Source organism: Siniperca chuatsi, linkage group LG5, assembly GCF_020085105.1.
Source record: "Siniperca chuatsi isolate FFG_IHB_CAS linkage group LG5, ASM2008510v1, whole genome shotgun sequence".
In the NCBI taxonomy this organism is placed as follows: Eukaryota; Metazoa; Chordata; class Actinopteri; order Centrarchiformes; family Sinipercidae; genus Siniperca; species Siniperca chuatsi.
In genome coordinates, this window is record NC_058046.1 from 26,473,739 (window position 1) to 26,676,174 (window position 202,436).

At 39.5% G+C, this 202,436-nt stretch overlaps 19 protein-coding genes across 40 annotated transcripts in view; 10 read left to right on the forward strand and 9 right to left on the reverse strand.

Annotated features, from left to right (window-relative positions):
• Positions 1-1,553: 1,553 nt before the first annotated feature.
• On the forward strand, positions 1,554-4,052 carry LOC122875812 (zinc finger protein 239-like). Its single transcript, XM_044195358.1, has 2 exons — positions 1,554-1,851; positions 2,011-4,052. Exons 1-2 carry the CDS (start codon positions 1,680-1,682, stop codon positions 2,973-2,975), a joined length of 1,137 nt encoding a protein of 378 aa, XP_044051293.1. The 5' UTR covers positions 1,554-1,679; the 3' UTR covers positions 2,976-4,052.
• Positions 4,053-9,095: 5,043 nt separating this feature from the next.
• LOC122876213 (zinc finger protein 91-like) lies at positions 9,096-14,189 on the reverse strand. Its single transcript, XM_044196250.1, has 4 exons — positions 13,891-14,189; positions 12,330-13,081; positions 11,021-11,204; positions 9,096-10,078 (listed from the first exon to the last, which is right to left on the reverse strand). The coding sequence occupies exons 1-4, from the start codon at positions 14,066-14,068 to the stop codon at positions 9,096-9,098; spliced, it is 2,097 nt and encodes a 698-aa protein (XP_044052185.1). The 5' UTR covers positions 14,069-14,189.
• A 739-nt stretch (positions 14,190-14,928) lies between these two features.
• LOC122875797 (zinc finger protein 664-like) lies at positions 14,929-21,595 on the reverse strand. 5 transcript variants are annotated; one of them, XM_044195324.1, is made up of 4 exons: positions 21,267-21,582; positions 20,600-21,115; positions 17,945-18,427; positions 14,929-15,393 (listed from the first exon to the last, which is right to left on the reverse strand). In XM_044195324.1, exons 1-4 carry the CDS (start codon positions 21,436-21,438, stop codon positions 15,326-15,328), a joined length of 1,239 nt encoding a protein of 412 aa, XP_044051259.1. In that variant the 5' UTR covers positions 21,439-21,582; the 3' UTR covers positions 14,929-15,325. The 5 variants fall into 5 exon arrangements, with proteins under 5 accessions (XP_044051259.1, XP_044051257.1, XP_044051258.1 ...); XM_044195322.1 differs by lacking the exon at positions 14,929-15,393 and having other exon boundaries at positions 16,095-18,427; positions 21,267-21,595; XM_044195323.1 differs by lacking the exon at positions 14,929-15,393 and having other exon boundaries at positions 16,095-18,427; positions 20,684-21,115; positions 21,267-21,593.
• A 2,660-nt stretch (positions 21,596-24,255) lies between these two features.
• Positions 24,256-28,329, forward strand: LOC122875816 (zinc finger protein 177-like). Its single transcript, XM_044195363.1, has 2 exons — positions 24,256-24,549; positions 25,923-28,329. The coding sequence occupies exons 1-2, from the start codon at positions 24,378-24,380 to the stop codon at positions 26,867-26,869; spliced, it is 1,119 nt and encodes a 372-aa protein (XP_044051298.1). The 5' UTR covers positions 24,256-24,377; the 3' UTR covers positions 26,870-28,329.
• Positions 28,330-30,073: 1,744 nt separating this feature from the next.
• LOC122875796 (zinc finger protein 501-like) lies at positions 30,074-50,677 on the forward strand. Of its 4 annotated transcripts, none has more exons than XM_044195320.1 (3): positions 30,074-30,208; positions 30,753-30,961; positions 47,563-50,677. In XM_044195320.1, the coding sequence occupies exons 2-3, from the start codon at positions 30,941-30,943 to the stop codon at positions 49,045-49,047; spliced, it is 1,506 nt and encodes a 501-aa protein (XP_044051255.1). In that variant the 5' UTR covers positions 30,074-30,208; positions 30,753-30,940; the 3' UTR covers positions 49,048-50,677. The 4 variants fall into 4 exon arrangements, with proteins under 4 accessions (XP_044051255.1, XP_044051253.1, XP_044051254.1 ...); XM_044195318.1 differs by lacking the exon at positions 30,074-30,208 and adding an exon at positions 30,302-30,633; XM_044195319.1 differs by lacking the exons at positions 30,074-30,208; positions 47,563-50,677 and adding an exon at positions 30,317-30,633 and having other exon boundaries at positions 30,753-33,471.
• On the reverse strand, positions 37,604-42,740 carry LOC122875810 (zinc finger and SCAN domain-containing protein 2-like). Its single transcript, XM_044195355.1, has 2 exons — positions 42,438-42,740; positions 37,604-39,936 (listed from the first exon to the last, which is right to left on the reverse strand). Exons 1-2 carry the CDS (start codon positions 42,607-42,609, stop codon positions 38,888-38,890), a joined length of 1,221 nt encoding a protein of 406 aa, XP_044051290.1. The 5' UTR covers positions 42,610-42,740; the 3' UTR covers positions 37,604-38,887.
• A 3,321-nt stretch (positions 50,678-53,998) lies between the features above and the next one.
• LOC122875820 (zinc finger protein 239-like) lies at positions 53,999-57,159 on the reverse strand. Its single transcript, XM_044195368.1, has 2 exons — positions 56,852-57,159; positions 53,999-56,739 (listed from the first exon to the last, which is right to left on the reverse strand). The coding sequence occupies exons 1-2, from the start codon at positions 57,021-57,023 to the stop codon at positions 55,883-55,885; spliced, it is 1,029 nt and encodes a 342-aa protein (XP_044051303.1). The 5' UTR covers positions 57,024-57,159; the 3' UTR covers positions 53,999-55,882.
• A 477-nt stretch (positions 57,160-57,636) lies between these two features.
• LOC122876215 lies at positions 57,637-59,455 on the forward strand (the record flags this gene model as incomplete). The annotated part of the gene is made up of 3 exons (XM_044196251.1): positions 57,637-57,932; positions 58,112-58,479; positions 59,324-59,455. Coding segments are annotated over exons 1-3 (672 nt in total), but the record flags the coding sequence as incomplete, so codon positions are not given.
• Positions 59,456-62,577: 3,122 nt separating this feature from the next.
• On the forward strand, positions 62,578-64,702 carry LOC122875804 (zinc finger protein 664-like). The gene is made up of 2 exons (XM_044195342.1): positions 62,578-62,891; positions 63,054-64,702. Exons 1-2 carry the CDS (start codon positions 62,720-62,722, stop codon positions 64,328-64,330), a joined length of 1,449 nt encoding a protein of 482 aa, XP_044051277.1. The 5' UTR covers positions 62,578-62,719; the 3' UTR covers positions 64,331-64,702.
• A 2,513-nt stretch (positions 64,703-67,215) lies between these two features.
• Positions 67,216-90,609, reverse strand: LOC122875789 (zinc finger protein 260-like). Of its 7 annotated transcripts, none has more exons than XR_006377918.1 (6): positions 90,313-90,607; positions 89,437-90,078; positions 86,480-86,848; positions 82,321-82,620; positions 73,357-75,567; positions 71,910-73,218 (listed from the first exon to the last, which is right to left on the reverse strand). XR_006377918.1 is itself a non-coding variant. In XM_044195307.1 (5 exons), the coding sequence occupies exons 1-5, from the start codon at positions 90,482-90,484 to the stop codon at positions 68,656-68,658; spliced, it is 2,157 nt and encodes a 718-aa protein (XP_044051242.1). In that variant the 5' UTR covers positions 90,485-90,609; the 3' UTR covers positions 67,216-68,655. The 7 variants fall into 7 exon arrangements, 4 of the variants coding, with proteins under 4 accessions (XP_044051242.1, XP_044051241.1, XP_044051240.1 ...); XR_006377916.1 differs by lacking the exon at positions 82,321-82,620 and having other exon boundaries at positions 73,357-73,796; positions 74,751-75,867; positions 90,313-90,604; XM_044195307.1 differs by lacking the exons at positions 71,910-73,218; positions 73,357-75,567 and adding an exon at positions 67,216-69,329 and having other exon boundaries at positions 90,313-90,609.
• Positions 84,865-86,473, reverse strand: LOC122875826 (zinc finger protein 121-like). The gene has a single exon (XM_044195379.1). It carries the CDS (start codon positions 86,346-86,348, stop codon positions 85,875-85,877), a length of 474 nt encoding a protein of 157 aa, XP_044051314.1. The 5' UTR covers positions 86,349-86,473; the 3' UTR covers positions 84,865-85,874.
• A 4,624-nt stretch (positions 90,610-95,233) lies between the features above and the next one.
• LOC122875819 (zinc finger and SCAN domain-containing protein 31-like) lies at positions 95,234-97,743 on the reverse strand. The gene is made up of 2 exons (XM_044195367.1): positions 97,464-97,743; positions 95,234-96,915 (listed from the first exon to the last, which is right to left on the reverse strand). The coding sequence occupies exons 1-2, from the start codon at positions 97,633-97,635 to the stop codon at positions 96,029-96,031; spliced, it is 1,059 nt and encodes a 352-aa protein (XP_044051302.1). The 5' UTR covers positions 97,636-97,743; the 3' UTR covers positions 95,234-96,028.
• A 788-nt stretch (positions 97,744-98,531) lies between these two features.
• On the forward strand, positions 98,532-107,225 carry cenatac (centrosomal AT-AC splicing factor). 4 transcript variants are annotated; one of them, XM_044195361.1, is made up of 12 exons: positions 98,534-98,841; positions 99,476-99,642; positions 100,359-100,457; positions 100,545-100,611; positions 100,917-100,979; positions 102,785-102,897; positions 103,006-103,120; positions 103,233-103,263; positions 104,318-104,419; positions 104,859-104,991; positions 106,251-106,377; positions 106,878-107,225. In XM_044195361.1, exons 1-11 carry the CDS (start codon positions 98,725-98,727, stop codon positions 106,369-106,371), a joined length of 1,128 nt encoding a protein of 375 aa, XP_044051296.1. In that variant the 5' UTR covers positions 98,534-98,724; the 3' UTR covers positions 106,372-106,377; positions 106,878-107,225. The 4 variants fall into 4 exon arrangements, 3 of the variants coding, with proteins under 3 accessions (XP_044051296.1, XP_044051295.1, XP_044051297.1); XR_006377920.1 differs by lacking the exon at positions 106,878-107,225 and having other exon boundaries at positions 98,532-98,841; positions 100,917-101,005; positions 102,830-102,897; positions 103,025-103,120; positions 106,251-106,330; XM_044195360.1 differs by having other exon boundaries at positions 106,251-107,225.
• A 1,237-nt stretch (positions 107,226-108,462) lies between these two features.
• On the forward strand, positions 108,463-134,777 carry LOC122875795 (protein FAM214B). Of its 3 annotated transcripts, none has more exons than XM_044195314.1 (11): positions 108,463-108,851; positions 109,853-110,097; positions 124,252-124,438; positions 124,714-124,927; positions 125,659-127,018; positions 129,367-129,425; positions 129,836-129,935; positions 131,325-131,483; positions 132,479-132,547; positions 132,777-132,982; positions 133,310-134,777. In XM_044195314.1, the coding sequence occupies exons 5-11, from the start codon at positions 125,831-125,833 to the stop codon at positions 133,461-133,463; spliced, it is 1,935 nt and encodes a 644-aa protein (XP_044051249.1). In that variant the 5' UTR covers positions 108,463-108,851; positions 109,853-110,097; positions 124,252-124,438; positions 124,714-124,927; positions 125,659-125,830; the 3' UTR covers positions 133,464-134,777. The 3 variants fall into 3 exon arrangements, with proteins under 3 accessions (XP_044051249.1, XP_044051250.1, XP_044051251.1); XM_044195315.1 differs by lacking the exon at positions 109,853-110,097 and adding an exon at positions 118,488-118,685; XM_044195316.1 differs by lacking the exon at positions 109,853-110,097.
• Positions 134,778-138,193: 3,416 nt separating this feature from the next.
• naaladl1 (N-acetylated alpha-linked acidic dipeptidase like 1) lies at positions 138,194-148,776 on the reverse strand. The gene is made up of 19 exons (XM_044195310.1): positions 148,338-148,776; positions 147,761-147,933; positions 147,078-147,199; positions 145,227-145,346; positions 144,017-144,209; positions 143,690-143,783; positions 143,487-143,591; positions 142,911-142,996; positions 142,681-142,800; positions 142,504-142,589; positions 142,076-142,139; positions 141,644-141,711; positions 141,423-141,514; positions 140,810-140,903; positions 140,125-140,206; positions 139,672-139,845; positions 139,170-139,257; positions 138,972-139,064; positions 138,194-138,606 (listed from the first exon to the last, which is right to left on the reverse strand). Exons 1-19 carry the CDS (start codon positions 148,541-148,543, stop codon positions 138,429-138,431), a joined length of 2,238 nt encoding a protein of 745 aa, XP_044051245.1. The 5' UTR covers positions 148,544-148,776; the 3' UTR covers positions 138,194-138,428.
• Positions 148,777-151,496: 2,720 nt separating this feature from the next.
• erap1b (endoplasmic reticulum aminopeptidase 1b) lies at positions 151,497-163,339 on the forward strand. Its single transcript, XM_044195296.1, has 19 exons — positions 151,497-151,859; positions 152,338-152,859; positions 153,329-153,467; positions 153,688-153,822; positions 154,059-154,179; positions 154,930-155,084; positions 155,378-155,491; positions 155,868-155,999; positions 156,168-156,299; positions 156,965-157,048; positions 157,394-157,551; positions 157,739-157,818; positions 157,955-158,138; positions 158,378-158,534; positions 160,024-160,208; positions 160,379-160,540; positions 160,709-160,849; positions 161,275-161,356; positions 161,913-163,339. Exons 2-19 carry the CDS (start codon positions 152,369-152,371, stop codon positions 162,081-162,083), a joined length of 2,823 nt encoding a protein of 940 aa, XP_044051231.1. The 5' UTR covers positions 151,497-151,859; positions 152,338-152,368; the 3' UTR covers positions 162,084-163,339.
• Positions 163,340-164,511: 1,172 nt separating this feature from the next.
• Positions 164,512-169,734, forward strand: si:dkey-283b1.6. 2 transcript variants are annotated; one of them, XM_044195380.1, is made up of 4 exons: positions 164,512-164,733; positions 165,815-165,908; positions 167,346-167,628; positions 167,849-169,734. In XM_044195380.1, the coding sequence occupies exons 2-4, from the start codon at positions 165,880-165,882 to the stop codon at positions 167,966-167,968; spliced, it is 432 nt and encodes a 143-aa protein (XP_044051315.1). In that variant the 5' UTR covers positions 164,512-164,733; positions 165,815-165,879; the 3' UTR covers positions 167,969-169,734. The 2 variants fall into 2 exon arrangements, with proteins under 2 accessions (XP_044051315.1, XP_044051316.1); XM_044195381.1 differs by having other exon boundaries at positions 164,696-165,214.
• An 11,234-nt stretch (positions 169,735-180,968) lies between these two features.
• Positions 180,969-194,569, forward strand: LOC122875805 (calphotin-like). Of its 2 annotated transcripts, XM_044195343.1 has the most exons (12): positions 180,969-181,126; positions 183,668-184,090; positions 188,751-188,798; positions 189,767-189,811; positions 190,000-190,335; positions 190,911-190,943; positions 191,176-191,241; positions 191,585-191,692; positions 192,660-192,764; positions 193,069-193,185; positions 193,388-193,486; positions 193,661-194,569. In XM_044195343.1, the coding sequence occupies exons 1-11, from the start codon at positions 181,082-181,084 to the stop codon at positions 193,448-193,450; spliced, it is 1,389 nt and encodes a 462-aa protein (XP_044051278.1). In that variant the 5' UTR covers positions 180,969-181,081; the 3' UTR covers positions 193,451-193,486; positions 193,661-194,569. The 2 variants fall into 2 exon arrangements, with proteins under 2 accessions (XP_044051278.1, XP_044051279.1); XM_044195344.1 differs by lacking the exon at positions 190,000-190,335.
• gak (cyclin G associated kinase) overlaps positions 193,653-202,436 on the reverse strand; it is a 34,364-nt gene continuing 25,580 nt past the window's right edge. For both annotated transcript variants that reach the window (XM_044195289.1, XM_044195288.1), the window contains 8 exons: positions 202,339-202,436; positions 202,041-202,235; positions 199,803-199,943; positions 199,584-199,670; positions 199,218-199,475; positions 198,545-198,693; positions 198,146-198,322; positions 193,653-197,971 (listed from right to left, as the gene is read on the reverse strand). The exon at positions 202,339-202,436 is cut by the window's right edge and continues 164 nt beyond it. In XM_044195289.1, coding sequence (XP_044051224.1) covers positions 197,870-197,971; positions 198,146-198,322; positions 198,545-198,693; positions 199,218-199,475; positions 199,584-199,670; positions 199,803-199,943; positions 202,041-202,235; positions 202,339-202,436 — 1,207 coding nt within the window. In that variant the 3' untranslated portion in view covers positions 193,653-197,869. The remainder of the gene's footprint in view (positions 197,972-198,145; positions 198,323-198,544; positions 198,694-199,217; positions 199,476-199,583; positions 199,671-199,802; positions 199,944-202,040; positions 202,236-202,338) is intronic.

Consider the following 202,436-nt stretch of genomic DNA (forward strand, 5'->3'; position numbering starts at 1 on the left):
AAAGATATTGAATGTGATGAGATGTGTAACAGGGTCAGAATGGAGAACGAGCAGATCTGCAGTAAAAAAAAAGTATTTAGCACTGATTAGATCAGTGTTAAACTATGGGTGTATTGTTTATGGGTCGGCAGCAAAAAGCTCATTAAAGAAGTTGGAGGTGGTGCAAGCTCAAGCTTTGAGACTTTGTTGTGGTGCTTTCAAAACAACTCCTGTGTCTGCACCTCAGCTGAAGATGGGTAAAATGTCGCTGCATATTAGACAGTTAATTATGAACTACTGGGTAAATCTTCAAGGGCATTCTGAAGATAGACATCCAACAACAAAGGTACTTCTCCCATGTTGGGAGAGAGAAAAGACCAAATAGGAGTGTTTGCATGGAGCTGAGACATTAAGTTAGAAAATATATATCCCTACAGCACTGTTAACAACGGTAATTGGCAAATGCAACAGCACTACAGTGGATAGGAGTTACAAATAAAAAAGGTTATTCTTTGTACAGATTTCTGTTCTGCATTGATGTCATTGCAGTCATTTACATCTCACAGTAGGCAGGATATAGTTAATGAGATATAAGAAACCCTGTACAGATTTAAAAATATGAACATTTTGATAAGATGTATGTGGATACCAGCTCACAGAGGGATTAAGGGCAATGAAATTGTAGCTGTAGCAAAATAGGCTCTGAAGCATGATGAGATCATGGGCATTTCACTCAGTAAATCTGAAGCAAAAGGAATAATCAAAAGAAACATCATTAAAGAGTGGCAGCACAGCTGAGATACAGGAAACACAGGACTACACCTTCATGCAGTACAGCTAGAAGTGGGCACAGTGAGGACAGCTCAAAGGAGCACCAAAGAGGAGAATATCTTAACAAGGATGAGAGTAGGACATACCAGACTTAATAAAACACTGCACTTAATAAACAAATATTCCTCAGGATTATGTGAGCACTGTCAAATAGAGGAATCAGTGGAGCATGTAATTCTTCAAAAAAAAAAAAAGTACTCTTGAGAACGAGAAACATAAAAGAGGGAAATCAGGAAGCTTGGAGTGGAAGAACAGTCTAAACAGTGTATTTGACATTGAGTTAGGGAGGCTATTCCATCATTTGAAAGAAACTGTGCGGATCAAAAGAATTTAGTGATCAGTGTGTATATATATATATGATTTTTTTTATTGTTTGTTTGTTTGTTTGTTTGATTAAGGGGATGGATAACTCCCACACTCCAACATAGTAGGTGGCGCTAATGCACCTTAACGCTGAAGAAGGAGGCTGTCGGAACAGTGTGACATCCAGCAGAAGTAAACAACACAATTACTAGTAGCGTTAGCTGCATGTATGCATTGAATTATCCCTGAATCCCTGAAACGTCCAGATTTTTGCTCAGTTTTATGGTTATAGTAGTTTAGAAAAGTACCAAATTCCGTTGTGGAAAGAAGCAAGGTAGATGTACATCCTTGCTACTGACAATAAACACAGAAGTCTGAACAAAATGCCAGTATATGAAAGCGGAACATAAAGCTCCCGCATTTCCACTGTCGGAACTTAACAGTGTGACATCCAGCGGAAGTAAACAACACAAGCGCTAGTAGCGTTAGCTGCATGTAGTGAATTAGCTGGAAGACGATATTGTAGTCGTAAGGTAGCTAATTATTTAATTTGCAATTAAGCAACAATGTCTTCAGTCGAGTATTTGAGAGAGTTTGTCAACGAGCGACAAACTGCTGCTGCTGAAGAAATATTCGGAGTTTTTAAAAAAACTATCGTCGAGTACGAGGAAGAGATCGATCGTCAGCGTAGACTGCTGGATATCTTTTGGAAACCTGAAATAAAGTTAAACAGGATAGGTGTGTAAAACTTCATTATTTTAATAACACAAAGCAGATCGATTTATATATAATCCAATTTGTTTAAATATATACTGTAACTAATTTGCTCGCATGTCTGCAATTTTATAGTTTACCATCACAGTAGTATCCTATTCCTTTTGTTCTCTGTCCCTCCAGAGCTCCCACAGCAACATGTCTGTAAGGAGGAGGAGGTTCTGGCTGACCAGCAGCTCTGTATTCAGGAGAGGAACTCCAGTCTGGACCAAGAGGACCCAGAGCCTCCACAGATTAAAGAGGAACAGGAGGAACTCTGCACCAGTCAGGAGGGAGAGCAGCTTGTACTGAAGCAGGAGGCTGATGCCTTTATGTTGACTCCTACTGATGAGGAAAGTGACCACAGTGAACCAGAACCAAACAGGGACCAGCAGCTCCTCTCTCACAACTTTCATGTAACTGAGAGCCAAGATCAGAAAGGAGGGAAGAATGGAGACAGTAACAATGTATACAACTCTACCATGTCAAAGATTCACCATAATACTCACACGGGTAAAAAGTCTTCCAAATGTGACACATGTGGAAAAGATTTTAAGTATAAGTCAAGTTTGCAGAGACACCTGAGAATCCACACAGGTGAGAAGCCATATTCTTGCACGACATGTGGGAAAGATTTCAAAAATAGTGGTGACCTGAAAGTCCACTTGAGAAACCACACAGGTGAGAAGCCGTACCTTTGCAAGATCTGCGGGAAAAGATTCAGTGTAATGGCAAAATTGAAAAGGCATATGATAATCCACACAGGTGAGAAGCCATGTTCTTGCAAAACATGTGGGAAGGATTTCAGAGATAGTGATCACCTGAAAGTCCACTTGAGAACCCACACAGGTGAGAAGCCGTACCTTTGCAAGATCTGCGGGAAAAGATTCAGTGAAATGTCAAAATTAAAAAGGCACATAAGAATCCACACAGGTGAGAAGCCATATTCTTGCGAAACATGTGGGAGAGCTTTCAGGCACACTGGTGCCTTGACAGTCCACATGAGAACCCACACTGGTGAGAAGCCGTACCTTTGCAAGATCTGTGGGAAAAGATACTCAAATACATCAAATTTGTCAGGGCATATGAGATCGCATACAGGCAAATAGCCTGGTATTTACAAAATATGAAATATTTTCACATACTTGAAAAACAGCCGAGGATCAATATACACAGGAGAAACCATCGAGCTGAAACTCCTGTGGAGACGTGTTCACCTGCTGAATGAAATACACTTTTGCAACAGCTACATCTCTGTAATTTCAATGCAATTCAATTCAATTTTATTTATATAGCGCCAATTCTTAACAGAAGTTATCTCATTGCGCTTTTCCTATAGAGCAGGAATAGAGCGTACTCTTTATAGTATTAATTACAGAGACCCAACAAATCCCACCATGAGGAAGCATTTGGCGACAGTGGCAAGGAAAAACTTCCTTTTAAGAGGGCAGAAACCTTGGACAGAACCAGACTCAGTGGGGGGCGGCCATCCGCCGCTGCCGTGTTAGGTTTTGAGAGAGAGAGAAAGAGGTTTAATGTAATGTAATGTTCAATGTAATTTAATGTATACAATTTCCCATTGATATGAGGTCACAATATTTTAGTGTAATAAAGTAATACATTGTCAACAATGCCATCAAGTTTTGTTGAACTTACCTAACCTTTATATGACTATCACTTATATTTAGTTAGCCACATTATTTCTTTGAAACAATCATAATCTCCCAAATCTTTGAAAAATATTTGTTGCACAGTGAGTTCATAGTTCCTACAAATGTTTGACCTGTTAAAAGAATATTCTTTTCCCCATTTTTATACACTACCTCATTTATATGAGTGGATTGTGAACTCTCTGATGTTGCAGCTGATAAACCTTTTGTCTAGTAATGTTGGGTCATTTATGTTGTCCTTCCAAATAGTTTTTTCGTTTTTGTCTGCAATATGTCATTTAATTTTATATTTTTGTGTATTTTGTGATTGCGTCAACTTGATATAATTTTTGTTGTTTTGGGATTTAGGGGTGACACACAAATCCAAATTTCTGTTGATGTTCTATATGGTGCTGTCAAAGAATCAGCCTAGCAGTAGTAATGAATACAATGATCAGTGTCCAAAGGAACGTGGGCAACGATATGCTGCTTTGTTTGATCTTGTATTTATTCTAACAATAAAGTTTTGTAAGGTGATGATGTGAGAATACCAGATTAATACGGAAGTCTAAAGCTATAAGAAAATTCTGTTCATCAAGGCTGCAGATGGGTGAGACTGACATCAAATGTTAAATTAAGAATAGTTAAATTATAACATGCAAGAGGTATTTTAATGTTGCAGCTCACCGGCAGCAGGTTTAAGGGACAGTTTACCCCAAAACCAAAAATATATATTTTTCCTCTTACCTGTAGTGCTATTTATCCATCTTGTGTATTTATTCAAACAATAAAGGTAATACTGTAAGAATATCATATTCATACTGTAGTCTAAAGCTATAAGCACATTCTGTTCATCAGTATAGTTCAAATAGAATAGAAAAGTTATTTTCAGTGTTAAATTATAACATGCAAGAGTTGTTTTAATGTTGCTGCTCACCGGCAGCAAGTTAAAGGGACAGTTCACCCCAAAATCGAAATGTCTGACTTTTTTGAATATAATGGGATTATATGACTTGGCTTGTGGTGCTCAAAGTGCCAAAAAAATACATTTGAAAAACTCAATAGCAATGTCTCTTTCCATAAATCATGACCCGGTTACTCAAGGCACAAATCTGTGGATTTTCTTAGTAACTGGGTCATGATTTCTGGAAAGAGTCCCTAATATTTTGTCTGATGCTAATAAGTGTGCAGCTGACAGAAACTTATTGAAGACTCAGTAAACAGTTGGTTAATGGCAGCTCTGGTATCAATTCAGAACCTGTTTTTGTGAGATGGTACTATTGTCACCACTAAATTTTGTACTCTGTTGCAAGATTTCAGTTTTGCAGACCAACCTCTCTGATAAGACAAGCTGATGTCTGAGTAAATCTACTGACTAAATTTAATGAAATTAATTCTCACGAACAATTCGAGTTGTAAGAGTGGCCTACAAACTTTCTCTCTGAAATCAAGAGGAAAACAAAAAAATGGCACAACAATATCATGCACATGCTGAATAAGACAGCTATTTTCAGAATCAGAATTACTTTATTGATCCCCGAAGGGAAACTCTTTGTTACAGCAGCTCGTCTTTACGTCAGTGCACACAGGAGAAAGTACTAGCAAAAAATATAATACAATACACTATAAAAACAGGTCAGAAATTAAATTAATTATCAGGTGGGTATAAGTATAAGATAAAATAAGTGTGAAGTACCAAGTGGGTTTACTGGTTGATGATGATAATACAGTATAATAATACAATGTAATAATATAAGTAATAAGTAGTGGTGTATGTACTGTCGAGTTAAGTGTAGCTTATTGAGATTATTAAGATATTGCACAGCAGTAATGGAGGTATAAAGACGACGAGACAGAGCTACGGCAACGGGCAGCATGCGGGCTGGCGCATGCGCACTTTGACTATACTATAATAAAACAAAGAAGGTTAGCTCCATGGTATAACCCGCAAATGAAAGCAAACATCGCAAAAACTTGTGCTAGTGCATTCCACCAATTTGTAAGAATCTCGTTTAGCCTGGCAAGATAGTCTTAAAACATATAGTAAAGCCCTCCACAATGCCAGAGCAACCTACTACTCATCATTAATAGAGGAAAATAACAACCCCAGGTTTCTTTTCAGCACTGTAGTCAGGATGACAGAGAATGACAGGTCTATTGAGCCATGTATTCCTATAGCCCTCAGTAGTAACAACTTCATGAGCTTCTTTAATAGTAAAATTTTAACTATTAGAGAAAAAATTAATCATGTCCTGCCCTCAACCAGTACCGATTTATCTTCAAACATAGGAACCTTATAAACAGCTGTAAAACCTTTAGACTGCTTTGCTCCGACCACCTGTTTTTATTAACAGACTATGTACCACAGTCCTTGAGAAAGCAGTCGCCAATCAGTTGTGTGACTTTCTAAATAATAGTTTACTTTAGGATTTTCAGTCAGGATTTAGAGTGCATCATAGCACAGAGACAGCACTGGTGAAAATTACAAATGACCTTTTAATCGGACAATAGACTTGTCTCTGTACTTATTAGATCTTAGTGATGCATTTGACATCATTGACCATCACATCCTATTACAGAGACTAGAACATTTAATTGGCATTAAAGGAACTGCATTAAGCTGGTTTAAACCCTATCAGATCAATCAAAGTTTGTACACGTTAACAGTGAGTCCTCCGTGCATACCAAAGTTAGTCATGGAGTTCCACAAGGTTCTGTGCTTGGACCAATTCTATTCACCTTATATATGCTTCCTTTAGGCAATATTATTAGGAAACACTCCATAAACTTTCATTGTTATGCGGATGATACCCAATTATATCTATCGATCAAGCCAGATGAAACTAACCAGTTAGCTAAACTTGAAGCATGCCTTAAGGACATAAAAACCTGGATGACCTGCAATTTTCTGATGTTAAACTCTGACAAAACTGAAGTTATTGTACTTGGTCCCAAACACCTCCGAGACACATTATTTAAAGATATAGTTACTCTAGATGGCATTGCCCTGGCCTCCAGCAGCACCGTAAGGAACCTTTGAGTTATCTTTGATCAGGATTTATCCTTTAACTCCCACATGAAACAAACTTCAAGGACTGCCTTTTTTCAACTACGTAACATTGCAAAAAACAGGCACATCCTGTCTCAAAATGACGGCGAAAAATTTGTGCATGCATTTGTTACTTCTAGGCTCGACTACTGCAATTCCTTACTATCTGGCTGCTATAACAAGTCCCTTAAGACTCTCCAGTTGATCCAGAATGCTGCAGCATGTGCACTTACAAGAAACAGGAAAAGAGATCATATCTCTCCAATATTAGCTTCTCTGCACTGGCTCCCCGTAAAATCCAGAATAGGATTTAAAATCCTTCTCCTCACCTACAAAGCTCTTAATGGTCTGGCACCATCATATCATAAAGATCTCATAATACCATATTATCCGACTAGAACACTGCGCTCCCAGGATGTAGGGTTACTTGTGGTTCCTAGAGTCTCCAAAAGTAGAATGGGAGCCAGAGCCTTCAGTTATCAAGCTCCTCTCCTGTGGAATCAGATCCCAGTTTGGGTTCGGGAGGCAGACACCATCTCCACATTTAAGATTAGGCTTAAGACTTTCCTCTTTGATAAAGCTTATAGTTAGGGCTGGCTTGGGTGAGTCCTGAAACATCCCTTAATTATGCTGCTATAGGCCTAGACTGCCAGGAGATGTCCCATTATCCACTGAGCTCCTCTCTCCTCCTCTCCATCTGTATGCATTTTAATCCCATTAATGCATGTTACTAACTTGACACTTCCCGTACTTTTGTGCTATCTCGTCTCTCTCCTTCTGTTGCTTTCAGCAGGTATTTCTGCCACCAGAGCTGCCCAAGTTTTCTGCCTCTTAAAGGAAGTTTTTCCTTGCCACTGTGGACAAGTGCTTGCTCTTGGTGGAATTTGTTGGGTCTCTGTAGTTGTGGGCCACCTGCTGCTCCTATGTTCCTGCACAACAACTGCTACTACAATTGTTACTATTAGTTGTATTACTATTATCATTATTATTCCTATTATTATTACTTTATTAATATTAGTATTACCACTGCCATTACATTATTATTATTTTAGGGTTCTAGGTGGAATTTGCGTTGTGCTCCCCCCCCTTTCTGCCTCTTAAAGGAAGTTTTTCCTTGCCACTGTCGCCAAGTGCTTGCTCATGGTGGCATTTGTTGGGTCTCTGTAAATAATATTATAAAGAGTACAGTCTAGACCTGCTCTATAGGAAAAGTGCAATGAGATCACTTCTGTTATGAATTGGCGCTTTATAGAAATAAAATGTTTATTGAATTGAATATAAAGTTATGCAAAACGGGATACCTGAACATGAAGCAGTGGCTGTATTCTTCTGCACTTACTTTTGTGTGGCTCATGCTGAATGCGAATATCTTTTAAGTTTGTACTGTAAACAAATACAATATTCCATAAGATAAACGTACAAAGTACTTCCAAAAAAACTCTTTCCATGAGAACAGGCATAAATAAATGAGCTAAACATTGACTGAGAAGATGAGTAATGTAATTCAATGGATTGAAGTTTAACTGTTAAACCATACAGATTATAAACAGGCTTGTTTGGAGTGTGTAAATTTATAACCCTGACTTTAGTCTGACAGGCACATATGGTGTGATGTATCAGGGACACTGGAATGTAAGTCATTCAATATAATAATCAACATTTAGTCCATTTTATTCCTTTAAACAGCTACGGGAAATCACAATAAAGAAATTGGCAAGAATCTACTCTTGAGAAGACATAAGATTGGATAACTGCATGTGAGGAAACCTTGATATGAGCTGCAATGTGATGTTGTGAACAAACTTAAATAAAAGCGATTGTTCACACATTTGTATATTGCTGGGGATTCCCTCAGAGCAAAGACTGAAGAGGGGACATTAAAACACTCACACATGAGATCGACCAATGGATAGAGAGAGTAAAATATTTAATGTAATGTATGGTCATATCTGGACAATTACACAAAAGTAATCTGATCCTTTGAGGGGAAAATACCCACACAAGTAGAATATAACAAGTAATGCAGCAGTAGAAAATAAAATAAACAGAAGGCAACAGACTGATAGACTGTAGAGGTAGGTGTAGGTAAGAAAAGGTTTACAATGTCAGCCTCATGTTCCTCAAAGCTGCATGCTGTAGACCTAAACACCTGTCAACACTGATGAATACAGTAAAAGAAAGCAAGTTAACGGTCACTTGTTAGATGCCCTGTTTAATGTTGAGTGGGCAATGTCAGTCAACTGGGCTGCAACTAATGATTATCTTCATTACTAATTTATGACTTAGTTTTTTGATGAATTGATTACTTTTTTGCTATATAAAATGTCCACAAATAGTGAAACATTTTCATCAAAAAAGGTCACAGCGCCTCTACCCTGTGTCATTTTTACCTACAAATTTTGAATCTTACTAACTCAGACCTAAAAGCTTTTCTGTAACGCTTCCACTATGACAAGTTTGAGTCGAATTCCAACAGTCTAATCTTATTTTGTGCAAGTTTTGAACTCTTTGACTATTTCTCAAAAGAAACTTCAGGTCTGTTGTTTCTCCGGTGCATGGATCCTCCTGTGTAATCTCAGTCCTGTGTTATGCGCAAAATTCCTCCCACAAATGTTGCATTTATACGGCTTTTCCCCCGTATGGACTCTGGTGTGTATTTTCAACGTTGTGCTGACAGCAAACCTTTTCCCACACCAAATACAGTTATAAGGTTTCTCCCCTGTATGCACTCGGACGTGACTGGTGAGAGATGAGTGGTAAGAAAACTCTTTCCCGCAGTGAACGCAGCTGTACGGTTTCTCCCCTGTGTGAGTTCGGTTGTGCCTCCTCAGGTCTGCGCCGCGGCTGAAACTTTTCCCGCAGGTGATGCAAGTGTGTGGCTTCTCACCTGTGTGAGTTTTCATATGGTTGACACAGTTTGACTGACAGTTGAATTCCTTTCCACAAACTCTACATCTGAAGGGCTTTACCCCTGTGTGAGTCATCATGTGTTTCCTCAGCAGAGCCTTCTGGGTGAACCCTTTCCCACAAGTGTCACATTTGAAACGCTTTTCACCAGTGTGGGTCCTTATGTGAATTTTTAACTTATAAAAATCATGAAACTCCTCAGTGCAAAAGGGACATTTAAATTGTTTGTTCTCTGCTTTCTGATCAGTATGAGAAAGGTGGTTGTCACTGTTTGGTCCTGATACACCCAAGCCCTCTCTGTCAGATTCAGATTTAATTACTATAACTGAGATGTTGGTCAGCGGCAGTGGATCCAAAAGCAGAGAGCAAAGAGTCTGATCTTCACTGTGATCACTTCCCTCACAAGTAGGCCTTAACTTAAACAAATCAGTCTCCTGCTTCAGTACAAGCTGCTCTCCCTCCTGACTGGTGCAGAGTTCCTCCTGTTCCTCTTTAATCTGTGGAGGCTCTGGGTCCTCATGGTCCAGACTGGAGTTCCTCTCCTGAATACGGAGCTGCTGGACAGCCAGAACCTCCTCCTCCGTACAGACATGTTGCTGTGGGAGCTCTGGAGGGACAGAGAACAAAAGGAGCATGATACTACTGTGATGGAGAAGAAAAAATGCAGAGATGTGAGCAAATCAAAGCTGCTGGTCAGCGAGAACCTCCTCATTACAGACAGATGACTGTGAGATCTCTGAAGTAAAGGACAGGAGAAGCACTCTTGGTAGTTACGTTAAAGCAGCACCTATGTAAAGCTATGAATCCTCCAGTGGTGGAAGGCATACTCAGATCCATTACATATGTAAATGGAGCAAACCAAAAAAAAAGTTAAAATAAGAATTCAGACGTATTATTGGGAAACTATACCTCAAATATCAAAAGTAAATGTGCTCATAATGCAGAATGGCCCATTTCTTAGTGTATATATATATATATATATATATATATATATATATATATATATATATATATATATATTTATATATATTATTGGATTAAAAATGTTGATGCATTAATATGTAAGCATCATTTTAATGTTGTAGCCATTTGAGGTGGAATGACTTTAATACTACTGTGTAATCTATAATATCATTATTTAATGTGTTCATCATATGTTTTGCATGAAAAATGTGAATCTGCAAAATAACTAGTAACTGTGGCTGTGAAATAAATGTAGTGGAGTAACAAGTACAATGATTCTCTCTGAAATGTATAAGGATAAAGTTGCATAAAATAGAAATAGTTAAGTAGCCTACAACAGTGTACTTAAGTACAGCACTTAAGCATTTAGTTACTTTCCATCACTGTAATCCTTGTTATCATATGAGCAGTGAAACACATGAGTAAATGGAACAGGATACAGCAGTCAAAATTAATACAGTGAAAAATACTTTTTTATTAAATGTAGAAAGTAATTATTTCTAGTATCGTTAGGATCAACTAAATAAGAATATAAATTAATCCCCAATGTAATTAATTCGTGAAAGGAGAGTGTAATATTACAAACCTGCCCTGTGTAGTTTTAGCTCTGGCTTTAAAACGATATCTAGCAACTTGCGCTGACGATTGATTTCTTCCTCGTATACTACGATAGTTTTTTCAAAGACTCCTAATATTTCTTCCGTAGCAGCAGTTAGTCGCTCGTTGACAAACTTTCTGAAATAATGGACCGAAGACATTTTGAGCGAATTAGTTTACCATAAGATACTCTACAGGGCTAAACCATTTGATATGTATTAGCTAAACACAAAAAAAGGAGCCAGCTATAAACAGCTGAAGTCCGCTCTGCTGTAATTATACGTGTACTTCCGCCGGACTTAATATGATGTTACTCCTATTTAAAGGGGATGCGCTTTCTGCTGAAGTTGGTGGTTTCATCTATTGCAAAATGTTAATGTACTGATAACAAGTCAATAAATACGAAGTCCAAATAAGCGTGTAAAACCAAAACGGCAGAGAAAATACGAAAGCTACGAGAGAATTTTCCCTCCACAAATACACAAACAAATATTCACGGAAAAAGTAGACCAGCTACAAACAACAAAGCTAAAGAATATTTAACTCAAAAAACTAACATAAATACTGCATCACTCCATTTTTTTCTTTTAAAACGCTCCACAAGCGGAGCCATAGACAGGATTTTAGCAATACTGATGTCAGGAATCCCCTTTACACACAGCCTACAACCCTCAGCAAAACCACAAAGGTGTCTAGTTTTCTTTAATCATTGGATAATCGTGGATTTGTTATATTTTACTTTTTTAATAGACTGTTTAATTATACTTTGACAGTCTAAATGGTGTTTCAAAGCCTTATCCACAGTGCCAGGAATAAAATCAACTTTGTCGACCTAAAAGTAGTCAAACCATACTGAGTTTAAAAATACCAAAATCAACTTATAAAATAACCCTTGACGTGCAAGCTGTAAACCTTTTTTCTTTATTTTATCTTATACAACTACATTTTTCTAAATATTGTATATTAGACTGGTTGTCAAGTGCCGTCTGGTGGATCATTATATTAGTACATCTATTTCATAAGACATTTGTCTGTACACTTAGTGATTGTTTGCCAGTGTAATTCAAGCTATATTGCAGGTACAGATTTTAAAAGGACACCCAGGGTTTATTCATCTCTAAATACTAGTAGAAAAAGGAAATAACATATGTAGATTTTACAACATGTGAATTTTCAAGCCCTTGATATCAGGTGATACCCCCATTATGTACTACCACAACATTTAGTTTAAAAAAAAAAAGAAATAAAGAAAGTAACCTACGGCATTTCATTGTGGCTTTCAAGAACATCTTTCACACAGTGACAGTCTTAACATGTCGACTATTTCCGACTTTAGTATGTAGGGCCATGTGCTTCTTCAGGTTTGAACAGGTGGTGAAAGCTCTTTCACAAGTCTTGCATTTATACGGCTTTTCACCCGTGTGGATTCTGTAGTGGACTTTCAACGTTGTGCTGACATTAAATCTTTTCCCACACACACGACATTCATAAGGCTTCTCCCCTGTGTGCACTCGGAGATGCCTCGAAACAGATGAGCTGAAAGCAAACTCCTTCTCACAGTACGTGCAACGGTAAGGCTTCTCACCTGTGTGAATTTTCACGTGCAATTTCAAGTCTGCACTAATTTTGAAACCTTTCCCACAAATGGTGCACATGTACTGCTTCGTGCCCGTTCTAACATGCTGGCCGTGGTCACTGTTTGGTTCTGTGACTACACAGTGTTTTGTGTCAAAATCAGATTGCATCCATTCATCTGAAATGTTGGACTGAGGTTCTTTCTCTGCTGCACTCGGAGTTTGATCAGTATCCAAAAATAGAGGCTGATCTTCACTTTGGTCACTTCTGTCATAAGTAGGACTGAACTTCAAGGCATCAGTCTCCTGCTGAAGTGCAAACTGGCCTTCCTCCTGACGGGTGCAGAGTTCCTCCTGTTCCTCTTTAATCTGTGGAGGCTCTGGGTCCTCTTGGTCCAGACTGGTGCTCCTCTCCTGGTCATACTGTTGTAGGTCAAGAAGAACCCCCTCCTTACAGATTGACGGCTGTGGGAGACCTGAAGGGAAGGACAAAGGAAGCAGTGTAAGGATCTTCATGCGTCCACAACTTTTTACCAATCCCGAAGTAGACCCACGACAATGGCATCCATAAAGAATATGGCTCAACGTATTGTCTAGTATTGTGTTGAAAAAGCACAAGATTAGTGAGATAGCCAACTTTTAGAGTGTTTTTTTCAATTTCTCTCGCCATTATGTAACATGTATTCTGTAGTATATTGAATGGCCTGTGTGTGCTAAGACAAATTAGCTAAAGGGTTCAGTTTTCTCCGACCAACGGTCTAAAACCTAAGAGATATTTTATCTACAATGATAAGCAAAAAAATACAGCAAATTCCACATTTTAGGAGCTGAAACCAGGAAAAGATTGGCTTAAGCAATTGAATCACTTGTCAAATGTTGACAGGTACATTTCTGTCAATCGACTGATCATTTCAGCACTACTGAAATACACCTAAGCTGATACCACAGGCACATTTGGACTGAGTTTGCACCAGGTATTCATGAAGCCATGCTAATGTTTGTTTACAAAAAGAAAATAAAGAGCCTGTTACAACAAATCGAGCTACGTATTATCTCACCTGATTTCGTTGTTGATGGTCGGAATTAGTTTGTTTTGACAGGCTAATGCAGGTAAGTTAGCTTGTTAGCTAGGGTCCTTGTTACTATGAGAAACCTAAACGCTATGGTCTTACTTCTGTTCTGACCCTGCTGATACTATTCGTACTTTCAAGTAGAATACATTGAATAACAACATAAAAAGAAATGTCTGATCCAACGTTTCATCAAGCAGTTTAATTTTACACACCGATCTTTTGTAGTTCTATCTCGGGCTTCAGGACGATATCCAACAGTCTGCCCTGACGAATGATCTCATCCTCGTATACTGATAAAGTTTTTTCAAAGACTCCAAATATTTCTTCAGCAGCAGCAGTCAGTCGCTCGTTGACGAACTTTTTCAAACAATGAACTGAAGACATTTCCATTGTATAACAGAAAAAAACTTAACAGAAGGCGGCGTCAAAAATTAGCTAAACAACAACACTGACCTCCGCTCCTCGTTTGTCTATAATGTTTAACTTCCGTCGGACTCAATATAATGTTACTCCGATTAAAGAAAGGGTTCCGCTACACTCGTACAGTCTATGGCTACGCTTTAACGTTATACTGCTGCCATCCATCTCCTGGACATAATTGGCTATTGTACAGTATAGCTACTGTATGTACCAAATACGTCCTAGGCAGGATTTAAATATGTTGTGTGTCCACACTGTGAAATTACAAAATAAGCAGAGGTCTACTCAAAAAAGTCATGCATTTTGTGCTGTGGTTGTACACTATTGTCCTACAATTCAGAAAGGTAGTGTTAAGTGAAAGGTACTGTCTCACCACAGCTCCAGAAAGACCTCAGGAAACTAAACTAACTAATGAAAATGTTCCCCTCCAAACATCTTTTAAGACATAAATTATTTTGAATGATAATTTGTGTCCGATATGGATTTTTTTTTTTTTTTTTAAAGTTCAATTACCTAAATAAATCTCCTTCCAGAAGCCAGAATCTATGAATATGGAAACATGTTTCATTTCAAAGATGTAACTGTCCATTCTCACGTGTCCTGCAGGTTTCAAGTTTCCACATCACATTTGGGTAAGCTGCATATTGGAACATGATTGGTTTCCAAACTAGTTGTGATGAAAGAGAAACTTTCCTCCTTCAGCGGATGGATGTGAAAGCAGCCTTCTAGTATCAATCTCTGCACATACATCATTCTGCACTGTGAGGGTCAAACATCCAAGTGAAGTAACAATAAATCAAATCAATTTTTGAGTGAAGGGGGACTTCAAATATTTGGAAAACCATTTTGCTTTTATTTGTGAAGTTTAATTGGTAGTGGCATTCTAAAGTTGCAGTTTAACTGTCATCTGACAGCAGACATATTGTATCATTTCCTATAAAAATGCAAGGTATGTTGATTTCCTCTTGTATACTGACAGCTAAAAATACATTAGTACACAGTTTATACTGTCCACAATTAGTATGTATTTCTGCACTTAATGGACTGTACTTATACATTGTCTTCCACAAAACCTGTATGCGTAAGGCAGTTTCCCTGTGTGAGTTTTCGTGTGTCTTTTAAAACTGATCTTATGCTTGAACTCTTTAATGCAAGTGTCATTTCAAAGGTTTTTTATCATTGTAGGTTTTCTTTTGAGAATTTAACGCTGCCAAGGAATAATACACTTTACTGCAACTGCTGCACTTGAAACAACTGCTCTTTGTACTTCTGCCCATGCTTGCCTCCTTTCTGATCTTGGCTCTCAGCTGCATGAGAGTTGTGAGAGAGGAGCTGCTGGTCCCTGTTTGGTTCTAGTTCACTGTGGTCACTTTCCTCATCAGTAAAATCTGATTGTAGTATACAGGTTTTTTATGCCTTCGATACTTTCGACACTATAACTGATATCGTATTGTTTTAAACACGTGGTATTGAAAAAGTATCTAAGTATCAATACTTTTGACAACCTTAATTCACATGCACTAAAAATGTTATTTGAGGAAAAGTATGTCAGTATTATTGGCAAAACATATTTGAAGTATTTAAAGCCATATAATTATATATTTTATTTTAATTACTGATGCCATAAGATGTAACATTTGTATGTAGCATCTAGTCGAGGTGGAGCTCAGTTTGACCGATTTTACAGATAGGTTAACAACGCATCTGATTTTATAAGCTCATTAAAGTTCATTTTTCTTTTAACTTAATCCTGCAAAGTAACTATTTTAAATATAGTTGCCATCTAAATATTTTGGGGTAAAACTTAAAATATTGTCTTCTGAGAGGTGGTTAAGAACTACAATACTGCTTACATGTTAACAACTGTTTCATTATAAAAGTGATGCTATTTTCAGTTTTTAGTCTTGTTTCCTGACCATCAAACTGTATCTACATCAGCCTGTCAGTGTTTTTAACTGATTGCACACTAGAACTACTGACAAAAACCACAAGAAGCTGAAAAATGACCATTTATGGCATTTGGCAAATGCTCTTATCCACACGACAATCGATAATCCACATCACACCATAAGTTTAACAGCCGCTACTGTGAAAAAAATATTCCCAATATATAGAAGACTGTGATTGTTCTGAGAAATGGTGTTTCAAATTTAGTGTATGAAAACACAAAGACGCACCTATTGCAACACTGTGGGGTTATACATACTGTATTTTCACTGAACTTAAACCACTTGCACGTTTTTTTTTTTTTTTTGAGTGTACGGCTTCTCGCCTGCATGGGTCCGACTACACCTGAAACCACTGTCCTGCAGTGATACAGCTTTTCACCTGTGTGAGTTCTCATGTGCCCTTTCAAGTTACTGCTAGATCTGAAGTGTTTCCCACGTTTTCCAAAAATATGGCTTCTCACCTGTGTGGATGCTCTGGTGTCTCTGCGATTTTGACTTGTACTTAACAGCTTTCCCATGTGTCACATTTTAAAGACTTTTTACCTTTGTGAATATTACAGTCAATCTTTAACATGGTAGTTATATACATCGTTGGTGTGACTATTGATTTTGTGAGGACTTTTCTGTGTTTTGGATCTGTGTTTCTAAGTGATACAGAGTCTCCATGCCATTCCTTAAAATTAATTGACATTAACCAGCAACTATTTTGATAATCAATTAATCTTTTAAGTAATTTATCAAGAAATGGAAAAATGTTGATTTTATTCTGTTGGTCAGACACATAAGTGAGGTAGTGTATAAAAATAGCAAAAAGAAGGCACGTTCATGTTTAACAGGACTTCTTACATGGTAATATGTGTAGGAGGCTTCATATAGAACTATGAAACAAACATTTTGAGTCCTTGTTGAACTTTAAACTAAATTGATTCTGAGATGTATCATAAACATAAACATTTGGCAAAACAAACGGCCATCGAGATCACACCTTTAACAGCCACTACTGCGCACTCACTGTGAAACTAACAGTTTTCCTCCATTTGGGAGATTACGATTATTTCAAAGAAATACTGTTGCAGAAATATAACTAATAGTCATATGAAGGTGAACCTTACACTAAGAAAGTGACATCTCATCTTATGGAAAACACTTTACATTCAGTTACAGAGATGTAGCTGTTGCAAAAGTGTATTTTATTCAGCAGGTGAACACGTCTCCACAGGAGCTTCAGCTCGATGGTTTCTCCTGTGTATTTTGATCTTCAGGTGTTTTTTCAAGTATGTGATTTGAGCAAAAACTTTTCTCACAAGTGTTGCAGTTATGTGGCTCCTCACTTCTGTGAGATCTTGTGTGTTTTGACCACAAACCACTAGAATGAATCGTCTCCCAAATATTTTGCAAATACAAGGCTACTTCCCTGTATGCGATCTTCTGTGCTTTGCTAAATGAGACGCGTCAAAGTATCGTTTACCGCAGATTGTGCAAAGATATGGCTTCTCGCCTGTGTGGGCTCTTCTCATGTGGATTGTCAAGTCACCATTACGGCTGAAATCTTTCCCACATGTTTTGCAAGTATATGGCTTCTCACCTGTGTGGATTCTCATGTGGACCAACAAGCCACTATTAAATCTGAAACCTTTCCCACACATTTTGCAAGAATATGGCTTCTCACCTGTATAGATTCTTATATGAGTTTTCAATGCTGATGTCTCTATGAATAGTTTCCCACAGGTGCTGCAAAAATATGGCTTTTCGCCTGTGTGGATGTTCAGGTATCTGTGCAATTTTGACTTATAATTAAAAGCTTTCCCACAATTGTCACATTTGAAAGACTTTTCACCTGTGTGAGTATTACAGTGAATCTTTAACATTGTAGGGTTGCATCCATTGTTCGTGTGATGATTGCTTTTGCGAAGTCTTTTCTTTAGTTCTGGTTCTGCATCTCTAGTTGATCCTGAGTCTCCATGCTTGCCTCCTTTCTGATCTTGGCTCTCAGCTACATGAGAGTTGTGAGAGACGAGCTGCTGGTCCCTGTTTGGTTCTGATACTTCAGAATTTTCAAGATCAGATTTGTTTTTTAGCCAAGTGATACACAGGCTAGCTGGAAGCTCTGTCTCTGCTGCACTCTGATTTTTGTCAGGATCCAAAAACATAGACTGACTGTGGTCACTTTCCTCATCAGTAGGAGTCAACATAAAGGCATCAGTCTCCTGCTTCAGTACAAGCTGCTCTCCCTCCTGACTGGTGCAGAGTTCCTCCTGTTCCTCTTTAATCTGTGGAGGCTCTGGGTCCTCTTGGTCCAGACTGGAGTTCCTCTCCTGAATACAGAGCTGCTGGTCAGCCAGAACCTCCTCCTCCGTATAGACATGTTGCTGTGGGAGCTCTGGAGGGACAGAGAACAAAAGGAGCATGATACTACTGTGATGGTGAAGAAAAATTGCAGACATGAGCAATTTAGTAACAAGTAACGTTATTTACTTAAACAATTTGGATTATATATAAATCGATTCCTCTGTTATTAAAATAGTATTAAGTTTTACACACCTATCCTGTGTAACTTTATTTCGGGTTTCCAAAAGATATCCAGCAGTCTGCGCTGACGATCGATCTCTTCCTCGTACTCGAAGATAGTTTTTTTAAAAACTCCGAATATTTCTTCAGCAGCAGCAATTAGTCGCTCGTTGACAAACTCTCTCAAACACTCAACTGAAGACATTGTTGCTTAATTGCAAATGAAATAATTCTCTGCGCTGCGACTACAATATCGTCTTCCAGCTAATTCACTACATACATGCAACTAACGCTACTAGCGGTTGTATTGTTTACTTCCGCTGGATGTCACACTGTTAAGTTCCGACAGTGGAAGTGCGGGAGCTTTATGTTCCGCTTCCAACTGAAGGCATTTTATTCAAAACTTGTTTGTGCGTGTGTTTAATATCAGTACCAAGGATGTACATCTACCTCGTTGTGGTACTCTTTTCTACGACTTTTTACTGACAGACGTGTTACTTCACAGATAATGATTTTGCATACAAAAAACAAATAAACTGTGGTGGAATAAGTATGCAGATAGATATACTAGTTTTACTCATAGTGCATTCAAAATGTTAGTTAAGTAAAATAGCCTATTATTAGAAAAATACAGTATATTTCATGTAAGAAACGTTAAATTAACCTTTGTGCATAATGGCCTCTGTCAGTGCCACATACTTATATAATATTTTATCTTAATTACTGATAACAATATGTAATATGTAGCAGCTAGTCAAGGTGGAACTCAGTTTTCCCATTTTACATCCCATTGGATTAGGTCAATATATGTTTATTTCTTAAAACTTAACCTGCAAAGTAACTATGGCTGTCATATAAATGTTTTGGGATAAAAGGTGGTGAAGAATACTGCTTACATGTTAACAATTGTTTTATTACAAAAGTGACACTATTTTCAGTTTTTAGTTATGTTTCCTGTATCTGTCTTTTTAACTGATGGCACAAAAGAACTACTGACAAAAACCACAAAACTCTGGTCTTTTGAAAATGACCATTTATGACATTTGGCAAATGCTCTTATCCACACGACAATCGGTCATCCAAATCACACCATTATTTTAACAGCCACTACTGTGCACTTACTGTGAAACTAACATTTTTCCTCAATGTGGGAGATTAGGGTTGTTTCAAAGATATACTGTTCCTAACAGAAATACCTAATACAGCCATATGAAGGTGAACTTTACACTAAGAAAGTGACATCTCATCTTATGGAAAACATTTTACATTCAGTTACAGAGATGTGTATATTGATCCTCAGGTGTTTTTTCAAGTATGTGATTTAAGTAAAACTTTTCCCACAAGGGTTGCAATTATGTGGCTCCTCACTTCTGTGAGTTCTTCCTGTGTTTTGTCCACAAACCACTTGAACTGAATCGTCTCAAAGATATTTTACATATCCAAGGCTACTTGGATGTATGTGATTTTATACGCTCTGTCAAATGAGACGCATCATTGAATCTTTTCCTGCAGATGTTTCAAAGGTACAGCTTCTCACCTGTGTGGGCTCTTCTCATGTGGATTGTCTGGCACTGTTAAATCTGAAAACTCTCCCATGTTTTGCAAGAATCTGGCTTCTCATCTGTGTGGATTCTCATGTGAGTTTTCAGTGCAGACGTGTCATTGAATCTTTTACTACAAGTCTTGCAATAGTATGGTTTCTCATTAGTGTGGGCTCTTCTCATGTGGACCACCAAGCCACCACCACATCTGAAAGTTTTCCCACATTTTTTGCAAATATATGGCTTTTCATCTGTATGGATTCGTATATGAGTGTTCAGTGCTGATGTCTGACTGAATCTTTTCCCGCAGATCTTGCAAAGGTACGGCTTCTCACCTGTGTGGACTCTCATGTGGACTTTCAAGACATTGCTAGCTCTGAAACCTTTCCCACATGTTTTGCAAAAATATGGCTTCTCGCCTGTGTGGATTCGCATATGCGTTTTCAGTACTGACATGTAACCAAATCTTTTCCCACAGGTCTTACAAAGGTACGGCTTCTCACCTGTGTGGACGCTCTGGTGTCTCTGCAATTTTGACTTATGCTTAAAACCTTTTCCACATGTGTCACATTTGAAAGAATTTTCACCTGTGTGAGGATTATGGTGAATCTTCAACATGGTTTGGTTGCATCCATTGTTTGTGTGATTTCTGCTTTTGTGATTTATTTTCTTTAGTTCTGGTTCTGCATCTTTAGTTGATCCTGAGTCTCCATGCTTGCCTCCTTTCTGATCTTGGCTCTCAGCTACATGAGAGTTGTGAGAGATGAGCTGCTGGTCCCTGTTTGGTTCTGGTTCACTGTGGTCACTTTCCTCATCAGTAGGAGTCAACATAAAGGCATCAGTCTCCTGCTTCAGTACAAGCTGCTCTCCCTCCTGACTGGTGCAGAGTTCCTCCTGTTCCTCTTTAATCTGTGGAGGCTCTGGGTCCTCTTGGTCCAGACTGGAGTTCCTCTCCTGAATACAGAGCTGCTGGTCAGCCAGAACCTCCTCCTCCGTACAGACATGTTGCTGTGGGAGCTCTGGAGGGACAGAGAACAAAAGGAGTGTGATACTACTGTGATGGTGAAGAAAAACATGCAGACATGAGAGCAATTTAGTACCAGTATTCACTTAAACAATTTTAATTATATATACACAGTTGTGTTATTAAAATAATGAAGTTTTACACACCTATCCTGTGTAACTTTATTTCGGGTTTCCAAAAGATATCCAGCAGTCTGCGCTGACGATCGATCTCTTCCTCGTACTCGACGATAGTTTTTTTAAAAACTCCGAATATTTCTTCAGCAGCAGCAGTTAGTCGCTTGTTGACAAACTCTCTCAAACACTCAACTGAAGACATTGTTGCTTAATTACAAATGAAATCATTCGCTGCGCTGCGACTACAATATCGTCTTCCAGCTAATTCACTACATGCATGCAGCTAACGCTCGCGGTGGTGTTGTTTACTTCCGCTGGATGTCACACTGTTAAGTTCCGACAGTGGAAGTGCGGGAGGGGATAAACTGCCATAGTTAATGTAAAATAAGATGGAGTAAAAATAAGATGAGAATAGAATACGTGCATCTTCACATGAAAATAGACATAGAATGATAACATTGTAATTGTAACATAAAAATGATGAATGCATAACAGGTGGGAAATAAAACCCGCTAAATAACAATAATACAAATAAATGAATAAAAATTAAGTTAAACAGTGGAATACATAAAATCTAGTAACATACAGCATTTTAGAAGAAGTGCAGCAGTGCATAAATGCGAAGCTCTTTGCTTCGCATTTATGCACTGCTAGAGTTTCGTGCCTGATTGAGGAAAGTCATATCCCGTTAAAGGCTAAAGTGAAAAAACTTTTGAGCTTTCTTTTAAAAATATTTAACGAGATGGCGTCCCTGATATATATAGGTAGTGTGTTCCATAGCATCGGCTGTTGCTGGGAACCTCCAATAAACCAGCAGCAGACAATCGCAGTGTTCTTGAAGGCAAGTAGTGAACAAGAGAGTTAGCAATGTAGCTTGGTCCTAGCCCATTAAGGGCTTTGTATGTAATGGAAGGACCTTAAAATGAATTCTAAATGTTACAGGAAGCCAGTTCAGAGCAGCTAAAACTGGACAAATGTGCTGTCTCCTCGTCATTCTGGTTAATAGCCGAGCTGCAGAGTTTTGAATGAGCTTAAGTCTCTGTGTTTTTTTTTTCGGGAGCCAGTAAAAAGTGCATTACAGTAATCGCAGCATTTCATTTTTGATTTATAAATGGTCGTACTTTTTAAGGTGGAAAAATCATGTTTTCGTCACCTAGTTAATGTGGAACTTGAAGCTTAGATCTGAATCTAGGATAACACCAACACTTGTAACCTCAGGCTTAATCCAGGCAGTCAGTTTCCCCAGAAATTTAAACAGTATTTAGCTTTTTGTTTAAGGGCCGACTAGTAGGATTTCAGTTTTGTCCTCATTTAACTTTAAGAAATTATTGCTCATCCATTTATGTATTGCCAAAAGACTGGTAGTAATGGAGTTTATAGCTGCAGCATCATTTGGTTCAGCAGAGATGTACAGGCGCGTGTCATCCGCATAACTATGGAAACATACATTGTACTCTCTAATGATGTCACCAAGTGGCAGTATGTATCATTAGAATAGTAATAGACCAAGGCACCTCCCTTGTGCAACCCCAAAACAGATGTCATATTTCTCAGACACATGATCTCCAAGACTGACATAAAACTTCCTCCCTTTGATGTATGTTTTCCAACTTTTCAAGACGATTAAGATATCATGGTCAATCGTATCAAACATAGGTCTAAGAGGACAAGAATTGAGACCTTATTTTCATCAGAACTTAGTCTGAGGTTGCTGATTATGTTAGTAACAGCAGTTTCAGTGCCTTGGTATGTTCAAAAGCCTGATTGAAATTCCTCCTGGATATTATTTTCTTTAACAAAGGAGTTTATTTGCACTGAAACTATCTTTTCATGTATCTTACTAATGAACTGGATATCGGCCTATAGCTGGTGAGTGCATTACCAGTGTAGGTTGGGATTCTTTAGTAAGGGTTTTATAATAGCTGTTTTGAAGGCATCTGGGTAGAAATGTATTCATAATCATCAGGATATGACTAGAAACACCATCAAACACCCGCTTAAAAAATGCTGTAGGTACACGGTCAATACATGAGGTGGAGGAGTTACACTCAGTGACAGATTTGTAAAGCTCAGTTAATGTAATACAGGTGAATTTTCCATCTGTTTTACAGGGTGTGCTGAGGTCATCTGTGTTTACATCAGCAGCAGTACTGACTCTAATTGAAGTTATTTTGTTATGAAAAAACAATGCAAGTTCTTCACAATTTGAAGCAGAGAACTGCGGATGGGTGGGAGCAGTGTGGAGGTCTCCCATCCAAGTACTAGCCAAGCATACACCTGCTTAGTTTCAAGCATTTAGCAGAAACAGGGTATATGTTGGTACGGCTGTGTATGGCCTGCTTATGTTTTGAGGGATAATATATATTTATTTAGACTTCTTTGGGTGTCGTTAAAATGAAAAGTGGTGACAGTTGGCCCTCAAAATGGTGATTTACAGTGTAATAGTGTGTTAAAACCAACAATTATGCTTTTAGATATGATTGTTTTGTTATTTTTTTACTGTATAATTACTGTATTATGACTATTATTTCAATGAATTAGGATAATTTTACTAATCGTTATTGATACTATTTACTTACTTACTATTTGCCTGTTATTCTGATTGTTATTAGTTATTAGTATGATATTGATAACATGGCTGAAAAATAATGTTTAATACTGCTATGGTACCATAGTAGTGTTAGTAATTGCAGTTTTATGGGTAGGCCTACTCATTGAAAGTGTGATCCCTAAAATGGAGGAAGACGGGACAACACTGCATCTCCCAACTCTGTTTGCAGGTTGCCCCCTGAATACTTCTTTCACCACTTCTATATCTGTATAGTCTATATCTGTCTATGTATCTGCGAAGTAACAAAAAACACGTCTGTCAGTTAAAAGTAGTAGAGCAGAGTATCAAAGCGAGGTGGATGTACATCCTTCCTACTGATACTCAACACACAAGTTGGAATAAAATGCCCTCAGTTGAAAGCGGAACATAAAGCTCCCGCACTTCCACTGTCGGAACTTAACAGTGTGACATCCAGCGGAAGTAAACAACACAAGCGCTAGTAGCGTTAGCTGCATGTATATGTTGAATTAGCTGGAAGACGATATTGTAGTCGTTGCGCAGATAATTATTTAATTTGTAATTAAGCAACAATGTCTTCAGTCGAGTATTTGAGAGAGTTTGTCAACGAGCGACTAACTGCTGCTGCTGAAGAAATATTCGGAGTTTTTAAAAAAACTATCTTCGAGTACGAGGAAGAGATCGATCGTCAGCGCAGACTGCTGGATATCTTTTGGAAACCCGAAATAAAGTTACACAGGATAGGTGTGTAAAATTTAATAATATTTTAATAACAGAGGAATCGATTTATATATAATCCAATTTGTTTAAGTGAATAACGTTACTTGTTACTTTTTTTCTCATTTTTATTTTATTTTTATTTATTTATTTAAAGAAAGGGGGGAACAATGCATATTAATGAACATTTACACAAATGTAAATATGCCAGATTATAGCCTAAGGCTAATTTCCATCTGCAGACCCCCTGGCAGGTTAACAGAAAGATAAGAACATACAGTACACTTCAGTTGGACAGAGACAGGAAAACAAGGTTTTATCGTGTTAGTACAACTACAAACATTCAACAGAAAACAAGTCGAAGGGTCACAGACAACAGTTAAGACACATATCTGTATTGCACAAGCCCTTCTACTGCAGTGTCCTATTGCACACACCCTTACATTGCACTGATCCTTATTGCACACACCCTCATATTGCACTGATCCCTATTGCACTGATCCCTATTGCACTGATCCCTATTGCACTGATCCCTATTGCACTGATCCCTATTGCACACACCCTTATATTGCACTGATCCCTATTGCACACACTCTTGCATTGCACCGATTCCTATTGCACATGAGGTATTTATTTAAATCCTTTGTGGATGTAACACAGTCCAGAGGCGCAATGTAGTTGCATCTACATTTAACCTCTTAATTGAGGTTTCTTTTTTTTTCTTCTTTTTTTATTGACAGACAGATGTACAGACTATAATAGTGCAGTGACCAACAATCTAGTAGTTCCATAATTCCAGAAGTGAAATAAAAATGTGTAAATGTATAGGTGTGTGTGTGTGTGTGTGTATATATATATATATATATATATGCCCATTTATTACCATTGTCATCACCATTACCATCACTCACCCACCATCACTATGGTGGGTGAGTGATGGTACCGCATCTTTTCGGTACCTATGTTCTCCTATTCTTTTTTTTTTATTTTTTATTGTATGTTATGTGTAGTGTCTAAGGTGCATTAAAAGAAGGGGGACATTGTGCAGGTGTGCCAACCTGGGACAGAGCTGCTGTCCCAGTGAACCACTTCTCGCCTGTCCCCCGTGCCTGAGTGTTTGTGAGGTTTTTCAATGTATGGGGGGGGGGGTTGGAAATAATCCAATGGTTTAAATATAGTGGTATTGACAACCAGGTTAGTTATTCCAAAATAATAATAATAATAAAAATAATAATAATAATAATGATGATGATGCTGTTGATAATAAATAAAACAATAATGACAATAATAGCAATCATAACATTAACATAACGTTACTTGTTACTAATTTGCTCGCATATCTGTATTTTTTCTTCACCATCGAAGTAGTATGATGCTCCTTTTGTTCTCTGTCCCTCCAGAGCTCCCACAGCAACATGTCTGTACGGAGGAGGAGGTTCTGGCTGACCAGCAGCTCTGTATTCAGGAGAGGAACTCCAGTCTGGACCAAGAGGACCCAGAGCCTCCACAGATTAAAGAGGAACAGGAGGAACTCTGCACCAGTCAGGAGGGAGAGCAGCTTGTACTGAAGCAGGAGACTGATGCCTTTATGTTGACTCCTACTGATGAGGAAAGTGACCACAGTGAACCAGAACCAAACAGGGACCAGCAGCTCGTCTCTCACAACTCTCATGCAGCTGAGCGCCAAGATCAGAAAGGAGGCAAGCATGGAGACTCAGGATCAACTAAAGTTGCAGAGCCAAAACAAATGAATCAACATCACAAAAGTGAAAGTCATAGTAACAATGTATACAACTCTACCATGTCAGAGATTCCCAGTAATACTCTCACGGGTAAAAAATCTTTAATTTGTGACACTTGTGGGAAAGATTTTAAGTACAAGTCAAGATTGCAGACACACCTGAGAAGCCACACAGGTGAGAAGCCATATTCTTGCAAAACATGTGGGGTGGCTTTCAAACATAGTAGTCATTTGATAGTCCACATGAGAACAGCTCACAGTGGTGAGAGACCATATTTTTGCAACACCTGTGGGAAACAATTTCCTATCAGGTCAAGCTTGAAAGACCACATAAGAATCCACACAGGTGAGAAGCCGTACCTATGCAACACCTGTGGGAAAAGATTTTGTCAAACATCAGCATTGAACACTCATACAAGAATCCACACAGGTGAAAAGCCATATTCATGCAAAACATGTGGGAAAGATTTCAGATTTAGTAGTACATTGACAGGCCACATGAGAACCCACACAGGTGAGAAGCCGTACCTTTGCAAGACCTGCGGGAAAAGATTTTTTTATGCGTCTCATTTGACAAGGCATATAAAACTGCATACAGACAAGTAGCCTTGTATTTGCAAAATATGTGGGAGACGATTCAGTTCTAGGGGTTTGTGGTCAATACACAAAATAACTCAAAGTGAGAAGCCACATAACTGCAGCACTTGTGGCAAAAGTTTTACTCAAATCACATACTTGAAAAAACACCTGAAGATCAATATACACAGGAGAAACCATCGAGCTGAAACTCCTGTGGAGACGTGTTCACCTACTGAATGTAATACACTTTTGCAATAGCTCCATCTCTGTAACTGAATGTAAAATGTTCTCCATAAGATGGGATGTCACTTTCTTAGTGTAAGGTTCACCTTCATATGACTGTATTAGTTAAATTTAAGTTAGCAACAGTATTTCTTTGAAATAATTGTAATCTCCCAAATGGAGGCTGCTAAAGTAATTGTGTGATCTTGATGGCTGTATTATTTTTACTTTAAAGGCTATGTATACATATATATAAGATACAGTGGAGTAATGGTGTCCTGAGCAGAGAATGACGTCACACTTTCTGTGTGTGTTATAATCCGATCTTGTCTGTTCTTTGTTTTGGTAGCCGATCAGGCTGCGTGTGCATGTGAAACTGTTGGCTTTGAGGAGAGCGATATAATGGCTGTTTGTTTTCTCATCTAATGCCGTGAATTAAGGATTTATTTTGACCAAATAAGAGTTGGTGATTGTTGAAACAGTGGAAAGACTAACAACAACATTTTTTGTGGGTTTTATTTTGTTTCTGTCCAGTTTGAATGAAGGGTGTTTTACGATAATCTGCGAGGTAAAATTACTGTTTTTCTCAGTGGAGTCTGGTGGGCCGTAGCGCCCAATTATTTTGGTCTGAGATGCTGGTGCTCTAGTGTGACATTTAGTGGCAATGAATATTACATATAGAACCATTAGAGTTCAACAAGGACTTTAAATCTATCTACCTCAAGTTGTTTCATAGCTCTATATGAAGCCTCCTACACATCTTTGCAAGAAGTCAGATTTTACATTTGAGAATGGCTGACATCACTGTTTTATATTTCCATGTAAGAAGTCCTATTAAATGTGAAGTGCCTTCTTTTTTGCTATGTTTATACACTACCTCACTTATGTGTCTGACTGATAGGTGGTTTTTGTATGATGACATATGATAACCATATTTAATATGCTTTTGTATCCTTAGAATAATTTCACATCAACTTTTATATATTTTATTATCTTTTATAAGTTACCATGTCTCTATTTTTCACTTAAGTATGTATGGATGGACCCAAAGATTTCCCTGGTTAGCTGGAGGAAAGCTAGAAGAAGAACATTGGGTATCACTGTGACCATGTTTTTCACTCCGGACAAAGAATGTAGTACCCGCATAAATTACTTGACTCCATACTATACACCTCTGTGTGCCTTATCTCAGGGCAGATTCTGGGTGGTACTCTGGTTCAACTCAGTCTGAACATGAGAGAAAATAAACCAGCTTTAACTAAGAATCGACTTGTGGCCTGATTGATTTCAACTTCATTGGATCCAAGATGAAAGAATCTCCCTTTCACTGACCAACAGACTAAAAGCAGATTGTTTTCTTATTAATGATTTAAAAGATTAATTGATTAGCAAAACAGTTGTAGGTTAATGCCTACGTATCAACTAGAAACACAGATGCAAAACACAGAAAAGTCCTCACAAAATCAAGTCACACTAATAATGGATATAACTCTACCATGTTTAAGGTTCACTATAATATGTGCACAAGTAAAAAGTGTTTAATATGTGACACATGAGGAAGCTTTTAAGTATAAGTCAAAATTGTAGAGACGCCAGAGAATCCACACAGGTGAGAAGCAGGAAAGGTTTCACTTCAGTAAAAAGATGTATAACCTCACAGTTGTGCAATATGTGCGTACATTACAGTATGTTTGAGCAACAGCATTTCTCAGAACAATCGCAGTCTTCTATATCTCGGGAACCTCTGTTACTAATACTAACTTTTATTGATATTTATTCATACTTCTATTACTACTGTGCAATATCCACCGTCTCATTATAATCTTAATAGGCTACACTTAACAGTTCATGCACTATTTCTTAATACTTGTATTATTACATTGTATTATACTGTACATACTTATCTTCAACTGGTAAATCCACTTTGTACTTTACACTTATTTTAATTTTATACTTATACCCACTTTGTACTTAATTTATCTGACCTGTATTATAGTGTATTATATTTTTTGCTTAGTACTTCTATTCCTGTGTGCACTGACGTGATGATGAGCTGCTGTAACAAAAGAGTTTCCCCTCAGGGATCAATAAAGTATTTCTGATTCTGATATTGGTGTTATGTGACTGATTGTCATGTGGATAAGAGCATTTGCCAAATGTCATAAAAGGTCATTTTTCAATATAGCAGTGTGTTGTGGTCTTTTATCAGTAGTTCTCCACCACCTTTTACCCCCAACAGCTACAGTTACAATATGTACTTTGCAGGTTAAGATTTTAATAAAACTTATATTGAGCTCGTAAAATAAGACACATTGTTAAACTATCCAACAGGATGTAAAATAGGCAAAAAGTAGAGGAAAGTTAAGGGAAACTTCACTTACAGTGCTGAGTGACATACCCTCCACTTTTTTCACCTCTTATTGTTGTGAAAGCCTGTTAGACATTGTGGGAGCATCTTTGATAAAGCCTTAATGCTGTCTGAAACCCACTTTTGAATTTGTGAAACCTTTATTCTATTGTGAAAATGAAAAAAAGGAGCTATTTCAATGCTTTTTTCATGCCTAGACCACATTGGACCAGGTTCAGATCGAAAACCACTATACCTAGACTTGTCAAATCTGGACTATATAATGCCTGAAAAGGCTAAACATTCTTACAAACACAATTTCAGATTTGTGAAACCTTTATTCTATTTGTGAAAATGCAAAACAAGGGGTCAATTTCCTTGTTTTTTTTATATCTAGACCAAATTGGACCAGGTCCAACGTGCTTCACAGAGAGAGAAATAAAATACCACAGTGAATGATAAAATACATAAATGGCAAAAATAAGATAAAAAGTAATAACAACTTTACTTGAATATACTTATTTCTATTTTATGCTACTTTATATTTCTACTCCACAACATTTTGGAAGCCAATATTGAATTTTTCACTCCACTACATTTATTTGAGCAAACTTGCCTCTTGCACACATGTCCCAGCTGGAACTGCCGCCTCTCGAGGCATTAGTGGTATTGCAACACAGGACAGGCCAGGGCTAGCAGGTTAGCATGTTAATGTCAGGAGATATCTCTGCAACACAATATATACAAGTATTTGACATGAAGTCATAACCGTTTCTTCTCCATATGCTGTTGATAAGGTTGGTTCATTTTTTTAATGGTTAAACTAAAATTATGGCCAAATCTTACAAACAAGTTTGAATAAAATACCATCATTTGAAAGCGGAACATAAAGCTCCCGCACTTCCACTGTCGGAACTTAACAGTGTGACATCCAGCGGAAGTAAACAACACAACCGCTAGTAGTGTTAGCTGCATGTATGTAGTGAATTAGCTGGAAGACGATATTGTAGTCGCAGCGCAGATAATTATTTCATTTGCAATTAAGCAACAATGTCTTCAGTTGAGTGTTTGAGAGAGTTTGTCAACGAGCGACTAACTGCTGCTGCTGAAGAAATATTCGGAGTTTTTAAAAAAACTATCGTCGAGTACGAGGAAGAGATCGATCGTCAGCGCAGACTGCTGGATATCTTTTGGAAACCTGAAATAAAGTTACACAGGATAGGTGTGTAACACCTCATTATTTTAATAACACAAAACAGAGGAATCCAATTTATAATCCAAATTGTTTAAATATTTACTGTAACTAATTTGCTCTCATGTCTGCAAATTGTGTCCCTCCAGAGCTCCCACAGCAACATGTCTGTACGGAGGAGGAGGTTCTGGCTGATCAGCAGCTCTGTATTCAGGAGAGGAACTCCAGTCTGGACCAAGAGGACCCAGAGCCTCCACAGATTAAAGAGGAACAGGAGGAACTCTGCACCAGTCAGGAGGGAGAGCAGCTTGTACTGAAGCAGGAGACTGATGCCTTTATGTTGACTCCTACTGATGAGGAAAGTGACCACAGTCAGTCTATGTTTTTGGATCCTGACAAAAATCAGAGTGCAGCAGAGACAGAGCTTCCAGCTAGCCTGTGTATCACTTGGCTAAAAAACAAATCTGATCGTGAAAATTCTGAAGTATCAGAACCAAACAGGGACCAGCAGCTCGTCTCTCACAACTCTCATGTAGCTGAGAGCCAAGATCAGAAAGGAGGCAAGCATGGAGACTCAGGATCAACTAGAGATGCAGAACCAGAACTAAAGAAAAGACTTCGCAAAAGCAATCATCAGAAAGGAGGCAAGCATGGAGACATTAACAATGTATACAACTCTACCATGTCAAAGATTCACCATAATCCTCACACAGTTAAAAAGTCTTTAAAATGTGACACATGTGGAAAAGCTTTTAAGTATAAGTCATCTTTGCAGATACACCTGAGAACCCACACAGGTGAGAACCCATATTTTTGCAACACCTGTGAGAAAAGATTCAAAGAGACATCAGCATTGAAAACTCATATGAGAATCCACACAGGTGACAAGCCATATTCTTGCAAAACTTGTGGGAAAGGTTTCAGATTTAATAGTGGCTTGTTGGTCCACATAAGAACCCACACTGGTGAGAAGCCGTACCTTTGCAAGACCTGCGGGAAAAGATTCCGTCAGATATCAGATTTATCACGTCATATAAGAATCCACACAGGTGAGAAACCTTATTCATGCAAAACATGTGGGAAAGATTTCAGAGTTAGCAGTGGCTTGACACTTCACATGAAAAGAGCTCACACAGGTGAGAAGCCGTACCTTTGCAAGACCTGTGGAAAAAAATTCAGTGAAATGTCAAAATTTAAAAGACACAAAAGAATCCACACAGGTGAGAAGCCATGCCTTTGTACGACCTGCGAGAAAAGATTCTTTGACATTTCAGCATTGAAAATCCACATGAGAACCCATACAGGTGAGACGCCATATACTTGCAAAACATGTGGGAGAGCTTTCAGACATAGTTGTCACTTGACAGTCCACATGAGAACTCACACTGGTGAGAAGCCGTATGTATGCAAGAGCTGCGGGAACAGATACATTCACATGTCAAATTTGAAAAAGCACACAAGAATCCACACAGGTGAAAAGCCATATACTTGCAAAACATGTGGGAAGCATTTCAGATGTAGTAGTGCCTTGAAAGTCCACATGAGAACCCACACAGGTGAGAAGCCGTACCTTTGCAAGACCTGCGGGAAAAGATATGTTGATGCGTCTTCTTTGTCAAAGCACAGAAGATCGCATACAGGGAAGTAGTCTATTTGAAAAATATGTTTGAGACAATTCAGTTCTAGTGGTTTGTGGTCAAAACACACAAGAACTCACAGAAGTGAGGAGCCACATAACTGCAACACTTGTGAGAAAAGTTTTTGCTCATATCACATACTTGTAAAAACACCTGAGGATCAATATACACAGGAGAAACCATCGAGCTGAAGCTCCTGTGGAGACGTGTTCACCTGCTGAATAAAATACACTTTTGCAACAGCTACATCTCTGTAACTGAATGTAAAGTGTTTTCCATAAGATGAGATGTCACTTTCTTAGTGTAAAGTTTGCGTTGATATGACTGTATTAGTTAAATTTCTGTTAGCAACAGTATTTCTTTGAAATAATCGTAATCTCCCTAATGGAGGAAAACTGTTAGTTTCACAGTGAGTGCGCAGTAGTGGCTGTTAAAGTAATGGTGTGATCTCGATGGCTGTTTGTTTTGCCAAATGTCTATTTATGAAACATCTCGGAATTATTTTAGTTTGAAGTTCAACAAGGACTCAAAATGTTTGTACCTCAAGTTGTTTCATAGCTTTATATGAAGCCTCCTACACATCTTTGCAAGAAGTCAGATTTTACATTTAAGAAGGACTGACATCACTATTTTATATTACTATGTAAGGAGTCTTATTAAATGTGAATGTGCCTTCTTTTTGCTATTTTTATACACTACCTCTTTTATGTGTCTGACTGATGGTGGTGATGTGGTTTGTGTATGGTGACGTAAGATAACCATATTTACTATGCTTTTGTATTCTTATAATTCCAGATTTTATATCTTTTATTTATATTTATTATTTATAGTTTGTGTAACTTTGGTACCATGTCTGTGTTTTACACCTAATTAAGTATGGATGGATGACCTGAAGGTTCCCCTGGTTAGCTGGAGCAAAGCTAGAAGAAGACCATTTGGTATCACTTACACCATATTTTTCACTGCGGACAATGAATGTAGTGACTGTATCAACTACAAATACAGATCCAAAACACAGACAAGTCCTCACAAAATCAATAGTCACACTAACAATGTATATAACTACCATGTTAAAGATTCACTGCAATACTCACAAAGGTAAAAAGTCTTTAAAATGTGACACATGGGAAACCTTTTAAGTATCTTTTATATCTCGGGAATCTTTGTCTCACAGTGAGTGCACTACAGTGGCTGTTTTGCCAAATGTCATAAATGTTAATTTTTCAAAAGACCAGCGCCTTGTGGATTTTGTCAGTAGTTCTAGTGTGCACTCCCTTCAAAAGACTGTCAGGAAACAAGACTAAAAACTGAAAATAGCATCACTTTGTAATGAAACAACTGTTAACATGTAAGCAGTATTCTTCACCACCTTTTACCCCAAAATGTATATATGACAGCTATAGTTACAATAGTTACTTTGCAGGTTAAGATTTAAAAAACTTATAATGAGCTTATAAAATAAGAATATGTTGTCCTCCAAAAAAGAAAGAGTTGTCAGAAAAATTTTGGAGGTGGCAGAATTAAAGCCGGTGATGGAGGAATGGTGTCAGTACAGTTCCTTGAGGCAGGGGCGGTTCTAGGGTCAGTGGAGATCCAGGGTTTAGCCCTGAAGTCTTTGAATCAGAATCAGAATCAGAAATACTTTATTGATCTCCGAAGGGAAACTCTTTGTTACAGCAGCTCGTCTTTATGTCAGTGCACACAGGAGAAAGTACTAGCAAAAAATATAATACAATACACTATAATACAGGTCAGAAAATTAAGTACTAGGTGGGTATAAGTATAAAATAATGAGTGAAGTACAAAGTGGGTTTACCGGTTGATAATGATAATACAGTATAATAATACAATGTAATAATATAAGTAATAAGTAGTAGTGCATTTACTGTCAAGTTAAATTTAGCCTATTAAGATTATTATGAGACGGTGGATATTGCACAGCAGTAATAGAGGTATGAATAAATATCAATAAATAGGAAAAACTAGAATATTGCACCAGAGTATTAACACAGGATATTGCACAATTATTTCAAGTATTGCAGAGATGTAATGATCAATGTCCAGTTTAATGACTTAGGGTCATGCAGACTAACACATAGAGGGAGGAGTTAAAGAGTTTGATGGCCACAGGCAGGAATGACTTCCTGTGGCGCTCTGTGGTGCTTTTTGGGGGGATGAGTCTTCCGCTGAAGGTGCTCCTTTGTTTGACCAGCACGTCATGGAGCGGGTGGGAAGATGATGGCGTCCTCAACTCCCAGCCGGGGCTGGTAGGCGAACTGAAAGGGGTCTAGGAGGGGTCTGACCATGGGCTGCAGCTGTTCCAGCACTAGTCTCTCCAGGGTCTTCATTATGTGGGAGGTCAGTGCCACCGGTCTGTAGTCCTTGGAGCCACTGGGACGCGGCGTCTTCGGCACAGGAATGAGGCAAGATGTCTTCCACATAACAGGGACCCTTTGGAGATTCAGTCTCAGGGTGAAGACATGTTAAAGGACCCCACATACCTGGGGGGCACAGGCTTTTAGCACCCCGGGGCTAACTCCATCGCGGCCTGCAGCCTTGTTTGAGTGGAGTTTCATCAGCTGTCCTCTCACCTGGTCAGCAGTCAGGCACACAGCAGAGGTTACAGTCGGGGGAAGGGGGGGAGTCATTAGTAGTGTGAATAAGTCTGGGATCACATGTCAGTCGATAAATGTTGCAATATAAATAAGCGTTTAGTAAATAAACGCTTATTATCATGATTCATCTTATTATTTCAAACACACACTCCTTGGGCACTTTTTTTTTTTTTTTTTTTACAATTTAATGCAATCCAAAACAACAGATCTACCACAAATTCTACATTTAGTAAGGCTGTGTGTGTGCCTCTGTCAACTAAACAGTGTGATTTAGGCTCTAGAAAAAAAGCCTGATGTTCAGACTTTGTCTTTGTGTGCAGAGAAAGCTTATTAAACATATATAATTATATTTGTTCTTCTTTCTGGCTTCCTTATTTGGCATACAACAGCGTGAGAGCTCCATGTGCAGTGAGAAAGTGGACCTGTGGAGTTTTGGTTAGGGTATGTTCATGAATTGTCACATATACTCTATTAATAATCTGTTAAACATCTACAGACAATGCGAAACAGTTGAAATGTTACAAATACTAGATCTGTAGATAATAGATCTGTAGGCAGACTATTACCTAATACATTTTTTTAGCAATATTTGTATTACTTTTAAAAAGGAAATGGTATCTTTTAGACCAACAAAATTTAGATGCTCAGTAAACTTTGAAGTTCAGTGGACACTCTTAAGTATGGAGGACTGGAACTGCCAAAATAAATAAATGACTCGATAAAAAAATTAATATGCCATTAAATGCACCAAATTGCTATTTCTGTTTTAATTTGGTTCTGTATTTATTTGCATTTGTATTAATTCCCATATGTATTTAATTTCCCATTTAATTTTCCATTTATTAATTTGTTTATTTATTTATTAATTCATTTATTTATTAGTGTATAATTTTTCCTTTGCATTTTCCTCCCATTTATTTCCCCAAATTTATTTATTTCTGTCTTTTCTTTTTACATTTCTCTATGCATTTCTATTTCATTATGCAAATGAGGGGGGCTGTGTGTCATGGGGTTAACTTTTCACCTATTGGTTGATCGACATCAGAGTGTACAGATCGACTATACATGCCTTGCTGCTGCAAAGGTGGCTTCTGGCCACTGAGCTGAGGGACAGTCGCTCCCAACTGTCATACTGAGGAGATTTATAGCTGGCTCTGACCAGGACTCTGATCTGGATCATATTTTATGGAGAAAATATTTTCTGGCTTTCCCTTTGATGTCTTCCAGCTGCTCTGTCTCTGGGTTATTCTTATGTTTTATTTTGAGTTTTTGTGAGCAATTCCCCCTCAAAAGGGGGAATTGTGATAGAAAAAGGTAATTTAGACTCTGGAAATGTGTTTACTTTGTCTGGAATGGGTTTGATTGTGTAAGGAGGTCATGAAAATGTCAAGATGTCACCAGGATGTTATGATTTATGACCTATGGGGAACCGAAAACTGCTAACTTCCTCCCCTTGGGGTAGACAATTGTCTGCTTTAGTGAGATAAGGAAATATATTAATATTATTATTGAGTTTTTGGGGTGTAGGGTGACAGCTCCTTCTGGCAGTGAGAGTATAAAAATGTATGACTTTCTGTCATGTGTTGCTCAATGCTGTGGAGACCTGGATCTCTGTATGCATGTAGCCTGTTTGCAAACGCTTGAATAAAATACAGGAAAGACAATTATGTTGTTGTTCGTGTTTATTGCAGAAATTCCACCAGTCAGTGCCATTTGTCATGCAGAGCTCCCTGGTGCTCTCGGGCATTCTCACCGTTCTAACATTTGTAGTATTAGAAACGCAGGCGGGTCCTTCCTGTGTGAGTCCTTGATCCAGACACTGTCCTGACCATGGGATATTAGCCCTTAAAAGGGTCAGTGCTGGGTCGGTGCCGTGCAGTACCCGTGAAAACAGGTCGTAAATTAATAAAGTGGTTTACATTCATCACCAGTTGGCACTCAACATTCCATTGGTTATCCTCCGTGAGTCCCGCAGGCCTGTTTTATGACCCAAAGGTCTTGTGAACAGGAAGGTTAGGAAAAGTTCATTCAGTTCTGTGAAAGCTGTAGAATTGGGGTCACCACTGCTACACTGATGTGTAGAAATACAGACCTTACATACATAGCTGAGCTGCTATAAGTAACTCTGTGTCCATGGGTCAGCTAAAAACCCACCTCTATTATAGGATAAAATTTTTAGGTTTGCCCAAACTGAAAAATGGTTTTGCATCTTTGTCATCTTTTAATTACATTTCTTTGATCATATTTGTTCATAGGTGTAACAAGTGCAAATAAAGTCTGAATATCTTGTTGTAACATGTTATGAATGTAAGTTTACGTCCCATTAGGAACCCTCTACCATTTTTTACCACCTCTAATCAACACTTTTATTTTAACTATTTGAATCTGTTTTAATCCAAATTAATTCTTAGTCAGATCAAAATATTATTAAAATCTTTTCAATTTTTGTTTCATCACATATATACAAACAGCTAATCCAAGATGAGGGGTTATGTGATAAAAGGTGGGTTTCACTTTATTCAAACTGTGAAAATTAGGGTAAGAAATGCATTGTAAGTAAAAATAGTGTTGTTTGGAGTTAAAGTGCAGTGGTCACTCTGCTCATTAGCAAATTTTAATAGCTTCGCACCTATAGTGATGTGCGTACAACTTCACTCTTTCACCTGCCACAGGAAGCTTTCATTTTATCACATGCAGTGGATTTTTAAAAAAATATAGACATTTACCAACAAACATATTCATACAGAACGTTTCTTAACTGTATTGAATCAGGAAGTCACATTGAGAGCAAGATTTCATTTAGCAATAGGACTGGTGTGTCACATGTGTTGTCTTGGTCTGTGCTGCCACTCCTACACTGACAGTGTCAGTGGTACAACAATTGTTGGTGTTTATTTAGCTGGTAGCTAAGCTCACAACATGTTTTACAAAAGTAAAAGTAACGTCCTAGCGTTTAATAAAATAAAACGTTAAAAAGTTAGCTATGTTACTTAAGAGTTACTGTTCCAATATCTAAGATTTGCTTCATTGTTAGAATAAATACATGAGGTCGAGAGCATAGCACAACACAACACCATGTAGCACACCATCTACAATTTGTTTGTCACCTCTAAAGCCCCCCCAAACAATAAGTGTATCAAGTTGAACCAATAACAAAATACATACAAGTATGAAATCAAAGGACACACTGCAGACAAAAAGGAAAAGAGACCAGTTGGCAGGATGACAACAGAAGTGACCCAACACCACTAGAGAGAGGGTTTCTCAGCTTCAACATCGGAGTTCACAATCATCTTATAGAACAGAGGTAGCGTATAAAAATTGTAAAACTCAATATTCATTTAACAGGTAGAACATTTGTAGGAACTATGAACTCACTTTGCAACAACATTTCAAAGATTTGGGAGATTACAAAAGAAATACTGTTGCTGTCAGAAATATGAGTAATACAGTAATATGAAGGACGAAAACAAGGATAATTCAACAAAAATTGATGCCATTCTTGACAATGTATTACTTCATTACACTAAGATATTGTGACCTTATCAATGCGAAATTGTATACATTCAGTTAGAGAGACGTAGCTACAGTATTGTAAAGGCGTATTTCATTCAGCAGGTGAACACGTCTCCACAGGAGTTTCAGCTCGATGGTTTCTCCTGTGTATATTGATCCTCAGGTGTTTTTTCAAGTATGTGATTTGAGTAAAACTTTTCCAAGTGCAAGTGCTGCAGTTATGTGGCTCCTCACTTCTGTGAGCCACTAGAACTGAATCGTCTCTCACATACTTTGCAAATACAAGGTTACCTGCGGTCAGGTGATCTTATATGCCTTGGCAAAACCAGACGCTCCAGAGAATGTTTTCCCACAGGTGTTGCAGTGATATGGCTTGGCACCAGTGTGGGCTCTTCTCATGTGGACTGTCAAGTCACCACGTCTGAAACATGTTTTGCAAGTATACAGCTTTTCATCTGTAGGAATTCTTATGAGCCTTTTCAAGTCTGGCATCCGACAGAATCTTTTCCTACAAGTTTAGCAAGAATACGGCTTCTCATCTCTGTGTGCCTTTCTCATGTGAACTTTAACATGACTGCTAGATCTGAAATCTTTCCCACATATTTTGCATGAATATGGCTTCTCACCTGTGTGGATTCTCATGTGGACTTTCAAGTCACTCCCAAATCGGAACTCTTTCCCACATGTTTTGCAAGAATGTGGCTTCTCACCTGTGTGGATTCTCATATGCCTTTTGAATACTGACATGACACTGAATCCTTCCCCGCACGTCTTGCAAAGGTACGGCTTCTCACCTGTGTGGATTCTCATGTGAACTCTCAACTCACTCCCAAATCGGAAATCTTTCCCACATGTTTTGCAAGAATACGGCTTCTCGCCTGTGTGGATTCTTATATGAGTGTTCAATTCTGATCGGCGACTGAATCTTTCCCCACAGGTGTTGCAAGAATACGGCTTCTCACCTGTGTGTGTTCTTATATGAGTGTTCAATTCTGATCGGCGACTGAATCTTTTCCCACATGTTTTGCAAGAATATGGCTTCTCACCTGTGTGACTTCTCAGGTGTCTCTGCAATGTTGACTTAAAATTAAAATCTTTTCCACATGTGTCACATTTGAAAGACCATTTACCTGTGTGAGTATTACAGTGAATCTCTGAGTCAGGGTTATATACATTGTTACTTTGACTTCTGCTTTTGTGCTGTCTCTTCTGTGGTTCTGGTTCTGGTTCTGCATCTCTAGTTGATCCTGAGTCTTCATGCTTGCCTCCTTTCTGATCTTGGCTCTCAGCTACATGAGAGTTGTGAGAGAGGAGCTGCTGGTCCCTGTTTGGTTCTGGTTCACTGTGGTCACTTTCCTCATCAGTAGGAGTAAACATAAAGGCATCAGTCTCCTGCTTCAGTACAAGCTGCTCTCCCTCCTGACTGGTGCAGAGTTCCTCCTGTTCCTCTTTAATCTGTGGAGGCTCTGGGTCCTCTTGGTCCAGACTGGAGTTCCTCTCCTGAATACAGAGCTGCTGGTCAGCCACAACCTCTTCCTCCTTACAGACATGTTGCTGTGGGAGCTCTGGAGGGACAGAGAACAAAAGGAATAGGATACTACTGTGATGGTAAAGAAAAAAAAACACATACATGCAACAGAGCTGCCAAGTTTCACGCATAGACTGTGAGACTCACGCAATTGACACTTTTCACATGTTCTCACGCCACGTCCATTTTCTCACGCAGCGAAAAACAAATTTATAGGCTAATTGATAACGCAACAGCGAATTATTCAGACCATCAGGGGGAAAGCAAGAAATATCCACATATCTATTATATTGTAATTTATTCACATGCATGCTGCTCAGAGTAATTTCAGTCAGCGGCTCTTCTAGCAGCTGTACAGCATCTCTTCTCTCGCGCCGTGTCCACACAGGCAGAAATGAGAGTGAGTTACTATGGTACAGGGACGCTCTGTCTGTCATTCTGAAACTTTGTCAAGATTCCCAATAATAGGTTTTTAGGTTTATGCCTATGCAAAATCATGAGTGTAATTTTACCTCAATGCTGAAATCTACTAGCTAATATAACATTATTTTACATTTTTGGTTAATATTATGCAGGGTTGCCAACACGCTCGTTCTCAAATCTATCTCTCATATCTCACGCCAAATAAGAAGGAAGCCTCATAGCCACTCCTTCATGAAAAAATATATTATATGTCAAATAGGCTTTCTCTGCACACAGGACAAAGTCTGAACATCAGATTTTTACAGAACCCTTCTCTTCTATTTCTAGGCTGGCTTTCTAGTTTAATAAAATCTAGTTTGTTTGTTTTCTGAACAAAATTCTTCAAAGTCTTTGAACAATGTGTTTTTCCTCATTCATTTACTTTTCATACAGTGTTTGTAGATGTACCTACTTGCCAACCCTCCAGATTCTCCAGAGAGTCCCATTTTTCAATTTTCTGGGGGAAGATCCCCAGATACCCTGGTTAGGTTTCTCTCCTGATTTTGGCTATGATGTCTGGAGGTTGGCAAGTATGCTGACCATTATTATTGACCTAGTTTTTCTATACATGCTTTAAAATTGTGAATTTGGCTGCTGAACTTTTTAAACAAAATTCCCAGGGGTTGAGGAGTGATGACCCCGACCCCTGCGGTGGGTAACGTCACAGAAAACCTACTCATAAGATGCACCGAGACCGAATCTCACTCCAAGCTAGCAGAGACCAGGAAGGAAGGCGGAAATGGAGTCAGAGGAGGAATCAGAGCGCGAAATTAGAAACAAGGATTCGAGAGGATTTGAAAAGAAAAAGAAAAGGAAGAAGAGTAACTCAAGTGAATCTGGTCAGAAAGAGGAAAAGTATCTTGTTGGGATGATAGCTGTGACACAAACAGACGGCATTTTCAAGAATCCACATGAGGTCGGAAGGTTTGTAGGAGGAAAGCTCAGAGATGTCAGATCGGTCAGGATAACAAGAAGTGGGATGGTTATCATTGAATGTGTGTCAAAGCGTCAGAGAGATAAAGCCCTGAAGATTCGTGCATTTGGAGGTTATAGCAGTGTGGACTGCTTCCCACTCGGAGCAGAAGTAAAGAAGAAGGGAGTAGTAGTCGGTGGAGGACGAGTCATTTCGGGATGTTGAAGGTGTGTGTGAGGCAAGAAGGCAGAAATGGGGAGAAGGAGGACAGTAACTCAGTGTGTTTGACTTTTGAGGGGGAATTACCAGAAAGAGTGTACCTAGATTATGTGTGCTACAGGGTGAGGCCATATGAAAGAGCTCCTCTCAGATGTTTCTGCTGTCAGGAATATGGACATGTTGCGGCAGTATGTAGAGGAGGCAGAAGATGTGGGAAGGACAATTGTAATGTGGAGAAGTGTAAAGTGGAGAAAGAGAAAGCAAAGTGCCTGCACTGCGAGGGAAACCACTATACGGGATCAGCACAATGTCCAAAAAGAATTAAGGAAATGAAAATGAATAAGATCAGAGCGGAAAAGGGATTGTCATATGCGGAAGCTGTTAAGAGTATGGAGAGGAACGGTGAAAGGGTGGTAGTTCAAAAGGAAAAGGAGAAGAAAGGAAATGGAGATGAGCAAAACATCAGTATGGACAAGAAGCGATTTCTGGCATTTATTGCCATGGTTATAAACTGTGCGGCTGAAATGAAGGGGAAGTCAGAAAGGATTAAGATGGTGCTGGATGCGGCAAGAAGATTCTTGAATGTTGAGGACATATCTGGAGAGGATCTGGATGTTACACTGAGGGAAGGAGTTGCACCAACTCAGACAATGGGGTCTGGGTTATAGAAGTGACTATGGCATGGGATCACGTTGGGTGGACACTGGTAAAAGTTTAAACTGTGAAGCTGTTAAAATTCAGTAGGTGGCGGTAATGCGCAATTAGGGACGTCAACCGCCAAAAAACACAACAGAAGAAGAAGAAGAAAAATCTCACTCCAAACTAAATTGCAAACTTGGCAGCCATGCAAGCAAATTAGTACTAGTATATATTTAAACACTTTGGATTAAAAATACAAAAAAACCCTCTGATTTGTGTTATTAAAATAAATAAGTTTTACACACCTATCCTGTGTAACTTTATTTCGGGTTTCCAAAAGATATCCAGCAGTCTGCGCTGACGATCGATCTCTTCTTCGTACCCGACGATAGTTTTTTTAAAAACTCCGAGTATTTCTTCTGCAGCAGCAATTAGTCGCTCGTTGACAAAGTCTCTCAAACACTCAACTGAAGACATTGTTGCTTAATTACAAATTAAATAAATATCTACGCTGTGACTACAATATCGTCTTCCAGCTAATTCACTACATGCAGCTAACGCTACTGGCGTTTGTTTTGTTTACTTCCGCTGGATGTCACACTGTTAAGTTCCGACAGTGGAAGTGCGGGAGCTTTATGTTCCGCTTTCTACTGATGACATTTTATTCAAACGTCTGTGTTTATTAGGCCTATCATTAGGAAGGATATACATCTGCCTCGCTTTGGTACTCTTTTCTACTACTTTTCTAACTGACAGACATATTTATTTGTTACTTATATATTCAGGTATTCAGATTATTTAAGTAGAGAGTGTAAATCACGATGCATTCAAATTGTTAGTTAAGTAAAATTACAAAAGTATTATTAGCAAAATGTATGTATGTGTAAGTATGAAAGTTAAATGAATCATTATGCAGATATATTTGATTTTAATTAGTGATGCCATAACGTGTAACATTTGTATGTAGCAGCTGCATATATGAAAAATGTGCTCTCAACTGTGAAAGTGAATCTTTACTTTGCATTGTAACATATGCAAACTTGATGAGTTAATGCAGGTACTGTGTAACCGCCAATGAGATCCGCTGAGATTGACATGTGATATGTGATGGGTATATGTCAATAAAGATTTTCCCTTGCGCAAGATTTATACAACATTTCATCGGGACTGGAGCCCCATACATGAATTACAGCAGGCCCTGAGCGTACACCTCTTAATCCTCCCCACTAGCTATTGGTTGTCACTGTGTGGCCTGTTTTCTCTAGGCTATTTGTTATGTCCTAATTGAGAGCAACATCACTGGCAGTTTGTTTGTCTTCAAACTGGACTTTAGAAATCCTTGTTCTGGGGTGAGGTGTACGGTCATCGCTATGCTGAATCACACACACACTGAAAGACATGATTAGATTATTCACATTATTTAAGTAGAAATACCACAGTCTAATTCATGGTTCATTCAAAAGGTTAGTTAAGTAAAAGAAGGGAAGAATTATTATCAAAATATATTTAAAGTAAGAAACTTTGCATTAATCATTATGTAGAATAGCCCCTGTCATTGCCATATATGTAGTTATAATTATTTGGTTTTAATTACTGATGCCATAACGTGTAACATCTGTATGCTAGTTGAGGTGGAGCTCAGTTTTACATTTTCACATCCCTTTTTATATTTTAATAATACATCTTATTTTATAAGCTCATTTTGAAAGGGTATATTAACAATATACAGTGGATGTTGGTTTGGGCTTAGGGGAGTCAGCAGATCCTGGAGCCCCCTAACAGTTTCACTGTTCAAGTTTAATCATAGACCCCATATTTATCTGCAAAGAAAGAATATACACAAAAGTGACAGTTAAGTGTTTTTACTGACAGACATGGTTATCAGGCAATTTGTATAAATTTGCACGCAGTCATTTTTCTGTAATAATGTTTTTGCTTTCTTTTCAGAGTCAGGAGAAATGACTAATGATCTGGTATTGCATTGCACCCTCATTTCTACTTTGCGCATTCTTTTTTCCATTTTATTTCTACTTACTGTGAAGGAAATTTTGGGAACTGTCAACTTGATGAAGAAGGAAACAGCACTACAAAGTGATAACACCGTGTAGTACCAAAACCAAATCTGAAGTTTCTCATCCTGGTCCACAATATTTGTCCTTTGCTGGCCTGTCTGCCCAGCTGTCATCATGTCCAGGCAGTGGAGACACAGAGGAGACAGCAGAAAGAACTATTGCTAGAGACACAGAGGTCAGTCCATTTCTAGGTTTTCAAGTGACATGTCAACGTGACATGTGTGACCTGTACCTCACCTGACACTAAGGAAAATTCCTTCACACTTACTATGTATCTCTATTTAGCCCACATACAATAGGTGGACTCTGATCCTAATGTTATGGTTTTGGGGTTTAGTTTAGTCATTTCTTGTTTAATTTTGATAGAATCTTTCCTCATGTGTCTTGTGTAACTTAACTTCTTCTTTTTGTTTGTTTTCCCGCCTGTTTTCTGTGTCACCTGTGTGTCATTAGTTAATTAGAATCTTGTGTATTTAGTCTATGTGTCTTCCCTTCTGCCAGTTGTTATTTCGTCAGCATCTGTTCCTCAGTCCTGCGGTTTTTCTTGTGTCTCTGTGGTCCTTCCCCGTTTTTACCCCTTAGTTCTTGGATTATTGGTGGATTGTTCTTCGTTGGACTTCTTTTGTGGAATTATTCTTTGTTGGAATTTTACCTGAGGGGTGTGAATGAATTTTCCTCGTGTAGAGATGTGGAAAACAGGTGAAAGGCGGGACACTACAGCAGTCACGTAGGGGTTGCTTGCTACCCTAGAAATGAAGTTGACCTCTATGTACCTTACCCATTGTTCACTTCACTGTCTCTTATGTCTGGGAGGAAGGACAGCTGTGCAGGCAGATGAGGCTGTTACCTAGGCAACCCCAAGGCCACTGATAGTAGCTCTTGTCTCAACAAAGAAGGAGATACTGACTTATTTTCCTGCAGACCACATTCAACTTGAGTTCCAATGTGACTGTAGGTTAGATTTACAGTTCATCGTCCAATAGGAAGAGCAAACATATTTAGGCTAAAGATTCATAACCTGGCCACTGTCCAGGGTGTACCCTGCCTAAGGCCCAAAGTCACTGGGATAGGCTCCAGTCACCCGCGACCCCTAACGGGACCAAGCGGTAGAATATGGATGGATGGATGGATTCATAACCTTGTAGGGAGAACACATATATGGAGACTCTATAGGGCAAGCAAGAGATAAATATTGTAGCTCAGGAAGAGACTTTCAGACTTGGTTTTGGCACTGCACTGGGTTTCACCTTGAACTGCTGATATCATTGTCTCCTTGGCTGAGGCTCTTTAAACATTGCTGTGTAAGACATCCTGATTCACCTGAAACCTTATTCATCATCTGACCTGACTAGCTCACCATTTCCTTCACAAGGGGTACAAGGGGTGTACTACAAAGCAAGTTCAACATAAGCTTTCTTTGTGCGAGCTCAACAAACCCTAGAGCCCCAGTCAGAGATAACGGGTATCATGACAGTGGTTATCAACTTAATTTGTTAACCCAGGTTTGAGGCTCTGTGTTTGAGTGTCATTTGACTCTTCTTCCGCACAAAATGGACCAGCCCTTTCCTAATTCGCAACAGTTAATACGTTTTGAGGGAAACATAATCGCTGCCTGTATTATATCGATTGCGTACTGCCTACTTTTATTTAAATTTTATTTGACAGGGAAGATGCGATTTAACATAGTTTCAGTACATAGCATGACACTGATGTGCTGCATAGAAAGTTTTTATAGCTATTTCTAATTTAATAGAAATGCAATAAAGTACAAATACGGAAACAATAAAATACACATACCACAATACACTAAAACACATACAAATGAGCTAAAAATGGTTACAACTCTGGTTCCTTTTAGCCAGCACTTAACCTTTGTAGGATTTAATATCTGGGATTAATTTAATTTCAGTTGGTAATGTGTTCAAGAGTTGACAGCCCTTTATGGAGAAAGCTGATTGTCCAAATATAGATCTAAGATGTGATATTTTACAGTTGCCATCACCATACTTCCAGTTACTGTTACTGACCAAACATAAAAACATCATCCTGTAGTTGCTGAGCCTTCCTCATTCTTTTAGTGTGTGGATGATGTGCTGTGTTAGTGTGTGTCTTAATATTACAGATGTTCTGCATCACCAACTGAATGCATGAAGGTTCCCATGACAACGCGATGCATACAGTTTGCGACAGGCCGACTGTAACTGCACGGTTTCGTTCAGTGGCATTACTAACGTACGGCTCAACGAGTAGATGACGAGCAATTACATTTATACATAATCCAAATTGTTTAAATATATATGGTACTAAATTTGCTGGCATGTCTGCGTTTTTATCTTTACCATCAGTATCATCCAGTTCATTTTGTTCTCTGTCCCTCCAGAGGTTTCAAGGAAAGCATGTTGCAATTTAGTTATGCCCCCACTACTAGAATGCACTGAAGGTGGTGATGTCGGGGCACACCAAATACGGTCTGTTTAGAGTGCAGTTGTGTTGTACTCATTTAGGTGGTCTAATATAGTAGGCTGACTTATTTGCATTATTATTATAATATGACATTCTCCCACATACACAGGCTGTGATGTCATGTAGACAACATCTGGGAAATGGACAACTTTAATTTATATTAACCAATATCTAGTCGTAACAAATAATGCAGCTCATCACTATCATTTCTCACTGATTCTGTCGGAACTTAACAGTGTGACATCCAGCGGAAGTAAACAACACAAGCGCTAGTAGCGTTAGCTGCATGTATGTAGTGAATTAGCTGGAAGACGATATTGTAGTCGTAACGCAGCTAATTACTTAATTTGTAATTAAGCAACAATGTCTTCAGTTGAGTGTTTGAGAGAGTTTGTCAACGAGCGACTAATTGCTGCTGCTGAAGAAATATTCGGAGTTTTTAAAAAAACTATCGTCGAGTACGAGGAAGAGATCGATCGTCAGCGCAGACTGCTGGATATCTTTTGGAAACCTGAAATAAAGTTACACAGGATAGGTGTGTAAAACTTTATTATTTTAATAACACAACTGTGTATATATAATTAAAATTGTTTAAGTGAATACTGGTACTAAATTGCTCTCATGTCTGCATGTTTTTCTTCACCATCACAGTAGCATCATGCTCCTTTTGTTCTCTGTCCCTCCAGAGCTCCCACAGCAACATGTCAGTACGGAGGAGGAGGTTCTGGCTGACCAGCAGCTCTGTATTCAGGAGAGGAACTCCAGTCTGGACCAAGAGGACCCAGAGCCTCCACAGATTAAAGAGGAACAGGAGGAACTCTGCACCAGTCAGGAGGGAGAGCAGCTTGTACTGAAGCAGGAGGCTGATGCCTTTATGTTGACTCCTACTGATGAGGAAAGTGACCACAGTGAACCAGAACCAAACAGGGACCAGCAGCTCCTCTCTCACAACTCTCATGCAGCTGAGAGCCAAGATCAGAAAGGAGGCAGGCATGGAGACTCAAAAATAATTGAACCAGAACCACAGAACAGACCTCGGAAAGACAATAGTCACACGAAAAATGGATACAATTCTACCATGTTAAAGACTCACTGTAACACTTACACAGGTAAAAAGTCTATAGAATGTGACACATGTGGGAAAGCTTTTAAGAATAACTCAACATTGCAGATACACATGCGAATCCACACTGGTGAGAAGCCATATTCATGCAAAACATGTGGTAAAAATTTTAGAGTTAGTGAAAAATTGAAAGCCCACATGAGAGCCCACACAGGTGAGAAGCCATATTCTTGCGAAACCTGTGGGAAAGATTTCAGAGTTGGTGATCAATTGAAAGTCCACATGAGAACCCACACAGGTGAGAAGCCGTACCATTGCAAGACCTGTGGGAAAAGATTCCGTGCGTTATCAAGTTTAACAGTTCATATGAGAATCCACACAGGTGAAAAGCCATATTCATGCACAACATGTGGGAAAAATTTCAGAGTTAACAGTGTCTTGAAAGTCCACATGAGAACCCACACAGGTGAGAAGCCATATTCGTGCGAAACATGTGGGAAAGATTTCAGAGTTAGTGAACAATTGAAAGTCCACATGAGAGCCCACACAGGTGAGAAGCCATACCTTTGCAAGACCTGCGGGAAAATATTCAGTGACATGTCAAAATTGAAAAACCACATCAGAAGCCACTCAGTTGAGAAGCCGATTATTTGCAAAACATGTGGGAAAGTTTTCAAACTTAGCAGTTACTTGAAAGAACACATGAAAATGCACACTGGTGAGAAGCCATATTCTTGCGAAACATGTGGGAAAGATTTCAGACTTAGCAGTTACTTGAAAGAACACATGAAAACACACACGGGTGAGAAGCCGTTCCTTTGCAAGACCTGCGGGAAAAGATTCAGTGACAGTTCTGCATCAAAAAGGCATATGAGAATTCACACAGGTGAGAAGCCATATGCTTGCACAACATGTGGGAAAGCTTTCACACGTAGTAGTGCGTTGAAAGTCCATATGAGAATGCACACAGGTGAGAAGCCGTACCTTTGCAAGACCTGCGGGGAAAGATTCTGTGACATGCCAACATTGAAAAGGCATATGATAATGCACACAGGTGAGAAGCCGCACCTTTGCAAGACATGTGGAAGAAGATTCATTGACATTTCAGCATTGAAAAGGCATATGAGAATCCACACTGGTGAGAAGCCCTATACTTGCAAAACATGTGGGAGATCTTTTAGAGACATTAGTTACTTGAAAGTCCACATGAGAAGAGCCCACACTGGTGAGAAGCCGTACCTTTGCAAGTCCTGCGGGAAAAGATACGTTACTGCGTATCATTTGGCAAGGCATAGAATATCACATACAGGCACGTAGTCTTGATTTGCAAAATATGTGGGAGACGATTCAATTCTAGTGGTTCCTGGTCGTGACCGTAGACTGTGTATAAAGATGGACAACATGACAGCTCACCAAAAGCAAAGCCAAAAGATCGCAATTGCACCCTGGTGGCTGGCATAAACCCCGCCCCCTCCGTGTTAGCAGATGGGACATGAGCCAAACTAAAAAGTACATGTCAAATACATTTTCCCCAAAGATGGTTTCTGCCATTTTAGGTGGTACTTACCATGCAGGCATGTGTTTAAGTATTTACTTTTCTGATAAGTTTGGTTTTAATTAGTTATTTGATGCTATAAAAAGGGGGTTTCACATTATGATTGACAGCTGAGGCTGTCGATGCCACGATTCCAACCCCTATCACTACTGCGCAGACTATGTCTCCAAATGATGTCACCAGCACAAGATGGCTGTTCCCATATCTGGGACATTTTGGCTTAATTTTTGTACAGTGGGAGGAAGAGACGCCTCCATTGTTATATACAGTCTATGGACAAGGAAAAATGCTAGTTTCAAAGTGAGTGCGCAGTAGTGGCTCCTCAAGTATTTGATCGTTCTATATGAAGCCTACACATCTTTTGCAAGAAGTCAGATTTTACATTTGAGAATGACTGACATCACTTTTATATTACCATATAAGAAGTCCTATTAAATGTGAACGTGCCTTCTTGTTGCTATTTTTATACACTACCTCAGTTGTTAGAAAGCCTGACCACGCCCCCCGCAATTAAACTGCAACATTGTTCCTTGATGACTTTTCAAAGGGATAACAGACTCCTTTCCTTAATCATTATTGTCCGGTTTGTGCGTTCATGAGGATAATGTGAGTACTGTAGGCTACATACAGTGCCTGTTAAGTATCATCGTAGAATGGATATATGTTGTAGTTTAACTTTATAGTTTTAACGGTTTAGAATGTAGAGTTGCTACTCGCTCTAACATGCAAGTCTTTTTTCCTTTGTATAGTTTTACCACTGTTCACGCATAAATTGTATAATTTGGTTTAATCATCCATAACTTCTCTAATAAGTTATTACCTTGGTTAATTTCACTGCCTGTGATTTGCTCTGACTGTCTTCATGTTTAAGTTTGCTGTTATGGTATAGCCTAGGTTATTTGAAAGGGAATCTCAGTTTCTGTGTATGGACACAGCTTTTTCTTTGTCCTCAGAATTTTCAAAGAAGTCAGACGCAGGTCATTCCAATACAAATCTCCATCCGACTGGAATAACCTTTCGCTTTTTCTGAGATCTGTGACCTCTTTACGCTGCTTCAGGACATCTTTATTTACTTATCTTAAAACAATCTGTTTATGCTTTTAATTTGTGCATACAAGACAAACTACTTCAATTGCTCTTGTGCAGATGTAATTGCTTTATTATCCTGGTCATTGTATCCAGTTTTTCTTGTACAACAGCTGAGGGCTGGGCGTGTGGGTGGGAGAGGCTGAGCAAGCTGTCTGTTTTTGCCATATATGTTTGTTATGTAATGCTGTTTTATTTATTTTTTTGTATGTGCTTTATTTTTTATTTGTATCTATATGACCCCCTTGAAAATTAGATGCTACATCCCAAGGGGCTATCCTTTCAATAAATTCAAAATCAATATCACTTGATTGCCTCATGCTTGAATGCCTCCATGTCAGTTCTAGCAGCAAAGGCTAATACTGTGCATTGAAAGGTTATGGCTACCGTGTTTAGTCAAGTTAGTGATTATAGTAACCACTTTTGATTATCCAATCGATTAATATTTGTGATTATTATATCATAGCCTATCATTATTTTGTAGCTTATATTCATATTCCTAATTGTATCCTCTTTTTATTTCTTATAGACCACGAACACAAAATCAAACCCAAATACATAGCGTACACAAACAATGGGTAGCAATTGAGAAAATAGTCCCTTGTGAATGAAGATATTTCTTCTCTGGAGCCTGATTCTTTGACTGGAGTCAAGTCCATATTTGCCACCTCAACCAGTTAAGTTGTGGGAAGTCCTCGCCCTCCGTTTCATCAGTTATGTGTCAGAACTACACACATAAGATAACAGAAATACCTGCTGAAAGCGACAGAAGGAAAGAGGAGAGAGACGAGAAAGCACAAAACTACAGGAGAGAGAAGATGTCACGTTAGTAACATGCATTAATGGGTTAAAAATGCATACAGAGGGAGAGGAGGAGAGAAGAGCTCAGTGCATCATGGGAAGTCCCCCAGCAGTCTAGGCCTATAGCAGCATAACTAAGGGATGGTTCAGGACTCACCCAAGCCAGCCCTAACTATAAGCTTTATCCAAAGAGGAAAGTCTTAAGCCTACTCTTAAATGTGGAGATGGTGTCTGCCTCCCGAACCCAAACTGGGACCTGATTCCACAGGAGAGGAGCTTGATAAATGAAGGCTCTGGCTCCCATTCTACTTTTGGAGACTCTAGGAACCACAATTAACCCTGCATTCTGGGAGCGCAGTGTTCTAGTCGGATAATATGGTATTATGAGATCTTTAAGATACGATGGTGCCAGACCATTAAGAGCTTTATAGGTGAGGAGAAGGATTTTAAATTCTATTCTGGATTTTACAGGGAGCTAGTGCAGAGAAGCTAATATTGGAGAAATATGATCTCTTTTCCTAGTTCAAGCTGCAGCATTCTGGATCAACTGGAGAGTCTTAAGGGACTTATTCGGGCAGCCTGACCTATGAAGGGCCAAGGCACCAGTGACTCCGGTTTCCATCTAGGGGGTCAGTGTGGACATTGTAGAGGAGTACAAGTACCTGGGAGTACACATGGACAATAAACTGGACTGGGCTAAGAACACTCAAGCCGTTTACAGGAAGGGCCAGAGCCGCCTCTATTTTCTGAGGAGGCTGAGGTCCTTCATCATCTGCCGGACAATGCTGAGGATGTTCTATGAGTCTGTGGTGGCCAGTGCTATCCTGTATGCTGTTGCATGCTGGGGCAGCAGGTTGAGGGTAACAGGCTAAACAAACTGATCCCTAAGGCCAGTGACATTGTGGGGGTGGAGCTGGACTCTCTGTCGGTGGTGTCAGAGAGGAGGATGCTGGCCAAACTACATGCCATCTTGGACAGTGTCTCCCACCCGCTCCATGACGTGCTGGTCAAACAAAGGAGTACGTTCAGCGAAAGACTCATCCCCCCAAAAAGCACCACAGAGCGCCACAGGAAGTCATTCCTGTCTGTGGCCATCAAACTCTTTAACTCCTCCCTCTACGTGTCAGTCAATATGATCTTAAGTCGATAAACTAGACATTGGACCATTAACATCACTGCAATACTTTAAATAATTGTGCAATATTCTCTGTTTAATACTGCTGTGCAATATACTCTGTTTTCAGATATTTATTTATTTATTCATACTTCTATTACTGCTGTGCAATATCCACCGTCTCATAATCATCTTAATAAGCTACACTTAACTTGACAGTACTCATTATTGCACTATTACTTATTACTTATATTATTACATTGTATTATTATACTGTGCGTACTTATCAACCTCTAAATCCACTTTTGTACTTAACACTTACTTAGCTTTTATACTTATATCCACTTTGTACTTAATTTATCTTACCTGTATTATAGTGCATTATATTTTGATTTGCTTAGTACTTCTATTCCTGTGTGCACTGACACGATAGTGAGCAGCTGTAACAAAAGAGTTTCCCCTCGGGGATCAATAAAGTATTTCTGATTCTGATAATAAGGAATTGCAATAATCCAGCCTAGAAGTAACAAATGCATGGACTAGTCTTTCAGCATCATTTTGAGACAGGATGTGCCTGATTTTTGCAATGTTACGTAGGTGAAAGAAGGCAGTCCTTGAAATTTGTTTCATGTGGGAGTTAAAGGATAAATCCTGATCAAAGATAGCTCAGAAGTTCCTTACGGTGCTGCTGGAGGCAAGGGCAATGCCATCTAGAGTAACTATATCTTTAAATAATGTGTCTTGGAGGTGTTTGGGGCCAAGTACAATAACTTCAGCTTTTTAACATCAGAAAATTCCAGGTCATCCAGGTTTTTATGTCCTTAAGGTATGCTTGAAGTTTAGCTAACTGGTTAGTTTCAGCTGGCTTGATTGATAGATATAATTGGGTATCATCCCCATAACAATGAAAGTTTATGGAGTGTTTCCTAATAATATTGCCTAAAGGAAGCATATATAAGGTGAACAGAATTTGTCCAAGCACAGAATCTTTTGGAACTCCATGACTAACTTTGGCGTGCACGGAGGATTCACCGTTATGTGTACAAACTAGGATCGATCTGATAGATAAGACTCAAACCAGCTTAGTGCGGTTCCTTCAATGCCAATTAAATCTTCCGGTCTCTGTAATAGGATGCAATGGTCAATGGTGCCGAATGCAGTACTAAGATAGTACAGAGACAAGTCTATTGTCCGATGCAATTAAAAGGTAATTTGTAATTTTCACCAGTGCTGTCTCTGTGCTATGATGCACTCTAAATCCTGACTGAAAATCCTAAAGTAAACTATGATTTAGAATATCACACAACTGATTGCGACTGCTTTCTCAAGGATCTTAGAGAAAGGGAAGGTTAGATATAGGTCTATAGTTGCCTGAAACCCCTGGATCAAGAGTGGGCTTTTTAAGAAGAGTTTAATTAAAGCTATTTTAAAAGACTGTGGGACATAGCCTGTTAATAAAGACACATTGATCATATCTAGTAAATTAGTGCTAAGGGTAAAACTTATTTAAGTAGCCTAGGAATTGCTTCCTGAAATTTACTTACAGCACTATCAGATAGACATCTAGAGTAGGAGTTTTTGCCTAATGGCATGTAGTCCAATGTTTACTATAATCACTAACTTGACTAAATACAGTAGCCATAACCTTTCAATGCATAATATTAGCCTTAGCTGCTACTAGAACTGACATGAGGCATTCAAGCATGAGGCAATCAAGTGATATTGAATTTATTGAAAGGATAGCCCCTTGGGATGCAGCATTTTCAAGGGGGTCCTATAGATACAAGTACAAAATAAAGCACATACAAAAAAAAAGGGCATTACATAAACATACATGGCAAAAACAGACAGCTTGCTCAGCCTCTCCCACCCACACCCCCAGCCCTCAGCTGTTGTACAAGAAAAACTGGATACAATGACCAGGATAATAAAGCAATTACATCTGCACAAGAGCAATTGAAGTAGTTTGTCTTGTATGCACAAATTAAAAGCATAAACAGATTGTTTTAAGATAAGTAAATAAAGATGTCCTGAAGCAGCGTAAAGAGGCCACAGATCTCAGAAAAAGCGAAAGGTTATTCCAGTCGGATGGAGATTTGTATTGGAATGACCTGCGTCCAACTTCTTTGAAAATTCTGAGGACAAAGAAAAAGCTGTGTCCATACACAGAAACTGAGATTCCCTTTCAAATAACCTAGGCTATACCATAACAGCAAACTTAAACATGAAGACAGTCAGAGCAAATCACAGGCAGTGAAATTAACCAAGGTAATAACTTATTAGAGAAGTTATGGATGATTAAACCAAATTATACAATTTACGCGTGAACAGTGGTAAAACTATACAAAAGGAAAAAAGGCTTGCATGTTAGAGCGAGTAGCAACTCTACATTCTAAACCGTTAAAACTATAAAGTTAAACTACAACATATATCCATTCTACGATGATACTTAACAGGCACTGTATGTAGCCTACAGTACTCACATTATCCTCATGAACGCACAAACCGGACAATAATGATTAAGGAAAGGAGTCTGTTATCCCTTTGAAAAGTCATCAAGGAACAATGCCGCAGTTTAATTGCAGGGGGCGTGGTCAGGCTTTCTAACAACTGAGGTAGTGTATAAAAATAGCAACAAGAAGGCACGTTCACATTTAATAGGACTTCTTATATAGTGATATAAAAGTGATGTCAGTCATTCTCAAATGTAAAATCTGACTTCTTGCAAAAGATGTGTAGGCTTCATATAGAACGATCAAATACTTGAGGAGCCACTACTGGGCACTCACTTTGAATCTAGCATTTTTCCTCGATTTGGGACATCACGATTGTTTAATAAAAAATACTATTGCTAAAAGAAATATAATACAGCCGTATGAAGTGAAACTTTACACTTTGATATTAAGATCTCATCTTTATAAAAAACATTTTACAATCAATTACAGAGATGTAGCTATTGCTACATGTATTTCACGTGTATGTGTTTTTCATTCCGTAGGCTAACAAGTCGCCACGGGAGTTTCAGCTCGATGGTTTCTCCTTTGTATATTGATCCTGAGGACATTATTTTTTTGAAGTATGTGATTTGAGTACAAATGTTCCCACAAGAGCTGCAATTATATGGCTACTCCCTCCTGTGAGTTCTTGTGAGTTTTGACCATAGACTGTATATAAAAATGGATGATGAATCTCCACTTCCTTGCACTGTACAAAAATGAAGCCAAAATATCCCGGATACGGGAGCTGCCATGTTGCGCTGGTGACGTCATTTGGAGCCAGAGCCTGCCCAAAATGTGAAACCCCCATTTTAAACCATCAAATAACTAATTAAAATCAAACGTATCAGAAAAATTAACACTTTAAAACATGTCAACATAAGAACGACCTGAAATGACAGAAACCATCTTTGGGAAATTTATATTTGACGTGTACTTTTTAGTTTGGCTGTTGTCCCATCCACTAACATGGAGGGGGCGGGGTTTATGACCTATACTCCAGCCAGCCACCAGGGGATGATTGAGATGTTTTGGCTTCGTTTGGGGAGCTGTCATGTCGTCATGTAGTTTTGACCATAAACCTATTTTGCGACTCCAAGACTACTTGCCTGTATGCAATCTTTTGTGCTGTGCCAAATGAGATGCACAAAAGTATCTTTTCCCACAGATCTTGCAAAGGTAAGGCTTCTCACCAGTGTGGGCTCTTCTCATGTGGACTTTCAACAGACAACTAAATCTGAATTCTTCCCCACATGTTTTGCAAGAAAATGGCTTCTCACCTGTATGGATTCTTATATGAGTGTTCAAATTTGACGTCTGACTGAATCTTTTCCCACATGTTTTGCAAGTAAATGGTTTTTCACCTGTATGGATTTTTAAATGAGTGTTCAATCCTGATGTCTGATTGAATCTTTTTCCACAGCTGCTACAAGAATATGGCTTCTCACCTGTGTGTATTCTCAAGTGTATATTCAGTTGAGACTGATACTTAAAATCTTTCCCACATGTGTCACATTGGAAAAACGATTTACCTGTGTGAGTAATATGGTGAATCTTTGACAGGGCAGAGTTGTATACATTGTCAGTCAGAGTTTTGCTTTTGTGATGTTGATTATTTGGTTCTGCATCTCTAGTTGATCCTGAGTCTCCATGCTTCCCTCCTTTCTGATCTTGGCTCTCAGCTGCATGAGAGTTGTGAGAGAGGAGCCGCTTGTCCCTGTTTGGTTCTGGTTCACTGTGGTCACTTTCCTCATCAGTAGGAGTCAACATAAAGGCATCAGTCTCCTGCTTCAGTACAAGCTGCTCTCCCTCCTGACTGGTGCAGAGTTCCTCCTGTTCCTCTTTAATCTGTGGAGGCTCTGGGTCCTCTTGGTCCAGACTGGAGTTCCTCTCCTGAATACAGAGCTGCTGGTCAGCCACAACCTCCTCCTCCGTACAGACATGTTGCTGTGGGAGCTCTGGAGGGACAGAGAACAAAAGGAGCATGATACTACTGTGATGGTGAAGACAGCAATGTAATTTAGATAATATAAAACGAATATAAACTTAATATTATTAAGTTTTACACACCTATCCTGTGTAACTTTATTTCGGGTTTCCGCAAGTTATCCAGCAGTCTGCGCTGACGATCGATCTCTTCCTCGTACTCGACGATAGTTTTTTTTAAAACTCCGAATATTTCTTGAGCAGCAGCAGTTAGTCGTTTGTTGACAAACTCTCTCAAATACTCGACTGAAGACATTGTTGCTTAATTGCAAATTAAATAAGTAGCAGCGCCACGAATATCGTCTTCCAGCTAATTCAACACATACCTGCAGCTAACGCTACTAGCGCTTGTGTTGTTTACTTCCGCTGGATGTCACACTGTTAAGTTCCGACAGTGGAAGTGCGGTAGCTTTATGTTCCGCTTTCAACTGAGGGCATTTTATTTTTAAAACTTGTGTTTAATATACATTACAATATACAGTAGCAAGGATGTGCATCTACCTTGCTTTGGTACTCTTTTCTACTACTGTTAACTGACAGAACAAGAACAAATAGCCACTATGAGTACTTTTACTTTTTATGTCAGTCACACCCACACTATGTATTACACTGTGGTATTTCTACTTAAATAATCTTGATACTGCTTTCATCTGCTTATTTGTGTTTTTTATGCAAACTCATTATCTTTGAAGTAAAAACAAAAACACGTCTGTCAGTTAAAAGTAGTAGAAAAGAGTACCAAAGCAAGGTAGATGCACATCCTTGCTACTGTATATTGTAATGTATATTAAACACAAGTTTTAAAAATAAAATGCTATCAGTTGGAAGCGGAACATAAGGCTACCGCACTTCCACTGTCGGAACTTAACAGTGTGACATCCAGCGGAAGTAAACAACACAAGCGCTAGTAGCGTTAGCTGCATGTATGTAGTGAATTAGCTGGAAGACGATATTCGTGGCGCTGTTACTTATTTCATTTGTAATTAAGCAACAATGTCTTCAGTTGAGTGTTTGAGAGAGTTTGTCAACGAGCGACTAACTGCTGCTGCTGAAGAAATATTCAGAGTTTTAAAAAAAACTATCTTCGAGTACGAGGAAGAGATCGATCGTCAGCGCAGACTGCTGGATAGCTTTTGGAAACCCGAAATAAAGTTACACAGGATAGGTGTGTAAAACGTCATTATTTTAATAACAGAAAATAGAGGAATTCAAACTATATATAAATTATTATATATTAAATTGTTTAAGTGAATAACGTTACTTGTTACTAAATTGCTCTCATGTCTGCATTTTTACTTCACCATCACAGTAGTATCATGCTCCTTTTGTTCTCTGTCCCTCCAGAGCTCCCACAGCAACATGTCTGTACGGAGGAGGAGGTTCTGGCTGACCAGCAGCTCTGTATTCAGGAGAGGAACTCCAGTCTGGACCAAGAGGACCCAGAGCCTCCACAGATTAAAGAGGAACAGGAGGAACTCTGCACCAGTCAGGAGGGAGAGCAGCTTGTACTGAAGCAGGAGACTGATGCCTTTATGTTGACTCCTACTGATGAGGAAAGTGACCACAGTGAACCAGAACCAAACAGGGACCAGCAGCTCCTCTCTCACAACTCTCATGTAGCTGAGAGCCAAGATCAGAAAGGAGGCAAGCATGGAGACTCAGGATCAACTAGAGATGCAGAACCAAAACCAGAGAATCAACATCACAAAAATGAAAGTAACAGTAACAATGTATATACCCTGTCAAAGATTCACTGTAATATTCACACAGGTAAACATTTTGAAATCATTTAAATGTGACACACATGGAAACGCTTTCAGATATAAGTCAAGATTGAATATACACATGAGCACGCACACCAATAAAAAACCGTGTTCTTGTAAAATATGCGGGAGAGATTGCAGATGTGCCAGTGCCTTGAAAATTCACATGAGAACACACAGGTGAGAAGCCATACCTCTGTAATACCTGTGGAAAAGATTATGTCAGATGCCAAGACTTGAATGGGCACATAATAATCCACACAAATGAAAAGCTGTTTACTAGCAAAACATGTTGGGGAGCTTTCACACATAGTCATGACTTGATAGTCCACATGAGAAGAGCCTACGCTGGTGAGATGCTGTACCTTTGCAAGACTTGCGGGAAAATATATTTTGATGTGTCTAAAGGAATATAAAACCACATACAGACAAGTAGCCTTGTATTTGCTAAATATGTGGGAGATGATTCAGTAATTGTATTACTCAGTATTTCTTTCACAAATCTCATACCTGACAAAAGAATCCATTAACATGACAAATCATTGAGCGGAAACCCCTTTGGACAAGTGTTGGACCACTAAAATTACTGTATTTTATTAATAGAGACATCTTTGTCGTGGTATAGAAAGCATTTTCCATTCCATAAAGAAGAGGTCATAATATCACAAAACAGGAATTTGGTTAATATGTAATCCATCCAATTATATACTGGTTCCAATTTGCTCGCATATCTGTATTTTTTTTCTTCACCATCACAGTAGTATCATGCTCCTTTTGTTCTCGGTCCCTCCAGAGCTCCCACAGCAACATGTCTGTACGGAGGAGGAGGTTCTGGCTGACCAGCAGCTCTGTATTCAGGAGAGGAACTCCAGTCTGGACCAAGAGGACCCAGAGCCTCCACAGATTAAAGAGGAACAGGAGGAACTCTGCACCAGTCAGGAGGGAGAGCAGCTTGTACTGAAGCAGGAGGCTGATGCCTTTATGTTGACTCCTACTGATGAGGAAAGTGACCACAGTGAACCAGAACCAAACAGGGACCAGCAGCTCCTCTCTCACAACTCTCATGTAGCTGAGAGCCAAGATCACGAAGGAGGCAAGCATGGAGACTCAAGAAGAAATGCAAAACCAGAACCACAGAAAAGACCTCAGAAAAACAATAGTCACACGAACAATGGATACAATTCTACCATGTTAAACACTCACTGTAACACTTACACAGGTAAAAAGTCTGTAGAATGTGACACATGTGGGAAAGCTTTTAAGTATCAGTCCCAATTGAATATACACTTGAGAATACACACAGGTGAGAAGCCATATTCTTGTAGCAGCTGTGGAAAAAGATTCAATCAGACATCAGGATTGAACACTCATTTAAAAATCCATACAGGTGAGAAGCCGTTTACTTGCAAAACATGTGGGAAAAGATTCAATCAGGCATCAGGACTGAACACTCATTTAAGAATCCATACAGGTGAGAAGCCATTTTCTTGCAAAACATGTGGTAGAGATTTCAGATGTAGAAGTCACTTGACAGTCCACATGAGAACCCACACTGGTGAGAAGCCGTACGGTTGCAAGACTTGTGGGAAAAGATTCTGTGACATGTCTGTATTGAAAAGGCACATTAGAATCCATACAGGTGAAAAGCCGTATTCTTGCAAAACATGTGGGGAAGAATTCAGATTTAGTTGTCATTTGAAAGTCCACATGAGAAGAGCCCACACTGATGAGAAGCCGTACCTTTGCAAGATCTGCGGGAAAAGATACTTTGCTGCGTCTCATTTGGCAAAGCACAGAAGTTTGCATACCGGCAGGTAGTCTTGGATTTGCAAAATATGTTGGAGATGATTCAGTTCTAGTGGTTTGTGGTCAGAACACACAAGAACTCACAGAAGTGAGGAGCCACATAACTGCAGCACTTACTCAAATCACATCATTTAAAAAACAATTGAGGATCAATATACACAGGAGAAACCATCGAGCTGAAACTCCTGTGGAGACGTGTTCACCTGATGAATAAAATACACCTTTACAATAGCTCCATCTCTGTAACTGAATGTATACAATTTCCCATTGATATGAGGTTACAACATGTTAGTGTAATGAAGTGGTACATTGTCAACAATGACATCAAGTTTTGTTAATCTAACCTGTTTTCTTACTTCATATGACTATTACTCATATTTCTGTTAGCAACAGTATTTCTTTGAAACAATCAATTTCCCTAATCCTTGAAAAGTCGTTGCACAGTGAGTTCATAGTTCCTACAAATGTTTGACCTGTTATATGAATATTCTTTTTACTATTTTTATACACTACCTCTGTTATATGATTGGACTGTGAACTCTGATTGTGAAGCTGAGAAAACCTCCCTCTAGTCGTGTTGGGTCACTTACAGTATGTTGTCATCCTGCCAACTGGTCTCTTTTTTTTTTGTCTGCAGTGTGTCCTTTGATTTCATACTTTTATGTGTTTTGTGATTGCTTCAACTTGATACACGTTTGGTTTTTGGGGGGCTTTAGAGGTGACACAAACACAAATTTTAGATGGTGTGCTAGATGGTGTGTTGAGCTGTGTTTTTGATCTCATGTATTTATTCAGTAAACAGTAAAGCTGTGTTAAGGTGATACTGTAAGAATGCCAGATTAATACTGAAGTCTAAAGCTATAAGCAAATTCTGTTCCTCGAGGCTGCAGATGGGTGTGATGACATCAAAAGTAAAAGTAGTCATAGTGAAGAATAGCTCTTTTCAGAGTGTTAAATTATAGCATGCAAGAGGTGTTTTAATGTTGCAGCTCACCTGCTGGAGGTTTAGTTACAGTATGATTTGATACTGTTTGGTAGTTTGATCAGAGGAATTGTCTCATATTGAACAAGCATGTATGCAGAGGTGGACATGTTCTCAGTACTGTACTGATGTACAGCTTTGATTGTTCTCAGATGGCCAATATTGCATGTAAATTCCACACAGATATGAAATCTTGAACACAAAAAAAATGTGATCTTTGATATAGGAACAGCAATGTTTAGCAAACTTTTATTTTATTCTACGCTAGGAAGTTACTGTTACTTTAGGTGCAAATATGTTGTGGAGCTTAGCTATCAGCTACATAAATGCCAACAATTGGTATTGATGTCAAAATAGCTGAAATAGTTTTTGGCCTTACTGGGTAACTCAAGCACAGTTACTGAGGCACAGAGGTAACGTTAAGTATAATTTTAAGGTGTACTATTAGCTACTTTTTGTGTTTCTAACTAAACAAGTCTTCCTGTAAAATGTTTACTTTGTATTTTTGTCAGAGGCCCTGAAAAAGTTCTTCTTCATGACTCCTGTCAGTGTGGGAGCAGCAGCACAGACCAAGACAACACATGTGATCCACCAGTCCTAATGCCCGCTATACAGTTGAGAGCCATTCTATATGAATATGTTTGTTTGTAAATGTCTATTTAGTTTTGAAACATCCACTGCATGTGTTAATCTGAAAGCTTCCGGTGGCAGATGAAAGACTGAAGTTGTACGCACATCACTATAGGTGCAAAGATATTAAAATGTCCTTATAAGCAGAGAGTGACAGCTGCACTTTAACTCCAAACAACACTATTTATACGTTTACCCTAATTTAATGGTAGTGAATCTCTTGCCATTTTTGGCAGTTAGAATAAAATGAAACCCCACCTGTTATCACGTAGCCTCTCATCTTCGATTTGCTCTTTGTATATATGTGATGAAGCAAAAATGTAACTGCTTGTACATTGCAAATTATACATCTGACTGTTGGTGGGGGAAAAACACAGTATTTTGATTAAGTAGATTTTCCACTGTGTGAGATCCTTACTTCCTAGTGAGGAGCTCTTCCACTTTAGTGAGTATGTCAACAGCACAATCCGACCGCAAAATCAGTTCTTGCGAAGTAACAAAAAACACATCTGTCAGTTAAACGTAGTAGAAACCAAAGCGAGGTAGATGTACATCCTTGTTTCTGATATTAAATACACAAGTTTGAATAAAATGTCATCATTCGAAAGCGGAACAAAAAGATCGCACTTCCACTGTCGGAACTTAACAGTGTGACATCCAGCGGAAGTAAACAACACAAGCGCTAGTAGCGTTAGCTGCAGGTATGTGTTGAATTAGCTGGAAGACGATATTCGTGGCGCTGCTACTTATTTCATTTGTAATTAAGTAACAATGTCTTCAGTTGAGTGTTTGAGAGAGTTTGTCAACGAGCGACTAACTGCTGCTGCTGAAGAAATATTCGGAGTTTTTAAAAAAACTATCTTCGAGTACGAGGAAGAGATCGTTCGTCAGCGCAGACTGCTGGATATCTTTTGGAAACCCGAAATAAAGTTACACAGGATAGGTGTGTAAAACCTCATTATTTTAATAACACAAACAGAGGAATTTGATTTATATATAATTCAAATTTTTAAATGATTACTGGTACTAATTTGCTCGCATGTCTGCAATTTTATACTTTACCATCACAGTAGTATCCTATTCCTTTTGTTCTCTGTCCCTCCAGAGCTCCCACAGCAACATGTCTGTACGGTGGAGGAGGTTCTGGCTGACCAGCAGCTCTGTATTCAGGAGAGGAACTCCAGTCTGGACCAAGAGCCTCCACAGATTAAAGAGGAACAGGAGGAACTCTGCATCAATCAGGAGGGAGAGCAGCTTGTACTGAAGCAGGAGACTGATGCCTTTATGTTGACTCCTACTGATGAGGAAAGTGACCACAGTGAACCAGAACCAAACAGGGACCAGCAGCTCCTCTCTCACAACTCTCATGCAGCTGAGAGCCAAGATCACGAAGGAGGCAATAATGAAGTGTTAACTGGAGATGCAGAGCCAAAACCAGAGAACAGACCTCACAAAAACAATAGTCACACAAACAATGGATGCAACCCTACCATATTAAAATCTCACTGTAACACTCACACAGGTAAAAAGTCTTTAAAATGTGACACATGTGGAAAAGATTTTCATTTTAAGTCAAAATTGCAGACACACATGAGAAACCACACGGGTGAGAAGCCGTACCTTTGCAAGACCTGCGGGAAAAGATTTGGTTACAAGTCAGTACTGAAAAATCATTTAAGAATCCACACAGGTGAGAAGCCATATTCGTGCAAAACATGTGGGAAAGATTTCAGACTTAGCAGTCACTTGAAAGAACACATGAAAACGCACACAGGTGAGAAACCATACCTTTGCAAGACCTGCGGGAAAAGATTCTGTACCATGCCAGCATTGAAAAGGCATATGACAGTCCACACAGGTGAGAAGCCGTATCTTTGCAAAACTTGCGGGAGAGCTTTCACACGTAGTATTGCCTTGAAAGTCCATATGAGAGTGCACACAGGTGAGAAGCCGTATCTTTGTAAGACCTGCGGGGAAAGATTCTATGCCATGCCAGCATTGAAAAGGCATATGACAATCCACACAGGTGAGAAACCGTATACTTGCAAAACTTGTGGGAGAGGTTTTGGACAGAGTAGTGACTTGAAAGTCCACATGAGAAGAGTCCACACTGGTGAGAAGCCGTACCTTTGCAAGACCTGCGGGAAAAGAATGGGTGACATTTCAGCATTTAAAGTTCATATGAGAATCCACACAGGTGAGAAGCCGTACCTTTGCAAAACATGTGGTAGAGCTTTCAGACAGAGTGGTGACTTAACAGTCCACATGAGAATCCACACAGGTGAAAGGCCGTACCTTTGCAAAACATGTGGGAGAGCTTTCACAAGCAGAAGTGCCGTGTTGGTCCACATGAGAAGAGACCACACTGATGAGAAGCCGTAGCACTGCAGCAAGTGGGGGGAAGGATACGTTGATGTTTCTGATATGTCAAGGCATATAAGATTGAATACAGCCAAGGAGCAAGCAGTATTTGCAAAACGTGGGAGACGATTCAGTTTAAGTGGTTTGTGGTCAAAAAACACAAGAACTCAGAAGCATGGAGACTTAGAGTCAACTAAAAATGCAGAACAAGAACCAGAGAAGCGACAGCACACAATCAGAAGTCACATTAACAATGTATACAACTCTGACTTGTCAGACATTCAGTGCACAGTAGTGGCTGTTACTAATACTAATGGTGTGATGTGACCTATTGTCATGTAGAAAAGAGCAATTGCCAAATGTCATAAATGTGCATTTTTCAAAAGACCGGCATCTTGTGTTTTTTTGTTGTTTTTTTTTTTTACCCTAAAACATTTAAATGACAGCTATAGTTACAATTGTTACTTTGCAGGTGAAGATAAAAAAAAGTGTATTAGCTTATGAAATGAGGTGCATTGTTAAACGATCAAAATGTATAAAATAGGGGAAACTGAGCTCGACTTTGACTAGCTGCTACATACACATGTCACACTTGACATCAGTAATTAAAGTAAAATATATATTCATATGGCACTGACGTGCCATTCTGCTTAATAATTAATGTAAACTTACGTAAAGAAGTAGTACAATTTTTAACAATACCATCAAGTTTTGTTGAACTAATCTCGTTTTTTTCCTTCATATGACTGTATTACTTATATTTCTGTCAGCAACAGTATTTCTTTGAAACAGTCATAATCTCCCAAATCTTTGAAAAATCATTGCTGAACAGTGAGTTCATAGTTCCTAGACATGTTTGACCTGTTAAGTGAATAATACTTTTTATTTTACAATTTTTATACACTACCGCAGTTATCTGAGTGGATTGTGAACTCTCTGTTGAAGCTGAGGAACCCTGCCTCTAGTGGTGTTGAGTCGCATCTGTTGTCATCCTGCCAACTCGAGTGTTTTTTTTTTCTGCAACGTGTCATATTTTGTGATTGCATCAACTTAATATAATGTTTGCTGTTTTTGGGTTTCAGACGTGGCACACAAACACAAATCCTAGATGATGTATTACATGGCGCTGTCAAAGAATCAGCCTAAGCAGTAGTAATGAATACAATGATCAGTGCCCAAAGGAACGTGAGCAACGAAATGCTTTGCAAGGTGATGATGTAAGAATATCAGATTCACACTGACGTCTAAAGCTATAAGCAAATTCTGTTCCTCAAGGCTGCAGATGGGTGAGACTGGCATCAAAAGTAAAAGTAGTCATAGGGAAGAATAGCTCTTTTCAGAGTTTTAAATTGTTATATGCAAGAGGTGTTTTAATGTTGCAGCTCACCAGCAGCAGGTTAAGTTAAAGTATGATTTGATACTGAATACTCATATTGAACAAGCATGTATGCAGAGGTGGACATGTAACTACATTTACTCAGCACTGTACTTATGTACAACATTGATTGTCCTCATATGGCAAAGATTGCATGTCAGTTCCACACAGATATGAACTCTTGAACGCTTGGGTATTTCTACTTTGACTACTTTAATCATATGTTATATATACGTATATATTTTTACTACATTTCATAGGCAAATATTGTACTTGTTAGTCCACTACATACTTGACAGCTCCCAGCAAAAAGGTAACCTTCCTGGAACGTTTCCCAGGTTATTTTTGTAAAACCTTCACAAAACCTTTAGGGAAGGTTCTCAGAAGTTTACTTTTTCTTTTGTACTTATTGTTTAATTTAACCCCCAAAAATGGTAGTATCGCATTTCGATTTGCAATTTTGAAACATTTATCATTATATACACTCAAACAAGTTTATTCATGACCAGAGTTCAATAACTAGAGTTATTGTGACGCAGTGAGCGTAGTAAAATCTCAGAAAGCTGCGCGAGCGAGTACCATTCTCTCGTTCTCGCGAGTGTAGCGATCTGTCAACGGCTGTCAAGCTAAAGTGGAAACTACCAGACATTGTAATGACTTCTAAGGCAAAGTACTGTTTAAAAAAACCCAATATAATCTTCTTTGTTGGCTTCATTATCTGAATAATATGAAGTGTATAGTTTATGAACGTTTATAAGGGCCGAAACTAAATATATAAATAATTATATAATTAAATGCTTAAATAAAGATTTCATTTCATTAAGAAATAATGATCCAATGCTCAATCGTCACCATAAATAAATTAATAAATCACAAATTGTATTTGAGATATTAAATATACAAATGTTTAATTTATTTGTATATTGGCATTTTATTTAAAACTTGTGTGTTTAATGTCAATCGCAAGGATGTACATCTACCTCGCTTTGGTACTCTTTTCTACTTATAACTTATACTTTAACTGACAAACGTGTTTTTAGTTATGAGCAGATAATGCTCCATTAAAAAAAAGCAGTGGTGGAAGAAGTATTCAGATTACTTAAGTAGAAATACCACGGTGAAATTCATGGTTCATTCAAAAGTTTACTAAAGTAAAAGAACGGAAGTATTATTATCAAAATATATTCAAAGTAAGAAACATTTAATTTATCATGGCCCCTGTCAGTGCCATATATGTAGTTATATGTTATGTGATTTTAATTACTGATGCCATAACATGTAACATCTGTATGTAGCAGCTGGTCCAGGTGGAGCTCAGTTTTACCTTTTTTACATCCCGTTGGAAAATTTAACAATACATCTTATTTTTTAAGCTCTTTATATGTTTTTGAAAGGGTATATTAATAATATACAGTGGATGTTGGTTTGGGCTTAGGGGAGTCAGCAGATCCTGGAGCCCCCTAACAGTTTCACTGTTCAAGTTTAATCATAGACCCCATATTTATCTGCAAAGAAAGAATATACACAAAAGTGACAGTTAAGTGTTTTTACTGACAGACATGGTTATCAGGCAATTTGTATACATTTGCATGCAGTCATTTTTTCTGTAATGGTTTTGCTTTCTTTTCAGAGTCAGGAGAAATGACTAATGATCTGGTATTGCATTGCACCCTCATTTCTACTTTGCGCACTTTTTTCCATTTTATTTCTACTTACTATGTATCTCTATATGACCCATATACAATAGGCAGACTCTGATTCTAATCTGGACCCAAATGCAATTGAATCCAGACCCTCAACAAAATTTCAATTCAACCTCACCCAATTTACGTTTAATTAGATTTGTCAATTCCCCTGGATGTTAAACTACAGAGCTCTGAAAGTGGAAATGAGGTAGAGTTTGCTCCACTTACAGGTTGGCATTTTATTCTTTAAAATTAACTTGCATTAACAAGCAACTATTTTGATAATCAATTAATCATTTATGCCATTTATCAAGCAAAAACGCCAATATTTTGGCCAGAATTTGATCAGACACATAAGAGAGGTAGTGTCTAAAAATAGATAAAAGAATATAGTTTACTAGGACTTCTTACATGGTAATATAAAACAGTGATGTCAGTCATTCTCAAATGTAAAATCTGACTTCTTGCAAAGATGTGTAGGAGGCTTCATATAGAACGATGAAATACTACTTGAGGTACAAACAACCTTGTTAAACATTAAACTAAACATGATTCTGAGATGCTTCATAAATAGACATTTGACAAAACCAACAACCATCGAGATCACACCTTTAACAGCCACTACTGCGCACTCACAGTGAAACTAACAGTTTTCCTCCATTTGTGAGGTTACGATTATTTCAAAGAAATACTGTTGCTAACAGAAGTATAACAAATAAAAGCATATGTAGGGAAACGTCACTAAGATTTTGAGATCTCATCTTCATGCAAAACATTTCACATTCAGTTACAGAAATGTAGCAATTGCAAAAGAATCAGAATCAGCTTTATTGGCCAGGTATGTGTACACATACAAGGAATTTGACTCCAGTTTGTTGTTGCTCTCAATGTACATACACAGAAATAGACATAAATACAGCTAAAAACAAGAACAGCAAACTCAAAGGTAAACAAACATCAAGCCATGTGCATATATTTATATATTTAACAAGTACAAAAAACAACAGTAACATTTGTAAACAGTAAAAGTGTATTTCATTCAGCAGGTGAACCCGACTCCAGCTCGATGGTTTCTCCTGTGTATATTGATCCTCAGGTGTTTTTACAAGTATGTGATTTGAGTAAGTGTTGCAGTTATGTGGCTCCTCACTTTTCATGTTTTGACCACAAACCACTAGAACTGAATCGTCTCCCACATATTTTGCAAATACAAGACTACTTAACCTGTATGAAATCTTGTATGCTTTCACAAATCATACCCTCGGCAAAATTTAGGTGTTGCAGTGCTACGGCTTCTCACCAGTGTGGGCTCTTCTTATGTGGACCAACAAACCACTACTACATCTGAAAACCCTTCCACATGTTTTGCAAAGGTACGGCTTCTCACCTGTGTGGGTTCTCATGTGAACTTTCAAGACATTGCTGAGTCTGAAATCTTTCCCACACGTTTTGCAAGAATATGGCTTCTCACCTGTGTGGATTCTCATATGAGTTTTCAATTCTGATGTCCGACAGAATCTTTTCCCACATGTTTTGCACGAATATGGTTTCTCACCTGTGTGAATCCTTATATGCCTTTTCAATGCTGGCATAGCACAGAATCTTTTCCCGCAGGTCTTGCAAAGGTACGGCTTCTCACCTGTGTGGACTCTCATGTGGACTTTCAAGGCACTACTACGTGTGAACTCTTTGTCACATGTTTTGCACGAATACGGCTTCTCACCTGTGTGGATTCTTATGTGAGTTTTCAGTACTGACATGTAACCAAATCTTTTTCCGCAGGTCTTGCAATGGTACGGTTTCTCACCTGTGTGGATGCTCAGGTGTCTCTGCAATTTTGACTTAAACTTGAAAGCCTTCCCACATGTGTCACATTTTAAAGACTTTTTACCCGTGTGAGAAATATGGTGAATCTTTGACATGGTAGAGTTGTATACATTGTTACTGTCTCCATGCCTGCCTCCTTTCTGATCTTGGCTCTCAGCTGCATGAGAGTTGTGAGAGAGGAGCTGCTGGTCCCTGTTTGGTTCTGGTTCACTGTGGTCACTTTCCTCATCAGTAGGAGTCAACATAAAGGCATCAGTCTCCTGCTTCAGTACAAGCTGCTCTCCCTCCTGACTGGTGCAGAGTTCCTCCTGTTCCTCTTTAATCTGTGGAGGCTCTGGGTCCTCTTGGTCCAGACTGGAGTTCCTCTCCTGAATACAGAGCTGCTGGTCAGCCAGAACCTCCTCCTCCGTACAGACATGTTGCTGTGGGAGCTCTGGAGGGACACAATTTGCAGACATGAGAGCAAATTAGTTACAGTAAATATTTAAACAATTTGGATTATAAATTGGATTCCTCTGTTTTGTGTTATTAAAATAATGGGGTTTTACACACCTATCCTGTGTAACTTTATTTCAGGTTTCCAAAAGATATCCAGCAGTCTGCGCTGACGATCGATCTCTTCCTCGTACTCGACGATAGTTATTTCAAAAACTCTGAATATTTCTTCAGCAGCAGCAGTTAGTCGCTCGCTGACAAACTCTCTCAAACACTCAACTGAAGACATTTTTGCTTAATTACAAATGAGATAAATATATACGCTACGACTACAATATCGTCTTCGAGCCATTTCTGTACATGCACCCACCTTACTCTACTAGCGCTTGTGTTGTTTACTTCCGGTGTGAGTCACACTGTTAAGTTCCGGCAGTGGAAGTGAGTTGGCTTTTCGTCCTGCTTTTAATTAGGGCTGTACTTCTGTCTCGCCTCATATATCAGGGAAATTCGATTATTAGCTAACAGCTGGAAACATTTCCGTTGTCGTTTTTTGGATTTGCATCGCGTTTCTATATTTGGTTGTGTTGTGTTTATTTGCAGCGCATGTGTTGTCAAATTGATAAAGATGCATCTTAATTTGCTTGTGTTTTGTCTATTTGCACGTGTTTTCTTAAGTTGCAGTGCGTTTGCCCTTGTCGGCCACCGTAGTTAGTAGAGCGTCAATCCCTTTTTCAAACGTGAAAATGAAATGCAATTAGGAAGTGAACTTGGAGAGAGTAAGGGATTCTTTTTGTAGTCTTGCAGACAGACGTTAATAGGCATAAAAAAAACCCACACTTGGCTATTATTGCTTCTCTCTCTAGTTATATTAGTGTGTGTACCTTTAGGTGTACTTACAGGTTATATGTACTTAGGCTAGTGATGATGATGGATGGTTCATGGAGACTTGGCTGTTGGAAAATAGGTTACTACTGCTCAGTCTGAGCTTTTATTGGCAATGGAGCATCTGTACTCATGCTGTGCCAATGCATTGTGTTTGAAAATACAACTATTACCATGTTGGCAGGTTCCTTTCATCTGTGGCTTTCATATGCTTTCTAAATTAATTAGCATTTTTGATATAGTCTTTTTATGTGAATTTATGCCCCTTAAAAATTTTGGGTGAAGCAGACAAAACTGAGCTCTTTTTCAAGAAAAGTGGCAGCAGTGAAAAAGTCATATTCAGTAACCATAACAGCACAAATAATTGATAGTGAAGTTTTAAAATAATCCCCCAAAAGTCTTTGAATATATATGGCAAATTGCAGAAAATTGCATCATTATTTTCTTTTTTTTTTTCTGGGGAGGGACGCCCTGGTGAGCAAAAGCAAGTCTAAGTGCAAGCAGTGGCTATTTGAGTGCAAGAGCAGGGTTTTGAGGGAAAGCATTACAAAATCTGAACGGAAATCAATAAGTCGTGCTCTCAATTTTAAAGAACACGCTCTTGAATATAGACCGGAAAATAATCCCATAGAAATCCAGTTGATTTTAAGATCTAAGGATGAAAATTAGCTGTGCAATTACAAATCCTGCCATGATTCTAACCAGAATATCATACAAAAGAAATACGCCAGTTAGGATTTTTTTGGAATTAAATTTTAATCTCACTTTTGAGAATAACAATTACACTATTAGATATGATTGTTTTATTTTTTTATTTTATAATTACTGTAATATCACCAATATTTTTAATAAACTCAGATCATTTTTACTAATCTTTACTGTTACAATTGTTTACATTAATTACAATTTGCCTATTATTCTGATTGCTCTTATGGTCTTAGTATAATATTTAAAAGTTGCATGAAAAATAATGCTCGATAGGTTACTGTATTACGGAACTATATAGTGTTAATTGCAGTAGCAGTGTTAGTAAAAGTAAAAGGCATATGAGAATCCACACTGATGTGTAATGTGTAACATTTGTATGTAGCAACTACTCGAGGTGGGGCTCAGTTTTACCTTTTTTTCCCATCCTGTTGGATAGTTTAACGATGCATCTTTTTTTATAAGCACATTATACAAATACATTTTTTTTATCTTTAAAGTGTAAAGTAACTATTGTAACTATAGCTGTCATATAAATGTTTTGAGGTAGAAGGTGTAATTACAATGCTGCTTACATGTTAACAATTGTTTCATGCTATTTTCCGTTTTCAGGCCTGTTTCCGGATGATCAGACTTAGTCTTCTGAACTGATTGCACACTAGAACTACTGACATAAACCACAAAACGCTGGTCTTTTGAAAAATCACGTTTATGAAATTTTTTGCAAATGCTCTTATCCACATGACAATCGGTCATACACATCACACCATTAGTTTAACAGCTACTACTTTTGACTCACTGTGATACAACAATTCCCAAGATGTAGAAGACTGATTGTTCTGAGAAATGCTGTTGGTCAAACATACTGTAATGTGTGTAAATACAAAGATGTACCTATTGCAATACTGTGAGGTTATAAATCTTTTTACTGAACTGAAACCTCTTCCCCATGTTTTTCAAGTATATGGCTTCTCGCCTGTGTGGGTCCGACTACACCTGAAACCACTGTGCTGCAGTGATACAGCTTTTCCCCTGTGTGCGTTCTCATGTGCCCTTTCAAGTTACTGCTAGATCTGAAATCTCTCCCACAAGTTTGGCAAGAATATGGTCTCTCACCTGAGTGAGTTCTCATGTGGAGTGTCACGCAACTACTCCATTTGAAACCTTTCCCACATGTGTTGCAAGAATACGGCATCTCACCTGTGTGGGTTCTCATGTGGACCAACAAGCCACTACTACATCTGAAACCTTTTCCACATGTTTTGCAAGAATATGGCTTCTCACCTGTATGAATTCTTATATGAGCGTTCAGTACTGATGTCTCACTGAATCTTTTTCCACAGGTGTTGCAAGAATATGGCTTCTCACCTGTATGGATGCTCAGGTGTCTCTGCAATTTTGACTTATACTTGAAAGCTTTCCCACATGTGTCACATTTTAAAGACTTTTTAACTGTGTGAGTGTTACAAAGAATATTTAACATGGTAGAGCTGTATACATTGTTACTGTGACTTTCACTTTTGTGATGTTGATTCTCTGGTTCTGGTTCTGCATCTCTAGTTGATCCTGAGTCTCCATGCTTGCCTCCTTTCTGATCTTGGCTCTCAGCTACATGAGAGTTGTGAGAGACGAGCTGCTGGTCCCTGTTTGGTTCTGATACTTCACAATTTTCACGATCAGATTCATTTTTTAGCCAAGTGAAACACAGGCTAGCTGGAAGCTCTGTCTCTGCTGCACTTTGACTTTCATCAGGATTAAAATACAGAGTCTGATCTTCGTTGTGGTCACTTTCCTCATCAGTAGGAGTCAACATAAAGGCATCAGTCTCCTGCTTCAGTACAAGCTGCTCTCCCTCCTGACTGGTGCAGAGTTCCTCCTGTTCCTCTTTAATCTGTGGAGGCTCTGGGTCCTCTTGGTCAGACTGGAGTTCCTCTCCTGAATACAGAGCTGCTGGTCAGCCAGAACCTCCTCCTCCGTACAGACATGTTGCTGTGGGAGCTCTGGAGGGATAAAGGACATAAGAAACTAACATGATGATTACGGACATCATTACAAAATGTATGTATTTAAACCATTAGGATCCTATATGAGTCATTTTGCTCTGTTAGTTTTTTAAAGACCATTGGGGTTTTACACACCTATCCTGTGTAACTTTATTTCGGGTTTCCAAAAGATATCCAGCAGTCTGCGCTGACGCTCGATCTCTTCCTCGTACTCGACGATAGTTTTTTCAAAAACTCTGAATATTTCTTCAGCAGCAGCAGTTAGTCGCTCGTTGATAAACTCTCTCAAACACCCAACTGAAGACATTGTTGCTTAATGAAAAAATAAATATTTATCTGCACTTGACTTCTTCAAGCTGATTCCATACAGCCATAGAGCCGAACGCTAATAGCGCCAGTATTGTCTACTTCCGTCTTCTTCTTCAACTACAATATCGTCTTCCAGCATACAGCCAGAGCTAACGCTAATGGTGCTTGTGTTGTTTACTTCCTCCTTCAATCTTCTTCTTTGAGGTTTAACGGCAGCTTACATCCTTAGTGTTGCATTACTGCCATCTTCTGGTGATAGTTAACTCCTACATTGTCCACCAAATCAAAGAACAAATACTTCAAAATTGATATTTTTAAATTGAAGTGTTCAAGATTTCACTATCTGTGTGGAATTTACATGCAGTCTTGGCCATTTGAGGACAATCAATGTTGTACTTAAGTACAGTACTTGCACCACTGAATACATGCTTGTTTAATATGAGGCACTTCCACTGATCAAACTACCAAACGGTATCAAATCACACTTTAACTTAACCTCCAGCAGATGAGCTGCAACATTAACACACCCCATGCATGCTATAATTTAACACTCTGAAAAGAGCTATTCTTCCCTATGACTACTTTTACTTTTGATGTCAGTCACACCCATCAGCAGCCTTGAGGAACAGAATTTGCTTATAGCTTTCGAGGTCAGTGTGAATCTGGTATTCTTACATCATCCCTTGAGAGATCAAAAAACAGCATTTCATTGCCGACGTTCCTTTAGGCACTAATCTTGGTTTGCACTACTAGCACTTGGGTTGTTATTGCTTTTAGTTAACTTAATCCTCCAATCCATCGATTTTAGAACATCAGTCTGAATAACTGGCATTTTAAAAAATAGATTTTTTATGTTCACAAAATTCTTTGAGAACACCATGTAGTACACAGCTAAAATTAAATGATATGTTGCAGACAAAAAAAAAAAAAGACTGGCAGGATGACAACATAAGTGACCCAACACCATTAGAGAGAGGGCTTCTCTGCTTCAACATACAGAGTTCACAATCCACTCATATAACTGAGGTATTGTACACAAAGAGCAAAAAATAATATTAACTTTACAGGTCAAACATTTGTCAACTATGAACTCACTGTTCAACAATGCTTTTTCAAAGATTTGGGAGATTATGACTGTTTCAAAGAAATACTGTTGCTGACAGAAATATAAGTAATACAGTCATATGAAGGAAAATAAAAACAAAGTTAGTTTAACAAACCTTGATGTCATTGTTGAAAATGTACCACTTCATTACACTTAAGATATTGAAACCTCTTCTCCACGGGAGTTTCAGCTCGATGGTTGGCTGTGTATATTGACCCTCAGGTGTATTTTTCAGGTATTTGAGTAAATCTTTTCCCATAAGTGCTGCAATTATGTGGCTCCTCACTCCTGCTGAGTTCTTGTGTGTTACCACAAACCAGTAGAACTGAATCGTCTAACCACACATTTTGTATATACAAGGTTACTTTCCGGTATTCGATCTTATATGCCTCGTCAGTTGAGACACATCAAAATATCTTGGCAGTGATAGGGCTTGTCACCTGTGTGGGTTTTCATATGCCTATTCAATGTGGACTTGTCAAAGAATCGTTTCCCGCAGCTCTTGCAAGGGTACGGCTTCTCACCTGTGTGGGTTTTCATATGCCTATTCAATGATGAAATGACACAGAATCTGTTCCCACAGGTCTTGCAAAGGTACGGCTTCTCACCAGTGTGGGCTCTTCTCATGTGGATTGTCAAGTGACCACTCTGTGTGAAAGCCCTCCCACATGTTTTGCAACAATATGGCTTCTCTCCTGTGTGTATTCTCAAATGCCGTTTCAATGTGGACATGTCAAAGAATCTTTTCGCGCAGGTCGTGCAAGAATATGGCTTCTCCCCTGTGTGGACTCTCAGGTGTGTATAAAAGTGGGACTTATGCTTAGTAGCTTTTCCATATGTGTCACATTTGAAAGACTTTTTACCCGTGTGAGTAATATGGTGAATCTTTGACATGGTAGAGTTGTATACATTGTTACTGTCTCCATGCTTGCCTCCTTTCTGATCTTGGCTCTCAGCTACATGAGAGTTGTGAGAGAGGAGCTGCTGGTCCCTGTTTGGTTCTGGTTTACTGTGGTCACTTTCCTCATCAGTAGGAGTCAACATAAAGGCATCAGCCTCCTGCTTCAGTACAAGCTGCTCTCCCTCCTGACTGGTGCAGAGTTCCTCCTGTTCCTCTTTAATCTGTGGAGGCTCTGGGTCCTCTTGGTCCAGACTGGAGTTCCTCTCCTGAATACAGAGCTGCTGGTCAGCCAGAACCTCCTCCTCCGTACAGACATGTTGCTGTGGGAGCTCTGGAGGGACAGAGAACAAAAGGAATAGGATACTACTGTGATGGTAAAGTATAAAATTGCAGACATGCGAGCAAATTAGTACCAGTAATCATTTAAAATTTGTAATTATATATAAATCAAATTTCTCTGATTTGTGGTATTAAAATAATTAAGTTTTATACACCTATCCTGTGTAACTTTATTTCAGGTTTCCAAAAGATATCCAGCAGTCTGCGCTGACGATCGATCTCTTCCTCGTACTCGACGATAGTTTTTTTAAAAACTCCGAATATTTCTTCAGCAGCAGCAGTTAGTCGTTTGTTGACAAACTCTCTCAAACACTCAACTGAAGACATTATTGCTTAATTGCAAATTAAATATTTATCCGCTACGAGTACAATATCGTCTTCCAGAATACAGCCATAGAGCTAACGCTAATGGTGCTTGTGTTGTTTACTTCCTACCTTCTTCTTCTTCTTTGAGGTTTAACGGCAGCTTACATCCTTAGTGTTGCATTACTGCCATCTTCTGGTGATAGTTAACTCCTACATTGTCCGGTTAGCCAGATTTGTTTCGTCATTCCTGTTCTCTGTAGGAAGCTGACCAAACATCTTCTGCCTCGTCCACTTCCAACACACTCCTGAATGCTCTTGAATCCCGCTCCTGTTAGCCTGAAGCTTTTGATTTCTTCCATCATGTCCTTTCTCTCAGAGATATATTTCCTGCAACTAACAAGCACAAGTTCTACAGTTTCTGGTACCTGACAATATTCACAAATATATTGTATAATGTCCTCTTCTTAATCTGTTAATGGATCTTTTGATCCGTCAGTAAAAACCTGCACATACTCTGTATATTCATATTCCTTATATCTATAAAACTCACTCACTAAATCTGCACTTTTATTTCTTGCCTAAAGTTGATGTAGTTCCAAATCTACCAACATAATTTCTAGTAGCCATACAGGGATTATAGGCCATATCATATATTATCAAGCTGATGTTGGGGCTGGCGATAATAAAGGTCTCCTGCAGTGAGAGGTGTAGTCCTGTTGTGCTTGTTCCAAACAAAGATGGAACCCTCAGATTTTGCATTGATTTCAGGTACATGGTATCCACAGGGGCGTTTTTTTTTTTTATCGAAAGTTGTTGTATCGAACATGTGAAGCAGAGTGTAGTTATATCAGCCATTTAATTGGTAACGGTTGTTCATTTTTGCTTGTTTTTCGTGCCTTTACCTATTAAATGGCTGATATAACTACACTCTGCTTCACATATTTGAACATAAAATCATATGTATAAATAAATAAATTAACAATAAAATAACAGCCAAGATTTTCTTTAGGCTACTCAAACAAACAGCAAAGGAGATCAGTGCTTGATTACACTAATCAAGCACTGAGCTGCCCTTCTTCTTTACTGATTGGGTGAATATAGTTCAAATTTATTGGCTGTGAAAACCACAGGGCAGAGATCATTATCAAATGCCACCATGCATTTAATAAACACCGCCAAGCATTTTATAAACGCCGGGTGGAGGGGAAACAGGCGAAATGTGAGCTTAGTGACTTTCGATAAAAATGCCCCCGTGGACATGTACTATGTACCTGAAATCAATGCAAAATCTGAGGGATCTATCTTTCTTTGGAACAAGCACAACAGGACTACACCACTCACTGCAGAGTAATTATCACCAGTCCCAACATCAGCTTGATTTCCTTCTGCAGCACAGGAATCAACTGCTCGGGAATCCTGTAGCTCTTCTGTCGGACCAGAGAGGTGAAACCTGGTGTCTCTCCGAAGAAGAGCTCTGGGTCAAGTAGGGATTTGATCTCTACCTGCTGGGTGGGAGAAAGATGTGACAGATCCACTTTCAGGGGCTCTGCTGTAGTGGTGGGAAGAACTTCTCATTTGTGTCCTCGTCCTGGACAGCCCGTATAAACAGCAGCTGGCACACAGGCTCTGGACGAACCTGGAACTCTTAGAGCAGATTGACATGAAAACCTGGTACTTTTTAAGTTTGTCTGGCATATACAGTTCAAATGTGACCTTATGCATGCATTTGGTAACTTTGCAAGGTCCATTCCATTTAGTCAGCAACTTACTGTCACTGGTTGGCAGCAGTCACAGTACCTTTTGGCCTGGGTTGAAGACCCTCTCTCTGGCCTTCCCATCATACCCTGCTTTCTGGTTTTTTTTGAGCAGACGTCATGTTTTCATGTGTGAGTGCTGTCATCTCTTCAATTCTCTCCCTCACTTTGACCACATATGCCACCACATTTTCTCCTCCTGGCTTTAGATGTTCCTAGCAGTCTTTTAGGAGGTCCAACGGCCCTCTCACCTGGTGGCCATACAACAGTTGAAATGATGCAAACCCCGTCGACACTTGTGGAACTTCCCGATAGGCAAACAACAGATATGGCAGCCCCTGGTCCCAATGGGAGACAAACTTATGCAACATGTTTTTCAGTGTCTGATTGTAGTGCTCTACCAGCCGGTCCATCTGGGGGTGGTCTTAATGCCCTTCACTTTTAACACTTGGTACACCTGCTGCAACAGTTTGGACAAAGAAATTGTCCCACAGTCTGTTAGGACCTCCTTCGGTATGCCTACCCTACCTGTCTGCATGGCTTTGATTGACCTGAGTGGGAAAGCTTCAGGGTAGCGGGTTGCTTAGTCACATATAACTCATATGTCACGGTGGCCTGAGGAACTTTTTTCCAATGGTCCTACTATGGCCATGCCTATTCTCTCAGAAGGTGTGTCTATGATTGGCAAAGACTACAGTTGTGCACTTGCTACTCAATTTGCTGAGTCTTTTGGAAAGCCATGTGACCTGCCCATGGAACTGAATGACCTATCCATGACTTTGTGTCTAAACTGTTGTGGCAGTGCTAAAGCCTCAGTCTTTCCATTCTGCTGATGCAGAAGTACCTCTCTCACTATATAGGTGGCATCATCTAGACAGCTTGCATTATTCTGCTTAACCCACTCCACCTTTGTCACCTTTTCAAACTACTGTTTCAATGTAGAGTCCTGTTTTTGTAATGTCCCTACATCTGGGGGAAAGTCAAAATCCAGCAGCCCGGGTGGTTTGAGAGGGTCTGCTGTCCCTTTCCTAGGAGAACCCATCAGCTTTTCCCTTCTTTTCTGAGCTTTTATTATTTTGTCTGTACTGCTACACTTAACCGATGTCTTTTCAAGCTATCTTGATCATTTATTTTAAAAATGAGATAATTTTAAATGAAAACATGAGCAGAGGTGGAAGATCTTAACACAGGTAAGTAAAAGTATCAATAACACAGTGTAAATATATATATTCAAACTGTTGGTTAAGTAAAGGTACACATTTACTATCAGAAAAATGTAATTTAACATATGTTATAAATGTTAAAGAACTCATGTGTTATAGCCCGTCAGTGTTACTGAGGCCATGATGTGTAAATAATATTTTTGTAGCAGCTAGTCGAGGTGGAGCTATTTAATTTTTCACATAGTTCACATACTGATTGATAGTTCAACAAGGCATCATATTTAATGCTGTAATGATAAGTTTTTGTATGCAAAATCTTAATTAGCAAAGGAACTATAGCTATCAAGTAAATGTGGTGGCTTAAAAATTTGCCTGTGAAATGTAAAAATATGTAAAGTAGAAGTATATCTAACATAAAATGAAAGTAATCAAAGAACAAATAACTCAAAACTGTTTTTTTTTTTTTTTTGGAAGCGTTCAAGATTTCACATCTTTGTGGAATTTACACGCAGTCTTGGCCATTTGAGGACCATCAATGTTGTACATAGGTACAGTACTTGAGTACTACATGTAGTTACATTCCACCTCTGCATACATGCTTGTTCAATATGAGACACTTCCACTGATCAAACTACCAAACGGTATCAAATCATACATTAACTTAACCTGCTGCCGGTGAGCTGCAACATTAAAACAACTCTTGCATGTTATAATTTAACACTCTGAAAAGAGCTATTCTTCACTATGACTACTTTTACTTTTGATGTCATCACACCCATCTGCAGCCTTGAGGAACAGAATTTGCTTATAGCTTTAGACGTCAGTGTGAATCTGATATTCTTACATCATCACCTTACAAACCTTTATTGTTAGAATAAATACATGAGATCAAAACACAACATTTCCCACGTTTGGGCACTGATTATTGTATTCATTACTACTGTTTAGGCTGATCATCTACAATTTGTATTTGTGTGTCACCTCTAAAACACAAAACATTGAAAATTATATCAAGTTGATGCCATTACAAAATACATACAAATATAAAATTAAAAGGTGGGGTATGTGATTCTGGAGAAATCCGATACCATGACAAATACCATGATATAGAATGAACAACGACACAGCAAGTAATGTAACTAACGTTAGCTAGGCTGGGGGTTAGCAAATCGTCCCTACAGTTGTTGCTGAGAAGCTAACAGCCAGAGAGGGTGAGACGGTTTCCCAGAACCAGCAAACCAGCTCCAGACAGCGATACTCACAACTCTCCTGCTACTACAGCTAACATCACAACAACAGTATGTCTTGGCAAACTAGAAAGTAAGCTGAATGTCTGTGGGCAAGTCATTTAAAGTTACTTGACACACAAATCATGGCTGGAATGGCTGGGATAGTGTTGTGTGGCCTGGTCTGAACCAGGGCTGTGTAAAAACACCAGAGGGTTTTTTTTTTTTTTCCAGCGCACACACTAAACGGACAGCTAGCGGACCGTGAGGAGATATTCGCTGAATTTGACAAAAAGACGTGTACTGGATTAGAATCGCATAGCCCACCTGTTAAATGACATGTTGCAGACAAAAAGAAAAGACTAGCTGGCAGGATGACAACATAAGTGAATGACCCAACACCACTAGAGAGAGGGTTTCTCAGCGTCAACATCAGAGAGTTCACAATCCACTCATAACAGAGGTAGTGTATAAAAATAGTAAAACAATTAAATTCATTTAACAGGTCAAACATCTGTAGGAACTATGAACTCACTGTGCAACAAAACTTAAACAAAACAAAGGAAGAAATAGAGGTTAGTTCAACAAAACTTGATGGCATTGTTGACGATGTACTACTTCTTTACAAGATATTGTGACACCTTGTCAATGGGAAATTGTATACATTCAGTTACAGAGACGTAGCTATTGTAAAGGTGTATTACATTCAGCAGGTGAACACGTCTCCACAGGAGTTTCAGCTCGATGGTTTCTCCTGTGTATATTGATCCTCAGGTGTTTTTTCAAGTATGTGATTTGAGTAAAACTTTTCCCACAAGTGCTGCAGTTATGTGGCTCCTCACTTCTGTGAACAACTAGAACTGAATCATCCATCCATCCATCCATTTTCTACCGCTTGGTCCCGTTAGGGGTCGCGGGTGACTGGAGCCTATCCCAGTGACTTTGGGCCTTAGGCTAGAACTGAATCATGTCTCACATATTTTATAAACACAAGACTACTTGCCGGTATATGGCTTCTCACCAGTGTGGACTCTTCCCATGTGGACTTTCAAGTCACCACTAAGTCTGAAAGCTCTCCCACACGTGTTGCAACAATACGGCTTTTCACCTGTGTGGATTGTCATGTGCCTTTTCAATACTGCTAAGGCACAGAATCTTTTCCCACAGGTCTTGCAGAGGTATGCCTTCTCACATGTGTGGGTTCTCATGTGGACCATTAAGTCACCATTAAGGCTGAAATCTTTACCACATGTTTTGCAAGTATATGGCTTCTCACCTGTGTGGATTGTCATATGATTTTTCAGTACTGACATGTAACCAAATCTTTTCCCACAGGTCTTGCAAAGGTACGGCTTCTCACCAGTGTGGATTCTTATATGTTTTTTCAGTACTGACATGTAGCCGAATCTTTTCCCGCAGGTCTTGCAAAGGTACGGCTTCTCACCAGTGTGAGCTCTTCTCATGTGAACTGTCAAGTCACCATTACGGCTGAAAGCTTTCCCACATGTTTTGCAAGTATATGGCTTCTCACCTGTATGGATTCTCACATGCCTATTCAATGTTGAAATGATACAGAATCTTTTCCCGCAGGTCTCGCAAAGGTACGGCTTCTCACCTGTGTGGACTCTTCTCATGTGGATTTTTAAGTCATCACTCTGTGTGAAAGCCCTCCCACATGCTTTGCAAGTATATGGCTTCTCTCCTGTGTGTATTCTCAAATGCCTTTTCAATGTGGACATGTCAAAGAATCTTTTCGCGCAGGTTGTGCAAGAATATGGCTTCTCCCCTGTGTGCGTTCTTATGTGTATATTCAATCTTGACTTATGCTTAAAAGCTTTTCCACATGTGTCACATTTTGAAGACTTTTTACCCGCGAGAGTATTACGGATAATCTTTGACATGGTAGAGCTGTATACATTGTTACTGTGACTTTCACTTTTGTGCTGTTGATTCTCTGGTTCTGCATCTCTAGTTGATCCTGAGTCTCCATGCTTGCCTCCTTTCTGATCTTGGCTCTCAGCTGCATGAGAGTTGTGAGAGAGGAGCTGCTGGTCCCTGTTTGGTTCTGGTTCACTGTGGTCACTTTCCTCATCAGTAGGAGTCAACATAAAGGCATCAGCCTCCTGCTTCAGTACAAGCTGCTCTCCCTCCTGACTGGTGCAGAGTTCCTCCTGTTCCTCTTTAATCTGTGGAGGCTCTGGGTCCTCTTGGTCCAGACTGGAGTTCCTCTCCTGAATACAGAGCTGCTGGTCAGCCAGAATCTCCTCCTCCGTACAGACATGTTGCTGTGGGAGCTCTGGAGGGACAGAGAACAAAAGGAGCATGATACTACTGTGATGGTGAAATAAAAATTGCAGAGATGTGAGCAAATTAGTAACCTTACCAGTATATATTTAAACAATTGGAATTATATTATACATCTAATTAATCTGTTTTGTGGTATTAATATTACGTTTTACACACCTATCCTGTGTAACTTTATTTCAGGTTTCCAAAAGATATCCAGCAGTCTGCGCTGACGATCGATCTCTTCCTCGTACTCGACGATAGTTTTTTTAAAAACTCCGAATATTTCTTCAGCAGCAGCAGTTAGTCGCTCGTTGACAAACTCTCTCAAACACTCAACTGAAGACATTGTTGCTTAATTACAAATGAAATAATTCTCTGCGTTACGACTACAATATCGTCTTCCAGCATTAATGCTAATGCTTGATAACTTTCTTCTTCTTCTTTGAGGTTTAACGGCAGCTTACATCCTTAGTGTTGCATTACTGCCATCTTCTGGTGATAGTTAACTCCTACATTGTCCGGTTAGCCAGATTTTTCTCATCAGTCCTGTTCTGTTTAGGAAGCTGACCAAACATATTTTAATTCAATTAAATTCAGCTGTATTTACATAGCACCGAGACATAGTCTAATAGAAGTTATCTCAGGGAACTTTTCATATAAAGCAGGACTAGACTGTACTCTTTAGAATATTATCTACAGAGATCCAACAATTCCCACCATGAGCAAGCACTTTTATCAAGCAGAAACCTCGTGCAGACCCAGGCTCTGGGTGGGCGGCCATCTGCCTCGACCACTCTTCAGGCTCCTGTTAGCCTGAAGCTTTTGATTTCTTCCATCATGTCCTTTCTCTCAGAATTATATTTCCAGCAACTAACAAGCACAAGCTCTACAGTTTCTGGTACCTGACAATATTCACAAATATCGGTCGGATGCTTTCCTTTAATGTGAACTGTGCCGTTCAGATTACTGTGTCCTCTTCTTAATCTAGTCTCTATCACTTCCTCTTTTCTATTCCCTTCCCTATTTTTCACAGCACCCACTCTATTTTGAGTTGAATGTAAATGTCTTCCCCTTATCTTCAGATCCCAGTGCTGCTGCCACGCTTGATTTATTTTCTTCCACGATGCCCTTTTCCTCTGATCTTGAGAGTTTTTAACAGCTTTTTTTGGCTAGATTGTCCACTCATTCACCCAGAATGCCCATATGAGCAGGGACCCAAATGAGTTTGACCTCAGTGCCCTGTTTTATTACTTTTGAGTGAACTGCCATTATTTCTAATAGTAAGGCCTGACTATTTCTGGATGCACCTGACAGAGGACTGTCCAGAGCAGAGACTGAGTTACTACAGACTAGAACTTTGTTCGGTTTGTTCAGCCCATTCTAAAGCCATCAAAATGTTTTATCTATTAATGGATCCGTCAGTAAAAACCTGCACATGCTCTGTATATTTATATTCCTTATAACTATAACACTCACTCACTAAATCTGCACTTTTATTTCTTGCCTTATTTTGAAGTTGTTCCAAATCTACGAACATAGTTTCTAGTAGCCACACAGGCATTATAGGCCATATCATATTTGGGCAAAACTCCTTTCCATATACTCCCAAGTCTCTTGCTGCTGCACCAGCCGAAACTTGACTTTGGCTCACATCTAATTCTCCAAGCACAGTTTTTGATGCAGATCCATAAACTACACTCACCATAATCTGACGCTGATCTAATTAGAACTATAATATCTGCAATATCAGCTCCCCAGTCCAACCCTACAAGGCATCTCATCACATTGCTAACTTTTTTGCACTTATCCACAAAGCTTTTAACGTGTTCTCTCCATGATAATCTGGAGTCTAAATGTCCTCCTTATAACCTAAACGTCTCAACTGTCTCTAAATTATTTCCACAGTCTCAAATGAGTATTTTCTCCAATCTTATTTCTTGTGAAGAACATTACTTTAGTTTTTTCAACTGAAAACTTAAATCCCAATTTCTTCCCCCACATTTCAACTTGATTTATTCCTTCTTGCAACTGTTTAACTATATATTGTTTACTTCCAGGGGATGTCACGCTGTTAAGTTCCGGCAGTGGAAGTGAGTTAGCTTTTCGTTCCGCTTTCAGTTAGGGTTGTATGTCTGTCTCGTTTGATTTCTCAGAGAAATTAGATTATTTTTTCTGTACTGCTACATTTAACTGAAGTCTTTTTGAGCTATTTTGCAGGCAGTAATTTTAAATAAAAACACATTAGCAGGGGTGATGTGTAAATGGCATTTAGTCGAGGTGGAGCCACTTCATTTTTTTATGTAGTTCACATACTGATTGATAGTTTAACAAGACATCGTATTTAATAAGCTAACGGTAAGTTTTTGTATGCAAAATCTTAATTAGCAAAGGAACTATAGCCGTCAAGTAAATGTAGTGGCCTAAAAAGTGCATTTGCCTATGAAATGTAGTAAAGTAGACTTATATGTAACATAAAATGAAAGTAATCAAAGAACAAATACCTCAAAACTATACTGTTTTATGGTAAGTGTTCAAGATTTCATATCTTTGTGGAATTTACATGCAGTCTTGGCCATTTGAGGACCATCAATGTTGTACATAGGTACAGTACTTGAGTACTACATGTAATTACATTCCACCTCTGCATACATGCTTGTTCAATATGAGACACTTCCACTGATCAAACTACCAAAAAACATTAAAACACCTCTTGCATGTTATAATTTAACACTCTGAAAAGAGTTATGACTACTTTTACTTTTGATGTCATCACACCCATCTGCAGCCTCGAGGAACAGAATTTGCTTATAGCTTTAGACGTCAGTGTGAATCTGATATTCTTACATCATCACCTTACAAATCTTTCAGATACATGAGGTCATAAAACAGCATTTTGTTGCCCACATTCCTTTGGGCACTGATTACTGTATTCATTTCTACAGCTTAGGCTGATCATCTACAATTTGTATTTGTGTGTCACCTCTAAAACCTGAAACAATTAAAATTATCAAGTTGATGCAATCAGAAATCATACATAAAAATATAAAATTATATAACGTGTTGCAGGAAAAAAGAAAAGACTCTAGTTGGCAGGATGACTACATAAGTGACCCAACAAAAAATAAAATAAATTTAACAGGTCAAACATTTAGTAGGAACTATAAACTCACTGTGCAAAAAAGATTGCAAAAAGCAAAGAAAGAAATCAAGGTTAGTTCAACAAAACTTGCCACTGTTGACAATGTACTACTACATTACAAGTTATCGTGGCTTCTCAACTGTGTGAATTCTCATATGCTTTGTCAATTGTGAATTTTCAATGAATCTTTTCCCGCAGGTCATGCAAAGGTAAGGCTTCTCACCAGTGTGGATTCTCATGTGGATCGCTAACTCACCACTAAATCTGAAAGCTTTCCCACATGTATTGCACGAATATGGCTTCTCACCTGTATGGATTGTCATATGATTTTTCAGTACTGACATGTGAATGAATCTTTTACCGCAGATCTTGCAAAGGTACGGCTTCTCGCCAGTGTGGGTTCTTAAATGATTTTTCAGTACTGACATGTAACCAAATCTTTTCCCACAGGTCTTGCAAAGGTACGGCTTCTCACCAGTGTGGGTTCCCATGTGGACTTTCAAGTCACCACTCTGTCTGAAAGCTCTCCCACATGTTTTGCAAGTATATGGCTTCTCTCCTGTGTGTATTCTCACATGCCTTTTCAATGTGGACATGTCAAAGTATCTTTTCCCGCAGGTCGTGCAAGAATATGGCTTCTCCCCTGTGTGGACTCTCAGGTGTGTATAAAGGTGAGACTTATTCTTAAAATCTTTTCCACATGTGTCACATTTGAAAGACTTTTTACCTGTGTGAGTATTACGGTGAATCTCTGACATGGTAGAGTTGTATATATTGTCACTGTCTTCATGCTTGCCTCCTTTCTGATCTTGGCTCTCAGCTACATGTGTGTTGTGAGAGAGGAGCTGCTGGTCCCTGTTTGGTTCTGGTTCACTGTGGTCACTTTCCTCATAAGTAGGAGTCAACATAAAGGCATCAGTCTCCTGCTTCAGTAGAAGCTGCTCTCCCTCCTGACTGGTGCAGAGTTCCTCCTGTTCCTCTTTAATCTGTGGAGGCTCTGGGTCGTCTTGGTCCAGACTGGAGTTCCTCTCCTGAATACAGAGCTGCTGGTCAGTGAGAACCTCCTCCTCCGTACAGCCATGTTGCTTTACGAGCTCTAGAGGGACAGAGAACAAAAGGAATAGGATAGTAAAGCTTTGTTTCTACTCACGCGAGACACAATGGTGTGTGCATCCACAGAGCTGCGAGCATGCACAGAGGCGTTTATGCTCAACGTGCTCAAGGAAGGGTGGTAAAGGTGTTTGTAGAGGCGAACCTGCTCGGCCAGTCTACCTTTGTTGAAATAATAATATCTTTATTTATATAGCACCTTTCAAATAGCACCTTTCAAAATAAAGTTACAAAGTGCTTGACAATAAAAACATAATAAAAGCAAATAAGATCCAGAACTTAAGATATAAACATGATTTGGAGTCATTCAATTGTAGAAAATTTTTGGAAATCCAATTTTTAATCTAGGTGAGGCATGGCATAATACAGGATACATCCGTAGTACCAGGCTTTATTGGGACATACAATTCGGTGTCATCTGCGTAGCAATGGAAATCAATGTCATGACTACGCATGATTTGGCCCAGGGGTACCATGTATATGATAAACAGGAGGGGACCCAAAATAGATCCTTGGGGGACCCCACACAATAGAGAAGCACGAGAGGAGGAGGCATCTCCAAGCACTACAGAGAAGGACCTGTTAAACACATAGGAGATTAAGCAATTCAGAGCAACATCACTAATGCCAACATTCGTCTTCAGATGGTTGATTAAGATATCATGGTCCACTATGTCAAAGGCTGAGCTGAGGTCAAGGAGAATTAAAATGGAGTACAGGCCAGTGTCGGCTGCAAGCAGTAGGTCATTGGTGACCTTGCCCAGAGCAGTCTCAGTGCTGTGTCGGGAGCGGAAACCAGATTGAAATTTTTCAAAGATTTGATTGTTATTCATAAAAGAAATCAGTTGAGTGGAGACAACCTTTTCTCCTAAAAGGTACCTAAAATCTCTTTTCGATAAAAATGGTAGCTTGGAGATTGCTTAAAATAGAGGGATCCAGAGAGGGCTTGGCATATTTAAAATTGTAGGGGAAAATGCAAGTAGACAGAGTGCAGTTAATAATGGCTAAAATATCTGGACCAACCGTCTGAAATACAGCTTTTAAAAACCAAGTGGGAATGCAGTCTGAAGGGCAGGTGGATGATTCTGAAAGTGCAACAGTGCGTTCCAGGGTTGACAGAGAGATATCAATTAAGTGGGTTAATGGTGCAGGTGGGCAGGAGTCAACATCAAGCTCTCTGAGTTCAGTGTTAAAATGCTGCCGAATCGCCACTATTTTATTATACAAGTAATTAAGAAGTTCCTCACAACTGTCTAGAGTGGATTCAACTAGCTGGCTAGGCGGGGGGGACCAATGACAGAATTTAGTTTTAAAAAGGATTCTGGGATTGTGACCATGTCTAGTGATCAGGTCTGAAAAATAGGTGTTCCTTGCTTCTGTGATTTTACACTGATAAGTGGACATTAGGTTTGTGTTAAAATGAAAGCACACCGCGTGCCTAGTTACAAAAATTCAGACGTCAGAGGTACACGGCCAAGCACCGCAACAGCTTGCGGCTCTATGCAAATGGCACAATAAATGTACAAACTTACTATCAGAAAAATGCTATTTAACGTATGAAATGTAAAAGTTCTCATGCACAAGGGTCCCTTTCAGTGTTATTGAGGCCGTGATGTGTAAATAACATATTTTGTAGCAGCTAGTCGAGGTGGAGCCACTACATTTATTTACCTGGTTCACATAGTTTAACAAGGCATCATGAGTTAATTATATGTTTTTGGCTGTGTTTCATTAGTTGTTCAACATGCTCTTGTTGACTTGCCCTCGGGGGAATCCCGACGCCATGACAAGTGTCGTTCCAATTGTCTGGAAAACGCAAGTGAACTTTGTGAGCTCGACCCTCGGAGGGTTGAGGGAGCGAGTCAACAACGATGTTCACTCAGAGGTATATATCACCCACAATGCATTGCAGTTATGCATTTGGTGCAAGAAAATACATACATGGTTAGATGGCAGTAATGTGCATAAAACTCCTGTTGCCTAGTTAGCAGATAGTTTTATTAAGGAAATCTCATTGATAGCTTGATATTTTACTGAAAAATGTCATAAATGCAGTTAAAATTTACTTGGATTGTTGTACTGTTCAGTTAAATGTGTGATTTCTTTATGCTCAACATTATTTGTAAATGCATGGAAAATTAGCTGTTTTGTAAGATATCCTAAACCCGTAGCAATAATAGTTATGATAATCATGATATAGATCACAAACAGAAATTTCTAAATCAGAAACTGATGCAGCTAATTTACAAACTGCCTACATATTGCAATAATCCGCAGAAGACGTCTTCGCCTCAATGAAATGAGTCTGCAGGTATTTCTGATGATTATTAAAAAGCAGTATAGCGCTGAGCCTACAACTGGTGGTCGATTCATGATAGTTTGGCCTGAAAGTGTACATGGACAGGTGTGTTCCATTTACATCCTCCACTCCTCCCCCACCCACTTTCCCTCTGTTCTCCAAGTGGCCTCCTTGCGATGTATGCTGTTACATAATACCAAGGTCTAAGGGGAATGACCATGAACCACTAGAACTGAATCGTCTCCCACATATTTTGTAAATACAAGACTACTTGCCTGTATGCGGCTTCTCACCAGTGTGGACTCTTCTCATATGGACTGTCAAGTGACCACTCTGTGTGAAAGCTCTCCCACATGTTTTGCAACAATATGGCTTCTCTCCTGTGTGTATTCTCATATGCCTTTTCAATGTGGACATGTCAAAGTATCTTTTCCCGCAGGTCGTGCAAGAATATGGCTTCTCCCCTGTGTGGACTCTCAGGTGTGTATAAAGGTGGGACTTATTCTTAAAATCTTTTCCACATGTGTCACATTTGAAAGACTTTTTACCCGTGTGAGTATTACAGTGAATCTCTGACATGGTAGAGTTGTATACATTGTTACTGTCTCCATGCTTGCCTCCTTTCTGATCTTGGCTCTCAGCTACATGAGAGTTGTGAGAGAGGAGCTGCTGGTCCCTGTTTGGTTCTGGTTCACTGTGGTCACTTTCCTCATCAGTAGGAGTCAACATAAAGGCATCAGTCTCCTGCTTCAGTAGAAGCTGCTCTCCCTCCTGACTGGTGCAGAGTTCCTCCTGTTCCTCTTTAATCTGTGGAGGCTCTGGGTCCTCTTGGTCCAGACTGGAGTTCCTCTCCTGAATACAGAGCTGCTGGTCAGCCAGAACCTCCTCCTCCGTACAGACATGTTGCTGTGGGAGCTCTGGAGGGACAGAGAACAAAAGGAGCATGATACTACTGTGATGGTATAAAATACAGTTATGGGAGCAAATACGTTCCAGTATTCTTTAAACATTTTGGATTTTATATATATAAAGTGATGGTAAAGAAAAAAACGCAGAGATGCAAGCATATTAGTTCCAGTATATATTTAAACAATTTGGATTATATCGAATTCCTCTGATTTTTGGTATTAAAATAATTAAGTTTTACACACCTATCCTGTGTAACTTTATTTCAGGTTTCCAAAAGATATCCAGCAGTCTGCGCTGACGATCGATCTCTTCCTCGTACTCGACGATAGTTTTTTTAAAAACTCCGAATATTTCTTCAGCAGCAGCAATTAGTCGCTCGTTGACAAACTCTCTCAAACACTCAACTGAAGACATTATTGCTTAATTGCAAATGAAATATTTATCCGCTACAAGTACAATATCGTCTTCGAGAATACAGCCATAGAGCTAACGCTAATGGTGCCTGTGTTGTTTACTTCCTCCTTCCTTCTTCTTCTTTGAGGTTTAACGGCAGCTTACATCCTTAGTGTTGCATTACTGCCATCTTCTGGTGATAGTTAACTCCTACATTGTCCGGTTAGCCAGATTTGTTTTCGTCATTCCTGTTCTCTGTAGGAAGCTGACCAAACATCTTCTTCCTCGTCCACTTCCAACACACTCCTGAATGCTCTTGAATCCCGCTCCTGTTAGCCTGAAGCTTTTGATTTCTTCCATCATGTCCTTTCTCTCAGAGATATATTTCCTGCAACTAACAAGCACAAGTTCTACAGTTTTCTGGTACCTGGTAGAACCTGTAATATCTGTTTATGGAGATTTTGGTCAGTAAAAACCTGCACATGCTCTGTATATTTACATTCCTTCTAACTATAAAACTCACTCACTAAATCTGCACTTTTACTTCTTGCCTTAAATTGATGTAGTTTCAAATCTACTAACAGTTTCTAATAGCCACACAGGGATTATAGGCCAATCACAGTTTTTGATGCAGATCCATAAACTACACTCACCATAATCTGACGCTGATCTAATTAGAACTATAATATCTGCAATATCAGCTCCCCAGTCCAACCCTACAAGGCATCTCATCACATTGCTAACTTTTTTGCACTTATCCACAAAGCTTTTAACGTGTTCTCTCCATGATAATCTGGAGTCTAAATGTCCTCCTTATAACCTAAACGTCTCAACTGTCTCTAAATTATTTCCACAGTCTCAAATGAGTATTTTCTCCAATCTTATTTCTTGTGAAGAACATTACTTTAGTTTTTTCAACTGAAAACTTAAATCCCAATTTCTTCCCCCCACATTTCAACTTGATTTATTCCTTCTTGCAACTGTTTAACTATAAATTGTTTACTTCCAGGGGATGTCACGCTGTTAAGTTCCGGCAGTGGAAGTGAGTTAGCTTTTCGTTCCGCTTTCAGTTAGGGTTGTATGTCTGTCTCGTTTGATTTCTCAGAGAAATTAGATTATTTTCTCTGTACTGCTACATTTAACTGAAGTCTTTTTGAGCTATTTTGCAGGCAGTAATTTTAAATAAAAACATGAGCAGGGGTGGAAGATCTTAACACAGTAACAAAGCATCAATAACACAGTGTAAAACTAGCCCATGCATTCAAACTGTTGGTTAAGTAAAGGTACACATTTACTATCAGAAAATGTAATTTAACAAATGAAATGTTAAAGAACTCATGCGCAATGGTCCCTGTCAGTATTACTGAGGCCATGATGTGTAAATAGTATTTTTGTAGCAGCTAGTCGAGGCGGAGCTATTTGATCTTTTTACCTAGTCCACATACTGATTGATAGTTTAACAAGTAATCATTTTATCGTCTTCCAGCTAATTCAATACATGCATGCAGCTAACGCTATAACTCTTGCGTTGTTTACTCCCACTGGATGTCCAAGGAAGGTGGTCGGATGACCTTTGAGGAAAGAAGTGCTCTACGAAATGAAAGAACACACTTCAGAGAACACATTACTGACTGATTTTTACAAATGTGCACAATTGTTTATTTGCTGTTGGTCTCCAAATAGTATCCAAAGATGATTATAGGCAGAGATGTAGCTATTGCAAAAGTGTATTTCATTCAGCAGGTGAACACGTCTCCACAGGAGTTTCAGCTGGATGGTTTCTCCTGTGTATATTGATCCTCAGGTGTTTTTTTCAGATTAGATTAGATTAGATTCAACTTTATTGTCATTACACATACGTATTACATACATACATACGTATCATTACGTACAAGTACAAGGCAACAAAATGCAGTTTAGGTCTAACCGGAAGTGCAATAAGCAAGTGCGGGAAATAAAGTATTTGCATAAATGCAGGATAGAACAGTATTATGAAAATATTTTACAAGTGGTGCTATGGACATTATATACAGATGGCAACATTATTCAGTACATAGTACTGGAGTGCAAATGATGCAGTATATGTATAAATAAATAGTCCGGTTGTGCAAATGAACATGTGGTACATGTAGCAAAAACAATATAGCAGCGTTTAAAGTTAAGGTATATGAGGGGACAGTGGAATCAGCGGGGGGCAGAGTTCAGTAGGAAGACAGCTCTGGGAAAACAGCTGTTTCTCAGTCTGCTGGTCCTTGTCCGGAGACACCCGAGGCGCCTGCCGGAAGGCAGGGGAGAGAACAGTCTCTGGGCAGGGTGAGAGGAGTCCTTAAGAATGCTGCAGGCTCGATGCAGACAGCGTTTCCTCTGGATGTCCTCAATGGCTGGAAGTAGAGTCCCTATGATGCGCTGGGCAGTTTTCACCACCCGCTCCACTGCCTTGCGCTCTGCAGCAGAGCAGTTCCCATACCAGACTGTGACACAGCTGGTTAGGATGCTCTCTACTGTGCAGCGATAGAAGTTCACCAGGATAGCTGAGGACAGTTGGGTCTTCTTCAGTGTCCTTAGGAAGAAGAGACGCTGGTAAGCCTTCTTGACCAGACAGGAGGTGTTGGTAGTCCAGGACAGGTTCTCCGAAATATGGGTCCCCAGGAACTTGAAGCTGGAGACATGCTCAACAGCCATCCCATTAATGTGGATGGGGTCATGTGTGCCTCCTCTCTCCTTCCTCCTTTGTCTTGGGGGTGTTAAGGAGCAAGTTATTGTCTGAGCACCATGTGGCCATGTGCTGGACCTCCTCCCTGTAGGCAGTCGTCACCTTCAAGTATGTGATTTGAGTAAAACGTTTCCCACAAGGGCTGCGATTATGTGGCTCCTCACTTCTGTGAGTTCTTGTGTGTTTTGACCACAAACTCCTAGAACTGAATCGTCTCCCAAATATTTTCAAATGCAAGGCTACTTGCCTGTATGCGATCATATATGCTTTTCCAAATTAGAACCATCAACGTATCTTTTCCCGCAGATCTTGCAAAGGTACGGCTTCTCACCTTTGTGGGCTCTTCTCATGTGGACTGTCAAGGAACCACTTCGTGCGAAAGCTCCCCACATGTTTTGCAAGTAGCACCAGGTCAACAGGTGGTCAATCTCCCACCTGTAGGCGGACTCATCCCCATCAGAGATGAGCCCAATGAGGGTGGTGTCATCTGCAAACTTAAGGAGCTTGTCGGACTGGTGACTGGAGGTGCAGCTGTTGGTGTACAGGGAGAAGAGCAGAGGGGAAAGAACGTAGCCTTGGAGGGAACTGGTGCTGATCGTCATGTTTCCCCAGCCTCACATGCAGCCTCCTGTCACACAGGAAGTTTTAGTTGCTTAATTAAGTGAATGTACAAAATTACTAAGAAAAATGTAATTTAACATATGAAATGTGAAAGTACTCATGCACAATGGTCCCTGTCAGTGTCACTGAGGCCATGATGTGTAAAGAGCATTTTTTTTGTAGCAGCTAGTCGAGGCGGAGCTATTAAATTTTTTACCTTCTTCACATACTGATGGGTAGTTTAAAAGCAGAGTATGTAGGGTTTTTCCGTGAGTTGTCCTCATGCTTGTCCCCTCCTCTTCAGTTCGGAGAGAGCTTCATCAGAGAGAGAGTGACATAAAGTATGACTGAAAGAGAGAGAGCGGGCCTAGCGACAACAAAACAGTGAATCAGAGAAATAAAACCTTATTTTGTGATTGTTTCACGGCGGATACGTTCTAAAGAACAAATCAAATCGCCCACACCTCCGCACAATGCTGCAGGAAGGAACCAGCTGCTCGCTACGTTAGGAGTCCCGACATCACAGTCCCAACCTCACAGCCTGCGCGCTGTCATTAGCTGGAGCTACACACCGCTGACGAAAGGTTGACGCCCAGAAACGTCCTGAACACACCAAACTAATAACAAAGTAAGAAAATACAGGCAGAGGGCAGGGTCTGTGCAGACACAGACACCGCCACACACTTCTAGTGAATCAGTGTTGATTAATAGGGATAGTCTCTACATTTTTTTTTTTTTTTTTTAAAGGAAAATCCTGCATATTCTACCTTTAACAAGGCATCATATTTAATGAGCTAATTATAAGTTTTTGTAGGCTATGTAAAATCTTAATCAGCAAAGTAACTATGGCTGTCAAGTAAATGTAGCGGACTAAAAAGTACAATATTTGCCCGTGTAATGTAGTAAAGTAGAACTATATTCACATAAAATTAAAGTATTTTTAATTGGAAGTGTTCAAGATTTCACTATCTGTGTGGAATTTACATGCAGTCTTGGCCATTTGAGGACTATCAATGTTGTACTTAAGTACAGTACTTGCACCACTGAATACATGCTTGTTCAATATGAGGCACTTCCACTGATCAAACTACCAAACGGTATCAAATCACACTTTAACTTAACCTCCAGCAGATGAGCTGCAACATTAACACACCCCATGCATGCTATAATTTAACACTCTGAAAAGAGCTATTCTTCCCTATGACTACTTTTACTTTTGATGTCAGTCACACCCATCTGCAATCTTGAGGAACAGAATTTGCTTATAGCTTTCGAGGTCAGTGTGAATCTGAAATTCTTACATCATCCCTTGGGAGATCAAAAAACAGCATTTCATTGCAGATGTTCCTTTAGGCACTAATCTTGGTTTGCACTACTAGCACTTGGGTTGTTATTGCTTTTAGTTAACTTAATCCTTCAATCCATTGATTTTAGAACATCAGTCTGAATAACTGGCATTTTAAAAAATAGATTTTTAATGTTCACAAAATTCTTTGAGAACACCATGTAGTACACAGCTAAAATTTGTGTTTTTGTGTTACATCAACCACAACAACAAAAACCATATCATTTTGATGCAATTACGAAATACATACACATATAAAATTAAATGACATGTTGCAGACAAAAAAAGATCAGTTGGCAGGATGACAACATAAGTGACCCAACACCATTAGAGAGAGGGCTTCTCTGCTTCGAGATCAGAGTTCACAATCCACTCATATAACTGAGGTATTGTACACAAAAAATAAATAAATAATATTAACTTTACAGGTCAAACATTTGTCAACTATGAACTCACTGTTCAACAATGATTTTTCAAAGATTTGGGAGATTATGATTGTTTCAAAGAAATACTGTTGCTAACAATAATGTGAGTAATACAGTCATATGAAGGAAAATAAAAAAAGTTAGTTTAACAAACCTTGATGTCATTGTTGAAAATGTACCACTTCATTACACTAAGATATTGAAACCTCTTCTCCACGGGAGTTTCAGCTCAATGGTTTCTCCTGTTTGAGATTTTTCCAGGTATATGATTTGAGAAAAACATTTCCCTTCACTTGTGTGGGATAGGGTGTGTTTTGTCCATGAAGCACTACAACTGAGTCCTCTCCCACATTTGCAAGTAGAAGGCTACTTGCCTGTATGCAACCTTATATGCCTTGCCAATTGAGACACATGGAAGAATCTTTTCCCACAAGTGATGCAGTAATGTGGCTTCTCAGTGTAGGCTCTTCTCATGTGGACTGTCAAGTCTCCACAGAGCTCTCCTGTGTTTTGCAAGTACACTGCTTCTCACTTGTATGAATTCTTACGTGCTTTTTCAAGTCTGGCATCCGACAGTATCTTTTCCCACAGGTGTTGCAGTTATACGGCTTTTCACCTGTGTGGGTCCTCAGGTGGACTTTCAAGTCACTCTTAAGTCTGAAATTTTTCCCACATGTTTTGCAAGAATACGGCCTTTCACCTGTGTGGATTGTTATATGCCTTCTCAGTATGGACAGGTCACTAAATCGATTCCCACATGTGTTGCAAAAATATGGCTTCTCACCTGTGTGAATTCTCAGGTGTCTATCCAATTTGGACTTATCCTTAAAATCTTTCCCACAAGTGTCACATTTGAAAGACTTTTTACAAGTATTCAAGTGAATCTTACATACATTGTTACTGTTACTTTTTCTTTTGTGCTGTCTCTTCTGTAGTTCTGGCTCTGCATCTCTAGTTGATCCTGAGTCTTCGTGCTTGCTTCCTTTGTGATCTTGGCTCTCAGCTTTATGACAGTTGTGAGAGAGGAGCTGCTGGTCACTGTTTGGTTCTGGTACCACAGAGCTTTTAACTGATATGTTGACAATAGGCTCCTTCTCAGCTGCATTCTGAGTCAAATCATCATTCAAATACAGAGTCTGATCTTCATTGTGGTCACTTTCCTCATAAGTAGGAGTCAACATAAAGGCATCAGTCTCCTGCTTCAGTACAAGCTGCTCTCCCTCCTGACTGGTGCAGAGTTCCTCCTGTTCCTCTTTAATCTGTGGAGGCTCTGGGTCCTCTTGGTCCAGACTGGAGTTCCTCTCCTGAATACAGAGCTGCTGGTCAGCCAGAACCTCCTCCTCCGTACTGACATGTTGCTGTGGGAGCTCTGGAGGACAAAGGAAGCAAGTAGCGTGATAGCAGAAAAACACCAGAGCAAATTAATACAAGTGTATATTAAAACGATTAGGATGTTATATGAGGTCCCAGCATTCCCCAGTTAGTTTTTGCCATGCTGGCGCATGTCCCTAGAGATGGCAATGTCGGTCTGTCAGTCAGTCCATCACTTTGGTTCAGCCTGAAATATCTCAACAACTACAGCATTGGGTTGAAGTGCCATGAACATACATTCATGTCCCCCCTGAATAGAAATAACTTTAGTGACCCCCCTGATTATTATCTTCCGCCATCATAATGTCAAATTTTTAATTTTGACAATACTTCTGGTTTACGACACGCCCATCAGCCACAGCTGTCATTCGTGTTTTGTGCCAGCTAATTAGCACGTTTTAGCATTCTAACAGGCTGATGGTGAGCATGGTAAACATTATACCTGCTAAACATTAACATGTTATCATATATCATAAGTACAGCCTCGCACACAGAGCCGCTAGCGTGGCTGCAGACTTGTTTTAACATCAGTAAGGATTTACACACCTATCCTGTGTAACTTTATTTCGGGTTTCCAAAAGCTATCCAGCAGTCTGCGCTGACGATCGATCTCTTCCTCGTACTCGACGATAGTTTTTTCAAAGATTCCGAATATTTCTTCAGCAGCAGCAGTTAGTCGCTCGTTGACAAACTCTCTCAAACACTCAACTGAAGACATTGTTGCTTACAACTGAGGAAATGCTACAGTTTGAGTCTCCTGTTATACCATCCTCATCCAACAGCTGATATGTCGTCAGTTTACCTTTTTTTTCTTCTTCATAAAGTTTTATGGCGGTTGGCAACCAACGTTATGGTGCATTACCGCCACCAACTGGAATGGAGTGTGGATCGGGACTCTAACAATACATTCACTAATGATTAAATAAAAGAAAATAAACTGAGAAAAATCAATAAAAAATAAAATAAATAATCACACCATAGTTATATTCTCTTTATCAAATTTGTTCTCTAAGATAATGATTCTTCTTCTTCTTCTTCTTAGCATTTCCGGCACTGTTTAGTGCATTGCAGCCTCCCACTGGTGTAGTAACGTCGTTGGTACTTTTGCCCTCTGAGACCTTGCGATCCTACAGGTCTGTGGTTTTGAGAAAGTGTACTATTTCCTTAGTTCTCTCTTTTTGAAGCACTCCGTCGCCCAGCGTTTACATCTTCTTCCTCCTCCCTTCCATTAATAACAATAAATTAATTTGAATTAGTAATAATAATAATAATAATAATAATAAGAAGAATAATACAAAACTATACTATCCTCTCAATTAGATTTGTTCTTCTATGACAATGAAAAAAAATAGATAACATTAATCTCATGAACTTCTTTCACAAAAATCTGTTTAAAATCTCATCAATAGGTTGTTGTTTTTTTTGTAAAATTTCAGCCAGCAAAGTCACTGTTGTAAGCTGTCATATGAATGTAGTGGGGTTAAACATCCATGGGTAAAAAGCAAAATGCCCCTGGAATGTAGTGAAGTTTCACAACAGGCTACGGCTTCTCTGTGCGGGTTCTCGTGAGTCGGAGCACTTTAACAACAGTACCACATTTCCTGTCTGTTTCCAGGGGGACACAAATCGAGACGGTTTTGCTTCCTGTAGCAGGTTACGTGTGCTGAACCTATGCTGGCTTGCGTTTCACTCGAGTAGCTGGATTAAGGAAAGAGCCCCCCCAAAAAGAGTCGTAATGTTTGGTTTTAGCTCAGCTCCTGTGTCAACTCAGCTTTAGAATATTTTCTGGTTCTTACACACTGTCTAAATGGGTGCATATTACTGTGCCATATGCAGGCAAACAACATTCACTGGGAAGGGACATATCTTCGGAAAAAATCACCAAAGCAGACTTAGAGTGGTTCTTCTGAAATTCTTAGAAAAGGTAAGTAGGTTCATGTCAAGTGATTCTTACTAATGTGTAATATTTTGAGTATTTTGTGCTCACATTTTCTTCCATCTCGCTGAACTTGACCTGTTTACGTACTAGCCATGATGCTAACGTTAGCTGCAAACCATCGTCAAAATGACCATGTTGTCACCGTTTGAGTGACACTGATTTTAAGTTTTGTTTTATGTTTAAGAGTGTGTGCTACCTAACAACACAAACTGTTTAAAGCCTACTAAAATATGTAGTTATTTTGGGATTGATTTAACGTTTACAAAATGGCCACTTACTTATTTTATAGTTCATCATTGCTTTTCTTTCCCCTCGTGTGTTGCTGTAACATGTAATCTTATCCTAGTTTATGTGTATGACCAGTGCTGCTAGCCTGATGAGACCGAATTGCCATTTTGTTTCACTTCATTAATTCAGTGATATAAAAAGAGGTGAAAAAATATATAAATATAACCCAATACAATTCTACAACACCACAGAGCCTTCCAAATAAACCTAAACAACATTTAACCTTCAGGAAGGTAGGGTTTATTGCAAGGCTGTTGTATTAGACTGAACCAGTTTTAATTAGAGTGTAACTTTTACGTTTCCTGTGTTTGTTTCATCCACTGTCTCCCAGGTGAAGGAAGCTCGCCGAACACTTAAAAAACCCCAAGTAGAAAAGTTTGATTGCACCCAGCACAAGCAGACATTCTGGTGCTACTGCTGTGGGCTTGATATTGAAAGAAATGTTACAGACGGCAACATGACTGTGCTGTACGGAGGCTTGTTAGAACACATGGCTACGTAAGTTTTAACTTTTTATTTAGCTTATTTTGCCTTCACTGATGCCCTGCTTCACGTTGACCCAGTACAACCACACACAGCACTCCAGGATTTAAACAGTATCCTTAGCAATCAGAAAAAATATATAGCTGTGTTTGTGGTTGTGACTGCACATGTATCCCATAAAAGTATATGATCAAAGATCTTTTTATTAACTTTAGCATGAGCAACATGTTTTGCTCAGTACTTCATTAGGCTAATGAAAAAGTACAATAAGCCAGTGTCTTAAGTGGGAAAGCTCAAAAAGACATTTACTCATTTATAATGGCTGCCTAATTTGTAAAATAGGTTTGACTTCAGATAGTCAAAGTATTAATTAATACAAAAAATCAATCCATATTTATCATAAAATGTTATTAAAATCACCCTAAATCCACCCTTGTAATAAGGAAACAATTTAACTACAGAAAATAGCCTTGGGATATCATCTATGTTGTGTGTTCTGCATTAGAAAAATACTTCAGAAGATTGTTTTTGTCATGCTGACCAGCATTTCTTGTGCTTATAGTACAATTTAGATGCAGCTCATGTTGCCCAAACTAACAACTATACATTTGTGAAAAATCTGTGGGCTTGACAAAATTCTCATACTCAGGCTTTTGTCCATATGATATTTTGTGATAAACTGCTTTGGTCTTCTGGTTGCTGGTTGACATTTCAAACGTATCTGATTTCAGCACAGAACACAGGAAGAATACACACAAGTTCTGGTGGGACAATAAGGCCGACCCCAAGTTTAGAGACAAGGTCATCATCACTGAGGAGGAAACTGAAAGGTAGGCCTGGCGAGCCAAAAAGTCTATATTAATAAATGTTGTTTAGAAAATAAAAGATTCTCTGCAAGGGTAATTGTTTTTGTTTAGGTTTAAAGCTGAGGTGGCGAAAGCATTGGAATCATTTGTGGAGAAGGAGGATGAATTCATTAAACAGGTAATTCAAAATCACTCTCTCTTTTTTTGAATGAACTCTGCATTAACCTTGATCACAGCTTAACAAGAATAAGAGCTACGGCCATGCTAGCGGCTCTTTGAGGCTGTACTTAGGCACAGGGGTGCTTAGAGCTTAATGCAAATGTCCGCATGCTAACGTACTCACAAAGACGATGCTGACATGCTTATTTTACTATGCTACTAGCATGGCTAAAAAGTCTCCTAAGGAGGGTGATTTTAACCAGACTTGAAATCTACTGATGGTAATCTGTTTTATTTTTCTTGATTTTCTTTTCATGGCTGCAGGAAGCTGATTACATCCGGGCCCAGGAGAAGCATCGTCAAGAGGTCCTTCAGTGTCTTTTAGAGGTTTGTTGTCCAAGGATGCAGTGGCAGTATCCATCACTTGACTGTTGTTTTTCATGATTTTGAGTGGCATGTAAGATAAGACATACAGTGCATCCAGAAAGTATTCACAGCGCTTCACTTTTTCCATATTTCATTATGTTACAGCCTTATTCCAAAATGGATTCAATTAATTATTTTCTTGCCTCATTATTTTCTTGCCTCAAGTCTTGAGTCTGAGAGAGTTCAGTTGATTGGACATGATTTGGAAAGGCACACACACCTGTCTATATAAGGTCCCACAGTTAACAGAGCACGTCAGAGCACAAATCAAGCCATGAAGTCCAAGGAATTGTCTGTAGACCTCCGAGACAGGATTGTATCGAGGCACAGATTTGGGGAAGGGTACCAAAAATGTCTGCAGCATTGAAGGTGCCAATGAGCACAGTGGCCTCCATCATCTGTAAATGGATGAAGTTTGGAACCACCAGGACTCTTCCTAGAGTTGGTCGCCCGGCCAAACTGAGCGATCAGGGGAGAAGGGCCTTAGTCAGGGAGGTGACCAAGAACCCGATGGTCACTCTGACAAGAGGTCCAGCGTTTCTCTGTGGAGAGAGGAGAACCTTCCAGAAGAACAACCATCTCTGCAGCCCTCCACCAATCAGGCCTGTGTGGTAGAGTGGACCGACGGAAGCCACTCCTCAGTAAAAGGCACATGACAGCCCGTCTGGAGTTTGCCAAAAGGCACCTGAAGGACTCTCAGACCATGAGAAACAAAATTCTCTGGTCTGATGAAACAAAGATTGAACTCTTTGGCCTGAATGGCAAGCGTCATGTCTGGAGGACACCAGGCACCGCTCATCACCAGGCCAATACCATCCCTACAGTGAAGCACTGTGGTGGTAGCATCAGGCTGTGGGGACGTTTTTCAGCGGCAGGAACTGGGAGACTGGTCAGGATCGAGGGAAAGATGAATGCAGCAATGTACAGAGACATCCTTGATGAAAACCTGCTCCAGAGCGCTCTGGACCTCAGACTCGGGCGACGGTTCATCTTCCAACAGGACAACGACGCTAAGCATACAGCCAAGATAACAAAGCAGTGGCTACGAGACAACTCTGTGAATGTCCCTGAGTGGCCCAGCCAGAGCCCGGACTTGAACCCGACTGAACATCTCTGGAGAGATCTGAAAATGGCTTTGCACCGACGCTCCCCATCCAACCTGATGGAGCTTGAGAGGTCCTGCAAAGAAGAATAGGTGAGAAAAATAGGTGTGCCAAGCTTGTAGCATCATACTCAAAGATTTGAGGCTGTAATTGGTGCCAAAGGTGCTTCAACAAAGTATTGAGCAAAGGTTGTGAATACTTGTGTACATGTGATTTTTTTTTGTTTTTATTTTTAATACATTTGCAAAGATTTCAAACAAACTTCTTTCACGTTGTTATTATGGGGTATTGTTTGTAGAATTTTGAGGAAAATAATGAATTTAATCCATTTTGGAGTAAGGCTGTAACAAAACAAAATGTGGAAAAGTGAAGTGCTGTGAATACTTTCCGGATGCACTGTACCACCATTCTTCAGCAACATTATTGTAACTGCCAAAGTAAGTAACCAGTTATCCAATGGAGGTCTCTTAAAAACCAAAATCAGGTTATAGTAAAAATTTAAAAAGCATTTTAGTTGCAAATCTAGAGATGGTGAAAATGGATTGAAGTTGGAAGAGAAAAACAAAGACATGAATAGGAAGAGGTTTATGTTAAAATTTGGGGCAAAATAGCATGTGAGGATTGTGATGATAAAAGCTGAGATGAAGCATAATTGGTGCTCAGACTTCCTCTATGAACCACTGTTGGCTTTTCCTGAATCAATATCAGCGTGACGCAGAGCCAGAGATATTCATGGGACCCAGCGGCACAGACATGTCTGGAGAGGATGCTGTCAGGTAACATTGTGTCTACCTACGACATTTAATTAGTTTTGCATTGTATCATCAATAGCATATGAAATGACTTTTGTTGGTTTGGGCCTCATCTTGTTGTCTTGGGAACAGCTCTCAATTTACGTCTCAGGGATCAGACCAGCAGGCGGGGAGCGGCTTTGTCGACTCAGTGGTCGAAGTACCGTGGGCTACACCAGGACAAGGGCTGACTTTCATAGGTTATCAGGTAGATGGACAGCTCTCATTAAGAAAGTGTTTAAGTTTAATAATTAATTGTTGTTGGGTTTTTGTACACAAATGCAATCACTGCACTTGATCACTTGTTTCCTCTGTTACAGGATTCGTCAAACAGTGGAAATGTTCATACAGGTACAGTGATGTATGAATTTATATATTGGTCAAGTATATGTTGAAATTCCAATTGGGAAATATATATGGTCTGGACAAAATAACAGGAAAACCTTGCAATGTATACCTATCTACTACAAATAGCATCAGAGTAAGCGCTACTTTTGAGAATTTGAGTTGAACCATTATTACTATTATTATGTATACAGTTAATACATATAAATATACAATGTATAAAATATATATACAATTACTATTATTTTGCTTGCCTATTGATATAGAATAAGTGATCAACAGGATTTGATAATCCCAATTTTTTTCAGATCTTGATGCATCTTATCTCGTTATCACTGTTGTTTCCAGACAATGGTTTAAACAGTCGCCTCATACATGGCCTTTGCGATGTGTTGTAGTGCCACTGCTCATTTTCCCTGAAGCTTAGTAAGCCTAATATTATACTTTTATAAAAATGACATTAGCAGAGGTGGTCTTTATTTCAGGTGAATTGGGGTGCCGCCACTTTAAAACACAGTGCGACACAGTACTGTATGTGCATTTGGGGACTTTAGGTTTTGTGTGTAATAATAATTAATGCAGTCAAAAAATACATTTTTATGTTTAAGTTGTTTTCTATCATTTGAAACAGCAATTTCTAATTATTACAATTAATCGTACTGTAATAATATATCACAGCCGTGTCTGAAAATTTTAAATAAATTCATCTCAGGTTTAGCTTTAAAATTCCACCTGTTTTCCAGATCAGTCTCTCGTCTGTATCACATATGTTTGATGGATGTATATTTTGTGCTTATAGATATTTCATAGCCCCATCTCACTCACAGGATTATTATTCTTCACAAAACATTACATTACATCCTACATAGACCTGAAAAGAAACTGCAGTTTTAAGTATATTAAGTGACGAACATTGGCTTCCTTCAACTTAATAAAACATTTACTAATTTCCTATTTTGATTTCCATGCGTTTCAAAACTTGTGCAGAAACCCAGTGTCTCTGATGGTTAGGACAACAGTTCACCTCTTGCGTGTGGTTGATAGCCTCTGTGTGTCGTAGGTGCCGTCCCTCCCTGGCTCCAGGAGGATCCTCTGGAGGGAACCTCCGGAGCTGCAGCACATCCGGAGATTGGCCCATCGCTCCAAGACTTCCTCAAACAGAGTAGGAATCACACAGATGTTTTAAGTTGTGTATTATGAAAATTTGTTGTCAGCTGAGCAGTTTGTTTGCTCAAAGAAATGTTCCAGCCTTGATAATTTCCATAAGCAATTATGTTTTATTGGTTTGTCACATCACTTATGGTAACCAGTGAGTCATGATGTCTTGTATTCTGCTGTTTTTATGCTTTCATATGCTTGAGGACTTTTTTTCTTTGCTGCCATTTTTTGCATCATTGTTATACGCAAAATCACAGCAGCAACTAAATAAATTTAGGTACAACTGCTGTACCTTTTTTAAAAAGCATCAAACTTAGGCACTATCAACATATTGGTCTCTGATTTTAATCTTAGTCAGTCTTAATGATACAAAGATTACATCCACATAAAAATCCGACAAAGATTGGAGTATACTTAAAATGGCCTCATCTGTCTTTTGCCAGAGGAGCAAGAGAAGCTGAGAAAACTTCCACCGAACAGAGTGGGGGCCAACTTTGATCACAGCTCGCATACAGACGCCAACTGGCTTCCCTCCTTTGGTAGAGTGTGGAACAGTGGCCGACGCTGGCAGTCCAGGTGAGATCACAACATTCTTCACTACATCTGAGACTAATAAACCAAGACTCTTCTCACTCAGTCCCATGCATTTTACTAGGGATGCATCGATGGGTGGCCGAACATCGGTATACATCGCCGATATTCGCCTTGTTGACTGCTTTCGGCCTATTGGCAAATAAGATAACATTAACTGATGGCAGTGCTACATTTTGTGTTGGTTATTTGTATTTGTTGTATAGCAGGCTAAAAAGCAGTTATTTTTCAAAAAAAGAATAATGTTCATGTGAAAGAAGGTTATATTAAAGGTTGTTTCATACATTTTTTCAAAGAAAAGCTGAACGACTTTAAAAGTTTTTTTAAGATTTCTTTATTTCCCTGGCACAAAAGGGGGGAATAAAGAACAATAAAAACAATATAAACAACAACAAGTCTCTCATCAGTGTGCATTGATACCTATAGCAGCGACATGGGGTAGTTAATTCAGATGGTTTTTTTAAGGATCTAAGTGTTTTGTTTGTTTACGTGATGCCTATTTCTTTTTAGAGATGCAATCTTCCTGATGTGTTTTGTTTTTGTAATGTTCATTTTTAAGTCTAATTTTTGCTGAAAACACCACAAGTGACACTCTAGTTTGCCTACTTTTATAACTGGACAATATTTGGATACATATGCAACACCACATGATTTATTCATGTAGCTGCAAGCTGCATTCTCTCTCTCTTTCGGGATGTCAGCTGAGTAATGCTTTTATGTACAAACTAAATATTTAGCTCTAGATAGTATAAAAGTGAGACTGTAAGCACACTGCAAACAGACTTTTTATCTACAAGGTGCTGCTGGCTAATGACCTTCAGTGATCTTCCAACTAACCAAGACTTTTGAAAGCGAAAAGATCTGTGCATGACAGTCACCTGCTAAAGTGGTCAGGCAAACCTAACAGCTAATGGGAAAACATTCTATTTGTATTCTACTGGCTCGAGCTGACTTCCCTACTAATGTAATTTATTAGTGTTCATCAGCAGCAAAATAATTATTTTTTTTTTTTTTTAGTATCCCAGTAGCATTTTTGCACAAGCTGCCAAAACTTAAATACTAAAACACTTTTTATTAAATACATTTTATCGTATTTCATTACCAGAGTTGGCCTAAAGGGCTCATTTTCATCTGTTGTCCCTGCCGAAACATTAAAAAGGCACATAATGTTTAATTTTCAGTTCAGTCAGTTCATTAATTGCAATGGTCTCTGCATGCTAATGTGACTTTTTTTTTTTCAACAGGCACCAGTTCAGACAAGAGGAAGGGCAAAAGAGCAGACGGAAGAGGAAGAGGGAGCATGGCACAGAGGGGTCAAAGAAAGCAAAAAGGACTGAACAGCTGACAAATTCTGACAACACTTAAAACTGAGTATGATGTGTGAGAATTAATGAGTGATGGGATGTATATAGTTTGCAAGATGTGAATGGGGTTTTATACTATGTTTCTGAGGAGTTGTACTCGGTTGAAATGCTCAGGCTGACTAGACACCCTAACGTTAGCCAAACAGTAGCGTGTGTGTGTATGGAAAATTGTATGGAAAATTCTTTATAACATAATTGGGAAAGTTTGCAGTAAAGATATTAACAGTACATAAGCAGTGCCTATTGGATTTATGTATGTTAGAAACTTTTTTTTTGTATTTTTGGAAAAAAAAACTGCATGGTGCAACTTCACAACACCATTTCCAAAGTAATTTATTAATTTGAAACATGTACACTCGCTCAAAATCGCCCTGCCGCACACTCAAAGATTTTAACTAAATTGGTGCTGCCACTTAATTGGTCACTGACCTGCTCCATTTAATCAACTGTGACTTCAGTCCAAGGCACTACAGGGAAACGCCTGATTGAAGTACTTTTCCTTCCCAGATTGTCACAGCAAGCCCAGGATTCTGATAAGCAAGTTTCTGGTTGAGATCTGAGGACACCATGACTGTTCCGGTGAATAAACAGCAGGGGGCGCCAGCCTCTCAATTAACAAAGGAACATGAAGGCAATCTCTTGAAGCTAACATTCAGATAACATGGTAAAACCTAACCTGTACTATCCATTGTTAAGGATGTATGTCCTTATTTGTCCTAATGTGGCACAAAGACAGCACTTAAGTGATTAAATAATGTTAGTTTTCTGTGTGAACAGTAATATACATAATGAGAGCAGCAGTTCTCAGTGTTTCTAGGACCTCCAATAATAAACGCATCTCTTTTTTCCAGTGAACCTGTGCACCAAATGATGAGCTTTCATTTCCTTTTTCAGATCATGTTACGTGATGAATTACAGGAAAATGCTGCATATGCAAATGTTTGCCACTTTGAGATAAGATGTGATAATATATGTGTAAACAATTAGAAATGTTCAAAAAAAGTGTATCATATATGTTTTGTTTCAACAGAATCAGCATTTAAGATTCATTGCTCTTGAAAACTACAAAGGTCAACCTGTTTAATAATCCTTTTATTATAGAAAAAAAGGAAGTTCAGGGCTATGAGAAAAGCTTTCAGTGGTGAGTAGGGACGCTGACACTCTTTAGGGGTATTTCTGGTCTCCAGAAGCTAAATTAAAGTCAGAAACAAAATATTATGGTAATGGGACATTTTAAACAAATGGACATTGGGTGGGAGGACACAACCAAGAATCTGTTAAAAGTGTCCTCTGTTGTACTTGAGCCTAAATTGTGGGCATAAAACAGATAATCCATGATGAGGGGTGATTTTGCAATGACCATTTCAGTGTCAAATATGCAGAGGTTGCATTGCCAAAGTGGAACATCTGCACAGAAATGGATGAATGGCCAAGTAAATGCAATATTAATCCTATATTCCACTCCCTGTGCTTTCAGTTGGCCCTTCTTTTATCTGTACAGGCTTCCTCCTTCTGTCTACGGCAAAGTATAATCAGGCCCCAGTGTGCTCTGGATAGATGGGTGTGGAGTTCAGTGCAGCTGCAAGGCAATATGGGGATACAACGTGTAGCTGATCTATTCTTAGTTCTGTGACAACATGGCTATGGCTGATTCAGTACAAACAGAAGAACAGAAGGGGGTTAACGTGTACATTTGACTGTGAATCTAACAGTGGCCTTAAACCGTAAATCATTTTACTACATGTTGATGTCAGCGTTGTATAATTATAAAGGATTTGCTTTCATATCAGATCATAGTTTGTTGCAGTTTTCTGTTAAATATTATAGGATCTATTGACAACCGGAGCTCTCGCACAAAAGCCATCCATGGCAGTAAAGAATGGGAGGGTAAAAAAAGCACGTGTACTGGGCGTTTCTATAGTTAATCCATAGTCCAATCACGGAGCGGCAGTTTTGAATAAATCTGCATGTTTTAAAGAAGGCGTAATCTATGAGTGCTGATTGGTTAAACGGAATAGAAGCGGCCAATCGCTTAAATGACAGATGCTCAGCTGGCCGTGAAGCCCCGCCTCCTATATATTAACTAGCAAACCCCGGAAACGCTGTCGCTTAAAGGGACAGAGGAGGCATTTCAGGCAAAGGTTGAAACAACGAAAACAGCTGCGAGCACAAAAAAAAAGACAGGCACAGAGAGGAAGGGACGTAGTCAGCCAACACACGAGCTATGTGGCGAGACAGAATGGGAGGACGAGACTGAAACTGTCCGATTATTTTACCTATCAGACATCCAGCTAAGGTGGCTAACGGCTTTTAGCTTCGAAGTCGATTTTCGCCCTTCAACGTTAGCTACCTGGAATCCGACAACGCAGCAGTCAACACGGCAGAGAGATAACAAAAAGGCCAAACTCCCAGACTACAGGGACGCGTCAGTTCAGGCTGGCAGGCTGTGTTATTCCTCTTGAGTCCACCTTTTTTAGTTAGGTGAGTAGGCTTCAAAATCTTCAAATTTTGATAGCTAGCTAACGTTACCTCTTAATCCTCAGCATTGTGTGAACTTTAAAGATAGCTATGTATGGAAATTGTACAAAGGTTCAGGTTATGTAGTAATTTCTGGATGATTTCAGTTAAATGTTTGCTCTCTGAGCATACTGATCGTCACAGTCGTCATTTTCTATATTAACTAATCTGTGAATTTGGATAAAGAATGACTGGAATCCAGCCTAAGACAGCTGATGACCTGACAGTATCTTGCAGGGTGCAGGGGGCGTTCCCCTGCTTTGTCTGCTTCCTCTTTATGTGTGCGTGCATGCAGTCTGCGGTGGTTAGGGACAAAGTGATACAAATCTCACTGTATTAATCACCATCATGGGTGTGTGTGTGTGTGTCTCATAAAAATGCACGTGTAAATATTTAATTTTGTCATAACTGCACACTCATGCCCTCCTGGCATTGTGCATATGTGGGCTAGAACGAGGGATCAGCCAGCACTGGCATTTATCTGTGAGATTATGACTGTAGCTCAGCGGGTGGAGTGATGATGATGATCACTGTAAAGCTTACAGGAGAGAGGATAGCATTGAGTGCAGTGGGCGTATTGTTCCCTTGGATTGCACTTGGGAGTTGCATTGCATCATTCAGTGAAGGGAGCATTGATGTTGGCAGTAAACCCTTGTTGCAGTATATATATAAAATCTATAGTACAGTCAGTTATTACAGTGTTATTATGCTCAGCTGCAATGCACTGCCTCCCATTGTCCTAACAAGCAGGGCATGATGGCATTGACATACACATTAGGCACAAGTGTATGCAGTTGCACTCAATCTACATCACCCTTACCGCACACGTGCATATGGGAATCCACCAGCTGTCTCACATGTATGTAAATAGAAGATTTCTGCACACGCACGCACACACATACACACATTGTTGCAGCAAATCCATCTGCAAGTCTACATTTTTCTTTCTCTCTTGCTTGTCCTAGCATTGCTCTGACAGCCACCCCCCACCTCTCTGTCTGGGAGAAACCAGTGGGCTTTGTCCTCAGCTGAGTGTGATGTCATGCAGATCTTTGCTGTAACCAACCCTGAAGGCGAGGTGCATGTTGTTCAACAGGCCTGGGTCCTGGGTCTGGGCTTGTCCCGTGCACAATCACTCTTTGACTTAAGTTCATAATTGCTAAAACACGCTGGGAAAATAAAAGAGAAGAAATGAATTCAGTTTGTTCAGGTGAGTCAAAGAAACTTAAAAAAAAAAAATCCTCTCGCATCAAAAGAAAAGGGAGGGAGGGATCAAAAAGTCAGCAAGGATGCATGTGGGACATTTTTTGCATGGAAGGAAAACAACACCAGGAATCCCCAGTGATGACTGGTCTGTTTGCTTTCTTCAAAATGTAAAACTACCAATATAATCAACCTCAAGGAGATATACTATATGCTTCTCTGCTTACTGCCCAGCCAAGTACACTGAGTTAAGCAAGAGTGTAGTCATGAGTAGCCGTGTGTTTTCTCATGGTAATATATGGAGCCATCAGTACCTAGTTAAGCTATTTAGAACTGTAATGCTGTAAGAGCCCAGTTTCTCCTGATTCTGCTGAATAGATTGGGCCCTGACTAACAATGTTACAGCCTCCATCAAAAATTGGCCTGCAAGTGGCTCTTTTTACCTTACCTGCAGGTCAGCTACAGTACACAGTTTTGTTCATGAGTAGGTTATTTGAAAATCTGTGACATTAATGGTTCCAAGTTAAGGGACAACATTCATCCTGTGGTCCTCTGTGCATTTGAACAAATGGAATATACCTTCCGTACTTCTTTTGGCTATCAGACTGAGTGTTTATGGTTCATGGTCGCTCCTTTTTAGCATTTGAACGTGGCAGCACTTTTTATGTGTGTGTGGAAAGTGGGGGTGGCTATTAAACGCTTTGAGCTGATGAAGGCCTGTTGTCAGCCCTCCAATGTGTCTCTGCAGGATTTGATGTCAGAGATTACAGATGATTATGTGGGTTAGATCCAGTACTCAACACTGCTCTGGGGCTATATTGATCTCTGGTGTGTGTTTGTGTGTGTGTGCATGCACAAATTGTCCTTGCATACTTACGAGTGCTAAATTACCTCCTTAAATAAATAGCTATTTAGCCATTAAGGGGTAGATTTTAAGGGTAAGAGAAAGGAAGCTCCTCACAAATGCAGCCTAGTTGCGCAACCACATGTATGTGACTATGAATACATGTTTTTTAATACATAGCCTTAAGTCATCACTAAGAACCAGTGCTGACTGGTAGACTGACAGGAACAATGTACAATGGTAAATAGTGACACTATAAAGATCTTTTATGTTATTTTACTCAATCTATTGTTTGTGGTTGAAAACATTGTTTAAGATTGAAACATTTATCACATTTATCTCATGACCCCCTCAGGGATTGAGAATCACTGCAATAGAGAGCTAATAAGAGTGATGCTGGCTGAGATGAAAGATAAAATTAACAAGAGGACAGGTCAGAGGGCAACACAAACTGCGTGTGTGTGTATGTGTTTGCTTGTATTGTCACCTTAATGATAACCAAATGTCCTCGCCCTGAAGACACATAAGATAAAGCCTCCAGAGTGAAGGCATTTTTCTGGTTGTCACTTTTGCAAAAGGCTGTTGTAAGGAGGTAAAGTCATTATAAGAATCACACTTTTTAGAGTGTGTTTTAAATATTTTTCTCTCTTTCTTGCTAACAGCTTATTCCTAAAATAGCACCTGTGCTGCTTTGACTGGCACCACTTTAACCTTGAAACCCTTACTCTGTCACCTCGGGTCTTTACACAGACACACACACACACACACACACACTAACTAAACCTATATTCAGGCTTACCATTAAAAGTCAGTTAGTCCACTTAACAGTCTGTCAATAAAATTAACTAGATAGTCCTTTTACAAACCTGCGGTGTACATGTGTTTGTAACTGTGTTCGTTTGTTGTGTGTGCGTTGACTGACTGTGTTTAATAGATTAACCTATTTATATGGCAGTGAATGGAATGCCTATGAATTCAAGGATGCCAAGTGAGCACTGGAAAACTGTTTCAAAGGTGGTGGAGGGTCTAAGTCTATTGAACATTTGACCCAACACAGCAATGCAATAATGGAATGACGACTCAGAATTATGAGGTAGTCACCTAAGCAGTATTTTTTAAGGATTTGATTCAATTGAAGTTTTATATTTCAGTGTGTTACTTCTAAATCCAATCTAAGTGGCTTATACTTGAAAAAGAGATTTTAATCTCAATGAGACTTTTATCTGGTTAAATATAGGATATATATATATATATATATATATATATATATATATATATATATATATATATATATATATATATATATATATATATCTCACTGCCCAGACTGGCAGACTGGACTACATTCAGCTGCTACCAGTCTGAGTGGTGCAACCATGCTGTGCGAGTTCCCCAAGCATGAAAGGGGAAAAAAGGAATTCATTTCAACTGAAGGAAGATGGGCAAAAAATACCCAAAGGCCAGGAGAAGGGGGGAGAAAGAAACACACATAGAAACAGAGAGAAAGGTAAAAAGACAGGGTGAAGGAGTGAGGACTGAGAGGGAATGGAGGAGAGGTGGAGAGAAGAGAGCTTTATTTCCTGTCCTCCATGAATAGGCAACATATTTCTCTGGAACATTCCATCCTCTGAGCTGGCCCGGCCTGTCACCAAAACTCAGGGTGCCACACTCCTCCCCATCTCTGCATTTCTTCCCATTGCACTCTGTCTCTCTCCTTTCTCCTTGTACATATCAATCGCTACTTGACTTTGTCCTTCCCTTTTATTGCCATGTTCCCTCAGCAAAAGTGAGCTAACTGTAGAGTACATACACATACAGTGATATGAAAAGTGTTTGCCCCCTTCCTGGTTTCTTACTTTTTTGCATGTTTGTCACACTTAAATGTTGAATTCTGCTGTCTAGCAAAAACTCTTGAAGGAGAATGTCCGGCCATCTGTTTGTGACCTCAAGCTGAAGCGAACTTGGGTTCTGGAGCAGGACAATGATCCAAAACACACCAGCAAGTCCACATCTGAATGGCTGAAGAAGAACAAAATTAAGACTTTGGAGTGGCCTAGTCAAAATCCTGACCTGAATCCTATTGAGATGCTGTGGCATGACCTTAAAAAGGCAGTTCATGCTCGAAAACTCTCCAATGTGGCTGAATTACAACAATTCTGCAAAGAGTAGTGGGCCAAAATTCCTCCACAGCGCTGTAAAAGACTCATTGCAAGTTATCACAAACGCTTGATTGCAGTTGTTGCTGTTAAGGGTGGCCCAACCTGTTATTAGGTTTAGGGGGCAATCACTTTTTCACTCAGGGCCATGTAGGTTTAGATTTTGTTTTACCTTAATAATAACAATTTTCATTTAAAAAGTGCATTTTGTGTTTACTTGTGTTATCTTTGACTAAAATTTAAATTTGTTTGATGATCTGAAACATTTAAGTGTGACAAACATGCAAAAAAATAAGAAATCAGGAAGGGGGCAAACACTTTTTCACACCACTGTATATTAGAAAAAAATAGTTAATTCTTATTGATGGATTGGTGTTAAAGGGAAGGCTGGATTCAACTGGATTACACCAAACCTTTATCTCTGTGAGGAAATTTAATCACAACAGCCGATTACAGGAAATGTTTCCACATTTACAGAATCTAGTCATCTCGTAATGCTGCTGCATATTGGATTAATAAATGAATGGTGGAAATGATTGCAGAAGTGGATTTAGAGACATATTTAGTAATGGAAAAACAAACAGACGTTATTTTGGGAATGCTTTATTTGGACAGTCTGGTTTTTTAAATGGACTAACAAAAAGTCTATGTTCAGCAATATCTGTTTGCTGCATCTGCACAAAAATCTAACCCCAATCCTAAATGTAACCTTGACCCAGACACTGATTTTATAGAGATAGACACCATTATATCATTATATGTAGTCATTTGATAGTAAATTGAGTATACAATTATGCAATCCAAAGCCATCAGGGTTTTATTGGTCAAATATATCTAGCTAATTTGCTTAAATGCCAAAGAGAGCAAAGTACACACACAGTTTTTCTCTTGGCAGCAAAGTTAAATGCTTACACTTAAATAGGCATGTCTCTTTTCAGCTTTGTGATCTTTTTTATCAACACACAGCTGGTTAAACATACTGTACTCTTCCAGAGACAGAGTTCCTCTGACCGGATTGTTACAGTGCTCTTGAAATATAAATATAAAGAAACCAACCAAACAACCTGCAGAAACTGGCTATCTGAGGACGGTTAAGTTTTGGTTGTGGGATTTTGGGTGGGGTTATCTTATCTAGCATCTTATTCAGAGGCCCTGTTATACTGTAAAATCCAGTTGCCTGAAAAAAGAAAGTGGGATGTACAAGACACTCTGGTCTGCAGAGAAATAAAGGTTGAAATGTTGAAAATAGAAAGCAGTTAATGTTATTACCATGTGGTGACACATAATAACTGAGGCTGCTAAAAATAGAAAATGAAAACTAAGACAAAAAGCATGTGCTGTGTAAGTGGGAAAGCCAGTTTTTTTTTTAAGCCAGTTTGCTTAAAACCTGAATCCTGTCAACAGTGTAGCACTGAAAATAGGAGGGGTGTTATATTTATTTAAAAAAACTGTTTTAAATGGCTTTAAATTATGCTGGACAGGTCAAAGGGGGCCAAAAAGGTAATTTCAGAAACAGATGGTTGTCACTGTAAACATCTCCTTCCAATATTATACCTTATACCTTATTACTGCATACTAATTCACTTAAATGTTACACATTGCATCACAAAATTCAAATGGATCTCAACCAGCAAGTCAACTTCTTCACTGCTTCTAATTTCCTTAAAAATTAGCTGTGAAATTTGCTTCTGCACACTGCTTCTGCTGCTGGCTCTCATCACATATGTGTCAGAGAGAAGCACACCTCTTAAACACACATATGTCTTCATGTGTGTACTGCTAACACACTCTCATACATACCAATGGACACAGACACCAACACATGCAGGGGTCCATTCCTATTTAAACATTTCAGTTTTACACAGACACCCCCCCTGCACACACACAGACACATACACACACTTTCCTTTCCCACCCTTCCTCCACCTCTTCCTCTCCTCCTTTTGTTCTCTCCCTCCCTGAAGAGGAGGGTGAATTGGGCCTTGTTTTCGATATTTAAAATTGGACATTTAAAACTGTAACTAACTGATTTACTCAAGGCGGTTTTGGGCTGGTAGAGGCAAATTGAAGCTCTTCAGTTTTTGAGGGCTGTGACTGTTTAGAGCTGGTGGGTAAAACCCCAAAAACACAGCTTGTGTCATTTTGAGAGGCCTAGAAAAACAAGGTATGCGTGTGTCTATGTGTGTGAATGCAGTATTTCACATGGCATGGCTGAAAATCCAACCTCAACATCGTCCTATACACATCAAAACAAACATAAGAGCCATGCTCTCAAGTCAGGATTGCATCTATGCTTGTGTTTGATGGAATGTGAGTAAGTGTGTGTTTTCAATGCTTCTTTCTCCTCAGCTGCACTCAGAGTGCCCTTGAATGGAGGAGGGTTTTCATAGAGAAGACACACCCTTTTTTCCCAAATATGGAAGGCAACATGGGCTCTTAAAGAGACAGAAGTGTGTGAGTGTGTGTTTGTGTATGCTGAAACACAAGATCCTAAATAACAGCGCTGCTTGCGACTATAAAGTCCACATTATTACAGTTTTTACAGGCTTGGCTGTTAAAAGGAGCCGCCGACAGAAACCGTGCCTCATTTCTCTCTGTCAGTTTATCTTCCTCTGTCTATCTCGCTGTTTCAGTCTTCTACGCCTTCTACCTCCACCCTCCCCACTCTCCCCTATCCCCAACATCTCTATATTTGGAGGTACGTAGGTGAAGCTGTGTCTTGTTTTTCAAACCTCATCTCTGCACACTTCTACCATTCACACACATGCACCAAAACAACTGTGACATACTTCCACACACATCTATACACACTGCATCCATCTATATATACATGTAGAACTTAAACAATCGGAAAAAAAGTCGATGAATCAATTAGTCGAAAAGTAGAAAATTAATTAGCAAGTATTTTGATAATTGATTAATCCTTTCAGTCAATTTTCAAGCACACATTTCAAACGTTCCCTCTCAAATGTTAGGATTTGATGTTTTATTTGTCTTATATGATAGTATTTTGAATATTTTAGGGTTTGGGACTGTTGACTGTATAAAAAAGCAATTTGAATATGTCACGTTTGCTCTGGGAAATTATAATAGACATTTTAAAGGCTAAATGATTAGTCAATGAATAAAGAAAATAAACGACAGACAATAATATACTGTAATATGAAAGTGTGTAACACAGTAAACTGGTGGTAAGATTCGAATTTTGCTTGTTAAAGTGCAATGAGTGATAAGAAAGTGCAGTCTCAGAAATGTGGATATGCAGTGTATTACATGAAAAACTGTATGTATATTACAAAATTATAAGAATGTGTTCATCCACTTTCTCCAGCTACAAAAAAATTAAATGCTCACTTGCCCAATTAGGATGGTACAGTGCAAATTTGGAAGCCAGTATTTACCAGCATTTGGTCTGGTGGCTGCAGGTAACTTCACATCCTCCCTATAAATATGTCACTTCTACACTTATCTTCTGAACATAGTAAGCGTCAAAACCATTGTTTCATGATCATGAAATAATGATTTGTTAACTCAAGCTTGTGTTATTGTTAGAATGACATAACTATTCAAGTCACATTTATTTAAATAACCCCAAATCACACGTTAAACTTGAAGAGCTTTACAATCTGTGCAACATACGACACCTTAAATACTTAAACCCTTGATTTGGTGAAGGAAAAGCACCGCACAAGTACATACATGTCCTCTCCATCCTTCTGTATGACAGAGATAACATAGCAAAGCAGCAGCGACTGGCAAGTGTAAAATTTCCATCTTGTTTTGGAAACAGATACAGGGTGTCACAGATGGAAACTGAGCAGGAGAAAGACGTTGATGTGGAGTCAGAGAAAGACAGTGACAGACAGTGACAGATAGTGACTCAGACACAGAGAGACAGTGGGCTATCAACAGGTTTGTCTCAAATGTCTCGACCGGCACACATCTGATAACAAGTCAGCCCTGGTTTCCTAAATAAGGATAATGCATAACCGGGTAGGTGTGCGTTTGTGTCCGTAACAAGAGGGCCAGGCCGAAGTTGTAGGCTAAATATGTGTCCTTGACAGCTTCAAGTATGTTTTGTGCACAGTGCTTTAACTTTTGTAATCTCCACCCACTGTGTGTGTGTGTGTGTGTGTGTGTGTGTGTGAGAGAGAGAGAGCATACACAAGTGTGTGTGATGCACTTGCTTGCACTGTGTGTACTTTAACTACACCACTCTGTTCAAAATAGTTCTTGCCTAGTCAACACTCTGTTCCTTATTAGCTCACAGATGGCAAAAATACACACATACACACACACACACACATACGCACGCACAGCTGAGGGCTGCTCCTGGTACTCAGCTGATAAACTTTTTCACATGCACTTCATACTCTATCTGTTCTCCAGCAGCAGATAAGCCTGCTGCTTTTGTAGACTTGTGTAGGCTATAGGCACTGTGTACATTTCATGCTACACAGAGTGTGTGTGTGTGTGTGTGTGTGTGTGTGTGTGTGTGTGTGGCACACTATGGAAAGCGATTTCACCAGTGAAACACTGCGCACAAAACATGCTTGAGGCTGCCAAGGACACACATTTCACACACAATCAGACAAACACACACACTGTTTGGGGAATGTGCTCTTTGGTCGTTCACTCTTCTTCTGCAGAACAGGCCAAGCAGGAGCAGGTGGGCGGGGCTTTGGATCCCCACGCCTCCTCCTTACTTTCACTCCCTCCCCCCAGCCAATCAGGTCCTCAGGCACTACAGCTGACCCCCTTTTCTCCAGCCAATCAGCTGGCGGTGTAGTCCCCCTTCTTTCCCCTGTATGCCTTCACTGCTGAGTGAGCAAAGCATGCCTCTTTCTATCAGCTGAGAGGAAACCCACAGAAAGAAAACAGAGAGAGAGAAAGAGAGAGGGCGAGGGTAGGATAGCGAGAAAGGGTTGAAAGGAGGGGCCTGAGAGTAGACAGAGGAAGAGAGGAGAGGGTGAGTAAGAGGAGGAATGGGAGGATAGGAAAGGGGGAATGCTAGCATGTGAAGTGGCTTTTGTATTCAAGATATTTTGGAGGCCCGCGAATGAGAGAAAGGAAGAAAGAGGGCGGTGGGGGGCTTGAAAGAGAAAAGGAGAGGGAGGGAACAAGTGAGATGGGTGGGAGGTGAGAGTTGTTGATGGGTTTTTGATTTGTGTATGTGTGAGGGTGGAGAGAGGTAGACAGGAAGAAAGCAAGATACAGAGAGAGAGAGAGAGAGAGAGAGAGAGAGAGAGAGAGAGAGAGAGAGAGAGAGAGAGAGAGAGAGAGAGAGAGAGAGAGAGAGAGAGAGAGAGAGAGAGAGAGATAGTGCAGGCTATCAGGCCTCCTGACAAAACAAGCAGAGGGAGGCAGAACAACTTGACTTGTATCTGTCTTTCTCAGCACTACCTCTTCAGGAGGAAGGAAGCACAGAGAGACAGCAAACTGGCAAGTCGAGAGAGAGAGAGAGTGGAAATAGAAACACAGAGGAGGGCAGAAAGAAAAGGCAGCAGTCACCCATCCAGCCACCAGACGAAATAGAGGAAGGAAGGACAGATGCAGAGAGTGAGACAGCGAGATAAACCCCATCTTTCTAAGAGGGTGAGTGTCACAACTTCTCCTGCTGTCAAGTCAAATGTACTAATGTTGCTCCGGTCATATTGTCAGCTGGGCTCGGGTGACTCAACGTCTCCTAAAATGGCCACATGAAAGACAGACAGACGGACGGAGGGAGGGAGGGAGGGAGGGAGGGAGGAGAGACAGAAAGGGACCCCCTGTCAAACAGCATTCTCAGCAACTATGTCACTGAGCCAGCTTAGTTTAGATTACCATGACTTGCCAGCCTGAGTACTGTGTGTTAGTGTTTGGTATAACACAGTCTCATCAGCGGTTTATCAGTTTCAATCAACTTAACCTGTCTCCCTCTGTCACTTTCTGTCTTTCTTTGCTACTTCCTGTCTTCTGTCTTTGTTACACAAACACACTCACACTCACAGAGTCATTCCATCCCCTTGTGCACAACGACATCAGATTTCCAAACTCTAGATGTCTCCTGTAATCTAATCAACAGGTGATTGTTTGCAGGAGCACTTACCAACTTTTTGTGTTAGAGAATGTGTGCCTAAGTGTGTGTGTGTGTTTATCAGCCTCCAGGCACAGTACAGGCCTGGGAGTAGCTTGGGTGGGGTTCTGCTAAAAGTTGATGAGACAATCAGGGCATTTGGGAGGCTGCTAACTTCATGCTGATGCTATCACACCTCTGTTATAGACTGGGCATAAAGGGCGGACTGAGGACACCAGGAGGGTAGATTGCAGCTGACCAGCTAGAAACAAAAGTTTTCACAAAAGATCCATTCAAGTTGATAGCTTATGCCACTGATTGAAAATAAGTTATTTTAGAGAATTAACCCCATCCAAAAGCCAAATGTCCCCTTCAAAACAAACATTAAAGGTTTGCATGCTGTGCAAAATACTTAATACAACCTTGCTTTTTGGTTACTGTATTGCATTTGTGCACAGTGTCTCGCCGAAGGCTATGCCTGCCTCTGTCACTAAACTAATTTTTATATTAGATGGGTTATAGAGACTGTCAAATGTTTGCCATCAGTTGTCCAGGTTGACATTTTTGATTCACTTTTTGAAACTTCTCTCTGCATTGGACTGAATGAATGCAAATATGGAAGAAATTAAAAGAGAACATGTCATACTAGTGTCCAAGGCATATAACCTAGTCCTGAGCAATCCAGCTTGGCAATCTAAAAATGATTCACAATTGTTTACTGTGATCAAAGTACTCCCTAAAGGGGAGGAAAAACGTGTAAATGGGTAAAATTTCCCTCAGGAGACACATGTTTTACTTTGTTTAAGTTTGCAACTCAATTGTCAATGGGTGTTGTGGATTTAAAGTACTACATATCTGTATATTACCAACAAAATGTTTGTATTATTATAAAAGAATAGCATCTCTAAACAAGTAAGGGAGCAGACAAGTCCTTGTAAATTCAGCCAGCTGTAAATTGAGCAGCTGTTTTCCTCCCATAAACAATTTCTCAAAGGTGGAGTGTAGCAATTGAGAGCATTCGGTAAAAAATGTGAATTATGCAGTGGCTTTATTTGTTGCACTTCTGATGAGGATTTTAAACAAACCCAAGTTAAGAGTAATTGAAAATGTTTGTTGTATTCCCTCTTTGCCACGTTTTTTTTTAAATTGAGTGATAGGGTTAAATGTTGTATGCTTTTGTGCGTCTGTGTTTGTGTGTGTACACATGCATATGTCATCCGGGTGTTGTGATGAATGTTTGGTGGAACTAATAACCCAGTGTGTGTGTAAGTCATTTGCTTCATGTAGATCAGCACCTAGCCTTTTGCCACCACCTCTCTCATGATGGTGAAATTAAACACCTCTGGGCCTCCTGATGTGATAAGTCATCTGACCCAAGACTGTTGCCCTTTGACCTCATGACCACAGTCTTCCCTGGCTTAAAGGGTGCTCACACACTCGCACACAATGGTGCTTATGTGCAGACGTGTATGCATTCTTATGAAGACGCAGACTGCACATATTTCAACAAACCTCAGCAGCTAAATATCCTCCTTGAAGAACATGGCCACCTCCTGAACAAAATGTTTGAGATCCACAACAAGCATGTCTCAAGTCAAAGGTACTGAACCATTTGACCTCAGTCCGTCTACATGGCATGATGTGAGTAAATGCGCTAGTGTTATTTGATGCTGTTGCTTAGGTTGGGATGCCCTTGTGAACTTTGAGTTTATACAATAACATTTAGTAGCCATATCAGGTTTTAGACTGCAAACAAAATCTCCAAGTAAAAACTGATTCCTGAACAGTTACCTTAATGTAACCTTTGTTAGAATTTCCCTTATTTCCTGCTGTGGATCCCAGCAGTTAATAAATACATATAAATTCTCCCTTTCACTGTCTCATCTAATTTACCTATTGTTGTCCATAGCTTATTTCTATTGGAAAATCATTCCCCTGGTTTGATTATGGGCTAATTCCATTTGAATATTTTTTTGTAAACATGACTCTCATTTTGATCCAGATATAGGCCTGGGCCAAGACAAACTGTACCTCTTTTTAATGCATGTTGTCTTGTTCCTTGTCACCACTTTACTGAAATCTCGATCTCATTGGGTTTCTGTGCCCAAGCAGCCTCTGTTGTTGTTGTTCACCTTTTTTCTCATTTGTCTTTGTTTCACCCACAGACATTGCATTTCCTCCTCTGTACATGCAAATAAAACAAACCTAAAATGTGACTGAGTAAAACAGGACTAGCTTGGGTTAATTAATTAGTTATATGTGAGTTTTTTTTTCCCAACCAAAAATATTTTTGAACCTTTTAATTATAGCTACAATGTTAGGTCTGATTATTTTACAATCATATACATTTCACTGTGCAGCCCTGCTTTCCACTGGACCATTTGCAAGGATGACTAATCATAGGAGGGTTCTGGTGTCTCAAAAGGATTTTTTTTTTTCTGACAAGGTTCACTGATAAAGGGTTGCCATTTGGTACATTTTAATTTTCAGGCTATGAGCTAACAAGTCTCAACTACTGGTTTATATACTGTAGTCATGAACACTGAGTTGGCCCTGACACTGGGGAGGTGTACCTGCTCCTGCTTTATTTATACCTTTCTCAAGGTCCTTTGGCTGAGCTGTAATCTCTCTCTGTAACCTCTCTCTTTCTCTCTGTCTGTCTCTCTCTCTCTCTCTCTCTCTCTCTCTCTCTCTCTCTCTCTCTCTCTCTCTCTCTCTCTCTCTCTCTCTCTCTAGCTGCTTCCTTCTTGTCAGATGTTTCTCATTCCTTTGTCTGTCATGTCACCATTCCCACTCCCACTCTGTCTCTTGAATGAGTGCTTGCTGCTCCACTTCCAGAGATGCTGCAGATGTTACATCAAGATTTCACCTGGCCTGCCAGTGATGTGTAACATCTTTATGCTTCATGTCAGCAGTGTTCAATCAAGGAATTGTGAGATGAATTTTGAGGATAATGATTTCTTAAGCTATTAATAATAGCTTTTAAAGGGAAAATATAATAAATAAATACATTTGTGTCATTTAGCCATACAAATTGGTCTTCTTAGGCAGCAAAAAGTGTGTGTGTGTGTATATGTAAATATATATATATATATATATATAGAGGTGAATATGGGAACAGGTGGGAAGGTGTGAGTGTATTAAAACCACTATTGTGTTCAGCGATGCAGTAATAGAGTTCTTAAGTCGTCAAGTTTGAGCTGGCACATGCGCCCAGCAACCTGAAGCCTTTCTTGGGGTGAAGCCAGAGTGTTTCTACTCCTCTGTTGGCTCCTGGATCAAGCCTGAAAAGGGTTGGGAAGCCTCTGCCAGCCTCTGGCTCAGCTAGTTCAAAATAAGGTCAGAAATCAAGTGGGACCTAGCAGAGAACCTTTGGGTACTCCCAGTGAGCTCTGACATATGCAATGACTATATCTATATCACCCTGGAGGCTCCACCTGTCTTTGTGGGTGGGTGGGGGCAAATTGAACTCACAAACGTAAGTCATGCTGCCTGTCTTTTGTCATTTGACTTGCTAATGAAATTAACCAGATATCCCTGTTTGATTGGAACAGTCCTGGTTTGGCCCCACCCCAAGGAATCTCAACAAAAAAATCAAATGCCCTGGTTTACAGCATTTGTCTTCCAAATGTCCTGGTTTGGCCAGCAGTTGATATGTGACTCGTAAATGGTTTCTGTTTTTACGAGTTTACGAAAGACTGTATTGTCCTGAATGAATGGAGAATTTGGTTTGGGAAAAGATATGAAACACAAGACATGCTCATATAAACACTATTTGTCAGCCAAGCAATTTAAATACCTGCCGCAGGTTACCTAGAGTGCAGCTAGTTTAATCATTTCATATTGTGTACATAATTGTATAGCAATTTGGGGTTTTATTCACCATTCCTTACAGTTCCACCAGTGGATGCATTTCCGGTGTGTTTCAGTCTAGTGTGAAATACCCACGAACAACTCTCATTATCTACATTTCCTTTTTCTAACCAGTTTTTTATTTCCTCTTGCTTGATCTCTAGTCGTATGTCATCACTTTTGTGTATATAATGGATCTCTTCATGCGTCATCACTGTTTTGTCATGATGATTCAAAAGGAAATGCTATTAAGTGAAGTAACTGGTTGCTGAAATGAAGGTCCAAATTGGAACCAACTGTATATCTGTTCTTTACTGATTTATGTGGGTGCTGTCAGGGTGTTAGTCATATTCGCTTTCTTGGCTCCTCCAATTGTCACATTTTACATTTCAAGCTTTGGATCAAATGTGTAAGCACTTCAATCAAATTATTTTGCCTGCTTTTGGTTAACAAAATGAAGGCCACAGTGTGTTGAAATTTTTGGGTGGCTGTGCAGACCTCATGGAGACAGCCATTTTGTTGTGTATGTAGATATTTTCTCGGAGGAGCATCTTTGCCGGTCTCCCCCTGCACCCCAGCACCCCCCATCGTCCACCCTCTCCCCTCTCTCTCTGCTTCTCTTTCTCCCTCTTTGTGGCCAAGCACAAAGGAGCTGTTATCCTTGGGCTACTGGTTGCCACGGCAACAGCTCACTGTGACTTCCCCCCTCCGCATTCCCAAGTTTTGGTCCAAGTGGGTCGGGAAACGTCCCACTTCTCTTGGTCTAGCACCATTTATTGCCAAGTTAGAACTGGAAATATCAACTCTCTACTCCATGAGTGACACCCTCCATGTTTGATCCTCCACCCAGAGTGTTTGTACAAAAATTGATATGGAAAATTAAAGGCAATGAAAGTAATATTTCTCCCTCAGTTGACTTGTTGAGTACTGAAATGATAAGGGAACTGATTATTTGATTGATTTGTCTTTTGTGTTGTTCTTCTCAAGTTTAGTATTTTTTAAATATTGACTTCCTAACTTTTTTCTTTGCGCAATATGTGTGCCTTTGTCTGCAGTGTATGTCTGTTCAAGTATACACAGGTATGAGGACGTATGTGTGTTTCTGTATCTTTCTTTGGTTTAATTTTGAGTGTGTACATTGATATATCTGTCATAATGTGTGTGTGTGTGTTTTCAGGAGGAATAGTCTCATCTAATGGTAAAGTAAAAGCAACTGACTGACCACTGATTAGATTTGTCTTATTGTCTCTGCAGGGATTCTGGGTGGAATGACCCTGTCATGATGCCACAGTCGTGCCACACCCTATGCCCAGGTGAACAAGGAGGGCGTGTCTGGCTATCAGCCAATCACAGAGGGAGCCCCAATAGAGTTACTTCTGATTCCAGTTCAGAGACATTTCCTCTCAAGAGCCTCCTGCATCACTGACACTCCGCCTCTCTGGTAAGTTTTAGCCTTCAGGATGATGATTTATTATTTCAGACCATTCTAAATGTCTTTCTAAAGCAAACAAATGTAAATGCAATTCATGTGTATTGACCAATTGGTTGCCTGACCAAGCTTGTATGTAACTTCTAATGGTTAAAACAAATCAAAACTTTTTTCATTCTTGGAAATATATCCAAGGTGTTCATACATAAACACACTGTAGTAACTTTGAATCATAAATTATGATATCTACTCTATCATGGTGTCATTTGATTGTATTTTCTCCTAAGGTCGTAGCTCCAGTGCCCACCTCCTTCACTCCTGCTTCCTCTGGAGTCTTTACAGTTTCCTGGTTACCTATCTTGGGATGTTGGCGTCGTTTCATGGCAGCTGCCATGGAGATAGACAGGTTCCTTTAGTAAGCCATTTTAGACACAACTTCCAGATGTTGTGCCAGATGCAGGTTGTCCACACAGGCCGAATTAGACAAGGACGGGCACAGAGGTGAGATGCTGATCTTGGGCATTGTTTTCAATATATTATTCAGTTAGACATGAGACAATTAGGCTTATGCCTTTCCTAAATTGCATTATGTATTTTGGCCCATAAATGCAATTGAAGAGCTGTATTTTCATACAGTTTTAAAGCTGAAGGGTCCGGAGTAGTATTTATATTTTATGTTCAATCTATAAATATAAGTACCTGAGTTCCTCTCTGCTTTTGTGGCCAGAATATTTTCTCAGGGCAGAAAAGGTGTATTACCTACACCTTGTTCAGATAACAACATGACATTGAAGTCATGACATTACAGTCATCTAATTTTAAGTCTCAAGGCAGTGTGTCAAAACCAACAATCAGAGGCATACCATTCCTTTGCAGTCACAATAAAGAAAGCAGCAAAAAGGGATTCAACACCCCAGCTTTAACTACTTTTTCTTAAGCTGGGATCTTGTTTATCATATTGTTCTGAATGTTTTCTGAGGTAAAAATAGAAAGGGTGTGTTCGCCACACACCTGGCTGAAATGTCAGAGTGTCATCATCATGCATGTACCAGACGTGAGTGGTGTGAATTGACACACTGTTTATAATGGATATGTTATGTTTATTGCCTGATGTGATTCGTGCTGTTTGTTTATGGCAGTCAGTCAGTACTCTGTAAAAGAGAGGAAAACCTGCATATGAAACCTGCTTTATGAAAATCTGTCCTGAATAGTATATATTTTGTTCCTTTCAGGTGCTGTGTGGCTCATCTTCCTGATTCACACTGTTTGACAACATCCCAACAGGAACTATAGGACTTCCTATTCCTGTGGAACATCTTACTCTGCCTCCTGGCACTTGTGAGGACCTACTTGACCCTCTTGCACAAAAGTTAGTCAAGACTCTTATCCTCCAGCATAGAAACCATGCGGCACATTCACGTGGAGTTAGCCCACAAAAAGGCTCCATTAGAGCTTCCAGCCCAGGAGGGGGACCTGCCTCCACCCACAGCCCCAACACAGGGCCTAGACCCTGGGGTCAGACCGGGGGCGCCCAGGCACTTTGGACAGGAGGAGTTGCGGCTCCAAAAGGTCTACCAGCTCTCCATTTTCTCCCAGTTGGGGGGATTTTCTACCTCCACAGAATCCCACACTGATACCCAACAGAGGTCTGTCCGGTTGGGCGTGAAAAGGGGTTTAGAGGAGCCCCAGTTGATGCATAAGCGCCCCCATCTGGGGGACTCCTCAGACAAGGAGGCATTGGAGGGAGGAGTGCTGTGTGGGCCAGCCCCAGCTCAAGGTGTTGGGATGGGGTTAGCGATTGGCCCTAGTGGGCCTGGTTCTGTATACTCTTACACACAGATGGAGCACAGAGACTCTGAGGGGGGACTGTCACCCAGGTCTCCACCCCTCTCCCCAAGCCACAACCCCTCCCGACGCCCAACTCAGCACAATCATGACAGGCCCATTCCTGATGTATTTGCTCCACTCTCACCTAAATCACCCCCAATGTGTGATCCACACGGGCATCTCTGTGACCAGGGCCATTCCCTCGGAAGCTCAGCCAGGACTGAGCCACCTAGTGGGGGCCACACACCCACCTACTCACTAGGTAGCCCTGGAAATGAGAGCTGTAGTAATGGCTCATCTGGAGGCCAGCCCAGCCCCCACTTATATGAAATGTCCACGTATGAAACTCCCAACCCTGCCAGCCCCACCAGCCCTCCAGGACCTTTCTCCCCCCCACACCACACAGAGCTGCAGGAACCAGGGGAGGCCACCGAATGGGATGTTGGACTTGAATCCTCCCCACCTGAGCGTAGTGCCACCCAGGCTGCATCCTCTGCCTCTAATGGCCTGGCTTCCTGGGAGAAAACTCCCAGTAGTAATGGCCACCGTCTATCCTCCGGAGGGCACTGGCCAGCCAAAAAGAGGCTGCTGTCCCCGAGTGACACAGGGGAGTCATGTTCAGAAGATGAGGGACCCTCCACATCCAAGAGAAGCAGGTTGTCATTGTTGGCTCCAGGACTTGGCCCAGCCTCATGTCGCAGCACTGATGCTAAAGCTGCCCCTTACTGGAACCACCTGCTGCCCTCTGCATGGGACCGGCCTAAGGTCAGCACACTCACATACATACACAAACAAACACACATCATACATCGCTCTCAGAAATTTGCTTTGAGTAATCTAATTTATCAAAACAACTATATCAGCCTATAGTTCCAACTACTGTACTAGCTAATAGCTAACATTAGATCAAAAAGTTACATTTAAATTTCACATTGACACCCTTGTCAGCAAGCTACAACAAAAAATTGGATATTTGTACAGAAACAGAGCTAATTTTCCAATGTTCAGTAGGAAGTGGATAACTGAGGCTGTCTTCTTGTCAATCTTGGACTATGGTGATGTTATCTAATGACACGCCTCTGCCTCCACTCTTAAACCGCTAGATTCAGTTTATCTCTCCACCCTAAGATTTATTACCGGTGACAGTTATTCTACTCATCATTCCATCTTGTATGAAAAGGTTGGGTGGGCATCTCTAACAGTAAGACGTGACAGGCATTGGTTTCTATTTATTTATAAAGTTAATAAATGTAAAGTTAATAAAACTTGCCACAATATATCACTTCCTTATTAAACCGGTCCTACAGTCATTATTTGCCTCGATCTAGTGATTGGTTAAAGCTTGATGTCCCGCATGCAAACACAAAATTTGGGAAAACTACTTTTGGTTTTTGTGCTGCACACACTTGGAACATTTTACAACACTAAAACTCAGCACATTTGTACGTATAGGTCAATTTAAAACCATGATTACAAAGTACTCCGCACTTGAATGTAATTGTTTTTAACTGTGTTCTGTTACTGTTACAACACTGAAAATGAGGGCATGCCCTCAATTATTCCTCGAGATTTAAATAAAGGTTGAATGGAAAAAAATGAGCTCTTATAAAACTAATAAAAAGACAGTAACACCCAAGGTGAATGGGTAACTACTTCACAAGTTAGCTTAGCACACAGTGAACAGTGGCAAAGTTGTCAGTTGTGATCAGATTTTTAAAGATATTCTTATGATCCTAATATTATTCATATCATACTTAACAGCTGAGGAAAACTTGATTTTTTTTAATGACTAGATTATACAGTTTTCCAACCCTAATTAGCTACCACTAGAAAGAAGCTCTAGATTATTTTATTGCAGCGTACATTAAAAAACAGCATGTGTACATTTGCATGCAAATACTGTGCTTTTAGACCAAAAAACATTCAGTCCACCGCATGCGGAGGCATCTAAAACTTTGAATAAGGGATAAGGAATAGCTGTTTAAAGTCAGTGGTCGATGGTAAGACATCTGTTAACCTTGACAGTCCTGGAAAAGAGGCTGAGGCATAAATAAAGAGAAACTAAGAGAACGAGTAAAAGTGAAAGAATGAAGTGATGGCTGGCCCATTATCACACAATGCTGGAACAGGCTGAGTAGCTCCAGAATAAAGCCCATTGAGGGAGGGTCCATTGTTCCCCCACATGAGTGTGCTGTGTCTCTCATACACATGCACACTCACACACACACATGCATACATCCTGCTTAAAAATGGTTCTGGAAGTGAATTGGCCATTTTTGAACATTAGGAGGCCAGAAAGAGCTTTGAGTGTGTGGGTTTGTTGGGTGGGGAGTGTGCTAATGGTGACAATAGGGTTCACTAGTTAGGTTTCATACAGTGGTGGGATCGTTGTGACTAGAGGTGTTTAGTCTAAGTGTGAGGGAAGCACAGGGAGAAACAGATAGATGTAAGAAAGGCTCAAGGACGCAAATAAAGGACGGAGAGGACAGTGAAAGGAGGAGTAAAAGAAAAGGAGCGAGGTTAAAGTGTCACAGGTAATATTTCAGTAAATAAAGGTTAGAAAAAGATATTTAAGAGACACAGAAAGAGGAAACGGGAGGATATTCTAAAATGCCGTCTGTGGTTTTGATCAAGTGTGACGATGAGGCGACAACCTGACAAAGAACTCCACGCTCTGTAAAGAGCCAGTGCAGCCAAGGGTTAGCTAATACCAAAAAGCTAACCATGAGTGAAAGGTTAGCTGTGAGCAAATGGCTATCAGGCAGCATAGGTTTGGCTAGTGACGAGTCATCTGACAGTTGGGTGGCCTTTTCGCTGAACGGCAGCCTGGAAATGGGGAGTGTTTGTGCGTGTGACGCAACGTCCAATAGTCAGTGCTCAGTAAGTAAGAGGACACCTGAAATACACAATTACACATACAAATTTCTCTTACAGGAAGACACAAACACGCCTATTTATTCTTTATTTGAGAGTCTTTGTTTTCTGTGTGTATTGAGAATTTTATTTTTTTTTTACATTTCAAGTTACTAATTTGTGAAAAGTTGTGTGTGCTTGCATAAATCAGGATATTAATAGAGGGGGAAAAAATCATAATTTGTCCTCTCTTTGTTCAGACTGCCACAGACTGTACAAGGTCAGGGAGACGGCTAAAAAGTGGGCTGCGGCTGAAAAGGTGAGTGCTTCATCATATTTCTGACAAAGTTATATAATTTAATTACAAACAATATCAATATAAAAAAACAGAATATCTTCTAAAAAGGGATGAAAAGAACAATATTTCAACTTCAGCAGGTGCATGGGGTTAGAGAGTGTGTGTGTGTGTGTGTGTGTGAGAGTGCATGCACACATGTGGATGGATGAGATCAGTTGAATGTCAGATTGACTGCAGCAAAGTCAACATAGGGAAAGAATGTGGGAGTTAGCGTAGGTTATATGTTATTCTAAATTAAAGGGTTTTGTTGTCTGGACTTGAATAGTCAGACACACTCAGGAGCATGTGACATGTTGGTCACAAGACAAAATTTGTGTAATTTTAACCACTAACCACCGGTCTGTTTTGTGTGTTTTTGTGGTCATATTCAGTCGGCAGCTTCGCAGCGGCAGACACACAGACACTGGCCGCTCCACACGTTCCAGTTGGCCCTCATCTTCCATCAGCAGATCACTACTTGGCAACTTTGAGGTACAAATTTTAAATTTTATTTTAATAACTTCAGGAGACGGAAGTAACTGCAGGTCAAAGATGGCGCTGGTGTCCATGGCGTATTGATAGACCGAGCTGCAAACCCAAATCTTAACCAATTTAAACCCATTCCAAGTGGAACCGGGAACCGTCTTTGTTCCTTCCCCGACAACATACAATTTGTAGCTACTTTATTAGGTGCAATCTAATCCAAATCAATACAACAGCTCAGCCATAAATTCTACCTTTATGAAGTTTATAATGTTCAGTTTTTGGTGACATTGTCAGAAATGTGTAAATTCAATTACAGTATATGTTTATTATTAAGGTCATAGTTATGGGTAGTTTTAAGAGAGATGTTCCTAATATTTCTTTTACATGCATGAAGGGGGCAGAATGTTAGGAACACCTCTCAATAAAATGCAGTTCAATACAACGACACCACTAACTATGAACTCAATGCTAAAACATATTTTAAAAAAAACACTTTTAAGTCTTTGTTTGGACAGTTAAAACATAGATTGGCTTTTGGAATGCATAGAACTTTCTTTAAAATGGTGACTGTCCTGATGTACTGGGCATGTTCGAGTTTGAGTTTTATTTATTTGCACAAGCTAAAATCAAACAAATTACATTAATAATTGAAAGTAATGAGCAGGGAGGGCACAAAAGCAAAAAAAGGCTTATTCATTTCCATTTCAAAAATGAATGATAAAACTGAAGTCTTTTTTTTAAGTTTAAAAAAGGACTTTAAGGAAGATGGGATTTTAACTATTTTCATCAATAAGATTTTTACAATAGGTTGGATAATATTGTTTTTTTTAATACACCCTGTATATCTGAATATCAGTGAAAACAATACAATTGTTGGAGATCTTTCCAGTGCTGAAATCTTATTTTGGGGGTTAGCTGTTTTTTTAATTGTTGCAGAGCCTCACCCAGGATTATAAGGACTAACAGTAAATGCAGAAAATATGTTCATGCCAAAATGGCATGGTTAACATAGATATTTGCTTTACTCCTTAGCGTAGCTAATTTAAAGACAGAAGATCCTAATATATTTGCATTAAAATGAGGTAAAACAAATTAGGTAACAATGTAATAAAGTTAGTCTAATATTTCCCTCTTGGCTCACATTGTTGTTGGCCTGCAGATGCATATTGTATTACTTTTTTAAACACTGCTTTGGTTTCAACTAAGATAAACACATGAAATCTGGATTTTTATGGATTTCACAGTCAAAGTAGGGTGTTTCTCTGATTCTGTGGCCAAAGCTGAGTGCAGCAGTAAACCCTGTACTTAATGCACCCTATGTTTTACAGTACAAAGAGTTTTAAAAGGATCCTGTTCATGACTATACACCCTCTTCTCTTTGTCTGTGTGTTCCAGGAGTCCATACTGAAGGGACGATTCTCCCCATCAGGCCGGATTGAAGGCTTCACGGCGGAGATTGGTGCCAGCGGCTCCTATTGCCCACAGCATGTCACCCTGCCTGTGCAGGTTACGTACTACGACATCTCAGAGCACAGTGCACCGTCACCCTTCCTGGTCAGTCTGTGTGTGTGTGTCTGTAAGATATTGTGTGTTTGTGTATGGTTATGTGTGCACTTAGTCAAGCACAAACAGTAAACCAAACAAAAAACCAACACTGTTTATTGCACATGGCAGGTAGTTTGTTTGCTAGTATACAAACAATACAGACATTGAAAGAAAAACAAAGCAAAATGAGAGATCAGATCAACTACACAAAACAATAACGAATATAGAATTGGCTTCATCAAGGTTGATGTTTGCTTGCTTCCTGAGAACCAGATGTAAAAAAAAAAATAAATAAAAAAAATACGTGGCATGTTTTTCCTTTCATGCATATATCGCAAAGCCTTTTCCCACATCTGTCCACATCAGCACTGAATACTATACATTCATCATATATAATCGTATAACATAAGTCCTTAGTAATGTAGTACCAGCATTAATAAGTGAACAACTTTAGTCCTGCTTACAAGAAGTCTTAAACTGTGTCTGCTGTTACACTGGACCATTTGGAAACCAGGTGTTTTCACTTTCTTAGATTCATGCCTCATGATGGCTGAATTGTTGTGTATAAAAGTGGTGAATGTCAGGCCTCTTTTGATTCAGTTCTTTGAACTGTTAATTGGCATTTAACATAATATGACTCCCTGTGTAGCTGCCTTTGTAACTACAGCATGATGTGGTTATTTTAGAGTTAGTCCGCTTTCATTTAAGATTTTTGTTTTGTTTTTGTGTTTAGTGTTTTTGATGGTGAATTGGTTTTACATGCATAACCTATACAGATGTGTCTCATCAGTAGATCAAACCAGAAATGAAAAGTACTTATAATACTGCCGTCATACTGCTGCTCCCTAAATGTTTAATTTTAGCGCATTAAATCCAGATCGTGATCCTGATGTCCTGATGAAGTTCACAGCTATTAACATGTACCAAAGAATAAGCCTTATTTCGCCATTACGGTGATTGAGGACATTTAATCAGTGCCATGTCTCTGCCTCTCTCCCTCATAGGGGGTGATATCCCTCGAGCCTCTTGGAAAGAAAGGATACAGCATACCCAAAGCAGGGACCATTCAAGTGGTAAGTTTGTCTTTTCTTTCATCCTCATCTCATAATTGGCTCAGGAAAATACCAGGTTGCCTATGAAAAATTAAAAATCTTTCAGAGATATCTCATCTGTGCTACCACAATGTTTTAATATGATGGCATGATATTCATACTATAAGGCTCATGTACTGTTAAAACCACTGCCAGCAGTCTTGTTTTTGCTGTTTGAAATGCTGACTTTTGGTCTGACATCTGTTCTCAGACCTTATTTAATCCCAACAAAACTGTGGTGAAGATGTTCCTGGTGACCTACAACTTCAGCGACATGCCTGTCAATCACATGACCTTCCTGCGCCACCGTATCTTCCTGGTGCCTGTAGAGGAGGGGGTTGAGGGGAAAGGCGAGGCGTCTCCAGGGGGCGGAGTGCTAGACAGGAAGAAGATTCTCTGTTACCTGATACATCTCAGGTATGGTTTCAGCTGTCTGCATTACTTTTTATACCTGACGTTTTTGTTAACACTTTATTTTTTTTATTATTTATTAGCTTGTGTTGTCTGGAAAAGTATCATAAGATTAAAATAATAACTTAAAAAGCTTAATTGAAATATCCCTAATAAGCAAGAGTGTTACAACACAGAGGAATTACAGTGTAAACAAAATGTTTATTCTTAATTATATTATGTTGTTGCCTGCAGGTATATAATGCCTTTGCAAATTTTTAATTGAATACTTTTCCACGTTTGAGTAGTGTTAAGTGTTTTGCTAACACATTTTCTTGGTTCTGTGTTTCTCAGATTCCAGAGCTCCAAATCTGGGAAGATCTACTTGCACAATGATATCCGGCTGCTATTCTCCCGCAAATCCATCGAAGTGGACACAGGGATCCCTTATGAGCTGAAATCTTTCACCGAGGTGCCAAGAAACCCTAAATACTCCCCCCGCGTGTGACCCCAGCTTGACCCTTTGACCCTCCCCAAAGCCAACACAGCCCCTCCTGTGCTTCCTAAAGAGGAGGGAGGGAAACAGACAGACTGCTAGAATGATGGACACAAAACTCGATAAGACTTTATGAGACACGTCAACATGCATACAAGACACATGTGCACATAGGATACAATGTTGGTAAAAGTCCTGCTTTTTATGCGTTTATTCTCCATTGAAAGTAGAAACAAATTGGTGATAGAAAATGTCACTCAACCAAACACGGCATTCCTTGTATCTTCCATTCACTGAAAATATTCAAAATATTAGAAATATTAGTGTAGGAGCATTCCAGCATGCATGCAGTCAAAGGCAGGACTTTTATAACACCTTCATCTGTTCAATGAAAGAAATGCACAAACACTGACACACACACCAAAACAGACTGACAAGACTCATGCACAGCACAATACCACACACGTCACAGCTGAAAAACTTCTGGCGGAGACTCTCTGAGTTCAGTGTTAACATGCATGCCTTGTGACTTAAACACCTGAAGTTTCCTCTAGTGCCGTATCACACTGTCCTTCACTCTGCCTGCAGCTCCAACTGTCTCATCTGACCAATTACTTCCACAGCTTTTGATTTGACAAAAATGCCACAAACAATAAGCACATCCCTGATTGTGGGGTGAATAAAATGATTACCCCATCTCCACTTTTCACACACTCACGCACTTTCTGACCAGCAGTCAGAAGATGAGCGGAGACACAAACACTAGTGACAGCAAAGGCTGAAATGGAATTTGCCATTTTGATCGGATGTCTTATCATTTAACCCATGACAAACAACACACCAACATGATTTGACCAAACTCAGGACATCTGGTGAAGAATACATTTCTCTTCTTACCATTTCACCCATGATACAGACCACTGTGTACACCTCAAGCCAGGAGGATCATACCATGTCATGAAAAAGAGGGGAATCCAGTTCATTTTATGTAGCCAGACTGAGGGACACTGTGCTGTTTTCTTTTGTTTTAATTTTCTTTTTTTTAGATTCTGTTCAGATCAGTCTGACGAAAGAAAAAAACAAAAAGCTGTAGTATTTTTAATTTATGTTTTCGCAAATGTCTTAATAAGCAATATGCTGCACAAAGTAGAGTGTGTTTTTCAGCCGGACAAGCTTTCTCTCTGGAGGGGGGAACAGAGAAAGTGGAAAGTGAGTGAGGGAAGGAATGGGGGGAGGGAAGATAGGGGAGGGAAGGGTGGTGGGGTATTTAATATGGGGAAAAAGTCTATGTATATTTAAAAGAATAAACTCTGCGACTGGCGAGTAGAACCTGTGTTTGTTGTTTTTGATTGACAATCACTGTGGAAATCCTACTTTTTACCGAGAAAAAATTGCTAAAAACAAGTATTTTGTGCTATAATTTAAGGAGCTTTTTCCTCTACTTACACATTTTTGAGTACACTCTTACATCAGTAATTCTTTTAAGTAAATTCTTAATAAAGTGTGTTACTTAACTACTTTTGGACAAGCCATCATCAGAGCGGCCTACATTTGAGTTTCATGTTACAGTGAGGAGGAAAACCAATTAAATTTACTTTTAATCACTTTTATTTTGAAAAGCTTCGCGAGAAGGAAAAGACGGTCACAACTTTGGAGAGCATCACTGAATTGGAGAGAGATTATAGGTCATATTCACATTGAAATGGTTATGTTTAGGGTACTACATTGGACTTTTGGTGATGACCATTTAACTTGAGGGATAATCCAGCGATTTAAATAAAGTTGGGGGTCTTGTGAGTAACAGATTTTTAAAAAGAATGGTGGAAATTGAAGCAGCAGAGGCTAAGATATCCTGATTCTTTTGTCCCTAGTACAAGTCACACAACAAAAACTTGGAGTGTCCCTTTAAAACTAAGTTTTCTTCAAAACAGTATCATATTCAAAAAAAGAGAAGTTGAGTAAATACTTATGTGTCGACAGGCCATTCTATTTCCACCCCTACTTGAGACAAACCAGAAATTTGTGTTATACTACAATGTTTTTGTTCCATTGTGTAACATCTGAGAATGATCTGCAATGAAAAGCATCAGTTTACAAAGAAAGTCATGTCCCATCAATCTTACAGAAGTTGTTAATTTACAGTACACTTAGCACGAGCTTTTCAAACTGTGTGTGCACTGTGTGTTTTGATAAAAGCAAATTAGAGACATAATGTCAGGCCAATGTTCACTAGAAACAGACAGAGGATTCTGATACCACATATGATACAATAAAGGAAGCAGCTGACTAATAGTCACAAAGGAAGCCTGAGAACTGAGAATCAGTTTGATTTCCATTCTTGCAGATTATTTACAAAAAGGCATGCAACCTTTAAGCTAGAAAGTGCTTCCTCCCCTGGCTTCTACTGCACCACTGAAACTGCTCAGTGGCAATGAACAGACAGACTTTGGTTGTTCTGGGCAGTTCTGCAAATATTAATGTCAAACTGTGTAAATGTCAAGTACGGAATTGCTAAAGAAGAGAATCCATCCTCTGTAAATATTTCCCAGCTAAAAATACTGTGGAACATCTATATATATATCTCACCAACAAAACAGCCAGTCACTCCTTTAATACACTGTTCATAATGTCAGAAGAATTTACTTAAAGCAAGATAAAAAATATGGGTTATGTAAAAAGATTTTGTGTCTTCCACTAATGAGGTCACTGTGTAGTCTGTGCGACATCCAAAAGATGGTTTCCACAATGGTGTGTTTTCAAACATACAGAGGGTAGACAAAATCACATAAACAAAATTTAACGAAAAATACTGCTACAAATGTGACTCATATTAGGTTGCTTGTCAACTGGTATATACTGCACATGTCCACTTTATCCCTGTCAGTTGCTTTTAAATCATATCTTAGGTTCCTCTTTGTTGGACATATTAACATACTGTACATTTTGTGGGTTTTGTAACTGATACTGATACACCTGCAGCTTGCCTCTAGAGCTCTGTTAGGTGTCTCGTGTTGCTTTGAAGGCATCTTTTAAACCTTATCATGCTGCTAAATGACATTTAACTTCATTTGACCCACCTTTATAGCAGTGTTTGTAATTGAAGAATTATCAAGAACCAAAGGAGCCCATCTTTTTCATGGAGAATAAAGGTTAAAAATAAATGAACCCACTCACCTCTCTCATCCACCAACCCACACAAACACACAGTTATTCATTTACACACCAGTGTTACCCCCAAGTTGTGCTTCTGCAGGAGCTGAAAGGGCTCAGATGGGTGTGACTAACACTGTAAACTTTAACCAGAGGAGAGGGGGAGGATAAAACCAGCAGTCCTGGTGAGACCAGTGGTTACAGGAGAGAAAGTTAAGGAGAAGTGTAGTCAGAGAAGAACAGTTTTTCAGGCTTCCTCTTCTTTCCCATCTCACTCAGTAGCCTTTTCCTCCTTTCTTACACTTCTTCATTATACGTGACTATTTTCTAGGCTCAACAGCATTACTGGCAGCATTATCATAAGGTGGATCCGTGAAATTAATTACCTTTCCAGACGGCTGATTTGACTGGGTTTGTAGCCACTGCTGTCACTCAGTTTTATGACAGCAACAATTGTAATCCCAACTGCTGACTTGGCCCATAGGATCGTCATAAAAAGCATTTTATGACACCTGGTGGCAGGAGTTAGTATTGCGGCTCCACATCCAGGGCAGGGCAGCCGGCTGCAACAGAATGCAACTGAGGTCCTTAGAGTAGATGCAGATTTTTGATGAGGTGCAGTTTGTCAGTGCTGTCGAAATTTTCCAGACTGAACCTTTTGATGTTTTCAATAATTAGCATTGATTGCACCCACAGTTAGGGTACAGATGATTTAGCCTCTTTGGATCTCTGACAGTCATCTTGTGTTGCTGTGAACACATACTGTACATATCAAAGTGCTGATTGCCAGATATCCTTGGCAGCTGACAAATGCTAATAGGCATTCATTCTATGAAAAAACTTTGCACCAATCTTTCTAATTTAAACCGTATCCCTCTGTATGCCATTACATCGCCCTATACATGCATTGGAGGATGGTCTTGATCCATTAACTCCTGAATCATAAACCCAATAAATTTACATTGCATCATTCTGCTATAATGGCTCTGCAGCGTCTGTCTGCTTTCCTCATTTCCATACAGACTGCTTACTTCTCCTGTCAGATGAAATAGTTTGGGCACACATAGATTATGTTAATGTATGAAAAAATAGTCATCATCCCTCATTGATTGTGACTCATTCTTGCTCAAGCAGAAATGTGCTGTGTTTGACCTTTGGAATTTAAAAAATACCATCATATGTCTTTGTCAAGACCCTAAAATGTTGATTATCAAAAAATTGGGTCTTTGCCATTAGAACAGAAAACTATTCTGGAAATATTCTGCTATTACTCAGCTCTTCATATTTAAATAAACAACCTGAATTAGTTTACTGTTAAATACTAACAGGCATCAGCAACATTTAAAAGCTGGTTTAGACATAATTTTACAAATTTAGATGTAATTCCAACATTGACTTGGAGATATTCAGCTATCCTGTCATCTCTTCAGTTTTGATGAGGGGGTTACTGTTGAGATACAAACTCCATTAAGTTTAACATTAGTAAATGGTAGTAGTAAAGAAAAATGTGTGCTGCCAAATGCAGGTACTTTTAACCGTTGTAGGTGAAAGCAAATTGAACTGTTGGTGTACACTTAAAACAATAACTACAATTGTATTAACAACAGCTTTAATGGAAAAGATGAATCATATTTAAATATTTTAATCCTGTGATAAAGATAGAAGACATCATTCATGTTACTGTTTATCATCCATAAATAGTTTCATCATGGCCCAGCTGATCACATACAGTCATTGTGTGTGTATGTATCAGTGTTCAGTGGCTGCAGGTCCCTGTCTTTTCATTAAATTCCTGAGTTAGTGCAGTTCCTTGCTCCTCATCTATGTCTATATGACGTCAACCAGTGTGTTGGCGGCACCCTCGATGGCCTGGCTCAGGACTGACAGGTGGTAGTGCACTTTGTCCCAGTCGCTGGACTGTCCTGATGACTCAGCGTTGGCATAGGCATCAGCCAGACCTGGGAAGGTTGGCTTGCCAGCACTACTTGAGGCCCAGATAACATGTCTGTGTATCGCATAGGGAAATAAAGAGTGATTTAACTAATGACAGGCAGCTGAACAATTGATAGAGATGCTAAGTCATTATGAAGCAGGTAATCTCTTGTCAAGAGACTGTGGCTAATGCAATGAGGAGAGGAGTGTAAGAGGGAATAAGAAAAGAAGAGAAATAGGACGGAAAAGATTTTTAGCAGAAAAGAAACTATCTTTAGAAAGGTTTACAAGCATAGTTATATTATTATAACAAGACTAAGAGTCTATGGCCATGCTAGCTGCTCTGTGAGGCTGTACTTAGGCACAGCGGTGCTTTGAACTAAATACTAATGTTAGCATACAGCATGCAGACATGAGACTGGCTAATCATCTTCTTACCTGTATGCATATTTATCTGGAAAGGCCAGAGGGTCCAAGAAAGCTCGGTCCAGCAGCATGAGTTGGTCGTTGATCCTTCTAACCTTCAGCGGTCTGAGAGAAGAGAGATGGAGAGAGAGGGAGGTGACTGGCATTAATTTCTACGTGGACGGCAAAGGAGATAACAATATGTCTGTAAATGTATGTTTGTGCTCTTACGTTTCATTTGCCAGGTCTGAACTGAGAATCACCTGGTCCAAATCAGTAGCTGCTCTCCGAAAGCTGGCCACTGCACGTTTTAGAGGTTCTGAAACAAGACACAGATCAGCTGTGCAGCCTCTCTACAAAGATTTCACCCTCTTTAATCCTCTGTGACTGCTGGTAGGAGAAACAAATGCTGCTTCTGTTGTTTGTTCTGTTCTTAAGTGCAGCCTGAAGAGCATTTCCTCAGTCAATGACATTGTCAATCTTAGGTCCAACAATTAGAAGTAATGGAATAAGTCAAGCGATTATTCCAGCTGCCTTGGCCCAAGATGGAAGCACACAAGTCAAAACCATAAAAACATAACATTCACTGCCCCATTTGAAACAGTGAAGTCTTGTCTTGACATGCTGAAACATAAAATGAAATAGATTCACCTGCATAGTATTTATTAGTATGTGATGTGTACTGCAATATTCCTGTGCATCACTGAAACATCTCTAACTATCCTGTGCTTACCCATGGAGATACTCCTAGTTTGCAATTCATGCTGATATAAGGTCACTGCTGTGTTGAGGTAGTCCTCCAGACTCTCAGCGTAGTCACTGCAGTTTAATGGCAACACCAGGCTGTCAGCCAGTCGGATCAGGACGTTTCCTGCTGTCCTTGCAATGGCCTGGTGACTGAAAAATCCTGAGATGAGGAAGTGGTAGAATGAGATGTTATACACAAGAGGAATAGTTGGGAAATTGTTTTGCTGGCGAAATTGAGTAGAAACTGTTTGGCTGAGAAATACAAAGGTTTTTGTTAAAATATACCAAATTTTCCAGTGGTATCCATGAAAGAAAGCATAATCTGCAGTACCATGACAGACAAATGCAAGGACCAGGAGTTCTACCATTGACTGGCTGTACAAGAAGTACAATACAAGAAAATCCAATATGGGATAACATGTGAGACATCATTACTCACCAGAATCAATGAACTTTGAGGCATAGTCAAAGGTGTCATATGCTGTGTGGTATGCAGGGTAAATCCGAGCATTTGTTTTACTCTGTATGAAGAAAAATATACATATGATAGGAGTTACATGACTCAATGAGCTCAGTTCAGACAGGTAGACAGGAAACAGGGAGAGAGAGAGAGGCATGCAACAAATGTAACCACGCAGCATGCACTGTAACCATTTGGCTACCAAGGTGCTCCAGTTCAATTCACTTCTGACTTCTCCTCACACATGTGCACACCGAAAAGAAAAAAAGTTTAATTGGGTGACAGCTTATTTCAAACATAAGGTCAAATGAAACAGCTTAAAAGTAAACAGTGCAGCAAGACAGCAAGGTGCAACAAATTTAAGATGCAGTTGGCAGGGAGGAGGAATGTGTCTTGGACTCAGTGAAGAGAAACTAAATGACAAACAAGGCTTTCATTTGTGGCCACAACATTGCACCACAGACTGAGCAGATTTGTTGTGCTAGTTGCTGCTGCCTTCCACGGTCTGCATATTTAGATGAAAAAATCAAACTGCATTCTTTTTCTGAAATTAGAATTGTTACCATGTAATGTTTCATCCTACATACAGCACTCACATTGTCATCAGACAAAAATCTATCACAGGAAGTCAAAAGCAGCAAGTTTATGAGGACTTCTTGCTTACCCTGTCGTATGTGTAAGAAATGTCCATGGAAGTAATTCCCAGGTAATGGACAAAGGCAGCGTAATCGCTCCCTGCACCTGACAGGTATCCCATCCTGTCAAAGGAAGACAGAAAACAAGAAGCATCTTTCATTGAGAACATGGCAGAGCTGAGATTTCTGTGGGGACACATACGGTATGCTTAAATATGAACATGTACACGATGCAAATCACCTCACAACACAGGTAATAAACCACATACTGTATGGAAGGTACTACTCAGCTTGGCAAAACTGCAATGATTTGTTGGATCTTTTTCAACTGCACACAGTTACATACAGTATAGATCCACACATTTAGATCCATATGGTCATACTCTTCCTTTGTTGGACATCTGATGCAGAATTTGAACAGTTAACCCTATTGTTTCAAATGTCCAATCACAAGCCTGTTCTTCTCCAAAAACCTATTGACTAAAGATTATGAATTTTTGGTCTACATCAGTAATGGGCAAACAACCAATCAGTTCTGCAAACCAGAGATGGGGGATTTGGAATAAATATCTTGATAACTCTTCTCCCAGGATGCAATGCAAGATGTGGGGAAATAAGAGAGGTGTAACTGTAGCTCATTACTTGGGAATGGGTCCATGGGCCGGGCTTGTCCTGTTGGAATATTGGATCCAGTTGTCGTACACAGATGTGGAGTCCAGTCCAGGTGCATCGACCTGGAGAACAAACACACGTTTATGCGGCAGGTTCCTGGTGGTGCGTGGACAATAGTTTTGTTCAAGTTAAAATGCGGGTGGAGAGAAACACCTGAACTGACACATGAGTTAATTTTTTAACGAGCTCACCTGTTTTGCAGCTTTGAAGATGACATTCTGGACTGATGGCATCCCAGAAGCCCTGAGAGTGGCGTTTGCTGAGGAGTGGAGGATGAATGCGTGTTTTGGATTAGTATCACTATTAACTTTTCCAACATACAAGACTTGCTGTCAGTGAACACAAGCCACAGTTGCAGAATTCTTCTTCATGCATTTAACATTTTATACCACAAAGTAATTAGTGTCAGTCAACAATATAGTTTCAAGAACATTCCTACAAACATCTGAAGGCTGACAAATTAGCAAAAATGTTTTTCCAAACCATGTAGTTGTTTGTGATAATTTGTCCAACAATGGCTGCATCTGTCCAGGTGAACCCAAGGACTGTGACTAATACAAAGCATTAGATATTTTCATTTACTCCAGGTAGTACTGACAGGTAGTGCTTGTGGAGCTTCTTACCAAAAACAGCTATATCCACATTGATGTAAGCAACGGTTCGTTCACTGAGCTTGGTGAAGTATTGCTGGAGAAAAGACAAGATCAAAGTCTATTTGTCACTGTAAGTAAGTATACAAGCAATACTTATATGGAACTTGCCACTGCAGTGACAAATAACTGAATAATGGTAAATCTAGTGTAACAGTAGCACAAGTAGAGCATTAGCACATTAGCTAACATCAGTCACCATAAGCTACTGGTCATACCAGACCAAGAAAGCAAAACTCCTGAGTATTGAACTGAGTAATGGTGCATTTTTTTGCTTGTTAATTCATCTTTTCATTTGTAAAGAAAGACTTACATAGTCTTGCTTTAAAACAAAAACATCAGAATTAGATTTACATTTTGCTCAGTGTTATGTCTTAGCTTGTGGATTAATTATAAATCACCTCTGTGTATTCTGCAGACCCAATAAGGCCGAACTCCTCCGCTCCCCAGCTTCCAAAGATAATGGACCTGCGAGGCCTCCATTTGCCTGCCACAGAGAGGAACGGAGATGAACTCTTTATCCAGCACTATAAACAAAACAATTAGGCAGCCATTCATTCAGCTATGACTCTCCTCACCCTGCTTGACCATCATGCCCAGCACTCTGCTCAGTTCCAGCATGACAGACGTCCCACTGCTCGGGTCAATGGCACCGTGAACCCAACTGTCCCTGTGGTTCCCATAGATCACATACCTGTCTGTGGACATAAACAGACACAAAGCACAAACACAGAGCAGCCGCAGAGTAATTACAAGCTGAAAACAAGTGGTATCGAATGGCAGATTTGGAAATGGTCTCCAGTCTCACCTGGCTCGACACTCCCTCTGATAACTCCCATCACATTGGAAGAGTTCTTCACCTCTTCATGGTTGAAGATGTCCATTTTCACATCACTGGAACAGAGGTTGAACTTCAGAAGTATGAAGCAGCACTGCAACACTGCTGCTCGAGGATGCATTTGGAAAAATGTAATTTTACTCCCTACTCTCGAAGATGTAAAAGATTTAATATGCCATTGAAAAGTAAAGAAAAATAATCAGACTGGCTTGCCATTTCATTTTCACATATATATTTTCTATATATTTGAATCATTGGAAAAGAAAAGCAGTGATTCAGAGGTGTGGAACATTAAAAAATGTTTGAAAACAAGAGAAACCTTAACACTACATATAATGTAAAAAAAGGAAGTTTTGATGAAGTTTATTTTGTAATTTATTGTTTTAAAAGAAGTTATTTCATATTTTCAGTGAAGAGCTAATATTGAAAGTTTTTCTTGTTACTTCTTAGTAAGTTGTGGGACTGAAAGTGCCTCCTTCTGAAATTTTATCTGGGTAAATAAGGTGAAACTCAGCTAATGCCTGAATTTGTCTGGTAGTTTACTACCTGTTGCTGAAAGCAGATGCATGTTTGAACCCCGGGCCGCCAAAGTTGTAGGTACAGTTAAATGCTCCCTGCCATTCGGCTGGAGCTGCTTCTCCACCTAGCTCACTGAAATGACCAATGGAAAGACAAAGTTAGTTAATTAGTTCATATCCAACCATTTTGGGCTGTATTAATTCCACAAGCAAATTCATCTTATCACAAACCAGATAAGTTTGTAGGCATCCTCAAATCCGATTGGTTGAATTGGAATGGGAGGGATCCCTGTAATGTCCTTGGCTGGAATTCTGTAGGTTTCCTCTGGAAAGAGATTTATAATTCAGACAAATTCATAGAAAAGTTAAATATTAAAATAAAATGATTAAAAATGACCAGATTTTATCTATATATGTGTGTTTGAAGCTGCTCATAGCTGTAAAAGTCCCTCCTCAGATGGTATTGGAGTTAAAGTGCAGCGTAAACACACAATAAAAAAGAAATACACTGCTGTGTGTGATACCTTGTGTACTATTTTTACACAAGTCACTGGTTACCTTTGGCAGCCAGGTAGGGTGTGAGCATGTCTCCAAATTGACTGTTAAAGGATCCTCTCTCCACACCAGAGGGCGGCATGTACCAGGAGTGAGGATACGTCTCATTGATGTCTGACATGAGACCATCATTGATGTCCAATGGGTCTGTGTAGACGAGCACACCAATGACACCGAAGGGTGCTGCATTGATGGCCTGAATGAGACACAAATGCACGGCATTTGGTTGACAACTGAATTTTCTTTACATTGATTTACACATTTACACATACAACAGGCATTTCCACCTGGAAGCATTGCAGAACAACCGTTTTTCTACTGATGGCCATAAACTGTGACAACACTCTGTATGCATGCTTAACCCAACCTTATTTTTTGTGCTTGCCATTTATGCATATTTGTCCTTGTGTTCAGTGTTGATCCATCTGGGGTTTTGCTGGATAAAAATATTACCTGTAGCTGATATTAGGTAGAAAGTGATTCAACCCGTGGGGGTACATCCTACTTACGTGGTGCTGATTGTTGATTTTCACTATAAAGAGTCACTGAGTCATAATTATTGAATGTGCTTCTTCGGAGCATTCGGAGTCATGGGTAGCTTTACATATAGAAGCTTGAATCCTGCTGAGATAATAAACACATTTTCTTGATGTTTTGCACATTTTGTGGACTTTAAGTACATTAAAGTCCCTGTTGTCTGCTGCTAGCAGTAGATCATTGTGAACTTTTAAAAGAGCAGATTTAGTGCTATGGTGCTCCCTAAAACCAGACTGGTAAGCTTCAAATATTTTATTCTTGTGTAAAAAGGGACTGAGTTGCTGGTAGACTACTTTTTCCAGAATTCTGGATAAAAATGGAAGCTTTGAAATCGGCCTAAAATTAGATAAGACATTTGGGTCCAAGTTGGGTTTTTTAAGAAGCGTGTGAACCACTGCGTGTTTAAAACAAGAGGGAAAACAACCTGTGGAAAGGCAACAATTAATGCTGGACAGATGTGAAGATTTAAACTGTTGACTTTATTGGTGACACTTGCCAAAGTATTCAAAGCTCACTAGCATGTAACTGCCACTTTTGGCACTGACGTTTTGACTCTCCTTGACAGATTGTTTCTTCTTGTTTTTTTTTTTTAATAAAACATACCCAAACACAAACAGGATAATATAATAGTCTAAAAATCACCCATTGGTTAGCACAACAAGTAAGTGCAACTCACTTTAACAGCTCTTCCTGCTCCACCATATCTGGTGATAGCGATGGTTCCTCTGAGGTCCACTGTCTGATTCAGCTTCTGGTAGTCACTTGGTTTCCCCTGGTTGGCATACACCAGTTTCCCCTAAAAGCATCAGAAAAAATCAACAATTGGCCAATAGAAGCAACACAAGTGATGCCAATCAAAATCATCATGCAACTCTCTGAGAATCTTTTTCACTAAAATATTGTGCTGTGATTTCAAAAATAATTCTGACTAACAAGAGACTGTTAGTGTGCATCTTTAATGTATCCCTTATCACAGTCTCCTCTGCTGTTTTTTATGGCCTCCTCCTCCCCTGATATAGATGGTCACAGATTGAAAAACATTACAGGTAAACCACTCTTTACGACCCTTAACAGATGGGCTCTTATTTGTTTATTATCTCAGTCTACATCATACCTTGTAATGGTATCGGTACTTGATAAGACATACAAAAGGTTTTAGCCTTGAGGATGACATCTGTTTTGTGGCACCAGTAATCCACCAGTCATATCTGATTTTGACTAAAAAAATTAAACAGCTAAAAAAACAATCATTCCAAGTTATTATTCTCTTATTGCCAAATTGCTCCTGAGGGGTGTGCCTTCGGTGTGTGAGTGTGTGTGAGTGATTAGTTTCTTTGTACTGATGAGCCTTCCATCAGTGTTTGAATGTGTGTGAATGGGGTGAATGTGATGTGTAGTGTGTGAAGCGCTTTGAGTGCTTTTTCTCTTTCCTTTTTAAAGGTTTCACATTGTACAGACATATACAATATAAACTAAACCTTCCCCCAAGCTTCAGCTCACTACCACTTTAAGATCTTAAATTCTTAAATCATCATTACAGTCAAGTAGCTAATGACTTGCATATCAAACACACGCTTTGCCCTGACAGTAGAAGTAGTAAAATGAGCCTACAATGACTATGAATAACAGATAAATGTCCCTTATCTGCCCTTTGTCAGAATATGTAAGAACTTACGAAAGGCGCCTGAAAGGTTATGACCATGGTTATGACATGTAAGCTTGTGTTGTGTGAGACAGGGATGTGACAATCATGTGATTTTTATAGTTTCAGTGAATTACTTCCCAGATATTATATATGCTTCATTTAAACACGAAGTCCCATAAACACAGACTCTTATCTTTTTATTCGTCCATTTATCTGCCAATCCATATCTGTGCAATAAAATATTGAATGCTTCTTCTCTGACTATATTCTATTATTTGGTTTCTTTAGGGTGTACAGATGTTACTTTATGTCCTCATGAGCTTGGCTAAGTGCTAGAGAATTGGTTTCCAAGACAACGGTTGTCAATTCATTTTTGTTTTAAACAAGCCTTCTTTGGCGTTTTCCTAAAAATAGTACTTTACCCATAGGGGGGAAATCTGGAAATTTGGTTAAACGTTCATTCACTTGAGCGGAAATTAGATTTACCTTCCTGATTAACATCAAGTGAGGACTTGCAGAACTATACGCAATGCTTTAAGGTTAAAATGACCCCCACAGAGCATAAGGCCCATACTGTTCATCCCATTAAATACATTCATTGTAGGAGGTCGGTGTACCAGCATATACACAATAAATTACAATATCTTGAATTCTTTGGAGTATTTTAAAGTACAATTATATGTTACATAGCTATTTTCCTGATTTGTTTTTTCTCTGTAATCCTGCACTGAATGCCAGGCTATGGTCAGCTCGCTTGGTGCTAACTTGGACCTAGGTTAATAGTGATAAAGCAACTTCTTTAAAAATGCTGAAGGGGGGTGTCGGGGATCTTTAAGCAAGCTTTAAACAGAATTGCAGATATGTCAGGATGCAGTTTTTTACCTTTGGGTGTCCAGCAGGGGAGTATGCAGCGTATGGCTGAACCACGGCAGGATCATTTTGGTCCGGAGTATAAATCTTCTCTTTTTCTCTGGCAGTGTACAGCACAGATTCAGATGGGCTCACTGAAATTAACAACACATGGTGACTGGTCTGCTAGTAAGTAAAATTGAAACTCATAAACTTGTAAAAATGTAGTCAAAATCAAAATCTATCAGACTGTGGACTTTTTTAGATTAGTTCCAGTTTTCTTGGGAAGCTGGATTGAGTATGGAACATAAATGTTAACAAATACTATGTCCAGCTAAAGTTGTTTTTTATGCAACATGATGGGAAACATGTTTATTTCATTTAGTAATTTATGAGTGGCTTGAGGACTTTGGCTTCCCTGGGATGGTCCTGCAGATGTAACAGAAAATTTAAACCGGTTTTACTGCAGTTTCCCTGCATTACACCATGCAGCAAAACACAAAAGACAAGCCTATTGACTCACTCCATCTAATATTGTGATTTATAATTTGGAGAGTTTCTATTAATTCATTGTTAATTCATTAATTACCCTTGATCCCTATAACAGGATCATTTGATTTAGACCGGTGAATTTGATTAAAAACGTGCTGAATGGAGAGGGATGGTGTGACTGTCCCCACTTTCATTCCAACACATTCAACAACCTGTTGACCCACCTACAGTGACCTTGTTGGGGTTCTTGGGGTCAGGGAAAGACAGGTAGACCATGTACTCCTCTCTCCAGGCCTGGTCCAGGCCGGTTTCAGGGTCCTGCCATCTCTTTAGCATAAACTGCACTGTCTGCTCATCTCCAGCTGTGGTGGCCATATGGGGCACTTTGGTCAACTCCCTGTGGAGGAAGATGAGGATAAAGAAAAGTTTGATTGAATAATGTGTTGGATATTGTCTAAAACCTAAAAGGGCTGTGAGGAAACCACAAAGGGATCTTGAGACCATGGAGCTTTTTCAAGAAGGAATATGCTATAGGGAAAAATTAAGATCCGAAATTAATCCCATGACCAAGAATGTGAATGAGCCTTCAGTTTATGTAGAGTGAGACACTTCATTGCGAAACCCAAACATAAAAGCTGCTTGAACATTTTAGTAGGCTGAAATCTCTAATTCCCCTCTTTTTTCTCACTTTCCATTTTTGACTTCCTGTTCTCACATTTCTTATCACTTGAACAAATAAACAAAATGAAAAGAATAATTGCGTGCCCAACATAATCTTTGTTCGATCATTCATAAACTTGCCTTAGGTTTTCCCGAATCTGAATGTTGTCCACCTCAGACAGGAACTCCTCAATGAGGCTCTCGTCCACATCCTTCGCCACATCCTTCACCCAGGATGGTGCAGAGCTGCTGCTCGTGCTGCTGGTGATACCGTAGTGGCCGATTAGGATACCTGCGGTCAGTACGGCAGCACCACACAGAATCCCAATCAACACCTGCTTTATCATTCTCCTCCCTGGAATTAGGTCTTCAAAAAAGAAAGTTCACCTTCTCTTTGGACCTGAAGCTTGTCTTCAAAGTCCAGGAATGTTGCTTGATGTTGCTTATGAATCGAGGGCTTATGTTAAAGAAAATCCTCGCATCTGATTCACAAATGATCACTGCAACACCAGTGCAGCTGCTGAAGTGACCTCCCATAAGAAATAGACATGCTCATTGTAAAGTTTACTCATTAATGTTTGCAGATGGGATGGACTTTATCCCTTTGTGTATGTGGGTGAGGGGGGGTAAATCTATTTATTTTCAATGTTAACACCCACACTGTGTGAGTATGTTAAAAATATATTTGGATTTCATTTGATAGTCAGTATTTATTTTGTTTGAAAGTTTAAATCCTCACCAGTTTCCAAAGTGAGATTAGGATTTGGAGAGTGATTTCTGAAAAGGGGGTTCTGGATGCAAAAGTGGCCATTTACAGAGGGTTAAGTACAAAATGAAAGACTTGACATGTTTTACCAAAGCAAAATTAATTAGCTAACTGGATTCATAAAAATACTTTGAAAAGCTGAATGAGCAGTTGTTTTGTCAAAGCTGTGGCAAGTTTGGAATGATGGAGTGGAAACATCTATCTTTACTACTACAATCCTGTATTCTGTATTTTAGTCTACGTTAGTCAGTTTATTGACTTAAATATAACATTACAAACATATAAAATAACTTTATGTGATCAAAACACTAGACATATATTAAAACTATATTCCATATACAATACAATTCCGTCAGGACATAAATAACAATACTTACATGGTCCTGTTTCAACGTTTTTAGGCAAGTATGCAAAATGACTAAGACCTCCTTGTCTGTGCCTATGAATAATGGTCTAAGATCATTTGAGTTATGCTAAACATTTTACAGGAATCTAGAGCCTAAGGCCATAATATTATGTCTTTCATTCTGTATGCCAATGCCACATGAGCGCTATCTTTGTTAAGGTTGCGTATAACTTCCTCTTTCAAGTTCAACATGCAACCTGTGTGATGATACTCCTGTGAAAACTTTACTTGAAAGAATCTGTAACATTTTATAATACAGCCCGCAATTTACAGTGTAACTGTTGTATGCATTAGTTACCAATAAAGTACTTACTGGTTCCTACTGCTACAGGTACAGAGGAACTAAACAAGACTATGGGGAACAAGGGAGTAACAACTGACCATTTTAGAGGAAAGGAGAAATAAATCATCCTCTGTTTTTGTAAATACTGGGTACCTTTGTGGTACAGTACTGGGAAACAAAACAGTTACTGTACTGTACCCCCACACTGTTGGTAGTATATTATAACTCTATATACTTACTTGATATTCTGCAGAATATCAGTATTGTTAACAATACTGACAATACAGAATGTGAGTATTGTTAACACCATTTTTCCCAAATCTCAGTTTTGTTTTCCAGTACTGTACCCCATAAGTAGTATTTATAAAAATGCTGAAATTATAATATATTTCTCCTTTTCTCCCTTGTTCCCCATAGTCTTATTTTTAAGTATCATTAAGTACTTTATTGGTACTTGATTCATACAACGAAATTACACTGTAAATTGCAGGCTGTATTATAAAGTGTCAGCATGTTGACATGGATTACAGGTGTGACTTTTGATCAACAAGGAAACCATCTCCCACTTAGATTATTATAAAACTGGACCTTTTCCATGTTTTGTTTTACTTTAAGAACAACATAATAGATAAAAGAGTGTAATTTGTTATTGGTTTGTTTTTTTTACCTGAGAAATATAATGTTCATGAAACAAAATGGTCAAATTTCAAGGCAGTTTATTTCATTTTATAATGAATTTAAATGTCACAGCACTGTGTAATATAGTGAAAAAGCAATCAGAACTTTTAACATTTTAGTTGACTACATGACTGTTAGTGTAAGACAATGTTAACAGTTTGCTATGTTGTCATGTATCCCAATTTTATTTTCTATGTTCTTTTGACTGTTAACCTTTGAACTGACCCGTGTGTTTTGCTGATGCTCACTGAGGATGGGCCAAAATGGGACAATTGGGTTTAGGAGAAAGTTTTTTGCAATAAACCCTGGTGTTGTATGCATTAGTTACCAATAAAGTACTTACTGGTTCCTACTGCTACAGGTACAGAGGAACTAAACAAGACTATGGTGAGCAAAGGAGTAACAACTGACCATTTTAGAGGAAAGGAGAAATAAATCATCCTCTGTTTTTGTAAATACTGGGTACCTTTGTGGTACAGTACTGGGAAACAAAACAGTTACTGTACTGTACCCCCACACTGTTGGTAGTATATTATAACTCTATATACTTACTTGATATTCTGCAGAATATCAGTATTGTTAACAATGCTGACAATACAGAATGTGAATATTGTTAACACCATTTTTCCCAAACCTCAGTTTTGTTTTCCAGTACTGTACCCCATAAGTAGTATTTATAAAAATGCTGAAATTATAATATATTTCTCCTTTTCTCCCTTGTTCCCCATAGTTTTATTTTTAAGTATCATTAACTCAAATGATCAAATGATCTTAGACCATTATTCATAGGCACAGACAAGGAGGTCTTAGTCATTTTGCATACTTGCCTAAAAACGTTGAAACAGGACCATGTAAGTATTGTTATTTATGTTCTGACGGAATTGTATTGTATATGGAATATAGTTTTAATATATATCTAGTGTTTTGATCACATAAAGTTATTTTATATGTTTGTAATGTTATATTTAAGTCAATCAAGCTCAATTCAATTCATTCATTTAGTTCAGTAAAATGTAATTGGTATATGAGGTACGACTGGACTATCATCAGACAGAAAATGACATGAACCCAAAGGAAACAGTTAATCAAAGCAATGGCACACTCTAGTGGTGAAATATATCATTGCAGATCATAACAACACGGAACTTCCTGTTCACAGTGGATGTTTCCCTCTATGTCCTACTTTAATACATGATCACTCTCGCTTTGGTACGTTTTTATAGCCATGGAGTGATACAATTGCTTCTTATTTGATGGTCGTGAAAACGTTTCGCATGTCTTTCATATTTCCTGGACTGTCTGTATAAGCTGCAGACATGACAAGACGACCTGGAATGACAAATCATCTTATCTCAAATTTACAGTCATGTCACCACAGCTGCAAGTATTGGAGTTACACTGAATGACCTGAAGGGTATCTAACGCAGTGGACGTTTCCTCTGGTTTCTCCCAGCATGCAACTCCTCCTTCGTCTGTTTCACTTTCACTCTTGAATTATTTGTACTAAATCGGCGTGCAGAAGACGACACGGTAAGTTGATTATAGTACTCAGTTGACTGATGTTAAGAATGTAAGATAAAAAAGATATACCATTCTCAGTTTTGGTGAAATATGAGGGTTTTTTTCGATAGGGATTTGTGACCATAAATAAATGGAAATGTGTGGAATCGAAAGTGTTGCACTTCCAGCTCGTTCTAGAGTCAGTTTGTGCGTTGTCATTGTCTTATTTACTGTGTGTTTGCGTAGCAGTAGTTTGATTAACTATTCAACTATCACTGAGCATTTAGAAAAATGAGATACATGTTAAGAATGTGACACCTACGCCTAAGAAATGTGATGCTAAATGCTTTCTCAGTGGGCAATAAAGTCAGTCTTGAGTGTTCTGTAAGAACTGTCTGTGATCCCTGGTCCTTAGGAAATAAGATTTGTTATTTAAATAAAATGTAGAAAATGTACAAGCCAAAGTATTTCTGAACATAATCATGCATTTATGTTATTTGTATTACAGGTGAAAAGAACTTCCTGCTTTCATTGTCACCATGTTAGCGGCTCCTCTCCTGTTGCTGCTGTTCGTTCCCTTTCCTTCCTCATCAGGAGCACAGCTGCCAAATCAAGGCCAAGCCAAGGTCGTCCCCATAGCCACCAATGGCCAGCCATTCCCCTGGGAGCACATGAGACTTCCTAAAACCATCTCCCCCCTCCACTATGACCTGACCATCCACCCCAACCTGACCACCCTCGACTTTGTAGGCGTTGCTCGTATCCGGCTGGACGTGCACGAAGACACCAGCACCATCGTTCTCCATGCCAAGCAGATGCAGATATCCAATGTGCTGCTCCTTGCGCCTGAAGGTGTGAGGCCTCTCCGGGTGTTGGAGTATCCTCCTTTCCACCAGCTTGCGTTGTTGTCAGACTCGGTGCTGACCAAAGGTAGGAAGTATGAAGTTCAGCTGGAGTTTGCTGCCAACTTGTCTGACAGCTTTCACGGTTTCTACAAGAGCAGCTACCGCACCAGCAGTGGGGAGGTCCGGTAAGAGCACGAATAACTTATTTTTCTATGTTTCTTTCAAAGGAGCTGCATGTAGCATTTTAACATCACTGAATCAGTCCCACATTATTTTGAGATTTAATGTAAATGCAATAAATCAAGAGTGACAAGATTGTCTGCTTTTCTAACTGCTTTTCGTTGGATATTACGGGATACTGCTCATGTGATGATGTTGTTTGTCCAGACAAATATGCAACTGGAAGCACCAGAGTTGATGGGAAATGTAGTCTTAACTTTCACAGCACTACCAACAGTACCACAAGTATGAGACATGCTATGATTAATGTTGATGAAGGTCTCTTTTGTTTATGGTAATTATGCAACAAACTTAGATTTTATAGATTTTTGAAAATGCTACATATAGCAGCTTTAATTATCCTTTTAGTCTTCTTACATCATGTTATGTTAAACATAATATAACTTTTTGACTGTTATTTATTTACATATTTAGGGTTCTGGCATCCACGCAGTTTGAAGCCACCTTTGCTCGTGGAGCCTTCCCCTGTTTTGACGAGCCCGCCTTCAAAGCCAACTTCACCATACGTATGATACGAGAGCCACGCCACATAACCATATCCAACATGCCCAAGGTACACATGAATGCAGCAATATCAGTTTACTTTGTTTTAAGTACAAGTGCGGAATAATTATAAATAAGAACTGGTTGACAAAATTGAACTTTAATAATGAAGCGCACTACACAGAAAAGAAGCATTCTGATTTTTAAAAAGATACTAATTCACCCTACTCCAATTGTAATTGACCTGTTTCTTTTCTTCATTTCTATCACTACGCACCTGTGTTTCTCAGGTAAAAACAGTGGAGTTGCCAGGCGGTTTGCTTGAGGATCATTTTGACACCACTGTAAAAATGAGCACTTACCTGGTGGCCTACATTGTGTCTGACTTCCTGTCTGTGAGCAAGACCACCCAGCACGGTGTCAAGGTGAGGAGGACAACAGATGCTGGCCATGCCATCATTTAGTTCTCTCACTCAGAAACTGTGTATACAGAAATATTTGTACATTTTTAATTTAAAGTATTTTGGAGAGACATCCTCGTCAGTGTATACAGTACAGTATACATTTGAAAGTGTCACATAACAACATGCATCCATTGATAAAACGTAACATATTGCTGTAACATTAATACTGAGGAGTTCTTTACTTTGATTACCATCAGATTTCAGTCTACGCTGTACCTGAGAGGATCGACCAGACAGCCTTTGCGCTGGATGCTGCTGTCAAGCTGTTGGACTTCTACGATGACTATTTTGATATTCCTTACCCGCTTCCCAAACAGGGTCAGTGGAAATACATGTTATTACCATGTTTTAAGACGTAGCCACTTGAGTAGCAGTAGCTGCAGTATTTATTTTGCAAAATTAAGTTTTCTGTTTTGACTTGACAAAGAACTGACTAAGCTAGTGAGAGTTTAATGATTTAATGTACTTTTTTTTTTTCTACTTAAGAAAAGACATGTTAATGCCATATGCCAGAAATGCCATAGGGCAGAATTAGCATTAATGACCTCTGACCCTGTTAACCGTTGAAAACAGTGTGTCAAAGTCACAGGTCTGTGTCTGTTTGTGATCTCTCATTCGTCTGTGGAAATTGTGTGGTTTGGATGGCAAATGTCTGTCCTTTGTGCAGACATCCAGGATCACATCTTATCTCATGTCTTACTGCTTGGAGTGAGGTCACTTTGACCGACCAGCATATACTACATATGTACATTTAAAGTTAGGCATTTAACAGTGCAAGTGCTCTGTGCCCTGAATAGATAAAACATTTGTCTACTCTTGAATGAACGGCTGTAGGAAAGTACACATATTTAAAAAAAAAAAAAAAAAAGAAATAAAGAGAGGGGGGCTCAGTTGAAGTTTTGTTAAACACATTAAAACGGCAATACGTACAGACAATAATTAACATCTAAAAAATGATTTGTGTTAGTACATATTTCAAAGGAGAATTGAAGAGACTAGTTTGACCAGCAGGTGACGTGAATGTACCATATTTAGTTGTATTTATGTGCTTGCTGTTGTTCCCTGCAGACCTGGCTGCTATCCCTGACTTCCAGTCAGGTGCGATGGAGAACTGGGGGCTGACCACTTATCGGGAGGCGGGCCTCCTCTTCGACCCTGTCAAGTCCTCAGCTTCAGACAAACTGGGTATCACCAAGGTCATCGCCCATGAGCTCGCACACCAGGTAGCTGGCCTACATCTGTTTTGGAAACTAAAAATAACTAGTTGGTGTCAAAGTTCATCATTCTGTACAAGAAAACTTGCTTCACTTTTATGGGTCGAGGATTGAAGTTGGAAGCCGCAGTCTCATGCTACAAGCTGTACAGTACCGTAGTACACTACAGTACAGTAGTTACAGATCTGTTACATCCAGAGTCTTTAGTGCAGGTTAACAGGACTAAATGTGAAGATGCATTTGTATGTTAAACACTGTTCTTGCAAATGAAGCTGTTCTTACATGTTCTCCTGCCTGTCCAGTGGTTTGGGAACCTGGTGACAATGGAGTGGTGGAATGACCTGTGGCTCAATGAGGGTTTCGCCAAGTTCATGGAGTTTGTTTCTCTCGACATCACCTACCCAGAGCTGCACGTGGTGAGAGCTGAGCACAGGGAACTGACTTGTATCTTAGTTAGAACGTGTGAACGAGCGGTCAGAGCATACAGATCAGCCTGATCCTCTAGTCTGCCATATAGTACAGTGCATCTTTTTCTTATTCATACTCTCTCTCGATTTCTGTGTCTCCAAGTTAAATTCAGAAATTGTTTACTGTCATAACAAAAAAGATATGAATGGTACTGTGTAGTACAAAAGTATAATACTGTACATTAGCTGAATAACTCTTATGCCATCAGCTTTTTGTTAGATATGACTACAAAGAGTCATAAAAACAACCTCAAACTACAGTATTTGTGGATTATTTCGACATTGCGATGAGTGTGTTACTGTAAACACACTTTCTTTCTCCCAGGATGACTTCTTCTTGGGGAAATGTTTCGAGGCCATGGAGGTAGACTCCCTCAGCTCCTCCCATCCAGTCTCCACCCACGTGGAAAACCCCACGCAGATCCAGGAGATGTTCGACGATGTATCATATGACAAGGTCAGCCTCATTCTGTCCAACCATTTGGTGTTGATGCACTTGGATATTGGAACTGTTCAGTTTTCTGGGAAAAAGTAGACTCATGAAAAGGTGTGCAATAATCACACAACAGAAAGTATTTAGATGGTTCATTTTCAGCATGCCTGTGTTTTGTTTTTATTGTTTTAGGGAGCATGTATTCTGAATATGCTGCGGGACTTCCTGACTCCTGAGGCCTTTGAGATTGGGATCATCCGATACCTCAAGCGCTATAGCTACCAAAACACTGTCAACAGCCACCTGTGGGAGAGCCTGACTAATGTGAGTGATGTGTGTGTGTGTGTGTGTGTGTGTGTGTGTGTGTGTGTGTGTGTGTGTGTGTGTGTGTGTGTGTGTGTGTGTGTGAGTATTCCTAAGTGGTTGAGGGATACACTGCAATGTTTGGTGTCACAGTTACATTAGAGCTTAAAATAAGTCATTCACTGTTAAACTGGTAAAGCCCAGAGTATACACAGTGCTTGTTTTGTCGACTGTCACGATGCTTAAATTTTAATACCAATCCATTTTAGTGAGGTGGTCACTTGGAGGTTAGAAAATCATGCTGAAAATTTGGGATTTGAAAACCAAAATCAGTCAGCTTTAATAAATAAGACATGTAACTAATGCTTTTGGCCAGGATACTTCTGCATGATGGTTAACATCTGGTCAAACTGACCAGTTTTCAGAATGTGCCTGTTGATGGGGTGACCCTGTCTCAGTAGTTAATATGGCGTGTCCCAGTTATCTATTATAAGATTTAAAACATTCCCATTTTCAGTTTGCGAATCTTTTTTGGAGGACACCCTCCCTAACCCTTAAGTATCAATAGAACAGTTGTAAATACATCATTTGGGACCTGGTGTGTTTAAGATTGTTTGCTAAATGTGTCTGCCAGTGTTAGCACTGTTTATGATTCTCTGCTAACGTTTTATGCGCCTCCCAACCAGATCTGCAACTCAGATGATCTGGACGAAGGCCGAATGAAACACAAACAATTCTGCACCAAGCGCGACCTCCAGTCTGGAGCCTCTGTAAGTCTTCATGCTTTGTAGCAAGAAGGTTCAACAAAGCACTCTGGCTGAGCAAACTCCAGTAATTACAATTACATTAAGCTCAGAAAGCATGATTAAATTAATTAAATTATTAATTAGTGGAATTTCATGTATGTAAATCTTTTATGGTTCACAGCAGAAATCTCAGTTTCTTTTTTTGCTATTTTACATACATGATACTTTGCTACTTAATATACAAATTCAGTATTTCTCTATTTCCCAAATGTTTCTATACTCTCATGTCCATGGCACAATGCTACAAATCTGTCACTGTTTATGATGTTAAATCATTACTAAATGTGTGATGTGTGTGTGCATACGCAGAAATGGTACTCTGGTGATGAGCTTGATGTCAGGGCCATCATGGACACCTGGACGCTGCAGGAGGGCTTCCCCCTGGTCACTGTGGAGGTCAGAGGTCGTGAGGTCAGGCTCAGTCAGGAGCGGTACCTGAAGACAGACGACCCCTCCCTCACTGAAGGGTAAAATGTCAGATTAAGAGTGTTATGGCAGATAATGAGTGTACAGTATCAGTCATTGATCCCTCTAACTGCATTTGAAGTATATTTTAAAGCCACGGTGTCATTCTTTATACTACTACCAATTTTAAGTTTATCATCTTAAATAGTTTGATCATTTATATTTTCATAATTTAATTTTTTTTATTAGATTCCTGTGGCAGATCCCGCTGACCTACATGACCAGCGCCTCCAACACCATCCACCGTTTCCTGCTTAAGACCAAGACTGGTAAGTGTGTTGCTCAGTGTGATGAGGCTGATTTTTTTTTGATTGCTATATTTATATCCTTTATCCACATACATAACATTTTTATTCTACAAGTCCTCTTCACTTCAAAGCTTGTCTTTACTTCTCCTCCATGCAGATGTCCTGTACCTGCCGGAGGAGGTGGACTGGGTGAAGTTCAATGTGGACATGAACGGCTACTACATGGTCCACTACGCAGGCGAGGGGTGGAACTCCATTATCAAACTGCTGCAACACAACCACACAGCTCTGACCAGCAACGACCGCGCCAGCCTCATCCACAATGTCTTCCAGCTGGTCAGGTCTGTTTAAAAATCAGATAATAACAGTTGTACCTGCTCTTTGTCCTGCACCACACAATAACTAGTTTTAGTGAAGGAATCTGATTGGCTCTAAGTAAAATGTTAATCACGCTGACAAATCCCATAAAGAACATTTGGCCAACTTTGTGGTAAAAAAGTGGTAAAAATTTAAGATATGAACCTAAAATGGACAAAACTGCTGCATGGTGTTGATTTGAAGCCTGTCGTGTGTGTTGCAGTATAGGGAAGGTGAGGCTGGATACAGCTCTGGATCTGTCTCTGTACCTGTCCAGAGAGACTGAGATCATGGCCGTGACTCAGGGCTTTGGAGAGCTCGTACCTCTCTACAAACTGATGGAGAAGAGAGACATGGCTGTTCTGGAGAACCAGATGAAGGTTAGTGAAGGCAGCATTCATGGCACATCACAAAACGGACAGTATTCCGTGTATGTCAATAAAATGCGAAATGCAATGCAAAATCTCGCATAGCGGTCTGTCTTAAGGTTGAAACAGTTTGAACTCTAAATGGGGGTTCATGTTGTCACACTGCTTTAAAAGGTTTTGGGACTCTAAAGCTTGTCTATGAATATGATAAATCCAAAATGTCGATTTAAACACCCCCTTAGAGTAGAGCAAGGTAGTTAATGGGCTCAGATTGCACTAGTCTACAGTTTAGAGAAGTAAGTCTTGCACTCAGAAAAACCTAGGCAATGAAATTAAGAGAGAAATGCGTTCTTAAAGCTCGTAAATATGAAATGTTCTTGTAAACAAACAAAAGTTATGTTTACAGTATTACTCACCAGAACTTATTGTGTGTATGCTTGAGGTCTAAAAAAACTTGTTGAATGCATTTCCTTGCTCAAAACATTTGCAAAGCCGATTTATTTGAGGTATTTTAAATCCAGCATCGTTTGCATCCATGTTAACTGGCTTGCTGTCATCTTCATCCCTGCCCTTGCTGGCGCATTGCTGCGTTTCTTGGCCCATTACCGCCACCTGTGGCATAGTGTGAAACCATTGGGAGGAATGTGTATCATGTCACCCGCGTGTGTGCACGAGAAAAACTAAACAGGGACCCACTCATGTAAAACCTGCTCCATAGTAATATGAGAGGTCAAACTCTCCACAAGGAAGTACTGAAAGAGCCTGAAAAACAATGGACTGTGCACATGTTGTATAAGCAAAGAGCTCCTTTTAAGTTCTGGCAGTTCAAACAAAGCAAAATTCCCCTCAGGCATAGAACCTGAATATGTTCAGTAACATACAATTGAAACTTTATCCTTTTTTATAATCAAAATGAATGGTTATTTTCAGTTTATCACTAATTTTGTTATTTTAGTTATTTTCTTTTGTAAATGATTATAGTTTACACATTAATAAAAAAAAAAGGTTTTAAGTATAGATGTAGGGCTGAAACTGACAATTATTTTCAACATGTCTTTGATTGATTAATTGACTATTTTGTCAGTAAAAAAAACAGTCAAAAAACACGAATATATATATATATATATATATATATATATCTATATATATATCTATATATATATATAGATATATATATCTATATATATAGATATATATACATGAAGTCATTTTTTTGTTCATAAATGTCCTAATGGAATAATCAATATTAAAAATTGTAATTTCTTAATTATCTGTCTTTCTAAAAGATTAATTGACAACACACCAGTGAGTCAATTGTTTACTTACATCCAACCATCAAATAATATCGATTTATAGTGTCGTGAAACTTTTACTTATAAATTACTAAAACTAAAACATTAGTAAAACAGTTAATCAATTGTCAAAATTTGAACATACATGTTCAGTATGTCTAACTGACAACCCCTGTCAGATTCATACACTGACTGCATGTGTTTCTCAGGGCTACATTGTGGATCTGTTCCGGGGTCTGATTGATCGGCAGGAGTGGACTGACTCTGGATCAGTGTCTGAGCGAGTGCTGAGGAGTTACCTGCTGCTGTTCGCCTGCGTCAGGAACTACGCTCCCTGTTTGACCAAAGCCACCCAGCTCTTTAACAAGTGGAAGGACTCCGATGGCAACATGAGGTCAGGGGTCGTAGTCCTAAATAGCACGACAACAGTTTCCTTTATGAGTCTTCCTCACAAAACCTGTCTGTAGTCAGAGCTGCACTTTTTCAATATTGATAAGCACTTATATGTCGAGATGAAAAGTTTTCAGATAGTTGTTACTGAACTTTGAACTCTTTGTTTTTCAGCCTGCCTGTTGACATCACCATGGCAGTGTTTGTGATTGGAGCTCGAACACCAGAGGGGTGGGACTTCCTGTTTGAGAAGTACCGCCATTCATTGCAATTGTCTGCAAAGAGCCGCATGAAGACTGCAATGGCTGTCAGCCCACTGCAGGACAAGCTCAAGTGGTGGGTACATTATATAGCACTTCTGCAAGCATGTTTCCCATTCTTTTTATACTCTCCGACTCTCTCCCCCTAATTTCTCAATTTCCTTTTCTTTCTGCCCTTTCATTATCCTCTTTCCTCTTGTTTTCCGCTCTATTTTTCTCCTTTTACCCTTATTGCTGTCTGCAGGATGATGGAGCAGAGCCTCCACGGCGAGGTGATGAAGACTCAGGACCTCCCAGATGTGGTCGTCTCTGTCAGCAAGAACCCCCGTGGCTACAAACTGGCCTGGGACTTCCTCCGAGCCAACTGGCACACCCTGATTAAGAAGTCAGTCAGCCCCATCATGCATATACTATACATTCCTCTCTAATTTTAAAGTTTAGCAACTATATGTATGCCAAAAATGCTTCATGTTAGTAAAATATTTGTTAAATCAAGCTTCACTGCAGTTTAAAATAACTCAGTGTCAAAAAAGTCATGTAGATATTTAAATCGCATGCATCTAAATTTCAGTATTTTTGCTGACAGTTGAGGGTTTTGCTAGGCTGTCATGTTATAAGAAAGACCCAAATGGGATTCCCTCAAGATTTAAAAGGAGTCAGTAACAGCTTTTTTTGAAAAACCCCATATGTTAGCTTTTGTTAGTAGCTTAAATATGTAGAGCCTTAGAATGCTTGTTTTTCCAACAAAATGTTAGGAGAGTTGTGTATTCAGAATTTTTAATTGTGTCTCTGTTTACTTCGATGCCACAGGTTTGACTTGGGCTCTCACTCCATATCATACATGGTGACTGGGGTGACCAACCAGTATTCTACCAGGGAGATGATAGATGAGGTAAGCAAGGCTGTGTGTCCATTATGGACCACACTTTTGGTCTTCCATTACTTATGTCTGTCTGTAGAAAGTGTGTGCTGATGCCCCAAGATTTTATCTAAAAAAAAAAAAAAAAAAATCTCATTAATTATCTATGTAAATAAGTGTAAATCCACTCATGGGTCTATGTCCCACATGTTTTCTTTGTCTCCTGTCTTTTCTTTTTTTGCTGTAATTTTGTTGCTAATTTAAATGAAAAGCTCAAAAACAAAACTCTTAAGAAACACTGATTCAAATGTGAAAAATGATTAGTAGCCATGAACAGCAGTAAATTGATCTGTTGAGCACTGGTTGCAAAATAAAACAACATTGTGACTACTTTTAACAACAAGAGGGCATTCTAAGTAGCTGAATACAGTATGTTCATCTGAATTTGTCACTTAGTAATTATAGATGTAGTCTGACTGCACAAAATTAACTTTGCTGCTCTAGGTTAGCTTGTTTATTACATGAATTGGTGGAAGTCAGGTTAAATATTGGATATGTTTTTAAGTCTACCTACCCTGTATGTGCTCAGGTACGAAACTTCTTTGGCTCCCTGACCGAGGAGACAGGCTCAGAGATGAGATGTATCCGGCAGACCTATGAGACCATTGAGGATAACATCCGTTGGATGGACACCAACCTTCCCCTGCTGCAGGCCTGGCTGAACAAACACAGCCACAAAGCCGTGCATGAAGATTTGTAGCTCCAGGGGAAACAAAAAAGCCTAGATTGGACAATTATGTCGCTAAAAGCAGAAACTACGAGAGGCGTGGATGCGACTCACAAGACTTGGAGCATCTCTTGGAGTCAGACATGAATCGCAAATTTAATGACTTTTTAATTGAAGACAAAATTCAGTGACTCCTGACTTAGCCTCGCTAAATGTAAAGACTAAAAAAACAAAACATAACCAACAATCAAAAACATTTGGATCCTGCGTCATCTCAAAATCTTAATTACCCCAAACCTGACTGACCTGAATTGGCACTTATGCACCAACACTTAGGACTTACTTGTGACTTGCAAAACAATGACTTTCTGCCACCTCTGTAAACTACAGCCTAAGTGCTGTTCATTGGAGGTGTTTCACAGGTTCAAAGAGATAGTAAGTAAAGAAAGAGAAGTAATTGTAGATTTCCCCCCATAAGGTTTGAGGAGGTAACATCAATTCCTCATTGTTGTGTTTCAAAGCAATCTGCAATATTCATGACACCGAAACATTTGTGCTCAGAACTGTCAGTGTGTGTTTGTATATATATGTTTGTTTTGGGTGAAGTGGGTTGTGTGAGTTTTCACCAGCAATTTTCAAGATGTTCGAAGATGAGTGCAGTGTTTCCTGTGTGAAGTAAGTAAGTGAATATTTAATTTTTCTCAGATATTTAGGTACCAGACCACTCCTCACCTAACATGAAAAGCAAAAAAAAAAAAAAAAAAAGATTGGACAGTCCCTCTAGAGAAAGAAGGCTTACTGCCTCCAGCCTTCATAAAAATACTGCAAAATGTTGGAATATCTGAAACGGCTACACCTGAATGAATTCTGAAACAATTGTTTGTAACAAAAGTTACCCTAATGCACTAGTTAGATTTTTGCATGGGGTAAGGGTTGTTGAACCATAACTGATTTACAACTCAACATCACACTGCTGTAAGATCAGAGCACATACAGTTTTTGTTTGTTTGAGTTTCCAATATTGGGAACATAAATATAAATTCTGACACCACTGGTCCTTCTTGGTAGCATTTTTAACTTTATTGAAATTCTCATATAGATGTCAAAAGAAAGTGCACTAAAAGTAATGTGTTGTCACCAAAAAGTCTTTGGTTTATTCAACACAGTATTTTATGCTACTGTAAAATCCCTGTTTTGTGGGATAGGATTCATAGCAATTCTGTTATTGTGTAAAGAGAATATGTGTTGGTTGAATTAAATATTGGACCAATAAAGTTAATTTGACTTATTTCCATTTGTATTTCTATTATTGTTATTATAGTAATATTGGTAATTCTTGCATGTTAAGCCCTGGTAATTATATGGATATAACCTTTGTACCGTTTCATTCCGCTGATCAGTAGGTGAAACACTTTGCCAGTAGTAAAGATAAAATTTCCAGGTTTGTGGTGTTTATAGTCATTTCACCTGTGTTTCTATTCAGTCACACAAACACAAGAAGGAGGAGTATTTGTCTTTAAAGGGAAACTCCATTAAGATCACTTTACTTGTCAGGGGAGTACTATTCTGCCAATGACAACAGTTGCATAATATACTCTTGTGCTCTGAAGGACATTTGTCAAGTGTATGAAAATAACCTCTGATGATGTCATAGTGATGTCATCAGGGGTTATCTCGGCTTGGATTTGAAGACTACAAGTTTTTAACAGAAAGCCTGCTTGACAAACAGGGATGGTGTGTGGAGTTTGTAAGACAGGCTTTAACTTGCATTATGGTAAATGTAAGATGCAGGGGTTTTGGAGCTTGACCCATACTGGGGACTACAACTCAGGATATCTAAATTCTGACAGTTTCTCTGTCTCAGTCTTTTGCAAGTGTCCCAACTTTAAACCTGATCCAGGCGCCATTAGCCTGTTTCAAAATGGTAGAGCGCCTGTGAAAAACAATGAATGAAATTATAGAAGAAACGCTTTAATTTAGTCAAAGAAAATCCCATGAATCCATGCTTTAACCCAGATTAAGCTAACTGTGTCAAAGTGGCATGAGCACTCAACCAATCACACGCATACATGGCTTTACAAGTGTTTTAGCAGCCGTCTGAACTGTTGCTTTGACTCCGGAGCACCAATACTCTATGCTCATGGAGGAGCCTCAAGATAAAGGTGCTCTTGAATTCGGAAACAGGCTTGTAGCCTTTTTTTCTCTCTCCTGCAGGTTTTAATCTTTCTGGTTAATCTCTATGTAAAAATTTATTTTACTGCTCTTCTTCTGCTGCTCTTGTTTCTAAGGCAATTTACCTCTCAGCTGAGGCTTTGTGGAGAAAGGTAGCTGTTATTTTAAATCTTCTAATGCTGCCATAAATTCTTCTGATGGACCTTTAACACAAACTAATAAAACACACCACCCAACTAATAAAACACACGCATACATTCATATATGTGAGCATATATTCATACACATAACACCTGTGTATGAGCTTAGCACAAGCTTAAACACACCGTTGATATAACAAATAATACTTCAATTTCTGAAGGTGTTTCAGGGACTCATATACATGCTGGGCTTTGCACTCACTGCCAGGCACCACCCCCTCATCAGCACACCCACAATAGAAACTGCACTCTGCTCCAGTGAGTTTACTCTCCCAGTAAAACACCTGAGGAGAGCCGTCTCTGGACTGGAGGTAAGAGCCTGAAGTTTGTCTGTCTTCTTCTGCTTCCTGTTAATGAAACTTACTACTCGATTACTAAAAACTGATCAAATTTAATCTCATTATGACGTATCTCAAATGAAACATATTAGGAGCTGTTTATTTGTTTAGTCAGTATTTACAGACCTGGCCCCTCTTCCAATATGCTCACTGAACATGTGTTGTGAATTTTGACCTCACCCGCCTCTCGTGATTTATGTGGTCTGTTATGTCAGAATAAAAATAGGGGAAATGTTAGTTTTAGTTAGTTTCGGGTTTTAATCTGAGGCTGTTGATATGAATGACATGAGCAGTGAATCAAAGCAATAATCTATCTGTTGACTAATATCATGTGACGGAACTATATGACCCTGATTGCCTACCTTATCAGTTTAATTGTGCTGTCCTGTGAAAACAATGCATCTCCAAAACATCTACTTTTCGTGAACAGCCCTCTTCTCAGCTTTGTGGCAAGGTAATCCAATGGGTTTTTAAATGGTCTACATAGCTTAAGAGTTATGAGATGAAGAGTTTTATGCTAAATTCAATTTAGACCACATCTTATGCTGTGTCAGGCTTTGATATCGATGCCTCTGACCTCCTTATACACTATTACCTCAATATTCCTGTTGATCGCCTAATAGGTTTCCACAGTGTTCCATAGTGGAGCAAATGTAATCATCATATCTTTGCGTAATAACCCCAACCAGGTAGATTGAATGACAGTAAACCTTATGAGGTTACTGCAGGATAAACTGTTTTCCTGTAACAGATGTGCTTCCGTAACTATATTATCTGTCCGCCTACAAGTAGAGACAGGCAATAAAATATTCTTGGATCATGGTGTCTTGGACAAAACATTTATGGGTCTTAAGTTCAAAGTATACTTTCCTGTTGATCCAGAAAGAGGGCATCAACTTGGGCCTACCATAAAGTAGTGTACAAGACAAGCATGTTTAAAGTCTATAAAGTTAAGCAGCTATAGAGGATAAAAGGACAGAGGATTTTTTAGACAAATAAAACATTTAATTGATGGCAAAATCAATATGCAATGTTTTGCCTGTTTCCCCTTCAGGTTTGTGGTTTCTGACTCCACTTCCATTTTTGGTCCATCAAGAGTTCATCCACACAGCTCTAAGGATGTCATCTCACTACATTCCCATTCTAGAGTAAGACACATTTCTTTTCATCTACAAGTTTCTTGGGTAATTAAGTCAACCATTTTTTGTTTTGTTGACACTGGCTTTACTTCCTCATTGAGTGGTCCCACAGACCCGACAGCTGCATGTACTGCGTAAGATTGATAATAATTGAAAAATCTGACCTTGTTAAAACTGAACAGTATGAAAGTGTAAACCCTGCCCTTTACCACAAACTGAGCTTTCACTATTGATGAAAGTGACGAAATATGGAAATGACCACAAATAATTGTATTTACATTAAGTAAGGACATATTTCATGTTTTATATGTTATATTGGCTATGCATTACAAATATAGTATTCTTTTTCTTTGACAAAAAGTCACTCACAGAGAAAGAAATGTATAGTTTATTATCCTACATAGTGATGTAGCTGGGTCAGTTAAACCCTAGAGAGGTCTAAGTCTGTGTCATACCTCTTATGAATAAACTATAGTAAAATTCCAATAACAGAAATTCAAATAAACTTATTCGGAATTTGGGAGGGGTTGCGATGTGCAAAAAGAACTGTCAACACCAATCACAGCTGGGGTCTCTGAGATCCCAAACAGAAGTAATGTGTTGTTTTCTGTAGTGGAACCCTGAAACATGTCATCAGTTCAAAATTATTTTTATAAGCACTTCTCATAAAACCAATAAAATAGCATCAGTATAATAATATGTTATATAATAAAATGATAAAACTAGTACAGTCTGTTTTTTAGCTCTTAAGAGGACCCGGGATCTCCAGGACCCTAAACACAACATTTAAAATCATTATAACTTAAAAGGCATAACTATTTCATCATCAATAATGTCTTTTTAAATACAAATGGATTTGGACAGAGTAAGGCCATATATACTGTATATACAGTATACTGTATGTATGTGTGTGTGTTTCTTGTTCTTATATCCCGGTGGGGACTTTAACCTGAATGCACACCAACCCATGGGGACTTGTGTCAGAGTGGGAGTGGAGACAGCTTTCTGAGGGTTTAGACTTGGTTTTAGGGTTCAGGTTGCAATCAGGTTAGGGTTAGGGTCAGGGTTAAGGTTAGGCATTTAGATGTGATGGTTAAGGTTAGGGTAAGGGGCTAAGGAAAGCATTATGTCAATGACTGTCCCCCACAGGGATAGTGAAACAAATGTGTGTGTGTATGTGTGTGTGTGTGAATTTGCTCTGGTGTTTGAAGAAAGTTTTTCTTCTTAATTTTTGCCTACCTCCACTTCCCTCTCCCTCCCTTTCTTTCCTTTCACTCCTCCACCTTCCCATTGACACTTCCTTCATTGCCTCTTCTCTTTCCTATCATCCTCATCTATCTCTCACCTTCAAACCATTTCCCACACTCTCTCTGTCTTCCTCTGTTTTGCACCCATCTCAATCTTTCTCATCCTCCTCTCACCCATCTCCTCCTCTTCCTCTTCAAGGATCTTCCTGGGCATCCTGGGCTTCGGCCTCTCCATCATGTTCTGCACGACCTTCTGCAGGGCGTGCAGTCGCTTAAGGGAGGAGCATATAGAGAGGGAGGCGTGGAGACGCAGTGAGCAGGACGGGTGCCCTCGTTCGATATATTTCATCCCCTACCCTAGAAGAATGTCACAGCAGGACAGTGAAGACCACCACAGGGTGTCTCAACACAGCCAGGAGCTCCACACACCACCACAATACAGTACTGCTGTCTACTGTGGGCCCCCACCTTCCTATAATGAGGTGATTCTGGAACAAAACCACTCAATGACAGATCAAAACTGAAAACTTTACTAGCCAGACCAGGATGCATCAGATTGTGTCCCATTTTGATTTTGCCTTCAGCACTTCCTGTCCCCAAAACCCTGAATTCAATGCAAAAATAATTCACATAACATCTACTTCAATGTGTATTTCCTGGTATTTAATTTTTTTACTTTGTGTTTCTTCCTGTGTATTTCAGCTGGGATTCAAGCCTGAGGATCTTCCCCCTGCTTATACAGAATATAACACTCCTGTGTATCCCATCACACCTCCACCTCTCACAGACATGGTTCAACCACAAACACAGTCACAACCATAACCCAGGACCATCACACTGTGCCTGTGTTGAGGTTATGGACAGTCTTGATTATTGAACTGCCTCATGGACTTGAGTGATATAATGTTTTTATGTTTTAAAGCTTCTTCTTATTTTGTTATTGTTTTTTTGTTCATTGTGGTAATGAATGTGATGATGGCACAGACAGGATGAAAGCTGCAGAGATGACATGAGGTTTAAAGCTACAACGCCATGAGTATACAGCACATTGTCCGAGCCACTAAAACACTTAAGACCCAAAATACATTTTATACCCATATGATGATTGTTGAAATGGGATCTGTGCACATAATTTCCCCACTTGCTGTTCTCCAACAAACAGATTATGCTTTTGGTCCTGTTTGTTTGCATGTTTTTTCATTAGCAGGATATCTCAAAAAACACTTTATAGGTATTAATGAAATTAGTGTAAATTCAGGTGGCAATGTGTATCTAATTGTGCCATCATGTGGCCATTTATGAAGCACTTTGTTTTGGGTCATGTCTACTGAATCATGAGGACTGGGTGCCATTTTCCCCCTTGGTCTCTCCGTTTTCCAACATTAATGAGTGCCAGCACAGATTTTCCATTAAATGTTTTCTTGCCACTTCTACCAATTTATCCTATCTTCACAAAATCTGGTACGTTATAAATTTGGGTGAGCCGCATATGTAGTACAATTTTCCTGGTTGCCAGAGTCTTGTAGTTGTGGCCTATTTGACATAAATTGGTATAACTCTTGAACACATTGTGAAGTTTCAACCAAATTTATATTGCACATATGAATTCTGTGCAGTTGATAGTATTTTGCAGATAGGTGGCACAACAACATGATGAACTGAAATGACCTTAACTCAATGTTCATGAGTCGCTTGATTTCATGGCGCAATTTATCCCTTTTTTGAACCCAAATATCCATAGACAGGATTTTGATTTTTTTCTTTCAGGAAAATTACAAGTTGAGAAGATTGTTCAGCCTTAGATAGGTATTGTTTAAATAGTGTATAATATATAATATAACAGATAATACTGAACTGAGTAGCAGGCTTGAGACAAAAGCAGAGACACACAGGGTGTGTGAAAAGCATGTGTTTTTACATGTCGCATACATGTGTTTTCAGGGACTGAATGATGTATTCATGTTGCATTCAAATAGTAGGAACAACTTTCAGAAAAACTTGTTGGTCCAAAGCAACAACTTGTTCTCAGGTAATCAAACTTGACTGAAGTTTTCTGTAGATTTTAATACGATTATATTGTGTCATTGCATGTTAAGAGACATGACCTGAAATTGGATCATATTTTTTTTTCCTTTCTCTGTTGTTGTCTTTCTTATTTTCTTTTTAGTGACACTAGACAAACCTACTGCTTTATACCGCGGCCCCAAAGTATTTACCTGCTCAGAGGAGTGTAAACCAAGACAGCTGCTTTTTGTGAGATTAATGGAGACTTTGATTTAAGTCTTTAATTAAACAATGACGATACTATAAATGAAATGTGTAAATGTGCAAATAGCACATAAGAAGTGTTCGAATCTCAGGACATATAGTAGCTGGTCTACTAACAGATCTCTGACTAGAATGACAAAACATACGTGTCACTGTATGTCTGTAATATCACCCAAAGTAGATTTGCTTTTGAGAAAAATAAAATTAGAAATACAGATAAAATATGTCTATATATTTAATTTTATGCCATATTTCTATGTCAATGTAAGATGTTCATCATATGTTTTTCAACAAACAATAAATACAGCACTGTAACTGAACTTTCTGTTGTATGTTAACATTTAGGCACATTTTTGCTCATTGTGCATGAGAGATACATTGGTCCTTGTTTAATTTGCAGAATAATGGTGTTCTTGGTTATTATTTGATTTTATGTGCCATCCATCCATCCTTCCAGCCATCCAGCCATCCATCCATTAACATTCGGCGAGAGGCGGGGTACACCCTGGATAGGTCGCCAGTCATGTGCCATCCAGTCTGACTTTTCAAAATTTTCCACTCGTGCACCAAAAGTATTTCCTACGCACATGTTAGCCAGGCACTTCTTCAAGGAACAACCTTTACTCTACTTTACTTAAGTCAACGTTCATCCTAACTTCTATGTACATGTTTTGTCTTCGTTATGCACTCACAATTAAGCTTTTCCCACTTTTTTAACTGCTTAAAGTTACAAGAAAGGCCTTCTAAATAGTGGGTGGAGAGTCATAAATCAGAGATATACTAGACTGTGCCGGTGGAATGCAAACACAGACCAGATTGAATGAAACAAACTCACTGCGGGAGTAGAAGGGTTTACAGTTTACAAGTAAATATTCCAGATCAGGAGAACAGTGCTGTTGAATCACGGTATCGATCCACACAGCCACGTCTCCGTGAAGCATGGTCCAACATGTGTCCCAGACATTCACACATGATCTGTTATCCTATATATGTCAAGAGGGCTTGAACATGTTGTTTCTCTCTGTTTTAAGGCAATGGGATGTGGTGTCGTCTGCCAGCCTCTATAAGGGGAAATCCTCTCCTCTCATGCATATCTCTACTGCGCTATGCTATCACTTATGTGTGTCTATGTGGATGTGTGCATTAGTTTAAATCCCAGAATATCTTTCTTCCTGTACACGTTTTAGAGCCAGAGTCTAATTTTATGACAACAGCTGTTCCTGATTCATGACACCAAAGTCTGTGAGAGAGTTAAGCACTGTGGGTCTCAACACCCCTAAGCATGTTATTTAGAGGAGTGTTGTCTGCAAGTCATTCAGAATACAACACAAAAAACATGAGTCCAGGGGAGACCATGTGAGGTTCTTGGAAGCTTTCACAGCAGAAACCAATAACCCATAAATGGAACACACACACACACACGCACACACACAGACACACACACACACACACACACACAAACACAAAGGATTTTGTTTGTGGGGAGGAAAGGAGGCTGGTAGAATAGCCAAGAATGTAGAAAGTGTGTATTGTTTCATAGTGCAAATTAAACACTAGAGGGCAGTGTGTAAACATGCTCATGCCCAGTGTATATTTTTATTTATATTATTTCAGGCAGTTCTTGCAAATCTTCAGCACAACCACACTGCAGCTGGTGGGTACGTGCCTTTCCCAAGAGCAGATTCACAGTAGATTTTTAGCAAAGAAAAAACACACACACACACTAAAAAAAACACACTTTCCCATCCAGTCAAGGATTAACAACGGACATGTTGTCATATGTGTTGACATCTATATTACAGGGATGATTATAGCTTCCACTATTTAATTGTTTGTATTTAACTGCTTGGTGATTTCAATAGTTTGGCACATGTACACAGGCCAACCAGCCCAGTACTAGACTCTGTACCAAAAATGTATTGATTTTGGAAATGTGTAAGAAGTTATCAGTGGGAAAATATGATTCAGAAAGTTGCTGGCGCAAGTACGTTTACAAGCTTAATTGAGTGGAGGAGGTTCAAGGTTCACACGAATCAGCAGACCTGCTAATCACTCACCTTTTTTTTTTTAACTTGCTGAATCATTGCTGATTGCTCTCACCATCTTCCTGAATAAGTGGCTTGTTGTTTGTATTTTTAGATCTCTGCAAGTTGTGTAGTTGTGCTTGTGTTTTGAAGTCTGAATTTTCCCTTGTCCTCGCAGAATATAAACAATATTTCTCTGAAGCAGTGACAGCAGCAGGAGAAATGCATGAGGGGGGACCTATTGAGGTTTCTGCGTGGCACCAGAAAGTATTCAGACCAATAACCCCTGAAATCAAAAACTCCTCCTCTTCTACTATTACACCATATGTCCTGTCTCACATTTGTTTCTCTCTCTTCCCCCCTCTCTTTCTGGCTCTGTCCATACTTAGTGCCCTGCAATGGTATTTCATTCAGCTTACCTGACTTTGAACTAACTTGCTAGGGCTTGGTATCACAATAGACCCTGTAGCTTTAAGTGATTGATTGGCTGATTCTATGGTTTAATTTCTTTCAAATCACTTAGTAGTAAATTTTCAGTGAGAGGGCAGATGCAGTGAAAATTTACAAAACAATTCACACAAAGATATCTGTCAATTATTATCATATACTGTAGCTTTGTTCTTTATATTCATGTAGGCTATGTAAACGCTGCGTACAGTATAGTGTTCGTTTACTGTGCATTCAAGCGTGTATATGTAGGCCTATGCACGTTTTTACGCATATTTGGGGAGTTATTTTTGTATATAAACACATGTGACTTCCTTACATTTCAGAATCAGAATCAGAAATACTTCATTGATCCCCGAGGGGAAACTCTTTTGTTACAGCAGCAGCTCACCTTTACGTCAGTGCAGACAGAAGGAGAGTTTTTATCATATAATTTATTTTAATCCCAAACCATAACTACATAGGGCACATGCTGACCATTGCATTTCTTAAGTGTAGCTACTGCTAAGCACTACCCTAAGTAGGAATTGTTTTCCCTTTCCACACACTCACACACAGGTGAAACTGTTTAGTCTGTTTGAGGTCGTGAGTTTGGTTCATTTGCGCTTTGTGTGCATGCGTGAAGGAGACTTCTTTAATGTGTTGGCACAACAAGTTTAATGAAGGAATGAAGTTGCTATCCTGATTATTCTGTACTTCTTATACAGTATGTCACAATAAGTTTTACAAGTAGGCCTATAGTCAAAACTATTTTCTAAAACTGCTGATAAACCTTGAAAACTTTCCTCAAATGTTTCCTTAAAAAGTTTTTCTGTATCTGAATTCTGATGCATTTTCATAGTAGTACTGAGTTAAACACTCAAACCCAATGGAATTTTTTTAACGACATGCGTGCACTATTGCATCAAAGGGAAATGTAAATGTTCTGTCCATAACACTTTTCTCTGTCTTTTATCTGGATTTGTTATGGTCAGACTCTGTGATCTGGACTACAATTTAAAGCATTGTTCTGTGGGTTTTAATAATGCATGCATCGACGTGCCTTTGTATTAATGACACACATGTGGGCAGTTTGAGAGGTCAGTCTGTCCACTAAACTGCAATGAAATCTGTTCATTAGTGTTTAAGAAATCCTGCTGGAAGATGGACAAACAGAAACAGAGAGAGACCAGTTAAGGGAAGTTAAGTGCAGGACTAAAAGTTAGTTTTGGACATGGAGTTATTGAGAAAAGGTAGAAGATTGTTAAAGTCTTCTGTTCAGTTTGAGTTTGAATACTGCTGGTCTGGAAGAAACATGTGGGATCCTGGAATAGATTTAGAGGAAGAAAACCCCTGAGGGCTGCGCAGATAATATAAAAAGGAATGGATGGGATGTTTTGTGTCTGTTAGTGTGAGCATGTTGGTCAAAGAGTGTCAGAGCAAGAGAGCTGCTAAAGGTATGCAGAGAGAAAAATGTGTTTGTATATTCAAGTCTGTTCTCTGCTGAATGATAGCTGAGCACAGTTGCTTTTATTACCAGGATGACCCATCTCTCTCCTTACCTCCTCCCTTTCTCTCCCCCACTGCTTTATGATATGAACTCACACTGGAGAGTCCCTGGCATTACACTGTCTGATGACATTCTCAGTGAGGCTTACCCTGCACTGCTATCTTTGTCTGGCCTTCATCACCACTGGGGCTGTGACTCTTTATTAACACACTCTAAACTGTCTGCGCATGTGTGGTTTGTCAGTCTGTATCTGCTTTCAGTTTGGCAAAACTATGAAATGTGTCCCAGGAAAAATTATTCACACTGATAAATGCTAACATATGTTGAGTGACAGGAGGTGATTGGCACTATCCGGCTTTTAGTAACATTTTTTTTAAAATGAATGTACCATACACAGGTTGCAGTTTTCTTTATCTTAATCTTAGATTTCTCAATTCGACTGCTGAAGCTCTGGTTTGTTTTTGGATCTATTTCTTGTGTGAGCAAACATATTCATCCACTGTGCAGTGATTTTAACCTCACTTTTACCAATCTTCTAGCAATTGCTGATATCTGACCAACTCTAACGTGCAATTGAAATACTTTTTGAAACAAAATTACAATATTGAGTTCTAAAAACAACCAAAAGAAAACATACATACAATTTATACAAATCTTTACATTTATATACAGACTATGCATATGCAGGGAATGGCTTGCATTTTATTATGACATCAAGACGGTCTGATGTGCCATGTCCCCTTATGTGAAAACAAACAGTGGCACCTTTCAGATTACACGTTGTGTATGTGCATATGCATATGATCTTGTGCATACACAATAATAAAATAATAATAATAATAATAATGAACTTTATGTGTACAGCACTTTTCAGTGAGGCAAATAAAATCAGACAATTAAATAATAAAAAATTGAATAAAATACCTAATAACAGAATACAAAATAAAAACAATTGTAATAATAATAAAACAGATAAGAAATGTTGGAAATAAAACAGCGTGCTAGCATTAATAAAAAGCTTTTTTTAGATAAGTGGTCATGTCTGTGTGTACGTGGGTGGAATTCTGTTGGTGGAATTCAGGAAGGTCAGGGGTCACAAGAATTGGTGAGAGTTGGAGGCTCTAGAGGGAGTGAGGTCAGGGGTTGGAGGTCAGTGGATATCATCTTTACAGCAGGAGGGGCAGGGTCACAGACTTAAGGAGCCCTTCTCATTAAACACTGTTTTTAAGTTTGCTGGGTAACTTTATGAACTGAAACACGATTTACAGAATCACAAATCAGTTTTTGCCAAGTAGGAATTGGCATGGTACTTTTCTGCATAACGGTCACAATAAACATAGTAAGAGAAAAGAAAAAACAAGCACTGAAAAAGTCAAGAATCATAAATATAAAATAGAAATTGACAATAACAAAATGAAAAGAGCTGTACGGCATTTCAAACGAAGAGGATGGAATGTACAAACCATTGATTAAAGAATGTGCAACTGTTCACTGCATGAAGAACGTGCAATGTGCGAAAATAATAACCCAAGATTTGGAAAAATGTGCGTTAATGTAACGTATTGAGTTATATTTGGAGACTTGTAATGTGGAGTGTCCATAGGGCGGGACAAGAATCAGTGTCGGGGGGGTCCCGGGCCTTGTTCATGAGGCCAGCTGCAGTCAGGGAGAAAGTGTTCTTGTGGTGTGAAGTTTTGGTCTTGGTCTCGTGTTTCAAAAGGTTTCTGTCCAGGGTGGGAGGGGTCGGCCACAATCTTCCCTGCTCACCTCACTTTCCTGGAGGCGTATAGGTCCTGGAGGGGTGGCAGATTGCAGCCAATCACCCTCTCAGTGGACTGAATGATACACTGAAGTCTGCCCTTGTCCTTGGCAGCAGTATACCAGATGGTGATGGAAGAGGTGAGGATGTGTAGAAGTGCACCATCATTGACTCTGGCAGGTTGAACTTCTTCAGCTGCCACAGGAAGTACATCTTCTGCTGTGCCTTCTTGGTGAGGGAGCGCATGTACAATGTGCTCAAATGACTTCATTACCACAGAGATCAGGGTGACGGCTCTGTAGACATTAAGTCCTGTGGTCCTTGGTTTTTGGAGGCTGGGGATGATGGTGGCGGTTTTGAAGCAGGCTGGCACATGGCATGTCTCCAGTGAGGTGTTAAAGATGTCTGTGAATACCGGAGACAGCGGTTGCTCCAGGGTGAAAGGAGAGACAGAGTCTGGTCCTGCTACATTGCGGGGGGTCTGTACCTTGAACAACCTGTGAAGGTCCCTCTCAGGAAGTTTAACAGAGGGCCAGCTCCACACCACAGTGTGGGAGCTGGAGCTGGTGGCTGGAGTCACATGGAAAGGTATCGGAAAAGTCTTTTGAAAGACAAAGTCCTGTGGTCTTTCATATCGATAGTAGAACTCATTCAGATCGTTGGTCAGGCGCAAATTGTTAATGGAGTGAAATACTTGTATTCTGCCTCTTTAAACCTGTCCCTGTCCCCTTTTTACTTTTCCAGCTTTAGCTGTCTGAGCTTAGCTGTGAACACAGAAGCTGATGTAGGACGTCACAACCTCTGTGTGCTCATCCAGACTGTTGGAGCAGCCCTGAAATGGAAGATCCACGAAGATCCTCTACAACTTCACTGTTCCACTTCTTTGATATTCTAACAACAGTTTTAGAGAGCTTTACAGAGGAGAAAAAAGTTTTGAAATGCTTACAGTGTGCCTACATATCTTTGGCATTTTGAAATTCCACAGATAGCAATAACATGAAGTAGTGAAGCTAATGTCTCCTCTTCCTCTCCGGTCTCATCCAAAAATAAGATTTGGGAATGTAAAAAAAAATCACAATTTACCATGAAACGAAACAAAATATTAGCAAGAAAATCAAATAAAAGTGACCATCTGCATCACTGGTGAGTAAAAACACATAGGACCCTCTTTCCCCCAGTGTGCATTTGGGTATAAGTGTTGTGTTTTCAAATGACCTAGTTAAATGCAAATAAACGTTTCTCTAAAATGTTTTTATTAATGTATAGTCTGCCTTGAAGTGGCCAAAATTTTTCTCTAGGGACCATTATTTCTGAAAACCTCAAACCTCAAACTAGCTATTTAGGGTGTGTGTGTGTGTGGTGTGTTTGCATTGCTGGGACAGGGGTGGTAACCATGGAGCTGACCTGGGGAGGGGTGTTTGTTGACAACATTCCAGTGTGTGCCTGATGTGTGTCTGTGACAGCACAGGTAAACATCATGGGTCTATTTAAAGACGGTGACTCTCCTCTGACCAGCTGATAGCCACAGTGTTTCAGCACTTGTTGTGTTGCCTGCAGTCTTTAGGAGAAACCTCTGTATTAGGCCTCTGTATTATTCTGCATGGATACTGAACAGAAACTCTCAGTGGACACACATATTTTGGAAAAACTATCTTGTGTTTCACACTGTATTAAAAGGAGGGTTAACTTCCTCTTTTCCTGCAGTTTTATTAAATTCCCTGTTGTCTATGAAACACATCTGCAAGGTTTAGGGTTTTTTTTTTATTTCATTAGCAGTTGTTTTATAGTTTTAATGAGTGCATTTTTCACACTCACAAGTGAACAGGCCATGTGGAGCAACAATTCATATCAACCAGCTACCTCTCTAACATCTGTTGGGCTGCAGGCAAATTCCACTTTTTTCTCAAATCCATTCTCCCGGACCTGACTGTCCACATCGTAATTTGCAAGAGACTGGTCAGACTTGTTTCAGGTATTGTTAGAATGTAAGCATTGTAAACAACGTATGCATGTATACCTATGCTGGCTGGGTTTTTAGAAGTGATACCAAATCAAAAAGCTGCTAGCTGGAGGGAGAGGGGCAGTTTGTCCATTGGACCATGCCTCCATCAAAGACTGGATTGGTGACTGTGCTTAATTCTAGCGCCACTGGAGCATGTTTCTAAACATAATTATTTCTGTTTCACTTCGTCCTACAGTGGCAAGACTTTTCTTTGGATTCAGGGTTAGGGTCATAGTTGATTATGATGTGGCTTACACTTTTTTGACCGTTAAAACACTAAAACCTCCAGGGTGCCTCATAGATCAGTAAACTATTCTTCGGCTACATTTATTTGCAGCAGCACTGTTAACCCTTCAGCCATATGATCTGTCAAACCTGCTTAACTAACTTTGCTCAGCAGCAGCAAATGTTTAAGTACACACATACTCAAGGTATAGAAAGATTGATGAATATATAATCTAAGTCTTGAAGTTGCCTAGCCCTGAAAACATATAACACCATATTTGGTACTTTCATATTTTATCCATATTTCAACTCTTTAAATATTCAGTCAAATTCTCTGAGCTTAAAACTTTATAAACTCTATCTATAAATACATAACGGTCAAACTAAAAACAAGATTGTTTTTCCAAATTTCTAAGCAGAATAGTTACATTGATAAAGTGCTGAAAATGCCCTGAATGTGTTAAACCAGCCAAAACAGGATCCAAACTCACAATGATTATTGGGATAAATAACTAACTTTGCATTGGCCCAATCAATTAAATCAGAAGAATAATAGCCATTCAAGAAATTCCACACTACTGAGCCGTAGATGGGTGGGGTGGTGGAGGGGTGAAGCTGCATACAATGCAATACAATTATGTAACAGGTAGTTTGAATACTTCTCTGATAGGCTGATCACTTCACGTTTCGCGTTCACTGATAATAACTAAGAGGGGGGAAACTGGTGTGATGAGGATGTTAGAATGATAATTGTCTTCCTTCTTAAAGTTACTGTATTTAATATAAGGAAAATTCTATTTAGAGGCCAGGAATAGCAAGACTTCAACTCCTCTGAGCCCAAGTGTGACACTGTTTGTCCTCAGCAACTAATCCGGGCTGACTGAGTAAACATGTTGACATTGCTCTACTGTAAGTTCTATGTACTCAGTAAAATGCATCCCACCAGAACGATGTGTGATTAATTATTGATTTCAAAACATACAATCAACATTTGGAAGGAGGATGAAGTACAAAGCAAGTCATATCAAAGAAAGATAGTGAGATGAATACTCTAATACTAAAGCCTCACCCTCGTTATAGTTTACACCTGAACCAATTTGAATATAACAGAAGTTAACAAGGTTTGTGCTTTTCATCACAAAACACTGGCTGTTCACAGTGTTTTGACAATTACTCTTGGATGGAATCACATCTCAGCAGTTGAGCAAGTATGTGCTAACACATGTTGTGTAAAATCTGGATATGACTGCAAAATTCAGACTGTAACTCAAATAGACAGACATTTAGAACATGTGGCATCTGACTCTGTGTGACAGTGATACAGTCTGACTTTCATAGAAAAGGTTTCAGTCGTAGTCATCTGGACACTGTTTTCAGAATCAAGACGTTTCGGCTCCCAGCCGGAAGTCATTCTCAATTGTGAAAATGGTCTGAGAAATTTAAGCTACTCTGTGTTGCCCTCAGGGAGGACAGTCTGACTGTTATTCTGTAACTGAAGCCTCCTCAAACACAGACACACACTAGACCGGGCATACAAATAAAGCCTAAATTGCTCTCTTACACACACAAACACACAATACTTCTTTCCCTAGCTTCATACATACAGCAATGTGAGTGTGGCTGGATCACATATACAATATACAGGTCCATTCACTGTCATACAAGTCCAGAGTGAAATATCTTGACAAGTATTAGATACATTTCCATGAAATTTGGTAGAAACATTCATGGACCCAAGAGGATGAATTCTAATGAATCAGTTGATCCACTAAGTTTTCATCAAGTGACACCAACAGACTAATATTTCCACTTAAGTTAATATTTTCTTGTTGATTTTCTCCTAGGAATAAGAAATTGAATGATAGCTTTACAATATGTTCTGTATGTTACAAAACTGACTAAAGAGAAAAACAGAGGAGAAGAATAAAAAATATTTTAGCATATGTGCTACATTGCCATGTGGTCACATTTTTCCCACTTGTCCAACACTTTAATTTAACATTCCTCAAGAACTAATGACTGAATTTCTATTAACATGTTAATTATAGAATGCTAACATGCTTAATGATAACTGTAAGCATGTGAAAATGCTATGTTGCCATTAAGCTCACAAAGTAGAGCTAAGGTGGATGAAAGTGTAGAGTTGAGTATCAGTCATTTCCTAAAAAGATGGCTGTTTAGAGGATGAACCCATCTATTTAGGTGACAACATAGCTCATACTCAGCTATGACCATCAGGCCAAATGTTTTGCAACACTTCTGGTAGCCTATCTAAGAAAGCAACTTTAAAATACAATATTTATTTTTCATCCATCCAACAATTTTGTTGTTGCTTCACAGGTCTGCTAAAATGGCTATAGACTTTTAATCTTGTTATCAACAACCATCATAAAAAGATGAATCTCAAAAGCTGTTAACCAACTCAAACTAGCATTTCTAACTGTGGGCTACAACATCTCTAAATTCCCCTTGAGCTCTTTCTATGGGGCTGACTGTAAGGCACCTAGAGTTACACTATATAATCTGACATTATTTTAAGATTTGCTGTCTGGTGACTTCCTGGCTACGGTGAGTAACTGAAAGGTCACAGTTCCTGCAGCAGCTGTATGTTCTGCTGAAGTTTTCTTGAGCTTCAGTGACTATAATGGAAAGTTCACCAGTTCAACATGGACATGCTGGTGACATGTAGAAGCACTGTACGCATGGAATCTGTCTGCACTCACACTTGTGAGGAGTAAATCAAGTTGCAAGCCTTCAGGCGAGACTGCCACGTTGTATAACGTCAACTCAGTTTGTGTATAGAAGCATCAACACTAAAATCACTCCCCTCAAAAAGGAAAACTTTCCCTCACTGCACAACCTGTGTGAAGTATTAAAACATGTTTATAGAAGTTCAATGTTTCCATTACACAATTAGGCAATTAGGACAATAAATGACACAATAAAGCATATTTCTTCTTTTCTGTAATTATGCACGAGTACGGCTGTACCCAGGGAGTTGGACACAATGGGTGCTCACAGCTGATGCAGGGGGGGGGGCTGTGGGTGTAAACAGATATACAAGCTTTCTTTCTCTTTATTCCCTGGATGAGACAATGAAAACTATTCTCTAGGCTTCATGATTTTAATGAATTTAAAAAAGTTGACAGAGACACACGCTGTTATGTATGCGAGAGTGGCTGTTTGTGCTTATTTTCCTCTTGTTGGTTTTCTCTCAAGAAAAATTAATTGAATGGTGGCATGCTTTATGTTCTGTATATGACAGGACTGACTCTGAGAAACTCTCAAAGAAGAATAAAGTAGAGAGGAAAAGGTAGAAAAAATATTTTGCAGTGCTTGAGTCAAAAAATATTTCTAACTGATCCAGGAAAGGGGGTGTGGCACTTTGCAAGCCCATAGGCAACTCTCTCTCTCTCTCTCTCTCTCTCTCTCTCTCTCTGCTTTCATGGCGTGGTTACACAACATAACCCACTATTCAGCCTGTAGGAAGAACGACCCTGGTTCAATCATCTCACTGAGCTGCCATGCACGTGCACGTGTGTTGGGTGTGGGTGTGTGTGTGTGTGTCTCCACGCCCCCCATCTTTCATCCCAGTTCTCCTATAGGTTCGGTGCAAAGGTAACAGACAGACGGGGGCTCTATAAAGACCCACTTTGTTCAATCCTCCACTCTGTTCGTTTAATTTCTTCGGTCTGTCTTGTTTCCATCAGCACACACCAAAATGCCCAGCAAGAGGAAGAAGAACAAGCGTCGCATGAGGAGGGTGGTAAGTGGTGGCAGGCGCACTTTTCTCCCACTAGGTTTTTATTCTCATCACGATCATATCCAGAGTCTCTTGGACTTCATTCGAATATGAACCCAGGTCAGTTAATGGGGACCTTCTTCTCTCGGAAAATGTTGGAGGAAAATTACCTTTTTGATAGTTTGTGATGGTGTTTTTTTCCCCTTGTTCTCTCTAACACTGTATTTCCAAAAGACAAAACCCTGTTTTTGTTCACTTAACCCATGGCGATTACTGATGCGTAAAAATACAAATACTGCTAATAGTATTGCTTAATATTGATGCAAAATCCGTGTGTTTTGCACCTATGATCAAATTAAGCAAATAAACGAGTACTTAAAAAAAAATCGAAATTTCAACAGGAAATGGAAAAAATGGACAAGATGTTTTCTTTTAATTGGCAAGTCGGGTTTGTGTTAATTCCCTTAGTCAATCATTGCTTATTTGACTGCAAACACTCACACTTTGATGTTGCTTTTCCTGTGACGCACTCAACTCCGAGGACGTCCAAGCTCCGTGCGTAAAATCTCGCAAAGACAGAAGGCTGCACCATCAAATAAAATAAAAAGGATTCTATCGAAATTATACAATCAATTTCAGTAGCACGACACTTCAGATGCTTCTGGCTCTGCCATTAGGTGCGAGAGACACAGAAACTCCTTGGCTTACGGTAACTCTCGTGTGCCATTTGCGTTCTCAGTGCGCTTGCGCTGGGAACGTACGCTTAAAAGGTAAATATGCTGGGATGGAGATTCCAGGTTGATATAATTCTGTGGTTTATAGTAATTAAACGTGAAAAAGTACCATATTCCTAAATATGTATTCACTTATCATGCACTATACCCATTACATAATTCAATATGCAGAAGCAGTGGCGTAAATGACATGATAATTGACTATTAACTGAATCCTACCCTCTCTACACTCGTCTTAGGTAAGTGTTTTACTTCTGAACATTGAGTGCCCAAAGAGGAGTGGGTGTGGCAGAGAGGGGAGGGAAGGGGAGTGGTGTATAATGAGTGAGAAAGTAGCACAGACGTTCCAATATCTCAGAGGGCAAAGGTTACTCCATCACCAAACACTGTTCTCCATCATTTATCATTGTGTGTTTCATTTCCTAATCATAATAATTAATTATAGCCCTGCTCTTGTTTAAAATTTCAACTTGATTACTTATTTCACCACTAAAGGCTCACTCGAAGCCTGGTCCTCCAGCTCTGGCAAGACTTCTCGGTATGGAGTTTGTGGCATTCTTCCCCCAACCCCTCCCCCTTCTTAAGCCTTAGCTGGCTGGCTAGTCCATGACTCTCAACACCACACAACTGTATTTGGTAGTGTGTTGTCTGGAGGAATTTCTTGCATTAGTTTTGCCAGATTGGAGTCTGCACAATCTCTCTGAGTCTGCCAGAGACACATAGATAAAAATGGGCCCTGAAGTCACTTACAGCTCTGTGTTATCACCAATTCCCTCAGAGATATCAGAGCAGAGAGGGAAGGAGCTGCTGGATACTTTAAAAAGTCAAGCTGAGTGCTCCTCTTTGGCCACACATGCCTTTGTATGTAAGCACCCAAACTTTGATAAAGGGTTTCTCTCCAAGGGTGGCTGGGCCTCCTCAATACAGCCTGAGGAACACAATTAATAAATATGATTGATTGATATGTGTATTACTCTGTAGTAGTGAGGTTTGGAGTTCTAGACAGTGAGCTATTTGGGGGCAAAGATGAGGGAGGGGTTGTTTTGACAGTGGCTAGGTGGACAGGCATAGACATATGCACTTATACACACATGCCTCATTGGCTTACAGCATTGGTCTAGCACTGCGAATGCCTAACTGGCTGTCGGCCTAACAAAAGCATTTTCAGTGAGTGATTGTAACCTGATAATAACCTGATTATGATGTGATTATGCCCACTGTCTGGCCCGCGGGGCACCCATCAGTGCTGCTGACTCGCACGGTTTCCATTCCCGCTTCACCAGACCTGTCAGTACCGCTCTGATTCAACTAATTAGCTCCCATTATCTAACTAGCTTTGCTGGGCCCACTCCCAGTTACCCAGCCCCTCCCTCCAGTAGTCTGCACTCCTAAAACCTCCATTAAAGCCTGAGGGGGTTTTGTCCGGAGCTGAAAAACATGTTGGATCTGGCTGGGGTGGCATGTCTGATATCCTTGCACTGACAACAACATCAGTATCTGAACACGATGAGGGCCTCAGTAGCATTCAGACCCCTGAAACTCCCATTTGTTACTTATGTTTGTTTATGCTACAGAAAGTACCAAAGAGGAATCGTGTGGAAAGATCAAGTTTCACACACTCTTTAGCTATCAAACTTTTCAAGGATCAGTTGTTTGAGCTAAACATTAGTTTAGGGTTGAATTTATATTGTACAAATGAAATAAAATAACAATATCTGCAGCAGAATGAGTTATAACTGCAGGATGAATGCATGAAAGAATCAAAAAAAGAATTGCTCCCATTGTAATGACAATACAACAATCATTAACTTGTGTCTTTTCCCTCTTGCAGCAGGCCCAGAGGAGAGCCCTTGAAGAGCAACATGCAGCCAACCCGCCGGTCAAAGCGAGCCCCGGGATTGCAGTGAGTGCGCCCCCTGCAGCAGCCCCAAAGAAAGTGGCTAAAACTCCAGCACCAGCTCCAGAAAAGATCCCAGAGGCCATTCCTATTGCTGTCCCCATTGTGGAGACCCCCAAAGTAGAACCAGAACCAGTAGTGATAGAACCTGTCGCCGAGCCCGTCCCTGTTGAGGTAGAGGCACCTGAGCCTGAGGCTGTGGTGTTCGAACAGACTCCAGTTGAGGTTGAAGTCCCAGCCCCGATCACTGAAGAAGCGCCGGTCATTGAGACTCCACCAGCGGAGCCCTCAATTGTTGAAGCTGCAATAGTACAGGAGGCTGAACCTATCATTCCTGAAACAGAACCAGTAACTGAGGTAAGCACTGCTTTGTTTCATACATGTATAGACATTTGACTGGGTAATAAAAAGTGCTGTTCTCAAATGGACTTTCTGAACCAGTGGAGTCCAAAATTAACCAACAAGTATCTTTATAATTCTCATTAGAAAACATCCCCATGTGATCTGATGTGATGGCTCTTCAAATGCCATTAACTGTATGAGCATAGATTTTAGCAGGAGAATAAGGCATGGAAATTTACCTGCCAATTCTGAAGCAATCTGATCTTGAAAATTTGTAGAGATCCCAGAATGTGCCTTTTCACATTTTATGACATGTCACCAAGTTGGTTCCTTCTTGGGGCAATGAGCTGCATAGGGTTGAACATGTACCTTCATTAAACGTGCATGCAGTTGCCAAGGAGGGGTATTTCTTGCCAGGTTAGATGCTTGTTATATGGGAATGTCCTGATTGAGAAATAATCTGAAGTAGGTTTCATTTTGCATATGGTTTGCAGGAAAGATACTTTTCACTGACTGTTTCTGTATATAGTATGTAAATAGTATGTCTGTCTGTAAGTTTTGAGTTTTGTGGACGACCGCTTTAGATGCTGTTTGGTCAAATGGCATGTGCTGTGGCTGGGTCCTTATGGGAGAAGGGAGGTGGAATTGGTGGGGGGTGGCAGGCAAAGGGAACAGCATGTTCCATTTAGCAAAGAGGTGGAAAGTAGAGTGATTGTAGGCTACATCAGTGGGAGACTGGGCAGAGCCTTTTTCGGCAGTCATTATACATTATCACCTACATTAAAACATGCCAATAAGCACGTGTCGTCTGAAATATTACTACTTTGGATAAGAAGAAAAATTGGCTGATTGGATAAGAAAGATGCCAGATAGTTATCACCATGGTGTTGGACTGCTTTTGTTTTTCATTTTATTGCACCACAAGAAGAGGTTGACCAAATTTAATGTGCTGTATTATAATATAAAACTTTTTTGCGATATGCTATCAATGAAGTTGGTTTTGAGTTTTAAAGTCAATGAAGTTAGTGAATAGGATGAAAAAGCTTGCTGTCCTCTGTTGTATTTAAAGAAATTCATGGCTTTTGACTATTTGCACATGCTCCATATCTATATTGCATTTTTACTATACAGAGCGTTGTACCAAAAAATATATCACTAAATAATTCCAGATATTGCTTTTCCTCCCAAATCAATACATTTTAATTAGTAAGTTGAAAAATGATGGATCACATAGTCTTTGTTGTTCATGCAGCCATCATGCATGCACTTTGGGAACATAATGTTCTGTTTCAGCCACTAGACTGCAAGCTATGCGCAGGCGCACACATGAGCTACAAATACATGTACATCCGTCTGCCTAAACTCAGTGCACATACACATTTGCAAATGGATACACACACATGCACATGTGAGCATATGGTCTTTCATATGCTCACATGTGTGTACGTGTGTTAGTGTGCCAATGAGTGCATGATGGGATGGATGTTTAGTTGGAGGTTTGGATTGTAACCTCTAACCCCCAAGTTTTGTGCTCTACACACTGAGCTATACAGGACCAATAAAGAAGCTTCTTTTCTCTAGTTGTTAAGCCACACCACTCCACCCATCTTTTTCCTCCCTTCTTGCCTTGCTTCTTATCTGCTCCTTCACCGCTTGCACATGTGCCAGATTCAGCTCGGACGCTCACAATCACGCGCACACTCGTGCACTTTTGCAAAACTGAAAATTAGTCTGTGCTGGCTGTAACTCCAAAGACATACAGTAGCATGTTAAATATATGGTGCAAGTAATGTTTTATGAACTTTCCCAATTTTGACTTTGTGGCCACAGTTCTGCAAGAAAGTGTTCACTCTGTGACACCACGTGTCAGACTAGAGTTGGACATCACTCGGTCAGTTGATCGATTGATGATAGAATCAGAGCAGGTATAAATGGGTCTCATATTCAGCTGGCTTTGGGACCAAAGAGATGTGGCCCCTTAGCTTCTGGTTGTCACCACGGAGACTCAGGTGAGTATAAACCCACCACCCAATCTACAGATCTGTTGAGTGTTTCATTTTTCGTGGCCTGAAGCAACAGTGGGTGTGGCTCCTGCTGAAGCTGAACATTTTGTACCATCTTGCTTCCTCTGTGTTCCTGCAGCCATCCACTCCTCCCCCCTCCATTCCCTCACCCCTCTTTCCCTTGTTAATTTACTCTCCCTCACCACCCATCCTTCCCTCCCACCACTTGTTCCTCTCTGTCTCTCCTTTGTCCCTCCTCAGCCCTCCCTCTTTTACTTTTCTCTTCACCCTTCTTCTTCCTCCTTCCCATCTTCCATCCTCCCCCTCCCCTCTTCCCCTCCTGTCCTATGGCAGCCTATGTGCCCCTTTTTTAGATGTTAAGTCAGCATGTGCACTTGTTCATCTGTTTCTTCCTTTACAAATGGGTCTTTGCTGGGAGTACTGGGAGTAGACAGGATTGATATTGATATATATAGGTAGGATATTGAGTTTTATGTTGGGACGTGGGGGGTGCATCTGCCTCTAGTAGTGTAATTTAGCCTTTGGTATTTGTGTGTTGAAGAGGAGCTTACAGACAGCTGTCACAACCTTTTTAAAGTCTGACAAATATGTAGTGAAGGGATGACTTGGGGTACATTTGCTTTCAGGTTGCTCACAATGAAAATGCTTACAACCTGCTTACAAATTATTGGTAAGCATATTTGCTTTTATCACATTTGACATGATGAGAGAAAATAGTGGGTGACAAAGATGTGCAAAGTGATACTTTTAACGTTTTTGGACTTGGGGTGGAAAAATTATCACCTTGTGGCAAAGTATGTGAGGACATCAACCCCCTTGCCCCAGTGTCCAGCCTTCCTCCACAGACATGTGCACATGCAACCCCACACACACACACATTTCCTGGTAACTTTTATGGGTTTGTTTTCAGGGACACTGTAGAGCTTTGTTAGCTAAACCATACACTTTTGCAAACTCGGTTCACAGACATCCTGAAAAAGCCAAAATGAGAGTTGTTTATTTGAGAGCATAAAGTTACAGATCATTGCATTGCAGGTACACTATGTCCTTGTCTATGGATTTAAATGGTCTGTGTAAAAGGTGACCGTTTCTAGATCTGCTATGATTTGCACTGAATTTGTCTCTTAGTAGGACTGTGGAGGCAGCATCTGTGTGCAGATCAGTTTGGTACATAGTGTTCTAGTGACAGACTGGAGGGGGTGTGTATACTTTATATATGTTTCTGTCAAGCAAAGGAAGGCCTGTAGTCCACCCCTCCCCCTCTTTCCTTCCCTCCTCCTTTCTCTCCCCTATACCTCCCAAGGTTATATCTGGAGTATATATTGACCCTTCCCAACCATACGTGCATTTTTGCCCACTTGGCTTTTGTTCAGAAGTTGTTAAAATCCAGGAGAACAGGGTTCCACACCTCTCAGTAGCACAGCCCAGAGAAAGAGGTGGAGATGGTTAAGTAACTCGAGTGTAACCACAAGCATTTTAATTGTCCTCTGTGAGTTTTCACTCTGTTCTAACTACTGTAGATGGATGGATTTAGGTGATTTTGGCCAATGGCTGATCGGCTCGTTCCTGACTGCATGCACCAGTCTTGTCCTACATTGAAGACGGGCTGTACAAGACAGTCTAAATAATTTACTGTCAGACTATGAAGATTTACAATATTTATGTGCTGCTCCCTGTGATTGCCACTATGGCTCAACACACTTGGATGCGCAGTGGGTGCCGCCAGTGACCATTTAGGCTACTGCCAACTGTTCAGTAAATTGATGGCAAGGCTACAAACGTGGCCCTGGCATAGAAAAACAAGGAAAATATGGTTGACTTCTGGCATTTTCTGGGCATAAGTGTTTAGAAAGTAAGTATTTCTATGAGTAATACTATGAGTTAATTAGTTAAATAGTAATACAAGTAGGTCTAAAAGCAGTGCTGACTACAGAACATCGCCTCTTGTTCTGGTAAAGATTCAGTGTCTTGCTGAGGGACTCTCTCTAGAAAGATTAAATGATGTAAAAGATGTTGGCGTTTTTGGAGTAAGGACCTGATGATGAAAGTAGTTTAGGTGAATAATTAAGTTTTCTGAATCTGAGCTGGATTATAGAAAAGGGGGTGAGAAATGGGTGTACCAGCTTCCCATTATGCAATTGGTTGTAACATTCCTGTAGGATGTATAATGTTCCTCCCCCTTCTCCTGAACCACATCTACACTCACACAATAAGCATACTCTTAAAAAGAGTGTGTGCATTTGTTGTTTGTGTGTTGGTAGACTGCCAATGCAAATTTATGATCCAAAAACACTAATTTTGGCAAACGTTTCCTTTTTTGGACACAGTAAACCTGCTTAGACTCTCACTGGGTTCTTTGTTAAATGCCTCGGGGCAATCACAGCTACAGTTTGGCTGTCAAACTGTTGTGTAGTGTGTGAGCGCTCCTTCCAAAGCTTGACCTTTTAACTGTTCGGAGAAAAAAAAATAGGATAATGGCAGCAGCGTAACATGAGGCAAAGATTTTTAATCGCTTGTTAATGTATCCCTGGGTGCCTTTTTAAAAAAATGAGATGTACTTTCTGCCATCTCTGCTCTATTTTATTAGATTAAATACGTGTATATCTTTATGATTGTTTTGTGGACTCATGAATAAACTCTTTCCTTCATAGGCCGTACCCCCAGCTGAGGCTCCAGTGGTGGCTCCTGCTGAGACTGAGGTAAAACAAACCTGCATGTTACATTTATACACACACCCAACCCCTTTTCTGTCCCCCTAACCTCATCTTGCTATGGCAGTATATCTTTGTGGTGTAAGCCAGAGGCAAAGTACACAGCTATGAAGCAGTACGAGTGGAACATAACTCAACATGACATTTCAAGTGAGACCTGCTTTGATTTTTGAACAGCATATCACAGAGACCACTTTAAATGTCTAGAACAAGTTGTTAAAGCAGTGTTGTATCTTGGAGATTTGCAGGTTTAATTCCAGAGCTGTCTGGAAAATGTTTCTTACAAAGGAAAACTATTTAAAAACATGATTCCCTCTATATTAAAAAAGAAAGTGTTGTAGTGACGTAAAATCACTAGTCTTAATTGATTAGTGGCTATTCAAGCTAACCACACATATAAAGCATAATAGAGTACATTCATTGAGCACAAGAAACTGCCTGTAATGTAACACATTTCAGTGGAAAAGTGCTGAAAGTTTCTGTGACTTACGCTTCACACCTTACAAATAATGACCACACTTTGCCTCAGGTCTCTTTCTCTTGCATAACACAGTGCTCCAATCACAACCTGGCTCACCTACTCCAGATGTTTTCAGGGAAAACGCCTAAGAAATGCATCTCGTTAAGATATAATTTATGGTTTCTTTAAAGTATAAATAATTTTTTATGGATCTGCAAACAAAAAAGAAGAAATCAAAACCACCTAAAATTGCAGTTAATAGGGCTTTGATGTGACATAAGTGCTGCAAATGGTGTGAAAGTTGTAATTAGGCAAGTCCCTAGAAACACAGCTAGGTATGATCAGTTAAATTTTATCGTAATATTGCTTTACGCTGTAGTCTAATATTTGCTGTTAATGTTTAACAGGTAAACAGCCATTGTCTTGTTGTTCTTTTCATCCATCTATTGATTCTATATATCTATTTGCTATAGTGTTTTTATTTTTCACTCTCCAGATTCAGACAGAGGAGACTACAATCATAGCCACAGAGACTGAACAGGTGAGGCGGATCTTCTTTATCGTAGCATTCATTTGTAGTCTTGATCGTGCATGATAGATCAGTATAATTTCGTCTACCTTAATTTGCATTATATGCATTATTCATATGGACAAATCGTTACCTATTTGTTCCATTGTTGCATGTTGCATGGTTTCTTAATGTGTGCCATGTTGATTTTGCATGTGCAGACGCATAATGTCTGCGCACCAGAGACTAAAGTGGAGGCTGAGGCCTTAGCAGAGGAAGACGCACCCTTTGAGGCTGAGGTGGAAGTGGCCGTCACAGAAGCCACTGAAGAACCGGTGGTAGAAGCACTTACTAGTGACAAAGTTTTTGCTGAAGCAAAACCCACTTCAGACGAGGTGGTTACAGAAACAGTGGTGGAATCGGTGGAGGAGGTTATCGCAGAGATACCTGAACCAGAACAGGTGACTGAAGCCGTTGTCAGTCCTGCAGCCCCAGAAGAAGATGTCGCTGAAGAAGATGAACCTGAAGTCCCCACTGAGCCTGTTACAATGACAGAGGTGCCACATTGATAAAAATACTTAACTCTTCTCTCTTGAATTCTTTATCTCCTTCCAAGAACACACAATGATACACGTGCATTTTTGACTTTTATGTAGTTTTTACATTTTTATTTTGTGATCGTCTGTGTGCAGCATGTGGCTTGGAACAGTTGTTGTGGAAGTTCCCATCACTCATTTATCATTCAGTAGTATTGCTGTAAATGCTTTCTTGAATATCAAACAAGATAGGGATAGCTATTTTCTAATCTTTTTAACAGCTGACAGCGCAAAAGAGTGACGATTTGTTTTTTCTTTCATTGGTTAGGAACCAAACCTCTCCTGCAGTAGCCCTTGTCCTGCTGTGTTGGAGCAGGGAAAGATCTAAAACATGCAGGACAAGGGGTACTCCAGGAGAGGTTTGGAAAACCCTGGGTTAGGTTATCAAGCAGGTGGTCAAAAGTAGAACTTCCTCTATGGCTACAATGGTAAATGGTGTTCTGGCATGTTTCTTACTTTGCATAATTTCTTTAAAATTTTAACTTAACAGCAAAGACTAATGACATACTGTGTCCTTTTTGTTTTGCGTACATCAGGATGCCCCTGCCCAAGCTGTGGAAATCCCAGTGGTGAGTATTTTATTTATTTATTTTCCCCCCATCCAGAAATACATTATATGGTTGATAACAATTATAACACAGTTTACTTATTAGCTTCCTCTTGCTGGAGCCTTTGCTTTGCAGCATTTGAGTAACAGGTTTTTCTATAAATGGTAATACTTCAGAAGTAGACATTTGACTTTGGCCACGGCTGTGTGTGTTGTCCTAAATAATGACATGGCAGTATCTGTTGTCTCACCAGGTGCCAGTCACGGTCCCCGAGGCTCCGGTAGAAGAGGCTGAAGCCCCCGTAACTGAAGTCAAGGAGGTAAAACCTAAACTGAAACCTAAACAATTTTAATCTACACATTATGTAAAAATGCACTCCAATCTTGATGGATGAATCACGTTTATGGGTTATGCTATTAATAAATTATGTTCTTAAAAGGTAGCCAGCTATTTCTACCCATATTTAAATTGATACAAAATTCAACATCCCTGTCTTAAATTTGTGATGTAGCATTTAAATTAATGATACAGTTCAGAAGCTTCAGTTGACATTTTCTCCTGGGATGCTTAATAATTAATTGCCCTCATTCATTTGGTCTATGTTTTGTGTGTGCTGGTATGTGGAAAATCATTCTTATCGTGTTCTCCTCTTCTCTCTCCAGGCACCTGCCACCCAGGAGACTGCCGCCAGCCTAGTTGATGACTTTGTTGTCACAGAATCTGCCTCAGCAGTGGAGGTCGCCATTGCAGAGTCTGCAGCTGTCGAGCCGGTGAGAACTACACAAACAGGAATTCATCATTAGACACTACTACAATTGTTACAGTTAATAAACAACATCTTTTAAGTCCCAAGAAATTTCACATTTCATTGGCATCCTCGCTGATGTAAAATGGTCCCTGTTAAAACAGCAAAGCTAACCTGAGCAGTTGCTTAGGGTCCCATGGCCACCAGAGGGCTACAAAACACATATCATCATCTAAATTTTTTTTTTTTTTTTTTTTACATAATGCACATCTGTACATATGTATAAAAACCAAAATTATATTTTAGTATCATTCATCTTTAATTTAATCCACACCTTGTTTATTGTTCTACATGATTCAGAATTGGCTTTATTGGCCAGGTATGTGTACACATACAAGGAATTTGACTCCAGTTTTTTGCTCTCAATGTACATACACAGAAATAGACATAAATACAGCTAAAAACAAGGACAACAAGTTAAACAAACATTAAGCTACTATGTGCAAAGATATATATATATTTTTTTTTTTTTTTTTTTTAAGTATAAAAAACAACTAACATTTGTATTAGTAAGACAATTAGTGAAATGGTGCTGAAATAAATATGATTAATGTAACCGGTTGCTTTATATATGGCGGCACATATTAAAGTTAATTTTAAAACTATTAACCACATTAAATTACAGTTTGATGTGTTACATCAGGATATACCACATTCCTAATGGATATTGTGGGGTAACACAGTGTGATGAGCTACCATTTTTAATAGTGTGCAGGTTACAGTGAAGCCAGATGCATTCTTGTAGTTACAAAAGTGACTTGCTGTCAACTCAGCGCAATTTTGGTTATTTCATTTTGACATAAATCTGACTGAAATGTTGCTGCGACCTTAAGATTCAAAGACCAAGGGCATGTTTATTGCACATAATACATTTGTACAAATTTTATGCTCAGCTTTTTTAACGGGCACCTCTCTCTGCTTGCTATATTTAGGAAATTGTGGAAATGCGTGACACCCTCAACACCCAATCAGAATCTGTGGATGTGATGCCCACTGAGCCTGAGCCTGCTGCTGCTCCTGCAGAGGAAATGGTCATTGTGAGTTACTGTCAGGCTTTTACCATGTTATACAGACAGTAACTGAAATCTGGTTTATTGTATTGTATAAAATGTTTAATATATAGCTTGAAACCTAATTTGGTGTAGCTTTGTATATGATGCATGTAATTAAAAACACATTTAGTAGTAAACCACTATATGAAGAGATTGTGCAAGTCTTCCCGTGTTACTTCCCTCTTTTATTCTGCTTATGCAAAGAGTATGTGGGGCTTTCTTCACTGTGGTTCTGGTTACGATCTACTCTGTCTCCTAACCGCACTCTCTCCCCTCCCTTCCTTTCCAGGATGCCACTGCTGAGCAGACATGTCCGGATGTGCTGTCAGAAGAGCCTAAGTCAGAAATCTGTGACATGCCATGTCAGATGCAGCTCGCTGTAGAATCTGTGCAAATCAGCTCAATGGTAGGCATGGCTTAAAAAACTGGGGTCACAAATACACATGTTCCAGTTATTTAGAGTTGACATGTACTAATTAGAGTGTTTGTTCATTTAACATAGATTTGTGGATATTCAAAATATCTTTAACTGGGAAGTTTATCAGATATTATCAATATTGGGGATTTGCAGTGAACTCACCTGATCTAATGTCTTGTTTTCTGCTCAGGAGATGTCAGTGGAGCCATCGCTGAATGGACACATTGTTCCAGAGGTCTCCATTGAGGGCTAGATACACATCACACAGCTTGGAAGACTTTTTGTCTTTGTAAGTTTCTCACAATACTGAATCAGTGCTTTATCACAAAGATTGAATCTCATTTCTTAGTTGTTGTTTTTTTTTTTTACTCTCTGACCCTGTTAACCTCTTTTTAAAATGACTGTTTCCACTACTTCCAGCAGCCACTAACCAGGTCCCTGTCTTATTCTTTGTCTCTTTCAGATTCCCCTTTGGTCATTTGGAGGGCTTGAGGCTTTACAGGGAGGCAACCAGAACCACCAGGAAATCGAAGGGACATCCACACTTTGAAGTGCCTTTCCGGCCCTTGTTCCTGTCAAAATACCAAACCAGATGTCAACATGCCAAAACTGCTGCATTCAAGGCAGCACAACCGACTGTTGTCATAAGTGCGCAGAAATGGAAACAAACACATTGTGGCTCCTTTTTTAACTGTTTCTCCCCAAAAGTACGTACAGTAGTTTTGCATTAACAGTGGAAGAAGAAGTGCTTGAGAGATGGAGATTCATAAAACACGATAAATGGCAGTGCCTGATATTTCTTGGCGTGTTCCCATCTCTTCAGAACATCTTCTTCCATACTACATACATTCAGTGCTTGTGAATACTGTAGCTTCGATGAATGTGTCTACAGTTTGTACTTGAGCCAATGGGTGGGAGGGACAACTTTGTCATTTATTTTGTTTGTTTGTTTTGGTTTCACATTTAAAAATCACAGATTTTACCTATCAGGCCCTTTTTATATCCTCAAAGACACATCTACAAACTCCCCCCTTACCTCCATTTCTGTCCTCCAGTTCTCCCCTCTGCCACAATTAAGTGCCAATGCTAAGGTTAGTGTGATGCTAAAACACATCCTAAAGCTAGAGTTTCAGATCATATGGCCACTGGAGAATGACAGTTTGAGGAGATAAGCGGAGAAGTCATTTTCTGTTTCTTCTGTTCCTTGCTTTATCTGTTTTTTAAGTCCTTTTGTAAAGACCATATGATGTGCTACAGTTTTGTGTTCAAAGTCTGTGCTCTGGAGGGGAAATGTAATGTGATCTGGTGATGAGGATCGCTGTTTATGGGCTGACTTGATCCATTTTTGAAATAAAGCTGTAACACATCATGATGCAGGAGTCCTTGTGTTACATTCTATACACTATTTCACTCACATAAAATACACTGATTGGAGAAACTGTCTGAAATGCATCCATTTTGGAGTGGGGCTAAAGGGAAACAAATATGTAAAATACTGTATCTTTTGGCTTCATTTTCCAGGTCAGTTGTGCACTGGCAATAACGATCCTTTGATAACTTTCAAAGATGCAACCTCTATGAAAGACTTTATTGTATGAGGTGTATTAACTGCAGCGCTGTTTTCTGGCCCATGGAAAATGATTTACATACATTTTTGATCACTAATAATTGTAGCTGAAGGGGGCAAAGAATAAACTGGATAAAGCTCAAATTTCATCTGACTGAAAAAAAAAGCCATACAGGCTTTGACAATGTGACATTTACACTGTCACAATAATATACCAAAGTTTTGTGTTAACCCAGAAGATGGTCTGTCAGGTGTGATGACTGTCAGGTGTACTTTTATTTTGAAATTTCTAGTCATTAAAAGGGACAAGGGTATATAATTGGGCTTGTTACTAAATAACTCTCAACCCATTACCAAAGAGTTATACACCTAAAGTTGGTGGTAGCATCCACTTGGCTAATCAATATTTGAAAAGTCATTAACCATTCAAATACCCACTGGTCACAAACAAAAAGTTACGTGAACATGATTACAGCCAGAACTAGAATAAGATACTTAAATTCTATTCAGTACCAAAGCAAACTGCGAGATGCTGCTTTTTCCATTGCAAAAGCAGCATCTTTCAAATGAGACCAAAGAACAGATAAGTCAGTTACTCTTCCCAATTTTTAAATACATTCAACATTAAGATGATCTTTTTCTAATTTATCGTTAGTTGTGAATGTGAAGCCACTGTCAATCTTCAAAGTAAGAACAATAAAACAGATCAAAAGTTTTTTTTATTATTTGTTTTTGCACTGAAATCTACATTCATATTAGTATGATGTAATTTGGTACAGTAAACACTGCCGATGTGTGGTTTCACCCCTATACTATGATCATACTGTCAAGAGTTTCAACTGAATTTCAAGCATCAGTTCATTTATTTTTTTCTTACTTAGGTTTACTGGCCCCATGTGTTGGAATTTTAACAAAATGTCAAAATGCAAAACAGAAGCAACAACTTCAGTTCTGCCTTAAGAGGAAAAAACAAAAAAAAAAGTAACAACAAAAAGACAAACTGAACAGACAAATGATGAACACATACCGCTTAACAACAGAGAGGATATATATTTGTAAAAGCACATTCGTATTAATAATAGATGCTTTGGAATGAAAACAGCAACAGAGAGGCTCACTGTGATCACCCATCTGTCCCACTTGCACTCAGCACATTCCACTTATATATTATCTGACATTTTTCACCTCTGCTATTAATATGCCATTAATATGCATGAATACATGTCATTATAAACCCCAACCCTCCTGAAAAACATAATAATAAATAAGAAAACAGGTGATTTGATTGGTCCATGAGGTAAAATGTGAAATGAAAAATGAAGAAAAAAAAACAAAACAGCAAAAGTTGGAAAGATTTTTGAAAAGACAAAACATCCACAAAAACAAACGCGTGGGAGAGGCTGAAAAAATTAAAAGAAGAAAGAAAAGATTGTGATTGCAGACAAGGAAGCATTATGTCCAACATGGTGTCATTATCTTCCCCCAGAAGACACACACACACTCGCATACTGACTTGCACGCATGCACACACACACTCAGACAACCATTCACACAATCAAGCATGAAGCTCAATAACAAATCAATTGCCCAGACTGTAATCTTAACAAAGCCACTTGATGGATGATAATATTTCTCTATTTACACTGAAGTGATGATTAACTGACAAAAATGCTCAAAGCTGAACGCAAAAAATACAAGAAAGAGTAAAACCAAGAGCAACCAGATTAAATCACTATATTCTCTTTTCATTCCTTCACTTTTTGATCTCCTCCTGTGCGCTGACAAAAAATGTCCACTGAACTAGTCGCTGGAGGTGGGTGGGGCTTACAGTGACAAAGAGAGGGGTTAATAATGATAGTGATGATGGAGATGCTCAAAAGCAATGAGCAGTGTGAGCACTGGGTAGGCATGTAGTCTGCCACTCAGCGTAATCGGGCAGGTAGACTCTTCAACAAAAGAACCCCTGCCCGTTTGGACTACTCTGGTTTGAAATCAAACACACCTACCTCCTGTTGTTTAGAGGTTTGGTGTGGGAGAGCATGCAGTTAGCTACACAGTATAGCCTGAGTGGGTGGAATTAAAAGAGCACTTCAAAAACAGCAGACTGCCCGCTCGGGTTTATATGGGGCTCCAAAACAAGTTCAGCTCCTTTGTCAGAAGTTAGAGGTTTAGGATGCAGGTTTTAACATCGATCTGAGGAGTGTCTGTAGCAGTAACTGTAATGGTAGAAGCAGCACTAGTAGTGTTCAGCAGGTAATAGTCTTGTCTTTCTGGAGAGGAAATGGCTCAAGAACAAACCCACTCAATGTAGCACTTCAATGTATTAACGGGTATTATCAACAGTTTCGAAATCCTGGTGAGATTTTAATGCTGCTTCAGCATTAGAGGCATGATAGGAGTTTTTTTTGTCCATTGGTTGCTGTGGCTGGTATGTTCTATGCTTAAAAACTTTACCTTCAAATTATGTTTTGCAAACTTCCACGTTGTCTGGCATGCAGAAAAATTCACAGCTATGTTCAGTTCTTTTTTTTTTTTAACCAATAAGCTAAATGACTGGTTGTTTGCAAAAGTGCCAGGCACAAATGACAAACTTACCAGCCACAGCCAAAATTTACCAGCATTTTATTAGTGTAGGGTCATTAAATCGATCTGAATACCACTGTCATGATAATCAGCTTGGTCATTTTAAAAGTCCTTGTATTATCGGATTTCTTTTCCATTTTGTCTTCGTCATGTGATTGTCACCCATTCCTCCCTCCCGATGTTTGCAGCACCACTCAGGCAGTCGTACAGGTAGGCAGTGAGTTTAAGAACTATCATAATGTTTATTTAACTGGCTGTTAATGAACCAGTGAGGAAATTTTCCCTACAGCCGGACTTGAGGCAAAGGGTCTTTTTCCTTGACTGTAGAAACAGAAGAAAGTAAAGAACGACAAAAGGAGTGAAGGGAATGGTAGAGAGGACACCTCTCAGAGGCTCTGCGCCCCCTAAGGCCCAATGTGGGCTCAGTCCTGTCCAATCTGGCCTGGTCTAACCCTTGTTTGGTTACACCAAATCCAGTCCATTTTGGTCTGGTCTGGTCTAGCAGGGATCCAGACCAAGGTTTTAGAAGAGTGATTTGAATCCCTGGTTCTCGAACTCTGACCAGGCGTCGTTTAATTCCATGAAGATCATCTTAGCGTATTGTTCGTAAGGCTGGCCTGTTGCCTGCAGAGAGAAAGAGCATAAATTTGTGAATTAATAAAGAATAAAGAATAGTAAAAAGGAGAGTTGAAACATTTGAAAATCATGCTGAAAATGCCTTTTACGATAAACACTATTCACTGTTTGTTTGTTTTTTCCTGCCCTGGCTAAATGCATAAGCAACATGTTATACTGTACCTTATCTGGATGGACAATCAGCACAGCTTTCCTGTAGTACTTCTTCACCTGGTCAGGAGTCACCAGGTCAGCCATGCCCACAGGCTTCCAGCGGGTTTCACCCTCCCACAGCACCGTGTTCAGAGTTGACAGCAGTGCTCGGATGTTTCGCTCCTTCCCTTCGATCCAGTCCAAGATCTGCAGCATGACAATAAAACGAAACCTTTACTACTTCTAGCATGGAAAAAGGCGCAAACACTGGTCAGCACTAGGAGGCTACTTTTTGAGGCAAAGCTCTGGGTATTACCTGCCAAAAGGTGCCATGTTGATCTATCTAATCAGCCCTTTTGGCAAGTAACCGAAAGTGTGTGTGTATTTCAGTGGATAATATGTCCTACACATATGTATTTAGTTTGTTACCTGTAATTTAAGTGGATCAATATCTTTTGTGATCTCCTGTCTCCTCATTTCAGCGATGGTCCTTGGTCCCTTCTTATCAGGCCTAGAGGCAAAACCCTGAGTTGACAGCAGGTCCTCAAAATCATCCTCCTTTACCTTTGGCTTGGGGCCTGCATTACAACACGGCACAGAGAAATAAAGGTCTGACATGGAAATTGTGTGGGGAATTAAAAAATGCCAGCAGACTTCCTCATACAAGATGAAGCCTTTATGGAGAAGATTGGAGAAATACAAAATCCTTTGATTCCCTGATACTTTTAAAAACTAAATGAAATTATGTCATGTGCTGCAGTTGCATGACAGAACTGCAGCATCAAAGTTCAGTTTTTTTTACTGAATGTTTGCTCAACTATTTCTGCACTTTGGCTCAATTCCCAAGAAGAGTTTGCACCACAATACAGAACGGAGAATCAACTCAATACTGTACATAATATTACAAAATTCGGCTAACATTTTCAACTTCCATTTTCAATAGCTGGTGAATTCCACTGCTTATTATTAATCACATTTATTTCTAGAAGTTGAGGAAAACCATATTTGAGTAATATTTGAGTTATAATTGTGGAACATCAAACATAAAAATGATCCCCAACTCTACTAACAAATCCTTTCCCATCTACTCAATGTGTTTTACCAAATCCAGGCCCACGAACTCCTCTCTCCTCTCTCCCACCAATGACACTAGAGAAGCTGAGGTTGTAGTTGGGTTTGGTGGGCTGTGTGCCTGCAGGCTGAGACGACGCTGAGGATGCTTTGGGTGCAGAGCCAGATCCTGATCCGGGCATCCAAGGTTTGCTCTGGGCTGAGGTGGGTCTTCCAGATGGCCAGGGCTGGCCTTGAGGCTTAGCCGAGGAGGAAGGAGCCTTTGTGCTAAAAGAAGGCCCAGAGGGACCTGTAAACAGGTGAAGGAATGATAGTTAGTTGCTTGAGATGAATTTATAAGTTTCTTATTTCATAAGTGAAGCATTTTGCAAATTGAATATCTAACCAGGCCTCTTACCTGGTAAATTGGAGCCCAGGTTTCCTAGGTCAGCAAAAGGATCAAAGGTCTGAGACTTGGCCTTCGACATAGATGACACACCAGAAGCTACAGAAACAGTAACAATATGCGAGTTAGAATTTTTTTGGTTTACAATTTTCAAGACTATCTACAAAACTGCCAATTTAAGTGCTCTTTAGGTTTTCAGTCAGCCCCTACATAATGTTCCCCCCCACCTACCTGTGTTGGTATAATTGGGTTTGCTGCTGGCGGTTGCGCTCATGTTAGCGGTGTTGCCAGCTGCCCAGCTATCCCACCCACCCAGCAGATCTGGTTGGCTGGCTGATGATGTCATCTTCGGGGCATCATTGACTAGCTTATCTGTTAAAACACAAACATCCAAAGTATCACCAATTAAGTTTCTTTTGCATGTTACCATTAGCCGTTGCTTGCAGCAAAGGTCACTTGAGGGAGGAATGTGACACCCACATTAGTGTTTGTTAGACGACACTGTAGGGAGGTTTGTTGCTGCTGAGTCGGTGTAAGGTGTGTGTAATCAATCATCATATCACCTCAAAGCAGACAGTGAGATATGATGCCTTATGATGTGAGAAGGGAGTCCATGCAAAGGTTATACTTAAAACAAACAATTTATTAAACTAAAGGCAACACAAAAATACAAAACAATGGACTGGGTGGATCAGAAATGTCGGCAGTGTATGGACGTTTGTCATGTGTGCTGTGGAGGTAACGTGACGCGCCAGATGGTTTGTTACACAGAACCATCTGAGAAGTCGTCCTTGGAAACTGTTTGGAAAAGGGCAGGCACTTTCAAAAAATACTTGGCCGGTGATTGGATGAACCATCTGTCTATCACCGCTTATCACGGGCTAACTTCCACCAATTAGATCAACAAACCATATGACTTAGTAGGAGAGCCCAAGCCAGTAGGGAGAAGAGCGAAAACATCTTTTCCATCAAGAAAAGCCTTCAGTGCCATTCTAAGCTCTTCTTTCAATGACGAAATACTGTACAGTTCTGTTATAACTGATGCTATAGCAGCATCTACGCTAACCTCATTAGGAGCCACCTTTTTTTGTTTTGTTTTCGAACGAACAGTCGCTTCGCTTCTCGTTGTTGCCACACCTAAATGACGCCCGTAGCTGCCAGTAGTTCTTCATAGGACGCTGATTGGTCTGGACCATTGTGGTTTAGCCACAAGCGCATAACTTGAAGCCTGGCAAGATCTCACGTGATCTCACAAATCCAGCTGCCTTGCAAGGTAACTCAAGGTGTTGAAGGTGCAAAACCAAAAGACAAGCTGTAGGAAGAGACAGGAACAAGCATATGGGCTAGCATATATACATTGTTGCCAACTCTCGTGAGACATATAAGCAACTGCAGCTCCAAAAACAAGCCTAATGTAAATATAGCCTGTTACAGCCTGCAACATATTAAGATGAAACCACTCGGAGATTGAAAAGAAAAAACATATTTTATTTATATTAGCTTTGGTGGTTACTCTTGTATTTTAGAGTGACTTGGAAAACATTATCCAGTTAAATTGACAGAATATGTGATTGTTGGATTACTCACAAAGCGTGATCTGATTACATGTAGTCTGTATAGCCAGAAAATAAAAAGCCTGTAACAATGCTGATTTAAATTTTAAAAAGAAAACTAAGAAGAATCATGTGCTCCATTGACTTCTTTTATCATCTATAAAAAAATCAAAAAAAACAAAACAATCAAATTAGTCAATATTATTTGGTACAAACTAAATGTAAAAATGTAGATAATGGCTAGGATAATGCCTTCATTCTAAAATGAAAGATGTGTTTAAATTTAATTAGAAACAACCAACCTATAAACTACTGTATTACCGTATTGTTTAATTCCAAAGGGTAGCCTACATATTTCTGAGAGCAATGTCAAAATTCATAAGTATACTCTAAAAATAAAACTATAAACCTATGAAATCTGGCTTGTAACTAGGCAATAACTGCAATAAAACCAGATCAGTTAGGCAACAACATGATTGAGATGATTGATTTTTCTCCAATGAGAGGGAGGAGCGGGCGGAATAGGCCAATGTGGGGATTTGCGGGAAGGCGAATTACACTACAGCACTGCTATTATTTGTGAGGCTGTGAGCAGACAGTGTCAATCAATGCATTAGGGACAATAGCAACCATAAATGTAAAAAAATTAAGTTGTTTGTCAGATTTTCCTAACAAGCAACCATATTTTTTAAAACAAGCCCAAAAAAACGCAACCCGCGATTTTTTCAAGCAACTTCAAAAAAGAAAAGCCCAAAGTCACGTATTGTAGGCGGACTCTCAGCAACTCTGATTATATAGCCCAAGTGCCCAGGTGATCTTAATCAGCTGTCAACCAGTTGTCTACTGAGGTTGGCCAGGACAGCCCCCAGGACAGTGGGAGGGGCATCATAGATGTCACAGTAGCTGATATACTTACTGAGGTTGAAGAGGCTTGTGTTGGAAGCAGGAGTGGGGTTACTGTGAGCAGAACTGAACCCGCTGGTGGCTGAACTATCAGAACCCAACAAGTCCCCAAACAGGTCTGGTCCAGAGGCCTGCCGAGACGAACCCACACTGGAGCCAACACCGGAGCCAGACCCCATCCCAAACGGATCAAACAGGTCGCCCATGGCTGCAACACAGCGAGGGAGAGAAAGAAAAAAAAAAAGCATTATGGATAACTGGAATTTTTTTTATAATAATGCAGTCAGCACGTATAAAGCTTCGCCTCTTACGTTTTGAGTCTGGTGTGGCTGCACTGGTTGGCCCACTGAAGAACAAGTCTTCCTGCACTGTACCTGTCTGACCAGCAGGGGGTGCAAACAGGTCGTTG

What these genes read in the sequence shown, in the direction of transcription:
- LOC122875812 (XM_044195358.1), top strand. Translation starts at nt 1,680, where the DNA reads ATGTCTTCAGTCGAGTATTTGAGAGAGTTTGTCAACGAGCGACAAACT. An exon ending in AATAAAGTTAAACAGGATAG is followed by an intron (nt 1,852 to 2,010) that starts GTGTGTAAAACT and finishes CTGTCCCTCCAG; the next exon opens with AGCTCCCACAGCAACATGTC.
- LOC122876213 (XM_044196250.1), bottom strand. Translation starts at nt 14,068, where the DNA reads ATGGAAATGTCTTCAGTTCATTGTTTGAAAAAGTTCGTCAACGAGCGA. An exon ending in GACATGTTAAGACTGTCACT is followed by an intron (nt 11,205 to 12,329) that starts GTGTGAAAGATG and finishes TTATGGTAAACT; the next exon opens with AATTCGCTCAAAATGTCTTC. An exon ending in GCTAAAACTACACAGGGCAG is followed by an intron (nt 10,079 to 11,020) that starts GTTTGTAATATT and finishes CTGTCCCTCCAG; the next exon opens with AGCTCCCACAGCAACATGTC.
- LOC122875797 (XM_044195322.1), bottom strand. Translation starts at nt 21,438, where the DNA reads ATGTCTTCAGTTGAGTGTTTGAGAGAGTTTGTCAACAAGCGACTAACT. An exon ending in AATAAAGTTACACAGGATAG is followed by an intron (nt 21,116 to 21,266) that starts GTGTGTAAAACT and finishes CTGTCCCTCCAG; the next exon opens with AGCTCCCACAGCAACATGTC. An exon ending in ACACCAGAGCGTCCACACAG is followed by an intron (nt 18,428 to 20,599) that starts GTGAGAAGCCGT and finishes CTGTCCCTCCAG; the next exon opens with AGCTCCCACAGCAACATGTC.
- LOC122875816 (XM_044195363.1), top strand. Translation starts at nt 24,378, where the DNA reads ATGTCTTCAGTCGAGTATTTGAGAGAGTTTGTCAACGAGCGACTAACT. An exon ending in AATAAAGTTACACAGGATAG is followed by an intron (nt 24,550 to 25,922) that starts GTGTGTAAAATT and finishes CTGTCCCTCCAG; the next exon opens with AGCTCCCACAGCAACATGTC.
- LOC122875796 (XM_044195318.1), top strand. Translation starts at nt 30,462, where the DNA reads ATGTCTTCAGTTGAGTGTTTGAGAGAGTTTGTCAACGAGCGACTAACT. An exon ending in AATAAAGTTACACAGGATAG is followed by an intron (nt 30,634 to 30,752) that starts GTGTGTAACACC and finishes GTGTCCCTCCAG; the next exon opens with AGCTCCCACAGCAACATGTC. An exon ending in TGTTGACTCCTACTGATGAG is followed by an intron (nt 30,962 to 47,562) that starts GAAAGTGACCAC and finishes CCTACTGATGAG; the next exon opens with GAAAGTGACCACAGTGAACC.
- LOC122875810 (XM_044195355.1), bottom strand. Translation starts at nt 42,609, where the DNA reads ATGTCTTCAGTTGAGTGTTTGAGAGACTTTGTCAACGAGCGACTAATT. An exon ending in AATAAAGTTACACAGGATAG is followed by an intron (nt 39,937 to 42,437) that starts GTGTGTAAAACT and finishes CTGTCCCTCCAG; the next exon opens with AGCTCCCACAGCAACATGTC.
- LOC122875820 (XM_044195368.1), bottom strand. Translation starts at nt 57,023, where the DNA reads ATGTCTTCAGTCGAGTATTTGAGAGAGTTTGTCAACAAACGACTAACT. An exon ending in AATAAAGTTACACAGGATAG is followed by an intron (nt 56,740 to 56,851) that starts GTGTGTAAAACT and finishes CTGTCCCTCCAG; the next exon opens with AGCTCCCACAGCAACATGTC.
- LOC122875804 (XM_044195342.1), top strand. Translation starts at nt 62,720, where the DNA reads ATGTCTTCAGTTGAGTGTTTGAGAGAGTTTGTCAACGAGCGACTAACT. An exon ending in AATAAAGTTACACAGGATAG is followed by an intron (nt 62,892 to 63,053) that starts GTGTGTAAAACC and finishes CTGTCCCTCCAG; the next exon opens with AGCTCCCACAGCAACATGTC.
- LOC122875826 (XM_044195379.1), bottom strand. Translation starts at nt 86,348, where the DNA reads ATGTCCACATTGAAAAGGCATGTGAGAATACACACAGGAGAGAAGCCA.
- LOC122875789 (XM_044195306.1), bottom strand. Translation starts at nt 90,484, where the DNA reads ATGTCTTCAGTTGAGTGTTTGAGAGAGTTTGTCAACGAGCGACTAATT. An exon ending in AATAAAGTTACACAGGATAG is followed by an intron (nt 90,079 to 90,312) that starts GTGTGTAAAACT and finishes CTGTCCCTCCAG; the next exon opens with AGCTCCCACAGCAACATGTC. An exon ending in TGGTGAGAAGCCGCATACAG is followed by an intron (nt 86,849 to 89,436) that starts GCAAGTAGTCTT and finishes CTGTCCCTCTAG; the next exon opens with AGCTCGTAAAGCAACATGGC.
- LOC122875819 (XM_044195367.1), bottom strand. Translation starts at nt 97,635, where the DNA reads ATGTCTTCAGTTGAGTGTTTGAGAGAGTTTGTCAACGAGCGACTAACT. An exon ending in AATAAAGTTACACAGGATAG is followed by an intron (nt 96,916 to 97,463) that starts GTGTGTAAATCC and finishes TTTGTCCTCCAG; the next exon opens with AGCTCCCACAGCAACATGTC.
- cenatac (XM_044195360.1), top strand. Translation starts at nt 98,725, where the DNA reads ATGGGTGCATATTACTGTGCCATATGCAGGCAAACAACATTCACTGGG. An exon ending in ACTGAGGAGGAAACTGAAAG is followed by an intron (nt 100,458 to 100,544) that starts GTAGGCCTGGCG and finishes GTTTTTGTTTAG; the next exon opens with GTTTAAAGCTGAGGTGGCGA. An exon ending in CAGTGGAAATGTTCATACAG is followed by an intron (nt 103,264 to 104,317) that starts GTACAGTGATGT and finishes TGTGTGTCGTAG; the next exon opens with GTGCCGTCCCTCCCTGGCTC.
- LOC122875795 (XM_044195314.1), top strand. Translation starts at nt 125,831, where the DNA reads ATGCGGCACATTCACGTGGAGTTAGCCCACAAAAAGGCTCCATTAGAG. An exon ending in AGTGGGCTGCGGCTGAAAAG is followed by an intron (nt 129,426 to 129,835) that starts GTGAGTGCTTCA and finishes GGTCATATTCAG; the next exon opens with TCGGCAGCTTCGCAGCGGCA. An exon ending in GTGCACCGTCACCCTTCCTG is followed by an intron (nt 131,484 to 132,478) that starts GTCAGTCTGTGT and finishes TCTCCCTCATAG; the next exon opens with GGGGTGATATCCCTCGAGCC.
- naaladl1 (XM_044195310.1), bottom strand. Translation starts at nt 148,543, where the DNA reads ATGATAAAGCAGGTGTTGATTGGGATTCTGTGTGGTGCTGCCGTACTG. An exon ending in ACCCTACCTGGCTGCCAAAG is followed by an intron (nt 143,784 to 144,016) that starts GTAACCAGTGAC and finishes ATCTCTTTCCAG; the next exon opens with AGGAAACCTACAGAATTCCA. An exon ending in GCCCATGGACCCATTCCCAA is followed by an intron (nt 140,904 to 141,422) that starts GTAATGAGCTAC and finishes TTCCTTTGACAG; the next exon opens with GATGGGATACCTGTCAGGTG.
- erap1b (XM_044195296.1), top strand. Translation starts at nt 152,369, where the DNA reads ATGTTAGCGGCTCCTCTCCTGTTGCTGCTGTTCGTTCCCTTTCCTTCC. An exon ending in CCACCCAGCACGGTGTCAAG is followed by an intron (nt 153,823 to 154,058) that starts GTGAGGAGGACA and finishes GATTACCATCAG; the next exon opens with ATTTCAGTCTACGCTGTACC. An exon ending in TGGCACACCCTGATTAAGAA is followed by an intron (nt 160,850 to 161,274) that starts GTCAGTCAGCCC and finishes TCGATGCCACAG; the next exon opens with GTTTGACTTGGGCTCTCACT.
- si:dkey-283b1.6 (XM_044195380.1), top strand. Translation starts at nt 165,880, where the DNA reads ATGTCATCTCACTACATTCCCATTCTAGA. An exon ending in CACTACATTCCCATTCTAGA is followed by an intron (nt 165,909 to 167,345) that starts GTAAGACACATT and finishes TTCCTCTTCAAG; the next exon opens with GATCTTCCTGGGCATCCTGG. An exon ending in CCCCACCTTCCTATAATGAG is followed by an intron (nt 167,629 to 167,848) that starts GTGATTCTGGAA and finishes TGTGTATTTCAG; the next exon opens with CTGGGATTCAAGCCTGAGGA.
- LOC122875805 (XM_044195343.1), top strand. Translation starts at nt 181,082, where the DNA reads ATGCCCAGCAAGAGGAAGAAGAACAAGCGTCGCATGAGGAGGGTG. An exon ending in TGGCTCCTGCTGAGACTGAG is followed by an intron (nt 188,799 to 189,766) that starts GTAAAACAAACC and finishes TTCACTCTCCAG; the next exon opens with ATTCAGACAGAGGAGACTAC. An exon ending in AAGCTGTGGAAATCCCAGTG is followed by an intron (nt 190,944 to 191,175) that starts GTGAGTATTTTA and finishes TTGTCTCACCAG; the next exon opens with GTGCCAGTCACGGTCCCCGA.